General features: G+C 41.0%; 1 protein-coding gene across 1 annotated transcript; it reads right to left on the reverse strand.

The window, feature by feature from the left end:
* Positions 1–12,070: 12,070 nt before the first annotated feature.
* Positions 12,071–236,584, reverse strand: LOC124805414 (sodium- and chloride-dependent glycine transporter 1-like). Its single transcript, XM_047265976.1, has 10 exons — positions 236,545–236,584; positions 236,016–236,169; positions 201,968–202,100; positions 150,424–150,558; positions 128,122–128,225; positions 84,354–84,591; positions 69,297–69,425; positions 56,978–57,187; positions 44,321–44,491; positions 12,071–13,878 (listed from the first exon to the last, which is right to left on the reverse strand). The coding sequence occupies exons 1-10, from the start codon at positions 236,582–236,584 to the stop codon at positions 13,687–13,689; spliced, it is 1,506 nt and encodes a 501-aa protein (XP_047121932.1). The 3' UTR covers positions 12,071–13,686.
* Between the last annotated feature and the right edge of the window lie 51,774 nt (positions 236,585–288,358).

A 288,358-nucleotide genomic window follows, 5' to 3' on the forward strand; every position in this document is an offset into this window, starting at 1 on the left:
TTGTTATCATATACAAAGGAAATATATATTGTCAAATGTGGCATATGTGTCACGTTTCTCAAGGGCACATGAGTAGCACCACTTGACAAGTCAAATATCTATTTTTGTTATTGCTATTTGGTTGCAGCTTTATTTTGATTATAATTTCTTTGCACACATATCTAACTTACATTGAGAACAAATATGGGATGGAACATTCAGGCAGAAGGTAAATTTAAGTTCATTGTTTTTGGATTAGAAATCCATTAAAACCAAACGGGTTGTTTCCATTCGTTGGGCAGTCCATTTTAATATATATGCAAAGATCCTATTGTTTGTTGTATTCTGGATAGATGATTGTAAGCTATACAAAGAAAACAGACTACATTTGCAAAACAATGCGTCTGCAGCAGAAACTCAGAATGCATGGAGTGTGAATAAATGTTAATCTCGGCACATGCAACACAGCTCTAATCTTACAGACATACCTAGAAATTTGCAAAGAGAATGGAAAGTATTTGTCATATAGTGATTTTGGTTCCATACAAGTATACTGTGGTCCTTATTTTGTCATTATTTCTCACACCTTCAAGAAACAGATTTGTAAGAAAATATTCTTTGACACAATATACGTATGTGTGGTTGTAGGGTTTTCGAATGAGAAAAACAGGCATTTTAGGATTATTTGTAATAATTACCAAGAAATCGTGTTCCTTTTCCTGTAATGTGAATTTATAAAAATAATACTTCTGTTATAGGCAATGACAACATGTAAAAAGTCTTTGCTTCAACAAAATGGTATTATGTCTATATAATGGACTGTTTGAGGAATTGATAAGTAACAGAAATAATAAAAAGTGAGAATGAATTTTAGGCTTTCAAAGTCAGTGCCAATCTTTTCCTGAAGATATTTAAATGTAAGGTGGAAGTCACCTGAAATGTGATATAAAGACTAGAACCACTATAACTGGAGTTAAGTATCATAGGATAGATTAAATATGAATATAAGATAGAAGTAGAAAAAGATGTGAGAAGTGTTAAACAACTGAAATGAAGTAACCCATATAAGTGACTGTCTTCAGGAAATGATAAGTCAGAAAATCAATTTTTCTATGCCGTGTATTCTGAGGCACTTCAAATGAAAATTAATTTTATGAAACTAAAAGACTCTAACTTTAAAACTGAATTTTCTGCATACTATTAAAATTGTTGGAACTGTTCTACTGAATTATTTGAAAATAAAACAACTGTTTGTCTATGTAAACACTTTTAGAGACTTTTGGGTACCATGAAACTACTGATGTTATTTTCACCATGTAGTTCAGAGATCACTCAAAGAGACTGAGTTTAAAAATAAAAACTGATACCTATATTTCATCTGCAGGGTGTGTATTCTTAAAACTGCAATATCTTGCTTTGCAGCTTTAGCCGTGATTTCTCTGAATGAACAAAATTAATGGAGGAATCACATGAAAGAAGATGTAAATTGAAAGTCACTGGAGTGGAAACGAAAGAAGTTTATCAGAAGAATATAAAGAAGTGGAAAAATTGTTAAAGGATAAAAGAGAGGAAGTGAAAATACTATGATGAACCTAAGAGGTCAGATGGGGACTGGGAGTCAAAATGGGGAATGATTTACACAATTGGCTGGAAACAATTGAAGAGTAGATTGGATGTGTGGTGTAATTTCAATGATCACGGGAATTGGTGATGCAGTCCTAATCTTTCAAGTTAGTCACTATAATATGAAAAATCCTATTTCATGTACTTTCCTTTGGTGCAAAATGTTTTGGTTATGATGAAATGAGAACAGGTTATCATAGATGTTTGTTATATACATACTGTGTCTGTTTGCATAGCTCATAGCCCCTCTCTCTTTGCTGTTGTTTTATTTATGCATGAATATCTCATAAACTACAATGTCAAAAGAGATCTCTGGAAACACTCAGATTTATGCAGTGTATTGCTAGTGATAAAGTAGTCACAGACATCTGTTTATAGAGAATGTTAGAAGCATTAGTGTAGTATCTGCAGGTGTCCTTTATGTTTGAAAATTAATATGTATGACCTTCAGAAGAGCATTGTTTGTAATAGGGAGAGCTGCATCAATGAAGAAGCCAGATGGATTAAAACCTAATGTCAGACCAAAAACTACAAAAAATAATGAAGTAGAAAAGTATTTAAGAAAGAATTATCTCAACTCCTTGCAGTCTAATGTCCCACTGGGGTCATAGGATTTCTGTGACTATTCCTGTGCTATTCTTCCAGCACAGAGGTTTTTTTTTTTTTTAAGAATTTCACTATATTGTGCAAAAGTTTAAACATGAAAGTTATTTTTGTTACTACTTTGCAGTGACTGGAGAATATCTGTCAGCAGATATGTTGTTTTGTTATTGTGTGTTCATCTTAGAGAGAATAAAATTGATTAACATCTCAATGCAAGTTATGATTCAAACAGCGGAATAAGTCTAGTTTAATATGAGTAAGTTGATACTACATCAAGGATCATGGTTCTCTCCAAAATGATGAAATGAGTGGTGTATGCAGTGAATTAATCAATGAGGAACTAGATGCTGATGGTTGGATAAAGCTGCATGATGCAGTAAAAAAATCATTATATCCAAAAAATTACTGTTCAGAGAAGTGATAGTGACATTCAAAGAATCCCATTATCTAAAACACCTGTGAAGTTTTCCAGCTGTTTGGCGCCAAGAATTGCAGTACACTGTAAATTAACCAAACAAGTGTCCTGCTCAGAACTTGTTTAATCTGTATTGAAGAAGCATTCTGCCAAGAATGACTGAAGAAATATGACTGTACACAGAAATACATGTGTTCCTGGGAGTGATTCTGAGCATGGCTGTCATTATAAAGCTCAACATCACATCCTACTTTTCAGATTCTTGTTTGATTACACTCTGTTTTATTTGCAGGTGTTTTCATGTTGTAGATTCATGCAAATAATTTAGCTGCTTTGTATCAGCTGCCATCATGCTCACAAAGGGCTTCAAAGCCAAAGTTTGTATTCCAGCTGAAGTGAAAATTTTTGGAACACTTTAGTTTCAGCCATGATTATGCCACTGACAAAAAGTGCAATAATTTTCAAACTATGTCTCAACTCTAGAATTTACAATCCACAAAACACATGAAATGGTGCATATGTGTGTGTGTGTGTGTGTGTGTGTGTGTGTGTGTGTTTTGGCTCATGGTGGTACAGCTTATGTTAGTTGTTTTTAACTGTATGGTGATGATCTTATGACTAAGGTACTTGTAGGACCAAACTTTCCATTGACAGCATTAAACATTTTGCACTTGTGTACTGAACTCTTGCATAATTCTGATGACTCAGGTTTCCTTCATGCTTGATGATGAGTACTATTGGCTTAAAATGTATCACTAATAAATTAATGTCATAATATCAATAATCTTAAAAATTGTGACTGGTTGCAGTACACACAAATATCCTTCATTATGACAGTCACAGGAAACAAAGCAGCCAAAATGGCCAATTATTACTTGCATATTCATGGATAGATATTACACAAGCGTAGTTTTGGCACATGAAATGAAGAAGGAAAACAGTGTAAAAATCTACAGAAATATAAAATATAATGAAACTGAAGAAAGTGGATGTATGCACGTTACTGAAAGATGACAGAAGAATGATAGTATGGCAAGATCAGAGTAACATGCTGACGGTGAGTATATGCAATTAGAGGTTCCTAGGCAGACATAAAAAACAGTATTTTACTGGAAGAGAACATGTAGTTGCCTAATAATAACTTAAAAATCAACATTAGTCATAGCTGTTGATAAAGCTGGCCATTACATTGGCAAGTACGGTTTTGTCATAAAATTACTGAAGTGACTGAGTAAAGTATTTTTCTGATTGTTTACAGTGTCTGTGGGAGATAATTTCATATTGTACAAGAAGTGCCAAAAGAACAATGATGCCAAAAAGTGTCCACCCATGCAGTACAGGAAAACATTAGTTGAGGACCTTGCTCGAGACGGTTGAAGCAACGTTCCAAAAAGAAGAACCACTAGTGATCTCTGGATACAAAGGAATGGATAAGAAACCAGATATAACTATTCCATGACAAGAAGACAAAAGCTTGTGTTTCATGCTGCAGTCATAAAACATCATGCAGAAAAAAAGAGCTTTACTTTACTACAAGGTTTGTATACAATGTCCATGTCTTCATATTAAAGCATGTTTTAAGATGTATCACACTACAGCTGTGCGTTTTCAGCCACAACAATGTGGCTGCACATTGTGTGTGTGTGTGTGTGTGTGTGTGTGTGTGTGTGTGTGTGTGTGTATGTGTGTGTGTGTGTGTGTGTGTACATTAAAATTTTAATTCTTTTTTTGTGCCCTTTTGATGATTCAATGCTTTTTCTGTTTAGTGAGTTCCTCCTTATTCCTAAACCATTTGTATTGGCATTTAAAAATTCAATAGAATGTTTTTGAATTTAGGTACCTTCAGTTTAACTTTATCAGAACAATCTGGGGCTGATAATAAAAGAGAAGGGTAAGAAAATTTATGCTGAGAATGACAAATGTAAGTTACTAAGTATTCAGGTTGCCCCTCCCCCCCCCCCCCCCCCCTCCCTCCAAATTCTCTCTTTCTCTCTATCTTCCTCTCCATTTTTTATGGTTCAAAGTTTTGCTTTCAAGGAGGGAAGATTAGGGTGTAACATCCTGTCAACAATAAAGTGATTAGAATTTTGAAAGAATTTAGAAATATATGAAAAGAGTTGAAGCCAATCTTGTATACCACCCAAGAGTTTATGGTGTTACTTCCTTTCATCTAACTTGCTTAGTACATTTTTTATATTTTGTTGAACACAAATTAAAGAAATCTTTTATCCACCAATGACTCTGTAATCTCTGTCCATGTGCTGTGGTTCGACATGGACATTATAACCTGTTTATCTTCTGAAATAGGTTGTTTCTTTTTCACTGAATAGAAAAACCTGTGACAAGAAACACTATATTATTGGGTCACCTCTGACACAGTGAGAAACTAATTTAAATGGAAGAAAGAGAAATAATATTAATAAGTAAATGTACACAAGCAGTAAATTGCAAGGTGCATCATTATAAAAAAATTGGGTTAATGAGATTATGCATAATCTTATGTGAGTACCAACAAATGAAGATTTGCATGAGATGAAAGCTGAAGTATTTGGTAGATGGTCATTTGCAAAATTTCCCTAGTCAGCATTGGCTTTAAACTGTCAGAGCCCAACTTGACCACCTCAGGATGTAAATCACACTATACAACATAGAATGAAATGGACAAAAATTTGCAAACTCACTGTTGGAACCTAGCTGCATAACAAAATTTCAACTTAGTGAGGACATCACAGATGTAATGGTATGCTTCAGTGTAATTCAAACATGCACCCATCAAATGCAAAATATTTTCTTTTATAAAATTAACACTGTTGAGCTTTGATCTGTTGTTTTGAAACAATTTCAGATAACCATGAAATTGTTGTACAAGTCTTGACTAATAAAATAAAGACCATGTAATGACAAATTATTGGACAGAGCTGCTGGCCATTATTTAACTTCAGGAGGCATAATGTGTAGTCCTGTCAATGTTCACATTAAAAGTAACACACCTTTTAGTTTCAGACCTTTTCTGAGAGAAGATCTTTTTCAACCTATCACTCTGTCCTATCTGACAAAGGAACTATTAGTCTCAAAAGCCTGGCACTGCATCTATTTTACTTTTATGTGTGTTTACTTGCAGTACTCCTTCCACGAACCATGGTGCTTGTGAAGGTGGGATGACCTGCATGCCTACATGATACAGATAGCCATACCATAGGTGTAACCACCTCCTTCAACAGCTGCAGGGACAACAGTCAGGATGATTGGCTGATCTGGCCTTGTATCATTAGGGGTCAGCATGATCTTGCTGTGTTGGTGCTGTGAATGTCTGAATGCGAGGAACCACACCTGTCCCAAGGACATGTGGCTCTACTGTATGGCGTAATGATCTTGGCACCCTCCTGGGTATAATATTCCAAGACAAAACTGCCGTTCTACAAGCTGGAGTGTGGAATGTTAGAGCCCTGAATTGGGCAGGAGGGTTAGAGAATTTAAAATGGGGAAAGTGTAGTGTGGTGACAGGAAGAACAGTACTTCCGGTCAAGTCATTATAGGATTAACACAAAATCAGCTAGGGGTAAAGAATTAAAGAAAGTTTGATAATGAATAAGAGAATAGGAAAGGGGATAAGCTACTATCAGCATCATAGTGGACACATTACCATAGCCAAGATAGATGAGTAGCCAACACCTACCACACAAGTATAAATTTATATGCCAACTAGCTCCACAGATGGTGAAAAGATTGAAAGAATGTACAATGAGATAAAAAAAATCATTCATACCATTAAAGGAGATGAAAACTTAATTGTGATTGAGGACTGGAATTCCATAGAAGAGTAGGAAAAGTAATAGGAAGATATGGACTGGGGGAAATGAATGAAAGAGGAAGCTTCCTGGTATAATTCTGCACAGACAGAAAGGCCACACAAGGAAAATGGGCTTGAAGGCAATATTATAGAAAGATAGGAGGAAGTAGGTAAAGATGAGATGGGAGATGACAAGAATTGGCAGAGCACTGAAAGACCTACGTCAAAATGTGGCTCTGGAGTAATTGACATTCCTTTTGAATTATTGAAAGCCTTGACAGAGCCACCCAAGACAAAACTATTCAACTATTGTTTGAACAGTCAATTCGCCGGGAAAATTTTAAAATTCACATAAGACAAAACTATTCTATCTTACATGAAAGATATACTAGACAAGTGAAACACCTTCAGACTTCAAAAAGAATGTAATAATTACTATTCCAAAGAAGACAAGTGCTGACAGGCAAGAATATTACTGAACCATCAATTTAATAAGTCATGGTTGCAAAATACTGACACAAACTATTCACAGAAGAATGCAAAAATTGATAGAAATTGACAATTGGAAAGATGAGTTTGGGTTCAATAGAAATGTAGGAACATACAAAGCAATACTGTCTCTCTGACTAATATTAGAAGACAAATTAATGAAAGCTGAACCTATGTTTATACACATGCAGATTTAAAGGCTTTTGGCAACGTTGACTGGTATACACTCCTCAAAATTCTGAATATACTGTGAAGAAATTCCAAGGACCAAAAGGTTATTTACAATTTGCACAGAAACAGATTGAAGTTACAAGAATTGAAGAGCATGCCAGGGAATTTGTAGTTGAGAAGGGAGTGAGACAGGATTATAGCTTCTCCTTAATGTTATTCAATCTGTACACTGTGCAACCAGGAAACAAAACCAAACAGAAATTTGGAAAGGGAATCAAAGTTAAGAAAGATGAAAGAAAAACTGTGTGGTTTAACAATGAAGTGTTAGTTCTTTCAGAAATGGCAAAGGACTTGCAAGAGCAACTAAATGGAATGGATAGTTCTTGAAAAGAAGTAATCTGCTGAATACTATCAACAGCAAAACAAGGGTGATGGAATGGTTGCTGAGGAAATGCGATTAAGGAATGGGACACTAAAAGTAATTCATGAGTTTTGCTACATGGGAAGCAAAATAACTGATGATGTGTCAAAGTATATAGGATATAAAATTCAGGCTGGCAATGGCAATAAAAGCTTTTCTGAAAAAGAGAAAAATATAAATTTAGGTGTTAGTAACTCTTTTCTGGAGGTATCTGTGTGGTGTGTAACCTTGTAAGGAAGTGAAATATGGATGATAAGCAGCTCAGACAAGAAGAGAATAGCAGCTTTTGAAATGTGCTGCTACAAAAGAGTGTTGAAAACTAAATGGGTGGGTTGAACAATTAATGATGAGATGTTAAATCAAATTGGGGAAAAAAGTAAACTTTCATGACTTTACTGAAACAAGGGATTAGTTTATAGGACACATCTTGAGGCACCATGGAACCATAAATTTAGTAACAGAAAGAAGTGTGAGGGGTAAAAACTGCATAGGAGGATCAAAGCTTGTATACAGTAAGCACGTTCAGATGGATGTAGGTCATAGTAGTTATGTATAGATGAAGTGGACTTGCACAGAATACATTGGCATGGAGCACTGCATAAAACCATTCTTTGAACTGAAGCCCAGAACAACAACAACAACAACAACAACAACAGTAACAACAACAACAACAATGGCAGCACTACACATTTTGCCTCTTGGAGATACACATTGGCTAGCAATTCTGTCTCACAATTTATTAGTTTTCTTGACTGAATTTTCCTTTGAAACAGTTGATTTATTTCCACAGACAGTGATGAAGTAATTCAGGCTTAAAAAATGCTGTGACTATTTTTTGTTATGTTCTTTGTGATTTTTTCAACAAGGGCATTAGGCCATGGTTAGTGCAAGATCCTGTGCATAATGCTGGGGCATACTCAGAGATAATAAAGGCCAAATATTTTCAAATTGAAACAAAAGAAAGTAGCAGAACTGTTTATCCATAACTAGGTCTGGTCAAGACCTCATCCAACCACTGTCTGAGATTGTGGAACAGTGCCAACATGTGTTATGGAGCTTGTACTTCAGAAGAGATAAGAGATGAGTACCGCAGAAAATATGAGATGAAGATGTATAATTTTAATCCTCCTTCTTATCTGTTAAACTTGACTTTTGTGTGTGTGAATTTCTACAGCCTTTCTATAGATCCTAGCATAGCAATTATTAAGCTCCATGTCATCCTCGGCCAGTGGTGGCATTTGGATACAGTACGGTTGGGCATGGGATCTGCATGCAATTTGCCTGACCACTGTCAATTTTGCAGACTTTGGAGCTGCTACTTCTCATTCAAACAGCTCCTTATATGGCATCACGAGGCTGGGTGTTTACCGTTCCAGTCCTCCCACCAGGAAATATCCCTGGCCGTACCAGGAATTCAGCCCAGGTCCTTAATGTCACAGGCACCACACTCAACCAATTAACTACAGTGGCGGACACAGTACACAGGAATGGTTTCCCAGACCATGGCTGTTCTTGTGTTCTTAAGCTGGGTATTGCTGTTACTTTTAGTAGTTACAATGTCCACTTTGCAGATGTGCAAAGGATTTTGTGTACTCCTGCTGTGGCAAGTGTTGGGCATCCATCTTTTGCGGTGTTTAAATATTCATGCACCTCTCTTGTTGGCTTAAAAGCTGTATCAATACTCTGTCTTCTCAGTACTCTGCGATGTGATCTGTGACCATTTTGTGAATAGGAGGGACACTTTGCCTTTAGAAGGTCCAGATCTTTAGTATGAAGTGCCCTATTTATCTATTTGTCAGAGTAATTCTTAAATGATTTTGAGCCTTTCCTACAAGTACTGTGGCTCACACATTCTTTCAGCCCAGTCCACCAACTTCTTAATTTCTCCTCTTTTCTGCTTGGGATGCAGACTGGGATCTTTGTGACGATCTCTATCTGTCTGAGTGAGCTTTCTGTAGAAGTTAAGCCATAAAGTTGCGTCAGTTTTTCTGAGTACCAGTATGCATAAAAGTGAAATTTGACCTCCCTTCTTTTTCCCCATTGTAAACTTTAGATTGTAATTAATAGAACACAGAAAATTTATAAATTGTATGTTTTCTCCATGAGGCCATATAATAAAAGTGCCATCAAACTGATGAGCAGTCTTCTTCTCATCCATTGAAAGGGCTGCTTCTTCAAATTTCTCCATACAGAAATTTGCTACAACTGCTCTGAGTCGGTTCTTCATAACCACGTCATAAGATTAATCAAAGAATTCATTGTTTGATTATAAGTGAGTTGATGTAAGACACAGTTTAAAGAAATTTGTTATATTTTTTGTGAAAATACATTCCAACTGTGACATCTCCTTGTTCGAAGGAACCATTGTGTACAGCCTCTGAGGGTGTCCCAAGCAGGAGACAATGTGCCAGGCACAAAAACATTCCTTAGAACATGACATAAATTGCATATAAATATATATGTAAATACTAGCTGTGAAACTCTGATTTTTTTCCAGTTTACTTATGCACATTTTAGTTATGCAAATTGTAACCTACACACATTAAAGTAATGAACCCGTGTCTTCAGCCTTGAAACATTTGTGCTGCCACAAACTGCAATAAAAAATAATACTTGTTATGTGTGACATAACTGATGACAAAGCATTAAAATATAGCTAATTTAGGAGCCTCTTTTGTTACACAGGCAACTGAGACACTGTCTCACACATATTTATCTTTCCACAAAAGTACTACTGCAGTGGAAAACCTGCACATTTTTTTCTGCAGTACCTTAAATTTAGTCAGATTGTTCTTTCCAAGGTCAGTTATTTGCACTCAGATTTCCTATTGGAATACTTTAACTAAGGAAAAAATCAGAAAATTTGATTTTCTGTAAAATGTGATAAGAAGTGTATATGTAACTGTACTTTTAACTGTGTAGCATGTAATACTAACTCGCAGTAAACTGTCAGCTTGAAATGTATAAAAATCACTGCAAGTGATGTTGAACCCACTGAAACCTCTGCTGTTAGAAAAGCTAGAGGATTGTAGAGCTAGACAAACAGAAACAGTAGTAGTGTTCGCATTGTACACTAACTATGAAGTTTTCAGCACATTTCCCATCAAACTGAAAAAATTTTGAGAGTACAAAAAAAGGAACATTTTCTAGCTCTCAGGACTTCAGCACCATTTAAATGAATGTTATATTGAAATGACACATATTGTAAATCAAGTCTCTTAAGATCTTAAAGATGACTGCCAGTTTAAGTAGCTTATATCAAATTCTACACCCAAATGGTAGGTTTAAACTGGTTGGTTAGATTACGATTAGTATATATTCCCTTGCACAGAAATTTAAAAAATAAAAGAATAATTACAATTCCCTTCTGTTCTAGTCTAGTTCTGGATCACACACAAGGCTTTTAGAGCTATTTTTTTTGTGCTTCACTTATCTGCTATGTTACTACAGGTGTCCTTATAAGATCTCTATAATACAACAATACTTCACATGGCAGTCTGCCATGGGTAATTCTGAAATAAACTGCATGACATAAGAAAGAGTCGATATATGAGAGGAAGAGTATCTCTCAAATATGAGCAACAAGTACATAACTGTTACATTTTTAATTAGTTCCCTTTTTTGCCTACCTCACAATTAGGTATTACAATTCCACATCAAAGGGAAAAAACTCACATGCAAAATTGTGTTTCAAAAAAAGACTTTTTACATGTAGCTCTGCAACAAAAAAATTTCAGTTGAAAGTGACTGCTTTAATCTTCTTTTTAGTATGTGCTTTGAGCAACAGAATTCCATCATCTGACAAAATGTACAATACAACGACACCTGTGCTAGTTATCATCAGGCAACTGAGATACTTTTTGCCTCAATATGGCTATAAAATAAAGTACAAAGAAAATTATACAACAAGCCTCAGGATTAATTATGATGTAATCCTTTGCTGTTGAAGGAAAGCAGCTCTATTCTCATTAAAGGTAACCTTATATTCTTTTGTCATTAAAAAGTTTGTCATTTGTTTATATTGATATCTTTTTCCACTGCAGTATACCAACAATATGAGAATCTGTATTAAACATTTATTCCAAATTTGAATGGTGAAATATAACTTTCATTAGCTCTACATTTATGCTAGTAAATATACTCAAGTGTGCACCACTCACACAACTGTACTCCTCAGAAAAGAAACAGATGTTCCACAATTTCATTCACATCATAACAAATACATCAGAAAATAACATTGCACTTTCTTTTTCTTTATAATAATGAATACCACCAAGAATCTCATAAATTCACTTGGTGTAGTCAAAACTTACTGTCCTTGTAATTTTATGTAAAGTATATATATTTATTGGCATGGGTCAAACTGAAAGTTTTACAGTAACAAAAACAATAAATTTATTTCTCTAAATAACATACAGAATATTTGAAATGATAACACAGTTATCTATAAAAATCTGTACCAATATCTATGAAATCCTCTGACAGTTATCTGTTACAGGGATAAAACTAGTCACTTTTCCATATAAATGGGTTCATATTTACATTCAGCTCTTCACTGCTGTTTATTATAAATGGCAAATATAGATTTTTTTGTTTAACTTGTTCTTGCTCACAAATCTCCAGTGTTAATGTTCCTATGTATTTTGGTTTCCTCCATGTCAACAATAATTTATTATTACAGACCATCTGATTCACACAAAATAAAAGGCTATATATATATACATATATACGTTTGATAACTTCAACAATCATCTATTTGATCCTACAGCTGATAACAATGCTAGCCTTTCCACTCATTCCTATAAACTCCTTAATCTTTTGTTTAGCAACAACTCCATAAAATTTTTTGTAGTTTAACACATTAATTACTCGATTCCAGTTCTTACAGTGAAGGTCTACATATAAATCTATACTTTCTCCTAGAATATCTTAAGTCACCTTATCCTTATTTTATTATGAGCAGTGTAAATAATTGTGTTCTTTCTACTTTCTCTTTTAACTTCGATAATGAGATGATTTGATCACAGCACAGTTAATTGATTCACTAATGAATCACTTCTCTATCTTCGTACCAAATATGTAGCACTTGTGCCTAGAGGGATAGGATTATTTTTTTCTATTTGGTATGGGACAGTGGTTTCTATTTGACAAATTGTACCTTGTAAATCTACAGGGTACTTACTAACTGATGCAAATTAAGTTCACTTGTAAAACTTTTCCAGAGCTTGTTAGTCACTGCACTGCTATTTACTAACTGCACTGACACCCTTATATTGTTTTCTTTTAATAGAAACTGTCTGCAATGACAAACCACATTTATCTCCAGATTTCCAGTATTGTGGTGTTTGTAATGGCTGCAAGTCATTGCCTGACCTCAGAAGCTGAAAAATGATAGCTCTCAAAATATGATCCACAATTTCTTCATGGAGCTTTCTTAATGTTTCATCTTTGATGAAAGAACCTTTCAGGTTCTTACTGTAGTGTTGAATAAGCTCCCTAGTTATCCTACAGTAGCACCTAACACCCACTTAATGTGTAGTACACAGACATTTAGTGTACTAGGAGGAGGTATACGTGACACCTCATATTATCACATATCACCACAGAAATTAACCACTCTGCAACACTTTACATGTAATTCCTGATTTGTTTTCAGCTCCCACAATATGTGTGCACATAGGCACACTGAAGGAGTCAATACTGGAACATTGTTCACTTTTACAAGTCTTATAATGAGGCCACACATAAATATCTTGAAGATAACAACAATCGGTCAACTCTGTCAATTCAAACATCTACTTCCAGCAGCTGTAAAAATATAAATTCAATATTATGTCCACAATGGTTAGGAAGTGGAATAATAAATAAAAAAATGTTTCTAGCTCTGACTGTTAGAGGGACAGAAAAGAAAACTCTTTACTTCCCTTCTGTACCTCAAACAAATCCCAAAAATACACAAATATTTCATCAGATGATGTATGTCTTTTCTCTTTAATGTTATCCCACTTATTAAGTGAGACATAATAATCTCGGTATCCCATAATGGGGAAAGATTAATCATTTGTAGTTCTGCTGGTGTACTTAATTTTATCACTATACTGGATGGGCTTCAGTCGCTTCTCGCACACCTGATACAGCTGTTTTCTTGAGGATACTAGGCCCGGGCTGCGGTGCTGGCCCGGGTGGGGCCCACTCTCAGAGACGATTGTCCGCTAAAGGATCCGATGGGTCATGTCCGGGAGCAGCAGCTGAAGCAGATTCTCTTATCACAGGAAGGCCATTGACCAAAACAATAGTGTTCCTCACACTCTCATATGTTGGAGGGTTGCTTGCACGGCAATGTGCTGGGCCCCAGTCACCAGTTGGTCGGACTAAGAAACGTATTTTCTGAAATTTGAAAATAAGCATTTGAACCTTTTTAAAACAAGTTATAAAAAGCGAAAACACTTGATTATGCAAATACTCTTTCTGCACCTAATGTGAATGAAACAAATGTTTCTGCTTGGATACCAATAGCATAAATATAAAATTATCATGGATCCAGATGGTGTCTTTGATGATTGACCAATCTTTGAAATGGAAACAGGTGGACAAAAGCTCAGTCTACATGTTAGATGAGCTTGCCACTGTACAAAAATACAGAGGTTTCATAAATGGTTCAAGTGGCTTCACCACTGTAGCACAGTTGTACATTCTTGATACAAAACTGCAACACTACATGGTCAGACCAAGAATTTCCTGTTACTTCCACCTGAGTGCAGCAATTAGTAAAGACAGTGACAGGCACTGATGGGATTATATTGCACTTAAATTTCGCTCCCAACAGTCAAATAACACTGAAACAATACATCGTAAGGAATGTGTTTCTCAGTCTCATGTGCCATTTCCACTTGGCAATGTATGTTCAGTTTTGAGGACAGCGTGACTCAGTAATTGGAAATTCATTGCCCTCTTACAATGATGGAAACAATCAATCTCATGTGAGCAAGTTTTATGCCGTATGTAATCCATGGCTGTCAATAAACAGAGCAACCGATCATTTGGAAGACCTTATGGAAAATGACTGAAGCAGAAATCTTATGATTTGCAGTTGCTACAAGATCTGATCTCCAAAGGACAAAGATAGTCAATCTGAACTTGCTACACGAATTCCACAGCATATGAAAAAGAATAGTTTTGTGAAAAACTTCCCTCCATGATGAAGCACAATTTTTTGTGAAGTGGTGCAGCAAATACACACAATCTGTGAAACCAGTACACTAAAAATCTCTGTGCTATTGCACAACAAAGTTGCAACTCATCAAAAGTTAATTACTGAGAAGAATAAAGGTAATGACACAATGTATAGTTGAGCCACTGAGTGGTTGGTAGATGGGCACATAAATAAAACTATGATGGATGGAAGCAAGAGTAGAAATGTAAGTAGTTAAAGTAGTTACATAAATGACACTGATGTGTGGCACAAAGAATCACTCAACAGAATATGGTATTTATATTAGCTTTCTAGCTCTTGCTCTTTCTCTATAAAAAGTAGATATATCAAGATTCACACACAGAATCACACAGACAGGCAAACACTCACATCTGTGGATGCAGCAAGACTGGGAACTGGGGGTTAAAAAGGGAGTAGAAGGGAGGGGAAAAAAAGAGAAAGGTAGAGTTGAAGGAGGAGAAAGGGAAGGAAAAAGAGAGGGACAGGGGTGGAATAGACCAGGAGGATTGCAAGAGCAGAGGATATGCTGGAAAGAGAGTTTCCACCTGTGAAGTTCATAGATACTGGATCTGGAAGGGATTATCCAAACGGCTGACAAGTAGAGCAGTCATTTGTGTTGTGGTGCACAGCTTGTTTGGCAACTGGATGATCAAGTTTGTGATTTGCCATAGATTGGTGGTGGACATTCATATGAGGAGACAGTTGTTTACTTGTCATGCCTGAACAGAACGCTGCACAGTAATTGAAGCTGGCTGCATTCACACATGGCCCTGCCTTTTATGGGACACGAAATATCTGGGACTATACTGTGGTAGAAGGTGGTAGGTGGGAGTATGGGAAAGGTCTTCCACCCAGATCAACCACAAGGGGATGACCCATCTGGTGCTGGACTGGGAGTACGATTGGAGTAGGAATGGACAAGGAATTTCAAGGTTGGATGGGAGGCAGGACATAACTATGGGTGATCAGGGTTCGACATCCCTATCTCAGGGCATGATGAGAGGTAATTGAAGCACTGGTGAAGGAAGTGGTTGAGATTTTCAAGGTGAGAATGATGCTTGGTGATCAGAGGAGTGCTGGTCAGTAGCTGCTTAACAGGTTTACTGGTTTCAGAAGAGGAGATGGCAAGGTAGATCTGTTTGTGAATGAGAAGGACAGGATACTGTGTGCCAGTAAAGGCTGATAAGGTTATCAGTATATTTCAACAGTATCTGCTCTCCACTGTAAATGCGGTGATCATTCATGGTGAAAGTGTGAGGAAGACACTTTCTGACACGGAATGGGTGACAACTGACAAAACGAAAATTGGTGCACCTGATGAACAGCCCCCCCCCTCTCCCACCCATGAACCATGGACCTTGCTGTTGGTGGGGAGTCTTGCGTGCCTCAACGATACAGATAGCTGTACCATATGTGCATCCACAATGTAGGGGTATCTGTTGAGAGGCCGGACAAACGTGTGGTTCCTGAAGAGGGGCAGCAGCCTTTTCAGTAGTTGCAGGGGCAACAGTCTGGATGATTGACTGATCTGGCCTTGTAACACTTACCAAAATGGCCTTGCTGTTCTGGTACTGCAAACAGCTGAAAGCAAGGGGAAACTACAGCCGTAATTTTTCCCGAGGGAATGCAGCTTTACTGTATGATTAAATGATGATGACGTTCTCTTGGGTAAAATATTCCAGAGTCCCCCATTCGGATCTCCGGGTGGGGACTACTCAAGAGGACGTCGTTATCAGGAGAAAGAAAACTGGCATTCTACAGATCGGGGCGTGGAATGTCAGATCCCTTAATCGGGCAGGTAGGTTAGAAAATTTAAAAAGGGAAATGGATAGGTTAAAGTTAGATATAGTGGGAATTAGTGAAGTTCGGTGGCAGGAGGAACAAGACTTTTGGTCAGGTGAATACAGGGTTATATATATACAAAATCAAATAGGGGTAATGCAGGAGTAGGTTTAATAATGAATAAAAAAAATAGGAGTATGGGTAAGCTACTACAAACAGCAAAGTGAACACATTATTGTGGTCAAGATAGACACGAAGCCCATGCCTACTACAGTAGTACAATTTTATATGCCAACTAGCTCTGCAGATCATGAAGAAATTGATGAAATGTATGATGAGATAAAAGAAATTATTCAGGTAGTGAAGGGAGACAAAAATTTAATAGTCATGGGTGACTGGAATTCGAGTGTAGGAAAAGGGAGAGAAGGAAACATAGTAGGTGAATATGGATTGGGCTTAAGAAATGAAAGAGGAAGCCACCTGGTAGAATTTTGCACAGAGCATAACTTAATCATAGCTAACACTTGGTTCAAGAATCATGAAAGAAGGTTGTATACATGGAAGAACCCTGGAGATACTAGAAGATATCAGACAGATTATATAATGGTAAGACAGAGATTTAGGAACCAGGTTTTAAATTGTAAGACATTTCCAGGGGCAGATGTGGACTCTGACCACAATATATTGGTTATGAACTGTAGATTAAAACTGAAGAAACTGCAAAAAGGTGGGAATTTAAGGAGATCGGACCTGGATAAACTGAAAGAACCAGAGGTTGTACAGGGTTTCACGGAGAGCATAAGGGAACAATTGACAGGAATGGGGGAAAGAAATGCAGTAGAAGAAGAATGGGTAGTGAAGGCAGCAGAGGATCAAATAGGCAAAAAGATGAGGGCTAGAAGAAACCCTTGGGTAACAGAAGAAATATTGAATTTAATTGATGAAAGGAGAAAACATAAAAATAAATGAAGCAGACAAAAAGAAATACAAACGTCTCAAAAATGAGATCGACAGGAAGTGCAAAATGGCTAAGCAGGGATGGCTAGAGGACAAATGTAAGGATGTAGAGGCTTATCTCACTAGGAGTAAGATGGATACTGCGTACAGGAAAATTAAAGAGACCTTTGGAGAAAGGAGAACCACTTGCATGAATACCAAGAGCTTTGATGGAAACCCAGTTCTAAGCAAAGAAGGGAAAGCAGAAAGGTGGAAGGAGTATATAGAGGGTCTATACAAGGGCGATGTACTTGAAGACCATATTATGGAAATGGAAGAGGAAGTAGATGAAGATGATATAGGAGATATGATACTGCGTGAAGAATTTGACAGAGCACTGAAAGACCTGAGTCGAAACAAGGAGTAGGGTCAGTATTGCCTCACGTGTTCCAGCATTTCTACTGAATCCAAACTGATCTTCCCCTCGGAGTAGACAACATTCCATTAGAACTTCTGACAGCCTTGGGAGAGCCAGTCCTGACAAAACTCTACCATCTGGTGAGCAAGATGTGTGAGACAGGCGAAATACCCTCAGACTTCAAGAAAAATATAATAATTCCAATCCCAAAGAAAGCAGGTGTTGACAGATGTGAAAATTACCGAACTATCAGTTTAATAAGTCACAGCTGCAAAATACTAATGCAAATTCATTATAGACATATGGAAAAACTGATAGAAGCCAACCTCGGGGAAGATCAGTTTGGATTCAGTAGAAATGCTGGAACACGTGAGGCAATACTGACCCTACGACTTATCTTAGAAGAAAGATTAAGGACAGGCAAACCTACATTTCTAGCATTTGTAGACTTAGAGAAAGCTTTTGACATGTTGACTGGAATACTCTCTTTCAAATTCTGAGGGTGGCAGGGGTAAAATACAGGGAGTGAAAGGCTATTTACAATTTGTACAGAAACCAGATGGCAGTTATAAGAGTCGAGGGGTATGAAAGGGAAGCAGTGGTTGGGAAGGGAGTGAGACAGGGTTGTAGCCTATCCCCGATGTTATTCAATCTGTATATTGAGCAAGCAGTAAAGAAAACAAAAGAAAAGTTTGGAGTAGGTATTAAAATCCATAGAGAAGAAATAAAAACTTTGAGGTTCGCCGATGTCATTGTAATTCTGTTAGAGACAGCAAAGGACTTGGAAGAGCAGTTGAACGGAATGGACAGTGTGTTGAAAGGAGGGTATAAGATGAACATCAACAAAAGCAAAACGAGGATAATAGAATGTAGTCAAATTAAGTTGGGTGAAGCCGAGGGAATTAGATTAGGAAATGAGACACTTAAAGTAGTAAAGGAGTTTTGCTATTTGGGGAGCAAAATAACTGATAATGGTCGAAGTAGAGAGGATATAAAATGTAGACTGGCAATGGCAAGGAAAGTGTTTCTGAAGAAGAAAAGTTTGTTAACATTGAGTGTAAATTTAAATGTCAAGAAGTCGTTTCTGAAAGTATTTGTATGGAGTGTAGCCATGTATGGAAGTGAAACGTGGATGATAAATAGTTTAGACAAGAAGAGAATAGAAGCTTTTGAAATGTGGTGCTACAGAAGAATGCTGAAGATTAGATGGGTAGATCACATGACTAATGAGGAGGTATTGAATAGAATTGGGGAGAAGAGGAGCTTGTGGCACAAATTGACTAGAAGAAGGGATTGGTTGGTAGGACATGTTCTGAGACATCGAGGGATGACCAATTTAGTATTGGAGGGCAGTGTGGAGGGTAAAAATCGAAGAGGGAGACCAAGAGATGAATACACTAAGCAGACTCAGAAGGATGTAGGCTGCAGTAGGTACTGGGAGATGAAGAAGCTGGCACAGGATAGAGTAGGATGGAGAGCTGCATCAAACCAGTCTCAGGACTGAAGACCACAAGAACAACAACAACACGATATGAACAGATGTATTTGTAGAGTAATTTAAGAGGTAGAGATTGACATCTAGTAAGGTGATTCATTGAGTTGAGAAGATGAAGCAAATTTAGGAGTAGGTGTAGATGTTATGGAGGAAAGAGCAATGGTTACCCCTGCCATGATTCCAGATAATCAAAATGTCATCAATGAATCCAAGCCATACAAGAGGTTTAGGGTGTTGCTTGGACAGGAAGGATTAATCCTGATGGCCCATAAATCAGATGGCATAGGATGATGCAATGAACGTACTAATAACAGAACAATGTATTTGCTTACAGATTTGGGCTTTAAAAGTAAAATAATTATGGGGTCAGGAAGTGGTTGGCTAGGAGGATTGGGAAAGAAGTCGTGGTTATTGTATCAAGTCAATGTTGTGAAAGGCAGTGTTCCAAGGCTGCAAAGCCATGGCCATAGGGTATGATGGTGTATAAGGACACTGCACACACAGTGACCAACAAAGAGACTGGAGGCAACATGGCAGGACCTGTGGAAATGTGGTGAAGGAAGTGAGTAGTGTCTTGAGTGTAGAGTGAAAGGTTACAGAGAATAGTTTGGAGGTGTTCATCAACAAAGGCAGAGGTTTCTTCTGTGGAAGCATTGTACCCAGCTACAATGCAATGTCCAGCAGGGAGAGCTAAAGTGTTGGGTTTGCTGAGTTTGGGGAGAAGGTAAAAGAAGGGAGGGTGAGTGATTGCTGGCATGAGGAGGGAGATGCATTGAGGTGTCATGTTTTGGGATGGACCAAAGGCCATGAGGAGCTGCTGGAGGCCCTGTTGGAATTATGGGATGGGATTATGTCTGTAATACTTGTACGTAGAGGTGTTGGAGGGTTTACAGAGATCCTCAGTCTCATAGTCACTAAAATTCGTGAACACTATGGTGGGGTTTCTTGAAAGACATCATGCTTATGCCAGGGACTGTTAAACTTTTTATTTCCACTATTGCAATCTCTGCCTTAGGCCATTATCAAGTGCAGATGTTTTGGCTTTAAACCATGTCTACTTTATACAAGCTGACACATTTATATGTCATTGTCATTTGCTGTTATATACATTCATGAAGCTGCTAAATAGTGCGAGTGCTGGAAAATGACATGGTTCAATTGCTCCAGTCGAGGATTATATTGCCTGATGAGGAGGCCATTGGCACTGTGTCTGTGAACTAGGTATGGGAATAGTGCCTGTCTGTGGAAGAGTCAGGTGCAGGACCTACCCAATTCACCCATCCACCATATCCTACTGCAGTCCTGTCACAGGATTATCCTAGCTGATCAGAGGCAGGGCCATTTGTGAAAGCAGCCATGTCATGTACTGCACTGCTGGAATTTCCACACAGCATTTTTAAGTGCACATGGCCACCAACCAGCTATCTATCAAAATGAAGGCCAAACTGTGGCCAAGACCATAGTTGACCACCCACTGGTGGAACATGCTACTGAGTAACTGAGTACAACATGCTCAAATTCAATGGCCGCTTCATAAACCAGCAATGTCGATCCCCTCCCCCCTCAGCACCAGATTTTCTGAACTATGCAGATGGAAATTATCCCTGCAACATAGCTTTCACTCCTGTAATCCTCCTGCCCTCACCCCCCCCCCCCCCCCCGCCATCTACCCAATAGTCTTCCCTTCCTCTGTCCTATCACCTCCTCCCAATCCATTCTTCTACATTATCATCATTGAATTTGTACAAACTGTATTCCGCACTCCTAACCTGTGTGCCCCCCCCCCCCCCCCCCACCCCCACCCCCCAGTGGGGAAATGAAAGTGGGGGATGTGGAAAGAGGTAACAGTGTTTCATCTTATCTAACAAAGGAATGTATAATATTTCATTAATAAACTCAGCAAGTGTAAGGTCATCACTGGAATGTAATAGCAATAGACTTTGACAGCAATGACACATTATATTTCAAATTGGATGCTGTTTACACTATGTTCTTTGTTAACATGAAACATGACACTGAAACAATTTTGGCAAAGTGCTACTTTGCATTGAAAATAGTAAACAGCAACTGAAACTTGAAAATTTACTGTACTGTCTCTTACCCAAATGCAGAATCTCAGAGTGATTTTTTACAAAATGACTCAGAACATTTATTTCCACCAACATGCAGTCCAACTACCTAAAGAGCTCTCAGGATTCCATGAGACTTCCCAATCTCTGCCAGTAAATTCAGTTTCCCCTAGAATTTCTGATTTTGTTTTCTTTCCACACAAGTCATCTCCCTGACCATTACAAATAACGAACGAGGGAAGATGAATAAACGAGACAGAATATTCTAAATTCTTACATGTTTGTACCGTGGTACCTGTGGTCTAGGGGTAGCGTCCTTGATTCGTAATCAAAACGTCTTCGATTCCGGCTTCGATCCCCGCCACTGCCTAAATTTTGATAAATAATCAGCATTGGCTGTCGAAGACTTCCGGCATAAGAAGTCACCCTCATTCTGCCAACGGCCTTGTCAAAGAGGGCGTAGGAGCGGATAGAGGCTTAGGGCACTCTCTTGTCCTAGGGGTGGGAAATTGCCCCTAAAGGCGGAAGAATCAGCAATGATCAACGACATGAGGATGCAGAAGGCAATGGAAACCACTGCATTAAAGACACGTAATGTGTATCCATTGGACATGTGGCCTGTAATTGAAGAAGTGTGATGATGATCTCTCCATTGGCATAAGATTCCGGAATAGTCCCCCATTCGGATCTACGGGAGGGGACTGCCAAGGGGGAGATTAACATGAGAAAAAGATTGAATAATCAATGAAAGGATAACGTTCTACGAGTCGGGGCATGGAATGTCAGAAGCTTGAACGTGGTAGGGAAACTAGAAAATCTGAAAAGGGAAATGCAAAGGCTCAATCTACATATAGTAGGGGTCAGTGAAGTGAAGTGGAAGGAAGACAAGGATTTCTGGTCAGATGAGTATCGGGTAATATCAACAGCAGCAGAAAATGGTATAACAGGTGTAGGATTCGTTATGAATAGGAAGGTAGGGCAGAGGGTGTGTTACTGTGAACAGTTCAGTGACCGGGTTGTTGTAATCAGAATCGACAGCAGACCAACACCGACAACGATAGTTCAGGTATACATGCCGACGTCGCAAGCTGAAGATGAACAGATAGAGAAAGTGTATGAGGATATTGAAAGGGTAATGCAGTATGTAAAGGGGGACGAAAATCTAATAGTCATGGGCGACTGGAATGCAGTTGTAGGGGAAGGAGATACGGGAAGATTTCAATTAGATTACATCATGGTCAGACAGAGATTCCGAAATCAGATACTGGATTGTAAGGTGTAACCAGGAGCAGATATACTCAGATCACAATATAGTAGTGATGAAGAGTAGGCTGAAGTTCAAGACATTAGTCAGGAAGAATCAATACGCAAAGAAGTGGGATACAGAAGTACTAAGGAATGACAAGATACGTTTGAAGTTCTCTAACGCTATAGATACAGCAATAAGGAATAGCGCAGTAGGCAGTACAGTTGAAGAGGAATGGACATCTCTAAAAAGGGCCATCACAGAAGTTGGGAAGGAAAACATAGGTACAAAGAAGGTAGCTGCGAAGAAACCATGGGTAACAGAAGAAATACTTCAGTTGATTGATGAAAGGAGGAAGTACAAACATGTTCCGGGAAAATCAGGAATACAGAAATGCAAGTCGCTCAGGAATGAAATAAATAGGAAGTGCAGGGAAGCTAAGACAAAATGGCTGCAGGAAAAATGTGAAGACATCAAAAAAGATATGATTGTCGGAAGGACAGACTCAGCATACAGGAAAGTCAAAACAATCTTTGGTGACATTAAAAGCAATAGTGGTTACATTAAGAGTGCAACAGGAATTCCACTGTTAAATGCAGAAGAGAGAGCAGATAGGTGGAAAGAATACATTGAAAGCCTCTATGAGGGTGAAGATTTGTCTGATGTGATAGAAGAAGAAACAGGAGTCGATTTAGAAGAGATAGGGGATCCAGTATTAGAATCGGAATTTAAAAGAGCTTTGGAGGACTTACAGTCAAATAAGGCAGAAGCGATAGATAACATTCCATCAGAATTTCTAAAATCATTGGGGGAAGTGGCAACAAAATGACTATTCACATTGGTGTGTAGAATATATGAGTCTGGCGATATACCATCTGACTTTCGGAAAAGCATCATCCACACAATTCCGAAGACAGCAAGAGCTGACAAGTGCGAGAATTATCGCACAACCAGCTTAACAGCTCATGCATCGAAGCTGCTTACAAGAATAATATACAGAAGAATGGAAAAGAAAATTGAGAATGCGCTAGGTGACGATCAGTTTGGCTTTAGGAAAAGTAAAGGGACGAAAGAGGCAATTCTGACGTTACGGCTAATAATGGAAGCAAGGCTAAAGAAAAATCAAGACACTTTCATAGGATTTGTCGACCTGGAAAAAGCATTCGACAATATAAAATGGTGCAATCTGTTCGAGATTCTGAAAAAAGTAGGGATAAGCTATAGGGAGAGACGGGTCATATACAATATGTACAACAACCAAGAGGGAATAATAAGAGCGGACGATCAAGAACGAAGTGCTCGTATTAAGAAGGGTGTAAGACAAGGCTGTAGCCTTTCACCCCTACTCTTCAATCTGTACATCGAGGAAGCAATGATGGAAATAAAAGAAAGGTTCAGAAGTCGAATTAAAATACAAGGTGAAAGGATATCAATGATACGATTCGCTGATGACATTGCTATCCTGAGTGAAAGTGAAGAAGAATTAAATGATCTGCTGAACAGAATGAACAGTCTAATGAGTACACAGTATGGTTTGAGAGTAAATTGGAGAAAGACGAAGGTAATGAGAAGTAGTAGAAATGAGAACAGCGAGAAACTTAACATCAGGATTGATGGTCACGAAGTCAATGAAGTTAAGGGATTCTGCTATCTAGGCAGTAAAATAACCAGTGACGGACAGAGCAAGGAGGACATCAAAAGCAGACTCGCTATGGCAAAAAAAGACATTTCTGGCCAAGAGAAGTCTACTAATAGCAAATACCGGCCTCAATTTGAGGAAGAAATTTCTGAGGATGTACGTCTGGAGTACAACATTGTATGGTAGTGAAACATGGACTGTGGGAAAACCGGAACAGAAGAGATGTGGTGCTATAGACGAATGTTGAAAATTAGGTGGACTGATAAGGTAAGGAATGAGGAGGTTCTACGCAGAATCAGAGAGGAAAGGAATATGTGGAAAACACTGATAAGGAGAAGGGACAGGATGATAGGACATCTGCTAAGACATGAGGGAATGACTTCCATGGTACTAGAGGGAGCTGTAGAGGGCAAAAACTGTAGAGGAAGACAGAGATTGGAATACGTCAAACAAATAATTGAGGACGTAGGTTCCAAGTGCTACTCTGAGATGAAGAGTTTAGCACAGGAAAGGAATTCGTGGTGGGCCGCATCAAACCAGTCAGTAGACTGATGACAAAAAAAAAAAAAAAAATGTGTTTGTATTGATAAGAATAAGAACTGAAAGTCACATGTTGCAGATCATCTTAAATTTATAATTTCTGTAACTCTACAATAGGAAATATTATGATTTTTTAGATGGAAATGCAAAATGTAGACTTACGTTTCCTATTTTCATACAGTGACTACCTTACCATTTCAGAAAGATAATGTCCTGCTACACACAGTTTCTACTGCTTGTTTTCATGCTTGTCAAACACTACCTTGACCACCAAGGTAGACAGTTTGGGGAAACACAGGAAAATGTGCTCAATGAACAGAACCGTGTAATAAGTATAAAATGTGGTGTGCACTCTACAAATTCCTGTAGACAGCTCTTTAAATTACTAGTATACTGACAGTCTCACAGGACATTTACTGCCTTATGAAATTTTTTTTGTCAGGCATCAATCCCAGTTTGAAAACAGCAGCAGCATTTATAAATACTGGTGCAGTATCCATCACTCAACTTTAATGTGGCACAGAAAGTAGTGAACTGTATCAAAGGAAATTGCACTTGAAAATCCAGGATGAAATAATGACAATATTATGAAAAGGATAGACTGCTACTCACCATATAGTGGAGATGATGAGTCACAGACAGGCACAACACAAAGACTATTAAACATGTAAGCTTTCAGCCAGAAATAGAAATAGACAACATACACACACCCACATTCATGCAAATGCAGCTGCATCAATAATGCATTGGTCCACCTCTGGCCCTTATGCAAGCAGTTATTCAGATCACATTGATTGATAGAGTTGCTGGATGTCCTCCTGAGATATGTGCCAAATTCTGTCCAATTGGTGCATTAGATCCTGAGCTGGTTGAAGGTCTCTGCTTCAAACATTCTGAATAGGGGAGAGATATGGCTACCTTGCTTGCCAAGGTAGGGTTTGGCAAGCATGAAGACAATCAGCAGAAACTCTAGCCCTCTGTGAACAGGAACTATCTTGCTCAAACACTACCTTGGCCACCAAGGTAGCCACATCTCTCCCCAATTGAGAACTTTTCGAGTAATATGGGTAGGGACATGCAACGAGCTCGGTATTTTGATGGTCTAACACACCAGCTGATCAGAATTTGGCACAATATGCCTCAGCAGGACATCCAACAACTCTATCTATCCATGTCAAGCCAAAAAACTGCTTGGATAAGGGCCAGAGGTGGAGCATCGAATTGTTGACTTGGTCAATTTGTGAAGCACTTCCCTTGAATAAAATAAATCATCCAATTTTTCTGAAATTGTATTCATTTTTTGTCTGTACATGCACATCCAATTTCTGCCCCATTCGGATAATTGCTTTGTGGTGCTATGTATTTTTCATATTAGAGTGTATTTACAAAACAGAAATGTATTAAAAACTAACTTGTTTTATAAACTGAAGCAATGGATGGAGACAATGTTCAGAATCTGGACAATATAGAGAGAAGTTCCAGAGACTTTAGTTAGAGATAAGTATCAACTTTGTCAAATAAGCTATAAACAGACCTTAAATATATACATCAAAGAAACTGTGCAACACAAAATACTAAAGTCAAACGCTTTTACCCTCAAATCAATAGTAACTGCATAAACTCATTCATTCACATGTTGTGTTATGTAAATCCCATCATGAAGGAGAGCCTTGTGGGATGTGAACTATCAGACAGACACAACAACTGCTGGATGCTTCCGTAAAGTACACTGAAAAAAATTATGACGAGTGCTAACCTACTCAAACTGATAATTATGGTAGTTAGCTGCAGATTATTTTATATATTTATGTTGGGAGAGAAACAGTTACAAGCTGCTTTGGAAGAAAAAAAGTCTCTGATCCTTCTCACACATCTTTCAGTTGCTGTTTTTGTCCAATATTTCAAAGAAGACATTTATATAATTCCACACAGAGTGCTATCAGCTGTCTACATATTGGCAAAGTCAGGCTCTCTCTAACACAAATACTAGAGTTATGAAGAATTTATATTACCAAGTAGCTGTATTCTCATGAACTATAGGGGGAATGGGTAATGAATTCTTTCCATTGTGCCTGACTACAGCTCAAAGGGTCATTCTTACAGTGAGTAGCTATCTATCCTTTTCCTAATATTAGTGATATTCCAACCTGGAGTTTTGCTTAATGATGTATTCTTTTACTTTATGGTTAAATATCCAGAGATTTTCAATTTCCTACATGATATCCACTGGCAGCTTGTTACATACTCTTGCAACAGAATATAAAACTCCATTCTGAACCATGGACAAGAATGCATACCTCTATCTATATGGCATCAAGGGATCACAAATTTAGCATTGGAGGGCAGCGTGGAGGGTAAAAATTGTAGAGGGGGACCAAGAGATGAATACACTAAGCAGATTCAGAAGGATGTAGGTTGCAGTAAGTACTGGGAGATGAAGGAGCTTGCACAGGATAGAGTAGCATGGAGAGCTGCATCAAACCAGTCTCAGGACTGAAGACAACAACAACAACATCTATATGGAACTTATTTTCACTTCTAGTGTTTCTACTTCCAGTGGCTGTGAACTGCTGAGATAGTTATTAATGACAAATACCATTAGGGAGTACATATATTGGCATGAGAGTGTAAGAATCACTAGGCCTCTGGAGAGGCATCTGTAAAATGTCCAGTTATTTATTTTACACTTTGTATCGCTCGTTTCTGTAGAATGCCATTCTGACCCGAGCTTCAAGAGTTGGCAACCACGCGTGTGTGTGTGTGTGTGTGTGTGTGTGTGTGTGTGTGTGTGTGTGTGAGGCATGTATCAATGTATGTGTTTCTCTTTTGCTGCTGAAGGCTGTGACCAAAAACTTTGTGTGTCTTTTAATTGTGCCTCTCTGCAACTTTACGTGTCTTCTTTATGATAAGTAGCAAACTATCTTTTCCTACTTTGTTACTGTTATTACTCTTTTACTTTAATTATTGTGTGGCAGTATCAGTGAGAAGAAATCTCAAAAAGGTTTAAAATTGTGCGTACAGTATGTCGGATGTCTCTATTCTCAAATAATGGGCAGATACAATCTGGGTAATTTGCGTGCTGTGAGTTATGCTGACTTATTATGTTAACACCGTTTCTATGTTTAATACTTGACTAATAGTTTTAAAACTTTAATTTAAGCTTAAAGTTCTTAGTAAGCAGAGTATGACAGCATTTCAAATGTTTAAATTCAGTCACAGGAGGAAATACTGAAAATCAACTTTCTGTTGACCCTGGAAGTAGTTCAAACAGGCAACCTTATGAAATGACATGTAAAAACATTTTTCTTATTCAAGAGATTTTACAGGGTGTTTCAAAGAGAATATATGTAATTTGAATGCATATATTTATTAAACTTTAAGACATACAAATATGAAACTTTACACACCCATTTACGAACCTCTCAAGTTCAGATTACAGATGTTCAATATGTCCTCCATCAGTGACACGAAAAATATCACATCAATACTCAAATTTCTCCCATACTCCGGCAACCACATCCTTCATAATTGATGTTATGCCAGTACAGATCCGGTTCTTCAACTCTCCTAGGTTCTGTGGTTGTGGTGGTACATAAACGTTGTCTTTAACGAAACCCCATAGAAAGAAGTCAGAGGGTGTCAAATCCAGTGACCATGGAGCCTAGCTGAGACATGCCAAGTCACCAGCTCCTTAACAACCAATCCAATGGTTCAGTAGAGTTTCATCCAGATATTCACATAGTCGGCAACTCCAGTGAGGGGGTATCCTGAGTTGTTGAAAAATGCAGTTGTCTTCGTGCAGCCTCAGAAACAACCAGTTTTGTAACATAGTGAGATACTGCTGACCATTAACCATGTTTCCATCAAAGAAGAATGGGCCATAAACAGATGATCAGGATATCGCACAAAACATATTAACTTTGGGTGAATCTCGTACATGTTAAATGGCTGCATTTGGTTTCCGTAGAGCCCAAATTTGAACATGTGTTTGTTTATCTGATCACTAACATGGAAAGTTGCTTCACAACTGAACATGATGCTTTGTGCAAAAGTGTTATCATTGTCAATAGCATCAAGAATCTTGTTACAAAATGCCACTCATTTGTGTTTGTCATCAGGACACAGAGCCTGTAAGAGCTGTAACTTGTATGGCTTCATAACCAACTGACGTCTCAAAACATGCCAAATTGTTTAGTAGGCAGCTGTAACTCCTGACTGGCATGATGAGTTGATTTTGAAGGACTACATTGGAAAGTAGTTTGAATTCGTGCAATATTTTCTTCAGGAACACGAGGGCGGCCAGGACTCTTTCCTTTACATACACATCCTGTATCTAGAAACTGTCGATACCACCTGTGAATATTCCACCCATTTGGAGAATAAGTTTGGTACCTCAACCTGAAACATCTTTGCACTGTAATCATGGAATTGCACTTTGCAAACTTGAGAACACAAAATGATTTCTGCTACAGAGTAGCCATTTTAAACATATGATGGTTACCAAGCAAAACAGAAGACAACTGACATCTAATGACTATTAATAAAACTAGACTATGTATTCGTTTCTCCAATAACTGAGCCGAGGTGCAGCAATTGATAGTTTGGACAAAATAATACTTTGGAATATGTAAATTCTTTTCGAAACACCCTGTATATTAGTCAGTAACCTCAGTTACAGAAAATTATATCAAAACGTGTTGGAGACAAGTATTTCTGTAGGTCATCATTTTGGGAAGGCTCTCCATGTCACTAAATAAATCTCTGTAAGCAATATAAGGGGGAAAAAAGCTTAATGAGCTAACTTACTGAATATTATGAGGTCATAATTGGTGTATGTATACCATATGCAAGCTGGTAAAGATACTCAAAAAAACAATAGATGATGTTCTTGTACGAAAGGTACATGGAAATCTTTATTATATCAATTAAATGCAATAGTGAGAGGCAAGAACTGCTTTTCAGAGCAACTGAATAGAAGACTCACACCACTCATGCCTCTAGGTCATGCTGACAAATCTACATCTATATACACACTCAGAAAACTACTGACAAATGCACAGTTGAGGTTACTTAGCATAATATTAGATTTTATGGTTTCTTCCAATACAAATTGTCTCTGAAGTGCAGGAAGAAAGTCTGCTTAAATGCCCTGTGCATGTTGTTATTCGTCTAATCTTATCATTATGATCTCTATGGGGGTAATATGTAGATGTCTGAAGGACACCTCAGATTATTGTCTTAATACTGGTTCTTTAAACCTTGTAATTAGGAATTTGTGGGATAATTAGTGTATCTTCAAGCGTAAGTCAATTAAGGGTTTACAAGATTTCTTTGACTAACACCCACTAGTCACACAAATGTGTTACCATTTGTGCTGTCTTTCTTTTTATACTCTCAATATCCTCTGTTAGTTCCATCTGATATGAGTTTCACACTTGAAAAATATCCTCAGGTAGGACACACAGATGTTCTGTAAGTAATTCCATTGCAGACTAACTACATTTTCCCAGTATATTGCCAACAAACTGAAGTTTGCCATCTGCATTTCCTATCTCTACAAATTGTTACACCTGCGTTTGTATGAGTTGACAGATTCCACAGGTGAGTCATTGACACTGTAACAACAATATGGACAATATAGATTGCTACTCACCACAAAGAGGAGGCATTAAGCTGCTGTCAGGCTAAAATATTAAGGTTCTGGCCAGGCATTAAGTTTCTGGCAGGCTAAAATATTAAGCTTCTGGCCAAAGTCCTCCTTGCAAAATAGAAAATGACTCACATTCCCACTAGTACAACTCACTCACACATGGCCACTACCTCTGGGTGTTTAGGCCCAGCTGTTGTGAATGTGTGTGTGTTTGACTCTTTTTCATTGTCCTGTCTATAACTCAGTGTCTCCTGTATGGTGAGTACTAGTCTATCCTTTCCACACTGCTGTTATTCCACCCTGGATGATGATGATGATGATGATGATTTATGGTAGAGGACACTAAACAGCTAGGTCATCAGTGCCCTTGTGTTAATGTTATACCAAAAAAGATTTCCATAAGCTATGGAAGGAGATAAATTAACTGGAAAACTACGTTTGATCCCACCACAGGAAAAATAAAGCAACACCAGGAAAGTGAGGTTCAGAAAAGCCTGTAATAAAACCCCAGCGAGACACAGTGGGATAACTAAACGAAATCATGGAGAAAATATCTGTAAAGATGCTCCACTCTGTGACACATTAAGATTGCACACCAAGTATTTTGGGAAGAATTCCAGACACCGCACAAAATTTTAAGACACGAACAACGCTCGCCTCGTTATCAGTTAAAATAGAGAGAAGATCCTGTGGGAGACCCAGTTCAACCCTCAGGTCATCATATAGAACACACTTGGTTAAAAGATGTACTGACAGCCGTGTCCTGCATCTCTGACATACTGGGGGCTCCTTCCGACATAAGAGGAAGCTGTGTCTCAGTGGGCAATGTCCCACTCTGAGCTGAGTAAGGGCTACTTCTTCACACCGCCACAAGCAGAAGGAGGTGATCCATGGTCGCACTGAAGTTTTGATGGAATGCAGTTTATTGTTCCTCACTTTCAGCCACTGGAACACCCACAAACATATGGCCTTCCTGGTCATAAATGAAGTAACAGCCCACAGAGGGACTGAACAGCTGGCAGGAGGAGAAAGTAAGCAAGCATTCTTAGCAGCAGCATCAGAAAGTTTGTTACCCTGGATGCCTATGTGCCCTGGAACTCAGCAAAAATAATTTCCTTGTCCACCCTGGAATTTTCATTGTTTCATTGATGTTATAGTCATATGACACAACTTCTCTGTGTTTTGTGATGTGTATAATTTTACATTTCTGAACACTTAAATAAGTTGCCAATCTTTACACCACTTCAATATCTCATCAAAGTCTGACTGGAGATTGGTGAAGCTTTTTCAGATAGTACTTCGAAACCTGCATATTGAGTGTGAGATAAATATGGACTCACGGTGAGGCTGACCTGCTAAAATTCCTGGAATCTCTGAATATCTTCTTCCAATTAAATTTTACAAGGTCCTATTCCAAATCCCATGCCACTTTCCTTTTTTTTGATCTCATCCTCACTGAAGGCCAGCTACACTCTTCCGTCCACATTAAACCTACCAACAACAGCAGTACTTAAATTTTGACAGTTGCCATCCTTTCCATGTCAAACATTCCCTCCCATACAGCCTTGGCATCAGAGGCAAACGTATTTGTTTGAATGCAGACTCTTTACAGCAATACACCACCATTCTCACCTCAGCTTTCACTGCATGTGATTACCCCATCAGCCTCATAAAAAAGCAGATTTCCTGGGCCATCACATCCAATCCTGGTACTACTGATCTCTCCACAAAACAGCAAAACAGCGGTTTGATGACGACGAAGAGCTCAAAGATGTGGTCACAGGCTGGCTCCAGGCACAAGCGGGTGATTTTTATGCAGAAGGAATTTCAAAACTTGTAAAGAGATACGATAAGTGCCTCAATCACTATGGAGACTATGTAGAAAAATAGTGCAAAGATGTAGTTGTAAGATGTATATATTAAAATATTTTTATTTAACTTGGTGTATTTTTTTAAATCAACCGGAGGTTACTTTCTGAACGGCCCTCGTAAATAGTCCATTTTTTATTCTTGGTCCTACTTTGCATTGTGCTTCTTGAAGACAGATATACAGCTGTGGAAACAGTAAACCACTCATACTTATCACTGGCAATGTTATATATTAATATGTCACTGCACTCATTGATTGGGCAACCAACTCCATCTTTTTTTCACCCCGGTGTGCACACAGTTCTTTCATGAAACATAACTAACCAGTGTTACAAACAGCAGTTGTGGGGATAACGGCAACAGCTAAGAATTTCTCAGCTAAGAATTTCTCTGTTGCATTGCCTATCACTGCCAACTGCCCTACATGTTTACGTGGCGTAAACTTTGTAAATCTGCGACTTCCTATTTTGTACGATTTCTTGAACCTGTGTAGCCAGGTCAACAAAGCCTGGAAATTAGCAGTGTTCATGTCAGATGCAATTCAGAGGGGCCAGACTTAGGTGATTTTGGCTGGAAACCATGTTCCTCATATTTCATCATTGCTTAACTGAGAATGTTAGTGGGATTTCACCTTACTGTGAAACTGGAAGGAAAAAAAGGTACTATTAGCAGGTATGCCTTATGAAAGCACAATAAATATTAATTCAGCTTTATCTGTATTGTCAATACTTACCAGTACCACAAAAAGCAACTGGTAATTTGTAATAGATGTTGGTTGAGTGGCTAATTCGAGAGAACAGTAACTGTGTACTGTAGTGTCAGAGAAACTATCAACAAACACTAACCTGAAACATCCTTTACAAATTACGATCTGGTTGTGTCGGTTTTCCTGTTAACAAATGTACTGCTGACAGTAGGGGGTGTACATTTCTAGCACCACCTGTTGAGCAACGTATTTGGCAATTTTCAGCTATTTTTTTTTATACCTGCATTGCCTCTTAGCAGCTAAAGTTTTGATACAGCATTTCTTTCATTGTCTTCTTCCTGCATAAAAAATTTCAGGGTAGGTTTTGACATGTCTTATTGGACCATTCCCTTGTGAGCCCTATTTACAATATGGTACATCCCTAGTTGCCAAGAAGCTGAACACTGCTACTTGCAATGTAGCTAACAAAACTTTTCAATCCCTGAATCTAAATATTCAGGTAATTCATGGAAAGTGTGACTAATGAGATATATTATGTTTTTAATTTACTTTTGAACTGGTATGGATTGCCAACTTCTTGCTTTGTATTAGATGGAAGCTTATTGAATGTTTTGCCACCAGAGTACATAAGCCAGTTCTGAACCCTAGACAAGGAGACATAGTCTGCACATGAATTATTTTTGTGTCTAGTATTGTAACTGTGTAGATCATAATTCATTTGAGGCACATTTTTATTATTGGCAACTAAAATCATTAAGAAGTAAATGTATTAAGAAATGAGTAAAAGAATTTCAAGATCCTTAAAAAGGTTCTGCAAGCTGTATGGTTATCTTCTTTACACAATGTTCTTACTGATCACTTCTCTTGAATAAACACTTTATTTACATTAGGTTCACTGCACCAGAAAATGATTCCACACCACAAAATGATGCCATAAGACAACAGGGAATATAAATATGCTACATACGCCAACATTCTTGTCCTTTAAGTCAACACAGTGAGAGTTGCTTCTAAGAGCATAACACGCTGAAATGAGTTTCTTTATTAGTTCATCTATCAGTAAACTCCAAATACCTTAAAGAATTATGCTCCCATCAATAAAACAGCTTCAAACTTCTGATTACTTTATGAATGAGTCAATGCGTTAAATATTTGATGTTAAATATGTAAGTGAGGAAAAGTTTAGAAATTATGTTTATAGTTTTTTGAAAGTCACTAAATGTTCTCATTATCAAACCCTGATTTTGTAAGGTCTCGGTAACTTGCACTCTGTTTCAAGCAAAAGTTAGTTTCTCACACATCTCAGTGTTTATGATGCCATATCTCTTGAACCCTGTGTTATACAACATTATAATTTTGCAGGTACATTCAGTGATATATGTGTATACTGACTGCAAAATTTACTGTGGTGGTATCTGTGTATACTGACTGCAAAATTTGTTGTGAACAGAGTTAGTTGCAAAGAAGTAATAAATTGAAACGTTATGCTTGATGCTGAATCCCATGTTGTTGTTGTTGTTGTTGTGGTCTTCAGTCCTGAGACGGGTTTGATGCAGCTCTCCATGCTACTCTATCCTGTGCAAGATTCTTCATCTCCCAATAACTACTGCAAGCTACATCCTTCTGAATCTGCTTAGTGTATTCATCTCTTGGTCTCCCTCTATGATTTTTACCCTCTACGCTGCCCTCCAATACTAAATTGGTGATCCCTTGATGCCTAAGAACATGTCCTACCAACCGATCCCTTCTTCTAGTCAAGTTGTGCCACAAACTTCTCTTCTCCCCAATCCTATTCAACACCTCCTCATTAGTTATGTGATCTACCCATCTAATCTTCAGCATTCTTCTGCAGCACCACATTTCAAAAGCTTCTGTTCTCTTCTTGTCTAAACTATTTATTGTCCTTGTTTCACCTCCATACATGGCTACACTCCATACAAATACTTTCAGAAATGACTTACTGACACTTAAATCTATACTCCCATTGCCAGTCTACATTTTATATCCTCTCTACTTCGACCATCATCAGTTATTTTGCTCCCCAAATAGCAGAACTCCTTTACTACCTTAAGTGTCGCATTTCCTAATCTAACACCCTCAGCATCACCAGACTTAATTCGACTACATTCCATTATCGTCGTTTTGCTTTTGTTGATGTTCATCTTATATCCTCCTTTCAAGACACTATCCATTCTGTTCAACTGCTCTTCCAAGTCCTTTGCTGTCTCTGACAGAATTACAATGTCATCGGCCAACCTCAAAGTTTTTATTTCTTCTCCATGGATTTTCATACCTACTCCGAATTTTTCTTTTGTTTCCTTCACTGCTTGCTCAATATACAGATTGAATAACATTGGGGAGAGGCTACAACCCTGTCTCACTCCCTTCCCAACCACTGCTTCCCTTTCATGCCCCTCAACTCTTATAACTACCATTTGGTTTCTATACAAATTGTAAATAGCCTTTCGCTCCCTGTATTTTACCCCTGCCACCTTCAGAATTTGAAAGAGTGTATTCCAGTCAACATTGTCAAAAGCTTTCTCTAAGTCTACAAATGCTAGAAACATAGGTTTGCCTTTCTTTAATCTAGCTTCTAAGATAAGTCATAGGGTCAGTATTGCCTCACGTGTTCAATATTTCTACGGAATCCAAACTGATCTTCCGCTAGGTCGGCTTCTACTAGTTTCTCCATTCGTCTGTAAAGAATTCGCGTTAGTATTTTGCAGCCATGACTTATTAAACTGATAGTTCGGTAATTTTCACACCTGTCAACACCTGCTTTCTTTGGGATTGGAATTATTATATTCTTCTTGAAGTCTGAGGGTATTAGCCTGTCTCATACATCTTGCTCACCAGATGGAAGAGTTTTCTCAGGACTGGCTCTCCCAAGGCCGTCAGTAGTTCTAATGGAATGTTGTCTACTCCCGGGGCCTTGTTTCGACTCAGGTCTTTCAGTGCTCTGTCAAACTCTTCACGCAGTATCTTATCTCCCATTTCACCTTCATCTACATCCTCCTCCATTTCCATAATATTGTCCTCAATCCTGAATCCCATATACAGCAAAAATGGAAAATGTAGTAAACAAACTTTTTCCTGTCATCATCTGTGTGTGTGTGTGTGTGTGTGTGTGTGTGTGTGTGTGTGTGTGTGTGTGTGTGTGTTAGCAGTAAAAAATTTGAAAATAGGAAATTATGTGTTAAGTATGTCAGAAGATACTAAATGGTTTCATTCTCAAGTACTGGATGAATATAGTCCCGCTATTTTTGGGTCGTGAGCTAGCCTTCCTCAAGATATATATACACAGTTTCTAAGTATAGTACTTGTCTTACTGTGTTAAACCTGTAATCTTAATGACTAGATTATGACAGCATTTTAAATTTTTAAATTCACTCAATAATTATATTAAATACTGAAAATAAAATTTTTGTTGCTCCTGGAAGCCATTTTATAGGCAACCTGAACTGGATACACGTTACTATTCCTGGGTCCCTAAGTAATATAGTTCTGTTGACTCCATTGTGTCTGTGTCTGCTAACCTATTATCTAGCTGGAGCCTAAGTAAATTTACACAGTGTGTGTCTTTTATTGTATGAGCATTAATGACTACTTCTGGTAGTAACATGTCTTTTATAGCTGTTGTGAAAATGCATAATATAATCCTTTGTAAGATCAGAACTTAAACTGTTAGCTGTGAATCACTTGTACACATGTTCAGCTATCAGTTGAGTTGTGCCTGCAGAGTTTGAGTTTGGGCCCTTGATTATTACATTTGCATCATAAGCAAACCATTTGTATTAGAGCTATTTTCTGGAGTCTCTATTTCATTTTGATCACATTAATAATGTATCAAATTATTTTTGCCTTATCTGTGGAGTGTTTTAATTTGTCAGTGTAGTACTACATTTTGCTCTTTTAGTGACAGACTAGAGAATTTTCCAAAACTGATCATAATGGAGTTTGAAATCTTGATTATTGCTTGTTGTCTAAACTGTGTAGACATCTCTCTTCCTAGAACATAGTACTTTAGTCATAGGAGATAGTGACAGACTAGAGAATTTTCCAAAACTGATCATAATGGAGTTTGAAATCTTGATTACTGCTTATTGTCTAAACTGTGTAGACATCTCTCTCCCTAGAACATAATACTTTAGTCATAGGAGATATGCATCACTTATTATTGCTTCTGTTCTATTTGTAATAGTTGAAAACAATGCTCAAAGTTCCACAGGAATATGTTAAGAAACAGTTAAACTTTTTGTCAATGGTATCTGCTTTATAAATTTCTCCCAGCATTCTTCTTTTCATTTCTCTGTAAACATTGTAAACAAGGAATTGTTTATTATTCATGATAAAGTACTTTTCTTCTGTTATTTGAACCTAACTGATCAGTAAATATTATTGTTATCATCTGACCATCACGGTCAGATAAACATTGACTGTTCATTATATAGCTAAATCGCTGCAGGCTTCTGCAATTAGCTATGTGGGTATTATCTTACCAGAAGCATTAAGATGTAAACCATGTCATCTATAATGCAAGTGAATGAGTGATTTAGCAAACTCTACAACAACAACAACATTAACACATTCCCCACATTTTCAAACAATGGAAAATCCAGGATGGAATAATGACAATATTATGAAAGGATAGTTTACTACTCACCACAGTCGAAATGCTGAGTTGCGATTAGGTATGACAAAAAGACTGTCAAACATGTACGCTTTTGGTCAAAAATGCTGCCGCTGGAATTAGACAACACACACACGCGCACGCACGCAACCACCCACTCACCCACCCACCCACACCCACCACACACAGCCACAGTCTCTGACTGCCAAGGCCAGATTCATCTAATGGACATAGCTGAATGAGCTAATCATTAGTTTCGAGAGAATGCATACCACTCAGTAAATAACTACATTCGTGTTTTTGAAAACTAATTGACTTAAAAGATAATCATAACTAAACCAATTTTCAATTCACAGCAGTAAAATATGATGGAGAACCAGTCTTTGTTGCAGGGTTGTAATTATTGTTATTTACCAGTGATGCATTTCACCTAATTCAGGCATCTTCAGATCAGGTGATGTTAAATGATGTTAGGCACATGGGATACTGAGCATACAAAGTGTTCCAGCAGATAACTGCTCTTGACAAATATTCCCAGCTCATATCAGCCAATCTGAATGTACCTTATCAGGCAAAATGCATCACTGGTAAATAAATAATAATTACAACCCTGCAATCATGACTGTTTGTCTCTTAACTTGTAATTAATTCAGACACATACAATTTTATTTTTGCCATTCATGCCATTTACTTGCTTAATTTTAAAAGTCTACAGTATGCTTCTGTTGGCTCCATTTTTCTGAACCAAAAGACACCCTCTAGAACTGAATTAATAACTAATTATAAGAATCTACAGAAATTGTGCCTATAGATTGTTAATTCAGACTGAGGCATGACAAATAATTTTGTAATTTTTTTTACATTGTTAACTGACCATACACACTGCCATCTCTCAAAAGCCTGAATAATCACCTTTAGCAGTGTGAGATGTGTGCAGGAAGAGAGTCAGTAAGTTTTTGGAAGGTACCAACAGGGACGTGAAGCTATGTCGAATCTAGTGCCGTGGAAAGCTGTGCTACGTTTATCAGGTGAGAATCCATGATGTGAACAGCCTGATCGAGTTGGTCCCACAGATTCTCAATTGGGTTTGAATCCAGGGAGCGTGGTGTCCAGAGGCATACAGTAAACTCATCCTGGTGCCCTTTAAACCATGCACCTACAATGGGAGCTGAGTGACACATTGCACTGCTGGTAGTTGTCATAGTGTTAATGAAAAACAAACTGCATCTTGTGGTGGACGTGGTCACCAAGGATAGATTCATACTTGTATTGATCCATTGTACCTTCCATAAAGATTAGATCACACTGGGAATGCTCTCTGGCCTGGACCCTTCCATCGATTGTTACAGAGCATTTGCTTTCAGACATTTCACACTTTACACACAACTGCCATCTGTCCAATGAAGCTTGAAAAAAGATACATCTGAAGAGGCCATCTGTTGCCTCTCAATGGACATCCAACGGTGGTACTGGTATGCAAATTCCAGCCTTCATTGCTGATGAACAGCAGTCAGCATGGGTGCTTGAACTAGGTGCCTGTTGTGGAGGCCCATATACAGCAATGTTCAGTGAATGGTCATTGAGGAGACACTGTTGGTTGCCCTTGGTTCGTCTGGGCAGTCAGTTGCTCAGCATTGGCACCTCTATTCATACACATCTCCATAGCCATCATTCACCCCTGTCATCTATAGCCGATGGTGCACAACAGTTGCCCTGGAGCCGGTTTTGGATACCTGCCAATTTGCCGTGCATGGTATACTTTAACCACAGCAATGTGTGAACAGTTTACAAGCTTAACCATTTGGATATTCTTCCAAAGTTGGCACAAAAGCCAATGATTGTGCCCTTTTGGATGGCATATAAATCATTCCATTTCCATATCATGACAATGACTGCGCTGTTTTCTGTGTCATCCCCCAACACATTTCACATACCCTCCACTGCTAGTACTGTCACCTGCTGTCTGTGAGTGATTATTGCACACTGACAGCAAACACAGGTACTGGTCACATTAATGTGACTGGACTGTGTATTATGTGAAATAAAATCTTCAGTCTGTGTTTGGGAATCTTGTTGTTGTTGTTGTGGTCTTCAGTCCAGAGACTGGTTTGATGCAGCTCTTCATGCTACTCTATTCTGTGCAAGCTTCATCTCCAAGTAACTACTGCAACCTACATCCTTCTGATTCAGCTTTGTGTATTCATCCATTGGTCTCCCTCTACAATTTTTACCCTTCATTCTTCACTCCAGTACTAAATTGGTGATCCCTTGATGCCTCAGAACGTGTCCTACCAACCAATCTCTTCTTTTAGTCATGTTGTTCCACAAATTCCTCTTCTCCCCAATGCTATTCAGTACCTCCTCATTAGTTATGTGATCTATCCACCTATTCTTCAGCTTTCTTCTGTAGCACCTCATTTTGAAAGGTTCTATTCTCTTCTTGTCTAAACTATTTATTATCCATGTTTCACTTCCATACATGGCTACACTCCATACAAATACTTTCAGAAATGTCTTCCTGACACTTAAATTTATACTTTATGTTAGCAAATTTCTCTTCCTCAGAAACACTTTCCTTGCCCGAGCCAGTTTACATTTTACATCCTCTCTACTTTGACCATCATCAGTTATTTTGCTTCCCAGATAGTAGAACTTATCTTCTACTGCAAGTGTCTCATTTCCATCATCTGATTTAATTTGACTGCATTCCATTATCCTCGTTTTGTTTTTGTTGACTTGGGAATCTTAGCAGTACCATGATGCAGTACCTCTCATTGTAAGTTGTTACTGATTTTGTATGACTCCCCATAAGTAATCACCATGATTACATCGTAATGAAAATTCGCAGCTTGCATCATGGAAACTGTGTAAAAGTTTGCAGTTAACAATCAACAAGCTTATTCATTTGTGAGAGTTCGCGACCACTCGGACCTGTTGTGTAGTGAAATGAATGAAAGTCAATCTGTCTTCCAAACTGCTTCAATTAACATATAGTGTCATTCTAACATCTAAGTGTCATTCAGTAGTTTTGTAAACTTCTTTGGCTGATAAGAATAAGAGCTATATTCAATAGTTTGAACCTTATACATGTGTTACTGACTCGTGCCATACTAAATGTTTATAATGACTTTAATAGAGAACTGTGTTGATATGGCAATGTTTTTATGAATTAAGATTGGAGGAAGGATGAAGTCTATGATATATGTTGCCATTGAACTGTCACTGATTGTATGGACTAGCTTTGCTTTAGTGATATACAAACAGAAGAGTTAAGAAGTTGGTCATCATCCAGAAAGTCAATTTAAATTTAATAAATGTGTGAACAAGGAAACTAAAAACAGTGGTGTTAGATTCGCTGTTGTTTAACACAATTCAAGACCTATAAACTTTCCAGTTTTGAGGCAATGAACTTGTAGTGAAACCAAGAAGAGGCTAAAACCAGGTTAGTCCCATGATAGCACCATCTGCACATAAGTGCGAGGAGTATTCTCAGCATTGTGCCGGATGTTATCCTCACTTGCGTAATTAAGATTACAGCCCAAGCTGTTACAAGCACACGTACAATTACTAGATGATTTTTCCCAAAGTCCTTTCCTAAAGAGCCTAAAATTACAGGTGACATAACAGAGCACTCCACTTGGCTTTAAAATACTAGTTACCTGGTAGTTACTTCGCAAAGAGTTTCCAATGAGTCCTGGTATTCCCTAACTGCGACTTCTATCGAGCAATAACACCTTCTTGGTTTTCTTAAAACTTTTCCCCTACACATAGCTTGCACATTATGCTCCTTGTGTCAAACTGCTGCACAACTTCTTGGGTTGTCTGAATGCTTTTCTCATCAGTCTTAAAAGCATTGACCCTATTGGAGACAGCTACACTTGAGCAAAAGACTTAAAACATCTCCTGTATATTTTCTCACATTTAGAGGGTTTAAATTTAACTGTGACTTCTGGTTTAAGCCTAACATTACTACTGCAGCCTGCAAAACTGCTAGCTCTACTTGCACTACTGCCAAATCAGTTTGAAGTTTCAACCAATAGTTTTTATTAAATACATACATATTTCTGTGTTAGTTTTACAGCGTTAAATTTAGCTGGAAAAAACCAAAATAGTTTATGTCAGTTTAAATAAGAATTAAGTATTAAAACTGTTCCAAACAGCTGGATCAATAATTTAATGTATAACTTCACTTGATTTCATATTGCTGAATTTTTTACTTAATTAAAAGATGTACAGATGATGCATGAATTTAAAAAAATAAAGGAAAGTATTTGATAAAAAGACTTTTGTTTTATGTTACTGTCTGTAGTTCACTACACCTGCAGATAATTTTTCAGTCATATTGTTAAGGATATTTTTATCAGAAATTTTCAATACTTTTATTAATTGTACTTGCCACTCAACTGAGCTATGAGAGAAAACATTGCAAAATATATGTCATGGCATTACTGCCAAGAAAAATAATTAAAAAAGTATATGTAATATGACAATAATCTATTAGTGAAACATGAAGTAATGATAATACTGGTACTATTAGTCTGGATGGGATATTTTCTACGTATCTAATACTGGATATTACTTTTTACTTTATCAGTAATAAGTCATCACTAATAACAAAGATGTTTTGTAATTCATCATATATTATGAAATGGTGGTATGATAAACTGACATGATTGCTAAGGTACTATATGTTCCACATATTAGAATTACAATCCATATGGGAGGAAAAGCTAAGAAATGGCTGGCAGAATTCTTCACTGACACCCTGCTGACTGGTCAACTTCCATAGGAGTTTAAAAAGGCATAGTTAATATCTGTTCTAAAACCTGACAAACCCAGCAACATTGTAGAAAGCTATCGCCCCATTGCCCTACTTAGTTGCTGCTTTTTGAAAGGTTAGTATATAACAGAATAAGTAGAGCTATCCTAGAGAATGTTCCAGTCGATCAGGCAGACTTCAGACCAGGGCATAGCTTCTGCAACCAAGTATGGTCTCTCACATCCTTCATGGAGTCAGGATACGAAATGAAGCAGAAAACATCTGTGGCATTTGTTGATCTAACTGCTTCCTTTGACACTGTGTGAAGGGAAGGCCTTTACAAATTTCTCTGCATAATATCCTGCAGACAATGACTCAACTGATTAATAGCATGCTAGAAGTTCCAGGTAATCACTGGAAGCAACATAAGTAAGGAGAGGAAGCTAAACAATGTATTGCCCCAAGGATCAGTTCTCTCACCATTACTGTTCAATCTATATCTATCTGATCTACCGGACAATTCGTCCAGAAAATTCTGCTATGACAATGACCTGGCTCTAGTTGCACAACACCAGGAAATGAAGACAACAAAAGACATTCTAACCAATGACCTGTCTGTATTAGCTTATTACTTCAAAATCTGGAGACTCCACCCAAGTGTGAGCGAACCAGAAGTGTGTCGCTTCCATTTAAATAATCAGTTGGTGACTGTAAAACTGGAAGTAAGTTTCAGAGACAGAATTCTTCACCATAATTGGAACCCAAAATATCTTGGTGTCATCCTGGACCATACACTATGCTTCAAACGACACCTTCTTAACTTAGCTCAAAAGTTGAGGAAACAACATCCTCCATAAGCTATGCGGAGCTACCTGGGGATCTTCAGCAACGACCCTGCGATCTTCAGCTCTGGGCTTGGTGCACTCAAGTGCTGAGTATTGTGCACCTGTTTGGATGAACAGTCATCATACAAGGCTTGTTGCCACCAAGCTGAATATGACAATGTGCATTATATCTGGTGCAATCAGATCTACTCCAGATTATTGGCGTCCACTGTTAACCAGTATAATGCCTCCTGATCTACACAGATGTACTGCCCTTATGAGGGAATTCCACAAGATCTCCAGGAATTCTAACCTACCCATGCATAGCAACCTGCCACTTTTAAATTGTAAGAGGCTGAAATCATGCCATCCAACTCTGTGCAATGCCACTGACATGGTTGCTAAGGATTTCAAACCCCTTGAAGAATGGAAAGGTTGGTGGGAAGCAGTGACAGATGTGCACCTGCATAACATCTTCTCAGGTACTAAACTTCCAACTGGATTCGACCTATCACACAAGACCTGAATTACTCTAAACAGAATCCATACTGGCCATGGCCGATGCAGGGGATGCTCTCTTTAAGTGGAAGAAGCTGCCTTATTCCGCCTGTGACTGTGGGGCTCCATGCCAGACTGTTCACCACATTGGCAGTGAATGCAGGATTCGAGCCTACCAAGGTGTTGAGGACTTCCTGCTAGCAATTCCAGATGCAGTGGGCTGGATTGAAAGACTGGATATTCAGTTGTAAAGTCAAACTTAAGTTTCTTGTGTGTAAATATGTACATATGTATATGTAATTTATTTTTATGATATGTCTGTATTAGCCATATGCTAAATAAAAAGCAACTTTCTGACAATACTCAGAGTATTTGGTTTTCACACTGTTGAACTTCATTTCATCTAAATGTGTCTCTAATTATTCACAGACTGTGCAACATACTATCTGTGTTGTGAAAGGATAATATAGAAAATAATACTGACAAAACATTTTAAAAATTACTGTATATGAACAACTTTGTTATTGGCTTCTTTGTTACTGGCTTCCATCTTACCTCGGTAAATGTTCCTTCTGTCACAGAGTGGATCTTCATAATGCCCATTCCAATAATGACACATACAGGGAAGACACCAATAGCCCATCCAACACCATCTGCCCATCTTGGATACTTGTAATCTCCATAACTCACTGGAGCATACTCAATCCAATTGAAGAACAAAATGAACTACAAAAAAGGTTAATATATAAAAATTAATCTTGTCACCATAACATAGAAATTACAATTTTACACTTACAGTTTAAAAAATACTCATGTCATTTTTATGAATTCCAGCAATAACAGTTTAACTATAACATGTTCATAAGTGTTAGAATGGAAGTGGCAATGTAGGTTTATATTACAGCTACGGTATTTAAGTTTTCCCTGTAGCTATCTCATTCTTATTGTTAAATATACACAAAATGCTTGATAATAAACAGTTACTGAATTGCAATTTTCTTGTTAGTATTTTTCACTTCCAAACAAAACATTTTCTCATTTTCTAGTATATACGCTCTAATTTCAAAATGTTCATGCTTTAACTTTGTTTATATCTTTTGCTAGAAAATTCCTCTACTTACATTTTATTTTAACCCAAGCTATACTTCTTATGTCTCAATAGGTACTGGGTGGTTATAATTAAAGTGCAGCTGGTCACAGAGATCCAGTGTGGGCTGCAATTATCCTATGGCAACGGAACTTGTTGGATATGCTAATGTGTTAATGCCCACCTGATTTATGCTGAAAAAATATTAGTTAAAATACTGTCCACCAGGTGCAATCTGGCACTGTAAACTGTTTGTATGACACCATGACATCTACACTGTCATTCCACAAGCCGAAGGTGAATGAACAGAATGGCTATTGAAAAGTGAGACCATCCACTGTTAGTGAAACTGTTTTATGTGAACAGCAGCAATTGCAGTACTACATTGAGAGAGTATCACTGACTGAAAGGTCTGAGCACAGACCCAACATGGTATACAGAAAAAGATAATGAAATTTGAAAACACTGGTCAGTGGTAGGGGCCCTATCCCAGTGGAAGTTACTGATGATGTTGCTGTTGCTGTAACCGACTGTGCAGCATGTACCCTTGACAGAGCTAGTGCTTGTGCAGTGTCACAAAAATTGTCCATCCCATGATCAACAGTATGGAAAGTTTTGCAATGTATTTTGCACTGGCACCTGTAGAAGATCCAAATGGCGCAGCAACTAAAACACCATGATCCACTGCAAAATTATGAATCTGCTCTTCTGTTTGTGGCACGGACTCACATCACTGACCGAACAATATTCTATGGAGCGATAAGGCACATTTTACACTACAGGGTGCACTGAATACACGGAATTGCCAAATTTGACGTAATGTTAGACCACATGCTGTGCGCGAAGAGCTACGACACTGTGACTGTGTGGCGTGTATTCACAAGTACCTTCATTCTCAGTCTGTTCATCCTTGAAAAGAATACCCCTAGATGACCTGCCAAGTCTGCATGTTACTGAAAGCTTCTTGCACAGCATGTGATTCCTGCTTTATAAGAGCGCCACTGTGTGGAAACCACTGCTCTCATGCAAGGCTGGACAACAGCTCACATTGCTCACCAAGTGAAAGACCCACCTAATGCAACCTTTCATGAACATGGTATCTCCAGAGGTTTTCCAGCATGGCCTACATGATCACCTGATCTAAATCCATTTGACTTTTGTCTCTGGGGATACCTGAAAGAACCCATTTATAGGACACGTTCAGAATCTGCCTGATCCGAAGGCCAGTATACAGGAACATTTTGCTACTTTCCACTGGGACTGCTGTGAGCAACTGTTGATCATGTCATTTTATGAATTCAGCACCTTATCGACATCTTCAGTGTTTGTACTGAACAAAGAGTGAAAGTGGCAGTTAATAACAAAATCAACATTATGCCTTTCTCACTTGTTCGACCTTTCCTGCCCGTGTCCTATTCCATTACAAATAGAAACATTTGTAAATGTCTTTCTTGCATTCACAGCAGCAGATTTGCATGTGGAAGCCAAAATTCAAACAAATTTTTTGCCGTGGTAAATCACATTATCATATTTACCAGTTTGCTGTCATATGATAATTACAATACCAGACCGTGTGGGTAGCTGCACTTTAATTATAACTACTCAGTACCTCCTGTATTATCAGTTGGCAACACTTGCTCTGTTAAATCACTTCAATATTTTAATTTTGGCTGTTATATTCTAATGTTCGCATTTCATTTCCTTCATTTACATTTTCTTGTAGCTCTCTAGTGACATGCATCATAGTTGTTTTGTGTTTTATATGCTAAGTCTACCATGTTTTTATGCACTATTTTCTGCACGTCTCAAAGAAGTACATGTTTCTATTATACTTAATACTTCTCCATCTACATACATTCTTTGCAAGCCACCATATGGTGCTTGGTTGGTTTGGGGAGAGGGGACCAAACAGCGAAGATATTGGTCCCATAGGATTAGGGAAGGGTGGGGAAGGAAGTTGGCCACGTCTTTCCTTTTACCTAAAGCGATTTAGGGAAATCATGGAAAACTTAAATCAGGATGCCTGGACACAGGTTTGAACCATTGTACTCCCGAATGCGAGTCCAGTGTGCTAACCACTGTGCCAACTTGCTTGGTATAGGGCTTGGCTGAGGGTACCTCATACCACAACTTGTCTTTCCCTTTCCTGTTCCACTTGTAATCAGAGAAAAGCAAAATTGGCTGTCTATATCTCTCTGTACAAGCCTAATTTTTCTTATCTTTCTGGTCCTTACACAAAATGTGTGTTGAACTTGCCTGTTCTCTAAATTTTCTTATTATTGTTTTGTGAAAATTATGCCATCTTCCCTCCGGGAATTCCAATTTGAGTTCATGAAGCATCCCCATAATGCTTGCATGTTGGTCAAACCTACTCCTAACAAATCTGGCAGCCCGCCTCTGAATTGCTTCGATGTCTTCCTTTAATCCGACATGGTGGGTGTCCAAAACACTCTAACAGTACTAAAGAATGTGACACATAAGTGTTCTATACATGATCTCCTTCATACACTTATCAGCCAGAACATTACAACCACCTACCTAATAGCCAGTGTGTCTACCTTTGGCACAAGTAACAGGAGTGATGCGTCATGTCATGGAAGCAGTGACGCCTTGGTAGGTCACTGGTAAGAGTTGGCACCACATCTTCACACACAAGTCACCTCATTTAATTTCCATAAATTCCAGTGGGGGGGGGGGGGGGGGGGGGGGGGTTGATGAGCTCTGACACCATGTTCAATCCCATCCCAGATGTGTTCTATTGGGTTCGTTCAAATCTGGCAAGTTGAGTGGGGGGGCAACACATCAATTGGAACTTGCCGCTGTGTTCCTCGAACCACTCCACCATACTACTGGTCTTGTGACATGGCACATTATCTTGTTAAATGCCACTGCCATTGAGAAACATATGGTCATGAAGGAGTGTACGTGGCCTGCCACCAAGTGTGTGATACTCCTTGGCTGTCATGGTGCCTTGCATGAGTTCCACTGGATCCATGGATACCTGTGTGAATGTTCCCCAGAGCTTAATAGAGCGGCCGCCAGCTTGACTGCATCCTACAGTGCAGGTGTCAAGGAGCTGTTCCCATGGAAGATGATGAATTCGCACCATACCATTAGCATGATACAGAAGGTATCTGGGTTCATCACACCTTGCAATATTCTGCCACTGTATCAACATTCAGTGCTGATGGTTGCGTGCCCTTTTCAGTCGTAGTTGCTGATGCCATGGTGTTAACAATGACATGTGCATGGGTTGTCGGTTATGAAGGCCCATTGTTAGTAGTGTTCAGTACACTGTATGTTCAGACATGCTTGTACTCAGTCAAACATTAAAGTCCAATGCTAATTCTTCTGCCACAATTCACCCCCTGTGCTGTTTTACCAGTCTTCCCAGCCTCTGATGTCCAATGTCCAACATCCAACATCTGTAATGAGAGGTGGTCGCCAAACCCCATGTCATATGTTGAAGACACTCACCTCAGTGGTCCTCAAACACCCAACAAGTTGTGCAGTTTCCAAAATGCTCAAGCTGAGCCTCCGGGTCATCACAATCTGCCAGCAGTCGACTGATTGATTGTGCAACTTCCTCAGTCTACACACGGACAGCACACTCACTGATACTATATCCATTGTGCATGTGTCTGATTAACGGTCATTCCTCACCAGGTGATGCTGCTATCACCTAGACAAATTTTTATCAATAGTAGGTCACTGGTCATAATGTTCTGGCTGATCAGTGTAGATGAGCCACACTTTCCTAAAGGGCTCCCAATACACCAAAGCTGGTCATTCACCTTCCCAACTACCAATCTCAAGTGCTCACTCCATTTCATATTACAACATTATGCTTAGGTATTTAATCAATGTGACTGTGTCAAGTAAAACAGCACTAATGCTGTATTAGAGCAATAGGAGATTGTTTTTCCTACTCACACACATTAACTTACTTTTTTTTTACTTTTACTGCAAGCTGCCATTCATCCCACTAACTAGAAAGTTTGTCTGTCATCTTGTATCCTCCTATAGCCACTCAATGATGACAGCTTCCCACGCACTACAGCAACACCAGCAAACATCTACAGACTTACACTCACTGTGACCATCAGATCATTTACTGTTGCATATTTAGAAAATTGAATGCATGAAAGGCAAGAAACAGAAGCTAGAATGACTACATTTGCCTAAAAAGTGCAAAGAAATTACCACCAGCAGGGCATAATTGGGCATGTCAGGATGTCAAAATGGAGCTGAAATGAAGAAGTGCAAGGCACGGCAAGATGTTGGCGTCGATCATATATGGGCACATACATGAGGGGCTCGCAGAACAGTGGCCGGAAGTGCCAATGTGGAGGGGGCTACTTGACCTGACATAGTGTAAACTTGGAGATGGCATTACCTATAGAGGAGCTGAGTTCAGACAGGCACACACGAGAGACATCTGTTTAGGCCAGGCCCAGGTTCTGGAAGTGTAGTACTCGCTCTGGCTCCGCTCGTGCTCATACTTAACTGCATACCTCTCTCTATGGGAAAGTACAGTCAGGAATAGTGTAGTTTCAGTCAAGTCATTCATTCACTTTTTGCTCAGACAAGCATTAAAGATTATAATTGTCCAAGTCTTGCCTTTTGTTCACATATTTCTTGACCGAGTTCCATAATTCCTTCAAAACGTTCAGTATGCCATTCCCACATTAGTTATAGGACTTTTTCTTTTCTGGTGTCAGATGTGGAGTTGCTCATCGATTAGCATGTGGTTGTTGCCATGCTATGTGATACTGGAGTAGGTGAGTTCTATTTGTAACATCAAACCCACTCAGTCCGACACTATGTAAAATGGTGGACTGAGTTTGAGAACCTGTTTTGTATTATTTGAACAACCAGAATGCAGACCAGTGGCAGAACCAGGAACCAGGTGAATTAAATAGTGTTCCTGCCATCCTGCTCTCATGAAGAAGAAGGTAGACCCTTCAGTGCCAAGGAATGGATGGCACCAGTAGAAGAAAGAAGAGGAGGCCACGACTACCTCAGCAACAGATGGTGCCTAGGAACAAAGAAGTCATCCTGGCAGGCATCCAGGCAGCATGGGGCAACAGTAGCATAAGTTTACAGACAGTGCAGTGGCACTGGCAGCTACAGACAGCAGCATGAAGGTATGGATGATGGTTCAGGGCAGCAGAAGGCACACATCATCATCATCAGCAGCAGCAGCAGCAACAGCAGTGGTGACAATGGACAACAGCACAAGGGCAATGCTTCATAGCACACAGCACACAGCAGCAGCAACAGTAGCAGAGGAGTTCCCACTGTGAGTTAAAAAGCTAGCAGGCATGTCATATGATGTGATAATTCTTTCAAGGAACTAATGTGCATGAGTCACCCAGTAGGCAATCCTTTAGTTACCAGATTTGCTAAAATTAATAGCTCAATTCTTTAATGACACTACAACCACTCTAAACAAGTTCCTTGGCTATTATATTGTGTTTGAACTTATCAGTCCTGAGCAGAAAGATACCTTGTTAAAATTCGAGAAAATTAAAATACTTGTTTCAGCATGCAACAAGTTGTTAGTTTTGAGACCTACCATACTACTAGAAGACTATGCCAGCAAAAGTACACTCCATTTCCATGCTTGTCTGATGTTTGTCAGTTGGCAAGAATTTGGAGAAAGCACAGCACAACTGAGCTCAAAGTTGGGTAAAATACAGCAGCACTTAAGGGAAATTATTAGAGGTACTATGTGACATTCAGAATTAGAAGGCAGCCTTGCACTTATTTGGAAGTTGAGCCGAGCAGTGTTTTTCCATGGGATTTATGATAATAGGATAAAGACATGAGTGTGCATGCACAGTGAACAGTTATCTTTAGAAGAGGTTATAGATATCTCTCTGACAGAAGAGAGTGCAATAGCCTTGGCCCCTAGAAAAGATGATCACCTGAGGCACTGGTGTGGTGCCAAAAAGAAGGCTGAAAAGAAAGCCCAAAGTACTTCATATGCAGGCCATGCAGTCTGAGATTCTTGTACGAATAAAAGAATATGGAAGGTAGGGCCAGTAATATGAGGAAATTGTAGGGAAACAAATCAATCGTGGGCAATGACATGTTCATGGTGTCAGTGGTGAAGTCATATAAGCTCACATGCCAAGATGAATGTTTTAAATGGAATCAAACCAGTCACAATGCCAGAGACTGCTCAGAGATCACTTGCTACGAATGGAACCTGCATAGGTCAAGTAAAATCCAGCAAAACTAAGCAAGGGCATAAGAAAACAGTCAACTTACAAGCTTACTGAACTGGAGTGCCAAGAAGGCACTAATAACTGCCTGAAGTTTCTCGTGGATAGTGGGGTATAGCTAAGCCTAGTTTGGTGAAGCTGTTTGAGAAATGGCAGAAAGTATAATCCAGCCAAATGTATTAGGATTCAGGAATTGCTAATACACTTGCAAATACAGAGAGAGAACTGTAATCCTGACATGAAGGATGGGGAGCAGAATGCAAGTGAGGTGTTACTTCCATGTAACTGTAGAAGATGTGGACCTTTTATTTGATGGGCTACTGGGTCAAGGCTTCTTCAAGGGAAATGGAGTTGTTATCAGTTATGCCACCAGAAGCCTGTGGATCCATGAGGCATGGATCGAAATGAAGATAGAGTAAGAATGTGAGCTCAGCACGGTGAAATTAGTATTATAAGTCATGACTTCTAGATATGGTTGCACAGATACAAGAAAGAGAATAAATACAACAGAACAAATTCAGACATGGAGCAAAAATCATGTAGAGAATTGAAGACAAAGTCGCAGAGTGAGATCTGCATAGTACATTTAAAGGAAAGAGAAGGCTCTTTTGGGAAAGGCTTCTTAAGCATGGAGCAAGAAACACATGGAAAGGTGAGAGCGAGTAGGATAGGAAGCAATTAACTGTCGAAACACAACAAAGGCAGACAACAGGGATTATCAGAGAGAAGCAAACAGGGCATATGCAAAATGAAAAAAATAGGGCACCAAGATGAATGGCTGTGCTGAATAAAAATAGGGGTAAACAGAATGAGAAAGGTATTCATTCCAAAACACAAGATCAACAAGGGTGCTTGAGGCATTAGCTAAAATAGAATCAGGAGAATGCTTAACAAGTGTGCCACCACTACAGATGAGAGTGTGTCAGCAGACTGCCCACAGTCAGTAGTGGAAACAATAACAGGGTAGGCACTGATGTGGGAATCATTCAGAGTGAATTGTGTTGGTAAAAACAAGCCACAGTTGAAAGCAAGAGTAAGTGTACTAAAATAGCACATCCAAGTAAGTCATCTGAATGCAGAAGAAGAAAACAGCTGTTATACAGCTATGTACCATGTACAGCGAAATGTTACATTCACTGATATACAAACTGCGTATACATATAGTATCAGACACAAAATTAAAGAGCTACCAGAGGCAGAGAGTAGGGTAATTTGCTCATGGCCCTACAGCATGCCACAAGCACTAAAAGGAGATCCATCGAGACATTTGAAAGGTATTAAGGAATGACATGATAGTGCCAAGCACAAGTGGTTGGAATTTTCCATTAATTTTTATTCAGAAACGGATGGATACCACTGGAAAGCAAAAATGGTGAACAGTCACTGAATATGATCTCCATAAATTCAATATACCCACTGCCATGAACAGATAAAATTCTTTACAATCAAGAAAGGCAAAGTATTTCTCATCCCTAGATTTAGTGAAGGGTTATTACTGGATCTTATTACACTGAACAGGATCAAGAAAAGATGGCTTTCAGTATGCAATATGGGCATTACAAATACAAACTAATGCCCATGAATCTAAAAACAGCTCAAAGTACATTTCAGAAGTTGATGAATTCCATTTTGACAGGATTACAAAGTGACAAGTTGTTCACCTCCTTAGGGGAACCCAATAAGCAGCTAACAGAAGTATTTGAAATATTTAGACTCCATAATATAATGCTACAGGTGGATAAATGTGAATTTTTGTGAAATGAGGTATGCTATTTGGGACATATTGCATTAGCCAAGGGCTTGAGGCTAAACCCATGGAAGGTCAAAATTATGAAGTCCATAGCATCAGGACTTTGAAAAGAACTACATAATTATCAGAAACATTTGCAAAATGTCTACTGGAGCAGTTTTGAGTTGGGGGAAAATCGGAAGTGACTTACTTGTTGCATACGCCTTGAGGTCACTAAATAATGTAGAAAGAGGGTACTGTGCCATAAAATGAGATGAATCCGACCAGGTGGTGTCAATCCGATCATTTACCGGTTCTTCCACATTTGGATAACTGAGCGTAGCATTTTAACAATTACATTGCAGCTGACCATTGTCGTGAATTCTTTACTAATTGTTGGAGTGCGCGCAACTGGCAATTCACATTGTCAGTAGGTGTGTGATTCTTGTGCTACACTCATGTAGTCAAGACAACAGTGCGAAAACTTCTGCTGGCACTTGTTACTTCCAAAGTGTAACTGGTAAGTTGCTATATTATTGCTTGCATACGAATGTCTTACATGATACAGTTTCGTTTTTTTTGTTCATTGCTAATACAGCTTAGTCACTATGTAGGCTTAATTACAAAATTGCATTTTTGTAGGGTGAATCCGATCACACGAGTATACCAAAGGTTCTGGGACTACATGAAAATCAAACTACAAACCAGAATTTCTTCTAAATGCAGTGAGAGCTGTCAAATCGGGAAAATTAAGCATCTGGAAAGCTTCAGAGCAATACGCAGTTCCATATACCACATTAAGTGACAAAATTCAAGGCAAGGTACAAATAAAAAGTAGGTGGCCAACCAGCATTAACCAACAGTGAGGAAAAAAAGCCTGGTTGAAGGATTATTGTGTTGTGTGAAATGAGAGTTTCCTCTGAGGAATATAGGCATATCTCAATGAAGCAGGGAGGCTTGAAAAATGGTTTTGTTACAACTGAGCTGGGCATGAGTGAGTAAAATCTTTTCTGAAAAGAAATAAAGAACTAATGATTAGGATAAGTGAAAATGTGAAGAGGGCAAAGGCAGCAGGAACAGGAACAGGAACAGGACATTAAATTTGTGCTTCTACCACCTAGTTCTACTCATTTGTGTCAGCCACTTGATGTTAGCCATTTGCTGAGCAATAAAAGATTTTAGACTGTACATGTTTTGCAGATAGCTCCTGATATTTACTGTTCATAAATCACTAACATGGAAAGTGGAAATGTCGTGTGGCTAGGGCCTCCCGTCGGGTAGACCGTTCGCCTGGTGCAGGTCTTTCGATTTGACGCCACTTAGGCGACCTGCGCGTCGATGGGGATGAAATGATGATGATTAGGACAACACAACACCCAGTCCCTGAGAGGAGAAAATTTCCGACCCAGCCGGGAATCGAACCCGGGCCCTTAGGATTGACAGTCTGTCACGCTGACCACTCAGCTACCGGGGCGGACAATCACTAACATGAGTAGATAGTATAGCAAACCTGTCACCCAGCTTGATTACGTTTAGGTTAAAGCTGGAGGAATATGACTATCAGATCATGTATAAAAGTGTCACCTATGCGCTCTCATGAGTGAGAGACATCGGGGCAGCTGGTGCATGACAGGAAGATGACAGCAGTATTGGTCAGAATGCAGCAGAGGAAGCTGCAGTAAGGGTCAGCTACCCACAGGCAGTTAGAGACAGCAGTGTTGTTGATGTGGACAAGCCCGCAGTAGGTGTAACCACCCAGGACACAGAGCACAAGACAGTTAAGCTGAGAACAAAAGAACATTACGTTCCGAAATGTGAAAGCTGTGTCAAAGATACAGAAAATTTTATCTGAAAATGCAAGGCAGCTGAACCAAGAATGGCATAAGAAATAAGTGAAAATGAAAAATTTGCAATATTAAAACAGTTTCAAGACTCATCCACTTGATGTGACCTTTTTTAGACCTTTAAAACTAGATTGGAGAAATGGTAGCTGAGCCTATTGAATGGAAAGATGGTAACACAGTAGCAAGGGTATTATTTGAGAAAATTATACTGAGGTATGGAATACTGTCAGCATTGTTGAGTAACATGGGAATTAATGTCATGAGTGAAGCTATGAAAAGAGTATGTAAACTGATTCATATTGAGAAGACATATACTGAGGTGACAAAAGTCATGGCATACCTCCTAATATCGTGTCAGTCCTCCTTTTGCCCGGCATAAGGCAGCAAATTGATGTGACATGGACTCAACAAGTCGCCACAGTCCCCTACAGAAATACTGAACCACACTGTCTTGACAGCCATCTGTACCTGTGAAAGCGTTGCTGGTGCAGGATGCATTGTAAAAACTGGCCTCTCAAGTGTGTCCCATGAATGTTTGATGGGATTCATGCAGTACGGATGGCCCCAACAACATACCGAATGGACCGCTCAGGATTGGCATCACGTTCTCTTCACCGATGACTGTCGCATATGCCTTCAACCAGACAATTGTCAGATACGTATTTGGAGGCAACCTGGTCAGGCTGAACACCTTAGGCACACTCAGCAAGTGCAGCAATGTGGAGGTTCCCTGTTGTTTTGTGGTGGCATAATGTGGGGCCGACGTATGATGCTGGTGGACATGGAAGGTGCCATAACAGCTGTATGATACGTGAATGCCATCCTCCGACAGATAGTGCAATCATATAGGCAGCATATTGGCGAGGCATTCGTCTTCATGGACAACAATTCACAGCCCCATTGTGCACATCTTGTGAATGACTTCCTTCAGGATAATGACATCACTTGACTAAAGTGGCCAGCATGTTCTCCAGACATGAACCCTATCGAACATGCCTGGGATAGATTGAAAAGGGCTGTTATGGATGACGTGACCCACCACCAACCACTCTGAGGGATCTATGCCAAATTGCCACTGAGGAGTGGGACAATCTGGACCAACAGTACCTTGATGAACTTGTGGATAGTATGCCACGATGAATACAGACATGTATCAATGCAAGAGGATGTGCTACTGGGTATTACAGGTACCAGTGTGTACAGCAATCTGGACCACCACCTCTGAAGGTCTCGCTGTATGGTGGTACAACATGCAATGTTTGGTTTTCATGAGCAATAAAAATGGCAGAGATGATGTTCATGTTTATCTCTATTCCAATTTTCTGTACAGGTTCTGGAACTCTATGAACCGAGGTGATACTAAAAATATTTTTGATGAGTGTAGTTTGTGTGCTACGTATTATAGAAATGTATGTAATCCTTCAGTCATTCACTTATTTATACCTTAATGGTGATAATATGTAAGTTATGAATGGGCTATGTTTAATCACTGACATTCCCAAATATTTAACAAAATTTTGTAGTGATATGTGGGAAATGAGAGCCATGGATTAATGTTTACACAATTTTGGAGCTGATGTTACAAAATTGTCCTAATGACAAGGTCTTAAAAATAACTACAAAAGAGTATAAACATGTCATATCATGAAATTTAATTACTGATAGGTTCTATGAATGGCATTTGGAAATGATTTACAATAGTAGTTTTACTACCTTATTTATTAATGAACCTCATTATTGCATCACGGAACTATTCTTTTGGGATATTAGGCACCACTCATGGACAGCTGCCTGCAAATCTCCTTCGTTTTTGAATCTCTTACCTCACAGTGTATCCCTCATGTTATTGAACAAAGCATCATCAGATGGAGCAAGATATGATTAATATGGTGTGTGTGCCACAACAACGAACCTCCATTAGTCAAATTTACAGTCAGGCACTGCTGGTGTGGGGCCACGCATTTCGTTCTGCTAGCGAATCCTGTGATGCTGATATAAATAGCATTTTGTGTGGGAGCTTCTTGACAACTCACTGCAGATAAATATTTATAAATATCTGTTGTTTTGGCTCCTTTCTTGCACAGAAACCATGTGATCCATCTTTGAGCATGATATTTGCCTTCCATAGCTTTCTCTACTTAACAACAAACAAGTCCTGCCCTTTTACTATACACAGTGTTCACAACTGATATCCAGCATCTGCATACTGTACAAGAATCAATACATCATCCTATGAGAGGACATGCCTATTGTTTGAGTGGCATTTGTAAAACAACACAATTGTAAATCATTTCCGAACATCTCTTGTAGTATTTTTCTTACCAATAAGGCTGCAGGAGTTACAATTTTCCACATCCACCTCCAAAAAAACTTCCATGTTTCTGATTGTGGACCAATCATTTCCTGTATATCGGCAAGAAACCTGTTAGCACCATAGACCCAGGAAATGATAATACATTCCACAATAGCTATCAATAGGACTGACCAGTTGGCTGCATATTTGTCCACCAACTGGAGCCAGTACATACCACTCTGAAAATAAATATTACCAAATATTAATGTGATGTATCTTATTTTATGTGTCAGTTAGACATTAAATATGATATAATATTTGTAATTTTTTGTGCTAACAAAATATGTAGAACATAACATGCTGTCATGTGAACTAACTTCATATAAAACACTTTGAACTGACAGTCTGCCAAACTTTACAGGTTCGTTAAAGTGAAGGAATCTATCATAGACCATTGATTAAGGTCACATGCCTCACATATGATGGGATTTACAGGTCAGAAGGAGTTTCATGAGACGGAAATAAGACAGATGGCTCATTTTTCACATCTCATACTGGTAGAGATAATACCTTGCCACATTCAATAACTGTCTGAGGTAAATTCCTTCCCTTTCAGGAACCTGTAATACTTAATATATCTGTGTCTGTTTTCTCTTCATTCTGAAAACTGGTCTGGCGCAGCTTTCCATGCAGTATATCCTGTGCAAAAATTTTCATCTCTGGATAACTATTACAACATATACCCATTTGAACCTGCTTACACCACCTTGTCAACACAACAGGTGGGGTCATCTCAAGTAGGGATGAAAGTGACTTGCCCCTCCTTTCCTACCTTTCCCAATCCATCCCTCCATTTCATTATTATAGGATCTGAAGGTCCATGACAGAACATGAATTCTGTAAACCAGCACAGTACCTCTCAAAAACCCTCTAAGAAATCAGTTTTCTAGATATGAAGATCTGAGCACTGCTAAAGACAAATGATTTCAAGTGTTATCTAAACAGAGGCATTGGTAGTTGAGTGAGCAGCATTTGAATCTTTTAATGATGTCACTGGTTTGATTCTTGTTAACCACAACTTTCATTTTTTAACTTTACTTTATATTTCACATTATCAGCACACTGAAGTGTTAATTACCAAATACTGAACAGTATTTTTAATAATAACATTCTTTTATATTTAATTGCTAACTGCATGAAAATATGAGTATTCATAATTAATTAAAAATTGGTAATAAATGAGATTGTTGTGACAGTGCCCTCGACATTTAACAGTGCCGAAACGACAGTACGCGCAAACGGCGATAGAGGCGCTCTGCAACTCGGGAGCGCCACCTAGCTACAAATGGCGCCAAACGCATGTCATGGCACGGCAGTTGAATGACAGATACTGAGTTGTTCGCATGTAACCAGCTATTGTTCTACGTTTGTATATCCACACAATTATTGGTGATTAAAGGTTATAACACTTTTTGGCGACGAGGTCGGATATTTTTTTTTTTCACTGCATTGTGGATTTGTGTGTTCGTGATGGGGCAGACATGGAACACCTTATGCAAGTGCTCATTGAACAACAAACACAGCTGACGGCTGCTATTCAGGCGTTGTCGACGTCGCTTACTCATCGTCTGTCTTCCTCTTCTCTGCCTCCATTCCCTCCTTATGACGAGGCCACTGAAGACTGGGAGGATTATGAGAAGTGTTTGCGGCAACACTTCTTGGCTTTCGTCGTTGTCGATGCTCCTATGTGTAAGTCGTTATTTTTATCTTGGATTTCGCCATGGATCTATCAGCTGCTATCTCAGTTAGCCCCTTTGTGGGAACCTGCCTCTCTGTCCTTCCAAGAAATGTGTGACTTATTGTCTAACTATTATCGAAAAAACACCCACGTCGTTGCCACCCGCGTGGCATTCTACCGGTGTCGTAAACAGCCCCATCAATCTTACCAGGCTTGGGTGGTGGAACTACACGGTCTGAGTAGGAAATGTCAGTTTGTCACAGACACTCATCATGAGTCTTATGCTCATTCAATGGTTAGGGATGCTATTCTATGGCTTGCTCCTGATAAAGAAGTTCGGCAACGTGCCCTACAACTGCCAAACACGTCGTTGTCGGAAGTTCTAAGCATCGCTCAATCCTTTGAAGTGTCTCATGCTGCTGGTGCGCAAATAGATGTGTGGTGTGATGTAGGTGCTGTACAGTCAACTTTCGACACGGACAATTTGCCTGTTTCACAGGAGAACGAAAATGTGGCGGTGGTTCACTCACATAAACAATGTCGCGTTGGGCCGCAATGCTTGCAGCAAAAACAGCAACCACAGAAGCAGGTTCGTTCCGCACTTCCTTCTTGTCCACGTTGTTTCATACAGCATGACAGGGCCACGTGTCCAAAATGTTGGGCCACATGTAATTCATGTAGGAGAAAAGGCCACATTGCTTCTGTGTGTCAGTCCCCTAAAGTTCCTGTCAACTAGGACGAGGCATCGGACATGGATGTTAACTGTGTGCTTTCTCAAACAAATAAGTTGTTTGTTACTGTTTGTGTTCTGGATAAAGACATTCGCATGCAAGTGGACACTGGCTCTGCAGTAACTCTCATTAATTCTCGCACGTATTTGGAGTTGGGCTCCCCTCCCTTGTCTCCAGTTACGTGAAATCTGAGAACTTACAATAAACAGAAAATGCCTATCATTGGCCAGTTTGATGCTTCCACTGCCTACAAGTCTGTTATTAGGCCCCTCACGTTTTATGTGGTGGATCATGCGGGCACTGAAAACCTGTTCGGTTATGATGGTTTCCAGTTGTTCGGGTTCACCATTGATGATGATGTGCACCTCATATCTGAGGATATTCCGTATCAACAGCTGGATGGATTGTGTTCTGAATTTTCGTCCGTGTTCTCTGCTGGTCTGGGTCGTGCCAAGGATTTTGAAGCCCACATTACTCTTAAACCTTCAGCTCACCCTAAGTTTTTCCGGGCACGCCCTATTCCAGTGGTGTTGCGTGCACCTGTCAAGGCTGAGATAGACAGGTTAACAGCTTCAGGGATTCTCCTTCCTGTTACCTCCAGCGAATGGGCATCGCCAATTGTTGTGGTTTCTAAACCAAATAGGAGTCTGCGATTGTGTGGTGATTTTAAAGCCACTGTCAATGCTCAGAGCCTCATTGACACTTATCCTCTTCCCCATCCTGAGGAGTTATTTACCAAGCTCGCTGGGGGCCAGTTCTTTTCCAAACTTGACTTATCGGAGGCATACCATCAGTTGCCATTGCATGCTTCTTCCAAGGAATTTCTCGTCATCAACACTCCTTGTGGGTTGTATCAGTACCAGCGGTTACAATTTGGCGTTGCTAGCACGCCGGCCATTTTTCAGCGGTTTTTGGAACAGCTCACGGCTTCCGTTCCCGGCTGCATAAATTATCTGGATGACATTGTTGTCACGGGGGTCTCAACTGAGGAGCACCTTCGCAATTTGCGTTCACTGTTTCGGGTTTTGCATTCGGCTGGGTTGAGGTGCAATCTGGACAAGTCACAGTTCTTCCAACCCTCCATTGAGTATCTTGGTTTCCACTTGTCCCGTGAGGGTATACGTCCTCTACGTCAGCACATTGCGGCCATTAACGCTCTACCCCGGCCGTTTACGGTCAAAGAACTTCAGGCGTTTCTAGGCAAGATTGCTTATTATCACAAATTCATTCCATCCACGGCGGCGGTAGCTCATCCTTTGCATCAGCTGTTACGCAAGAACGTCCCTTTCTGTTGGTCCGATGAGTGTGAGCAGGCTTTTGTCCACCTGAAGGCTCATTTGCAGTCGGTGCCTTGTCTTGCCACATTCTGTCCAGGTCAGCACTTGGTTCTGGTGACTGACGCGTCACAGTATGGCCTGGGGGCTGTTCTCGCCCATCGGTATGAGGATGGGTCGGAACGACACATCGCCTATGCTTCCAAGACCCTCAACGATGCGCAACGGCATTACTCTCAAATCGAAAAGGAGGTGCTCGCTATCATTTATGCTCTAAAAAAGTTCAGCGTTTTTTTGTATGGTTCTAAGTTTCACCTCATCACCGACCACAAGCTGCTGGTCTCTCTGTTCGGCCCATCAGTGTCGCTTCCGGATAAGGCAGCTCACCGCCTGCAACGTTGGGCCTTATACTTGTCTCGTTTTCACTATGAGATTCACCATCGCCCCACGGCCCAGCACGCCAATGCTGACGCATTGTCGTGATTGCCGATGGGCCCCAACCTGATTTTTGATCGTGATGAACTACTCTGTTTCCACATTGATGAGGAAGAACGTCGTGCGGTTGAGGGTTTTCCACTTACAGGTTCACAGGTCGCGTCGGCTACTGCGCGGGACCCAGTCCTGCGTCAGGTGATCGGTTTTGTTCAACGGGGTTGGCTGGACAGGACCAAGGGTCGGGCATTGGATCCCCTTCGCAACTACCATGCCTTGCGCCTTCGTATGTCTGTTCGTGATGGTGTTGTTCTTTTGGCCACGGATGGCACATCTCCACAGGTCGTGGTGCCAGCCTCTCTATGCAAAGATGTTCTCAAACTGTTGCATGAAGGCCATTGGGGTATTTCTCGGACTAAGTCCCTGGCCCGCAGGCACGTTTATTGGCCCGGTATTGATTCGGACATCACCCACATGGTTGCAGCGTGTGGTCAGTGTGCTCAACAACTGGCTGCACCTCGTACAATGCCCTCTCCCTGGCCTGATCTGGTGCAGCCATGGGAACAGGTGCACGCTGACTTTGCCGGCCCCTTCCTCGGTACTTATTGGCTACTGTTGATTGACGCCTTCTCGAAGTTTCCGTTTGTTGTTCGATGTCCGTCGCCCACCACTGTGGCGACGACACTGGCTTAGTCCAAAATCTTTGCGCTAGAAGGTCTTCCATCCACGATCGTCATGGACAATGGCCCTCAGTTTTCTTCACAGGCCTTCCGTGATTTTTGTACTGGACAAGAGATTCATCATGTTACAGCACCGCCTTTCCATCCGCAATCAAATGGGGAGGTTGAGTGCCTTGTCCGCACTTTCAAGAGCCAGATGAAAAAATTCCTTAGTGATTTTTCCACAGATGACGCTCTGCTGCAATTTCTAAGTTCTTATCGCTTCACGCCTCTGGGTGACTGCAGCCCTGCTGAACTCTTGCATGGCCGCCAACCACGCCCTCTACTGCACCTGCTTCACCCTGTCAGGCCTTGTACTGTGTCCCCTAGTGCGGGAAAATACTCAGTGGGCGCCGACGTGTGGGCACGAGGGTATGGATCTCGCCCTAAATGGATTCCAGGGGTGGTCAAAGCTCTTCGCAGCTGCCGGCTTTGTGAAATACGTATGGACGACGGCATGGTTATTCGCCATTATGACCAGATGCGCCCACGAGTGGTGGCCACGCCGGTGCCACCACCTTTTCCTTTGCCTCCACCAGCCCGAGAAGCCAGTCCTGTCGCTGCGGCCGATCTACCATACATGTTGATGCAGCCGACGTCGCTGCCGCTTCCGAGTACACCGTAACCGGCCCCAGTCGCGACGCCGCCTTCTCCGGGACACATCTCGCTGGAGCACACCCCCAGGTCCACGACACCTATGGATGCTGCTCCGGAGTTTTCACCCATCATCTCGTCCAGGAGGCACGTTCCACGCACGAGCTTCCATCCTGGACATTTCAGAGCATAGTCTCGTGTCTCTCCGCGGGATCTTCTCAGGGTCTCACAAGAGGCCATGGATGTCTCCGCACTGTCCATGTCTCCAAAGAAGTGAGTTTTTTTTTCAAGGGGGGAAAAGTGTTGTGACAATGCCCTCGACATTTAACAGTGCCGCCACGACAGTACGCGCAAATGGCGATAGAGGCGCTCCGCATCTCGGGAGTGCGGGAGCGCCACCTAGCTACGAACGGCGCCAGTCGAATGTCACGGCACGGCAGTCGAATGACAGATACTGAGTTGTTCGCATGTAACCAGCTATTGTTCTACGTTTGTATATCCACGCAATTATTGGTGATTAAAGGTTGTAACAGAGATATGTCTTATTGTTAAAAAACTACATATAAAGTTTCTAATATCATACTTGTATTTATTCATGATATTTAGAAATAAAAAGTAACCTATTTTCTATTTGATATTTTAAACTTATGTGCCAAATTCCAATCCATTATTAATAGTCACATTTTCATCCAATGAGTAATTAAAAATAAAAGTTGTTATCTACATTTTATCTTAATTTTGATGCAATGTTTCTTAAAAACATTCCAATTTTAATTCAAATTAAAGCAAAAAAAATGGACAGTAAAATTCTCAAAATTTTGAACAGTTAACAGTGTTTGGGTCTTCAAATCTTCAAAGTCAATTTTTTCTAGTGTTTTGTGAAGTTCATTTACTTTAGGAATTTCATGTCTTGGCACTGACATTTAAATACCATAAATATGAAAGACATCTAGAGGACAGAGCAGTCCATGAGGTCCCCTTGTTAGTGTCTGGCTTACTTTAGTTGTTCTTGCTTTAGTGCTGCTTAGCAAATGCTTCTGTCGTAAATATTGTCAAACTAAAAATTGAAACACTCCAAAGTTCTAAAGTAAGGAACAATGATCAAAGGTCAACATAATAACATGTAACAATGATAGGAGCATTAAAAATCTGAAAAATAAATAATAATACATAAAAAATTTAAAAAATGCTCCAAAATAAACTGAAATGCATCTTATTAATCACTCCTGAAAAATTACTTGGACACCTAAATTTTGAGACTGGAACTTCTTATTGGTAATGTAGTAAAAATGTTGTTCATAAAATAACCTCCATAACAACAAAACAGAGTGTTACTGTCCTGCAGAGGTATCTATCACTTATATTTTGTGATACGCACACTAACAGATAACTTCGACACAACAAGAGACTGGGTGCAGACTTACTACAAATTATCATTTCTGAATACAAATCAGAAGATAAATATAAGCAGTACAATTGTCAAAACTGCTGTTTTTTTTTGTCAAAGCCTTAATGTATTTGTATGGGGTGTAAATTGTTTGGTTGTTGCCATTTTAAGCACATGTTGTGAAAATGCAGCAATTACTAATGTTACTTGGTGGTTCATGCAGAAACCGTTCACTGTACTGTTTACTTGTGGATTCCTTTATTAATTCCACAAGTTGCTTTTATTTCATTCCTGAAGCATATATACAAGCTACCCGAGAAGTGTTTGTACCTCTCTTTACTTTGTACAGTTGGGGAAATAAACAATTGTGATTCTTCCATCTCTTCTGGTGAATTTTATAACAAAATAGCTAACAGGTGTATTGCCAGATTTTATTGTACAAAAGGCACAATATTTCAGCAAGAGGTCCTGCTGTCAGCAACACCAGGTCTTCCAATGAACTGATATGTGTGTGTGGGGGGGGAGTCAGTTTGGGGAAGCCTTATATTCCCATCTCCACTACCCCCACTGTCCATATGCCACTGCATGCATTTAGGTAATAGCAGCAGCAGCCCTGTCAATCCCACAGGTCAGTTCTTTATGTTTGTTTAAAATTCCATTGATACAGCTAATTAAGCCAAGAGTGGGGTACCAAACTATGTTGAGTTTATCATGGTTGACAAGTTGGTCCCTGGTTTGAATCTCAATGCACTCCTTGCAAATGCTGCACAAGTAATGAGATGATGGAGACAGAACTCTGGTGTAGTTGTACTCCACGTCATGTATTTTGGAAAGACTTCTACAGCTGCAAACCACTTTATTACCTGTATGAGAGACTGGATTGTTGGAGTCATCTAGACTACTTCTGACGCCCCACAGAGCACACCCACAGGCTGATAAATATTGAAATTTGAACATCTTTTGGAGGAACCACCTATAGGAACTACTTTCAAGACTATCATCAACCTGACCATCAGTGAATTGGATAGGAATGTTACTTTAGCCCTGGAGAAGGGCCTCAACATTGCACTCACACCAACTTCAGACAAGGGCAATACTATTGACATCCTTTCTCAGAAAGATTATATTGAGAAGATGTGGAGCCTGCTGTAGGATGAGATGTACCAGAAGATAGATAGTGATCTGACCACCTAGACAGAGAAGATATAACAAAGCTATGTATATGTGCAGTACAGGCATATTGAGGGGGTCAGGATGGGCAGCACATTCTTGTTGGTAGTGACTAACTTGTATGTAGAACATATCAAAGATGAAGCACTTGAATCACTATCACTGAAATCAACCTGCTTATCCTGTATACTGGTATCACGTTTGTAATATGGACACATGGAAGACATGGGCTAAACAGATTCCTTAACACCTCAACTCCCTTCCACAAATATTAGATTAATGATATAGACTGAAGTGGACATTAAGCTACTCTTTCTGGGTATCATGATGAAGAGGAAGGCAGATAGATCTTTGGATCACAGCATATACTGCACCCAAAGACTCACACTGACTTATATCCACATGCCGGCAGCTACCACTGTCGGCACAGAAAACTGGTGTACTTAAATCCCTAACACACAGAATATGTATGCTCTTTGAGCCAGGGAAGGCACTCTTTAAGAAAAATGGCTTCACTGATGGACAGATTCAGTAGGCACTATATGAAACTCCTGCTTCCCTAGCCTCCAGACTAGGGAGGAACAGGAACAGAGAATTTCCACTGTATTTGTGCCACACATGATGGCATTATTGGGGAAAGTAGGATACACCCTCTAGAAACACAACATTAAGGCTTTCTGCCCATTCACTAAGACACGAGTGTTACCAAGGATGATCTTACACTTCACAAGGCCATAGTGTATCAAATCCTCTGCTGGTATGGCACCATATGAAGGTGTCAGCAGAAGAATGTGCTAAACCTTAATTTACTAAGAATTGGACTCATAATTTTATGTGTCGTGTTTCGAATGTGCCACATGCTGGTTAAGTAGTGATTCCCTAAGTATCACTAGAGACCACTATCTACTATGCATATTTTGTATTATTGCATTTATGTTCTTGTCTTTGAATTTAACCACACATATGAACTGCAAAGTCTCAAAATAAACCCTTGTATGTTAGCACTTTCTTCTGTTCACAGACATGCACTGTTGAAGACTGCTGCTGAAAACATCAGTGATATACTCATTTCATGCAGTCCAAAAAGTCAGCAGCCAGGAAACACTGCCTTTGTGAAATGCATGGGGTGAAGTACCACTGCACCAGAGCTCTGGCTAATTACTGGAACTGCATCATTAAGGAATCAATTGAGATTCAAGCCAGGAGCCAACATATCAACTGTGACACATGCTACAACCTTAGTACAAGTTAGTTTAATTATAATCAAGAAGGAAACTTTTAACAAACAACCTTAGTACAAGTTAGTTTAATTATAATCAAGAAGGAAACTTTTAACAAACAAAGGGAACTGACATCTGGAATTGATGGAGTCACTGTAGCCATGAGACTGAAACATGGTGTGAGTAGCAGACAGCTTGCTGCAATCGACACACTGGCAGCAATGCACTTCTAGGAACCGACTGTGGATGGAACACTGCAGGACAGTGGTAGAGGTGCAAGCAACCTCCATGCCACCAGACGATCATTTTATCAGTACACCTGGTGATGGCAACATGACCAATACTGAAATATGGTTCCCTTTGGGCACAAACATCTGGCAGTCGACTTGTATATTATTTACTTAAATAAATAGTTGTTTTATTGATAACTCTCCTCTGAAGCTGACAAGAAGCATTGTTGTCAATATTATGTTGTTTTGTTTTAGTATTGCTTTATTTCAGTTGTGGTGCCATGGCTAATGTGAGTGGATGTAGTCACACTGTTGAGGAAGGATTAGTGATGAGGGTAAGGGTAATTGTGGGTGCTAGAACATCCACAGATATGAGATAATGAGCATTTTATAGGTTGCTTTGAGAAGAACCCACTTCATAAAGCAACCCTGCCTAATAGGGAGAAATGTACTTTTGTTTCAAACAATGGAAAATCCAGGATGGAATGTAACAATATTATGAAAGGAAAGTTGCTACTTACCATATAGTGGAGATGCTAAGTTGCAGATAGGCACAACAAAAAGACTGTCACAAATAAGCTTTTGGCCAGCAAGGCCTTCATTCAAAACACACATGCGCGCGTGCCCACACACACACACACACACACACACACACACACACACACACACACACACACACCACGACTGCAGTCTCAAGCAACTGAAGCCACATTGTTTCAGTTGCCAGAGATTGCAGTCAAGTGTGTGAGAGTTGCATTTGGTGTGTGTGTGTGTGTGTGTGTGTGTGTGTGTGTGTGTGTGTGTGTGTGTGTGTGTGTGTGTGTGTGTGTGTCATCTATTTTCGACAAAAAAGGCCTTGCTAGCCAAAAGCTTATTTGAAACAGTCTTTTTGTCATGCCTATCTGCGACTAAGCACCTCCACTGTATGGTGGGTAGCAACTTTCTTTTCATAATATTGTACTTTTGTTTCAGGCACTTTAAAAGACAGACTACACAGTGCACATAGAAAAAAACATGAGAGTAAACATGTGCTGCTGTCACTTAATCAAATGAGCAGTCTTCAATGAAATCCACTAGCAAAAGAGCGTCTGAACTTCAAGTACCATGAACAGTAATGCACAATATCTTTAAAAAACGATGTTAAAATACAAGGATTTAGACTGATGCTTGTGAATGAATTGTCTGACAATAACATGGAGCAGCAAGTTGCATCCTCCCATGCTTTGTTAGCACAATTTCAAAATGCCGTACCTTGCTCATGAGTATTATCTTCTGATGAAATGTACAATATACTGCAGTTCACATATAAGGAATGTGATTTTCTGCTCTAAGGATAATTCCCATTATGTGCAGGGGTTTGAAAGGAATCCACTTCATATAATGATATGGGCCAGGATGTCATGGCAACCTTTATTTGGACCACATTTTTTTGAAAACTAGTTGGATAGAACATGTTATTTGGACATGTTGGAAACATGATAATATTCAGGTCGAACATAAGGCAGTCGTGGATCATACGTGTTTACAGTAGGACACAGATCCAGCACACACAGTTATTCAGGTGATAAACAATTCTGAGGTTGATGGACTTGTATATTATTTCCTTAAATAAATAATTGTTTTACTGATAACACTCCTTTGAAGCTGACAAGAAGCATTATTGTCAATATTATGTTGTTTTGTTTTAGTATTGCTTTATTTCAGTTGTGGTGCCATGGCTAATGTGAGTGGATGCAGTCACACTGTTGAGGAAGGATTAGTGATGTGGGTAAGGGTAATTGTGGGTGCTAGAACATCCACAGATGCATGATTCAGCAACATCTTCAACACTAGTTCAAATGGCCAGCATGGATCCTGGATCTCCCCATGCCAGACAACTCATTATGGGTTACAATCGAGTATAGGTGGTTCAATATTGGTACAAGATTAATGAAGAGTTATGGAAAAGTGTTGAGGAAAACTTGTAGCGTTAGTTCCTCAGATGTTCTGCATGATGGTGCACATACCGGTCTGCTGAATACATAGTTTTTATGTACTCCAATATACAATATAGTGTTTTAACCCTTGTATATAATACAGTATTTTGCACTTGACAGATTAAAAGGAAACAGTGGTTCAATAGGTGAATGTTATGACAATATGGGCATATTTTAGTCACAAATCTTTCTTCTTCTTCCTTCTGTAGCAATCAATTCAAGGAATGGATGGCAGCAGTCCTTAAATCACAAATCTAATCAAAATAAATAATCAGTATTAAGATAGGTTTTTACTCACTTCACAAATGAGGTGTTGAATAGCAGACAGGCATATTATTTAATAGTAGACTAGATTTAACAGTCCACTATTAAATGTGTCTGTCTGCATTCAATGCCTCTTCTATGTGGACAGCAGCAATCTGTCGTAATACTTATAGCATTATTTCATCACAGGTTCTCTTTTATACAAAATAAAGGATAATGTGGTCAACAACAAAGAGTAGATGAAATTCACTATTACCATTAAAAATTTAGTAATATCTGTTTGACACTACATGTTAAAAACTAGTAAAAATTATTTGACTCATCAATAGTAATATGTTCAAATCAGAAAATTAAACAATTGCTAATGTTTATTGGCAATCATCCATAGTTTTGTCACTCTCAGATATTGTAGATGTTCACCATGAGATAATATTTTAGAAATGGGTTTCATACTTAATGCTAAGTAACTTTGTCCACATGTTTATCATTGATCTTGTTTCAGATATGAAATGGCAACATAAAATATTGAGGATACAATTTTGGTATTTACTGAACTGATGCAGACAGTACACAGTTAATAAAAGTCATCAAAATAGATAAAACAATAACTCACATTTGTTGTAAATATAAGGCCACCAAAGTATCCAAAGACAGATACTACCATAACCACCCATATCTTGTAGCCCCTCAGACTTGGAAAACGGTCAAGCAGGGCTGTTGTAACAGTCTCCATTAGAGCAAACTGAAATCAATTATACAAGTAGGGCTATGATAACAGAAAAACAATTTATATTTGAAGGTTAGTAGTATACCACTTTCTACCAGGGAGAAATGGATTATATTTCTTAAAGTTAAGGTTTGGTTCGGAGTTCACTGGGAATTGGAAATCAATGATGAGTGTTACACTGACACACAGTTAAAATTCAGTGTCCTCCTTCTCTCTACACAATTCTTTATTTTGTGTTTGGTGCTCTTACCTTTCTTTTTGCTTCTCTCCATTTCTCTCATCCAACCATCCTCCACTTCTGTTTTATTTGTTGTCTATTTATTTACTACCTAACTTATAAATCCTTTGGTAATAATTTGACTAAATAATTGACAGTAGAATAACAGAACACAAATCTGCAATAATTGGGATGCTAATATTTCCTGCTTTAAATGTAATCCACTTGCACAAAATAAATACACACATCAAGAAAAGTTTTGCATCACCCTGGTTCCCAGAACTCCTGAAGATAGACGTTGACTGTGGATATTGTATCACAGACACAGACCCTTTGACTGTTCAGAGATGTCACTAAACCTACATAAAGCTGTAAATATTAGACAGAGGAGGTCCGACATCTGACCAGTTCCAGTCATTCCACCAGTAAGGAGGTACACGGCTCGTGTTGTCTGTAGGTCAACCATGCCTAGATGGTCAATAGCATGGTTCAATCACATCTGCATTGTTACTTTGTGCCAGGAAGGACTCTCAACAAGGGAAGTGTCCAGGCATCTTGGAATGAACCAAAGCGATGTTGTTCGGACATGGAGGAGATACAGAGAGAGACAGGAACTGTCGATGACATGCCTGACTCAGGCCGCCCAAGGGCTACTACTGCAGTGGATGACTGCTGTCTATGGATTATGGCTCAGAGGAACCCTGACAGTAACGCCATGATGTTGAATAATGCTTTTTGTGCAGCCACAGGACATTGTGTTACAACTCAGACTGTGTGCAATAGGCTGCATGATCTGCAACTTCACTCCCAATGTCTTTGGTGAGGTCCACCTTTGCAACCACAACACCATGTAGCATGGTATAGATGGGACCAACAACATGCCAAGTGAACTGCTCAGAATTGGCATCACATTCTCTTCACCAATGGGTGTTGCATATGCCTTCAACCAGACAATCGTCAGAGACATGTTTGGAGGTAATCCAGTCAGGCTGAACACATTAGACACACTGTCCAACAAGTGGAGTGAAGTGGAGGTTCCCTGATGTTTTGGGGTGGCATTATGTGGGGACGACGTATGCCTCTGGTGGTCATGGAAGGTGCCGTAACGGCTGTACGATACGTGAATGCCATCTTCCGGCCAATAGTGCAACCATATCGGCAGCATATTGGCGAGGCATTTGTCTTCATGGAAACAATTCATGCCCCCATCAGTCACACCTTGTGAATGATATCGCTCGACTAGAAGGGCCAGCATGTTCTCCAGACATGAACCCTATCGAACATGCCTGGGGTAAAACTGTGTGCCGGACCGAGACTCAAACTCGGGACCTCTGCCTTTCGCAGGCAAGTGCTCTACCCACTGTGCTACCCAAGCACGACTCATGCCCTGTCCTCACAGCTTTACTTCTGCCAGTACCTCATCTCCTACCTTCCAAACTTTACAGAAGCTCTCCTACGAACCTTTGCAGAACCAGCACTCCTGAAAGAAAGGATATTGCGAAGACATGGCTTAGCCACAGCCTGGGAGAAGTTTCCAGAATGAGATGGTTGGTAGAGTACTTGCCCACAAAAGGCAAAGGTCCTGAGTTCAAGTCTCGGTCAAGCACACAGTTTTAATCTGCGAGGAAGTTTCATATCAGTGCACACTCTGCTGCAGAGTGAACATCTTATTCTGGAAACATCCCCCACGCTATGGCTAAGCCATGTCTCTGCAATATCCTTTCTTTCAGGAATGCTAGTTCTGCAAGGTTCGCAGGAGAGCTTCTGTAAAGTTTGGAAGGTAGGAGATGAGGTACTGGCAGAAGTAAAGCTGTGAGGATGGGGCGTAAGTCGTGTTTGGGTAGCTCAGCTGGTAGAGCACTTGCCCGCGAAAGGCAAAGGTCCCAATTTCAAGTCTGGTCTGGCACACAGTTTTAATCTGCCAGGAAGTTTCATATCAGCACAACTCTGCTGCAGAGTGAAAATCTCATTCTGATGCCTGGGATAGACTGAAAAGGGCTTTTATGGATGACATGACCCACCAACTACTCTGAGGGATCTATGCTGAATCACCATTGAGGAGTGGGACAATCTGGACCAACAATGCCTTGATGAACTTGTGGATAGTATGCCACGATGAATACAGGCATGCATCAATGCAAGAGGATGTTCTGCTGGGTATTAGAGGTACCGGTGTGTACAGCAATCTGGACCACCACCTCTGAAGGTCTCGCTGTATGGTGTGGTTTTCATGAGCAATAAAAAGGGCGGAAATGATGTTTATGTTGATCTCTATTCCAATTTTCTGTACAGATCAGCATAACTGCATCCTTCTGTACACACAGCACGATTCACAAGCAGGTTTCACACAGCATAAACTACAAAACCACATAATTATCTATGAAGTGGCTAACACATATCAATCTGGAATACTTTAACAAATTTTGTCATCTTCATACCTCGAAATGAGATCTAACCGATCTAGTAATTTTTCATACCACCTAAGGTAGCTTTCTGTCACCTTTCCAACCATCACTGCCTCTTACACACACCCCTACCCTAGACCAGTTTTCTTTCTACTCATTTCATATCTTCAGAGAAACACACAAAACACTCACAAAAATTTTTGCTCATTCATTTTGTATTCAAGCCACATTACGGTCCACTAATTTTCTGCCATGCTCGCACCTGCCCCTTCCCCTCTCGTAATTACAAAATTGCACAAAAGGAGTTTGAAGAGCTGCTCACAGCTGGGGTAAATCAATCTTCCGAAAGCCCCTTGACTTCAGTGCTTCACGCCGTTCCCAAGAAGGATGGTTCCTGGTGCTCTTGCAACAACACCTGCACCATACCTGACTGCTATCCTCTACAGACTGCACTAAAGCCTACACAAAAATCCTAGTTGCCCTGGAGGACATTGAGAAAACAGCCATAATCACATCTTTTGGCCCATTCAATAGTGCAATCATGACATCCAGCCTATACGATGCCGCACAGACATGGCAGCAATTTTTAGACAATATCCTCTGAGGCAGTAGCAGACTTTCCATACCCTACTACCTCCAAATGCCTTCGGCAGTTTCATCAGCATGGTCAACTCTTTCTGTCAACATCTTAAGGACGTCACTGCCATCCAAGAGCTGCTTACTACAGCACTCTTCCTTGGACCAGGCCACAATTGAGTGTTTTGAAAAAGTAAATGGCACCTCAACAATGTGGCCCTTTTGGCCCACCCAATTGCTCCCCTCACAACAGTGGCAGTTGTGAGCCAGATGGCTGTCAGGTCCTTGCTACAACAACGTGTAGACAACGTCTGGCAATCACTCAACTTCTTTTTTTCCAAGCTCTCTGATGCAAAATGCCACTGGGGTGCATATTACCATAAACTGCTCATAGTCCACAAAGCCATCTGCTCTTTCCGATCTTCAGTCGAGGCACATGCATTTATGATCTTCACAGACCAATGCCCACTCATCTCTGGTTTCTACAGATGACATAAATCAGATCTCACCCAGACCTTTTACGCTACAGGAGCACATTGCACAATTCACTATCGAGGTCTGGCATGCTGCTGGCATCAATAAAATTGTGGCCCATTGCCTTACCCGCTCCTGTGCCATCATCCAACTCGCAGACTATAATTCCCTGGCTGCTGCTCAGGAGGGTGACTCGCTGACACCCTTCAGAATGCCGACTCTGGCCTCAATCTCCAGCTAGGATTCATAACCTGCACTGACCACAAGATCTGGTGTGACGTCCTCTTGGATCCTTCACATCCTGGTGGTTCCACCGATCGACCCTGCCCCTTTCTCCTTCCTGCCTTCTGAAAACATCATTTGACCATGTCCATTGCCTTGCACACTCAGGTAATCCATACTTCTGCCACCCTCATGAAACAACACTTTTTCTAGTTGGGCATTCAACGTGACAGCAGCAACTGGACCCAGTCCTGTGTTCCGTGCTAAGATCAGATAGCATGTTCCCTCCCCTGCAGCTGCCTTCCCCCCCCCCCCCCCCCCTTCCCCACACAACACCATTTCGTGCACATACACTAAACACTGTCGGCTCACTAACCTCCTCCATTGGATGTTGATATCTGCTAACAATTATCAACAGATTTACATGCTGGCTGGAGGCCACCCCTGTCCCTGATATTTCAGCTAAAACTGTGGCTGCAGCCTTCATTCAGACCTGGGTATCCCAATTTGGAGACCTCCATGACATTACTACAGATCACAGGCACCAGTTCACCTTGCCTTCTTCTGATCTCCGATGGCCACCTGCGGTTCCAATTTCCACCGCACCACCAGCTACCACACTGCAGTAAACGGCATGGTTGACCCATGCCACCGCACACTTAAGGCTGCCCTTACATGTTATTCTCTGAATGGTCTGCTACCCTATCTCTAATACTTCTAGGCCTACAAATCACACACAGAACCACAGTCACTCACCATCCCTGGCAATTTTTTGGAGGCAACCCCACTTCCTCCTGACAGCACCATCCCAGGTTTTGTGAAGCAGCTCCAAGGCTTCATGGCCCAGCTGCCACCAACACCTCTGCAACATCATGATGAGCATCATACCTTCATCCGCCGTGACCTCACAGCACGCTATGGGTGGACACATAGCAGCCACCATCTGTACTCAATATTTGGCCCCATCTGGTGCTGCAACATGGGGTCAAGATGTTCTCCATTTGTCTGAAAGGGGTGCAAGAACTGTCTCCATTGACAGGTTCAAGCCGGCCTATGTCCCAGAGGCCCCCCTTCACCACAGCACCAGTGAGGTGAGTTGCCCCCACCTACTAATGGCCCGAATCGCAGCACCACTAGTCCTGTCTCGAATACAATGCAGGCCAACACTGTCCTCTACACTGTTCCCGACATGTCATTGCTGATGCCGTGTCTGATGCACCCCAAGCCGATGCTGCCTCTGGTCCACCACCAACTGCCTACATGACTGACACATCTCCCAGCACCTGGGACCCTGATGTCACCATTGCACTGTCCTTTCACAGCCTCCAGCCGATGCAAACATCGCCCTGGCTCCACCACAGGTGCCCACCACTCCTGAAAGAATGCCATCACCATCACCACTAGCACACCACTGGAGCAGCAACACCATTTCAGACGCTCCCAATGTTGTGCACAGGAGATGCCCATGCCCTTCCTTTCACTGGAAACCATAGCATGGTCACAGCAGTGACAACTCATGCATGCCCCCCAGCGAGCATCCTGTCAGCTCCAAACAGTCCTCGGCATGGCTGGCACCTATGTTTCCCCCACAGAAAGGGGGGGGGGGGGGGGCACTGTGCGACATCTCCTTCCATTTGCCTCCACTTGTAGCAGCAAACGATGGGCTGCACTGACTGTAAACAAGTGAAAAGTGCCTACCAGTCAAGGTATTACCGCATCTCCCCAGCAGCCTCACTGACCACTCCCACTGCATGTAGATCATACACTACCAAGCTTTCTCGATGCTACACATGCTGAACTGTTCCTTGGGCAGTCTTTTCTCCCACTTTGATCAGGCACCATCTCCTGGCTGTGCTCTCGGCAGATCGTCCCACGCAATGCCACATGCCTTGCATCGTCATCTGCTGTACTTTGCTGGAGTATGTGTATACAGCACAGTTTTGCACCTGCATCCAAGGTCAGCATTTTTTGTGGTCCACTTAATGAGAGGAGTGCTACTGCATCTTCTGTGGCATCTTCTCAAGCCATGTTCCCTTGAGAGGCTTCCCTTGACTGTGGCTGTACCAAGCCCGATGTTGGACGTCTGGTTCATCCTGCTGATATCAGCACCTGGAACACTGTGTGCAGTGTGGTGTACATAGTGCAGTGTGCGCCAGGCAAGTTTATTACTGTTCCATCCCTGACTGTTTGGCACCCCTTTACTGCCAAGCACGTCACTGAAGCGAATCTTCTCATGCCGTCAGGTGATGCTGAACAAAGTACTGCAAACTATGCATGGTCTGCCCTCTTCAAGGACTCTGCCACAAGCAAGGACCCACCTTGATTAAGAGATAGTAACTTATTAAATTTTACTGTAGTTGTTAGCTTCTAGGAATACCATCTCCAAACCAGCTCACATGCCTCTTTTGGCACATCTCATCACTTATTGTTGTCTTTATTAATTAGCAGGCCTCTTTATATATGTGTGCCCCTAAGGGACATAGAAGGGAACATTTAAATCATTCCTTCAGGACCTAATATTTTTGCAAGATTCTTCTTTCTCACTTTTCTAAATCTTCTAACACTGTTGTGCATCTTCATAAAAGTGGTGTTTCCAACCCACAGGGGCTTCTGATTTTACAACTGTATTATAATTCCTTAATTTAACATCACTAGAAAGACACTTTTTACTGTAAAGCCATCTAACTTCCATGTATGCTGTTTCCTTCTTTTCAGGTTCTGATTTTAATTGCTTCTTTTTCACTTTTTATGTTTATATTTTGACCCAGATATTTAAAGGTGTCTGTTTTTTGTGGTGTTGTATACTTGATTTATAAAATTCTTGATGAGTTACTCTAATGGTAATGTATTTCTATCTTTTCAACAATATTTGCAGACCTGCATTTTCAGCTATCTCCTTCAGTAGTTCTAGTCTTTTCATTGCATTGTCTAAGGTTCAATTTATTTCTTCTTTTGATCTACCCAGCTTTGTGAAGTTAATTAATCTTTGGTTTTTTCATTTATTTTCCATTGTCTTATAACCTTTTTCAGAACACAACTGAATAACAAAGATGGCAAATGCCTCCTTATCTGACTCTTGATACAATTTGGAAGGGACTAGATTCTGTGTTTGTAAGATTTAGTTATTTCCAGAGTTTTCTATCTACTGAAAATTCCTTCAAGGTTTCAAGGAAGGAGTCCATCTATTGAAAACATATGCCTTTTTTTAAATCAGCAACTATAAGCACTATTTTTTATTAGATATTTTCACGTAACTAATTACTTGTTTAAGGTTTAGGGTTTGCTGTGGACAGGATTTGCTACTTCTAAATTCAGCTTGATACACTCCAGTTTGTTTATCCAACTGAGCATTTAATTTGTGCAGAATGAGTTCAATAATATTTTGTATTCTAAGGGTAGTATTGAAATTCGTCTGTAATTTCTGATATCTGTTTTGACCCCCTTTTTTAGAAGTGGGTGAGTTAATGCAACCTTCCAGTTTTTTGAGATTGTTTCAGTGTCTCAGACATAATCTGGTTTTTCTTTTGTAACTCTGATAATGAGATCTTCAACAGATTTTAGAATTTCTGCTGTGAGACTGTCTTCACCTTGGGCTTTATTAGTATTATTATTGAAGGTGCATTTGTGTTTTACCATCTTGTAGATAATTAGTAGAAAATTTTCTGTGCTAGGCTATGAATACATACGGCAAGCAGTATCACATTTATTTACCATTGGTTAGTCACCATTAGTCTCAGGTAATCAAAAATAATATTTGTTAAATAGTTAGTCACAGTTAATCAGGCATAATTAGATTTCAGTTGCAAACAGTCACCATTTATCATCAAATCATAGATTTAGGTTAATAATAATAATAATAGTAATAATAATAATAATAATAACCAGTGCCTTCCCAACCTTTTTTGGTTCCTGACACCTTTAAAATTTCAGAATTTTTCTGCAGCACCCCAAGTCAAACATTGGTCCCTCCAATGAAACTGAAGTGCACAGTTGGTGCTGTTAGCTTAAAAATATAATTATGAAACATATATTTTATATTTATAAATTATTTAGTGAACAGATTTACCATTAATATAATTAATAAGATGAAGGAGCTTACTTTTCTATACACAACTTCTAAAAATTGTGGAATGAGATTGAATATATCTATCCTTATTCCTGTTCCACATTAATTTTTGAATATTCAGAACTGCATGGTATATACTTTACAATGGATCATCAACATTATTTAATTGATTTTTATTCATACTCTCTGTCTGTCTTCATTTTTGCAACAGCCAGGGTATCACAGGACAGATTTGGGAAGCACTGGCTACTAACCTATCATTTTTTACTATTGGGCAATGTCAAATTGAGGTTGATTGTCATATCAGAACTATTGTTAAAATAAATGCAAACTGATGGAACTTCAAATTCCTTAAATGTCACCTTGTTTGCTGAAAATTCCTATCATCGTATTTTATATCATCAACACAGGCTGAATGAGGACTTTAAACAACATTTGCAACTTAGTAACAGAAATGTGCACCATTTAGAGAATCAATGAATTCAAAAATTATACAGACAAAATGATTACATAGAATACCAAAATGAAGGAGATAACATAGAATAGACAATTAGTAACAGAGCAATTCTAGGAGTGTCATCTAGCAGAGAGGCAATAAGAAGCCTGATAAGAAGTTATCAATCCAGCTGCCAGAAGAGACTCAGTCAATTGGCCACTTCTGTCAGTGAACACTTAGTTTGCTTAATGGTTGGAATAGTTTTATAGTGAGCTAATGATGTTCACCTCAGTCATTAGAAATAATATTCCAGTTCTGTTTCCAAATGCTTATTGATCATAAATTTATGAGCACATTAATGATTCCCTTTCAGGTTAAATCGAATAAAAATTGGCATAAGCAAAAGTTACCTATGTGAAATATGTCACAAGATGTAGTTTAAGGGTGGTGGTGGGGGGGGGGGGGGTGGGAGGGGAGTGTGTGTGTGTGTGTGTGTGTGTGTGTGTGTGTGTGGTGTGTGTATGTGTGTGTGTGTGTGTGTGTGTGAGAGACAGAGAGAGAGAGAGAGAGAGAGAGAGAGGAGAGAGAGAGAGAGAGAGAGAGAGAGAGAAACTGTGGAATGAGTCAGAATGTGGTACAAGGGTACTAGTGAATTTTAGTGCCAATTGTCTAAATAAGTCAAACATTACTTGACATAATAAATAAAAAAAATTATTGGATTAAGTTATATGTAGTGAAATTCTAATTTGAATGGCTTGTATTGTCTGTTATGCAAAGAAAAACAACTTTTGTTATCAATAACTGCACATTTGGAAGCCACAAAAAATTAGCAGATGTATCTAGATGGATACAAGTTAGTATCACATTGCTGTAAGAATAACATGGAGAAAGAGTGGAATAAAACCCAGATGACAGATCTAAAAATAACTGCACTGAACAGGTCTTCGGGTGCTTGTACTTTAGTAATACACTTTCAAACTTATAGGATAGCAGATCAACATTCTAAGGTCCCCAGTGCAAAATGTTTAAGACTTTACTGACCAATCACAGACAGTACTAATTAGCCTTAGTAGAAGTAGTTGTATGTGGAGATTTCAACAATAATTTCGTCTAGGATAGTTATGACCTAGGGCAAATTGAGTTAATGGTGTGCAGCTTCAGATTGCACCTCACAGAAACATTCCCAGCAAGAATATGAACACATACATAACAGCGATTGCCAATTTATTTCTAAATTCAACTGTGTTCATGAAATAGATGTTGTTGTTGGTTGTTGTTGTGGTCTTCAGTCCTGAGACTGGTTTGATGCAGCTCTCCATGCTACTCTATCCCGTGCAAGCTTCTTCATCTCCCAGTACCCACTGCAACCTACATCCTTCTGAATCTGCTTAGTGTATTGATCTCTTGGTCTCCCTCTACGATTTTTACCCTCCACTCTGCCCTCCAATGCTAAATTTGTGATCCCTTGATGCCTCAAAACATGTCCTACCAACCGATCCCTTCTTCTAGTCAAGTTGTGCCACAAACTTCTCTTCTCCCCAATTCTATTCAATACCTCCTCATTAGTTACGTGATCTACCCACCTTATCTTCAGCATTCTTCTGTAGCACCACATTTTGAAAGCTTCTATTCTCTTCTTGTCCAAACTGGTTATCATCCATGTTTAACTTCCATACATGGCTACACTCCATACAAATACTTTCAGAAACGGCTTCCTGACACTTAAATCTATACTCGATGTTAACAAATTTCTCTTCTTCAGAAACGATTTCCTTGCCATTGCCAGTCTACATTTTATATCCTCTCTACTTCGACCATTATCAGTTATTTTGCTCCCTAAATAGCAAAACTCCTTTACTACTTTAAGTGTCTCATTTCCTAATCTAATCCCCTCAGCATCACCCGATTTAATTTGACTACATTCCATTATCCTCATTTTGCTTTTGTTGATGTTCATCTTATATCCTTATTTCAAGACACTGTCCATTCCGTTCAACTGCTCTTCCAAGTCCTTTGCTGTCTCTGACAGAATTACAATGTCATCGGCGAACCTCAAAGTTTTTACTTCTTCTCCATGAATTTTAATACCTACTCCGAATTTTTCTTTTGTTTCCTTTACTGCTTGCTCAATATACAGATTGAATAACATCGGGGAGAGGCTACAACCCTGTCTCACTCCTTTCCCAACCACTGCTTCCCTTTCATGCCCCTCGACTCTTATAACTGCCATATGGTTTCTGTACAAATTGTAAATAGCCTTTTGCTCCCTGTATTTTACCCCTGCCACCTTCAGAATTTGAAAGAGAGTATTCCAGTTAACGTTGTCAAAAGCTTTCTCTAAGTCTACAAATGCTAGAAACGTAGGTTTGCCTTTTCTTAATCTTTCTTCTAAGATAAGTCGTAAGGTTAGTATTGCCTCACGTGTTCCAACATTTCTACGGAATCCTAACTGATCTTCCCCGAGGTCCGCTTCTACCAATTTTTCCATTCGTCTGTAAAGAATTCGTGTTAGTATTTTGCATCTGTGACTTATTAAACTGATAGTTCGGTAATTTTCACATCTGTCAACACCTGCTTTCTTTGGGATTGGAATTATTATATTCTTCTTGAAGTCTGTGGGTATTTCGCCTGTCTCATACGTCTTGCTCACCAGATGGTAGAGTTTTGTCATGACTGGCTCTCCCAAGACCATCAGTAGTTCTAATGGAATATTGTCTACTCCCGGAGCCTTGTTTCGACTCAGGTCATTCAGTGCTCTGCCAAACTCTTCACGCAGTATCTTATCTCCCATTTCATCTTCATCTACATCCTCTTCCATTTCCATAATATTGTCCTCAAGTACATCGCCCTTGTATAAACCCTCTATATACTCCTTCCACCTTTCTGCCTTCCCTTCTTTGCTTAGAACTGGGTTGCCATCTGAGCTCTTGATATTCATACAAGTGGTTCTCTTCTCTCCAAAGGTCTCTTTAATTTTCCTGTAGGCAGTATCTATCTTACCCCTAGTGAGACAAGCCTCTACATCCTTACATTTGTCCTCTAGCCATCCCTGCTTAGCCATTTTGCACTTCCTGTCGATCTCATTTTTGAGACATTTGTATTCCTTTTTGCCTGCTTCATTTACTGCATTTTTATATTTTCTCTTTTCATCAATTAAATTCAATATTTCTTCTGTTACCCAAGGATTTCTATAAGCCCTCGTCTTTTTACCTACTTGATTCTCTGCTGCCTTCACTACTTCATCCCTCAGAGCTACCCATTCTTCTTCTACTGTATTTCTTTTCCCCATTCCTGTCAATTGTTCCCTTATGCTCTCCCTGAAACTCTCTACAACCTCTGGTTCTTTCAGTTTATCCAGGTCCCATCTCCCTAAATTCCCACCCTTTTGCAGTTTCTTCAGTTTCAATCTGCAGTTCATAACCGATAGATTGTGGTCAGAATCCACATCTGCCCTTGGAAATGTCTTACAATTTAAAACCTGGTTCCTAAATCTCTGTCTTACCATTATATAATCTATCTGATACCTTTTAGTATCTCCAGGATTCTTCCAGGTATACAACCTTCTTTTATGATTCTTGAACCAAGTGTTAGCTATGATTAAGTTATGCTCTGTGCAAAATTCTACAAGGCGGCTTCCTCTTTCATTTCTTCCCCCCAATCCATATTCACCTACTATGTTTCCTTCTCTCCCTTTTCCTACTGATGAATTCCAGTCACCCATGACTATTAAATTTTCGTCTCCTTTCACTACCTGTATAATTTCTTTTATCTCGTCATACATTTCATCAATTTCTTCATCATCTGCAGATAATAGATGTACCCATAATAAATGTTTTATCTGACCATGGTGGTCAAATGACATCAACAAAGCTCTCCCATCAATGAAGTTGAACTAATAAGGGAAAAATTAAAATATCACAGGCAGTGTGGCCACAATGGCCAGAGACAGTGGCCATATCTGTGTAGGTTGTGCTTGTGTAAATGTGAGTGTTTTCGGCTTGAGAAGATGGGCTTTTGGCCAAAACTTTAACATATAATGAATGGTCTTTTGGTTATGCCTGTCTGCAACTCAACATCTCCTCTGATGAGTAGCTGTCTTGGCTTTTTATAACATTACTGTTATATCACAGAAAGGTATACACTGACACAGACTACTCTGCAAGTATTTACAAGTTGAAAAATGGGAAAAATTTTACCAACAGCACACAGTAGACGACAAAATTCTTACGCACTATTAATCCTGTTTTCCTTTAAAATTATCCACGGTCAATTAGTGTGGAAGCTAAAAGAAATGGCGGCTAAAATCTAGAATCAACGTATTCTGTGCCAGGAAGGGAGAGGTTAATTTATTACCAATGACTGACCCTAGTCTAGACTTAAAATTACTACAAGTAGTACTGCAAAATTCGTCACTGTGTCATCAAAAATGCAAAAAACATGTACAGTGCACATACTAAAAACAAAGCAAAAGACAATTTGGAGTGTTACTAGCTACAAAATGAATAAATCTGATGAGGTGAATGATATTCAACTCACTGATGACAGTACTAGTGAGACAGATGATACTATATTTAAAGTGTTGATTATTAAATTCAATGAATTCTTACTAAAAAGTACATGAAAACACATGGTCAAAGGATGGTCATCAAAAGGAGATCTGTTAAAACATTTACAAACAGGCATCATATACTCCACCACCAGACATCAGTTTCATTAAATTATTTGTTAATTAGAGCACAGAAAACTTTATGTCACTAAGAAGTAGTTACTGTTCTTGGCATGACGGTACTTCAATCAAAGTCCTAAAAAATATGCCCTTTGAGAGTTATCTCTATAATTGAGTCAAAGCGTGTTTTCTGAATGATTGAAATATGTGTTGGCAACTTTCATTTATAAAAGCAACAGATCTCTAATTAAAGGCCCATCTCACTCCTTCCTGTATCATCGGAAATTGATATGAAGAAAGCTTACAACAGAATATTGACCACCTCTCTGAAAATAATATTTTAACAATACCTTGTACTTCTACAAAAACAACTTATGATATCACGTGCCCAGTTACAGGAGAACTAAACAAGATAAAATATTTGCCCAGTTACAGGAGAACTAAACAAGGTAAAATATTCTGCTGTCATTTTCCATGATCTAGCCAATAGCTTTGATTGGGTGGATCATAAAATGGTGCTATGGAAACTAATGGCAGTCCCCTTACATATATGGGGTCCTGTCTTAACAAGAAAACAAAGTGTTACACTAACAAATGATACATCAGGGAAAATACTAAATTCAGTGTTCGGAAACATGAAATGCAGTGTCCCTCACTTTTCCTTGCTTGATCTGCTCCTGGTCTTGGCTTGGCCTACATAAACAATTTATCTGAGACATTGAAGGACCCTTAAAAATGGTTGCTGACAACAAAATTATACTCACAATCAGCCCAAACATACCCATACCAAGAGAACAGAGGAACATAAAAAGACAGACTCCAACTCTGCGCATTATTGTTTGGACAGCAACCAAAAATATTCCATACATGTCAAAATACTGTACTATTCATGAGCAAGAGGAGATATACTTTCAGACCTTTTTGGAAGGGTCACCCAGAACTGCTGCTGAAAAACTTAACAGCCGCTCCTATCTCACCACATCTGGATTTGCCAAAATAACTAAAGGAGAACTACGTTTTATCTCAGTCCCATGTAATTTGTATGAAACCCTATCCTTGAATAATGTGAAAATTCCTGAAACAACCACAACTCTCTGTTCAATAGTGCTGCCAACACTGTGTAGTGAGAAACACTATATTTTACCTATAAACTACCACACAGTACTCCAACAATGTCTCATATCAACACTTAACTTCTTTGTTGTACCTGCATTTACATCTATACTCTGTACACTACTGTGACGTGTGTGGCAGAGGGTATTTCCCATAGCAGATCTACCAGTTATTGGGCTTCTTCCCATTTCATTCACCGATGGAGCACAGGAAGAATAATTGCTTAAACACCTCAGTGCCCAACTTTACTGTCCACACAGGGGTGATATGTAGGGGGTTGTAATATATTTCTACATTCATATTGTAACATTTTGGTTTATCTTGAAACACTACTTAACTTATTTGATGGTTACAGATTATTTGATTCATTCATATTAGGTGATACATACAACATAACTGAAACAGCGACATTAGAAAATGAACCCATAACCCAAAACCTAAGTCATGTAAAATAAAACACAATTTTGTGAAACACATGGAAAAATGTGTCTTTTCTTGTATAATTATTTACAACATTTCACCAAGAACCACAGTCAAATCAGTAAAAAAAATTACAGGAACTTAAAGGCAAAATGATGATCTCAAGGGCAGGAAATTAAAAAAAAAAATGAAAATGACTTATTTTATGCAGAAGTGTAAGTTTCTCAGCAGTGCTCCTCAAGATACTAATACAGAGAAACATTGACTGTGAGTCATGAGAAATAATACACTAATAATACATTTAAGATACACACAGACAAGAGCAGAACAACTGCAAAAGTCTCATACCTGTGAGTCGAGGCCCAGTGTAAGTAACATCACAAAGAAAAGCAAGGACCACAAAGGTGAGACAGGTAAGTGTGTCACCACTTCTGGATAAACAATGAAGGCTAGCCCTGCACCCTGATCCACAACTTTTTTTACTTCCACATTCAACTCATGAGCAAGGAATCCAATCACAGAAAAAATGACCAGGCCCGCAAAGAATGATGTCAGTATGTTTGATATGGCCACAATAAGCGAATCCCTGAAATACATAAGACATCATTAATTAGGTGTAGATGTAAAGTATACATTTGACAGCAATTTAGCATCTGTCCCTATAAATGTACAACAAAATATATACTTATGCTATACTCTCAACTTACATACCAGAGTAAAAATCTAGTGTATTACATTTTTGATTGGAGTAATAACATGTGAAAGCATTCATAATAACAATATTTGTTGAAATTATTGTACAGTCAGACACATTTAGAAACAAACGTCACTGTTGAGAGTTTAGGAGTGTCCTTTATGATAATTTAAAAGGAAATAGGAAGGAAAAATTTGTGCAAAGACATTGAAATATGAAAAGCAAAATTAGGCTAATGAATACATTAAAGATATGTAAGGGAAACAGAAAGTAAAAGATTGGGGTTTAAAGTCAAGACTTAGAATTCATGGCACTGAAACACATAAATAGGGAAGGCTATTTGGCATTATGTGTAACAATGAGGTGAAATTTAATTACTAATGATGTCAACACAAATGGTCAAATGACATGCTATTTCCTTTATATTACCCTCTATCTGTGATTGCCAATTTCACATAGAAAATTACTATCGACAACTAATCGGTTCTCTGCACAAAGTATTATAAAATCTGGTGCCCCAGTCAAAGAAGCTGTTAAAATATGGACCAATTAATCAAACCCTCTCATTGAACAATATATTAACAGTTAGTGGTTGCTCAAATGACACTGATGAGCATTAGAAAGTGTTTCAGAGGAACACAGTGGGCTATCTGAAATGCTTATTGAAACCAACACCCAAAACGGATGTAATAACTCATCCAGTAGCTCTCAGATATGATCCTCACAACAGCAACAACAACAACAACAACAAAACAGGTCTGCTAATTATTCATGAGAGAAAAAAATCAGTATTGCTGCAAACGTGTGTAGGAAGAGACTGACTGTAAATTTTGAAATGGAATGGCTGGAAAGAAACAAATATAAAGTTCAACGTCTATACCTGAACAACTGAGACAACATTCAGATTTGAAATAGGCTTATCTGTTTGATACATATGGTCAAAATTAAAAAAAATTAAAAATAAGTAGAGTAATAAATGGACAAACAAATAAAATAACCAGCATCGTGAAGTGAAAGAACCAAACAACGACAGACAGACAATTAGGGGTCAGTATGTGAGCATAAACAAGCAAAAAGGAAGAATCAGAAACACAGCTGTCAAGCAAAATTTCAAACCAACAAATACAGCAACAACACTCTGGTTATTAGAAAGAGATTGGTCAAAAAAGACTATAAACTGACAGTGCCAAAACAAAGCAAGAGTATACATACATTTATGAACTGGTGTGCAAATAGGAAGAAGAGAGAAAAAGCAGTATACTAGTGATCTGAATATAAACTAGAGGTATGTGCTGCTGTAAACAGGACATACAGCTAACAACTTGCGAATGAAACCGACCTAAAAAATGTATCACCATGATGTACAAACCCTGCATAGTCAATCCGGCATGGTGATAACATGCTGCATAAGTTTTTTTACAAGAAGAATACACCAAAGGAAACACAAGTTAAAGTTTTAGCTGCTAAGATACACTGCAACTATTTAAAAAAATAAATAAATAAATAAAAGACACCTCTGAAAATTGCCAGATCAGTAGTCCACCAGGGGCAGCCCATCCATAGCTGTAGCAGACAGCACTTGCACAAAATGGTGGGCATGTATCCTCAACTGATAGTACATCAGTAAAGAGACAAAATGGCACAATGCAATCATGATTTGTACAGTGAATTTCAGTTTCCACTCATAATTTCTCTGACACAACTGTTTACAGTTTTTATTTATTTGAATTTGTTACTCATTTAATATCCATAATAATTAGCTGTTGCCTTTACAGTGTCAGTAAGGTTAACAGTAGAGATAAAACAATTTTCTTTTTGTTTTCTTCATATATGCTTGCTAATAGCATTTGTCTTTATGCAGGTTCCAGTGTTTTACGTAACTTCCACTGAGGACCTACATATGTGTCATTTATTAGTTAATTTCTTGGACATTCATTCATATGATGTGGACATTTCATTAGAAATTGCGGAGACAGTAGAATATATAGGAAATAACTCTGAGAAGTCCATAAATTGTGGTTTGAATGTTGATTGTTGAGCTAATTAAAGTCCAGAACAAAAATGCAGTACATTCCTAGCCCAAATAAAACATGTACAGGTAATAACTCTCAAAGGCAAAGAAGAGGCTCTAAAGTTTTTGGTTAAATGAAGAAGAGAGAAAACGCATGAAATTAATTGGTGTGCAAAGCCCATTTTGTTTCATAATTACTGATCGTGAATTGTATAAATAGAAGAAATATTTACACAAGTTTGAAATATACACCAAAGTGAAACTCACAAAAGTGTGAAAGAAAAACTATTTGAAAGATTTAGGATTGCTTGTGAGAATTGACACACCTTTACCGTGAGAGATCTATGAGACTGCACATTGTGAATTGCAAGTGAAATGAATATTAGTCATTTTCAGGGTTTTGCAACCTGTTTAAACAGATTCAGGAAATTATGTGGAATAGGAAGTTGCAAAATTACAAAGTTCCCTTCAAGTCAATGTGTGAAGGAGATGTGATTAACAGGTAATACTATAGAGAAATTTGTAGCTGATGTGAAGATCAAGCTCTTTGTTACCCCCTAACATGCTGTGTTTAAAGCCAGTCAGTTATATTTCATGCAAAAACTGTGCATGAGCTGCATTTTATCATTTTGAGTAAAGAGACAGCCATTTGTGCAGTCAATGAATGCTACAACATATTTGCATACAATAATGCCAGTGATAAGTATCAGTGGATTACTATTTACACAGCTTTATATCTGTCTTCAGGAACCTCAAGGCAAATTAGGACCAAAAAATATAAAAAATATTGTTTAGTTCCAATAATCTTGTGACTGACATAGCAAAATCTGGAAAAACGGGAGAGAATTATTTTCAACATTAGATCTTGAGTATCTTCTTACCAGATTCAGAAAATAATTCACTGCTTTTGTTGGTCTCTTGATCTGGACATAATGACATCTCAGTCTGTAAGAGGACAAAAAGACTTAATATAATTCGCATTCCATCCGAATTAATAGTGTGATTCAGACTGATGATAAAGAAATTATCTGACAGTGTAAAGCTTTTTTTTTTTAGAAAACTGTTGCACAATACAACTTCTAATAGGTTTTTGTTATTTCCAATTTATCAGTGGAGCAGTCTTGTTAAACTTGAGTCCTTTGCACATTGTCAGTTTGCATCACCGTGTTTTAACAATCTGATCAAGTATGCCTGGAACACAGCACAGTATGCAGATCAACAGGCATGGCCATTTCTTACTCTATGCTAATCCTGCCTAAATAAAATTAGTAATTGCTGTGAAGTGCCTGAATCCATTAATTTTTCTGTCATCGGGCCGACAAATTAAAGTCTCGATTTATGGAAGTCATCTGTAATGTAACATCATATGCTGTCTTGATTATCTTTCCTTGAGTAACAAGTTTAGCTGTCACTATGAATTGCATGTTGCACAAAAAATTGATGATTTGCAGCATTTCAGGTATGGTTTACATGCTTAAAATTCATGTGCTTGCACTTTGGTCTTTGCACGAGATGGTGCTATGTTCTATTGGTATGGCTGTGTCTGCTTATTCGCCAATTCGCATGTTAAGGCAGGATGAGCTGTATAAACCATTGTTATAAGTGTTTTTTTAAGTACTTTCAGTGTGCCTTAACAGCTAAAATTTTGACAGTAAATTTCATTTGGTGTATCTTTCCTCTGTGAAAAATTCCCAGATAAGTTTTGACGTGTCAGACTGAACCACTCCCTTGTATGATTGATGAAATTAATGTACTACTAACAGGTGAGCTAAAGGATATATCAGTAATATGCATTTCTGATCGCTGGCTTAACTCTGAACTAATTCAACATGCAAAAATAACTAATTTCATTTTGTCTTTTCACTGTTGTAGGAATAAAATTAAGCACAGAAGCAGGGTTGGATGGTGATTTATATATTTAGTGAATACAGATTTTAAGCAATGGAAAATCTGGGATGGAATAACAACAACATGAACTATGATATATTGCTACTCACCACAGAGAGCTGGCATTGAGTGATGGACGGGTAAGTTTAACAGTAGATTGTCAGATAATATTAAGCTATCAGACATAACCTTTCTTCAGGTGTAGAAACACATACACACACATTGCCACTGTTGTCTCTGAGTGCTGAGGCCCGATTGTGGTGAGCAGTGATGGTACAGAAGACGTGTTGGGTGGGAAGGGGGAGGGATAGCAGGGTGGGGGAGGGGTAGCAGGGTAGAGGTGGGGGAAGATGTTGTAGTTCTGTCTGTAGGAGTATAAAGTGTTGTATTGGAGACAGGATGGTGGGCTGCTAGGCACAGCATTGGGAGGCTGTGCTAATGGGAGAGGGGGAGGGCCAGAGGAAGTGAAGGAGAAAAGGATTATGCAAGTGACCTTTGGGGAGATAGAAGGCATATGTGATGTTCGAGGTGGATGATAGTACTAGTGAATGTTGAGGCTAGGTAGTTATGGGAATAATAGATGTGTTACAGGGAGAGTTCCGACCTGTGAAATTCACAAACGCTGGTGTTGGTGGGAAGAATATAGATGGCACAAATTTGAAGCAGTAGCTGAAGTCAACCATATCATGCTGTGCAGTATGCAAGTGGGTGGTCTAGTTAACTCTTCACCATAGTTTAGCAATGGTCATTCATGTGGACTGACAGTTTGTTACTGGCTGTACCCACATAGAAGGCAGCACACTGGTTGCAGCTAAATTGGTAGACCACATGGCAACTTTCACAGGTTGTCCTGTCTTTCATGGTGTGAGAAATGCCAGTCACAGGACTGGAGTAGATGGTAGCAGGAGGATGCCTGGAACAGGTACTGGACCAAGGCCTGCCTGTTAATGCCTCATCATGTGAGTTGTGGTGACTAGCAGTCTGTCCTGATTCATATTGAAAATATAGATTTTATTATCCTATCTCACTTAACTCAAATGAATGCCAAAAAGGACTGTCAGACTGCAGCTATACAAATTACTAAGTTCAACTTGATTACTGCTATAGATTACCAATCACCACCAGGAAATTTTGAACCTTTCCTAAATAAATTGTAATCATTACTAAGAAGTAATCGAAATTGAAAGCAATTTGATAACTTGCGGAGACTTAAAAGACTGACTTTTTATAAGAAAGTAGAAACAAATGTCCCTTTGGAACATTGCTACATCCTACAAATTAAATTAAGTAAATGCTGCTACCTGAGTAAAAGAGAGTGAAAGACATTTGTGTATCAGCTTTACATTTGTTTCTAGTCATGGACAGTTTATACAGCATTTCACTAAAAATTATCAATGTAGCTTTTGTGACAATTTATTTCAAGCATTAAGCTTGAAAGTAAACCACGGCATTGGATACAATGTATCTTTAAGCACCACATGTAGATACTATAATTAGGATAACATATAAAACAGTCCAATGGCTTACTAAACAAAAAAAAGTGGTAACAGGTTTAGGAACTTACTAACCTAAATGAATAATGTAACACCTTTACTAATATATTAAGTTGTTACTTTCAAATTGCATTTCCACAGAAAATTATAACCATAAGGAGCAGTTTATTAGGTTGATGCATTATTTCATAGTGTTTTTGTTTTGCATGTTAGTATTCTTTTTGGCATGGGTTTATTTATTGATTGTAATTTTTTATTTGTACTTCACTGTTGCTATTTGAATTTATGTGTCACCATTTTGTCATTTGGAGATAGTGAGTGGAGCTGAAGAGACTAGAAAATGGAGTGCCAAGTGGAAAAATCTGAACATTTCCAATATATCCTTCTGTCTGAGTTCAGCTGAGGGCTAACAGTAGTGGAGGCAGTATAAATATTTGCACTGTGTATGGGGATAATGCCACTGGAAGGATAGAGTATAGCAAGGAAATGGTTTTCTCATTTTGAGGAGGATCATTTTGACATTACTGACTCTCCTCGTTCGGGAAGACTTTCAGGGTTTGATGAAGACCTTTAAACACATTAATCCACAATGATCCATCTCACTGTACTCAAGACCTGGCAAATGTGATGAACTGTTATCATTCCACCATTGTATGAAATGGGGAAGATTCAATAACTGAGTGTAAGGGTACTACATCACAAAAATCAAAGGGTGGCCATAGATGCATTTCTCCTTGCTCGTCATCAATTGGCTCTGAACATTTCTACCCTGTATTGTTAGTGGTGTTGAGAAATGGTGTCTTTGTGTTAACACAAGGAAAAGAAAGCAATGGTTGGGCCCAAACAAAGCAACAACTGCCCTTACAAAGACCTGCATGCATCCACAAAAAGTATTGTTACGCATATGGTGGAACAGCATCAGGGTGGTGTGCTATGAATTGCTTCCCTGAGGTGTAACCTCCCCTACTGATATTTATTGTCAACAACTGAGACATCTTGCAGATGGAATTCAAGAACAATGACCAGTAAGCCTGCATGAAGTAATGCTATTCCTTGGTCATGTCTGCCCGCATTCTGCTAGACTGACAAGAAACACCACACAGCAGTTGGATTGGGAAGTAATTTCCCACCCACCTCATTTGCCTGATTTTGCACCTTCAGATTCCACCATTTTACACCCTTTATCAAACAGCCTTCAAATAACTCCCTTGCTGGATGAACATGAGCTCCAAACATGGCTCGACGAGTTCTTAGCCTCAAAACCATGTGATTTCTACAGTCACGGAATCGAAAAGTTACCCCAGCATTGGCAGACTTTTGTAAATAGTAAAGATGAATATTATCAATCACTAAAGTCTCTTTTATGTGCAGCTTGTAGAAAAATTCTATGAACTTATGCAGCAATCTAACAGAATAAACAGTTGGTTCACAAGGGAAATAGTGGTTCATGTAAGAAGAAGAGACTGCTACATAAAATGTGCAGCATGAATATTTTCTCACTTGAATTAGACATATGTCAGTACTCACAGCTTTACTTCTGCCAGTATCTCGTCTCCTACCTTCCAAACTTTACAGAAGCTCTCCTGCGACCTTGCAAGGTTCGCAGGAGAGCTTCTGTAATGTTTGGAAGGTAGGAGACGAGATACTGGCAGAAGTAAAGCTGTGAGTAACGGGCGTGAGTCGTGCTTCGGTAGCTCAGATGGTAGAGCACTTGCCCGCGAAAGGCAAAAGTCCTGAGTTCGAATCTCAGTCGGGCACACAGTTTTAATCTGCCAGGAAGTTTCATATCAGTGCACACTCCGCTGCAGGGTGAAAATCTCATTTTGGAAACATCCCCCAGGCTGTGGCTAAGCCATGTCTCCACTATATCCTTTCTTTCAGGAGTGCTAGTTCTGCAAGGTTTGCAGGAGGGCTTCTGTAAAGTTTGGAAGGTAGGAGACGAGATACTGGCAGAAGTAAAGCTGTGAGTACCGGGCGTGAGTTGTGCTTCGGTAGCTCAGATGGTAGAGCACTTGCCAGCGAAAGGCAAAGGTCCTGAGTTCGAATCTCGGTCGGGCACACAGTTTTAATCTGCCAGGAAGTTTCATATCAGTGCACACTCCGCTGCAGGGTGAAAATCTCATTTTGGAAACATCCCCCAGGCTGTGGCTAAGCCATGTCTCCACTATCTCCTTTCTTTCAGGAGTGCTAGTTCTGCAAGGTTTGCAGAAGGGCTTCTGTAAAGTTTGGAAGGTAGGAGACGAGATACAGGCAGAAGTAAAGCTGTGAGTACCGGGCGTGAGTCGTGCTTCGGTAGCTCAGATGGTAGAGCACTTGCCCGCGAAAGGCAAAGGTCCCGAGTTTGAGTATCGGTCGGGCACACAGTTTTAATCTGCCAGGAAGTTTCATATCAGCACACACTCCACTGCAGAGTGAAAATCTCATACTGGAAACATCCCCCAGGCTCTGGCTAAGCCATGTCTCCGCTATATCCTTTCTTTCAGGAGTGCTAGTTCTGCAAGGTTCGCAGGATAGCTTCTGTAAAGTTTGGAAGGTAGGAGACGAGATACTGGCAGAAGTAAAGCTGTGAGTACCGGGCGTGAGTTGTGCTTCGGTAGCTCAGATGGTAGAGCACTTGCCCGCGAAAGGCAAAGGTCCTGAGTTCGAATCTCGGTCGGGCACACAGTTTTAATCTGCCAGGAAGTTTCATATCAGTGCACACTCCACTGCAGAGTGAAAATCTCATTCTGGAAACATCCCTCAGGCTGTGGCTAAGCTATGTCTCCGCTATATCCTTTCTTTCAGGAGTGCTAGTTCTGCAAGGTTCGCAGGAGAGCTTCTGTAAAGTTTGGAAGGTAGGAGACGAGATACTGGCAGAAGTAAAGCTGTGAGTACCGGGCGTGAGTCATGCTTCGGTAGCTCAGATGGTAGAGCACTTGCCTGCGAAAGGGAAAGGTCCCGAGTTCGAGTCTCGGTCGGGAACACAGTTTTAATCTGCCTGCAAGTTTCAACATATATGCCTGTTGAGACCAAATAATGTCTAGAAATCAGTTGGTAAGACACTCTACCATTTTTCCAGAGCTAGACAAGTGCACGCAAGTGGTCTTAAGCATGCTGAGCCTAAGCCATTGCAGCCACCATATGATGGACTGTATCCAGTAGTCAGTAGGGCCAGCAACATCTTCCACATAATGATCAATCGTACACCCACCAAGTCGCATCACGTTTGATCAAGCCAGCTTTTCTGGATACAACAGACATTACGATGACCATGGAGTGCAAACCAGAGAAGATAGAAAATCAGCAGAAAGAGGTGTTCTTGTGCTCCATGAGCACCACAGGCAAGCAGGCACTGCGTCACCAAGACCAATGTTGAGGATTACTATCCTGCTCCCTGTTAGAACCAGTGACTCACGTGACACACCACCCAGTGTCATGAAAGAAGTAGTTACAAGGGATGGCCCATGTGTGAAATTCAATCTGCAGTATTGTTAGCAATAAAGGGGGGAGTCATGTAGCAACCTGTTCAGATGTTTTGTCCTTCTAAATTTACCAGGTGTACCAGTATGAAATGAGTGTTAAGATACAAATGTGTCGATAGTGAACATTGGTTGTGAATGAGCCTTAATTTTTTTTTTTTTTTTTTTTGTTTGGTTTGGATGACATCTGTCAAAGATATTTAGTATACATCAAGTCATGGAACAAACAACATCATATGTTTTCATCGTGTTAACAATGTCGAATTTTGGACCAGAAAGTGATGATCTACATCTACATCTACATTGATACTCAACAAGCCACCCAACGGTGTGTGGCAGAGGGCACTTTACGTGCCACTGTCATTACCTCCCTTTCCTGTTCCAGTCGCGTATGGTTCGTGGGAAGAACGACTGTCTGAAAGCCTCCGTCCGTGCTCTAATCTCTCTAATTTCACATTCGTGATCTCCTCGGGAGGTATAAGTAGGGGGAAGCAATATATTCAATACCTCATCCAGAAACGCACCCTCTCGAAACCTGGCGAGCAAGCTACACCGCGATGCAGAGCGCCTCTCTTGCAGAGTCTGCCACTTGAGTTTATTAAACATCTCCGTAACGCTATCACGGTTACCAAATAACCCTGTGACGAAACGCACCACTCTTCTTTGGATCTTCTCTATCTCCTCCGTCAGACCGTTCTGGTACGGATCCCACACTGATGAGCAATACTCAAGTATAGGTCGAACGAGTGTTTTGTAAGCCACCTCCTTTGTTGATGGACTACATTTTCTAAGCACTCTCCCAATGAATCTCAACCTGGTACCCGCCTTACCAACAATTAATTTTGTATGATCATTCCACTTCAAATCGTTCCGCACGCATACTCCCAGATATTTTACAGAAGTAACTGCTACCAGTGTATGTTCCGCTATCATATAATCATACAATAAAGGATCTTTCTTTCTATGTATTCGCAATACATTACATTTGTCTATGTTAAGGGTCAGTTGCCACTCCCTGCACCAAGTGCCTATCCGCTGCAGATCTTCCTGCATCTCGCTACAATTTTCTAATGCTGCAACTTCTCTGTATACTACAGCATCATCCGTGAAAAGCCGCATGGAACTTCCGACACTATCTACTAAGTCATTTATATATATTGTGAAAAGCAATGGTCCCATAACACTCCCCTGTGGCACGCCAGAGGTTACTTTAACGTCTGTAGACGTCTCTCCATTGATGACAACATGCTGTGTTCTGTTTGCTAAAAACTCTTCAATCCAGCCACACAGCTGGTCTGATATTCCGTAGGCTCTTACTTTGTTTATCAGGCGATAGTGTGGAACTGTATCGAACGCCTTCCGGAAGTCAAGAAAAATAGCATCTACCTGGGAGCCTGTATCTAATATTTTCTGGGTCTCATGAACAAATAAGGCGAGTTGGGTCTCACACGATCGCTGTTTCCGGAATCCATGTTGATTCCTACAAAGTAGATTCTGGGTTTCCAGAAATGACATGATACGCGAGCAAAAAACATGTTCTAAAATTCTACAAGAGATCGACGTAAGAGATATAGGTCTATAGTTTTGCGCATCTGCTCGACGACCCTTCTTGAAGACTGGGACTATCTGTGCTCTTTTCCAATCATTTGGAACCCTCCGTTCCTCTAGAGACTTGCGGTACATGGCTGTTAGAAGGGGGGCAAGTTCTTTCTCGTACTCTGTGTAGAATCGAATTGGTATCCCGTCAGGTCCAGTGGACTTTTCTCTATTGAGTGATTCCAGTTGCTTTTCTATTCCTTGGACACTTATTTTGATGTCAGCCATTTTTTCGTTTGTGCGAGGATTTAGAGAAGGAACTGCAGTGCGGTCTTCCTCTGTGAAACAGCTTTGGAAAAAGGTGTTTAGTATTTCAGCTTTACGCGTGTCATCCTCTGTTTCAATGCCATCATCATCCCGTAGTGTCTGGATATGCTGTTTCGAGCCACTTACTGATTTAACGTAAGACCAGAACTTCCTAGGATTTTCTGTCAAGTCGGTACATAGAATTTCACTTTCGAATTCAATGAACGCTTCACGCATAGCCCTCCTTACGCTAACTTTGACATTGTTTAGCTTCTGTTTGTCTGAGAGGTTTTGGCTGCATTTAAACTTGGAGTGGAGCTCTCTTTGCTTTCGCAGTAGTTTCCTAACTTTGTTGTTGTACCACGGTGGGTTTTTCCCGTCCCTCACAGTTTTACTCGGCACGTACCTGCGGAAAGCATTAATTTTTTGTTTTCATTTGAAAGAAAGTGCTACAGAGTCACATCGAATGCTTGTTGAGGCATATGGTGATCATGCTCTATCAGAAGCAACATGCAAAAGATGGTTTCAATGGTTCATAAATAATGATTTTGATGTAAGAAATGAAGAACGTGCAAGACCACCAAAAAAGTTCGAAGACGCCGAATTGCAAGCAATATTGGATGAAGATGATACTTTGAGTCAGAAACAAATGGCAGCAATGCTAAATGTTGCACAACAAACAATTTCTGACCGTTTGAAAGCTAAGGGAAAGATCCAAAAGTGTGGAAAATGGGTGCCACATGAACTGAATGACAGACAGATGGAAAACCAAAAAACCATTTGTCAAATTTTGCTTCAAAGACGTGAAAGAAAATCAACTTTGCATCAAATTGTTACGGGCAATGAAAAATGGATTTATTTTAAGAATCCTAAACAGGAAAAATCATGGGTTAATCTGGGACAACCATCAACATCGACTGCAAAACCAGATCAATTCAGCAAAAAGACAATGCTCTGTGATTGGGGGGATCAGAAAGGTGTGGTGTATCATGAGCTTCTAAAACCCAGTGGACCTGTGAATACTAATTGCTACAGACAACAAATGATCAATTTGAACTATGCATTGATTGAAAAAAGACGAGAATGGGCCAGAAGACATGGCAAAGTAATTTTTTTACACGACAATGCACCTGCACACAAAGCAAAACTGGTTCAGGATACAATCAAAACACTTGGCGGGAAGTTGCTACCCCACCCGCCGTATTCACCAGACTTGGCACCTTCCGACTACCATTTGTTTTCATCAATGGGACACAGTTCTATTGGCGTGGTGTCCACAAATTGCCAGAAAGGTGGTCAAAATGTATAGAAAGCAATGGTCAGTACTTTGAATAAAATGTTTTTACTTTTCAATCCAAAATTAGTGTTTCATTTTCACAAAAAAAAAAAACGCTCAATTCATACTGGTACACCTGGTACAGTGGTGCATAAATGTTCCTTGCAATGACAGTTTTAAACTATACTGATATAGTTGCTCTTTGATTTACATTTCTGTTAGGTATTCTGTGTTTTAAATTATGCATGCATTCATGTTTGTACAGCTGTAAGTTGCTATCAAGTACATGTGGGAATAAATATCTTATTTTCTCCACATTACCCACAAGTTTCTCCCATACTGTTCATAAGCAAGCAGTAGGCACCAAGCACATTATTTCTGGAAACTTATCAAAGTACAAAACTGTCCAATTTCTGTCTGCAGAGCACTTCTCTTTATTTGCAAATAACTGGCTTCAGGCCTTTTACCCATTTTCAAATCATTAATTGTAGTTACGGAGTAACTTTTTGATATGGAATTACAAGTTCACAGTCATAACTCACTGAGAACTTACAGCTCCATATTGACAAGCTATTCTGTAACTGTAACAAATAATGATTATTTGAAAATAAAGTGAAGCAATCTGCAGACTGGAATTGAACAGTTATGTATAAATAAGGATTGTGGACACTTTGTAGTGAAGAATATGTATAGTTTTGATGAACTTATCAGAGTATAATCTAAATAAATACGGTCTACCTTAACAATCAGTAATGGGACCCCTTCTGTTCATTCTTTATTAATGATTTGACATTAGATGTGGATGCTCAAAATATCATCTTATTGTGCATTTTCAACTTTTCATGGAATAATGAAAAGCCCAAAAGTTTTGGGCATGCAGCTGCGCAAATAAGAAAATTAAATAAAAATTTTATTTTTGTGGCCGCATGCCCGAAATTTAATGGACTACCATCTTATTTGTTGAAGGCACCATAATTCTGCTGAAATGTAAGGGAGAGCTATCACACTAAAATTCCACAATGTTCTAAACAAGGATATGTGCATCCCATTTACCTTTATCAAAGATAAACCAGTTTGTATGATGGTAATCCCAAAAGTAAGGTCTCCTATTTTTTTTTATAAGTACGTAGACCTGTTTATTTCTACAATGGTTTACATCAGTTTACAGCTTGAACATTTAGCTATTTTTCAAATAATCACCATTTCTGTCGATGCATTTTTGTAGATGCTGTGGCAGTTTTTGTATGTCGATGTCATACCAGCCCACCACCATGCTGCGAAGAAGGATGCTGCCACCGGCGTGATTGTTGCTTCGTCTCAGATGTAAAGTGGTATGCCCAGGTTTTGTCACCTGTGACAATTGAGTCCAGAAAGTTGTCCTGTTTGGCTGCAAGGCAGCAAATAAATGCACAGGAAGCATCAATTCATTGCCGCATGTGGTCCTCAGTCAGCATGTGTGGCACCCATCTTGCGCACACCTTTCGGTAGTTCAATGTTTCTGTTAAAATTCTGTGAGTGGTGCTTCAGGAAACCTCAGGAACCAACATGCAGAGATCATCCAGGGTCATCCGCTGATCTTCATGCATGCTTTGCTCAACCTTCAACATTGTCTCCTCAGAAATTGACGCTCCTATGTTCATCGTGAATTTCGGTCTGACCAGCTGCAATCTCTCTACACCACTTACGAACATTTTTGACATTCATGCACGACTCACCATACACTTCCATCAATTGGCGATGGATTTCAATTGGCGCAGTGCCCTTTGTGTTCAAAAACCGAATAACTGCACGCAACATGCATCGGGAGCTCCATTCTCAACGGCTGCCAAGCCAAGACAGAGCCTCAGTGCAGTGTGCACATGTTTATACACGGTGGGTGAAGCACTCTTCATAACAGTGTGAACAACTGCCACACAAACAGAGTTCTGTACTTATAAAAAAATAGGAGAACTTACTTTTGGCATGACCCTCGTAACAGCACGTAATCCAAATTCTTAGGATTATGGTTGAAAAGCAATGCAAAATGGGATAAGCATATAGAACACCTGAACATAAAATCGAGCAAGACCTGCTACCTTCTTTGCTCAGTAAAAGACTGCTGTAGTGAGGAAACAGTAGAGACTGCATATCATACCAATTTCATTCTCATCTTAAAAATACAGAGTGTGCATAAAGTCCAGGAACACTTTCAATTATTTATTGCACAAGCACTAAACATTGTACAGATGTCATTCATATTGCATTTTGAAGAGAAACTCTGAAAGTTTTTCTTCTTACAAACATTCGATATGCAAACTGTGAGTGACCTGACAGATGTCAATACAGTAATCTACATCTACATTTATACTCCGCAAGCCACCCAACGGTGTGTGGTGGAGGGCACTTTATGTGCTACTGCATTACCTCCCTTTCCTGTTCCAGTCGTGTATGATTCGCGGGAAGAACGACTGCTGGAAAGCCTCCATGCATGCTCAAATCTCTCTAATTTTACTTTCATGATCTCTTCAGGAGGCATAAGTAGGGGGATGCAATATATTCGATACCTCATCCAGAAACACACCCTCTCGAAACCTGGGCAGCAAGCTACACCATGATGCAGAGTGCCTCTCTTGCAGAGTCTGACACTTGAGTTTGCTAAACATCTCTATAATGCTATCACGCTTACCAAATAACCCTGTGATGAAACACACTGCTCTTCTTTGGATCTTCTCTATCTCCTCTGTCAACCCGACCTGGTATGGATCCCACACTGATGAGCAATACTCAAGTATAGGTCAAACGAGTGTTTTGTAAGCCATCTCCTTTGTTGATGGACTACATTTTCTAAGGACTCACCCAATGAATCTCAACCTGGCACCTGCCTTACCAACAATTAATTTTATATGATCATTCCACTTCAAATTGTTCCGTACGCATACTCCCAGTTATTTTACAGAAGTAACTGCTATCACTGTTTGATCTGCTATCATATAATCGTACAATAAAGGATCCTTCTTTATATGTATTCGCAATACATTACATTTGTCTATGTTAAGTGTCAGTTGCCACTCCCTGCACCAAGTGCCTATCTGCTGCAGCACTTCCTGCACTTCGCTGCAATTTTCTAATGCTGCAACTTCTCTGTATACTGCAGCATCATCTGTGAAAAGCTGCATGGAACTTCTGACACTATCTACTAGGGAAACATTCCACGTGGGAAAAATATATCTAAAAACAAAGATGATGTGACATACCAAACAAAAGCACTGGCAGGTTGATAGACACACAAACAAACACAAACATACACACAAAATGCTGCAACTTCTCTGTATACTGCAGCATCATCTGTGAAAAGCTGCATGGGACTTCTGACACTATCTATTACGTCACACACACACACACACACACACACACACACACACACACACACACACACACACACACATATATATATATATATATATATATATATATATATATATATATATATATATATATATATAAAAAATAGAGGGAAACATTCCACATGGGAAAAATATATCTAAAAACAAAGATGATGTGACATAACAAACAAAAGTGCTGGCAGGTTGGTAGACACACAAACAAACACAAACATACACACAAAATTCAAGCTTTCGCAACCAACGGTTGCTTCATCAGGAAAGAGGGAAGGAGAGGGATAGACAAAAGAATGTGGGTTTTAACGGAGAGGGTAAGGAGTCATTCCAATTCCGGGTGTGGAAAGACTTACCTTAGGGGGAAAAAAGGACAGGTATACACTCGCACACACACACACACATATCCATCCGCACGTACACAGACACAAGCAGACATCTGTAAAGGCAAAGAGTTTGGGCAGAGATGTCAGTCGAGGTGGAAGTAAAGAGGCAAAGATGTTGTTGAAAGACAGGTGAGGTATGAGTGGCGGCAACTTGAAATTGGCGGAGGTTGAGGCCTGGCAGATAACGAGAAGAGAGGATATACTGAAGGGCAAGTTCCCATCACCAGAGTTCTGACAGGTTGGTGTTAGTGGGAAGTGTCCAGATAATCCGGGCGGTGTAACACTGTGACAAGATGTGCTGGCCATGCACCAACGCATGTTTAGCCACAGGGTGATCCTCATTACCAACAAACACTGTCTGCCTGTGTCCATTCATGTGAATGGACAGTTTGTTGCTGGTCATTCCCACATAGAAAGCTTCACAGTGTAGGCAGGTCAGTTGGTAAATCACGTGGGTGCTTTCACACGTGGCTCTGCCTTTGATCGTGTACACCTTCTGGGTTACAGGACTGAAGTATGTGGTGGTGGGAGGGTGCATGGGACAGGTTTTACACCGGGGGCGGTTACAAGGGTAGGAGCCAGAGGGTAGGGAAGGTGGTTTGGGGATTTCATAGGGATGAACTAAGAGGTTATGAAGGTTAGGTGGACGGCAGAAAGACACTCTTGGTGGAGTGGGGAGGATTTCATGAAGGATGGATCTCATTTCAGGGCAGGATTTGAGGAAGTCGTATCCCTGCTGGAGAGCCACATTCAGAAACTGATCCAGTCCTGGAAAGTGTCCTGTCACAAGTGGGGCACTTTTGTGGTTCTTCTGTGGGAGGTTCTGGGTTTGGGGGGATGAGGAAGTGGCTCTGGTTATTTGCTTCTGTACCAGGTTGGGAGGATAGTTGCAGGATGCGAAAGCTGTTTTCAGGTTGTTTGTGTAATGGTTCAGGGATTCCAGACTGGAGCAGATTCGTTTGCCACAAAGACCTAGGCTGTAGGGAAGGGACTGTTTGATGTGGAATGGGTGGCAGCTGTCATAATGGAGGTACTGTTGCTTGTTGGTGGGTTTGATGTGGACGGACATGTGAAGCTGGCCATTGGACAGGTGGAGGTCAACGCCAGGGAAAGTGGCATGGGATTTGGAGTAGGACCAGGTGAATTTGATGGAACCAAAGGAGTTGAGGTTGGACAGGAAATTCTGGAGTTCTTATTCACTGTGAGTCCAGATCATGAAGATGTCATCAATAAATCTGTACCAAACTTTGGATTGGCAGGCCTGGGTAACCAAGAAGGCTTCCTCTAAGCGACCCATGAATAGGTTGGTGTACGAGGGGGCCATCCTGGTGCCCATGGCTGTTCCCTTTAATTGTTGGTATGTCTGGCCTTCAAAAGTGAAGAAGTTGTAGGTCAGGATGAAGCGACCGATGACCATCGCAGTCTGGTCCCTTTAATCCCACAGGATGAAGCTGGCTAAGGTAATGAGGAAAGAGGTTTTAGGTAGGGTGGCAGGTGATCGGCATGAAAGGAAGTAGTGCTCCATCGCAGCAAGGCCCTGGATGTGTGGAATATTTGTGCATAAGGAAGTGGCATCAATTGTTACAAGGATGGTTTCCGGGGGTAACAGATTGGGAAAGGATTCCAGGTGTTCGAGAAAGTGGTTGGTGTCTTTGATGAAGGATGGGAGACTGCATGTAATGGGTTGAAGGTGTTGATCTACGTAGGCAGAGATACATTCTGTGGGGGCTTGGTAACCAGCTACAATGGGGCGGCCGGGATGATTGGGTTTGTGAATTTTAGGAAGAAGCTAGAAGGTAGGGGTGCGGGGTGTCGGTGGGGTCAGGAGGTTGATGGAGTCGGGTGAAAAGTTTTGTAGGGGGCCTAAGGTTCTGAGGATTCCTTGAAGCTCCGCCTGGACATCAGGAATGGGATTACCTTGGCAAACTTTGTATGTGGTGTTGTCTGAAAGCTGACGCAGTCCCTCAGCCACATACTCCAGACGATCAAGTACCACGGTCGTGGAACCCTTGTCCGCCGGAAGAATGACGATGGATCGGTCAGCCCTCAGATCACGGATAGCTTGGGCTTCAGCAGTGGTGATGTTGGGAGTAGGATTAAGGTTTTTTTTAAGAAGGATTGAGAGGCAAGGCTGGAAGGTTTGGAGAGAATGATTTTGAGGAAGAGGAGGTGGATCCCACTGTGACGGAGGACGGAACTGTTCCAGGCAGGGTTCAATTTGGATAGTGTCTTGGGGAGTTGGATCATTAGGAGTAGGATTAGGATCATTTTTCTTCATGGCAAAGTGATATTTCCAGCAGAGAGTATGAGTGTAGGGCAGTAAATCTTTGACGAGGGCTGTTTGGTTGACTCTGGTAGTGGGGCTGAAGGTGAGGCCTTTGGATAGGACAGAGGTTTCGGATTGGGAGAGAGGTTTGGAGGAAAGGTTAACTACTGAATTAGGGTGTTGTGGTTCCAGATTTTGTTGATTGGAATTTTGAGGTGCTGGAAGTGGGAGATTGAGTAGATGGGAGAGACTGGGTTTGTGTGCAATGAGAGGAGGTTGAGGTTTGCCGGAAAGGTTGTGAGGGGTGAGTGAGTTGCCTTTCCGGAGGTGGGAAACCAGGAGATTGGATAGCTTTTTGAGGTGGAGGGTGGCATGCTGTTCTAATTTGTGGTTGGCCTGTAGGAGGATGCTCTGAACAGCCAGTTTGGATGTGGGAGAGGAAAGATTGAGGACTTTTATTAAGGATAGGAGTTGACGGGTGTGTTCATTGGCTGAGTTGATGTGTAGGTGAAGGATTAGGTGGGCGAGGGCAATTGATTGTTCAGTTTGGAACTGGTATAGGGACTGACGGAAAGAAGGGTTGCAGCCAGAGATGGGAACATTAAGTGTGAAGCCTTTGGGGGTAATGCCAAATGTCAGACAAGCCTGAGAAAACAAATTATGGGAGCGTAATCTGGCTAGGGCGAAGGCATATTTGCGGAAGGAATGTAAATAAAACTTAATGGGGTCGTAGTGGGGGTGTTGTGAGGGTGACATGGTATTAGAAGGTGGAAAGTGTAACATGAGGCTGAAATGAAAATGAAAATAAAAATATATGGGGAGAGATAAAGGTGAACTAGAAAGCAACTGGAGATCTGGTGTGAAAAAAGACGAAAAAGTGTTGGTTAAAGCTGGGCTATGTTGATCCTGTGGTGAACTTGAGTTGGTAGACAACGATGTGCATAAAGGTTAGGTGGTTGTGTTGCCGCCAAAACACGTCAAAGGGTGGAGAAATTCGGGAATATTTCGAAAAAACTACGTGTAAATGTATTGAAAGGAGTGGTTTTGTGGTGGCAGATTATGAAAATGAGGCTAACAATTGTCTGACGAAGAAATAATGACGTTAAACCTTGTGGGAAGCGGCTAAAAATGATCAGTGATGTGGGAAAAATGGAAATGGAAATAAAGCAAAAGTTATTAGACCTAGCTGAAATGGTTGTTCAATAGGTGAAAGGAACTGTTTGTGAACTAGAAACGGTGGATTTTATAGCAGCGGTAGTGTTGAAAGCGGAAAAAAAAAATTTATCCGTGATCTGAAGGCTGACCGATCCATCGTCATTCTTCCGGCGGACAAGGGTTCCACGACCGTGGTACTTGATCATCTGGAGTATGTGGCTGAGGGACTGCGTCAGCTTTCAGACAACACCACATACAAAGTTTGCCAAGGTAATCCCATTCCTGATGTCCAGGTGGAGCTTCAAGGAATCCTCAGAACCTTAGGCCCCTACAAAACCTTTCACCTGACTCCATCAACCTCCTGACCCCACCAACACCCCGCACCCCTACCTTCTAGCTTCTTCCTAAAATTCACAAACCCAATCATCCCGGCCGCTCCATTGTAGTTGGTTACCAAGCCCCCACAGAACGTATCTCTGCCTACGTAGATCAACACCTTCAACCCATTACATGCAGTCTCCCATCCTTCATCAAAGACACCATCCACTTTCTCGAACACCTGGAATCCTTACCCAATCTGTTACCCCCGGAAACCATCCTTGTAATCATTGATGCCACTTCCTTATACACAAATATTCCGCACATCTTTCGTCTTTCCCTCTCCTTCCCTCTTTCCTGATGAAGCAACCGTTGGTTGCAAAAGCTTGAATTTTGTGTGTGGCCCCATAACACTCCCCTGTGGCATGCCAGAGGTTACTTTAAGGTCTGTAGATGTCTCTCCATCAATCAAATTCTTGCCGTACCTGTCCCTGGATGGCATCATCGACTGTGGCAGTCATTTCACATATTCTCTCCTGGAGCTCTACTACATCATGTGGTAGAGGCGGTACACACACGAGATCTTAAATGTGTCCCCACAAAAAAAAAAAAAAAAAAAAAAGGTCGCACAGAGTGAGATCTGGGGATTGGGGAGGCAATTTCATGAAACAGCTATCCCCTTCTGTAGCACGGCCGATCCATTAATGCAGCAGCTCCATGTTCAGGTACCCACGAATTTCATGATGAAAATGGGATGGAGACCCTTCTTCTAAAAGATGAATGGGGAGTCCAATTGCATTTGAGGCATCAGCCATTGCTGCTGCAACATCCAGTGACAGTGCTTTCAGCACAAACTACATTTACCTTTGGGGAATCAAGCTCAAATTAAATGCATTCGTGTGGATGCTTTGTGCCCCAGATTTGACAATTATGCCTGTTCACTTTCCCGTTAGTGTGAAAAGTGGCTTTGTTGATAAAAATTAAGTGATCAACAATGCCATCCCCATCCTTACTTAATTGTTGCAACTGCTAACAAAACTCAAAATGCTTGCCTTTGTCGTCGTCATTGAGCTTCTGCACTAGCTTCAATTTGAATGGTTTTATAGACAACCTCTGTTGTAGGACTTTCCACACTGTCATTGGAGCCATTTTGAATTCACAGGATGCATGATGCACCAATTTCTTTGGACTCCTCATGAATGTCTCTCATACGCGCTCCACATTCACTTCACTCACACTGGGATGACCACTTCTCTTTGCCGGGCACAAGCAACCCGTCGTAACAAATTTGTTATGCCAGTGGTAAGTGACCTTCCTTGTTGGTGGCTTCTTACTGTACTTGGTTCTAAACATCCATTGAACAGCTGTAGCACACTTTTTTTGTTGAACTCAAACACACAGAAAGCTCACTTCACAACTGAACTCGCCATGTTTCCGACTAGGGCGGACTATTGGCAAATTACCAAACTACGCTATGGCAGTATACATGCAAAAAAAACTTTCAGGCTTTCTCTTCAAAATGTCAGATGCATGATATCTGTACAATGTTTGGTTCTTGTGCAATAAATAATTCAAAGTGTACCTGGATTTTATGTACACCCTGTATGGACTTCATGTTATGAGGAAACTATAAAGCAGTTATCAGCACATTCAGATTACAAAAAAGGGCCATTACTATCATGTTTGGATGCAAACCTGAAGACCTATGTAAAGCGTTGTTTGATGTCTCTGTTATGCTCCTTTACCATCTATCTACATTATGGGAACCCATATTCGTAACAGGTACAGATAGTAGACTGGGGGAGGGGATGCAGACTGGTATTGGTACTTAAAGCAAAAGCTTACATTTTACCTAAATCAAGATATTCCTGCAACAAAAAGATATCTTCCACCTGGGAGTTAAATTTTATAAGAAACTTTCCAAAAATATTAAAGCAAATATTGAGGTCAAAACTTTTGGAAAGCAACACTGATTTTACATCATTGTAGAACATTTAAATGTATGTGTACTGTATAAATGAAAGCAACCTGTAATTTAAATATGTGTGCTCAGAAATGTACATTATGTAACATATTTCATATCACATTCACCTTGATATATATAAACTGATTTGTTCTAAAGATAAAGAATTTCAAACCTACAGTTACAGCATTTGTAGGTTCGGAGAAAGCTAATGGCAGTACTACCTGGATCACAATCTATGAAATCTTGAAGGCAGTGGGAATAAAATGTTATTCACAACTTGTACAGAAACCAGACTGCAATTATAAGAGTCAAAGGACATGACAAGAAAGCAGCCGTTGAGCAGGGTGTAAAACAGGACTGCAGTCTATCCCCAATGTTATACAATCTGTACTCGGAGCAAGTTGTGAAGGAAACTAAAGAGAAATTTGTAAACAGAATTAATGTTCAGGGAGAAGAAATAAAAACTTTGAGGTTCGTCAGTGACAATGTAATTCTGTCGAAGACAGAAAAAAGAAAACTTGGAAGGTCAGTTGAATGAAACTGACAGTGTCTTACAAAGAGGAGAGAAGATGAACATGATCAGAAGTACAACACAGGTTATGGAACATAGCTGAATTAAATCAGGTGAAAGTAGTTGACCAGTTTTACTATTTGGGCAGCAAAATAACTGATAATGGCTGAAATAGAGATGCAATAGCAAAAAAGAAAATTGTGGAGAAAAAAAAAAAAAAAAAAAAGAAAAAAAAACCCCTTGTTGACTTTGAATATAAGTTGAAATGTTTGGAAGTATTTTCTAAATGTACATATCTGGAATATAGTCTTATACTGAAGTGAAATGCTGACAATAAGCAGTTAGGAAAGATGAGGATTTAGGAGCTGCTGAATGTGGCGCAAATAACTGATGAGGGGGTACTGTACCAAACTGAGGAAAAAGGAAATATTAATGATACTCCTATGTCACTAAATACATGAAGACAGTGATGTTTGCTGCTATGTTGCGTCCTACTGCATAATCAACACTCCCTTCCACACAATCAACACTCCCTCCCTTTCTAAACAGTTGCAAAGTCACTGTTATTAACAAATTTACCTCAGGACAGAACATATAAAATCCACAGTCTTCCAGCCTACCAAATATCATACAACTCTATACAGTCTGTTGTCACTTGGGTCATTTCCATGTGAGTGATCTAGATGTAAAACCTGTCCCTATCTACACATTTAGAACATGCTATCTCAGTCCTATACCAAGCAAACCCTGTATCATTAGAGCCATCACCAATGAGCTGTCCACTTGGGTGAATGGTCAGTGTGAACTCTGGCCCAGTGCAAAGTTGACTACACAGTAGCAGTGCATGTCCCCTTAACAGAACATGGTCGATTTTATTATCTGCTTCAAAGGCCATGCTATCTGGATCCTTTCCCTCAACATCCACTATTCTCTGAATAGTGCAGTCCAACAATCCCTATTGGCTCAATCTATGTTAGCCCTTATCCTTGAACAATGTCAATCCCCTCCCCATCATTATCAGCTTCTTATTCAGAAACACACATTTCCCTCTGGCACTCTTAGTTCAGTTGATTTCATCTGTCTATAAATCTTAAGTAATACTGCTTCATCATGAATTTACCATTCCCTACATTTTATCATTATCTGCCTTCATCCTCACCTCTTACTTCACCATGTACAAGATGCTACTACCCCTGATTGCACCATAGCATTGTTTCTCTTGTGCTATGTTCATATTATCTTTCCTTATCTTGCTGATGCTACTACCCCTGATTGCACCATAGCATTGTTTCTCTTGTGCTATGTTCATATTATCTTTCCTTATCTTGCTCTCCTACCCCCACCCCCCTTACCTCTGACACTGGCATTTTCTACCCCCCCCCCCCCCCCCATGCCATTTACATTGCCTGCAAAAACCAGTACCCAGTCAGGTCACAGTGCTCAAAGATACGATTATCTACATCCTTACTGAATACAGATGTATGCATTTAGTAAGATTTATGAAACAACAGACATCACACATTCACGTAATTGATTCACCTTGATAGGCAATGAAACCACAAGCCTCAGTGCAGATACACAATATCATTCAACTTCCATCGGGAATATAAACATTAGCAAGCATGGACAACATGGACAGGGACTGTAGATAGGTGGCATTAGGTGGGAATGTGTGTTGGCTGGGGTCTGTGCTGAGATAGACCATGCATTTGCAATAAACACTGTGTCTGGATTGCTTAACTCAGCTGCCTAGTAGGCAGGAGATTTAGGTTTCAGTCAGAGTCTGGTACACAGATTCACTCGTCACCGATGCCTCTCACATCATCAGTTCCTTCCCTTTCTCACTACCCACCTTCAATTTACATAGTACTGAATTTTATTGTTCCACTCTATGTGCTTACTGAAGAGGTGTTTTCAGTTTTGCCAAGAAACTCCCATTGCAACGGTAGTACTAGTTGTTAAATATAAAATAGTTGTCTAACAAATAAAGATAAAGTAGCGAGATAAATTAATATACTTATACACACCCCATTTGGCAGTGTATTCAAAGATTTTCTTTGATAATGTTGATACTTTCATTGACAGGAACATTAGGGTACAGACTAATAATGTCTAATGAAAATAATTTAACATTTTCTGTAATTTTTATGTATTTTGATATGTAAAACCTGTGGAATTTTTGATTGTATATTATTATTATTATTATTATTGTTATTCTTTCCTTTCTCAGACATTATGTCTGGTTAAAAATGGAAAGTGACGTGGACTTTGATCAAGCGTGACTTCCTTTTAACTGTATGGTATATGTTACATTACATTTAGGAACTTTCGGGTAATTGAACATGTATCAATAATTACAGATTTCTGTTGTTGTATATGTAAGTTTGGATGTAGCTGTATTGTATTGATGTACTGGTGGATATTGTGTGGTATGACTCCTGTAGTTGATAGTATAATTGATATAATGTCAACTTTATCCTGATGCCACATGTCCTTGACTTCCTCAGCCAGTTGGATGTATTTTTCAATTTTTTCTCCTGTTTTCTTCTGTATATTTGTTGTATTGGGTATGGATATTTTGATTTGTTGTGTCAATTTCTTCTTTTTATTGGTGAATATGATGTCAGGTTTGTTATGTGGTGTTGTTTTATCTGTTATAATGGTTCTGTTCCAGTATAATTTGTATTCATCATTGTCCAGTACATTTTGTGGTGCATACTTGTATGTGGGAACGTGTTGTTTTATTAGTTTATGTTGTACGACTAGTTGTTGATATATTATTTTTGCTACATTGTCATGTCTTCTGGGGTACTCTGTATTTGCTAGTATTGTACATCCACTTGTAATGTGATCTACTGTTTCTATTTGTTGTTTGCAAAGTCTGCATTTATCTGTTGTGGTATTGGGATCTTTAATAATATGCTTGCTGTAATATCTGGTGTTTATTGTTTGATCCTTATTGCAATCATGAATCCTTCCGTCTCACTGTATATATTGCCTTTTCTTAGCCATGTGCTGGATGCGTCTTGATCGATGTGTGGCTGTGTTAGATGGTACGGGTGCTTGCCATGTAGTGTTTTCTTTTTCCAATTTACTTTCTTCGTATCTGTTATTATTATTATTATTATTATTATTATTAAGAACATAGTTTAGTATTTTGCTCAGGTGGTAGGTTGGGCTGCTTATAAAGTTAATTACAGGGCTGATTGGTATGTTTTCTTTGTGTGTTTCTCATTGTGCTCATAATCTGGGAGCTGACAGATTTATCAGTATAAACCTTCACTTTAGTCAAGTAAGAGTGTGTATTGCTTAATGCTTTTTAAATAAGTGCTTGAAATCTGTTTGATGGGTCTTTGATGTACTGATGTGAAACTTCCAGGCTGATTAAAATGGTGTGCTGGATCAACAGTTGGTAGAGCACTTGCCTGGAAAAGGAAAATGCCCCAAGCTTGAGTTTCAGTCTGGCACATATAGTTTTAACCTGTCAGGAAGCTTTACATCAGTGCACACTTTTCTGCAGAGTGAAAAATTCATTCTGGAATGAATGCTATGTCTCCACAATATCCCTTTCTTTACGAGTGCTAGTCCTGCAAGGTTTGCAGGAGAATTCTTGTGAAGTTTGGAAAGTAGGAGATGAGATACTGGCAGAAGTAATTTGTGAGGTGGGATCATGAGTTGTGCACAGATAGCTCAGCCGATAGAGCACTTGCCCACAAAAGGTTAAGAACTTGAGTTCAATCTTCTGGCACATAGTTTGAATCTGCCAGGAAGTTTCAGTGCCTAACATAGATTCATAATCATAAGTCAACCAAGTCAGCAATTTCAAATTTTGTGATACACATACAAGGGTCGTCCACAAAGTAAGTTCCATTTAGTTATATAAAACAAAAGTGTACAGATACAGAAAAAATATTTGCTGTACAAAAATCTACAACTGTTAAACCACTTTTCTACATAGCTTCCAAAATTTTGTAGGCACTTGTCATAGCGTGGCACTAGTTTTTGTATGCCTTCTTCATAGAAGGTTGCCGCCTGTGTATTCAACCATGTGGTAACATGTTCTTTTAGCTCGTCATCTACATTGAAGTGTTGACCACCAAGGACAGATCTTAGGTGTAAGAAGGGATGAATTTCACCGCGGGCGAGGACCAGGCTGTATGTGGAACGATCGAACGCATCCCTTTGAAATTCCTGTAAGTGTTTTTTGGTCACATTCGCCGTGTGAGGTCAGGCGTTATCATGGAAGAAAACACGTTTTGACAGTAATCCTCACTGCTTGTTCTGTATTATGCAGCGCAATTTCTTAATGGTCTCACAGTAACATGGTGCCTTGATTGTTTGGCCTCGTGGTAAGAAATCTGCCTTGATTGTTTGGCCTCGTGGTAAGAAATCAATCAGCAAAATGACTTTTCTGTCCCAAAAAATGGTGCACATGACTTTTCAAGGTGTCAAGATTTGCTTAGGCTTAACCTTTTTTTGGGGATGAAGTGTGCCTCCATTCCACTGATTTCCGTTTTGTTTCAGGGGTGTAATACAATACCCAAGTTTCATCCCCCATGACTATCCTTTGGTTTAACTTTCATTGCATTTAGAAAATGAATCACAGATCTGATTCAAACACATTTTCAATTATGGTTGGGATTATAAAGAAGCACTACAAAGCACACGTCAACAGCAGCGATCTGAAAATGGCGTAAATGTCTTCTCCTGGAGTCAGAGTAACTGCATTGGATGCTCGGGACTGCGATCGTAGCGCTGTCATGGATAGAAAAAGAAACGGAACTTACTTTGTGGACGACTCTCATAGTGTCACCATTGAATGATGAAAAGAAATTTTGTGTGTGTGTGTGTGTGTGTGTTTGAGAGAGAGAGAGAGAGAGAGAGAGAGAGAGAGAGAGAGAGAGAGAGAGTATTGGGTCCACTGCTTTTCATCTGTTACTTAAAAGGTATGAGTGCACCAACAGTTGTAGATGTCATCACATATGATGATCATATATCTCTCATAACTAGTGGTAGCACTGAGAATGAACAGGAGGAAAGAACTGCTCTGAATTTGTAAAATGCAACCCAGAATTTCAGATGTAAAATTTTGTTCATGAATGGAACAAAAACAATGTACATTCTGGTTTGTGCCACATACTGCAAATATAAACTTTAAAGTTGGGAACACAGACCTACAAGAGACAAGCAGCTACATGTTCATGGGTGTGGCAGTACACAGGTACATTTCTTCAGAAAATCACAAATGTAATAAATGTCCAAAAATTAGCTCAAATACATTCTTTATGGGGAAAATGTCTAGCAAAGTTAATGGAAACACATTGCTAAAAATGTACTATTGTCTCATATTTATATCCATATTTCTATCAAACAATGGAAAATCCAGGATGGAATGTAACAATATTACAGAAGGAAAGTTGCTTCTCATCATATATGGGAGATACTGAGTTGCAATAAGCACAACAAAAAGATTCACACAGTTATAGCTTTCAGCCATTAAGGCCTTTGTAAGCAATACACACACACACACACACACACACACACACACACACACACACATACACAAACGTAACTTGTACACACGTGTGCAAACTCAGATTACTGAAACCACACTGTGAGCAGCAGCACCAGTGCATGATGGGACTGGTGACTGGGTGGGGGTAAGGAGGAGGCTGGGATGGGGAGGGAGAGGGATAGTATGGTAGGTGTGGCGGACAGTGAAGTGCTGCAGTTTAGGTGGAGGGCTGGAGAGAATGTGAGGAGGGTGGGCGGGGGCGGGGTGGGGGGTGGGGGGGGTGGGGAGGAAGTAGTGGAAAGGAGAGAAATAAAAAATAAAATCCCAAATTCCTGGAAACAATAACAAACATTGAAACTCTTGCCCTGCAGAAACTGGAGCAACATGCACAACGCCACCTCAAAAAGCTCTCCATCATGCTCACTTCCTATTCCCGCCTCGGAGTACCACTGTCCACCACCTCTGCCACAACCTCTAAACCTCCCCCATGTCCCCTCATAGTTGACGAACCCTGTCTCGCAGACCTATTACACTTAAAACTCCCTCCCATCACCACATGGAATCCAGAACCTAAACAGACCTGCAACACAATCATGAACCTTTCCACCAGAAGCCTTACTCCCACAGAAATATCAGCCCTTTCCAAAGGCCTCACCTTTCGCCCCACTCCCAAATTCAATCATGCAGGACTTGTTAAAGACCTTCTCTCCTTCTCCCGGTCCCTACAGTGGAAACACTTTTTCGCTGCCAACCCAACCAGCCAGACTCTACCAAAGACCAGTATTGAATCTTGCCTAACTCAGTTCACTCCTCTATCCAACTATGATCCAACCCCACTGCCTCCAAACCACCCCCTGTTAACTTTCCAGAGTTTCTTAACCACAAACCTTGCCTCACCATCATTCCACAAATCCTTCAATATGCAAACTAACCTCACATCTGCAGAAAGAACCGCAGTCGACCATCTAGAAACTGATCCCAACCTTATAATCCTACCTGCAAACAAAGGCTCCGCCACCATTGTTTTGAACCGCAAGGATTACCTGGAGGAAGGACTCTGTCAGCTGTCAGATACTTCCACCTACAAACCTTGCCACAGTGACCCAATTCCAGTAATCCAGCAGGATATTCAGTCACTACTCAAATCCTTGGGCCCATCCCAGAACCTCTCCCCAGAGTCCATCTCTTTACTTACCCCTACCACTCCTCACACCCCTACCTTCTACATGCTTCCTAAAGTCCATAATCCCAACCACCCAGGATGACCCATTGTGGCTGGTTACTGTGACCCAACTCAGAGAATCTCTGCTCTCGTAGACCGACACTTTCAACGTATTACCCGGAACCTATCCTCCTATATAAAAGATACCAATCATTTCTTCCACCAATTCTTGACAGTTCCTGTCCCTTTACCACACAGTGCTCTGCTCATCACTGTTGATACCACCTCCCTGTACACTGACATTCCTATAGTACGATTAAAACTACTTTGTACTTGTAACTTCCTGGCAGATTAAAACTGTGTGCCTGACCGGGCGTAAGTCGTGCTTTGGTAGCTCAGATGGTAGAGCACTTGCCCGCGAAAGGCAAAGGTCCCGAGTTCAAGTCTCGGTCAGGCACACAGTTTTAATTTGCCAGGAAGATTCATATCAGCGCACACTCCACTGCAGAGTGAAAATCTCATTCTGGAAACATCCCCCAGGCTGTGGCTAAGCCATGTCTCCGCAGTATCCTTTCTTTCAGGGGTGCTAGTTCTGCAAGGTTTGCAGGAGAGCTTCTGTAAAGTTTGGAAGGTAGGAGACGAGATACTGGCAGAAGTAAAGCTGTGAGTACTGCGCGTGAGTCGTGCTTTGGTAGCTCAGATGGTAGAGCACTTGGCTGTGAAAGGCAAAGGTCCTGAGTTCGAGTCTCCGTCGGGCACACAGTTTTAATCTGCCAGGAAGTTTCATATCAGTGCACACTCCGCTGCAGAGTGAAAATCTCATTCTGGAAACATCCCCCAGGCTGTGGCTAAGCCATGTCTCCGCAGTATCCTTTCTTTCAGGGGTGCTAGTTCTGCAAGGTTCGCAGGAGAGCTTCTGTAAAGTTTGGAAGGTAGGAGACGAGATACTGGCAGAAGTAAAGCTGTGAGTACTGGGCGTGAGTCGTGCTTCGGTAGATCAGATGGTAGAGCACTTGCCCGCGAAAGGCAAAGGTCCCGAGTTCGAGTCTCGGTCAGGCACACAGTTTTAATCTGCCAGGAAGTTTCATATCAGCCCACACTCCGCTGCAGAGTGAAAATCTCATTCTACTTTGTACTTGACAGTTCGCTGAGCGGCTGTGCAATGTTGCCAGCTGCCGCTGTAATAAAATGGAAGTAGTGTTTTTTATAATTTGGCAACTGTACATGGTAGAGTCATACGAGAACTACCTTCTGACACTTTTTTTAACTCAGTGAAAATTTTGTGCTACTGAAATAGAGAAATATTTAACTTTTTACGAAAAGTTGAATTTTCACGCTACTCAATCATTCCCTATCTCCTAAACTATGTGTCGTACAACAACAAAATTTTAATGTTGTCTTCAGTGGCATAGTTTGATAATGTTTGCAAACTTTCTGAGCAATACAGCCCATAATAGTGAAGTAATAAATTAAAATCTCACATCTGACGCGGAACTTTTTCCAAATCAACATCAGAAATGTAGTAAGGGACAAACTTTTTGCCTTTACATTTTTCGTGGGGGGTCAAAGTGAGAAAAAGTTTCGGAAAGGTTTGAGTTTATTTTTAGAGCTTGTTGGAAGTGGGTGGGTGCTACAGTTTCACCAAGACAAGAATAGTATTGTGCATACCGTTGAAGTGCTGATATATCTTATGCAGGGTGGGACAAAGCAGTTACATTTTTGTCTTGTGCCATGAATTTCGCAACAAATCACTAAAATCAAAATACCAAGACAAGGAGACCAACACCACCAAAAGGTACAATTTTTTTTTTTGCAGCTTACCATCACTCGACGTGTTCTGTGCCCGACAGCTGGAAAATGCCGCTTATATCTGTGTCGCTAGAACTTTCAGATGACTCCCCGATGGCAATAATTAATTTGGAAACACTATCTTCCAATAAGGATTTGTTCTTCCATGCCTCCTGAATGACAGCTTTTGTATGTACTACACCATTACTCCAGTTTTCCACAGTTACTTTGGAAACAGCTTCACTCAAAAGTCTGTCCACTTCTGAAAGCTTGAATGTCTTGTTTTCACATGCTATGTACCTCTTGATTTGGGCCCATATTAGCTCTATAGCATTAAAGTGACAATGATAGGGAGGTAATCTAATTACAGAATGTCCATGTTTGTTGGCAACTTCATCTACAACGTATGTCGGGTGTCGTGGCATATGTTGTGACACAAGTTCCAATAGTTCCACTTACTTCATTCTGTCATCGAATTGTATGTTATTTCGCCATAACCACTGTATAATTTCCTCTTTTCTAGAAGATTGTCCTTTAGAACAATGGGGTATGGTGCATTGTCAATAATGATGTACGACGGTTTCTCCAAATTCGGTAACAGTGAATTTTCAAACCATCGTAAAGAGGTGGCGTGGTTCATCTCCTAGTGAAAATCTGAGGTTTTCTTTGACCTGAAAACATGTAAACAGCCAGGAACAAACCCACAGGCGGTACCTGCATGAACAACAATAATTCTGCTTCCTTTTCCAACAGGTATTGCCACTCCTTCTTGTGATCCGTCAGACCAACCTGTCTTCAGTGTATGACCAGAATTCACCCATGTTTCATCTAGCCACACTAAATCATCGATTTCAGTGTTCTTTACCTGCTGCAAAAATCGGCATCGCCAAGCAGCAGTATCTTGCCATTCCAAGAGAACTGTAAGACCACTTAATTTTTCGTAATTAAATCCCAGGTTTAATAAAACCAGCCGAAGAGATGACTTACTGCCAACAAAAAGACCAGCTTCTTTAAGCATTACATACAGTTTTCGTAACGTCGGATGCTCTCTACGGTGATAATATGCATACAAATGTCTGCATATTGCATCCTCTTCAAAAGAATCAACATTCGTCACACGTTTCTCAATGTGTCACTTTTTCCCCAGAGTTTCCAGACTTGGCGGTTTGGAGTTAAGATTTGATGGCCTGGAATATGTATTCAGTTTTTCATTTTGCTCTTTGCCTATGTTTATAACTGTGGTTCTGTTTATTCTTAATGCTACCCCAGTCCTCTCGACTACCTTATTAATGGAAAGAAGAGGCCCTCCCTTCTCCCTTTCCATCTCAAAATATTGTCTTACATTGCAGCCGTATTCACGTGATTGTCCTCTCAATGCTATTGCTTGCCCAACTTTCTTTGAAAATGATTTCAGACTACAAACTCTAGGATGACCACACTTTTTATTTTCAGACATTTTGTACACAGAAGTCACTACAGTAATTTATCACACACTCGTAGTGGAAACAAACACTGAGATAATGCAGTTCACACAACATGACGCACACAAGACCAGGTGTTAGCAGGTACTGAACCATGACGCATAAGCAGTGGCAACTATGCAGGGGAGGGATGCTGAACGTCAGTGTGTGATTGGCCCACACTGACTCACGGTCACGCGCTTGGCTAGCTGTCAAGTAAAAAGTAGTTTTAATCACACTATAATGTCCATGGTCTTACTGGTATTGAACACTACCTTTCCAGACACCCTATGGACTCCAGCAACCTCCTTCCTAGTCACAATGACCAACTATATCCTCACCCGCAATTACTTCTCCTTTGAAGGCATTATCTATGAACAAAACTGGGGTACAGTTATGGGCACCCGCATGGCACCATCCTACGCCAACCTATTCATGGGCCATTTACGGGAATCCTTCCTAAAAACCCAGAATCCTAAACCCCTCGCCTGGTTCAGATTCATTGGTGACATCTTTGCTATCTGGGTTGAAGGTGAGGACACCCTATCCACATTCCTCCAGAGCCTCAACAACTTCTCCCCCATTTGCTTCACCTGGTCCTACTCAACCCAACAAGCCACCTTCCTAGATGTTGACCTCCACCTCAGAGATGGCTACATCAGTACCTCCGTCCATATCAAACCTACTAACCACCAACAATACCTCCACTTCGACAGCTGCCACCCATTCCATACCAAGAAGTCCCTTCCGTACAGCCTAGTCATTGCATCTGCAGTGATAAGCAGTCCCTCTCAAAATATACTGAGGGTCTCACTGAACCCTTCAGTGACTGTAATTATCCTCCCAACCTTGTAAAAAAACAAATCTCCCAGGCCTTATCTTTTCATTCTCCCACTGCTTCCCAAAGTCCCACAGTCCAGCCACAGAGGAGCATTCCCCTCATAACTCAGTACCATCAGGAATTGGAGCAGTTGAATAACATTCTCTGTCAGGGTTTCGATTACCTGTCATCATGCCCTGAAATGAGAAATGTCCTGCCCACTATCCTTCCTACCCCTCCTACAGTGGTATTTCGCCGTCCACCAAACCTTCACAATATACTCGTCCATCCTTACACAACCCCTGCAGCCAATCCCTTACCTCACGGTTCATACCCCTGTAATAGACCTAGATGCAAGACCTGTCCCATACATCCTCCTACCACCACCTACTCCAGTCTGGTCGCTCACATCACCTATCCCATCAAACACAGGGCTACCTATGAGACAAGTCATGTGATTTACAAGCTAAGCTGCAACCACTGTGCTGCATTCTATGTAGGCATGACAACCAACAAGCTGTCTATCTGCATGAATGGCCACTGACAAACTGTGGCCATAAAACAAGTGAGCCACCCTGTTGCTGAACACACTGCCAAATATAACATCCATCTTAATGACTGCTTCACAGCCTGTGCCATACGGATCCTTCCAATCAACACCAGCTTTTCTGAATTGCACAGGTGGGAGCTTTCCCTGCAATACATCCTATGTTCCCATAACCCTCCTGGTCTCAACCTTCATTAGTCACTGTCCTCAACCATCCAGCCCCCTCCCTGTTCCCATTCCAGCTTTACACAGCTGTCATTTCACCGTTACACCCAGTCTTTTAATTTCTTTTTATTTCTCTCCTTTCTGCTACTCCCCCCCCCCCCCTCCCTCTCCTCACCTTCACTCCTGCCCTCCGCCTAAACTGCAGCATTTCACTGTCTGCCACCCCTACCATACTATCCCTTCCTCTCCCTGCCCCAGCCTCCTCCTTACCCCCACCCAGTCGCCACTCCCGTCATGCACTGGTGCTACTGCTCACAGTGTGGTTTCATGCCACCCCTACCATACTATCCCTTCCCCTCCCTGCTCCAGCCTCCTCCTTACCCTTATCTTTTCTGGAAGGCTCTCAAAATATCTTACGTTTGTCACATTCATATATTCTGCAATATTCAATGTTTGTATAAGTAGCAGCAGTCGGGAATACTCAATGTTGGTGAAAATAGCAGCACTCTCAGTACAGGAATTCAGTTCTGTACTCACCATACATTGGTTTTCTTAGTAAACATACTTTCAGTAATGACCGTTATAATTCACTGTTGTCTGATTTTGGATTTGGACTTGAGTATGGTTACAATGTGACATCTCACATTAATTCCACATATGGGTGCAAGTATGACTGTACCTTTCATTTCTGTAAGTGGTATTTCTGTGTGTTTGCATACATCTACATACCTTTAACCAGTCCAGTACTGCAAAACCCTGCTGTTTCCTGCTTGTTTTTAAACTGTTGTGTCTGTGTTTGCATGTCAGCACTTACTTTACTATATCTTTTTTTCAGAGTGGTAGCAAAAATGTAATAATAGAATACTGCAAGGAATTGTAGACTTTTTCCTTCCGAATTGAAATTATTTTGATTTCTTGAATTTCCTTTTCTTATAAAATACTGGGAAATTCCTGCTCCAAGCACGGTGACTATATGAGCAATTTGCTTTGAAGCCTGGCACTGAACATCATGACCCTGCTTTGAGGGTGTCTTTCCTGCATTTTTGACACGTAAATCCAATTACATCTGCTCTGAAAAGATGGATGAATTGAATGTTAGGCTGGAGGTCTCAGTCTTCTGTAGAACACCATTCACTGTTCTCATCACATTTTTATCTACTGTTATGTCTTCCATTTGCCACTCCTTTTACAGTTTTGAGATGTTCATGTGCATGAAGTCTCTGGAAACTGTGGTGTCCTTAATGAAGTTGTGCATATTGTGTTTGCTATGGCATGTTGACCAAAATTCTTAGAATGCAGAAATGTGGCTGCCTTGTGAGATGTACCAGTTACAACCAAGAGTGCCCTGTTGCAAATGTCTTTGATATATTTTATACCAAAAGCTTTTCTGATACAGAAGGGCAATACTTTCTTAAGAGACCTCTTCTCTCTTTATCCTAAGTATGACAGTCTTACACTATAATCTGTTGCAGTGACCAAGGTATGATTTTCCCTATGAAATCACAGGAGGACTATTCTGCCAAGTCCTCATAGTTGCATGGGTGCTGATGGTTATTTAATTGCCTTATGAGGATCCATATATGTTTCCATGAACACCTAAGGATCTGTGCTGTCTACCCAGACAGAGATCAGCTTGCCTGGATAAACCTTCGACAACAGAGTTACAGCAAGTTTCCCCACACGTAGGCCACTACTGACTATTTTGACATATATGTAATGGTTTGTATGATCCTCAAAATCTGAACAATAAAGCTAAGACCCCTGCTCTCCAAAACACACAAAACTGAACCATTATATCCTCACAGTTATTGCTGTATCACATCTTGAGTTTAAAGTAATAGACAGTTGTTGCTGAATCACATCTTGTGTTTACAGTAATAGAGGACTCACAGAACTGATCAACTGACAGATCAGAAACCACAGGTTTGCTACATCTGTACACAGCCATCACTTGCTGAGCTAGTGGGAGGAGGGAGTATATAGGATAGCGAGAAATTATACTTGCTGACTATGAAGGAAAATACTACTGCAAAGCCTCAGGACCTTGTGTTTGCCAGTCATGTGCTCACAAGAGAGTTTGAAGGTCCCCTAGGAACAGGACAATGTAGTTTTGTGTATTGGTTTGCTCTAAATAAGAACAACAATTTATATGCTGAGCTACAATGTTGCACTTCTTGTTTGGTGCTTAACACCAGCATTACATGGTGGACAATTACCTTTTCTTATTTAATATTATGTTTATTTGTTTTCTTATGTTCCATGGTATGTAGTCAGACAATGATAGTTGATCATGCAGTAAATAATTATATAACTCACAAAAGGCTCTTGAAATAAAAGACAGTAACAAAAGGTTTGAGACAGCATATACAAATTAATAACAAATTACAATGAAAAGCTTTAAACTACTGTGAGGAACTCTCGCACAGAATAAAATGAGTGCACTATAAGGAAGCTCTTCACCTAAGATTTGAAAATTGTGAATTCTTCAGTTCTGCAGGAAGCCTACAGAAAATGTAACCTGCAGAATAGTTACACCTTTCTGCATGTTAGTTAAGGAAATATTATTGAAGTGGAAACTCTGTTTCTGTTGAGTATTCACTAAGTGAATGCTGAAGCTCTATTTTAAACCAGTCTATTATTCTTCACCAAAAATTCCATGAGAGCAGACTTTCTCCTTAATTCTGCACTGCTGCAAGTTGAATACATGTGAAGCACAGAGCACTTTTGTTAAACCAAATTAAATACCTACTGCCCCCTATGTATCATTTGATCTACAAATGTCGTAAACACAAATTAATAAACTGAATTTTCTGTTGATACCAAGATATATTACTGGTGACATACATTGTCTTCTTAAAAACCTTCTAAAAACCCATAGCAAGGGAACTAGTTGGTAACCCCTTCATGTAAGGAAGTTTATTAACAAGTATTTCAATCTTTCTAGAAACTTACCACATCTGAAAGATACCACACAGAAGGAAGGGAGGGAGGAAAATTAGAGTTTCAGGTCTTGTTGACTACAAGGTCAGTAGAGGTGGACCACTGTCCTCTCAAATACAAGTCCAGTGTCTTACCACAGTATCAACTGACTCAGTCACACTGAACCAGTGAGAGTAAAACACAAAAGATGTGTTGCACCCTACTGATATTACATCATATGCCTGTGAGTTTTTATTGTTTAGTGCTTCAATAACCAAATTTACTCCTTGCTGTCTCACGTAGCTGCATATCACATAATTGTTGTAGAACACAAAGCGTTTATTAAATATTTTTCATAACTAATGTGATTTGCTAACACTTTTGTTCTTTCAGAGAAGATACATGTAGGCTCCCCACTTTCTGCCCTGATACTTTATTCCAAACGGCTATGGAGTTTTAATTTTATTCAAAGAGTTATTTTCTCTAGGTGTATTACATTGCTTTATATGTTTGATGACATTCTGCAGCACTTTGCTGTACAGTCTGTAGTTAAGTTTTGTATCTGGATTCTCACATTTGTTCTGACCAGACATTCTGATCTGATCAGTTATCCAAACCTGTTTCTTACTGGCACTGTCTTTTTCCTTGTAATTTTTCAATGGAAAGGAAAGTCTTGAAGATTTGTAGAAATTTAGTATGTCATCCAGGTTGACTGTACAAGAAACTTGTTGCCAATACTATTATTTAAGTCTGGCTTTTAATGTCTGCACTGAAAATGAAAGATATCTCTAAATCTTTTGTTTACTACCTTGAGAAATTTCTCTGTATTAAACTGCTTCAGTGTTACGTTTTGTGCATCATTATCTCAGAGACCATCACTGATATCTTTTTTTTTTTTCAAAGTGCCCGTCTATTAGACAATAACTGTACTACTATTTGTTTGTTACCTAATTGTAATAATTTGTGTTGCATGATTCAAGTCAGTTCATTGACACTGTTTTTCCTGGATAAACAGCGAAAAACTCAATATTGCAATTCCATAAGAAATTAATTTGATGTTTTCCTTACTAGCTGAGCCAAAACGATAAATCCTGTACTCTAGACCTCTACATGAACATAAGTAAACAATGGAAAATCCAGGATGCAATAATGATGATGATGTTTAACAACAGATTGCCACTCACCATATAGCAGAGATGTTGAGTTGCAGATAGGCACAACAAGAAGAGTGTCAAACAGAAAGCTTTCAGCCAAAAAGGACTTCTTCTGAATTAGACAACACCCACCCACCCATACCTACACACACACACACACACACACACACACACACACACAGAGAGAGAGAGAGAGAGAGAGAGAGAGAGAGAGAGAGAGAGAGAGAGAGAAAGAGAGAGAGAGAGAGAGAGAGAGCATGTGTGCGTGTGTGTGTGTGTGTGTGTGTGTGTGTGTGTGTGTGTGTGTGTGTGTGTGTTCTGTCTAAGAGATGACCTTTTTGGCTAAAAGCTTACTTGTTTGACAGTCATTTTGTAATGCTTATCTGCAACTCAACATCTCTGCTATATGTTGAGTGAAGTCTATCCTTTCCATATTTTCATTGAATGTAATTAAAAGTATTTTTCCTCGGCAATTCAAACACTCCTGCATAGATCTTCAATATTCATTTAATGAAACATTTTTTATATGTCCATGCTTTTAAATGAAACATTACATATAGTATTAGTGGCTATTCCCACCATCTGCAAAGAATACTTTGCATAGAAATAACACAACATATTTACCATCTAAAAACAATTTCAGTAGATGAATTATTACTAGTTATCTTCTATCACCTGTTAAAGTGAATGTGGTGACTCTTATAAGTGGGCCGAATGAATTTCCAAAGATATGGCTGTTGTGTTCCATAGCATTTTCTGCATTGGGGTTCAGTACACAGTCCCTGTGTTCACTCACTCCCACTAACACCTATTTTTATTTTATTTTATTTTACATGTCTAGTTCCATAGAATCAAATTGAAGAGCAAATCTCCAATGTCAAGGAGCTTGTCAGTACATGAAATAACAGCATAAACGTAATAACAGATAAAATAAAATGTTTATAAAAAAAAAAAAAAAAATAAAAAAAATAAAAAAAAAAAAAAAAGACAAGCCATAAGTTTACGTAAACGCAATCAACATTATGGCACAGTAATCAGCTTAATTTTTCAAGGAACTCCTTGACAGAATAGAAGGAGTGACCCATGAGAAAACTCTTCAGTTTCAATTTGAAAGTGTGTGGGTTATTGCTACTATTTTTGAAATGCTGTGGTAGCTTACTGAAAATGGATGCAGCAGTATATTGCACACCTTTCTGCACAAGAGTCAAGTAAATGTGATACAAATTCAGATTGGATTTCTGCCTAGTACTAACTGAGTGAAAGCTGCTAATTCTTGGGAATAAGCAGACATGTCTGCTTATGTCTGTATATGTGTGGATGGATATGTGTGTGTGCGCGAGTGTATACCCGTCCTTTTTTCCCCCTAAGGTAAGTCTTTCCGCTCCCGGGATTGGAATGACTCCTTACCCTCTCCCTTAAAACCCACATCCTTTCGTCTTTCCCTCTCCTTCTCTCTTTCCTGATGAGGCAACAGTTTGTTGCGAAAGCTTGAATTTTGTGTGTATGTTTGTGTGTCTATCGACCTACCAGCGCTTTCGTTCGGTAAGTCACCTCATCTTTGTTTTTTTTATATATATATATATATATATATATATATATATATATATATATATATATATATATATATATATATATATATTATTTTTTTTTTTTTTTTTTTTTTTTTCTTGAGAGGCCAATGTCAGAATACCCAGACTAATGAACGGGGTTTGACAAGAAGTTCGCTAACTTACATCACTTATCACCCAAACCGCCTGTTTCCTGTTTCTGAGCCAAAAACATCCTTTGAGAATGGTTAGAGTTACACCAAAATATAATATCATATGTCATAAGTGAATGAAAATAAGCAAAGTAGACTACTTTTCGTGTCGAACTATCACTTACTTCAGATAACATTCGAATACTAAAAATGGCAGCATTAATTCTGAAGAAGATCCTGAATGTAGGCTTTCCATGACAGTTTACTATCTATCTGACCACCTTCAAATACGAACTATTCAGTTTCACTAGTCATATGCCCATTCTGTGAAATTAAAGTGTCAGATTTTATTGAACTGTGTATTAGAAACTGTAAAAACTGAGTCTTATTGTCTACAGATTGGAGAGGCCTTTGGTTGTTGGCTGATTAAGTTGTACACTGATCAGCCAGAACATTATGACCACTGAACTACTACTGATGTAAATCCATCCAGGCGATAGCAACATCACCCGGTGAGGAATGACTGTTAGTCAGACACAAGCATGGTGCATGTAGTACCAGTGAGCATGCTGTCCATGTGCATAGTGAGGAAGGCACACAATCTATCTGAATTTGACCAAGGGCAGATTATGATGGCCCAGATGTGCAGAACAAGCATTTCGGAAACTGCACGACTTGTCAGGTGTTCAAGGAGTACTGGGGTGAGTGTCTTCAACACGTGACAAAACCCAGGTGAAACCACATCCAGACGTCATGAGGTTAGTCGGCCACTCATCATTGCAGATGTTGACCTCAAACACTGAGTAGTTCTGTAAAACAGGTCAAGTGGCAAACTGTGGCAAAGCTAACATTAGACTTTAATACTGTGCAGGTTAAGAAAAGTCCTGGGTGAGAAAGAGGGTGGAGGATGCTATCAGTTACAGAGCATCTTGAGGAGGTATATTTAGTAGCATGTTTCACACAGAAGTTAAAACAACTCATGAAAGCCTATTACAGAGAAAGCTGTCTTCAAAAGCAGAGTTTATTTGTATAAATGACTATGAAATTAAACTAAAGCTGTTGTAATACAACACAATTAGCAGTAGGGAGGTTGTTACTAGTCATTATCATCAGATCATGATTATAATTAAGGCAGAGACTCAGCACACTTTTCCATCCATCCCAACACTGTCATCTTATAATACAGGTGGCTATGACCCAACATGCTTACAATGAGAAACTTGGTTACTGCACAAACACTACATTACATGATTAATAACTTTACACTTAGTCTATATTTTCTGCTTTGTATCATGGCTGACTTTGAGCAGGAATACCACACACCTTTTGCAGAAATCTCTATGAAAAGCAATGTTAAAGGTTGTGACAATATCAAAGAAAACTTAAAGTGTGGGAAACGTTGAAACATAGAGTAGTTAATGATGGCAAAGCATTGTATTGACAGAACAGGATTTCTGTTGAGACTGAAAAAAAATGAATGAGTAATGCAGGAGAGCATAAAATGCAGGAACATAAAAATGAGGCTTTAATGTATTATGAAAATGGTAGATTGCTACTCTCCATGTAGAGGAGATTTTAGGTCACAGACAGACACAACATAAAGACCACTAGACGTGTGAGCTTTTGGTCAAAAGATCTTCTACTAAATAGACAAAACACACACACACACACACACACACACACACACACACACACACACACACACACACACAGACACACAAGCATACCTCAACATAGATGACTTCTGTCTCCAGTCACAGTGTGGCCTCTGTGGCCATAGACATTAGTCGTGTGTGTGTGTGTGTGTGTGTGTGTGTGTGTGTGTGTGTGAGTGAGTGAGTTGTGGTTGTGGGAATCTGTGTGTGTTGTCTACTTTAGAGGAACAAATTATTCAGGAATAAAGAAGACGACTCACCAAAATCCAGAAGCACTGCGTCATCAATAGATACACAAACAAAAGGTACAGAGATACTGTAGCTTTTGGAATAAACTCCCTTTTTCAAGCTTGTAGGGAAAAAGTTCATACAAACCAACACATGCTCACTCATATGCACATGCCTTTCTCCCTACAATGAGATCAGTCAACTACTGGTGCTTTCCTGGGCCACAGTAAATGTACAGAGATGAGGCGGTGGTGTGGGGTAAGGGATGGAGAGAGGCAGGAGACAGGAAGGGGGTTGAGGGGAAGCATCTGGCAGCTTATCAGAGAGTGGGGAGCCATCTGTGAGCTAGCTAGGGGTGTAGGTGGAGGGGGCAGATGGCAGATGGCTGGACACATGTGCTTTTATCTCACGCCCTAGTCTATGGACTCACGTGACCAGCCATTTGCCATTGGCCCCCACCACCTACAGCCCTAGCTAGCTCACAGATGTCTCCCTACTCTACAACGAGCTGCCAGATGCTTCCCTTCAATCCCCTCCCTGTCTCCTGCCACTCTCCATCCCTCACTCCACACCATACCACACCCCTATCTCACCCCAGAATCATAACTGTCAGCCAGGAAAAAGCTAGCAGTCAACTGAGCACAATTTAGGGAGACAGGTATGTGTGAGTGAGTGTGTGTGCATTTGTGAGGATGTTTTTCCTACAAGCTAGAAAAAGGATGTGTTTTCCAAAAGCCAGAGAATCTCTGTAAATTTTTCTTGTGTACCTTTCAATGACACAACGCATCTGCCTTTCAGTGAGTTGTCTCCTTTACTGATGAATAATTCATAGTTCTCAACCAGAACTTTCTGTACGTTATTATACTGCTTTAAAAGAAGGCCTTTTGGACAAAAGCTCACATGTCTGGCAGTCTTTTTGTTGTGCCTGTCTGTGACTCAACATCTCCTCTATATAGCAAGTGGCAATCTCTCCTTTTCATAGTACTGTTATTGTTTCATCCTGGATTTTCCATTGTTCTTTTCCAGTAATACTTATTTTAACATGAATCATTGTATTTATAATTCAAATTCAAGGCAACAAAAGCAGTTTCATTGCTTTAAATTGTGGTTTAAATGACTGTAAAAGTGAATTTCCTATCATAATTCTAATATGGATCTCTTTCACATTATGAAAGTCCCCTGAGCTGGACAAGAAAGCAACACTAGAAACTCTTTGAATCTGTTTTGATTTCAGAGTATTCCAGATATATTTGTTATAAGTGAACAATGTCAGATGTATACCCCAAATCTTTATGAAACAATGAAAATACCAGCTTGGAATGTCAACAATATTAGGAAAAGGATAGACTGCTACTCACCGTAAAGATCACACACTGAGCTGCGGACAGGCAGAACGAAAAGGCTGTTATACATTTAGCTGTTGGTCAAAGTCTTCTTCAGAAAAGAAAACATACACACACAAGCAAGCACACCTCACACACATGACTGCCTTCTCTGGCAGGTGGGACTGGAATGCAACAGTCACATTGAGCAGCAGTGTAAATGTGTAACAGTCTTTTTGTTGTGCCTGTCTGCAACTCAACATGTCATCTTTACAATGAGTAATGATCTATTGTTCAGATTGTTATGAGCTAGTCTTTGCATGGTGTTATCATACTAGATTGAAGGTTATTTCTGAAATGATATCCAAGAATTCCTTGAAAGAAAATCTTGAACATTTTAAAATGCTTCAGGCTCTTTGATGGCCTTTCTTATTTTGTGATTCAGACTAACAGGAACATTTCTTGAATTGACAATATGTGTCACATCCACCAACCAGTCAATTTCATTTACCTTAAGACCATTATAATCTCAGGCTTCAGGTCAATAGGAAATTACTTTCAATCATCACAACCCTTTAATTGAATTCCTATCACTAACTGTTACATGTTGACTTGGTCACTTACTTGACAACTAATTTACCAGTATTAATGTACTACTTTACCTTGAGATAGCAGTTACTCAGGAAGGAAGAGCTAGTGATAAATTCCACAACACCTAATATTCACCACATTTGTGGAACTTCTACTTTTTCTTCTGGATGTCCTAAATTGAGCAGAATCACTGGCAATTATGATCAATTTTATGAAGCACAATAGTGAAAAAAAACTAAATGATAAGTGATGGTATCTGTTGCTCTCTGTTACCTACCTTCCTAGTCTTTCCCCTAAGCAGTCAAAGCACTGACCACCTGTCAGCAAACAATGGACTCAGTGCTTACAATACTGCAATACCCCAATGGTTAATTCAATACAAAAATTTACTCTGCCTTCAATTCTGATGCAACAGTGTAAAGACATGAACAATTTTTTTTTTTTAAATTCTTACTTGTAACAGTTGTTGGAGAATTTGTTGTAGGATGCAAGAGTAATGAGACCTCCCCAAGCTGGACTCAATGCAAAAAATATCTGCACTGCAGCATCTCCCCAGACCTGTAACAGATTACAGCCTCAGGTACTGAAATGGAAGTATCATTCATTATTGTGTTTCACATCGATAAGTCTAGAATAACAGAGAAACTATGATTTGCACTACAGTTTGTTTAGGTACAAGAAGAAACTATCAATATTAAATTAAGATACAACTTTTGCAACGGACTCTTCTTTAGCTAAAGAAAATCCAGAACTAAGGTAGTCTGCTATGGTTCTACTGAAAGGAACTCTTTCAGAACACATTAACAGAAGGTAACACTCAAAGTTCTTTAGCATAGAGCAAGAAGTCACTAACCTACAGCAAATTAACTACCTACTATGAACAGCTGACTTTCTTTGCGAGAATCATTTTGGTTATTGAAAGATCTTGGTGTCACTTGTTTTGTGCAGTGAAAGCAAAGCACTTTACGGTGTACTATTCAACATCTCTCTAGCAAAACTGATTTCTATGAAGCATACAATCCCACAATGGCACTAACCATGTCCCATCCAGATAAAAGAGTACAAAATGTCACAATCAGAAACAGACAAACGCTATCAATTCTCACCAACCACCTTCATCAGGTCCACAGTGTGCACGTAGCACTACCCCAGCAACATCTGTCATGGATAGCATTTTTATAACAAAACGTATGGGCCTCTGAGCCCTCAGTTACTAAATGTGACTTGACATATAAACTAATTTCATGTATTCTAATTGATTTCACTCTGTCATCCATTAAAATTGTATCTCTTTCATGGCTGTGTGTTTCCTTGTGTTCCTGGCTAGAACACAAGTTGCAACAAGTGAGGGAAAAATTTTCATATGTTTTGGATTCCGTGGTTTCTTTGCTGTTCAGCTAGATCATGGAGGCTTTACTCCAGTCACTCCTGTGACAGCAGCAGCTGCATACAGCTGTATTGGAGTGGTTGTTGTCTATCCTGACCCCTTCTCAGCCGCCAGTTGTTCACCTGTGCTGAAACCACGGTAAACTGGAATGCTAAGAAGAAGTGGGTTCACCAAAATTTTGTGGCATTCCGAGCAGTTGACAAGGTCTGTAAAGTTCATTTCTTATCATGGATACTGCCTACTACCTCGTAAGTATCAACTGCTACACCAGTTAGCTCCTCTGTGGGAAGCAGAGTCAGTTTCTTTCGTCGATGCATGTAATTTGCTGTCCTCTCATCACTGCAAGCATATGCATGTGGTTGCTGTGTGTGCTGAATTTGATGAATGTCACAAACAGGCACAGCAGTCATATTGCACTTGGGCAGATCAGCTACAAGGCCTCAGTTATAAGTGTTGTTTCATCACAGCTAAGTTTTGGGATGTCACAGTCAAAGACATGATCATTCATTCAGCCCCATATAAGGAGGTTTGTCAATGTGCCCTTAAGCTTGAGTACCCAATGTTGGAAGAGATTTTGAATATTGCACAGTCATTTGAGGTTTCCCACACTGTGGGCTGACAATTGGAGGCTTGGGGTTATGCTGTCAATCTTGACAGCATGTAGCCCAGTGCATGGAGCCTAGTACACTGGGTGAAGAAGAGAGAGGCACAGTACCAACAAGCCAACTGGGTCGACACGAACAAATGCATTGTCGGCAGCAGGAACAGTGAATGCCACTTTTTCATTACCCTCTGTCATGTAGCAGCTGTATGTCAAAATGTACCCTCCCCCCTCTTGCAGGAGTCACTGCATGAATACTATCATTGGATGTTGATATTTATAATGTTTTGTAACTGTGATTGACATTGTCTGCAAGCCAGAACAAACTTTTCATTGAAATGCAGTTGATGAATCAGCCATTACTACTACAACTCACAGTGGCAGCTGTGTCCCTATTCAAGTCACAGACATTTGCCAGAGCTAGGGTCACCACCATTAGCACACATCAAGCATCGATTGGTAAGCTGTAACAAACTGTAAATTCCTATTCTCAGCCAACTGATGGCCAACACAGTTGTTCATTTCATTACATACTTGGTTGTTAACAATGCAAATGCTGAAAATCTGTGTGGCTTAGATGCTTTTGCTACTTTTTGTTTTGCTATTGTGGATACAGGGCATCTAGTGTCAGACTAAGTGCCTTATCACAAATGGAATTCCATGTGTTCCGAGTTTTATGACGTTTATGCCCCAGGGTTACATTGTGCAAACAATTTTGCACCACACGTCACCCTAAAACCCTTTGACTGCCTTAACGTTTTTGGACATGGTCAGTACCAGTAGCTTTACGTGACAACTTTAAGACAGAGCTGGAGTGCTTAACTTCATTGGAAGTGATTTGACCAATTTCCTCAAGAGAGGAGAATGGGCTACACACTTCATGATCATAAAGAAGCCATCTGGTCAACTTCAGCTTTGTGGTGACTTCAATGTCACTATTAATGCACAGTCACTCATTGACACTTACCTCCTGTATTGCCTGGAAGAGTTGCTCAAAAATTCTTTTCAAAAATCGACTTGTCTGAAGCCTACCCTCATCCCATTAGACGAAGCATCAAAACAGTTCTTGGAGTTAATATGACTTTCATCATCTGTCAGCATCAGTGTCAAATGTTTGGGGTTGCTAGTGTGCCTGCCATGTTCCAGCATTTTTTAGAATAGATTATGATGGCTGTTCTCCATTGCATTAATTATCTTGATGGTATCGTCGTGACAGATGCTACCTCGGATGACCATCTACATAACCTATGTTCTTTGTTTACTGTTCTGTAGGCTGAATGCTTTGAATATAATCTCAATAAGTCTCACTTTTTCCAACATTTCATTGTTTATTTAGGTCATGAAATTTCCCAGAAGAGTGTGTGCTCCATGAAGCAACATGCAGCCACCATTACAGCTTTTCCCTAAGGATCTAGCCTACAATAACTTCAGACGTTCCTCGACAAAGTTGCACACTATCACAAGTTTATTCCCAGAGTGGCTATTATTCCCTACCCATTGCATCTGTTGCTTTGGAAATGTGCTCCTTTTGTTTGGTCTGCAGCTTGTGAGCATGCTTTTGTGCAGCTTAAGGATAGTATTCGCTCTGTGCCGTATCTTGCAATATTTCAATCTGGCAAACATAATGTTCTGGCCACAGACACATCCCGATATCGGGTGCGCATGCTCTTGGCCCATCGCCATTCAAAGTGCTCCAAACAGCTTATTGCCTTTATTGCCAAAAACACGCAAATCAACTCATCAGCATTATTCCCTAGTGAAAAAAGAAGCTCTTGCTATTGTTTACACCATAAAAAATTTCATTTGTTCTGGTATGATGTAAAATTTCATTTAATCATAATTCCTAGGTTTCACTGTTTAGTTTGTCAGAATCCTTACCAGACAAAGCTGCTCATTGCCTTCAGTGTTGGGTTCTGTTCTTGTCCTGCTACATTTATGAGAACCATTTTCATCCCACATCTCAACATGCAAATGCAGGTGCTCTGTTCTGGCTCCCTAAGGGCCTTGAATCCTCATCTGACCAGAAGGAACTGCTATCCAGTTGAAAAACTGGATACAGAGGTGAGGTATATGGTGGATGGTTTGCCCATAACCAGTTCCCACATCAAATTTGCTGTGGCTGCTGATCTGGTGCTCCAGCAGGTCATAAGCATTATGCAACATGGGCCCCGACCATCCACAGAGCCAGACATCAGACCTGCTTCAGAATTTTTATGCATTACACCATCACTTCTGCCTCTTGGACAGCATTATTCTCCTGTCAATAGAAGGGTTTACTCCCCTTATCATGGTTTCAGCAGCTCTGTGGCAGAGGGTCCTCCACTTATTACCTCAGGGTCAATGGGGGATCTTTCTCACAAATACAATGCTGTAATGTCATGTATTTTGGCTGGGCATTGATCAGGAGGTGGAACACCTTGTTGCAGCCTGCCCCAAGTGTTGGGTCAGCTGGTGGCAATGAACACTGTTTTTTCACCATTACTGGTTCCCGCACAGCCTTTGAAAAGAATCCACATTAATTGCACTGGTCCTTTTTTTAATCACTTCTGGTTATTATCCACTGACACTTTTTCTTAGTACATTATAGTGCACTATGTGATTCACTGCCTGTCCAGAACAGCAAACAGCAGATGCAACTATTAAGGCTCTCTTGAAGATCTTCTCCATAGAAGACTTCTTGCACCATGCTTTTGGACAATGGTGCTCAGTTCATAGTGCAATCTTTCAAGGACTTTTATATACAGAACAGAATTTGCCATGACATGTCACAGCACTTCCCTTCCATATGCAGCCGAATGGTGAGACAGGATCCCTAGTCCAAACATTGAAGACACAGATGTGCAAGTGAAAGAATTCCTGGCTGATGAGGCTCTCACAGTTTTTTAAGCTCTTTCAGAACAATGCCAGCTGGGGTCAAGAGTCCTGCCAGGCTCCTACATGGGCATCAGTCATTGGTGCTGCTCAACTTTTTGCTCCCTGGTAGGCCCCCCCTCAGTGATGCCAGTCACTGTTTCCATGGTTCACACCCACTTCACTGGTCTGGGCCAGGAGGTTTGGGTGGCTCTGTCACTGGATTCTGGCCATCATCCACAGCCAGTGCTATTGCCGCGTCTTCATGGTTTGCAATGGAGATTGACTTGTGGCATGCCACCAGGACCAGTTGTGCCCCACAATGAGTCCAGGGCCTTTCGCGTGGGCTGTGGGCCCAACGCCTCGTTCTTTGTCAGCCCTGGCCACTGTGAGGGTTGAGCAAACCTTCTTATTGTGGTGGTCAGGGCTTCACCAGCAACAACAGCGTGTTGCTTCCTGCAGCTTGCCATAGCACTGTGCAGGCACTGCCATCAGTGAGGGTGGAAGCAGGATCTCCATCACCAGAGCCTCTCCTCTCTATCTGCCATCATTGCTGGCCGTGCTGGCACCTCTCACTATGGACTCAGATAAGCATATAGCTCCCACTCCCCAGTTGCTGGCTTGCTTCACTGGTCACCCTGGGGTCTATGGGTAGCAGGGTTGCCATGGTCCTACTCACTTTCATCAGCACACAACTGTCCAGGTGGGTCAAGAACTTCTCAAGTTTGTCGCTGGAACAATTTTAATAACAAAGGAAGAGCACAGGTTGGGTAGGAGGATCATAAAACAGACTGAGTGGTGAGTAGTTTAAGGTGCCACATAGCATAAGCTAAAACTGATCACACTGGTGGTTTTTCATAAAGGGAGATCATCCTTGGAAAATGGACAATATCAGTTTCCATATGACCCATTGAAAAGGAACACAATAGCGGCAGCTGTGATACAGCAAAATGTGCACAGTATCTGATTGAAGTGCCTGGTTACTCTAAAAATTATAAAACACAAGATCATGTATAAATCTGTATGTGTTTGCAGTATATTAAATATGAAATTAATTATATTTGATCTCTTTGATGTCTATTTTGTTGTGAAGATGGTTATCAGAAGAGAAAGCAGAGCAAGAATACAGAAAAAGATAAAAGAATACAAAAATTCACTACTAACTGAGATTGAACCAGTGTTCCACAGCATATCAGCAAGCAGCCTTATACACTATGCTATCATGCTGTTTGCTGTTCTGCAAAATGCCATCATTTTCACAGATGGTACCTATATTCATCTTGTCCACTTTCCAATCACAATATCTCTTGAATGAAACTACATTACAGTGAATGGCTTTAGGGAGAGGTTATTGGCACCTTGAATCACATCATTATTCAGCCTCATATCCAGTCCTTGTCCCTAAACCTATGCCTTCCCCTTGAAGCAGTTCTTTAGCTAGCTTTGAAGTCTGCTTATGAAAACGTTAGCTACAAAGTTTTTGCAAAGTTGATGTATCCTATTTTTCACAGTGTCACATAAACTGCAATCAGATAACGCATTTACTAATATTATCAATGGCAGATTCGTTGTTTTTTTCCTTGGAGTAAATACTTCAGTTCCACACATCTCAATGTCTTGCCCCTCCTGCTGAAATTTGCACATAATAGGATATTTAACATTTTACTTACACATCAGGACCGCTTTGAGAACCTTTTCCACACAAACAACTTATAATTTGGTGCCTCCCCCTTACCCTTTTTCCACATGTTGTCGTAAGTACAATATATAAACCTTGCACTTGGGTGCCCCTGATGACTCTTCCAGCTGCTACTAACTGTGATGTGTCCTGTACAGAAATATTACAGTTGTAAAACCTGTAGCACCCCCCTCAGCCTGACATCCCATGAGGTGGCTTGAGCTGTTTGGGCCTTAAACCTGCCCTGCATGTTTTGTTACCTGTGCCATCTGCACTGTCACTGCCTTCTCATCCTCACTGCCAATAAATTTATTTCATTAAAGGCATGCTTGTACTGTCAGGTAACAACATGCACAACTTTAACTGGAACATGGCAGTACATAGTTAGGCAACCAAGTTAGTTCCCGCTATGTCCAATTCTACAGTTCACCTTGCCAAGCAATTCTGATAGACACATTTATTTAAACAGACACAATGATCACTTAGTTACTTCTCAACATATTCACCACTGGAAGTGAGACCTAATTTGAACTAATATGTAACAGTCCGATATGCTGGACACGATGACTGGACAGGCATTCCTTCAGTTTAGGATAAAATATAAATCAGTTAGTGCATGATCCGTACTATAGGTTGGAATATAAAATACCTCCTATGTTAATATTGGCAAAAAATATGTTTGTGCAGACCCATATAGAAGGGCAATGTGGAGGATCAGCACAATTCCTGAGCTGAAAATGTTGCACTTATTTTTCTGAACATGTGAAGTAATTTCTAGGACTGAAACATCTGCAGGTAAGGGCTACTGTGTGCCATAATTTTAAAGTTATAGCTACCCATAAATATGCTGACTGCACCACCACCTCAAGATCATCACGAGGAAGATGGCCAATTTGAAAATTTTGGAACATTTCTTTTAGCAACAATGCCTTGTCTGCTTGCACTGATGTCAAGCCTGCACATAGGTGTCCGCAAGGGAGAGAGGGGCAAGACGGGGCTCTTGCCTCATTCTGGATTGAGGCATCGAGAGCCCAAGGGAAATAAGAGTGTTTTTTGAAAAATGTGAGCTACGAGCAGAAACATATATTTAAAGCACATAAAAATGTTGCTGCCAATGAATACCGATGAGTAGAAAAAACAAAATATCTGTTTGGAAGCCAACAAGGGTAAAACTTTGTTTGGAAGCCAACAGGGATATGTAAAGCATTTACCTCCAATGGCTTCAAACACAACACCTGTTTCAGAAAGTGTTGTAGTGACACGCTGCCAATTTTGTGGTGTTTACTGTGAAAATGTTTCATGTTTGTTTGGCTCACTGAATCACAAATGAACACAGATGATAAAACAAAGCATGTTTTGTTGTTTAATTTCAAAAAAAAATTATTTAAACAAGTATTAAGTAGTTCAAAATTGAAGTCTTAGTGATTCTTCTGATGAACATGACATGTACTTTGGTGGTAAATGATTGTGATCATTTTAAGATCCAAATTTAGCTTTATTTAATAAATACAATAAGTTGCAATTTAAGCTACAATTATTGTTTATTTCCAGATTGTGATTATGATAAAGAATATGTACTTGGTGATGAGATATTGAATGAATTAAGAAGTAAACGAAGGTGATTTGAGTTTGGCTTGGTTCCTCTTACTGTTTTTTGATGACAATGAGAACTACTAGTCTAATGTACTACACTAGTGATTATGACCAAACATAACAAGTGACTGTTAATGTAACAAAACTGAACTTAAATGATATGTTTTGTTTTACTGCTGATTCTTCATCAACTGATGATGAAAAGATGGTCAATGAGACTGAATCAGATGATGCTTATCCTTCCAAATCAAAAATAGACTCCAGAACGAGGGACACCAGGAAGAAGTTCAGAAGCAAAAACTTGTGGAAGAGAACAATGCACATGTAAATAGAAACTTTAGAACAGAATGTATTGACAAAAAAGGAAAGTTTCATGCAGGTAAAATAATGGAAAATCATCCTCATGAATGTAGATTCAAGAGAACCATAAAACTACCGCAAATGAAGTGGCCAGAGATTTTTTGATGATCACTGGAAATTGGGCAACTTCAGTCACATTGAAAGACCCACAGAGAATTTAAAAAAGGAGACATAATAAAAGATAAAAACTTAGGTGCAGAGTACAGCCTCGGATTCAAGATGGTGCTGCATACAGATGCAGTGGTAAATTGCTTCGTAAATAGTGGTAAATTACCATTATTAAATTGCCTGCTATGTGGAAAAAAGTAATAAAAGGTATCAGAATATGTGTAGTGATGCATAAATGGTATCATTCATGTTGTCTTCTGGAAACAAAGCTTAGTAAATATTAATGTGACTGTCGAACTGAGTGAAATGGTCATGAAGTTGCTCTAGAAATGTACAATGCTGGAAACACAATAACTGTGAGCGAAGAACTGCAAAACAACTTAAGAAATGCTAGACAATATGCCAAAATGCTGAAAAGTTTGATTCAGTATGTGGGCATTCCCATAGAGATGCAAAGCTGTGAACAAGAGAGTGTACATATTAGCCCTAAGAAATTCTCCCACCCTGTATTAAATACGAACATTTTTCATGTTTCATTAATGAATAAATATGATGTTCTAAATGAAGACTGTCCAAAACCACAGAAAGAAAATTTCAATGCTGCGGAAAATTGCTCAGAAACGACTATTGACCAAAAATGTGTCAGAGAAAACTCATTACTGCCATGTGCCGTTAAACATAAAAGTTGTGTTATTGCAACATGTGAAAATGTGGAACACAAGACAGAAAAGCAAACAGCGAAGAAAAAAGAAGAAATATACATATTATCAACACGTCATGGTAGGAGACCAGCTATAATCATGTCTAATAATCAGTCAGAATATAAAGTCCCTGAAATTTCAAAGCCTGGAGATCCTTTACGAGAATTGTTAAAGAACTCTGAACCACACTAAAAAAACAGTGTGAACTGTATCATAATTGGAGGAGGAAATGATGTGTACAAAAACCAGAGTAACCTTGCAGTAAAAGCACTGAAAGAATCACTAGGAAAAATTTCACAAGCTAAGGTATTTGTCATAAGCATTCCAGACATGCATGACTTAACTGAAAATTCTTGTGTAAATAAAGAAATCATCACAATAAACAGAAAATTCAGGAGTGGATACCCACGAAAAAATTGTGCTACCTGTAACAGGTTCGCAGCCAACAGCAAATGAAAAACAGAATGCACTAACACTGTATGAGGGAGAAACATCACTGGAAACACCTCATGAAGAAGAAATGACATCAGCATCAGCATGTGAAGCATCACTGTCACCATTGGCATTATCAATAGCAGCATTAGAAAATGAAGCAGCTATAGCAGAACCATCAAAAGCCATAAAAACAAGTTTCACCAGGAACAGTAAGTACAGTACCATCAGGAGGAGGGAAGAGAACTGCAGTTGAAGAAGCAGTGTCAAGTGTTCTCGGTAGTCGGAAAGCAGTGGAATGCAGTGAGATGAAGAAGCTCATAAGATAAGCAGGGTAAATCATATTATAGCTTCTAACAAAAAGGTTCTGTCTGAAGGGAATAACAATTTCAAGATTAAAATTTGCTACCTTAATATTCAAGGAACAAAACATAAAGAACGTTTTGTGACTACTTTTGGCCTAGATAATAAATTTGATATTTTTTGTTTGGGTGAACACTGGGCTACTGAGGGTGAACTTACAGTTGTGAAACTTCATAACTACAATATAGCAAGTAGTTACTGTAGAAAATTGCATGGAAGAGGTGGTGTAGCAATATATATTAACCAATCACTCAGTTGCTCCATTAATAGGTAGGATCTAGAGTATTTGTGTGAGAAACAGAATTCTGAAGATACTGGTATAGTCATTGATAGTTTTAAATTAGTAATAATATCCTTGTACAGGTCACCTAAGGATATCACCAGTATATTTCTAGAAAAATTGGGCATGCTGTTACATGTATTTAGAGAGCCAAAATGGTTGCATTATGACATTGTAATAGGTGGAGATCTGAATTCAGATTCTGATGTAACAACACACAAATGTAGTGTCAGTGCCCAAGACAGTGCAATTTACACTTTATCAAGAAAAGACCCACAAGAGATTAAACACATCTCGACAACATTTTTGTCAATTTTGAAACTACAGAAGAATCATGTGATGTGACTGTATTTCCATTCTTGGCCCCTGATTCTGTATTCCTGAATTGTAAAACTAGATTCTCTGACGATAAGAGTAATATAGCAAAGCCTGTCCCAAAAGTTCTAATCACCATACCTGTCACAAATGATAAAATTGTCAGGTTTCAGAAGTCCCTTGCAGAAAGAGACTGGTTTGGCCAGTGTTATGGTGACACACTTTATATCTTATGTAATGATTTTGTCAGCAAAGCTAACATTTGAAAGGTTCTTTAAAGCATTTGTGACTCAATTTAATGACAGAATTCCCATAAATAAATGCAAAATAACTGACAAAGGCTTCAAAAGCAAGCCAAAAATGAACAAACCCCATGACATAGTGAAGAAGTAACAAATCTGAAAAATAAAGTTATTCTGCTGCACAATGTATACAAGTCTGAAGACTGACCATGCCAGATCAGTCTATCTCAAATATAGGAATAAGCATAAAAAGGCCATTGTGTAGGCCAAAAAAGCACACAATTTTAGCAGTATTGAGAATTCCACCAACAAGTGCAATGGCACATGGAAACTAATAAATAGTGTTGCTAAAATGAAAGAAACAGAAAAGTAATATGTCCCCAAAAATTTAATGATTATTTTATTATGAGAATGTAGGGAATTCTATTATCAAACCTGATATTAGTTCATCAGAGATTCTTTAAAAAAATGTTTTGTAAATCACTGGCAAATACATGCATGTCTGCCTTCTCTGAGGTCTCTTCTAGTCTCATCCTAAGGATAGTACAACAGCTAAAACCGTCAGACAGTGCAGGTATATATGACATATGCTGTAACATACTAAAGAAAGTAATGGATTGTACTGTATATCCCTTAACATATTGTATAAACAACTGCTCAGCAGAGGGATATTTTCCTGATGAGCTAAAAGGGTCTAGGATAGTTCCAATACATAAAGAAGGAGACACTAACTCACCTTCAAGTTACAGGCCAACTGGAATGTGTAATTTACCAACAATAATATTTTTACTTTGAAAATCCAGGCATAATTAGTGAATCACAGTACGGTTTTAGGAAAAATTTGTCAACTCTGTAGTCAAATACATATAACAAGTGTTCGAGGATAAAGACGTTTCTCAAGCAATCTTTTGTGGTCTAAGTACAGCTTTTGACAGTGAAGAGCACACATCACTTCTGGAAGAAATTGGATTCTATGGCAATGAAGGTAACAGTCTTAAACTATTAAATTGTATCTACAGAACTGTAGGTAAATTGTCTGTGTTGGCAAGGAAATGTCGACAATAGAGCAAATTAAGGTAGGTGTCCCCCAAGGATACATATTTGGCCCCTTTTTGTTGTGTTGCAAAGACAATGGACCAAGATTCCAACTGGTTTAAAGCAAATGGCTTCTTATTAAAATACAACAAAACACAGCACATGGTTTTTAGTCTGAAAGACAAGTTTCCATCAGACAATCATAGTCATGTTAAGTTTTTGAGGGTACATTTAGATGATAAATTATCTTGGGGTCAATATGTAGAATATATTAGTGGTAAGCTGTCAAGAGTAATTTATCTGTTATGTTGACTTATAGATTGTATACCCAAAAGGTATGTTAGAACATCATACTTCTCTTTCTTCCAAAGCATACTCACATATGGTATTATTTTATGGGGGAACTCTAATTGTGTGCATGCCATCTTAATACTGCAGAAAAAAGCTATTAGGGTAATTACTGGTTCTTTTTATAAAGTTCATCATCAACCATTGTTTCGTGAACAAAAGGTCATGACTGTAATAAACTTGTACATATACTATGTTTTAATTTACACAAACAAAGAAGTTACTGAAGCAAAATGCAAAGAAAATGTATACTGTTACAGCACAAAAGGGACAGCCAAATCACAGTCTGACAAAATCACTGAACAGTTATGAACTCATGGGGCACAAATTATTCAATAAGTTTCCACAATCTGTACAAGAACTACCTGTACAAGCATTCAAACAAATACTGTATGACTGGCTAATTAACCACCCCTTCTATGAAATAAATGAATACTTCAAATGTAATATAATACCGTAACACTAGCAACAATCCAGTTGTTTCTTATAAATTATCAATTGTATTGGATAATATGTGTGACATTGTCTATTGGTGTAAGGGCCAAATGACAATATTATTATTATTATTATTATTATTATTTTATTGTCATTTGGCCATTAGTAATTATTATTATTATTATTATTATTATTATTATTCTTTCTTTTCTCAGACGTTATGTCTGGTCAAAAATAAAAGTGATGCGGATCTTGATCAAGCGTGACTTCCTTTTAACTGTATGGTATATGTTACATTGCATTTAGGAACTTTCGGGTTATTGAACATGTATCAATAATTACGGATTTCTGTAGTTGTATATATACGTTTGGATGTAGCTGTACTGCGTTGATGTACTGGTGGATATTGTGCGGTATGACTCCTGTAGTTGATAGTATAATCGGTATAATGTCAACTTTATCCTGATGCCACATGTCCTTGACATCCTCAGCCAGTTGGATGTATTTTTCAATTTTTTCTCCTGTTTTCTTCTGTATATTTGTTGTATTGGGTATGGATATTTCGATTAGTTGTGTTAATTTCTTCTTTTTATTGGTGAGTATGATGTCAGGTTTGTTATGTGGTGTTGTTTTATCTGTTATAATGGTTCTGTTCCAGTATAATTTGTATTCATCATTCTCCAGTACATTTTGTGGTGCATACTTGTATGTGGGAACGTGTTGTTTTATTAAGTTTTTGTTGTACGGCAAGTTGTTGATGTATTATTTTTGCTACATTGTCATGTCTTCTGGGGTATTCTGTATTTGCTAGTATTGTACACCCGCTTGTGATGTGATCTACTGTTTCTATTTGTTGTTTGCAAAGCCTGCATTTATCTGTTATGGTATTGGGATCTTTAATAATATGCTTGCTGTAATATCTGGTGTTTATTGTTTGATCCTGTATTGCAATCATGAATCCTTCCGTCTCACTGTATATATTACCTTTTCTTAGCCATGTGTTGGATGCATCTTGATCGATGTGTGGCTGTGTTAGATGATACGGGTGCTTGCCATGTAGTGTTTTCTTTTTCCAATTTACTTTCTTTGTATCTGTTGATGTTATATGATCTAAAGGGTTGTAGAAGTGGTTATGAAGTTGCAGTGGTGTAGCCGATGTATTTATATGAGTGATTGCTTTGCGTATTTTGCTAGTTTCTGCTCGTTATAGAAAGAATTTTCTTAAATTGTCTACCTGTCCATAATGTAGGTTTTTTATGTCGATGAATCCCCTTCCTCCTTCCTTTCTGCTTAATGTGAATCTTTCTGTTGCTGAATGTATGTGATGTATTCTATATTTGTGGCATTGTGATCGTGTAAGTGTATTGAGTGCTTCTAGGTCTGTGTTACTCCATTTCACTACTCCAAATGAGTAGGTCAATATTGGTATAGCATAAGTATTTATAGCTTTTGTCTTGTTTCTTGCTGTCAATTATTATTATTATTATTATTATTATTATTATTATTATTATTATGGGGTGAAAGAGTTTGCAAATAAATTTTTGCTTAACCTGGGATGAGTCTAACAAGAGGACTAACAATGTTGTATTAAAAAAAGTAATGGACTCACACACTAGTGTTTCACCTAAAGATCAAAAGAGGGAAGAAAGAGCCAGCCAACAAACCCCCACAGCAAACAATTAATTTAGTAAAAGAACACATCATTAGTTTGCTGAATATATGAGTCACTATACTAGAGGAAGGCATCAACCATAAAGTTTCTTTCTTCAAATTTAAATATTAGGAAGCTTATTGAACTGTATAAACAATATGGGATAACAAGAAATGCTGACCCTGTAAAAGATTCCTTCTGTAGATATACAGGGTGTAACGGGTATAATTGCAGATATTTTTACATGTTGCATCTTGCTTTTTCTCTACAACGAACTGTCTTTCCACAAACACATCACAAATTTTATGACTTGATGTTTTCTGCATGGTTTTAATTGCACTGCTTAGTGGACTATGCCTGTCAGTATAGATTGACTGTTTGGTAGCCATGCATCCACACTTCAATACCTGACCTGCTGCCCCAAGCACTTGGAAGTACTGCCAACCACATGACTTGGAATAGCCATAATTATTAGTCTGTAAATGATGTAATGTTGTTCAGTATACCATCCTCAGTCACCAATAAAAGCATCTGCACCTGTATCTGTTAGACTCTGTATGTATGTAAACCATTTTAATCTCAAGTTCAAAAACCCTCACACTGATATGTGAATAGATCGTGACACACTGGAAAATCTGATGATGCATGACAATGCAAATTTTAACACACTCAAAGTTCAGAAGGACATTCATCTCAGGACAGTTGAATCTGAAAAGCACGTAAAAACTGCTATCTATATGAACCTGACCAGGAGACAGTAGTGTCACTTGGTGAGGAATGACTGCTAGTCTTACACATGCATGGCGTGTATAGTATCAGTGAGCATGCTGTCCATATGTAGGATGGGGAAGGTGCACAATCTGTTTTAGTTTGACCTAGGGCAGATTGTGATGGTGCAGATGCTCAGCACAAGCATTTCGCATACAGCGCAACTTCTCAGGTGTGCTGTGGTGGGTATCTTCAACATGTGGCGAAACCAAGGTGAAATCACGTCCAAACATTGTGGCATTGGTCAGCCACCCCTCACCACAGATGTCGGATGCCACTGGATGGGCAGACTGGTAAAACAGAACAGGTGGCATGCTGAGGCATAACTAACATAAGACTTCAATGGTGGGCTGAGTACAAGTGTATCTAAACACACAGTGCAGCCAACGACTTGTGTATGTCCCAATGTTAACACCACAACATTGTCAACTACAACTGAAATGGGTACATAACCATCAGTACAGAATGTTGGTGCTGCAGTGTGATGAATCCCAATACCTTCTTCATCATGTCAATGGGAGGGCACGAGTCCATCATATTCCAGGAGAACAGCTCCTCGACACCTGTACTGCGGGACGGAGATAAGCTGGTGGTGGCTCCATTATGCTCTGGGGAACTATCACATGGATATCCATGGATCCAGTGGAGCTCACACATGGTGCCACAATGGCCAAGCAGTATCAAACAGTGGTTGCAGACCATGTACATCCCTTCATGACAAACACATTTCCTGATGGCAGTGGCATTTTTCCACAAGATAATGCATAATGTCACAAGGCAAAGAGTGTGATGGAGTGGTTCAAGAACACAGTGGTGTGTTCTGACTGATGTACTGGCTCCCCACCTTGCCAGATCTGTACCTAGTCGAACACATCTGGGATGTGATTGAAATTGATGTCAGAGCTCATTGTGTCCCTTCCCGGAATTTATGGGAATTAGGTGACTTGTGTGTGCAGGTGTAGTGCCAACTCCCTCCAGTGACCTACAAAGGCCACATTGCCTCCATGAGATGATACATTGCTGCTGTTATCCACGCCAAAGGTGGACATACCGGCTATTAGGTAGGTAGTCATAACGTTCTGACTGACCAGTGTAATGTTTTGATTTAGAGAAGACTCTCCCAACCCCACCATTCAACTGTATTGAGGTGTTTTATTGCAGACAGCTGTGGAAATACATTTTTTGTGCCTGCGATTTAAAAACTTCAATGACTACAAAATTCATGTGGCATGACGGTCAAGCTGGGCGAGGCTGCCTGGAAATTGGATCGAGCTTACTAAAATGTATGGAGATATTGCCATCTAATGCAGGATGCGTACATCATGGAGAGTTGGAGAGAGAGGGGGGGGGGGGAGAAGGGAAAGAAAATAAACAGATTTCCCGGTTAAAAATACACTTTTTCCATGGGTGAAAATACGCTTTTTCCGTATTAAGTGACATTATAACTTCCCTCGATACCGTAAAATTTATCAAGCCTTTGAATGGTTAAGATTTTATACACTGGCACAGAACTTCCCAGCACTTTAGAAAACAAAATCCCCCCACAAAAAGTATTATAAAAGTACCGTATACATTCGAATTCCACCAAACACAGCATGTTAGTTTTTGAAGCACTGAAACCGAGATTGCCATGCACTTTTGTAAGCCAAACATAGCTCAAGTTATGTGATCTTGCCATGTAATGATAGCAGATGTTCAGAGCAATGATATAGTCAGCCAATCAACATCACTGTTAATTAGCACAAGCATACAAATAGGAAAAATTGATGGTTTAAATAAATATACATATTGTAGCTACAAGAAAATCTAAGCTTTCACATATAATATTGGTCTTTTTTTGCATGTGTTACCATTTAAAATGAGTCACACAAATGTGCCATTAAAATTTTAAATAATGACATAAATGTCTGGTCTTCTGGGCTCAAAATTCTTCTTAGTGGCTAGCCCTCAAAGTGTTAAGCTTTAAAAGAGAATCAAATGCTCTATCATTCAATAAACTCAAAGCACATTTGCCTGTGTAACATTATTCATCTTGCGTAAAATTAAATTTACTTTGAAAGTACCACTTTTCAAGTGCCATTCACAATATTTTCCCATGAACTGTTGGGATTTGTCTCTGCTATTGTCAGAGAATGCAGAAAATTGTATTACTGCACATGTACAGCTATAATGATGTAGGAAGCACTCATGTTCGTACCTAATTTCATAAACCACACTAACATGCATAATTCGGCTGAAATCACACATCTGTATTTCCAGATTCACAAAGAAGTGGTCCCCAACTTGAAAAGAAGCTTTTCAGTGCAGTTTTTGGACTGCAAATTTCCTTGGAGTACCAGTACTATATTATCTCATGTTTGGTTTTTTATTATGGCATAATGCCACACATGCCAGAAGATAAAAATGGGTACTTGTAATTCAGCAAACAGTTGACACAAACCAACAGTGTGGAATGAAACACTTCGATTCAAATAAACTGCCTGCCTCTGCAGGAAAGATTAATAAAAGCCAAATTTCTTTAACAAATCGACAAAAAAGACTTTACTGTTCTACAAGGCAATTCATGCTTGACTGCCAAAAACCTAGAAATAAAATAAAACCAGAAAACTGAAACTAATAATGTTTTTTAGAGTTCCATAATAATGTATTTTTATTCACTTTCTAGCTCACAGCCACAGATCCATTGTTTTCATTTGTCATGAGAGCTGTAAATGAAGATTAAACAGCAAAATTACTAAACCAAAACAGGGGGCACATGGAGACTAATGCCCTCCCCACTACAAATCAGCCTGCATTTCGTATGCTCGAATCTGACAGCTTGGCCGCCAAAAAAGTTTTTCCGGATAGCATCTGGCTGCTTATTGCTACTGGTGATACAACTGACATCCACAAGTAGCCATAAGCGGAAGCAGATACTGCTCATTATCCACTCAACTTCGCATGTGCATGAGCCCGCTGGCAACTGCTGAGACGAATCTAATGTAAACTGTTGTGATGTCACACTCATCAGAAGCAGTATGTTGTTATGAAGTATTGCATAGTCTTCGTGCTAAAGCCTTCAACACATTTTGCTGTTGGTAGATGGAGAATCTTGTTCTGGAGTGACTAGGCACTGCAGGTGGGTCTATGCTGCATTACCCCAGACCTCGCAGGCATAATCGAAAAGTGGGTGGATGTACATCCTGAAGATGAGGAGTCCATTAGCAATTGACAAGTCAGATCCCTCATTGACGATAGGGTATAAGGCTCCCATTCACTGACTAACTTTAGCTTGGACATCGACAACTTGCCCTCCCAGGTGAGCTTCTTGTCGAGTAGGACACCGATGTAGCAAACTGAAGGTCTCCATTGCAGTTCAGTTCCATACAGTCGGAGGAGGCGGTGTGGCATGGTACAGCAACGAGTGAAGATGATCACTTGCATCATCTGGGGGATGAAGCAGATGCGCCACTTCGCAGCCCAGTCTTCGAGTGCACGGCAGGCACTCTGGAGACACAGAACTAAGACTTCCCACCAGCAACTGCGGGTGAAAATCATTGTGTCATCTGCATAGATGGCCTTCTCAACCTTCGGTAGTGAGGGGAGGTCAGACATAAAGATTGAACAAAGCACCCGTCCTAATACAGAGCGTTGTGGAACTCCTGCATGGATAGGACAGGCAGCGGAGAGTGCATCATCCACCCTGACAGTGAAGGTGCAACGTTGTTGATATGATGTGATGAGTTTGATGTAGGCCCTGGGAAAACCTGGGGTGCTCAACTTCCAAATGAGGCCTAGATGCCATACACTGTTGAAGGCCTTCATCACATCCAGAAGGACAGCGCCGCAGAACTCCTTGTTGTTGAAGGTGGTGGTGATATATTCCACAGCCCAAAGAATTTGCTGAGCGGTAGAGTGTCTGGCTCTAAATCCAAATTGCTCAAAGGGCAAGATGTATTCCCTGTCAATGATAAGTTGTAGCCAATGGAGCAGAAGCCATTCAAACAATTTATTGATGTAAGCCAGGAGACTGATCAGCTGATAGCTTGATGGTTTCTTCCTGTGTGTGCACTGAGTTTTATTGTTGCAAGTGGCGCAACATAAGTTTTATTTATTTATTTTTTCCTTCATTTATGTCTTATTGCTGCAATATTATTCTGCAGTAGAGGGCTAAAGCAAAATTCTTTGTTAGAGTATCACTTCTTACTGGTCAAAATTACTAAAATTTAACTGAAAACTTAAACAACAAAAAATTCCCATAATTCTAAAAAGTGTTTGGGTTTTTCCAAGTTGTCCCAGAACATATACACCTTGTAATTTAAAACAAATTGTTTCATTTACTGATAACTGTGGAGCACAACATAAGAGTGCTGTAATGATTAGGTTTTGGTCTTATGTTGTAGACAAGTCCCAGTTTGAGTGTGTTGATCGCTGTTTGTTTGCACCAGGTCAATCATTTATGGAGTGTGACCAAGATTTTGCTGTTATTGAAAATGCAAAGAAAACATGTCAAAAGGTCATAAATTTCTAGTAGTTGATATGTAGGGCTCCCTCTTTAACTTGGAAGACTCTTTAGACAAATACCTTGTACCAAAGGTACCAGGGATACAAAAGATGACACTGTTTTGACTGGAAAATAAAGATCCTTTTACTTTACTTTTTAATTCAGTGCACCCATGGTTTTTCCCATAAAAGATCTTAAACCGAAAGCTGAACAATGGAAACTCCAGGTAGGAATATCAACACCGTAGAAAAGACAGATTGCTACTTATAGTAAAGAAGACACATCAAGCTGCAGACAGGCACAATTAAAAAACACTACATAAAGAATTGGCCACAGCCTTCATCAGTAAAAGGGAGACACACACCTCATGCATACCACCAACTCCAGCATCTCAGACTGTCTAACGTTCTAATGACTTAAAGTGTGAGTGTGACTCTGGTTTATTTAACTTTATTCCCCCAAACCACCTTTCACTTGCTTACTATGTCACCTCCATACAAAATAAAACTCTCACTTTCCATATAAATATGTAACTTCCTGTAAGTCTCTCATATGGCCGAATGTCAGAAACAAATTGAATTAAAAGTTAAAAGAAAGTTGGCTTAGATACCATAACTTTTCTTAACATGAATCAGAAAATAAGTCTTGCCTATAGCAACCTTACGTCAAGAGTATTTAACAGTTCTTTTTCAACTGTCCTTGTTTTAATAACAAGTCAATTACACGATAAGCACAGAGCTGCATATAAACTCCATGGTTCTTCCTTACACACTCACTAAAACATCAATGGATTGCCTGACAGGTACTTGTTTACCACTTATCCACAGCATCTACTTTTTTCCTGTGACTGATTTTAAACCTGCACACACAAACATGTGAGGTGCAGTAGGTATGATTCTACCATTCCACACTCATATCCAGAATATTGTGTGTTTGAGATGGTAGAAGGCTGAGTGGTTCTAGAATTTACACAGAGATTCTCGAATCACTACAGCCGGAATGTCTAAAATTGGGCAGACAACTCCGAAGATTTACTGAACTTGAGCAAAACACCATACTGAATCCTATGAAATTAGCAAAATACAATGATCTTCAAAAGCTTCTGGATTTCATGCTCCCCACTCCCCAAATTCATCACAAATTTTACAAAGAGATAAAATATGTAGCAAGGCAGGGGAAAAAAAAATAAAAAGAGAGAGAGAGAGATAGATAGATAGATAGATAGATAGATAGATAGAGAGAGAGAGAGAGAGAGAGAGAGAGAGAGAAAAGCACGACGAAGAGAAATGGTAACAACAAAGAAAAGCTAGGCCATAAGGAACCAGATCAGCTTTGTTTTACTGTTTCTGATGAAGAATAAAATGGTAGGTAGAAAGACCCACATTGTTGTTTATCATGTATTATTAAGTATTTCCTAAAATACATTCCATTCTTATATTATTATTATTATATTAAAATTGTAAGAATGTCCTAAAATGAATTGACAAGCTGACTGTTTCTTGTTTAACTCAACACTTTCACTTAGAGGCCAAAGGAGGTAAGTGTGGCACCTTATCAGAAATGTGCCAATAACAGCAATACCGGCCATTGAATAATGTTACATTTTTGGAAAGATATAAATAAAACCATAATGGTGATACAAGTATATAACTGTAGAATGAAAAATTTATTCATAATTAATTAAAACCTGTAAACTTTGATCTCAATTTTCTCAGAATTTCAAGAAGTGTCACTTACCTCCCTTGGCCTTTCAATGCCTCAGTTCTCATATGCTTCTAGAAGTAATTTCCTGTGGTTCAACTAAACCTCTTACTTAGCCAGTTGTGACTTTATGTCACTGATCAAAATGATAAAATGGTTTAGCAACTACGGTTTTTTGGATACCCATGGACAGCACTCACGATGAATTTGGTTCATCAATACATGATATCCATTTGAACACTACAACAACTTAATTGTTACATAGAAAGTGAAAAAATGTCCATTTTGTCATCATTTTTCTTTTTCTGTTAGTGTGTGCACAATACAGCATCACAGAAAGGAGTAATATTTCAGTTTTTTCTGGCAAAGAATTGTGATCCAATTTTGCGTTGAGTACAAACCACATTATTTATTCCCATTAGCCATCTTTTCTGCATGGAATAAAGTGTACCAAATGCAAACAATTTATTGATTTAAGAAATCAGAAGGAGAGATAAACTACTTACCTGAATTAAAAAGGCATAAAAATATTGATTGATACGAACTTAGTAAATACAGTAGATATTTACATTGAACTATGAAATGAAAACATACCAACTCCCCCGTTCAAAGAAAACACTGCTTAAAAGCTAAAATATATCAGTATCAGTGATATCCATATAGTTACACAACTACAGCAGGCAACAACTCACTGCCTGGAAAATGTAGTTAAGCACAGAAGATACAAATGCTGTGTTATGAAATGATTAAATGTGAATCAGGAAGGCAACATGATGTAAAAAAAAAAGGTCAAAATTGATGTTCAGATAATCAGTTTGGGTAAAATTCTGTTGTAGGGACCACTTCTTCAAAGTATATAGATTTATGGTGTGATGACACAGTTAAAAACATTATATTCCATAAAACTACAGTTAATTTTTGGGTAGAGTATGGTTTTAAACTATTAAGATAAATAAAATGTATTATAAATAATAAATAAAGCCTCTGAACTCCATTATGAGCTTGACAAATTATGAGCTACAGGCCATGTGGTGCCACACTGGACTTGCCATTCAGTAGGCTGAGCACAGTTCCATGGTGTGCTGGGTCCTTACATTAACTTAAAAGGATTGTAAATTGTGCATATGATTCTATTGCAACAGCATGAGTTATAATATGTGGAAAGTACATATGAATCCAATGTGGACTCAGCCTGGATGGCATTAAGCTCTGAGTCCATAGTTTTCACATGGTACTTGCAATGTTAAACAAAATCCAACTCTGAAGTTGCTGGAATGAATGGGAGACACTGTTTCCACGAACAACAGTTATACTGCAAATTCTGAAGCTCTCAAGCCTACCACATTACATGTTCTGCTATGTGCTAGCAATGTGATCATATATTTATTTTTGTTACTGAGATATTACTAGAAAGTTGTTGGGTACCTGAGCATTAGCCAAACGGTTCCAGTCTGGAGTAAGGTAGAAAAGAATTCCAGTGGAAGCACCTGGTAGAGTTACTCCTCTGACAAACAGAAGAACCAGTACCACATATGGGAAGAGTGCAGTGAAGTAAACCACCTGTTAACAGAAATGTTGCATTAACTACTGATTAGCTATTTATGAATAATTATTTAAATTAATTATCACCGATGACTTTTTAAGAATTTTTGAGATTACTGTTGTAAATGGTTTGGTCAGTATTGTATATGTGCCTTGTCTTCTGCTGCAAAATTGCTGAATAACTGAGAATTTCTACATGAAAAATGCTACTGTGGAAAAATATGAATTTTTGAGCTTCACTTTCCTTAAGAGCTATGTTAACTAACACTCCTATTTAGTTCAGCTTATGTAAATACTGTTTACAAGTACTTTTGATATAATTGTATGCACATATAATTGGCATTTGCACATGTGTTGAAACATAGCATATGTCAGTCACAGATTAAAAGGATATAAGCGTTTTCAGTAAAAACAATAAAATCTGAAATACTCTGTTTTCTTCTGATTTAATAAATACTATATATACTTGATGCACTGATGAAAAGAATAAAATAGAATAACATTTTTTTATAGTGAAGTCAGTGCTATTCTTAACACAAATTTTGAAGATGGCAATTTAAAAAGTGGGCAAAAGGTCTTCCTTCCCTGTTACATTTGTACCGGTTCCCATCAGATCAGCACAGTTAAGTGTTGTTGGGCTGGGCTAGCACTTGGATGGGTGACCTTCCGGTCTGCTGAGTGCTGTTGGTGAGTGGGGTGCACTGAGCCCTTGGGAGACAAAGTGAGGTGCTATTTGGTCGAGAAGTAGCGGCTCCAGTCCCAGAAACTGACATACAGCTGGGAGATCAGTGTGCTGACCACATGCTCCTCCATATCTGCATCCAGTGACGCCTATAGGCTATGGATGGCATGGTGGCCAGTCGGTACCATTGGGCCTTCATAGCCTGTTTGGGAGGAGTTTAGTTTGTTCCATTTGTAATTAGGGCAAGGGAAGAATGACTAATGATAAATCTCTGTGGTAGCTCTAATTTTCCCACCATAATCATGGAGCATACACCCTTGAAATTTCAACAGAAAACTTCTCCATGATCCTACACCTCAACTGCAGTGTCTGCCACCGAAATTTGTTTATCATCTCTGTAACACTCCTGCACATTCTAAATGATTTGTCTCGATACATGCTGCCCTTCACTGAATCTTCTGTGTCTCTTCTAATGCAGCCTGTAAAGGTCCAGAGCTGATAAGCAGTACTCAATAATTGGTATCTCAAGTGTTTCATAGGTCACTTTTTCTGTGGACAAATACATTTCCTTAAGATTCTTCCAATAAATCTCAAGCTTGCACCAACAACTAATTTTGTGTGGTCATTCCATATTAGGTTGCTCCAGATGGTTACTCACAGTGATTATCAGCACTAGTGAAATCTAACACTACAGGACTCTTTCTCCCTTTTAATCACAGCATGTTTCACAGGTTTATATTCAGGGACAATAGCCAGTCTCTGCACCAGTCATCGATCCCTTGCAGTCTCCCTGAATTTCGCTACAATCTTGTGTCATTGCAGCCTTCCTATAGCCAACAGTACTGTCTGTGAATAGCCTTCTGTACCTTCCAGCATCATCCACTAGGTCATTTAATTTATAAAAAATACTAAAAACAGTGATGGTCCTATAACACCCCCTCTGGGTACTCTCGAAATTACCTTTACACCTGTTGATTTTGTTCCATTAAGTACAATGTGTTGAGCTCATTTTCAAGAATTCTACATCTGCACCTACATCAATACTCCACAAACCACTGTAAAATTCATAGCTGAGGGTACATCCAATTCTACCAGTTATTAGTGTTTCTTCCTATTCTATTCACTTACGGAGTGCAGGAAGAATGGCTGTTTAAATACCTCTGTTGGTGTTGCAATTAATATAATCCTGCTCTCATGATCCCTATGTGGGCAGTAAGTACAAGATAGTAGTATATTCCTAAAATCATCATTTAAATCCAGTTCTTGAAACTTTGTAAGTTTTCTTGGGACAGTTTATGTCTATCTTCAAGAGTCTGCCAGATAAGTTTCTTCAGCATCCTTTAGACAATCTCCCATGGGTCCAACAAACCTGTGACCATTCATGCTGTTCTTCTTTGTATAAGTTCCATATCCCCTGTTAGTCCTAACTGGTATGAGCCCCACACACTTGAGCAATATTCTGGAATGGGTCACATGAGTGATTTGTAAGCCAACTCCTTCATAGGCTGATTGCATTTCCTAGTACTCTACCAATAAACTGAAGTCTACTGCCTGCTTTACCCATGACTGATCATCTGTAATCATTCCACTTCAAGTGTTACACCCAGGTATTTGTATGAGTTGGCTCATTCCATTCTCTAATATTGCAGTCATAAGCGTGTACAATTTTACATTTTTGAACATTTAAAGCAAGTTGCAATCTTTGTACCACACTGAAATCTTATCAAGATCTGACTTTTTGTAGCCTCTTTCAGACAGTACTTCACTACAGATAACTGCATCATCTGAAAAAAAATGTCCATGAGTTCATTAATATAAAACGTAAAGAGCAAGGTCCCAACACACTTCCAGAGGGCACACCTAAAGTTACTTCTACATCTGACTCTCCATCCAAATTAACATGTTATGTCCTCCCTACCAAAAATTCCTTAATCTAGTCACAAATTTCACTTTACTGCATCTATCTGACTGGTCCTGAATATATACAGTTTTATCAGTCATTAATGGCTGTTGCACTCAATCAAAGGATAGTAGGAATTGAGTCATCTTAAAATATCTGTCTGTTTGTCTTTCTTTATTTAGTCAGTTACTATTTAATGAATTCTTATGAGTTTTTAATAATGCCAATTTTTGCTTATTATTTCTTCTTTTTAGGTATGGTACATATTTACAATATTAATTTAAATGAAAATGCAATGTAGTCATGAAACCTTCATCATGCAAAGCAAAACTAGAGCCAACACAATCTTCAGAGCAATGAGAAATTACCTCAGTACCCTGATGCAGAATGGAACTTTCTGATAAACAACTCAAGAGACCTATACAAGGGCTTCAAGTAGTAGATGACTCACCCAGTTGCCTCCCTACTCCTCCGCTTGCTAGATGGAGAGCTAAACCTGAACAACAAAAGCTTCACTGACTGCAGACTGTTTCCAACTTGCAGAAACCTAAGTGGACATTCATTTTCCATGAACCTTCCACCAGGAAGAGAAAAAATAGAGGATATCATCAAGGAGCTCATGAACTTCGAGGTCTCAGGTGAAGATGGCACAATAGCAGAGATATGAAAACACACAGATTAACAGTCGTTGCAGAGCATCCACCAGATCATATGGGACATGTGACAACAGAATCTTACCAGAGCAGAAGGATGGATGTCTACGGTGATCCACCCACCTCACAATGAGGGTAGTAAGACAGACGTCAACTATTGCCAAGGTAGCTCCTTATTACAGATTTCCCAGAATACCCTCTCTGAAGCCCTGTAAACTAGGGCACCAACCAGCTAGATCAGCAATCAGATGAATACCAGACTGACTTTTGCATCAACAGATCCTACCAGAACAGATATCATGTCTTAAGACAATCCTCACTTACACGAACCAATGTGGACATCAATGGATAATTGTCCTAGTAGACTTCCAGAAGGCACATGAATCTTGTGAATGCACCACTGGAACTTGGCCTGTATGAGAAGACCCTCAAAGTAGTCCAGACCATCCTGTAGAACATGACATCCAAGGTCAAGTTCAGAGGTGAGCTACCCCCATCAGAACAGGAATCATAAAGGGCAACGGTTTGCCATGCATTCTTTTCAGGTGCATCCTTGTGAACATTGTGAAAGAATGGATGGCAACACTACTACCAGGAACTGGACTGAAGTTTGAGTATAAGAGAGATAACCTCCAAGTATTACGCCTATATTTTGCTGTTGACCTCATCTTACCAGCAGACATTGTAGAGGAGGCTACTTACAACCTACAAAGCCTTTACAGTGTATCAGTTAAGACCAACTTGAAGATCACCCAGAAAATTAAATTCATGACCAACTTGTAGAAACTGCACTAAAACACCACCATAAGAAAAGTATCTACAGTCAAGTGCGTAGGAGAGTGGATCTCTGCAAACCTGAGTTTGTACCAAGTGATAGACACCAGATGCACCACATATGAAAGGACTTACCACTCCAAAATATCTACTCATCCATGCACTTCTCCAAGACCCTCAATCTCTGACACTACAACATGGTAGTAAAAGCCTCTGCTCTGTATGACTCTGATTACCATGTAGTGGCTAGGAAGCAGTCCACACAGGAAACTGGAGATCAAAGAAAGGAAGATCCTCAGGGGAATACTAGGACCAGCAAGAGAAGAGTAATGCATCTACAGAATCTGGCACAATGATGAACTGTAAAATCAACAGAAGGATATCACCAAGTGTATAAGGAAAAGGTGACTGGCCTTGTACAGATAATTGAGCCACATGAATCCAAAAAGACTTACCAATAGGATCTTCGCAGTGATAAGTGGAAGGAAGGCCTCTAAGAAAAAGTGGATCACATTGGTAAGTCAGATCTGGAAACCTGGAGATCCTAGTGGAGAAAACATGAGACCAACTGTGATTCTGGCAAGCCATCTGACAGGATGTTTTCCCAATGTCCATTATCAGTAAGGAGACCACAGGAACCAAATGGACAGAGGAGAGAAAGCTGGCTCACAGCCAGAAAATATAGTAATGGAAGAAGGAAACAAGGAGGTCCTCACCAAAAGGAAATGCAAGCTCTGTTGTCCTCAGCAAGCCCAAATGGCAAAGAAAAAAAATTCAATGTAAGACTGAAATGAGCCACTACTGGCATCAAAGGCGCACAGTAAGCAACAGAACAGAAAATGAAAGACAATATAGAAAACTGACACGTATACAAATATTTTTGCACCTGCCAAAGTCCATTTGCACTGGGCCTACTGAGGCATGGATGGTATTACCTGGGTGGATTTCTGTTTTTTCAGCTATGTAGGGGGTGGGATATTCAAATAGTAAAATTCCTCATGGTTAGGGTGGTTGACTCAGAAACAGGTAACACTCCAGTTGAGAAAAGTAAGGAATAATGAGCCTCAGTGGTGCAAAATTTATTTTCCATATCATAAAGGATAAAATGACACCCTACATTCAAAAAGTTTTTGAGGAAATTGCTGGATTGCTTGTATAAATACAGGGCTGTTAGAACACTAGATGACACTGCAATTGCTGACCAAATCAGCTCTCAACCTAAAAAATGTATACACTTTGTCCAACACTGTTCTAATTTGTTGATCCCTTCCGAATAATAGGAATTGTCAAGTCTGCAAAATAGCTATTAGTTGTTGCAATCACCTCCTCGTTTGAATAAAATCTTTGTCCCGCCAGCCATTTCTTCAAATTGGGTGCACTGTCGTGATGGTAAACGACATTTTTGCAGTCCAATCGCTGGCATTTTTCTTGCAGCTCGGTTTTCAAACTGTTCAATAATGATGAATAATATGCACCTGTAATAGTTTTACCCTTTTCCAGATAGTCAATGAGAATTATCCCTTGCGAATCCCAAAAGACAGTTGCCATAACCTTTCTGGCCAAAGGGCTGGTCTTTGCCTTTCTGGTGCGGATTTTCCCTTGCTAACCCATTGTTTAGATTGTTGTTTGGTCTCAGGAGTATACTAATGCATCCATGTTTCATCCACAGTGACGAAACGATGCTTAAAGTCCTGCTGATTCTTCCTCAACAGCTGCAAACCATCCTTGCAACAACTCACACGATTCCATATTTGGTCAAGCATGAGCAATCGTAGAATCCATCTTGCAGATAGCTTTCTCATGTCCAAATGTTTATGCAAAATATTATGTACCCATTCATTCAAGATGCCCACAGCACTAGCAATCTCATGCACCTTAACTCTTATGTCATCCATCTCCATGTCATGGATTTTATCAATGGCCCATATGGCCACTTCGAAAATTTTGAAACCAATTATAAACTGTTCTAATCGAAGGTGCAGAGTCACTGTAATGTTTATCAAGGTTCTCTTTAGTCTCCTGAGGCGTTTTGCCTTTATAAAGTAATGTTTAATCACCACACGAAATTCTTCTTCATCAATTTTTTGACAATCACTCGACTTCCTTGATTCACACAAATGCCAAACACAAAGAAACAGACAAATGTGGCTGAAACTTAGTGTGCATTCTTTCCAAAGATGCTACTAATTAAACATGACCTCGATGTGTGCCGGTGGTGCCATCTCTCAGACTCTGCACAAACTTTTCAAATGCCCCTCGTATGTAGTTTGTTGGGAAATAACTTCAAAAACAATAACAATAAGGTGTTTAAAAAAATAAAAGGCTGAGCTTGAGAAGACCACTCATTACATTACAAACACATTTAATTCACACAATCACATGACGAAATTCTGTCTGAGTGTTCATTTTCTTGAAATCCAAACCCCTCCCCCTATTAAAAAAAAGTGTTACTTAAAGTAGAAAATGTCACTATGCTGCATCCCCAAGGAAACACTCAAGTATGCGAATAATATAACATATAAAAAATTATGGATAGTAAAAACGTCATGTGCAAGGAAAAGGAAATTATATAAAATGGTTAGGGTAAGCAGAAGTGTAGCACTGATTTTGAGTAATAAGGGATACTACACTGTCTGAAGGAAATTGATTTGGGGAAAGAGAAACCTAGTTACAATTCATGACACCCACTATTCAATTAGTATAGTTAAATTATATGGGCAATAGATAAAAGAAAAATTAGAATATCACTATGGAATATGAAGACTTACTTATTACAGAAAACGGTGAAAGAATAGCTTACAGCAGTCAGATAACCAATATATTTCATAATCACTTCCTGGAAGTAGCTTAGAAGATTGGTGAAAACAGTGTAAGGTATTAAGCAAAAATATAAACATTGAAGAAGGAATGGAAACATCATGTACATGATAATACACCTTGCTCTGCAAAAGAAATTAAGAAAATAAGTAACTTTATGAAAAGTAAATGTGGGATTTCATTGTCATGAGTGGGACAGCTGCAATACAGTTTTGGACAGTCAAAATCTAATATAACAAAGAGTATAAATAGAAATACATTAAAAATTGAATGGTGACCATATGAATCTGAATATCACATGTATAGAAAATAAGCTTTTAATCATCTTTAAAACTTTGTCGTGGGTATGGCAGCAAATGCACATAGCAATGAATGTCCACCAATAATCTTCAAGAACTCTTGGAATTTCACCCTTATTTTCCTTTGAAAACATAGAATCCATACTAATGAAATAATTCTCTATGAGATGAAATATCATAAATGTTACATTACAAATGAAACAGTGGAAAATCCAAGGTGGAATAAAGATAATATTATGAAGAAGATGGACTGCTACTCACCACATAGTGGAGGTGCTGAGTAGCAGACAGGCACAACAAAAAGCCTGCTACAAGTAAACAAGTAAGCTTTAGGCCAAAAGGCCTTCTTCTAGAGTAGGCAACACAGACATATGTTCATGCAAACACAGCTCACACACACATGACCACTGTCTCTGGCTGCTGAGGGCAGACTGCAAGCTGTTGCTGATGTTAGGAGGGGGAAGAATAGCAGGGTAAGGGTGGAGCTGCTTGTGGGAGCGTACAGTGATGAGGTGAAAAGAATGTAGGGCAACTAGGTGCAGTCAGTTGGTTAGACAGATGGCAGGGAGAAAAGTCGATCCAGCTAGTTGATGACCCTAGTTAACATGGCTGCAGAGAGGATATCCCAGGTAATTTGTAATAAGCAGTTATCCCTGCAGTTTATGAGGCCTGTCTTATTACCCTCTTTGTGCAGTGGGTGGATCACAGTCGACATTCATCCTTCTGGCAAGGCTCTGTTGTCTACATATCCCATATGATCTGGTGGATGCTCTGCAAGAACTGTTTATCTGTGTTTGCACATCTCTGCTACTGTGCTACCTTCACCTGAGGCCTCATATCAGGGTTGGAAATAGTTTTCATGTTGGTGAAGTGCCAATTTACCCTTTTAATATTATTGCCATTACATTATTAATACTTTATTATAAAAATTGCAACTGAAGATCATCGTGGGTGGAACATGGAACTATCTTGGGTGGGACTCAGAATCTGTTTTATAACTTAAAATTAATTTTGTTACATCAGTTTTTGATGACTCAATAGTTAACACATTTTGACCTCACTCTCTTATTATATAACATTATAGGAAAGTTTTGTTAGCTATAAATAAGATTAACTGAACACAGTATTACTTTAAAGTTCAGAGTACCTAGTTATTTCAATTCAAAAAATCCACCACTAGAAAACAACTATGCAGTTGACTACTCATCCACTTTCAAAAATGCTTTAATTTCCTGAAAACTCATAATATTAGGTGTTTCTAACATATCTGAAGTCTGGATTTGGGAGAATAGGTAGAACTTGTTCAAACTCAATGTAGGATACATCTTTCTCATCAACTCTGAACATCTCTACTGAAGCCCCAACAGATCTCATGCACATAAACTGTATTTCTCCATTTCTTCAATAGCTCAATCGCAGCACATTTGCATTTAGCTGATTCCTTTCTTGCAATTGGAAACATCACCAGAGTAAATGTCTCTTGAATAATCTTTTCCAAACTAAAGTTGTTTTTACAGATAACACAGACACCGCATGTGAAAGTAAAACGTAGTGTTTAAAAGTATCAGAACATTGTTTTATGTCCATGAAACTAAAACCGCACGTAAACAGGCCTTGGAAGGCCCAACAGTACCAACCAATCACCGTGTCATACTCAGCTGATAGGCTTAAATGGATGTGGATACGGAGAGGCATGTGATGGATGGTCATCCACCCAAGTGTTACCCAAGCCCAACAGTGCTTAACACTGGTGATCAAATGGGAACCGGCATTACCACAGTTGCGAGGTCTGTGGTGTTTTGTGTATATGCCTCTGCCAATTGCTAGCTGCAGGCACCTGCATTGGCCAACAGATGGTAGATACCACTCATTTCACTGGAACTTTTTGAAGTGGAAGAGCAGCTGGAAGCAGCAATACGTTCCTAACACCTTCTTCAAGAAGACCTCCATTATTCCATGATTCGTCAATTATTCACTTCTTGTTGTTGTTGTTGTTATTGTGGTCTTCAGTCCTGAGACTGGTTTGATGCAGTTCTCCATGCTACTCTATCCTGTGCAAGCTTCTTCATCTCCCAGTACCTACTGCAACCTACATCCTTCTGAATCTGCTTAGTGTATTCATCTCTTGGTCTCCCTCTACAATTTTTACCCTCCACGCTGGCCTCCAATACTAAACTGGTGATCCCTTGATGCCTCAGAACATGTCCTACCAACCGATCCCTTCTTCTGGTCAAGTTGTGCTACAAAATTCTCTTCTCCCCAATCCTATTCAATAGTTCTTCTGTAGCACCACATTTCGAAAGCTTCTATTCTCTTCTTGTCCAAACTATTTATCGTCCATGTTTCACTTCCATACATGGCTACACTCCATACGAATACTTTCAGAAATGACTTCCTGACACTTAAATCAATACTGGATGTTAACAAATTTCTCTTCTTCAGAAACGCTTTCCTTGCCATTGCCAGCCTACATTTTATATCCTCTCTACTTCGACCATCATCAGTTATTTTGCTCCCCAAATAGCAAAACTCCTTTACTACTTTAAGTGCCTCATTTCCTAATCTAATTCCCTCAGCATCACCCGACTTAATTAGACTACATTCCATTATCCTTGTTTTGCTTTTGTTGATGTTCATCTTATATCCTCCTTTCAAGACACTGTCCATTCCATTCAATTGCTCTTCCAAGTCCTTTGCTGTCTCTGACAGAATTACAATGTCATCGGCGAACCTCAAGGTTTTTATTTCCTCTCCATGAATTTTAATACCATGTCCCTCGACTCTTATAACTGCCATCTGGTTTTTGTACAAATTGTAAATAGCCTTTCGCTCCCTGTATTTTACCCCTGCCACCTTCAGAATTTGAAAGAGAGTATTCCAGTCAACATTGTCAAAAGCTTTCTCTAAGTCTACAAATGCTAGAAACGTAGGTTTGCCTTTCCTTAATCTTTCTTCTAAGATAAGTCGTAAGGTCAGTATTGCCTCACGTGTTCCAGTGTTTCTACGGAATCCAAACTGCTCTTCCCCGAGAATGGCTTCTACTAGTTTTTCCATTCGTCTGTAAAGAATTCGTGTTAGTATTTTGCAGCTGTGACTTATTAAACTGATAGTTCGGTAATTTTCACATCTGTCAACACCTGCTTTCTTTGGGATTGGAATTATTATATTCTTCTTGAAGTCTGAGGGTATTTCACCTGTTTCATACATCTTGCTCACCAGATGGTAGAGTTTTGTCAGGACTGGCTCTCCCAACGCCGTCAGTAGTTCCAATGGAAAGTTGTCTACTCCGGGGGCCGTGTTTCGACTCAGGTCTTTCAGTGCTCTGTCAAACTCTTCACGCAGTATCATATCTCCCATTTGATCTTCATCTACATCCTCTTCCATTTCCATAATATTGTCCTCAAGTACATCGCCCTTGTATAGACCCTCTATATACTCCTTCCACCTTTCTGCTTTCCCTTCTTGCTTAGAACTGGGTTTCCATCTGAGCTCTTGATACTCATACAAGTGGTTCTCTTCTCTCCAAAGGTCTCTTTAATTTTCCTGTAGGCAGTATCTATCTTACCCCTAGTGAGATAGGCCTCTACATCCTTACATTTGTCCTCTAGCCATGCCTGCTTAGCCATTTTGCACTTCCTGTCGATCTCATTTTTGAGATGTTTGTATTCCTTTTTGCCTGCTTCATTTACTGCATTTTTATATTTTCTCCTTTCATCAATAAAATTCAATATTTCTTCTGTTACCCAAGGATTTCTACTAGCCCTCGTCTTTTTACCTACTTGATCCTCTGCTGCCTTCACTACTTCATCCCTCAAAGCTACCCATTCTTCTTCTACTGTATTTTTTCCCCCCATTCCTGTCAATTGTTCCCTTATGCTCTCCCTGAAACTCTGTACAACCTCTGGTTCTTTCAGTTTATCCAGGTCCCATCTCCTTAAATTCCCACCTTTTTGCAGTTTCTTCTGTTTTAATCTACAGGTCATAACCAATAGATTGTGGTCAGAATCCACATCTGCCCCTGGAAATGTCTTACAATTTAAAACCTGGTTCCTAAATCTCTATCTTACCATTATATATTCTATCTGATACTTTCTAGTATCTCCAGGGTTCTTCCATGTATACAACCTTCTTTCATGATTCTTAAACCAAGTGTTAGCTATGATTATGTTGTGCTCTGTGCAAAATTCTACCAGGCGGCTTCCTCTTTCATTTCTTAGCCCCAATCCATATTCACCTACTATGTTTCCTTCTCTCCCTTTTCCTACACTCGAATTCCAGTCACCCATGACTATTAAATTTTCGTCTCCCTTCACAATCTGAATAATTTCTTTTATTTCATCATACATTTCTTCAATTTCTTCGTCATCTGCAGAGCCAGTTGGCATATAAACTTGTACTACTGTGGTAGGTGTGGGCTTTGTATCTATCTTGGCCACAATAATGCGTTCACTATGGTGTTTGTAGTAGCTTACCCGCATTCCTATTTTCCTATTCATTATTAAACCTACTCCTGCATTACCCCTATTTGATTTTGTGTTTATAACCCTGTAGTCACCTGACCAGAAGTCTTGTTCCTCCTGCCACCGAACTTCACTAATTCCCACTATATCTAACTTCAACCTATCCATTTCCCTTTTTAAATTTTCTAACCTACCTGCCCGATTAAGGGATCTGACATTCCACGCTCCGATCCCTAGAACACCAGTTTTCTTTCTCCTGATAACGACATCCTCTTGAGTAGTCCCCACCCGGAGATCCGAATGGGGGACTATTTTATCTCCGGAATATTTTACCCAAGAGGACGCCATCATCATTTAATCATACAGTAAAGCTGCATGCGCTCGGGAAAAATTACGGCTGTAGTTTCCCCTTGCTTTCAGCCGTTCGCAGTACCAGCACAGCAAGGCCGTTTTGGTTATTGTTACAAGGCCAGATCAGTCAATCATCCAGACTGTTGCCCTTGCAACTACTGAAAAGGCTGCTGCCCCTCTTCAGGAACCACACGTTTGTCTGGCCTCTCAACAGATACCCCTCCGTTGTGGTTGCACCTACGGTACGGCTATCTGTATCGCTGAGGCACGCAAGCCTCCCCACCAACGGCAAGGTCCATGGTTCATGGGGGGGGATTCACTTCTTATGCATCACAAATAACTCTCAAGTCCATTTCAATAACATTTTCCAGGCTATGACCAGTTAGTTTATCAGACTCACTCATGATAAACCTTTTATTTTGGCAAGTAACATACCATTTCACTTCTGCTCAAATAAGTTCAATTGCAGTAAAGTGGCAGTGATAAGGTGGGAATCTTCCCCTTTTTATTCAGTCTTTCCTCTCGCCACGATATTTTAGATACCAAATTGGTGACATCCTGTCTGACTGCTTTGAGCAGGAGAATGGTGTCCCTCAGGGTAGCGTTTTAAGTGTGACTGTCTTTGCCATCGCTATTAATAACATTACCTCCATAGTGAAGAGTCCTGTCCAGTGTTCCTTGTTTGTGGATGATTTCTCTGTGTTTTGCTCTTCTTTAAACCTGGCAATGACAATGCGTCAGTTGCAACTTACTCTTAGATGGTTGGATGACTGGACGCAGAAGAGTGTTTTTAAGTTTTCCACTGAGAAGTCCATTTGTGTTCTTTTTCACTGTTCTCATTCGATTTTAACCTTTCCTGAGTTGAGGATGAGGGACACTGTCCTTACTTTTAAAGACACGGTGAGGTTTCTTGGGCTCATTTTGACTCGAAGCTTATGTGGTTACCTCATCTTAAAGACCTGAAATGACGGTCACTTAAGGCTTTAAGTATTTTAAAATGTCTTAGCCACAGTACATAGGAAGCCGGCAGGACTTGTCTGCTCCAGTTTTACAGGGAGTTTGTGCGACCTCGGCTCGATTATGGGTGCACAGTGTATGGGGCTGTGAGGCCTTCTTACTTAAAGATGTTGGACGTTGTGCACCATGAACGGCTTTGTTTGGCCACTGGGGCATTCAGAACTAGCCCCATACCAAGCCTCTGTGCAGAGGCTGGTGAACCGCCAGTTCATATGCGGCGGCAGCTACTTACGGTGCGCCAGGCGTACAAAACTTTGCCCACACCATACACCTCTGCATACCATACCATTACTCAGCTTCCTCTGGCACGGCTATTTCATAACCGGCAACGAGCGATGTAGCCCTATGGGATTTGCGCACAGGATAGCCTCTCTGCGGTGGATATGGCTGGTCTTCATGTTTTCCGTCGCGGTTGGGGCAGATTTCCACTTTGGATCCTCCAGAGACCCAGACTTATTTTAGATTTGACTAATTTTAAGAAAGATATTTCACCAGATTTTACATTCCAACCTCAGTTTTTTAACATTTTAGATGTGCATCACGGTTTCCCATCGTTTACACTGATGGCTCCAAACTGGAGAATTTCCTTGGCTGTTCTGTAGTGTTCCCTGATCATGTTACCCGGATTCGCCTCCCTGCTTTTTGCAGCGGAGCTCCACACGATCCTGAAGGCACTGGAGTGGATGAATCATGTTCGGGGCAATAGATTTCTCCTCTGCTTTGATTCTCTTAGTGCCTTACAATAATTTCAGAATCTGTACGCAACTGAGGAGATGGTCCAGCTGATATATGACCAACTGTACTTGCTCCAACGGTGGGGTAAGGAGGTGTCCTTCTGCTGGTTGTCTGGTCATGTAGGAATATGGGGCAATTAACAGGCTGATTGGGCTGCCAAGGAAGCCTGCAGAGAGCAGGATATGGTCCAGTGTCCTATTCCCTTGCAGTCTGTCATTTCTGCACTCCACAAGAAGTGCATGGAGTTGTGGGAGGAAGAATGGCTGGCGGTGACGGCCAATAAACTGTGGTTGGTGAAGTCAACAACTCAGCCATGGCATTCCTGCTGCCAGTGGCTCAGGCGGGAAGAAGTGACCCTCACGCATCTTCGGATTGGGCACTGTCCTCTCACACATAGCTTTATATTACGGCGAGAGGATCCCCCGTTTTGTAATGCTTGTGGTGTGCACATCTCTGTCTGCCACATTTTAGAAGACTGCATTTTATACCATGATGCAAGGTCAGAAGCACAAGTTGATGGGGATCTGCCCTGTGTTTTAGCTAATGATGAGACGTGTGTGTGTCTAGCGTTTTAAAGTTTTGTGATGTGTCTGGACTCTGGCCTAAACTTTTAGGCTGGAGGTTTTAGTGTATTGCACAGTGGCTGGCTCCTCCCTTTTTCCTTGTGGTCAGCCATCCCCTTCCATCTGCTATATTGTTTTAGCTCCCTCTACTACTTTCTTCCTGTGTTGTCCATGTTTTACTGCTCATGGCATGCTTTGTCCCACGCTTCACTGTGGGTAGGCCCGTATTTTTCCAAGCTTGTTACCTGTGTTTTACATTCTGTTCTATCTAACTTTTCTGAGTCTTTTCTTGACACCTGTCTCAGTCTGTTACTGAGTGGGCACTGAAGACCTTGCCATCATGCGCAAATACAACCCCTCTCCATCCATCATCCATCTATGTGCATATTTAGAAGTTACCTCTAGAATAATGTGTGCTAGGAACTGTGGCTTTTGACGTGATACAAGTTCTAATCATTCTACTTTTTCCATTTTATCATCCACAGTAGCTTTGTGTTGTCATAATCACTGAATAATGTCTTCCTTTCAAGAGAACAGGGTTGGAGAATTATCCTTTTAAGATGGAACAATATCGAGAATTGTCGCATTGTCGAGAATAATTTTAAACTCGGTAACAAAGTATTTTCGAATCAATTTAAAAATGTTTCATGATTCTTTTCTTCTTGGTGCTCCAATGATTTCTTTGACTTGAAAAGTTGTTGATAACTGGAAATAAAGCTATGGTAGGTACCGGCATGCAAAAGAATAAATTTACCACCTTTGTCAGTGAATAGTGCCATACCTTCTCCTTTGTCGCCAATTCAATTTTTCATAACTGTGTAACCAGCATTCACCTAGGTTTTGTTGATCAATATAATGTCCTCAGAATTAATTCTGAAAGCCAGCTGAACTGGAGTGAACACATTAAGAAACTGTCAAAAAATATATTTACAACACACACTGCACTTTGAGTCCTTGCATCAGTATGTAACGGTAAGAACTGTATGCTTTAGCAGATATGGATTAATTTTCTGGGAAAATAGTATTCAGAATTTACAGTTCTCAAAATGCTAAAGAGAGCAGTGACACACACATACACACACACACACACACACACACACACACACACACACACACACACACACATCTCACTACATAAAATTGTTTAAAATGTTAAATATTCTGATTGTTCCTTGTAAATTTATATTCCAGACCATAGTGTGCATTATGGGTGGGCAACCAGTGGCTCATGGGCCTTATCCAGCTCACAACTGAATTCAGTCCAACCTCTGCAAGCAATTCCGGGTGAACATAAAATGAATGTACTCTCAAAGACATGCATTTTAGTCTGAATTTTTTGGCGTGGCATTTTCGGAAAGTGGTGTCATTCACATAAGTGCACTACCCCATCAATAATAATGTCACAGATACTAGTTTTGACCTCATTCCCTGTGAGTGTACAGTTTGTTGCCTCTTGAAAAGGCAGCCTGTGAGCTTAAGTATGTGAATCAGGCCCATGGGTCACCAAAAGTTCGCCATGCCTGGTGGACATAAAAAAGTATTGAAAATTATAGCACAAACAGCAGTATTCATAAGGATGATGAAGTATTAGTCTTCACCTAGACAGAAAATAAGCATATGAGCTGAAACAGTGTCTTGGTGGAATGAAGATTGTGTACAGACAGTAAAATCTCAATATAAGGTATTAAAAAAAAATACAGTATCTAGTAAAAAATTAGAAAACGCCTATAACATGTTTCTGGCAACTACAGAAAAAACTTCAAAATTAATTACCCAAACAAAAAGACAATATGAGAACAGTCAAGTCTGTGAAATTGAAGAAAACTCATGGGAAAACAGATCACCATGCTTTTTATGAAACCTTTAAAATAATGCTAAATGGGCACGAGTCCAAAAATTCCTGCTCCAAGAAGAGAAATGGACAATTGGCAGTTAACAATCAAGAAAACTGCAGAGATCTTAGCAAATATTTTTTTTAAATTTCTAAATTCCACTGAGCCCATGGAAAGATTTCTTAGGGATATTCCCCTAAAAAGTAACCCAGATTAAGAACCACCAAATCAACAGGAAAATGCTAGACAAATTAAATGGTTAAAAACTGAGAGCTTCTGGTGAAGACAGAATGGGTGCAAAACTCATGAAATCAGCTCACCCAAAAACCACAAAAGAAATTCTACTTGGCAATCAAGAAAATTCTGGATGACTGGAAAACTGCAATGATACACCTGCTACATAAAAATGGAAGCATAATGTGTGTTAACAATTACAAATGGTTTTCTCTTTTGCTTGTCCCACACAAAAATTCTATTTCAATGTCTCCTGGACTGGGCACAACAACAATGCAAAACCAATGTGTAGCAAGCAGATTTCAGACTACATATATGTTGTCCAAAACAGATTTGAGTTCTAAAACTGTCAGACATCGAAAAATTTATGATTAACAGGTAGGTTCATAGGCTTTGAAAATAGGCTTATGACTCAATTCAGTGTAAAATCTCATTGGGGCCTGGAGCTTTGTTCAATTTTAATGATTTCAACGGTTTCTCAACATCATTGAAACTAATGTTGGTACACTTTCCAGTTTCTTTATTTTAGTCTGTAAGTTCCTTCTTCAGTAGAATGTGGACCTAAATTTTTGCTATTACTTTTAGTTCTTACTTTTGGATATCATCAATGTGTTTCTTTCTGTTAAAAATGAGTGTCCCAGCCCCATTAAGACACTGTTTTGATGACTGCATTGTAGTGTTTCTTTTTGTTGTATTTTGAGATGAATTTTTTGTTACAGATGTCTATTGTAAGCCTGCAAGCTGTTTCCTTTTGTGACAGTGAATTTCATAACCAACTTTTTACAGGCCAGTTCCTGGATGGTTGCATCTAAATATGTGATCTGAAAAACTTACAATTTTCCCATATTTCATTCATAGAGTTTTGGATGCCAGGTTGTTTGCGACCATGTATTGTGTTTTCTTGAATGATATTTGGAGCTCCACCCTTGCCAGGTCATCTGTGAAAGCTCAGCAGTGTATTCAAAAACTTGTTCTTTCTAATTTGAATAGTTCATCAATTTTACATGCTAATTTTGTTTTCTGCCACTGTGAAATTTTCTTTGCTGAGACACAGTTGAAAAGTAATGGAGAGAGTGCATCACTCAGTCTCATTCTGGTTTTATTTCAAAGTGTTCTGCAATATCTCTGCTGAATTTTATCTTACATCTTGTACCATTTAAAGTTTCACTAATAATTGCATTGGTTTTGGTGTCCAGATCTTGTTCTTTCAGAATATCCAAGAGCCAGTACAGTGGTGTTGAGATAGAGCTGTAATTGTTAAAATTGAACAAAAGCTCCAGGGCCTGATGGAATCCCTATCAGATTCTATACTGTATTTGTGGCTGAGTTAGCCTCTCTTCTAACTATATTGTAGATTCTTCAAACAAAGACTGTCGAGTAGTTGGAAGAAAGCACAGGTCACACCTATGTACAAGAAGTATAGTTGAAGTGATCCACAAAACTACTGTCCAATATCCTTGAGATTAATTTGTTGTAGCATCTTTGAATATATAAACATAATACAGTATCTTGTAAAGAATGATCTCCTTCATTCCAACCATCATGGATTCTGAAAACTTCGATCATGCAAAATCTAACTTACACTTTTCTCACATGACATGCTAAAAGCTTTGGATCAAGGCTGTCAGGTGTATGCAGTATTTCTTGATTTCCAAACAGCATCTGACTAAGTGCCACTCCTACATTTATTGTCAAAAGTACAATCATATGGGGTATCAAGTAAAATTTGTGATTGGACTGAAGACTGAAGACTAGAATAACTGGCTTCCTTCCAACTGTGTCACCTCCTCATCTTTGAGATGAGAAAATAACAAGACCTTCTTTAGTCTAGATTTCCTGACATCACTTTGGATGGTTACACTGGTATTTTCATTCACTCCTATAGTCACTCTTCGTAGCTGGCCTTCCGAGTACGAGTTAGCTTTCATGTTGAGTGTTTGTGTATTATTTACAATTGGCTTTTCACTTGAAATAAATAATATTTAGCGTGTAGTACTGCTTACAACATGCTGTCTGAAAACTACCCAAAGGCATATGAAAACTTGGCAGTTTTTTCAAAATTCCCTTATCTGCCACACAAAAGTCTACAAATCATATTTTTTGCTTGAAGAGTGTTTGGTTTAGAATGATAACTCTGCAGAAAATTTTAACTACTGTTGATGCAGTTGCTCTATTGAAAATTAAATTAGAAGTTAATGAAACAAAAAGTTTATCATGAATTTTTTTGCTACATTTTCTAAACCAACACTGCTGTAAACAAAACAGAAAATAATTTGATTCAAAATACATGAGAAATACTGCTGTGAGAGAACTGTTTGAAAATTGCTTCAGGTTGCTCCAAATAAATAGAAGCTATGTTGGATTCTGTTAAGACAGTGATGATGCTTGTCATACATACAGTTAACAGCATTTTTTTAAAAAAAAATCTTTGTGTAATGGGATGTAATACACTGTAGACTTTTCTGACATACCTAATTCAGTAACTCATTCACAGATTAAATTTGTACATCTCATCATGAAGGAGAGATAGTTGGTAATTTTTATGTGAATCATGTTTGTGAAATCTTGGAACGATGTGGACTCTGTCAAATGACAGAAAGGCTTGTAAGTAATACCTATTAACCTCAACAGAAATTAATGATCCTAGGTTCTATATGTTCCTCATACCAGAAGGAAAGGGACTGGCTGCAAAAGATTGAGACAGGTCACTAAGACTCTAGGTGTTGTCGACAACAGAATAGGGCTCAGGAACAGTGGCTGTCAGGTCATCATCCCAGAAGGAGGTCGGTCAGCGTGCGATTGTCTGACTTCTCACAGCCTTCGTTTCCCTATCATTCATAACTGATGTGCTGGTGCTCAACTTTACACCTTAACACTCTCATTGTACCCTGAAATGAAGAATGTCCTACCCGCTATTCTTGCTACTCCTCCCACAGTGATATTCTGCTGCCCAGCAAATCTACATAATATCCTCATCCATCTCTACTTGGCCCCTGCTACCAACCCTTTGCCTCACAGCTGATATCCATGTAACAGACTTAGATGCAAGACCTGTTCCACACATCCTACTTAGCACCACCTACTCCAGTCCTGTCCATAAAAGACAGGGCTACCTAGGGAACCAGTTATGTGACCTACAAGCTGAGCTGCTACCACTGTGCTGCATTCTACATGGGCATAACAACCAACAAGCTTTTTGTCCACATGAATGGCCATGGACAAACTGTGACCAAGTGGCGGCTGCTGTGTAAGAGCACAAGAGCATGCAAATGCCCTAACCTTCGACACCTTCCAGATTTATTGGTTCTTTTCTTTCAATGCTGTTAAATGTAACATAGATGCTGTGGTCTGAAAGATATGGCACTTAAATCTACCACGCTACTACTCCTCTAGACTCTGTGAAACTTGGCATCGGGGTCGGAAGCACACCATCAGTTGTGTACGTTTTAAGGAGCTTCCGTACATGTGCAGCTCATGTGACACAATCACTTTATGGGCGAAATACATACCGATTTGATAAATAACATGCATGGTTCATGATGTGCACAGCTAGCCCTTGCCACTAAACTAGAAGTTTATGTGAGTGCCACCAGGTGGGAGCACACTACGGCAGACTTTTATACCTGTTCGCTCAGCATTAATCCTGCTACATGATAGCACACTCCTCAGATACACTAATTCACTCACTATACAGCAAAATTAGATTGGACGACAGTATACGTTAAGATTCTACTGACAGTAAACCTATTTTGTGGGCTTCTGAATGAGTTATAGAATATTAAATATGAATTTTATCAGACAGTAATTCAGTTGAGGCAGTGAAAATCCTAAGGGCATAAGACACATCACCGTCGATTGTGAGATTGTAGCATTTATTCATGCTTCTGAAATATGTTGATCTTACAGTGAGTCAGGTTTATCTGTGCTGTAGGCATGCACCGTATGTATGAAAATTCATGAAAAGCTGTATCACTGGTGTCTCTGATATATACTTTTATGTGGAATTGATGGCCAAAAGCTTTAGTCCCTTATGGATCTCAGGGCCTCATTTGTATTCTAGTCAAGTGGCCATGTTGGTAGACATTGCTACTTGAGTTTAATCATTTTGATAAACAGCAACTTGTGTTTGGAATTGGTTGTTTACTGGACAGAAGTTGGCTTTCATGTGCAGTGTAAACATGAACCATGTTGAATCTATTTTAAATGCTAACAGAAAAGTAAAGCTGTGAGAATATATCATGAGTCATACTTGGGTAGCTCACTCGGTAGAGCAATTACCCTCGAAAGGCAAAAGTCCAGAGTTTTACTCTCGGTCCGGCAATCAGCTTCAATCTGCCACGAAGTTTCACATCAGTGCACACTCCTCTGCAGGGTGAAAAACCTCATTCTGGGTCCATCAAAGTAAATTATCAGGAAAAGTTAGCCACTAAGGGACTAGGGCCTTCGAGGACAGATCTTTTGATTAAGAGAGTGACAAAATCAAATAAGCATGACTACAAGCAAACATTTAACAAGGAAGTGTACAGAGAGCACAAGTTGTTGTGTGGGTGCAGCAGATTTTCAGCCCAGAAGTAAATTTGTGAACAGATACACCTGTTAAGGATCTTGTACATTTGGCTGAAAAAATGGAAAAGCATCCCTCTCACGTACACAAAAATGCAAAATGGAGAGTTGCGAAAGCTTGTAAATTATTTTGTTACTACCGTAGACCATACTTAACTGTACAAAACAGCAAAATTGCACAGAACAATTCTTTCTTTTATCAGATAAGTTATGCATCTTCTTCTTCTTCTTATTATTATTATTATTATTATTATTATTATAAGTGTTGTTATTATTTTGGGAGTGGCTGTAATTGTATAAACTTGTTGATAAGTATAACTGTTATAGAGCAGAAGCTATTAATTTCACACTCTCAAATTTATCTGACTCTAAACATTTCTGAACAGCCAGAACGTATGCCCATGAGCTGCCACTACCCAGGAAGTACTCTGGAGCTACTGTTTCTCAGCAATATGTAACACTGTGATTTTTGTTAAAGAATATAATGATACTAGAGAGGCTACCTTATAATCACAAGTCATATTTGCACATTTCTTTTGCTATTGTCAACTGTGTGAAACTTAAGGCTTTGCTGGTGTAGATGTTCAATATATGACTGTTGGACAGATCACATTTTATGTGATCTGGTGGCAGACCCAAGCGCCATATATTGAACAGTGTCAACTACGTTTTGATACAAAATGTGTCTGCAGTCCTCCTGCCCACAACAGGCCCTGTATTCCAGCAATATCATTGTTTTGGAGGAGGGCCTACAGGTGGGTGACCACATACAGACAGATGTACAAGCTGAGATGGTGAGAGGGATTCCAACCTCTACTTGAGGGAGGAGAAATAGATTTTAGGTATCCTATTGTAATCAAACATTCACCACTAGGTAAGTATTTGTCCAATACCATGAACAGTACTATGTATGTGGCATACTTTCCTAAAATGCACCTAACAGATAGTTGGCCAAACATGACATATCAAAGTTGCAAAAACTGACTTGCTTTAAAGAAATGAAATACCCATCCTACAGAACTGAACAATAGGCAGCTTACTAAGTTAAATTTATCAGAAAGAATTTACAGCATGAAAAATGGGAAGAAATATACCACAGACATACAGGAGATGAAAAACATAATTCCTTCTTAAACACATTAGAAATCCAATTTTACTTTGCACTGGTTCAGGGAGATTTACAGAGGAGACCATGAAAAAGCATAGTCGATAACAGGTGGGAACAAAATATCTTGGAAGAGAGCATTATGTAATATATTTGACTAATTCTAATCAAGAGTTCGATATACTGCAAGCAGTATTGGAATATTCTCCAGTATGTCATCAAAATAGTTAAGTACTGTGCACAAAAGAGTCAACACTCCAAGAACAAGACAATATGGAGCAATGTCATGCACTAAAATGAATTCACTTAACACAGATGATATTGAACTCCTAGATGACCAAAAGAGTCAACATTCCAAGAAAAAGACAATATGGAGCAATGTCAGGCACTGAAATGAATTCACTTAACACAGATGGTATTGAACTCCTAGATGACAGTAGCAATACGACATATGATATAAATTCAAGTCATTAGCTACTAAATGCAATAAATTCTTGGTAGCTGTAGCTGAAAACATGGGTACAGAAATGGTTCACTAAAAGCAGGCAATGCATCTTCCTCTACCAGACATCAGTTTCGTCAAATAATTTGTTAATGAGATCACAAAAAACTTTACGTCATTAAGAAGTACTATCTCTTCTGGGTATGATGGTACTTCAACTAAGGGACTGAAAATCTTGCACTGACATCGTGCACATTCTCTACCTCCCCTCCCCCCCTCCCAACTACCTAACTTAAATAGCTCAAATGAAGACAGCGATACCAGGAACCTCCACTCATCTCTAAAAATTGGTACGGTACCACAATTTTCACTTGACATATGCAACTCAATATAAATCCACAATACCAGAAACCACCACAAACTGACAACACCAGACCACATTCCACAATACCCATAAAGACTTAAATAGCCTCAAAATAATATCAAATTCATTGAACATAAATTACAAAACTTATATCTCAAATAAACTTACTTGAACATACATACTACATTCTTATGTTTAAGACAAACACCATCATCAAACTGTACTTACCAACCACGGTCACCTGCCAAAATCATTGGGCTGTGTCCTTCTCCCCCCTCACACACACACACACACACACACACACACACACACACACACACACACACACACAAGTTCCTACTAAACCACACTATCCACCCACCACCTGATGCCTCTCCTCAACAAAATATCCACATAAAAGGAACACTTAACACAGACAAATGACACTCAAAACTTTGGAACAAATAAAACACAAAATAAAAAATACCAGGCACACAAATCTTATGCACCCACCCCCAACCCCCTGTTACAATACCCTAAACCACACCAAACAGCCCCCCCCCCCCCCACAACCACCCCAAATATAACTAAACACTTTCGGCTTATACATTTCACCCACAAGCTTCAAAAAACATTTAAATGAACAATAACTTTCCAGCACCGTCCAACAATGGTCATCAAGATAAAGATTGTAGAGTCAAAGTGCGCCTCTTCCACCTCCCTTTAACTGACTTGACTGCCCCCCTTCCCACCAAAAAAAAACCTGCTATAGTCTTACATTTTAGAACAAGCTGCTATTCAATAATTCTTAAACTCTACACTGATTTACAGTTAACTCACCCAAATCCCTATATGAAGAGAAACAATCAAAAATTATACTCCTCTATTAAACCAACCAACACCCGTCTAATACATCTGCTCAATGTCCTGGAACCACATCAGAACATCTGCCCCGGAAACAAAACTACAATTTCCTCCCCCCCCCCACCCCCCCACCCCCACGCGGATGTTCGGAAAAGAAAACAGCACCAACTCTCCTCGCTCCACCATCAGTCATACATATGTTCTAATAGGAGATCCCCCTCTCATTCATCTATTTCTACTACTACGCCTCCCCCCCCCCCCAATACCCCTACTACACTACTGTATATGCAACGAAAGTACACACCCGGCACGGGGCTGATGGGAGCGACTGCAAAGGCATTTCCCATTTACAGCCCCTCCCATCAGCTGTGCACCGAGTGTCAAATTTCTTTGCGGGTTTAATACTTCATAAACTCAGTATACACCTGAGGACAAAAAGAATATCATTTCAACCACACCCAAATCAAATACAACCCCTATACTACAAGGGTAATCCCAAAAGTAAGGTCTCCTATTTTTTTATAAGTACATAGACCTGTCTATTTCTACAATGGTTTACACCAGTTTACAGCTTGAACATTTAGCTATTTTTCTACATAATCACTATTTCTGTTGATGCATTTTTGTAGACGCTGTGGCAGTTTTTGTATGCCCATGTCATACCAGCTCGCCGCCATGCTGTTCAGAAAGTTATGAACCTCTTCTTTCACCTCGTCGTCGGAGCTAAATCGCTTTCCGGCCAAATGTTCTTTTAACCTAGGAAGCAAGTGATAGTCACTGGGCGCCAAGTCAGGACTATAGGGTAGGTGGGTGATTATGTTCCACTGAAACAGTTGCAGGAGAGCAACAGTTTGTCGAGCGATGTGTGGGCGAGCGTTGTCATAGAGAATGTGTTCGCCTTTGCTCAAGATCCCTCTTCTCCGGTTCTGAAATGCCTGAGTTTTTTCAGAGTCTCACAGTTCCTCTCGGCCTTAATTGTGGTCCCAGCGATTCAGCTCCGACGACGAGCTGAAAGAACAGGTTCATAACTTTCTGAACAGCATGGCGGCGAGCTGGTACGACATGGGCATGTAAAAACTGCCACAGCGTCTACAAAAATGCATCGACAGCCAAATATTCAGACTGTAAACTGATGTAAACCATTGTAGAAATAAACAAGTCTAAGTAATTATAAAAAATAGGAGACCTTACTTTTGGGATTACCCTCGTATGTCCACAACATAACGTCTTTCAAAGACCAGCCTGCGTGCCAACAGTACGATATGGATAGAACATATACGATAATGTAAGATGGTGCACGAACATACCGTCCACCCTTCGTGTCGCACGTCTGTTGTACGATCTTTCGAAACGCTTGCTATTGTCAAGAGTTCGTCTTTTTTATTATTTTAAACTTCATGATTTATTTGATTGTTTTATGATTTATTTAATTTTTGACTATCTATATACGATTTTAAGCAGCCAGTCTGTCCAGCTGCGGGATTCACCAATTCCATTACGCTGCAGCTGTATAAGTCAACTTAAGGTTATTTCCCTATATAAATCCCCTGGGGAATTCACAGTGTTGTCTGCTTTGCATCATGCGCGGAGCTCCTAGGTAAGCGAAAAAGATTACAGTAAGCTTGTTGGCACAGGTGAGAACAGTAAACGATCTGTATCAAGCAGTGAAAAATTGTGTCAATGGAAACAGAAGACAGTTGTAATAGTCGTAGTATTCCCAAGAAATTTATAGCGGGCTTGTTTAAATGTGAGAGACGAAAACGAGAGTATAGAAAAGTCTGGGATACTAATCCTGAACGTAAAGTTTGATTATGCGCTGATGAACACTGAAAGGGCTAGATGTAGAATCCGTAACGTAACTTTTGTGTCTGAATTAGGATGTGTTGAAGACATTCTAAAAACAATTTTGAGTAAATTTGTGAAATCAGCTATAACTGATGCGACTATAAATAATCAGGCTCACATTGCTGAAATTAAATTAGCAGGATTCGTGGCAGAACACAATCTTCCTATTAGTGTTACAGATCACCAGGAGAGTGTGAATAAGAAGAGCTGCTTTTCTCATTCCCAAATCGTTGACACGTACATTTGCGTCGCACGAAATATTCCCAGATCATAAAGAACATGGTAGGGGAAAAAAGTAAGAACGAACTTGCAGAAAAACTGAGACATACAAAATTCTGTGTTCTTACTGATGTGCCAGCAGACGTATGATTTGCCGAAACGTCGTGTGTTGTGATAAGATATTTTGACAAAGACACAAATTAAATTGAAAGTAACTTTTGGAATCTCTGTGTAGTTTTTAAGCTGGGTGAATATGATATGGCACATTAAGGCGCAACAAGTAAAAGTCTTTATTTTAGTGTAATACATTCATTTTTTGAGTAGGTACAATGTTTTCTTGAAACGGTACTATAGGATTTGCTTCTGATGGTTGTAGTTGTATGATAGGGCCAAGAAACTGTTACTACTGGGTTAACTGAAAAATGTCTGGGGATAATTGTTCTCAAATGTATATGTCTTGCTGCACATACGTGTCAGTGAAGCTTGTATATGTCCTCCCATATGTTATGAAGACCTAACTAGGAACATTCACAACCATTTTAAAGCTAGTGGTAAGAGGCAGGACAATTGTATGAATTTCAAAATTTTTAGATATCAAACTTCATAAATTGCTGCATCCATCACAGACGAGATGGCTACCTTTGTGGGCCGTTGTAGTGGGAATTTTAGGACAGTGGAACGCTTTACGTCTCTATTTTGACTCAAATACCTAGAGGAGAGACTGGCTGCGGCCGAAGAAATTCACCGATCCTCCAATGACAATTTTTTAAAATTATGTCATTTATTTTTGGCCCATATTTTACCAAACTTCACAGATTTAAATAAGTATTTCCAGACCACTGAAGTTGTTACCCTTTATTTACATGTACAGATGGTAGGATACAAGGATCTGTAGCTTTGCTACATGGGTTGGCAGTACGTCGTAACCAACAAACTGATTGACATTGACCTCAACAACAGGTCAAAGTTTCTTCCTGACAGCCAAATGTATTTAGAAGTTGAAGTTCTGAAGGCAACTCAGAAATCAGAAATATATAATGAGCGGGATAACGTGAAAGGTTTTTACCGCAGATGTAGGGCGTTCAGAACCGAAAAAGAGATGTAACTGTCATGATGATTTATTGCCATTGCTAGCTAAAAGAGCTCTTTCATTCAAAGAAAGAGAAAAAAGCTCCCTCTCTTATTCTTCATGTCAAAATTGCCAAGAATAGCCCCTAGATGATGATAACCATGTACAACGGATCGATGATGATTGGAGGAAACTTCCTATCGTAAAAATAGACAAAAATATTAAGAACTGTTCAGAAAAGGACTATTTTGGGGGGGAACACTCCCAACACCAAAACTTTATTTGTTGAGAGAGAATTCTCAGCCCTACCAGAGTTCTCGCTCTCGTGTTTATCCCTTTCCACATTCAAATGCTGACTGCGAAAGAATTGTTAGTCAGCTGAAGCTCGAAAAAGTGAAAAATAGGTATAGGCTCGTTACTTCCACAGTGAATGGATGTTTGAGTGTGTGAGGTGCAGCATCCCATGCAAAAACTTTGTTCCTATTGAAAACATGCTCAGTAGCATGAAGAAAACACAGTTATATTTGCGGCCGTCCATTTCCACATCTTCTGTTCCTGACCTTCCAGGGGAGGAAGATGATGATTATGATGATGCACTCCATTTTTAAGTCTTCATCCAAGGTAAGTAATTTTTATATAATTTTATGAACCATATTTAATGTTAATAGAGTGTTTCCTAATACAAAAATTAAAAATCAATAGCATTAAAATGTGGAGAAGTTCACGTGAAATAATCGAACACGCCTATTTTTTAACGTGGTACAAGTACGAAGCCCCGACCAAGGCCGGCCACGAGTTCTTCCCAAGGCACTGCAACAATCATAATAGTGTTCTAATTCCGTTAGTCTTGACGATAAGCATGTAAGTGAGACAAAGGTTAGAAAAGAATTGCAGTTTGATGGGAGTTGCTAAATGCTTTCATTGTGAAATACAGGATGATTATAGGACAGGTCATTTGCGCTCCATTTTAAGCAGAAGCAAGTTTTTGATGCACCTCATTATTTCTGACGTCAAATCTCCTGAACTATTTGCTGTACAGTGATATTATTTTTCACGTGCATTCAATTATATATGTAGCTACTACATGCAAAATGTGTTGCGAACGGCCGGCCGGTGTGGCCGTGCGGTCCTAGGCACTTCAGTCTGGAACCGCGTGACCGCTACGGTCGCAGGTTCGAATCCTGCCTCGTGCATGGATGTGTGTGATGTCCTTAGGTTAGTTAGGTTTAAGTAGTTCTAAGTTCTAGGGGAGCGATGACCACAGATGTAAAGTCCCATAGTGCTCAGAGCCATTTGAACCATTTGTTGCGAACGACATTAGTAGTAAATAAGTGATAAATTAAAATGTCACGCCTGATGTTCAAATTTTGCTGCACGCCATTGTAAGGAGAAGCTAGATTTTGACACGTCTAAAAAGTGTCTATCGCGTCATAGCCCCATCAACTGTATGCCGTGCAGCGATATAATTTTACAGGTGTATTCAGTGATACATGTAGACACTGCCTGCAAAGCGCGTTGCGAATAGTATTAGAAGTGAAAATGTCTTGGCAAATAATGAAGTTTGACCATATGAACAGCGAAGATGTACTGAGCGATAAGCTTTTTTTCCTTCGGTCGTTTTGCTGGGGGCTGTCAGCGAGAAAAAAATTTCGTAGAGGTTTGAAGTCATATGTGAAGATTTTTGGAAGTCGCTACGTGTTATCGTGTTAAATTACTCTAAATGAGTAGATTATGGCAGCATGTTAAATTTTGAAATTCGGTCAATAACTACACGAAACTTATTGTAGCCCCTGGAAGCCGTTAAATGAGCCACCTGCAACAAACAATCCTGGACAAACACCCAAAAACTGTAGATATGTACGATCCCTTAACGAAACATACGATAATTTCGATACATTTGTGCGATCCAGTAACGCTGTAAGTTTTGTAATGCAGAGGCCAGCCAGACTGCTTTAATAAGGGGCCTCTCATAAAACTGATCTACAAACATTATGTCGGCAACACCCCCACATATACAGGTCTCTGGTCCGAGGAAGAGGAACTCCTAGCTTTTAGCAGTAACGACTCGGTGAATACACCAAACAACTATAAAAACTTAATGACACGAGCAATATCGTCCATTCCCTATGGCAGCCACTAACGACCGACTATTAAATTGAACTGTTGGATCTGTGGCGTGTCTGGCGCAGAGCGCCCTATCTTTGACCTATTTGAACTGCATGTTCTATGTCTCTCTCGGCGCGCAACTTGTGTACTGCCATGTTTTTTTTTTCTTCTTGCTTCATCTCTAATAAATGCATTTTCGATATTACCGATCAGCATTAAATGATAACCACAGTGATGATCCCGACATCGTCGTCGTATGATCGCGAGTTACTTTGTGCTTCTCTTCATCATTAACGGACTTCGTGGGCCAGCCCACGTAGTCTTCAGGACAACAGATCTACCAGTGTCATCGGTGCTAGTGCCACACATCCTATTAACTGTGCTTGTGAACACGAGTAGTCAAGTGTACCTAATGCGCGTTTGGTTAAAAGTGAACAGTTATCTACGCCCGACCAGACTGGAGGCCACTTAACCGGCCCGACATGGCCATCGTCAAGTGCGACAGCCCAACAGCGGCCATAACATGGACACTGCACGCCACCTAATCACATTGTGAACGACGGATATTGTGGTCTACCCCTCAGCTACGCAGTCTCCTTCGGTTTGGTTTGATGTGCCGCCGAAGTTCCAGATCTGTGATTCGAACATTTGTGTACAGGTTGCACATTCTTATATGCCTAGTACTGCAGCACCCCATCCACCCCCCCCCCCCCCCCCAAATCCCCGCAAGTCGTCTCGGCGACGTCGGTCGCCTCGACCGCGGCGGTTTCCGTGACCTTCACTCAGTGGTTACACCACGACCACCTGCCACCTTCTTTCGTAACGGCGCCGACTGTTCCAGCCGCGCCGGTTACTGGGTCAGCGCCCCCCTCCCCCCCGCCCCACCCTGTGGCTGCACCGCGACCGCCTTCCGCCAGCTGTTGCAATGGCACTGGCCGTTACACCCGCGCCGTGTTCGTCATCGGGCCTGCAGTTTGGACACGCCGTGCCGCCTTTTGCACCCGCACACTCCACACTGTGTGCTACATGCGGCCGCGCCCACTACTCCCCCCCCCTCCCCCCCTCCCCCCCCCCAAACAGACCTCGGGCGACGCACCATCTACCGCTACTGCACTTCCGGTGTCGAGGACGTCCTGCTCCGCTCCCATGAATCTCCGTCTTCCGGTGCTGCCTCAACAGGTGTTACATGGCAGGTTTCCTAAGCTGCCTGCTTTGCAAAAAGATAACCCAAAGACTTGGTTCACATTAGTGGATCACCTACTAGATATCCATGATATTTTGGACGACGACGCACGTATTGTCTCCCTTGTGAATCACCTCCCCATTCATCCAGACCCCTTCAGTGATCTGCTGCTCTCACTGCCCGCCTCGCACAAGTATTCAACAGCAAAAGCATTGCTCATTGAGCACCTTTCTTGCCACACGGCGGAGGCTATCCGCCACACTACTCATGACGAGCATCTTGACGACCGCACCCCTTCACAGCTTTGGTGGCGCTTCCGTGCATTAATTGATGATGAAGCATTACCTGATGCCACCCTTTGGACATTGTGCATGGTCAAAATCCTTTGGATCTACAATTTCATCTGCTGTCTCACATCGCCAACCCACTCGAGATTCGTTTACGCACGGCTGATCGAACTTAGGCTACCATTCGTCACCGACACCGCCTGTCACAGACGGCTCCTCCATCACCCCTGCACCTTCGATTCCGTGCCCTGGTGGCAGAGGCCAGTGCACCCAGCTGACAGTTAGGAGTTGCCACCTAGCGGCCTACAGGAAGTACTACCTGGTGCCTCCCGTCAGCATCCAACCTCACCCAAGTAGTAGCCCAAGCGCTCCCAGCCCTGATGCAGCCAGCTGCAACCCTCTCCCTCGCCACACCTCCTCGCCTCCCATCCTACCCACTGTGCTGGTACTGTGCTACTTATGGGGGTGCCGCATACAACTGTCACACGCCTTGCACGTGCCCAAACGATTCCGGCGGGCACGTTTAGGTGCCACGTCCCTCCACGTTCCGTCGTGGTGACTACCTCTGACGCCACACCACTCGTTTCAGCAGTGCGATGCCTCTACGCCACTGAATTGTCATCAGACACTCGCTTTCTCATTGACACCAGTGGCGACGTCAACATTATCCCAGCCCAGCTTGCAGGCAACATGCTTTCACCTGCTAACCTCACTTTGATCGCTGCAAATCATACTCCTATTGCGATCCTTGGCTCTGTCAAGATGTCACTTCGCCTGTCGCCAGTCCACAACTGCCCTTGGACTTCCCATGTCGCTGACGTGGATGAACCTGTGATAGGATTGCACTTTCTACGCCATTAAGAACTTTCACCATACCTGCTGACTGCTGCGCTCCACCACGCATCTGGTTCTACTGTTCCGTGCTCGAACAGGACCAGCACGGCTTCGCACTCCACCTCCTTGGCTACGCTTTCCACATGTGCATCAGTGCTCGAGCGTATTACTACATGGCTCTCTGATTTGTCGGACGTGTGCACACAAATAGACGAACTCCACTCCCAGAACATTGTGTTACACACCTGCATTGCCTATGCCTTCACTGAATTGTCACATGCATTGTGTACGATACATCGCCTATCTGCAGAACAGCAATGAGATGAACCAACACACGCATCTACTGCGTCTTCTCACCAGTTTGCTCCTGTGTTGAGCATTCCACTTCCTGCTGCCGTTTTCACATCGCTGTGGACGAATCTCCAGGACGCACCTGCTCACGCTACTCTGGATTCCTCGCGCCGCACGGCTACTGCACCACGCCTTTGTTCATTGACTACAGCCAATGCTTCACCTATGCTGCCCCAACCCAGCAAGGTCAGTGAACTGACATTGCATCTGGACCCTTCCTGACTCCTCTTGCCCAATTCCCTTCACGAGTATTGGCCATCAGTAATGGCACTTGTCACAGGATTCACACCACCTGTATGTTATAAGGCCAGGTGCCTTAACATTTCCAAACTTCTGCGCGCCATGGAAATTGTACAGGATCTGTTGGCTTTGGACATGCTCTGCCCCTCCTATAGCAACTGGTCTTCACCTATTCACCTTGTTCCTAAAAAGGACGGCACATTACGCATGTGCAAGGACCCTTAATGCACGCACCATTATCGATGACTACCCCGTTCCTCATAGACAGGATTCACACAATTACTACATGGTTCTAAGTTTTTCTCTGTTTTAGAGTGTTCCAAGGCATGTCATCAAATCCCTATGCATCCACCAGATATTCCAAAGACGGCCATCATCACACCCTTCGGCCTATTTGAATACTGTTACATGCCTTACAGATTTAAAAATGCTGCACAGACGTGGCAGCGGTTGATTGATCCCATTTTGCTACCTCTGCCATTTGCTTATGCTTACTTAGATGATATACTGATCTTTTCCTCCTCTGCTGATGAACATCAAGTTCACCTTGATGTAGTCTGTTCAGCCCTCACTGCCAATGGTGTGGTGATCAACCATGATAAATCTCAACTCTGTTCCTTGTCTGTTATGCTCCTAGGCCATACTGTCTCTGCTGATGGCCTCCGACTGACGAGTTCTTGTGTCGAAACCATACTTGATCTCTCTCTTCCTGAAGATTGCATTCAGTATGTCCTTTTCTGTGTACGGCAAACTTCTACTGCCACCACATTCCTAAGGCTGCCTCTGTCCAATTGGCCCCCACTGACGTCCTCTCTGGCTAAAACACCATGGGGGAGTGTAAGTGGTCAGCTTATGATCGTGAGCTTCTCACTGTGTTCGAGGCGTCACTTCCATAGTGACCTCAAGGGCGACCTTTCACGATCTACTCAGATCAAAAGCCTCCTGTGGACGCTATTCATAATCTGGCTAAGAACCTTCTGCTGAGGCTTTTCCGTCATTTGGACCAAATCTGCCAGCAATCTTCTGACGCATGTTGTATTTGCGTCACAGAGACCTATCCTGCATCTGCATGCTAACTGCACCGCTGAACTTGGAAGAGCTCGCCCGACTTCAGGCTGAAGCCGATGATATACAGTGATTAATTTTGGACAACGAGTCATCGCTCCCTGTCCAACTCCACATCCTACATGGGTTGATGACCCCACTCCTTTGTGACATATATATAGGCGCTCCATGCCCCTGGTCCCTACCACTCTTTGGCACAGGGTCTTTACTGCTTTGCACAGCTTGGCCCACCCGGGAACGCAAGCCACAACAAGGCCGGTTACTGAGCACTTCAGCTGGCCCGGTGTGAAGCACAACTGCCACACTCGGACCCCCGCGTGTGTACCTTGTCAGCGTAGCAAAGACGGCAGGCACGCCCGGCCTCTATTAGGCAAGTTCGACGTTCCAAGAGGATGCCTTCGACACATCCACATTGACATCATCGGTCCCCTCCCCCTTTCGAGGGTACAGATACATCTTATCAATTGTCGACCGCATAACCCGCTGGGTCAAGGCAGTCCCTCTTGCCGACATCCCGCCTGAGACCATCGCTCGTTCTTTCATATTCAGCTGGGTTCCACGATTTGGTTGTCTCTTTCTGTCAGAAGTGACCAGGGACGACAATTTGAGTCCGTGCTCTTTGCACAGCTATGTGAAGTCTGCGGTGTTGCTAAATTCCACACTGAAGCCTACCACCCGCAGGCGAACGGCCTGGTCGAACGGTGGCACTGCACCGTCAAGCCCGCGCTTATGTGCCATGGCAGCCTATTGTCCTAGGCGCTCCCTTGGGTCCTGCTGGGCATCCGCTCGGCACATGACTTGAACGCATGGCTCGCTGAGATTCTATGCGGCGCGCCCCTCCTCCTTCCAGCAGAGTTCGTGGAGGTCTCACCATCAGCTGATGCTATGGACCTTCTGGCTCTGGCTGTATGGGTTCGTGTGCACGTCACACGCCTCCGCAGCCCCCTGCCTCACCCTCATTCCACCCCGCCTGTGTTCATCCACAAGGACATTGCATCTTGTGAATTTGTGATGCTACACGACGACTCCGTGCGAGAGGCCTTGCAACCACCTTATTCGGGGCCTCACCGAGTGTTACATCAAGGTATGAACATCTACATGGACGAACACAGACTGTGTCTGTTCATCACCTGAAACCGGCGTGGTCACTCTCCAAATTGCCTTCTGACGCTTCCATCTGCCTGCTGTCGCTGCCGACTTGCCCTCGACCTACGCCTCTCCACCTACGCAGCAGTTGGCGGCACGGGATTCTTGTGCAGCGCAATTTCCGGCGCGCCTACTTCTCGCGCCGGCCGCCGCCTGCAACAACCGCGCTGACACGAGGATTACGATTTGTAGCACTGGTGGAGGGGGGGGGGGGGGGGGGCTCTTATGCGTCTCTGGCGCAGAGCGCCCTATCTTCGACTCTGGCCTCTTTGAACTGCTTTGTTCTTTGTCTCTCTCGGCACGCAACTTGTGTACTGCCATGTTTTTGTTCTTCTTGCTTCATGTCTAATAAATGCATTTACGATATTTAAAGTGTGTTATTACCGATCAGCATTACGTGATAACCACAGATCCATATCTAGAAACAGACAACAGTCACACAAAATTTAATTACATAAACAAAAAAATTCCAAACGTTGAACTAACAGCTAAGAAACCGAAAATAAATTGGTAGCCAATAATTACCGTAATTGAAGATTATTCACTGACAAGCATATTACAACCACAAATAACACAACGCACTACACTGGACGAATCCAATGCGACAATACCATTACTCACAATCGAATTGCAAAAACATAAATCAAACACTCGGGTGGAATCGAGATATCGCCATACAGAAGTAGCCAGCAGTGGTTGCTTGTAGCTGTTACTGAATAAATGACTCGTGCCACATCCTTGATCTTTTGGTTCTCCTTCATTATAAAATTAATGGCACACCATACCGTTATGTGAATGAATGAATGCACACAGAAACTGAATGCATACACAAGAGCCAACAGTGGCACACCGCTTTTAGTAATGCCGTTAGTCATAAAATTTTTGAAAACTTATTTTTGTATTATACTTGTTAAGAAATGCAAACAAAAGCTCTATTAAATAGGCCAAGAATAACCTCTTCTGCTTTTGAATTTTTTATTGCTTGTTCTAAGATCCACAATCCTTCATGGCAAGCAGAAATTGCGTCATTAAATAAAATAAAACAGATACCAGTAACTCGAGTTCTCATTTTCTCGGAAAAACTCCTGGCTATCTTATTCTCTGGCACTACAGGTAGGCGCTTTTCAATTTTTAACTTTCATGCAGTTAACTACTGTCTCTGAAGCACTGAGCGGATACATTGAATCAAATTAAGAATCTGCAGTGTTGCAACACGATTCCAAATGCACAACTTTTGCTTCAGTTCGCCAAGCGAGTCAGTGAAATCTTCGGATTTTTGGCAACTGGAAAACCCGGAATGATTTACGCAATGGCCTGAAGCAACCAGCTGTGTTCATCTGGTTGATTTTAGCTTTCCTATTGGTTCTTTAATCCGGTATACTCACTTTCTGAAAATTCGACGATGAGGCGCAAATTAAGCCAGCATTAAACTCTTTCTGTATCAATATTCATTTTCGCACTGTTCAAAAATGGTTCAGATGGCTCTAAGCACTATGGGACTTACATCTGATGTCATCGGTCCCCTAGACTTAGAACTACTTAAACCTAACTAACCTAAAGACATCACACACGTCCATGCCCGAGGCAGGATTGGAACCTGCGACCGTGGCAGCAGCGCGGTTCCGGACTGAAGCGCCTAGAACCGCTCGGCCACACCGGCCGGCTTCCGCACCGTCGTCATTGTTGGGAGTTGACGGCAGTCACCAATTTGGTGTTTAGTTCTTTGCGACTGTGCACTGTTTTAGGCCAAGTGCGATAGTACCGTATCTGAAAGATTGCAAATCTTATCAGCTGTGCACTAACTAGCCTCAAACGTTTTCAAACACGATAACCTGGCTTCAAAACGAGATTATCACAAATCCTTTGCAGGCACTGAAATTCTGTCAAAAGCAAAGCCTCCTGATGCAGACAAATCATCGATTGAAACTTCCTGGCAGATTAAAACTGTGTGCCGGACCGAGACTCGAACTCGGGACCTTTGATTTTGCGAGCAAGTGCTCTATCATCTGAGCTACGGAGGCACGACTCACGCCCCGTCCTCACAGCTTTACTTCTGCCAGTACCTCGTCTCCTACCTTCCAAACTTCACAGAAGCTCTTCTGCGAACCTTTCAGAACTAGCACTCCTGTAAGAAAGGATATTGCGGGGACATGGCTTAGCCACAGCCTGGGGGATGTTTCCAGAATGAGATTTTCACTCAGCAGTGGAGTGTGCGCTGATATGAAACTTCCTGGCTGATTAAAACTGTGTACCAGACCGAGACTCGAACTCAGGACCTTTGCCTTTCGTGGGCAAGTTTCTACCAACTCAGCTACCCAGGCAAGAATCACGTCCCGTCCTCACAGCTTCACTTCTGCCAGTAACTCGTCTCCTACCTTCCTAACTTCACAGAAGCTCTCCTGCGATCCTTGCAAAACTAGTATACCTGGAAGAAAGGGTATTGCGGACAAATGGCTTAGCCACAGCCTGGGGGATGTTTCCAGAATGAGATTTGCACTCTGTAGCGGAGTGTGCGCTGATATGAAACTTCCTGGCAGATGACTCGAACTTGGGACCTTTGCCTTTCGCGGGCAAGTGCTCTCGCAGGAGAGCTTCTGTGAAGTTTGGAAGATAGGAGACGAGGTACTGGCAGAAGTGAAGGTGTGAGGACGGGGCGTGTGTCGTGCCTGCGTAGCTCAGATGGTTGACGTGAGAACAGCGTGGTACAAGGTAGTCAATAACATCATCAGCACTAATGATCGTCTCTTTGCAGCAAATGCAACCTCGTTGATAGTGTGCCTCATCGTTACACTTGTGGAGATCGGATTATCAACTGGAGGTGGACCAGGGAGAAAATTGCTCAAATAACAAGAAGTTCAGCAAACAATGTACCGACTAACATTTTCTTCAGACCAGAGGCAAGTTACTACCCTCAGGCAAAAAATAACGCAGTGATTTGGTTAATGGGCAAATATACAAGTTATGTTTTTAATAATATTGGGAGCGATGAACATATTGAACACAAGATGTATATGGAAAATGAATTCGAGAAAATACTCAAATATCAGAATCACAATAAGAAATATGGTAACATGCTCCGAATTGTCTTCAACCGAATGGGTATAGGTTAGGAACTGGATTCCTAGTAGAGAGGGAATGGATTGGGTCACGTTCCCGACCCTAACCTCACCTGCAAGTCACACACGAAAAATAAATCAGTAGTACAGCAGATAAAAGAATATGGCGAGAAACATCTGGTGTCTTATACAAAGGAAGATCTTGAACTCCCTATAGATGCGTTTAGAAGGCTGGAACTGACAAAAATAACAAGGCAGTGAAATATTTTGCGATGTCGCTGTTCGGGACTGCTCTTCTGTCCACGTAATTTACCCTGGAAGGAACACACATCAAGGATTTACTGAATGATTAATTTTGGTATGGGAAATGATGATGAGGAACCTCATGCTGCAGAAGAAGAGAATGTGCATGCTGAACTGCCACCAGTTGAAGGTGACAGTGAAGGTGCTAAATTGTGCTACTGCTGAAGACTCATTTTTTGAATGCTGTAATTTATGGTTTATGACTGCAATTATCTGTCACCTTATTTATGTCATTTCATTGTACCCATTTTTGTTACTGTTTTTGGTGATTAAAAAAAAAAAAAAGATGGTAGTGACTTGCCCGCGAAAGGCAAAGGTCCCGAGTTCGAGTCTCGGTCCGGCACACAGTTTTAATCTGCCAGGAAGTTTCATATCAGCGCACACTCCGCTGCAGAGTGAAAATCTCATTCTGGAAATCGTCGATTCTTCAGCAAATTTTTCAAATTTATACGAGTTTTCAGTAGCTATTTTACATCAGCACTGAAATTCCCAAGACATTTCAGTATTTCTCCCGAAGTTTCAAAGTATTCGTCAACAGATGACAGACCATACAGAATTTTTGTCAATTTTCATTGCACGCTTCCACATTTCATCAATATCAACATTACCTGAATCCATGATCAAGATTGTTGGAAAGTTTCTTCGCTTTATATGCAAAAGCGTGCGGTTATACAGCAGTACTACATTAACAATGCTTCAAAGCTTTCTTTATTTACTGCTTAGCAATTTCGAAGCATGGCAGCCTGTCGAACGCGCGGCTCCTGGCGATATGCAGGGTGAACATTAATAAAATCGACAAACTGCAGGGGCAGATTCCTGACTAGAAATGGAGGAGGAAAGGTCCTACGAACCTGTGTCCGAAAATGCATCGTTGCCACGATAGGTGGCGCTGGCGAATGACAGTTCCTCTGATCGCGTGCCGTGTGTTGCTTGTGGGTTGTAGGATGTGTGATTGACGCATGTCGGGAACAAGCCGAGATGGTGTTTGTGCGCGGCCAAGCAGATGGAAATGATCTAGAGGCAGCAAGGCATACCAAAAAAAAGTATCCTCATAGCCACCAACCACATCGGTAACATTTCAAACCCATTTTGGGCGTTTGTATGGTCATGGGTCCTTACAGACAGACGAAGGGTGGGGAAGTGGTGGACGGCGCGTACACCAGATCTGCAGGACGATTCTACAGGGTAGTGAGACAAACCTTAGTGCAAGCTCTAGGCAAGTAGCTCGTTGAAATATTTTACCAAAGTGCGATTATGTGTATCCCGTATGACAACCACTACTATCCCCGTGGAGGACACTTTGTTGTGATGTGGTTTCGATGCTGCTCTGTACGGTTTGAGGGACGATTTGCTATCGTTGCACGCACGGCGTCCATTTCCGCACACATGGTCATAGGAACCTTTTTCCTCCATTCCCCCAGCAGTTTGTCGGTTTTATTAATTAATGTTCACTATGTATGTCGAACCACACGACTCTGGTGGGAAGAATTATGCTAAATGTTTCGTGCGTTGCCAAGGGAAATTTTTTTATCATTTTCGGTTGTGAACAGAAAGGAATGAAAGCGTAGCAGTTTAGAGTGCCGATAGTCTCACGTGGCAAAATCTAATTCCTCGGTTATGTAGCGAGGAAAGTTGTCTGAAATTTTGTTGGGACATCGGGCTGCTTCCAAATAAGGACAGCAGGAACTGTGTGGAATGTCATAGTCTCAATTCCACGAAAAGGTGCGGATGCTAATTTTCCTTTGCAACTGTATTGCTTCTAGTGTCACAAGAGAACAGTAGTGGCTTGTATTCACTTTCATTGTTGGGCTCCAGACAAAAAGTTAGTAAACTATATAATGGAATTGTTCTGAAGTGTTCCTTATGCAACCTTCATTTATGTCATACAGCATAAACATATTCTAAAGATAGTAAATATGGTAAATATGCAGTTATAAATGTAATCCACGTTATACTGTAGCTAATAATAAAATATATACAAATGTGAACTCATCATTTGTGTGTGTGTGTGTGTGTGTGTGTGTGTGCACTATTGTTGCTGGTTTTCGGTGTACTTTTGTAGGTGTGTTAGGTATTGCTGTAGGGACACATTTTATAGAATAACTTTAGGGGTTTCGCGCTGTTTGGGTTCATACCGAAGTTCGTCAGCTCTCCTTCTGCTGATATTCGTATTTCTTCTAGTTGTGTTTCTGTAGTCTGATTATGGTGTAAAAAGAAAGTGGTGTAACTGTGGGAGGAAGGATGTGCACGTCTATTCTTCTGCCTGGCAAATATATCAATTATTCTATTGTTGAAGTTTGGAATTTCACTGCTTCCCTCCTTATGAATGGAACAGACAGCCAGTGAGTTCAGCCTTTACTGACCCATACTGTTTCTGAGGAAGGTTTTAATTCTTTTTAAAACCCTGAAATTTTGCTCTGTTTCTGCTGTTGAAATAGGTGTAGTTAGTGCAATTTGCAATGTTTTGTGCATTGCAGTGAACGGTTCTTCAAAGGAATGTTGCATAAGAAAGGTGAACAGTTCACAGACCGATGTAATGACTTTCAACATATCATTGCGTTGAATCATTGACAGTTCATTTTTCATTTTATTATGACAAATAAAGGGCCTGTAACTTAATAAAAAAGTAGTGACTAAAGTGAGTGGGAAATAATCTTTGAAAGAAGCAAACTTTTGGATCAATAATGCCGAAGATACTGAATACGTGAGGGTTTTGGAATCTTGCTTTCGGCTGGTTGGTCACAGTGTCACACACGTCTTTGGTATCTGCTGTCAGATTATGTTCAGTGCTATATTTCGAACGTTTTCTTGAAGGAGCAAAACATTCATGTTCAGAAACTCGGTACCTTTCAATGTTCTCTCGTTTTTCAGAAACAGTTGACTCAAAACTTTCTCTATGTCTACAAATGCTAGAAACGGAAGTTTGCCTTTCCATAATCTATCTACTAAGATAAGTCGTAGGGTCAGTATTGCCTCACGTGTTCCAACATTTGTACGGAATCCAAACCGATCTTCCCCCAGGTCGACTTCTACCAGTTTTTCCATTCGTCTGTAAAGAATTCGTGTTAGTACTTTGCACCCGAGACTTATTAGATTAAAAGTTAGGTAATTTTCACACTTTTCAACACTTGCTTTCTTTGGGATAGGCTTTATTATATTCTTATTGAAATCTGACGGTATTTCGCCTGTCTCGTACATCTTGCTCAGCAGATGGTAGAGTTTTGTCAGGTCTGACTCTCCCAAGGCTATCAGTTGTTCTAATAGAATTTTGTCTACTCCTAGGGCCTTGTTTCGACTTAGGTCTTTGTGTTCTGTCAAACTCTTCACGCAGTATCGTATCTCCCATTTCATCTTCATCTACCTCCTCTTCAATTTCCGTAATATTGCCCTCAAGTACATCGCCCTTGTATAGACCTTCTATAAACTCTTCCCACCTTTCTGCCTTTCCTTCTTTGCTTAGAACTGGTTTTCCATCTGATCTCTTGATATTCATACAAGTGGTTCCCATTTCTGCAAAGGTCTCTTTAATTTTCCTGTAGGCGGTATCTATCTTACCCCTAATGATATATGCCTCTACATCTTATAAGGGGCGTTCAGAAAGAAACGAACCGGAGGCATAATTACAGAAACCAGTACCTGTATGTTAGAATTATTGACCCTCACTGTTGAAACACTTGCCCCACTGTGACACAAGGTGGTGAATGGATGTCTCATAAAATTCCCGGGGCTGCGACGTGAACCAGTTCCGCACGTACAGCTGGACGTCGTCGTCCACAAGAGTGCAGAAAATGTTATGCTGACGTGCTTCTTTGACCATGATGCCCCCCTTCTGATTCACTTCCTGCAGCACGGGACAACAGTGAACGCCCAGCGTTACTCGCAAACCTTGACCACCCTTCGCCAAGCTCAAATCAAAACGACCAGGCGATCTCACTCGTGGGGTCATTATGCTCCACGACAATGAAAAGCCTCATATGGCCAACACAGTCGCGGCACTCCTGCAGAAATTCAAATGGGGGGGGGGGGGGGTTCTCGACCACCCTCCACACAGTCCGGACCTCTCTCCCTGTCATTACGCTATTCCTCGTCCCCTTAAAAAGGCTCTGAGGGGAAAACGATTCACCTCGGACGATGACGTCCAGCTGTACGTGCGGAACTGTTTCGCGTCGCAGCCCCGGGAACTTTATGAGACAGCCATTCACAGCCTTGTGTCACAGTAGGACAAGTGTCTCAACAGCCAGGGTCAGTACTTCTAACATACAGGTACTGGTTTCTGTAATTATGCCTCCGGCTCGTTTCTTTTTGAACGCCTCTTATACATTTGTCCTCTAGCCATCCCTGCTTAGCCATTTTGCACTTCCTGTCGATCTCATTTTTGAAGCGTTTGTATTCCTATTTGCCTGCTTCATTTACTGCATTTTTATATTTTCTACTATCCCTCGTCCTTTTACCTACTTGATTCTCTGCTGCCTTCACTATTTCGTCTCTCAAAGCTACCCATTCTTCTTCCACCGTATTTCTTTCCCCTGTTCTTGTCAATCGTTCCCTAATGCTCTCTCTGAAACTCTCTACAACCTCTGGTTCTTTCAGTTTATCCCGATCGCATCTCCTTAAATTCCCACCTTTTTGCAGTTTCTTCAGTTTTAATTAATCTACAGTTCATAACCAATAGCTTGTGGTCGGAGTCCACATCTGCCCCTGGAAATGTCTTACAATTTTAAACCTGGTTCCTGAATTTCTGTCTTACCATTATACAATCTATCTGAAATTTTCCAGTGTCTTCAGGCCTTTTCCACATATACAATGTTCTTTCATGATTCTTAAAGCCAAATGTTAGTTATGATTAAGTTATGCTCTGTGCAGATTTCTACCAGGCGGCTTCCTCTTTCATTCCTTACCCCCATTCCATTTTCACCTACTACTTTTCCTTTTCTTCCTTTTCCTACTATCGAATTCCAGTCCCCCATGGCTATTACATTTTCGTCTCCCTTAACTATCTGAATGATTTCTTTTATCTCATCCTAATTTCTTCAATTTCTTCATCATCTGTGGAGCTAGTCGGGGTATGAACTTGTACTACTGTGGTAGGCGTGGGCTTTGTGTCTATCTTTGTTACAATAATGCATTCACTACGCTGTTTGTAGTAGCTTACCCGCATTCCTACTTTTTTTTATTAATTTTTAACCTACTCCTGCATTACCCCTATTTGATTTTGTACTTATAGCCCTGCATTCACCTGACCAGAAGTCTTGTTCCTCCTGCCACCGAACTTCACTAATTCCCACCATACCTAGCTTTAACCTATCCATTTCCCTTTTTAAATTTTCGAACCTACCTGCCCGATTAAGGGATCTGGCATTCCACGCTCCGACCCGTAGAACGCGTTTTCTTTCTCCTGATAACGACGTCCTCCTAAGTAGTCACTACCCAGAGATCCGGATGCGGGACTATTTTACCCAAGAGGCTGCCATCATAATTGAAACATGCAGTAAAGCTGCATCTCCTCGGGAAAAATTTCGGCTGTAGTTTCCCCTTTCTTTCTTTCAGCCGTTCGCAGTACCAGCACAGAAAGGAAGTTTTGGTTAGTGTTACAAGGCCAGATCAGTCAAAAAAAATGGTTCAAATGGCTCTGAGCACTATGGGACTCAACTGCTGAGGTCATTAGTCCCCTATAACTTAGAACTAGTTAAACCTAACTAACCTAAGGACATCACACACATCCATGCCCGAGGCAGGATTCGAACCTGCGACCGTAGCGGTCTCGCGGTTCCAGACTGCAGCGCCAGAACCGCGCGGCCACTTCGGCCGGCCCAGATCAGTCAATCATCCAGACTGTTTGTTGCCCCTGCAACTACTGAAAAGGCTGCTGCCCCTCTTCAGGAACCACACCTTTGTCTGGCCTATCAACAGATCCCCCCCCCCCCCCCCCCCGTTGTGGTTGCACCTCGATACGGCTATCAGTATCGCTGAGGCACGCAAGCCTCCCCACCAATGGCGGGGTCTGTGGTTCATGGGAGGAGGATATTCCTGGTACATTGGTGAAATGGTCCTACGAGAAAATCCCCACTTCATCACTACTACGGAGATGCTGTGCGCCGGCTATAACACCACGTTCAAACTCACTTAAATCTTGATAACCTGCCATTGTAGCAGCAGTAGCCGATCTAACAACTGCGCCAGACTCTTGTCTTATATAGGGGCTGCGCCGTATTGTGTCTGTTAATATATCTCTGCATTTGAACACACATGCCTGTACCAGTTTCTTTGGCGCTTCAGTGAGTACTCTTGAACAAAAAAAAATTTTTGAAGCGCAACAGTAATATAAAAATTTCTTTCGTCAGTATACAATGAAATCCAAGGCTACCAAGGTAAACATATTTGAAATATTCAGTGAACGTTTATTTTCGGTCATGACCTAAATTTTTAACAATGGAAAGATTTTCGGATGCATCACTTTTTGTCATTTAAGGGCTCTTCCTAAAGTGTCCGCTTAGTACAAATTACGTACCGGTATTGTAGAACAAAAATGAGTTGTCAAATGGCAGTTACCAACAAAAGAGCTCTGTGCATTATCACAGAACGAGAAACTGCAATAACATTCATGTCGTCCACAGTAGAACATCTGCATGTTGGAAAAGTGTCCTTCATAGTGGAACTCAATTATACAGGATGGTCAGAAGAAGTCTGAAAAGTTTGTAAGGATGTTACAGAGTATGCTGTGCAATCAGGCCGTTGTGGGCACAAATTCAAGCGGCCCTCCTGAGACGGCGTCGCCAAACATGTACCTTGTTTAGTTTTCTAAAACCGACCAAGAGAGCGATATAAGAATGGGACATGGGACAGCAGTGAGGATCGAGTCCGAGCTAAGGGCTGAGCAGTCTCTTGCGCTGCCATCTGCGCTATGACAACAACGGACACAAAATATCTGGCTGGCCGCTTGAATCTGCACGCGAAACGACCTATTTATCTAACTTCAATCCTAATTACCTCGGAACGGCGCAACGTTCCAAATTTTTTTCTTAACAATTATTTCTCGGCGCAATCCTGCAACAGCCTTACATGTTTTTCAGACTGTTTTTGACCACTCTGTATAATCAAACGTCTTTCTAACAAAATCAAGCCAATAAAGGGAGAAAACTTGTTACAAAAAAGATAAAAAAATAAAAAAGTGAAGTCATTTCTGACGTATCACAGTTTCTACCCTGTAAATTGATTCGTCACTGAATGAAGCGGAATTTTATAATGTAAAATTGCTTGATAGACAAGACTACTTTAAATGATTCATTCGTTTTCAGAGTTCTATATTTTTCAAAATATTTTGTGTGCAAATATGACTGATGCATGTACAGAACCGTAAGTTCACCGAGTTTTCATGGTTGCCCACCAGTTGGCTATATGACTGTAGTGCCTTGACAAAATGGCTACAAAACAAGAAAAGAGCTTTTGTGTGTTGGAATATGAGGGATCTTTATCTGTTGCAACAGTGCAGTGTGCATTCAAAAGGAATTACGGAAAACAACTGCCATGTAAACAGAACATTGCGCATTGGTATCAACAACTGAGGTAAACAGAGAAGTATCTCTAGACTAACTGTGCCGGATGCAGCCGTGGAGAGGCTGAAGGAAGGAATCCTTCGTACGCTGCCCTCCTTCCTTGTCGGCCCCCCGCCCCCCCTCCCTCCAAAAAAAAAGAAAGAAAATCAACAGTATGCACATGTCACGAACTTGGAATACCCTAGCAAACTGTGTGGAAGATTTTGCGACGGCGGTTACATTTCAAACTGTCCGTTTGCAGCTCGTGCAATAATTATAGCCTGAAGATTATGGCCGGCGTCTTCAGTTTTGCATCGCAATGCAAATAGCACTTGAGGATCAACATTTCGCTTCCACGCTGATATTCATTGACGAAGCAATCTCCTTTTTATCTAGAAAGATTAATCGCGACTATGTGAGAGCGTGGGGCACGGAAATTGCTTATGAAATTGTGGCAAATGAAAAAGATTCGCCGAAGGCTAGTGTTTTCGGTCCAATATCACAAACGAAGCTATATGGATCTATTTTCCTTTGTGAGACGACTGTGGCAGGTACCTCTTCCGACAATTTCATCTTCCAACAAGACGGGGCACCCCCTCATTGGAGCATCGATGTTCGGCGGTACCTAAACGACGAACTTCCGTATCGCTGGACTGGGTGTAGTGAAGACATGCGGTTCCGATCGCTTGTTCCCAGGTCGCCTGACCTAACGTGTTGCGACTTCTTGCTTTGAGAGTACATTAAGGACCGCGTTTACGTTCTCCCACGGCAAGAATTCGGGAAAAGCTCAGATAATGCATGCTATGATGACGACCGTTGACAGAATGTTGCTACATGAAGTGTGGAACGATCTTGACTACCACTTGGACACGTGTCGTGTGGCCAGAGGGAAACTCATAGAAAGTCTGTCGAGTGCAAAATAGAAACTCGTGGGTTTACGGTTCTATTAATGCATCACTCTTATTTGTACACGTAATACTTTGGAAACTACAGAGATTTGAAAACGAATGAATCGTTTATACTCGCCGTGTATTATAGAAATCACATACGGAAATAAACTGTAATAATCGTATCGCTGATACTATACTAGCAAAGTCATTTGTATTAACCTTACAACTTCTCCACAGTGACTTGTAGTATATTCTATTAATATTTTTTATCTCCTCTTTTTTTCTGTTGACTTGTTCTTTATCTGTACAAAATGTGACAGGACCAAAACCAAAAGTAAATGACGAAGTAAGAGAGGTAAAATATGGGGCTGCTCCTTTTGAGACGTAGGACTTCAAAAAGGAGTAAAATTTGGTGGGATCTTTCTCAACATTCTCTACTCTAAAATGTCTCTGAAACTAAGTACCAGTATCGTACACTGTAGCGAACAGCAACACTGCGGTGAAAAGAAACAAAACTTTAGAAGTAGTTTGGTGTCATTTGACAAGGTATTTTTTGTGACATCTGTTGGTCAACCTGTAAATTTGAAAGGGAATATTAATTTTTATTGTTGGCAGCACCGGAAATTGGCTTCATAGGAAGTGAAAGTTCGTTTTGTATTTTTGCAATTTTTATGGGCTCCAAAACTTTTCATGTAGGCAGGTAAGTTACATTAACTCACACAGTTGCACTACACTGTTTCTTACAGGAACGTGTCTATAAGAAGTATCTAAATAAATATTTGTTACTTTTTTATTTTTCTGTAACAGTATTTTGTCAATCTTCCGTCACATATTTACAATAAATGAGCTGAATAGAAGTGCCTTACTTCATTATTCACAATTCAGTTACTGTTGCATTCGTGTGTGTAACCTCCACAAAATAAAATAATAATGAAACTATATTTATTTCATCGAGGTGTTAAAATAGTCAAAATGTATAATATGTTCATTTTTACAGTATCTCACTGAATTATAAACATCTAAAACTGAACAAACAGTACCACAAGTGAAAGATGTGCTTTGGTGGTGTTCAACCATTTTTCCGAACTTCACTGTGACAAACTGATGCTGCACTCACTGCTCGCCTTTCGCTCTTTAGGATGAAGGATGTTACAAATTCAGCGAAGTAAAAAATTCGTATATGTCATATGCTTATTTACATATAAAAGTCAATTTACGGATTTTCGTTTCTGTGAACCCACGTGCGCCAGAAACGTCTGATCAGAAATTCTAGATTTTAATATTTTATCGTTTGTGTAGTTTTCACATGATCTTCCATTGGCAATGTCCAGACTTGTGTGTACCATGATTTAGTGTGTAATTTCGAACATCTGAAAATGCTGTGCAAAATTCGTAATACACTGTCAATTGTAAACTTAATCTGTGCTTTATAACTTTTGTCAACAGTATCATCATTCAAGACCAATTATTTCATAATTTCGTTGATTATTTATGCGAAAAAATATATTTTTGAGAGTTTTCATATGCTTATGTGTTCCTGTGCTTGAAACATTTTTTTGCATTAATATACCAGATTAAAAAAAGGACATTCACCCCAAATTTCGGTGTAAAACTATGCAACTAAATCTATATTTTTGAGAATTTTCAGAAGTTACGAGTTTTGTTCATAACATACCACGCATAAACAAGATTTGTCACGTACAGTTCCCGCATCACATATTGTAACTATTGTAACTAGCATGCCATGTTGCATTTAGATTTGTCTTATCTGTGCTTACTGTAAGTTAACGCTATTTTATTTTTGAGTTTGTTAGAGAACATACGGGTAACCTCAATAAGATTTCAGTAAATGAATAGCTACTAGCCTAGGTTTTCCGGTTGTCATAACAGAAATTTCTTTTTGAGTGTTGATCACTTAAGTTCTTGTGGCATAATAGACACAAAAATTAAATGAGAATCAGGAATCTTAGTTTAAAGATATTTGTTTTGCATCAGCCACAGCGCAGCCCCACTGTGGATGCTGTTCTTGAGCATGGGATGAGTTAGTTGATATTTTGTAAGCAGCTGGAAATCGCCTTGGCTACTGTCAAGTGATGAAGCTGCTACAAAAGGGTGTGTCTGGAGGGCTACTGAGCTTCATGTTCAGCAGATACCAAGTATCCTGTAGGTACTGCCTCCTGTAATTGGCATCTCAAGTGTAAGTCTAGGCTCTGTGTGTTGGAGAGTGTTACACCTATCCTCCTAAAAACAAGTCTGAGATGCTGTCTTCCACTGAACTGAAACTCAGCCAGTGAAACTCACTTCACTTGTTGGGAAACATGCTGCATTCCCTAGCAAAGAGAGGCAAATTCAAAAGGATTGGGGTCTATTCATCATGAGCAGTTTAAACGTAGGGTTTGTAATGGTACCCCTCAGGAAAATGGCAGCAAGGTATGGAAAGGATAGTCAGGTGCACATTGTATATGTGTGCGTGTGTGTGAGTGTGTGTGTGTGTGTGTGTGTTTGTGTGTCTGGGAGCCTCATTCAACATATTGAAGAGGCTGTCCCAGCCTCAGTCACAGATTGTCAATGAAGCTACCAATCTGCAGCATCGTTGCTTTCTGGTTCTGATTCGAATGGAAGACTTGAACTGAACACATCAAAGATTTTGTGACAATCTAGGCTGCAACTTGCTAGACTTGCACTGTAGTGTTGAGAACTGTACAATCCCAGTAAACGGTTCCGCTGTGCACTACACTTCAGAGGTTGTTGCCAAAGTAGTTGAGTGCATGTGGGGTGTAAACTTTTTTTTTTTTTTGTACTCCCATGTAACGAAAGCTGTTGGAAACTGAAAAGTATTAGTGTAAAATCCAAAGAAACGTCCCCCCCCCCCCAAGCGTTAAAATCCTAATTGTTAACTGCCAGATCATTTGCAAAAGTCCGATAATTTGAAACGCTCTAAAAAGCAATGAAACTCACATAATGTTAGGTACAGAAAGCCGGTTAAAACCAGAAATGAGATTGTGGGGAAAAATTTAACTGTATGTATCGAAGGGATAGGCTAATGAGAAATGTATTTGTCACAGTAGACAAGTAACTCAAATCTACTGAGATAGAAATTGAAGCTGCGTGGGAGACTGTTTAGTCATGATTCAGTATCAAGGGTGGGCATATAATTATCACTGAATCTTTTGACTGATCACCTGACTCACCCCCCACCCCCAAAGGTAACCTCAGTTAGCTGGTATGTAACTTCCCCAATTATACTGTGCTCATCAGAGGAGACCTAACTCAATAAATAATCAGTTGGGAAAATTACAGTGCTTTAAGCGGTGTCGTGACAAGACATGTTGCGAAACATTATTAAATACCTTCTCTAAGAACTGCTTAGAACATCTAGTTTGGAATCAAACTCATGATGGAAATACACTCGATCTAATCGCAATAGACAAACCTGACCTTTCTGAGGATGTCCACATAGAACCAAGAGGCAGCTATGGTAATAGTGATAACCAAAGTACAAAGGGCAACTAAAAGAAGTAGAAAGCTAACTGATAAAGTGACAGTAATGACATATCTCAATGAAGAACTGGAAGTATTTAGCTCTGGACAGGAGCAGATAGAATAATTACTGTTGTTCAGTTTTAAAAGAACGGTTTATCAGTCACTTGATAGACTGAAGCTACTAGAATAGTTCATGACGGGAGTAATTCTCCATGGTACACAGTCATTGTAAATAAACTTTCAAACGAACAGAGACTAGAGCGTAACAAATATAAAACAAAGTCAAGGACCATAGATAGAGACCGCTGACTTAAATACATTTAGCTGTCAAGAGAGCAGTGTGTGAACCCTTCGGCGACTACGACACCAGAATATTATTCAAAGATCTCTCACAGAACCTAAAGAATTTTTAAGCATATGTATAGACCTTTGGGTCACAAAAGTTAATGTCCAGAGACTTATGGACGTGGGTAGCAAAGCAAAAGGAAAAATGCTGAATTGTATTATTAAATGTTTCTTTACAAAGGAAAACCCAGGAGTATTGCTTCAAAGGTGAATAAAATAGAAATTAGCCAACTGAAAACGACGTAAAACTGAACAAAGTTCCAGGAACTGGCAGAATCCCGATCAGATTCTATGCAGGATTTGGAGATGAGTTCACTGTTATTTTAACCGTAACATACCACAGATCCGTACAGCAAAAAACCGTACCCACTAGTTGGAAGAAAGCACAGGTCACACCTGTTTACAAGAAACGTGGCGGATGTCCAAAATCCTTGGCATCTGTTTGTCGTAGAGTCTTGGAACAGATTCTGAGCTCAAATGTAATATGATGTCTCAAACGGAATAATCTCTTTCACATTAACCACCATGAATTCTAAAAACATTTAACCTGTGAAACCCAACTTCCGCTTTTCTCACATGAGATCCTGAAAGCCATGGGCCAAGGAAGTAATGCAGACCCAGTATTGCGTATGATCGAAACTACGATCGTATGGGGTATTTAGCGATATTTTTGACTGTGTTGCGGATTTCTTGGTGGGCAGGACACAGCATGTTATCATGGATGGAGAGTCATCGAGAAATGTAGAGTTAATGCAGGTGTGCCCCAGAGACGAGTGCTGGGATCCTTGCTGTTCATGACTATATTAATGAGCACATGATGCAATTACCGGTAACGACATGTCTGAAAAAAGCTGCAAAAGTATTGTCAGATCGTGATCAGATTTCAAAGTAATGCGAAGACTGGAATCTTGCTTGAAATGTTAGGAACCTTAAAATGCTGCATATTACAAAACAGAGAAACGTAGTATCCAACGACTAAAATATCAGTGAGTCGCAGCTGTGATCACTCGTCTCATAAAAGTGCCTGAGTGGGGCAATTTGGGGAGATATTAAAATGAATGATCACAAAGGCCTAGTCACAGGTGAAGCAAGTAGCAAACTTTGGTTCATTATTAGAATATTATGGAAATGTAATCAGGCTGTGAAGGGGATTGCTTATGAAACATTCATGGATATTGTTCAAGTTTGTGGGATTCCTACGAGAGAGGACGAATGGGGGATATTGAATGTATACAGCAGCAGCACTAATCGTCGCGGATTTGTTTGACCCATGCGAGAGCGTCATGAAGATCACGATGAAACTGAAGTCGCAAAAAGCTTGAAAACAGAAGTTACGTGACGGAGGGTGGACACAAAGAACGTTCATAAACATTGGAACAAGCTTTGAAAGTATCACTTTCACATACTGTGTCACTTGTTACGTTGTTCTTGCCCTTTTATGTGTACAGTTTTTGAAATTTCGTCATGAACATTATATCTACACTGTACTCGAGGATACGTATGAGGTATGAGATATTTAATATTTGGTTTTATCGCTAACAAATAAAAAAAATATCGGAACATTTGGTACGATACTTGCAGTTAATTAACAACATATTTAAGTACCTATACGTTTCTCTGAAATGTTTTCTTATTTTGGTGATAATAATCTATATTCATGATCTCATGCTTGAAATACACAAGGACATCAGAATACAGTATTCTGCCGATATTTTGTGGCCTTAAGAAAGAAATGAATGTTACAATAGAATACTTCGCAGTTGACTGTAAATTACAGTACTAACTACAGAAAACAGGTAATCATGCTGAGGGGCTGGGTTTCATTTCACACATACATACCTTCCCCGACGATTGCACCCCTTTGCACAGGCACAGGAAGACAATTACCCACGCCATCAGAAGGCATGTCGCCATGGACAGTCGAACTTCACCAGTGTACTCAATGCCATCCGATAGCCCCAGAACATAATTTCTGAAATGACGACAGACATTAAAACAACATCTGCCATATTTTTCAGGAATAAGTGCATCTAAATAAAGCGAAAAATTAATTGTATTACACACATAACGTCAGTTATTTGTAGTCGATAGCTGAAGGAAACACAGAAAAGAAGAAACAGAGGAACAGCTTTGAATTTGAAGAGAAACTGTCTTAAAGATTAAGATACTCCTTGAATATATGATTACATGATCATTGTTCATTTTTTCTAATAACAATGCAAATGTTAATCTATAGCTGATTCATTTTCTCAGTTGCGTTCATATTTTATTAACAAGTAATAGCGCAATTCATTTCATCTGGCAAATTAGGGAAGTTTAAAGAATGTGGATATAATTTTTCTTAAATTACCAGCTGTCACTTCCTGTTTATTTTTAAAATGTTACACACAAAGAATAGCTCACTTAAAAATGAAAAAACTATTTAAAATTTTTCATTTAGTTTTTAGATCATTAAAATTTACAGGCAATAAATAGTAAATATTTGGTACAAAAAGGAAAAGATATAACTTTATACACATATACCTAAACAAAAATAAGTAATTCACACACAAATTTATTGAAAATATTTTTTGTCAAATTCTGTCAAGCACGAACCATGTATAACAATGACTTATAATATCTTATTTCTGGTTGTGTTCCTTTATTTCAAAATTTTTTCATTTATTTATATACTCTGCTTTTACCTCTGTTCATCAGAGAAGATTCTTTTGCACTTACTATTTTCTTTCTATTGAAAACCCTCAAAATTATTAATTTCATTGTTAAAGATTTCTCTGTTTTAGATATCCTGGTGAGAAATACTATCTTCATATGGGCCCTTTTGTGTTTCATTGACCCTATTTTGTTCCTATTGTTTATAAATACTAGAATATTTGTTTAATAATCTACTTTGCCCCATTCTCTCTTTCTGTGAGAAAAGTAATGAATTCTGTGGCACAGAATACTTATTTGAATGATGGAATACCCAATTTTTGCATTTATGGAGACTGATTTTTGTTGTTGTAGATCTCTTTGGAGAGTTAATATGTAGTCTTAAACTTTTTGGCTATGATGTTACTTGCTGATTAATTTAATCTATCGATTTGAATAATTTCTCCATAACATTTGAATTATTGTGTACTGTTGATCCCTTCGAGGTCAGTTTATAGAGATTTCAGAGCATCCAAGAGCATGTACATTGTTTTGGAAGTGGACATTTCCAGCCTGTATGGCTTGTAGTTTTTCCAGGAAGACTTTTCTGAAGAATGAATAAATTTATGTTTTTGACCACGTTCACTAGGTCATCTCTGAAAGTAAAGTAGTTGATTTGGACTCCTTTCTTTTTTAATCCTAATTCTAGTTTGTGATTTATTCCAGATTCTCATAGATCCTTTTTGCATTCCTGGAAGATTTTTTCAATACTTTAAGAGCAAGAGTGGCAGTCCATATCTCAGCCTTCACCATGTTTTCATTTTCAATGGTTTTGAAATTTGATTGAGAAATTTAGCTTTAGATTTAATTCTTGTGAGAAGTTGTTTGAATAAATTTGTCAGTCTATCATCAACACTGAATACATAGAATGCTGAAGTAGGGTTAATTTATCAACAGAATCATATTCTTTTGTAAAGTCAACAAAAGGGATTACACACTCTGTTTTGACAGTGTTTAGTGTTGGATTACATAACTGAGATTAGAATATTTGGTCTACACATGACCTTTGTTTCTGAAATCCTGCGTGCTTTATATACATTTCTGATATATTTTGTTTTTACTTATATAATAACACATTTGCTTGAGATACTTGATGGAGATGTTGGTAATTTTAAGCAATTTTTAGTAGTTTTTTCTAAATTTGAGTTTGGTTTATTGAAGCATACTGATGTTAACTTGACACAAATATAAAAACATCAACATAGAAATATAACAATAGAAATAACCTGCAAAATAATTTAAGATTATTTTGTAGGGTATACATATAAGTTAAAGAAAAAATCTGATAATGAAACTGATTTTAAGCGGAAAAAAATGCAAAAAGAGTATGGTGATCATACACAGGAAAATTACAGTGTTACTAAAACCTCTGAAAACATATCAAATTTTATGCAAATGTCGTTCTGTCTTGTATATAGTAAAAACGGATTTTATGTTCTTTTAAAATTTTACTGATGTACACTTTTGTAGAGGCACCACGATTTTAACAAACTTTTAGAGTAAACAGATGAAACAAATGCACATAATTATATGAATAAAAAAGAATAAATGTTAATTTTGAAATTAGAAAAAATAGCGGGAAAGTAGCAAGTGGTTACATTAGCTCTTTTCTTGTTCATAGAGAGTGTTATCTGTGAGTTATATCTGTTGTAAGTGGTAAGGATTTTGTATGAGGGTAGTTTCCAATTCCTTGTCCACGTGGTACATCTGAAATTAGTAACGTAGGAAAGCCAGGATGACCCTTGCACACCCCTCAGCCCTGGGTGCAGATCTACAGGTACTGGCTTCAGGGCTTGTGAGCGGATTTTTTTATGATGCAATCAGTGACCTTGACTGCATGACATTATCAGTCATAACGAATGCACAAACTTATCAAGCTGGCAGAGGGCAGAAATTTAAAACATAAAGAAGGCACATGGTGGGAAAGTTAAAACTTAAAGATGATGAATGGCAAGATATTAAAGATGGTGAATGGTGGTAAATTTAAATATTAAAGAATGGAGGGAAATATAAAAATTAAACATAAAAAAATTTAAGATACAAGTTGAGGAATTAGCACCATTATGCTTAGAAACATCTCCTCTCCCCTCCCCTCCCCTTTCCTCTCCTCTGAGCAGAGCCTAGTACTTCACAGCCAACGAAAATGAAACAGCCGGTCACAAAGCTGGTATATTGATGTACAAAAGTATCCAAATTTTATAAATTTTCTTTGCATCACAGTTTTATACATACTCTCAGGGAAAGGGTACAAACTGCAAAATTTTCACATTTAACAGTGCTTCACAAATCATGAAAATGATGCAGTCAATCACAATACAATCATCTTGGCTGTGCTTCAAGGTATCTGAACACCCTGAAGTTTTTGCGCCATGTTCGAAAGTATTTCACCAAAAAATTATGTGTAAAGTTTGGTTTTAACACTGCAGACAGTGTAAGGCACAACGGTACCTCAAAGCAATTATTTTCCTCATATGTATTGTTTTATGGTGCTTGCCAAGTGTCACGAGGAAGGGAGGCAGGTATTGGCAAGATTAGACTTACTGACTGAGCATTTTACTTATCCCTTCAAGTCTTGTCTTGCTGACATCCAATACATTTGACTCTCTCAGCTTTGCATAATATGACATGCATGCTGCATTGCAAAACACACATGGGCATTACTGCTGATTGGACATAAAGTGCACTTGTTGATGAGAAGTACCAAATTAATGAAAGTTATTCATATGGCTAAATTCGTAAAAAACGCATTTCTCAAACCAATTTCAACATCAGATAAACATTATAGTGTCTCCCACGCTAGGATATTAAATTTATCTTTTACTACAATACAACTGCCCAATGGGATCTTCAGGACACTCTGATGGAATAGTATACAGAACAGTCGTCCTACACATATGTACATGTAAGAAATGAGCGTTACTTTTTTTCAAAGTCACTCAGACATTGTAGCGACTCCTTGCTAGGGTAATGACTTTATCTTGCATGAACAAAAAAGTCGGCTATCTTCTGATGATAATGCCAAACAGTACATTACAGTAGTAACATTGATTCATATAGGTAAAAAACGAGGGTTGTTCTTTCAGTAAAAATTTATGCCTACAACATGACTGTTGACTCTAAAATGAAGTGCCCCATATTATTTCTATGTCTAAATTATCTGTATTCTTTTTTATATAGCAGCAGAAAACACATGCAGCATGCTAAGCAGACAGTTAAAACTTCCTACATCGAAATGAGGTCATGTTACTGGTAGTACAAAAACTATGAATTATTCATCAAAAATATGTAAGCAAAGACATAATGGCTATGTCAACGTGATTACCATATTCAAATTGTTCTACAAAACACATGTCCCCTACTGGAAGAGTGTGGTTCAGATGTGACACTTAAATACACTACTTTAGGCTCTCAAATTAATTGCCTCAATGATATGTCCACATCTAATTTGTTCTATGAGAGAACAAAACTCATGTAGTAGACAATTAAGTAATAGTTTACAGCAGTTATTAACATGCTTATTACAACAGCCAAGGTTATCCACAAGCATCACATTTTCTGACACTTTGGCACAACAAAATATCCTAAACATTACATATTCTGCTGACACTAGTTATGTGTTATATCACTGAAACAATATATTTTCATAATATGCAAGATGTACTTCAAAATACACAAAATACGAAATGTTTAGATATATCACAAACAACAGAAGATGCTACTGATGGTTCATGTGAAACATAACCAACGATAATGGCACAATCAGACTGAGATGGAATGTTGACATCTCAAAGATGAAATCTTTGCAACCAAAATGAAAACATAATTGTACATCCTTGATAGCAAACAAATATTCAAAACTTGCAGCAAAATAAAATTATTGCTCAAAATATGTAAGACTTTGAGCACAAAATGCATGTGGCATTATTGTCCTAATTTAATTCTTGTATAAGATTTTAAAAAATATATAACCTTTTCACACTGACACTATTGAAAATACTTTTACGTTAAACAGCACTTGTTAATGACCAAAGTTCAATTATTGTACCACACCTTACAAGGACAATGGTCTCTCAAATTAAATACTGTATTGCCACATCTAAATTGTTTGTGTTACTTATTAAAATACACAGGATTTGCTGAAATAATTTATAGGTCGATCAATGAACATAATTATGTGTTTCTAGTGTACACAAAATTAATTAAAACACATAAAAATTGGTTCTGTAACATTGCAAAACACACTTGAGAGCTACTCATGTTCCGACTTGCAGTTTAAGGTACATTTATTGGTGAGAACTGCCAAAGTAAACAATGTTATTCTCACGTCTAAATTTGTCAAAAACTCGCCTCTAAAACTATCAAAGTCAGTCAGACATTATGGTGACCTCAGGCTTGGGTATGAACTTCATTTTGCAATTCAAAAAGTTTGTCACCATCTCCTGTCACATAGTGGAATCTACATGACACTTCGAAAACAAAACCAGGTATGGTTAATTGGGTAATGGATAAACAGATAATTGGGTAACAGGTCAATGGGTAATAACTGACAGTTAGTGGATAACAGGCAACAGTTCTCATCTCAGGTAATGGCAGTCAGGTTTACTGTTTTCCATTTTCCATTTACTGTTTAGTATTTACTGTTTACATATTTAACCATTACTGGTTTACACATTACCCACTGTAGTCCAATTAGAGAAAATGTCGTGTAGCCGCAAATTTTTGTATTGTGGTAGGAGGGATTGTCACGTACAACATACCAGTATGGTCTGAACGTGGGATGGGATGGCGGAGCGTTTAAAGGTCACTTTTTGTGCTTTTCTCGAACAACTCAAAAACCGCAGTTTCTAGCGAAAATGTTTCCCAGTACAAAATTAAACTATATTAAATTTCCTGCAAAAAAAGGTCCTATTCATTTTCTCTCTAGGACTAATAGCCTCCACATTGCAGGGTATGGAAAAATCGCAGCTTATTAAAAATAGTGTTTAAATGGTATAAAATTAAAGTTTACTGTTAAATGGAGTGGGTTAAGAACAAATATTAAAAGTGTGTACCATGTCCAAGTGGGGATAAATTGTGTTCTGTGAGTGTAACAGGGTGGTAGGGTCTGGCGTGGAGGGTAGACGTGCGAAGGAAGGTAGGTCGCCAGATTGTTCAAATGGTTCAAATGGCTCTGAACACTATGGGACTTAATATCTGAGGTCATCAGTCCCCTAAGACACAGAACTACTTAAAACTAACTAACCTAAGGACATCACACACATCCATGCCCGAGGCAGAATTCGAACCTGCGACCGTAGCGGTCGCGCGGTTCCAGACTGAAGCGCCTAGAACCGCTCGGCAAAAACTGGCCGGCGATGAGTTGCCAGTTGATATACGGCATGATAGCATGTCCGCGAAAAGCCAACAGCTGAAGAGTCTATATTTTGTTTGCATTACACAAGTTAAGGCGAAAAGTGATTGTTGCACTTAGGCTTTTCATTTTCTATTTTTTTTTGAATTACTATCGTTTCATGTGGTGTTAACTTTTGCTGGCCGGCCGGCCTTCATAGATCTGCAAACTACAGGGGCAGAAGCTGATTTCTCACGCTATCTAACCCACTATGTCACAAGCAGCACTAGAGACTGTCTCACAAGATTATAAAAATCCTTTGCAGTCCACTCAATGAATCAGTGGCGACGCAATTTGCTGACATTCGCAGGTTATGTTTATTTTCCTCAGATGCACTAATACTACATGGAATACAAATATGAGTTACTAATAATACTAACGCAAGAAACACATACGGACCGAACCTACGTAAATTTCTTCAAATTGTTCTACTCTGCTAGAAGGGACATCGATTCTTAGCCATCTTGTACGGTAGCTGATCTTTCCTCTAGGGAATGCAACTTCCATCACCACGAGTGCTGTCCTCTGTTTATTTTGCAGTTAGACTATACCTTCCCTGAAATGCTTGTAGGGTTTATTTGTGTGAGTAGATAGAATAACTTCTTTTAGTTCGTGTTTATAGAGTGGAATTATTTTCAGTTCATTAAATGACTACATAATTGCAGGTATTAAAGAACTTGTACGTAAATAATATGCATATAAACAAAGGCTGAGAAAGGTATAATTTGTAAGTGCGATGTTGTCAGTGACTTTTGTAGTGTTGGTGCGAAAGTGACTGAATTGGTAAATGTGACCTCTTGCTGCTGACAATTGTTGACAGCACATTGTAAAGCCACGTAATTTTGTTGTCGTGAGGTGGTGGTGAATTACTGAAGGACCAGAAATTTACTGCAATTCTTCCACCATTAACTGAGTTACTAAACCTTTTCCATTTAGGAATTGCTGGAACTTTTATAGTAGACTGCACTGAGTGGAGCCACTTACCTCGTAACTACAGTGTGGCTTACAAGGTTGGTGTGACTGATGGAATGGGACTGATCATGTTGAAATCGAGAGCTGTAATCTGATGAAATGCGTTGATTGACTTATTTAAACATATCTGAAGCTACATGACACCTAGGCGACCTACGTCTGCTGCAGAGGGAGACAGTTTAAGCCTCTGGGTCTCTTTAGATATTGAGAAAGCTGAGTCTGGGATAGTGCATTTGATACCCCTCACGCTGTGAAAAGAATTCCAGTCAGTGATAATGGGAACAATGAAAACGCGATTGTCGAATACATGTTGACAGCATGTTATACTTGGGATAGGCTCTTCAGCGTGGTAGTTGATGTATCCGAGTGTTGGACTTTTTTACCTTTTTACACGAGCTCAGTGAAGTTATTTCGTCTAATCACATAAGAAAAATGAAGAAAGAAGGATGGGGAGATATATTCTGCCTATAGACTGAATTACGAGCAGCACTCATGTTGGGGGAAGTTGCATTTCTTGAAAATCGGTACAGCTTTAGATTAGATTAATACTTGTTCCATAGCTGCTGTACAAGAATCAATTTCCCCTCTAACAGCGTCGAACCGTGTGTAGGGATTTACACAGAGTATGTCGCTATGCGCTTCTTGCTTTAGTGTTACTGGTAACTCATATCTCTATTGTTGACGCACTTCGTCAGCATGTCTGCACACTACGACGCCGGTGATTCATAAGACGCACTGCAGAGGTTCAATGTAACTTTGTGAAACACCAGATAGTTGTTTCTTGTGTGTAGTGGTATAGACAAAGTGGGAGTCGCCTGCTCCCTCTACAGATTGCAGATCTACGATGGAGGAAACTGCATGATCACATTCCAGTGTCCTATCCTTCCTCACATTCCAGTGTCCTATACTTCCTCGCATATTCCCTTTGCATATTACGAAATATATATGGTTTAAGTGATATTACATATTACTGGTGTCGTCAAAAAGCATTGTTTTTGGTACAGTTTGTTGCGTAGAAGTGTCAGAAAACGCGACAATTTGTGTATAGCAGGTATGTCTGAGAGAAACTGTTATAAAAAAATCAATAATCGCAATTGAATATTACTGCATTGCCGGCTACATAATTTTTTGTACTGTTATATGAAAGTACCACAGATAATTAAGACATGGAAATAACTAGGAGAACTTACCTTGAGAGTCAATGTTTTATGTATGAGTTTTGATGGACGCGACATCCCTCCTTCCTTACCTGTACAATTGTTTATTAAAAATGTACTGTAATGTCTTGCATTATCAGCAACAGATGGCAAACGTTTTGTACTGTAAGCTAAATACTCTGGTATGCATTGAGTGTAATCTTTAGCTGACTTTGGTATCGGCTGTAGAGAAGATTTTTTGAGAAATTCACACTTGGAAATAACAGTGTTTACTTTGCAATACTCATCAACAAGTAAGCTGTAAGTTAGATCAGCAGTTTTGCCCATGTGCGTTTTGGAATGCGGCATGCATGTCATATCGAGCTGAGAGCCAAATGCATTAGATGGCAGCAGGACAAGACTCGTCGGCACAAGCTGAATGCTCGGTCAGCGAGTTTAGTCTAGCAGATGCCCGATACCCTGCCTTGTGACTCATGATAAGCGTCGTAGAACAACAGAGATGAGATATGTAAAATAATTAATTTGAGGCTCCATTGTGGCTTACACCATGTATGGTACAAAAAAATTGCACACGCGGTATGCAAGTGCTGTTTTGTGTAATTTTGTGGATAAATGCTTTTGAAGATGACACAAAGAATTCGGTGTGTTCAGATGCTTTTGAGCACCAATATGACTGAATTGTGATCGGCTATTTCATTTCAATGGTTTGCAGAGTTGTAAGCTCTGCTTGATTGGGAGGGGAGAGGGGATGCGTTGTAAACAACAACTGGGGTAGTTCTGCAATCTAGAATTCTTTAAAAATTTTATATCCGTCTTTAAGTTTTAAATTTTTCGCTATCAGCTATCTTGATCGTTCGTCTTTGTTGATGAAGTCATGAATTGAAGGTCGTTGATGACTCATAGCAAAAACCCCCTCACTGGGTCCTGAATCCATTACCTTTATATCCAAACTCAGGGCCGAGAGGCATGCCTGAGTCGTTGTAGCATTCCCACTCAGGGAGAGTTTTTGATTACAGGTTGAGTAATAGCGTGATATTAACCTCAATGGCAGACGAAAAGGCATTAGCGTTCTGACCATTCCTCGTAACCACGAAGTCGGGACGATGGTCATTATAGCGTCATTGCAAATTGGTGCACATTGCACATTGTCATTATAAACAGACCCTACATGACCTGGAAGCCTTACAAAGAGATTCCCATACGTCATCTTTTGTTCTGTAACGTTTGCCGTGAAATTTACAGAAGTTTTAATCACTGGGTTGGGTGTCAAGAATTGCACTGAGAGGATGACACGATGGAAATATAAGTTCCTGCTGAAACTAAGACAGCTAGCTACGACTAATGTTTTATCTATTTATTTTAACAAAAGATTTTGTTTACCTGATTTATACTATATAAGCGCCTTAACAGTCGGTAGAAGACGTTTAATACTAGTGAGTGTAATATGCTGTAGCTAGCACTTGGTTTGCGTGTACATGTCTGCAGCCTTGCCGCTTTGTTCAAAACCCTGCGGCGTGGGCAGTAACTTGTAGTTAAGAAAGATCCGAGAAAATTGTGTCATGCCAAACGAGGAAATGTAACAATCCACAACACATTTTGTGGAACAATTGAATTATTATGGCTTCTAATATGGAATTTCCTGTGGAGCTGCTGGATGATTATATAACATGAAACATAAGAGTTAAAATGTAAAAAAGTAACTTAAAAAAGGAACTAAAGATAATTATTTCATTTTAGTTTTCGAAGTATATGCAACATAACTTCGTTTAGTGATTCTAAGAACTAATGGATTTATGTAGACAATGGTAGTAGTGACACCATTATAAAAACATGTGGACTTTTACTACGATGTAGGTGCAAAAACATACTGAACAAAAATTACATAATACTGCACATGAAGAATGTGGAAAATAAAGCGTAGGATAATACCGTCTAGAAAATTACGGAACAAATTTTGTTGTGTGATAGTATAATTGCTTGCAGAAAATTCACCAGAAACAAATGTGATTAGAAGCATAATTCGCATTGCAGCCTTTCTTGGCGTCACAAGCCAAAATCATGTAGCATGCTCACACGCATGTGCACGGTCTATAGTGTTGATGTGCAGCATCTTTAATTGTGTGTAGTTTATCATAATTAACTTTAATAAATGGCAACTAGCAGCGCATTAACACCTTTTGAGAAATGGCTTAAGAACAACAGCGCGTATGTTGCTCTGTTATATGATATGTGTTACAATATTCGAGTATAAATTTGTCTACAAATAGAGAGGGTTGTTACGAAAAAGAGTGCAGGGTCAACTGCAGTTTCTGGCAGGTCTTATGCACAAGAAAAGTGATTAAAATGTTTTTTCTCATCGTAGTCCCCCACTTTTTAAGTCACGTCAGTTTAAACGAGGAATAGTAAGGGTCATCCGTTGTTGAGTGTGGTAATAACGGACAGTAAAACTTTTTGTGCTACGATACAATAAACGCAAAAGAATTTGTCCCAAACGCGGCTTAAAAGCAGAGGTGCTTCCATCTGTAACTGAAAGACATGGCTGCACCTGCAGAGATCGATCAGGTGAGTGTCAAATGAGAGAACAACAAGAAAGTTGTTCGCAGTGATGAAAGAAGTTGGCCGGGCCAGCTCAGAGATGGCTCCCATTCCTGATGGCGATAACTGTGATGAGTTCTCTTCAGCCAGAAGTTTGGGAGAACTCGTTTCATTAAGTTTTCCTGTGAAAATTTGCAACTTATCTCAAGTAGTTTCCCAGGGTGAGGTACAGTGCCTGCGATATTCTCGAAGCCTGATGGAGGAGATGGCGGTGACCTGTGCCGAAAACTAACAACAATTTCCGCCAAAAATTACTTATGCGTTGGGGTGGCTTAGAATAAACGCAGTTCTAAAAGCTAATAAATTTTGAGCTGGATATTTTTGGGGAAAATAATTGCGTTGTATTTAGGCAACGGAGCTTAACCTGAAACACATGTAACGAGAACTGTTATCATTAGTAACAGCAATAAAACATTTTGACAGCTATCGCAGAAACTCTAGAAGATGAAAGGCATTGCCTTTAATCATGTCGCGGTAACAATGTTAGTGTATCGTTGACCAGCTGGGGTAAGTGCTCAACAAGGGAGAGACAGAACAGTGTTCGAAGTGTCAACGAGACCGGTATTGTGCAACACATACTGAAAGCGAGATCTGAAGCCACAAAAGTATTTCCACAAACTGAAAAAGGATAGAAACTGTTAAAGACTGCAGGGAATTTCGTTATATACAGGAGGAAGTAATAATACTTGTAACACGTGTCACTGCAGAAAGAGCTATAAAAATAAAGAAATTAAAATCGATTGCAATTGATGAACTCCGATGATGCAAGGAATAAAACTATCGAACGATTGAAGTCAGGGCTCTCGAGGCGAACGAAAGAGAAACAAACTTGATGCAGACCTGATGTTCAATGCGGAAGCAAACTGGCACTGTCGCAAGAGAGATAGAGCAAACGTCAGAAGTATTTATCGAAGGAAAATTATTCTGGCAATGGGTTGATCCTCCTAAACGCGATGTCCCGATGATGATGATGATGATGATGATTACGTAGTTCTTACCACACTACAGGCCATTAAAATTGGTACACCAAGAAGAAATTTAGATGATAAACGAGTATTCATTGGCACCCCATACCATCACGCCGGGTGATACGCCAGTATGGCGATGACGAATACACGCTTCCAATGTGCGTTCACCGCCATGTCGCCAAACACAGATGCGACCATCATGATGCTGTAAACAGAACTTGGATTCATCCGAAAAAATGACGTTTTGCTATTCGTGCACCCAGGTTCGTCGTTGAGTACATCATCGCAGGCGCTCCTGTCTGTGATGCAGCGTCAAGGGTAACCGCAGCCATGGTCTCCGAACTGATAGTCCATGCTGCCGCAAACGTCGTCGAACTGTTCGTGCAGATGGTTGTTGTCTTACAAACGTCCCCATCTGTTGACTCAAGGATCGAGACGTGGCTGCACGATCCGTTACAGCCATGCTGATAAGATGCCTGTCATCTCGACTGCTAGTGACACGAGGCCGTTGGGATCCAGCTCGGCGTTCCGTATTACCCTCCTGAACCCACCGCCTCCATATTCTGCTAACAGTCATTGGAGCTCTACCAACGCGAGCAGCAATGTTTCGATACGATAAACCGCAATCTCGATAGGCTACAATCCGACCTTTATCAAAGTCGGAAACGTGATGGTACGCATTTCTCCTCCTTACACGAGGCATCACAACAACGTTTCACCAGGCAACACCGGTCAACTGCTGCATCTTCTTCCTGTCGGTTAAATTTCGCGTCTGTAGCACGTCATCTTCTTGGTGTAGCAATTTTAATGGCCAGTATTGTATCTCTGCAACAGTAAGTTATGAATTATCGCATTCTATCGGACTTCCACACAAATATGGTGTTTCTATGTAATATTTTCACAGAAATTTGTTTCTTTTTTACGTAGTATATGATACACTAGCTGAGCTTTGCGATCAGGGCGCTCTCTAAGCGACAATGTACTCACAATAACATCCTTCAGACATAATGACAGAAGAGAATATTTGCTCCTAAATTTCTGTAGTTGTTCATTAGATGTGTTGTTTTACCTAAACGAGATACTGAAAGGCAGCACGTCGAACAACTAATTTTTCATACAGACACGTGATTAGAATATACTTCAGCTTATTCGCCACTAGCCGGAAATTCTAGGAACACCTCTACAAGACAGAAAGTTTGAAATATGCGAGCAACATTTTTAAACACACCACCAGACAAAAAAGTGAAGTACCCAGGAAAAGGAGGAAGCGAAATGAAACGTCGCAGGTTGAGTAGGGGCGTAATGTTATTTTTTAGATTTTTTATCGAGTAAAATTTAAAAGAAGCTGGCAATATGAGCCCACGTATCAGTATGACGTTACACCTCTCTGGCCTGAATGCATGCTCTGATCCGGTTGGGAAAGGTGCCATAAAGCCGTTGTATCCTCTCCTCAGGCAAGGTGGCTCACAACTGTTGTAACTGGTCGCTGACATCCTGGATAGTGGCACTGGGATGCTGTTGACGTCCGAGATGGTGCCGCAAATGTTCTGTCTGAGACAGATCTGGGAGTCATGGTTGCCATGAGAGTATCTCAACTGGTCCCATACACGTTCTGTTGGGGACAAGTGTAAGAATCATAGTAGCCATTGGAGTAACTCAACTGGTTCCACACATTTCCTGTCTGGGACAGATCTGGGAATCATGGTGGCCATGGGAGAATCTCAACTGGTCTCACACATGTCCTGTCTGGGACAGGTCTGGGAATCATGGTGGTTATGGAAGTATCTCAACTGGTGGTGGCCATGGGAGTATCTCATCTGATCCCACACATGTTCTGTTGGGAACAGTTCTGAGAATGATGGTAGTCATGGGAGTATCTTAACTGGTCCCCCACAAATTTGAGAATCGTGGTAGCCACAAGAATATTTCAGCTGGCCCCTCACATGTTCTATCTGGGACAGATCTGAGAATCATGGTGGCCATGGGAGTATCTTAATTGGTCCCACACATGTTCTGTTAGGGAGAGAAGAGAATCATGGTAGTCATGGTAGAATCTCAAATGGTCTCATTGGCCCCCCACAAAACCGAGAATGATGGTAGCCACACGAGTATCTCCACTGGTCCCACACATGTTCTGTCAGGAACAGATCTGAGACTCACAACAGCCACTGGAGTATTTCAACTGGTGCCATACACATTCTGTCAGGGGCAGGTCTGGGAATTATGGTAGCTGCTGGAGGGATCTCAAGTGACCCCACACATATCCTGTCTGTGACAGAGCTGGGAATCATGGTAGCAATTGGAGTATCTCAGCTGGTCCCACACGTTGTGTCGGGGACAGATCTGAGAATTATGGTAGTCATGGGAGTATCTCAACTGGTCCTCCACAAATCTGAGAATCGTGCTAGCCACAAGAGTATCTCAATTGGTCCCACACGCGTTATGTTGCGGACAGATCTGGGAACAACTACTCGTACTCATGTTCTGTTGGGGACAGATCTGGGCATCATGGCAGCCATAGGAGTGTCAACTAGTTCCACACATTTTCTGTCAGGTACAGATCTGGGAATCGTCGTAGCCACAGGAGTATTTCAATTGTTTCCATACACATTCTCTGCAGAACAAATCTGGGAAGCAAGGTAGCCGCAGGAGTATCTCAGCATTACGCAGACTGTACTTAGAGGCACATGCCAGGATGCGCACTGTCATGTTCAAAAATTACGCCACGATACCGTCGCATATGAGGTAACATGAGATCACAGGGCGAACGTAACATACCACTGTTCTGTCAGAATTCCCTCAGTCATTACTAGCCGTGACCTGACGTCATACCCGATGGTTCCCCACATCCTGATGACAGGCTTGAAACAGCTGTGCCTGTCGATAAATCTGGTGCAGTGTGACTTCTCGGAGGAACATCGCTATATTCACCAATGACGGTCATCCCGCATGGCTCAGAAGCGTGACTCATTGGTGAACAAAATGCGATGCCATTTATCAGCAGTCGGTGATTCCCAATCAGGGCACCACTCAAAAAACACCCGTTTGTGTTAAGGTGTCTAACAGCATACACATGAAATGGCAATTCCCTGTCCCAGCTGCTGCTAGTCTACGACTAATGGTGCGAGACGAGAAGCAATGTTTACTTGTTTTAGGATGGCAACGGCAGATGTGAAGAGGTTACAACGATGTTGGAGCACAACAAGAGGACCCCCCCCCCCCCCCTTGTGGTGGTCAGACGTGGTTGACTGGAACCTTGGCGACAAATACGCTGTCTCTCGAGTTCCCATGCAGTCGAACTCGAGCACTGTCGCATTCAAGTGCCCCACAAATCTGGATATTGTACGATGACAGACTGGGCAAACGAAGAGCCACAATGAGAACAGTTTTAAATTCTGCCACTTGCTCGTAATGCTGTCTCATATGAGTATGCTGCATCTCCTTGACCTTCACAGCGATGCCTCAAAATCTGAAACTGTTCTCGGCCCTTATCTTCCCTTCCAGGTCTGGTATCAACACCAAATGCGAACAACGCTAGTGCCCTCTGGTGGTCGTCCTACCTGTCCCAGAGAATTGCAACTATAATCATTTACATACCCGCTGATGCTGTCTACATGCACAAAGTTACAATGACATCTGGCCAGATCATCTACTTTTTCACTTTTTTGGCAGGCAGTGTGTATTTTATTTTCTACAGTAGATTTACATAAAAGGATTTGACAAAGTTGACTGGAGCATACTGTTTTAAATTCTTGATTCATCACCGACCAAAAACAAAGAAAGACAGATTATCTAAACCTAAGCTCAAAGTAGACAGCTCTTATAAAAATCGAAGGACGTGAAAAGGGCGGGGGGTTGTTGTTGATAAGAGAGCGAGACCTGGTTGTAGCCTGTCCGAAATGTTATTGAATCTGGACACTGAGCTAGCAGTACAGGAAGCTAAGAGGAGATTTTGAAAAGGAAGTAAAAGAAAGAAAAACTACGAGGTAATATCCATTACAGGCTCCGGCTTTCTTGAGACTGATAAGGACTGAGTGCCTCTGTTTTGTTGGCAGCGTAGGATGCGAGCTCGGTTTGGAAAGATTGTAACTCCTTTTTTTTTTTAACCACTCGCTGCTTGTGCCTTTTAAATAAGAGTGATGCAGTTAGAATTAAGTTCGGTGATATTTGGCGAATTTGATTAGGAAATGATGCGCTAAATGTAGTGGTAGTGTTTTGCAACATGGGCAACAAACACTTGCCAATTGCAGGAATGAAGAAGTTACGAAATACAGGCTTACAACAGCAAGGCTTTCTTCGAGAAGAGCAATATGTTAACATCGGTTATGAATTAAAGTGTTAAGAACTTCTTCCTGATAGTATTTGTCTGGAGTGTAGCCACATATGAAAGTGAAGTGTGGAGGATAAGCAGTACAGACAAGCGCTGCAGAAGAAGGTGAAACTTAGAGGGGTAGACGAGGTAACTACTGAAGCGGTGCAGAATGGAATCAGAGAGTAAAGAAATTTGTGCGCATCTGGACTAACAGAGGCGATCAGTTGGTACGACACATCCTGAGGCATCGAGGGATCTTCATTACGGTAATGGAGGAAAGTTTGGGCGATTCACGGTGAAGAAGATGTGAACTGCAGGGGTTCTACAATTATGAAAAGACTCGCACAGGACAGACCAGTACGAAAGTTGCATCAAACCAATATCTGTAATGAAAACTGCAGCAACATAGAATCCCAATAGCATTTTTCTTACAAATATGTTGCTAGTCCATTACAGCATCCACGCTGGGTGTACGTTTCATGTTTTTGAAAGCTGCAGTACGGTTTGAGAAAAAGTTTACTAAAATGAGACATATAATATATAGTCATGTCGGTAACGCTTTTTCTGGAAATTACTAAGTGCAAAAGTTTGTAGGGGAAAAAACACAAATTAGTGTATGGATGCGGCCCGCCACCAACTGCTCGCCTGTGCCAACCTGTTCATGGGAGAGTAACGGTTGCGCCCAACGTCCACAACTGTTTGTTGTACGTATTTCAATCTCTGTCTTCCCCTACAGTTCTTCTTCCATACAGCTATCTTCTTCTTTGATGGCTTAACACACGTGCTACCATCCTATCACTTCTTCTTGGCAGCATTTTCCACGTGCTCTCCTACTCATTGAGTCTGTGGAGAACTTCCTAATTTGTTATCTTATCAGTCAGCCAAGTCATCTGTGTCCTTCTATAGCACCACATATCGAACGCTTCGATTCTCTTATTTTCCGGCTTTACAAAACTCCGTGATTCGCTTCCGTACGATGCTGTGCTGCAAACATACGAGCATATTCTAAGAAATATTTTTCTCAAATTGACGGTACGTTGGGATTTCTTTTCTGCAAGAATGCCCTCTTTGACTGTGGTAGTCTGTTGGTCTGGTTTTTTTTTAATGTCCTCCTTGTTTCGTCTGTCACGCGTTACGTTGCTTCCAAGATAGCGAAATTCCTTCAGTTCGGCTACTTCGTGGTCCCTAATTTTTATAGTTAATCTCATTTCTGATACTCCTGATTTCTTTAGTTTTTCTTCGCTTTACTCTCAATTCATATTCTGTACCCATTAGACTGTACATTTCATTCAATAGGTCCTGTGATTCTCCTCCAGCTAGGTCCTGTGATTCTCCTTCAGCTTCATTACCATTAGCGGATCCTTTGACCCTGACATTTAACTTTATTCCTGAATCTTTGTTTTATTTTCGTTAGGGTTTCTTCGATGTAAGCATTGAACAGTACATCTACATCTACATCTATACTCCGCGAGCCACCTTACGGTGTGTGGCGGAGGGTACTTATTGTACCACTATCTGATCCCCCCTTCCCTGTTCCATTCACGAATTGTGCGTGGGAAGAACGACTGCTTGTAAGTCTCCGTGTTTGCTCTAATTTCTCGGATCTTTTCGTTGTGATCATTACGCGAGATATATGTGGGCGGTAGTAATATGTTGCCCATCTCTTCCCGGAATGTGCTCTCTCGTAATTTCGATAATAAACCTCTCCGTATTGCGTAACGCCTTTCTTGAAGTGTCCGCCACTGGAGCTTGTTCAGCATCTCCGTAACGCTCTCGCGCTGACTAAATGTCCCCATGACGAATCGCGCTGCTTTTCGCTGGATCATGTCTATCTCTTCTATTAATCCAACCTGGTAAGGGTCCCATACTGATGAGCAATACTCAAGAATCGGACGAACAAGCGTTTTGTAAGCTACTTCTTTCGTCGATGAGTCACATTTTCTTAGAATTCTTCCTATGAATCTCAACCTGGCGCCTGCTTTTCCCACTATTTGTTTTATGTGATCATTCCACTTCAGATCGCTCCGGATAGTAACTCCTAAGTATTTTACGGTCGTTACCGCTTCCAATGATTTACCACCTATGGCATAATCGTACTGGAATGGATTTCTGCCCCTATGTATGCGCATTATATTACATTTATCTACGTTTAGGGAAAGCTGCCAGCTGTCGCACCATGCATTAATCCTCTGCAGGTCCTCCTGGAGTACGTACGAGTCTTCTGATGTTGCTACTTTCTTGTAGACAACCGTGTCATCTGCAAATAGCCTCACGGAGCTACCGATGTTGTCAACTAAGTCATTTATGTATATTGTAAACAATAAAGGTCCTATCACGCTTCCCTGCGGTACTCCCGAAATTACCTCTACATCTGCAGATTTTGAACCGTTAAGAATGACATGTTGTGTTCTTTCTTCTAGGAAATCCTGAATCCAATCACAAACCTGGTCCGATATTCCGTAAGCTCGTATTTTTTTCACTAAACGTAAGTGCGGAACCGTATCAAATGCCTTCCTGAAGTCCAGGAATACGGCATCAATCTGCTCGCCAGTGTCTACGGCACTGTGAATTTCTTGGGCAAATAGGGCGAGCTGAGTTTCACATGATCTCTGTTTGCGGAATCCATGTTGGTTATGATGAAGGAGATTTGTATTATCTAAGAACGTCATAATACGAGAACACAAAACATGTTCCATTATTCTACAACAGATTGACGTAAGCGAAATAGGCCTATAATTATTCGCATCTGATTTATGACCCTTCTTGAAAATGGGAACGACCTGCGCTTTCTTCCAGTCGCTAGGTACTTTACGTTCTTCCAGCGATCTACGATAAATTGCTGATAGAAAGGGGGCAAGTTCTTTAGCATAATCACTGTAGAATCTTAAGGGTATCTCGTCTGGTCCGGATGCTTTTCCGCTACTAAGTGATAGCAGTTGTTTTTCAATTCCGATATCGTTTATTTCAATATTTTCCATTTTGGCGTCCGTGCGACGGCTGAAGTCAGGGACCGTGTTACGATTTTCCGCAGTGAAACAGTTTCGGAACACTGAATTCAGTATTTCTGCCTTTCTTCGGTCGTCCTCTGTTTCGGTGCCATCGTGGTCAACGAGTGACTGAATAGGGGATTTAGATCCGCTTACCGATTTTACATATGACCAAAACTTTTTAGGGTTCTTGTTTAGATTGTTTGCCAATGTTTTATGTTCGAATTCGTTGAATGCTTCTCTCATTGCTCTCTTTACGCTCTTTTTCGCTTCGTTCAGCTTTTCCTTATCAGCTATGATTCGACTACTCTTAAACCTATGATGAAGCTTTCTTTGTTTCCGTAGTACCTTTCGTACATGATTGTTATACCACGGTGGATCTTTCCCCTCGCTTTGGACCTTAGTCGGTACGAACTTATCTAAGGCGTACTGGACGATGTTTCTGAATTTTTTCCATTTTTGTTCCACATCCTCTTCCTCAGAAATGAACGTTTGATGGTGGTCACTCAGATATTCTGCGATTTGTGCCCTATCACTCTTGTTAAGCAAATATATTTTCCTTCCTTTCTTGGCATTTCTTATTACACTTGTAGTCATTGATGCAACCACTGACTTATGATCACTGATACCCTCTTCTACATTCACGGAGTCGAAAAGTTCCGGTCTATTTGTTGCTATGAGGTCTAAAACGTTAGCTTCACGAGTTGGTTCTCTAACTATCTGCTCGAAGTAATTCTCGGACAAGGCAGTCAGGATAATGTCACAAGAGTCTCTGTCCCTGGCTCCAGTTCTGATTGTGTGACTATCCCATTCTATACCTGGTAGATTGAAGTCTCCCCCTATTACAATAGTATGATCACGAAACTTCTTCACGACGTTCTGCAGGTTCTCTCTGAGGCGCTCAACTACTACGGTTGCTGATGCAGGTGGTCTATAGAAGCATCCGACTATCATATCTGACCCACCTTTGATACTTAACTTAACCCAGATTATTTCACATTCGCATTCGCTAATAACTTCACTGGATATTATTGAATTCTTTACTGCTATAAATACTCCTCCACCATTGGCGTTTATCCTATCCTTGCGGTATATATTCCATTCTGTGTCTAGGATTTCGTTACTGTTCACTTCCGGTTTTAACCAACTTTCCGTTCCTAATACTATATGCGCACTATTTCCTTCAATAAGAGATACTAATTCAGGAACCTTGCCCTGGATACTCCTGCAGTTTACCAATATTACGTTAACTTTTCCTGTTTTTGGTCTCTGAGGACGGACGTTCTTTATCAACGATGATAATGTCCTCTCTGGTAAGCCGTCAGGTATTTTATCGTTTCGCCCAAGGGGGGGTCCCTCTAACCTAAAAAACCCCCGTGTGCACGCCACACGTACTCTGCTACCCTAGTAGTAGCTGCTTCCGGTGTGTAGTGCACGCCTGACCTGTCTAGGGGGGCCCTACAGTTCTCCACCCAATAACGGAGGTCGATGAATTTGCAACCATTATAGTCGCAGAGTCGTCTGAGCCTCTGGTTTAGACCCTCCACACGGCTCCAAACCAGAGGACCGCGATCGACTCTGGGCACTATGCTGCAGATATTAAGCTCAGCTTGCACTCCGCGTGCGATGCTGGTTGTCTTCACCAAATCAGCCAGCCGCCGGAAGGAACCAAGGATGGCCTCAGAACCCAAGCGGCAGGCGTCATTCGTTCCGACATGTGCTACTATCTGCAGCCGGTCACACCCAGTGCGTTCAATAGCTGCCGGAAGGGCCTCCTCCACATTACGGACGAGACCCCCCGGCAAGCACACCGAGTGCACACTGGCATTCTTCCCCGACCTACCCGCTATTTTCCTGAGGGGCTCCATAACCCGCCTAACGTTGGAGCTCCCTATAACTAATAGGCCCGCCCTCTGTGACTGTCGGGACCTTGCCGGAGAATCGGCCACTGGCCCAACAGGCGAGGCATCCTGTGGTGGCTCGGAAACGATGTCATCACCACTAGGAAGCACCCCGTACCTGTTGGAAAGGGGTAAGGCAGCTGCCACGCGGCCAGATCCCACCTTCGCCTTTCGGCCAGGCACGCGCGAGCCCACCACTGTCCGCCATTCACCCTGGAGTGATGGCTGACCGGTAAGATGCTCACTGCCGGAAGACGCAGCGACATCAGGGGTTCCATGTGATTCCAAGGCCACCGAAGTAGGCATAGGTCCCACCACAGTTGCCCCAACGCCACTACGAGCCGACGCCTGCGCCTCGAGCTCGATGAGCCTAACAGACAAAGCCTCCACCTGCCCCCGAAGAGTGGCCAATTCTCCTTGCGTCCGCTCACAACAACCACAGTCCCTACACATGACTATGTTTACCCTACTCTATACGGTGACAAATTCCCAAGATAATCTTCTGATGAGCTACTCTGATAATCAAGAAACACTCACTGAAATACGAGACGCGAAAACTACGCTAGGTTTTCCCAGAAAAACTATTTAAAAGCTAAGCGCAGCAAATAAGTACAAAAACGCTTTATACAAACAGTACTCGCTGCTGCTGGTGCTCTCGCTCTGGCTGTCACAAGACAACTGCTGATTCAAGTGACTAGTGGCTAACGGCCGCGAAACAAACAAAAGAGGTTTAATCTACTGTTCCTTAACTAAATAAACACTGTTTTTAGCCTTGTTCCACAATCTATTATTAATGTTATTGCATAACCTAGGTTTCGAGTTATAATCCCTTTTACAAGTACATTACTGATTCCCGAAGACGATAATGCACAGGTAAACATGATGGCAAGGCAAAGATCTCGACTTCTTAAGGTATCGATCCACAGCTTAACGTACAATTATGTCAACGACCATTTTTTAACTATTTACACGCATTGTTACACATTCACCAATTATAGTACAATGACCAGACTAAAGTTATGGCCGGCCGTTGTGACCGAGCGGTTCTAGGCGCTTCAGTCCGGAACCGAGCTGCTGCTACGGTCGGAGGTTCGAATCCTGCCTTGGGCATGGACGTGTGTGATGTCCTTAGGTTAGTTAGGTTTAAGCAGTTCTAAGTTCTAGGGGACTGATGACTTCAGATGTTAAGTCCCATAGAGCTTAGAGCCATTTGAACCATTTGAACTAAAGTTATGCATCAGCCAAGATATTTTTAACTACAGTGGACTGGGGCCCAAAGTTTTGCTTCTATCCTGGGGTTGTGATCTCGTCTAAAATAGGTGAATAATTGATCTGGGTTGCTCGTTTAGTAATAGGTGTGGGGATATACATATCTGTATTTTATTTCTAAAATTTCTAATTGGTTGAGTTTGGCCCCCTTTTCCTCTGTGTGAAGGACTTATACATCTATTATGTATTTGTGGCAACATTCTGCAAAGGCTGAATCAGGCTTCCTCAATCTCCAGCTTCTGTGGTGTTCCTTATGCCTCGTACAGATTGACCTCCCGGTCTGTCCAATGTAGGAAGACTGACACTCACAGCATGTGATTCGCCAAGAATCCACAGTTGATTCAATTAAAATGATTACTGTTTCTTCTTGATCCTTATACACATTGTACACTATCTGTCTTTCCGAGAATGTCGAACATCAGTCCCCATTTTACATCGTGGAACGCTTTTTCTAGGCTGACATATCATATGTGTCTTGATTATCCTCAAATCTTGTTTCCGTTATTAAGCGCGACGTCAAAACTGCCTCCCGCTGTTCTTATCTTTCCTAACGCCGAACTGATCGTCATTTAATAGATCCTCAATTTTCTGTTTCATTCTTCTGTATTTTATTTTTGTCATAAACTTGCGTGCACCTGCTCTTAATCTGACTGTTCGAGAGTTCTCACATTTGTCAGCTCTTTCTATTCTACGGGATTTTCGAAAGTCTAATGTTATCTCTCCAGTCTCAAAGATTCTAAACACCAACCTAAATAATCGTTTGTTTGTCATTTTCCAAATGATTTCAGAAATTCTAATGGAATGTTATCTATGCGTTTCACCAGTTTTGATCGCAAGTGCTCAAAAGTTCTGTTAAATTCCAACTGTAGAACTGTATTCAGTATGTCTCTCGTAGTGGCTTTCAATTTTCTCTTTCCACCTATCCGTTCTCTTCTCTGCGTTTAATAATGGAATTACTCTTGCACTCCTAACATTTACACTTCTGTTTTTAATTTCACTCAATGTTCTTTTGACTTTTTTTAGACACTGAATCTCTCCTTTCGATGCCTTTTATTTCGATTTCTGCACATTTTTCCCGCAGCCATTTCGCTTTAACTTCCCTACATTTTCTATCTGATTCCTATGTGACAGATATGTATTCATCCCCTCTGGTCTTGAAGCATGCACTGATTAGGTTGGGAAGCGTGTCATAAAGCCGTTGTACCTCTCCTGGGACAAGCTGGTCTGCAACTGTTGTAAGCTACCGGTCGAAAGTATTCGATCACGCATAATACAAAGTATATACTTTATTTCAGTGCACAAACATATCACACAAGCTCAACAGATCAATAAAATAAATATTTTCTCTGTCTGTCATTAAGTACAATACAAAATGTTCTGGGTTTTGGTCTCTTGAAAGTCTCCACCCTTTGCACTCTGTGCAGCTGCACAAACTCTTCGCATTCTGGAGATAAGATTTTGTAGTGTTTATGCAAGTACTGCAGTCCAATAAGTCTGCCAATTATTGCACAGATCTTCAACATCAGATGACCTCAGTTTTCTGGCCTACCTGTCGAGATCATCCCATAAGAGTTCAATGGGATTTAAGTCAGGTGAACGACCTAGCCGAATCACGTTCTTCTGTCCCCTACATTTCTCTTTTCTATGGACACAAGAACGTCCATACCTTGGGGCAAGGGAGCGCCGCCCCCTCCCTCGCAGCTCAAGGGAAAGGAAAAGTAGTGTAGTCACGTGTTTTTCTTTCGGAAAGCGATTTAAAATTCGGTATTACGCAGGCTTCTAACAGGGTCGGAACTGGAACTTTTTTACGGCTGCATACATTCATCTTCCAAAATATTAAAAATACTCCCAGATCTAGACCCCGCACGCTCTACAACTATCGTATGATATATATATATATATATATATATATATATATATATATATATATATGTGTGTGTGTGTTGTATTGATACACCCTCTACACAGTTTAGAACGATATTTGAAATCATTGTCTACCTGCAGAACAAACCCCTCGACCAATTTGCCATATGGAACTGCGTTGTTGATATCCTTCCTTCTTTTGTGTTCCACAAATCCACACTAGATCATCGACTGTATCACCCCCAGAACATCCCCACACCACGACCGATCCTCCACCGTGCTTCACCATTACCTTCTTACTTAAAGGCACGTCACTGTTGTTGGTACCCATCAGCGCCCCTCTCCGAAGAACCAAATGCACGACAGAGGCGGTTATTCTTTACATGTTTAGATTTGTCTTATTATCAGGACGGGCATATAATGGAATATTGAAAATGAAATCTCTGTTTTAACCACAAATCAGTATCTGTGACAGTGGCTGTTTGTGTAACTGGTCTTTGATATCCTGGATGCTAGAACTGGGACGGCATTGATGTCTGAACTGATCCCATGCAAATTCTATTGGGGGCAGATCTGGGGCCGTGCCAGCCACGAGAGTACCTCAAGATAATGCAGACAGTTCACAAAGACAGGTGCCATGTGTGGACAAGCATTGTCTTGTTGAAAAATGACACCACGATACTGCCGCATCAGAGGTAATACACAAGGACCGTGGATGTATGTGACGTATCGCTGTGCTGTGACCTGAAGTCATACGCGATTGCTACCCACATTTATGACACCAGCAATAGCACCGCTGTGCCTCCCCAAAGCACTGGAACAATAGGATGTCTCCCACAGCACTGATATACGTGCCGATGGTTGCGATCTGGGGTGCAGACGATCAGCGAGCGGTTCATCGCTGAACACAATGCGACGCTGTGCGTCAGCAGTCTATGCTTCCCGCTCAAGGCACCGCTCCAAACACAGTTGATTTTTCTAACAACTTTCGGGTGTACAGCCAGGCTCCGTCTACATTCTGCCACGATATTTCGGCCCAAAGACGTCCTGCCGTCTTCAGGTGAGTAGACAACTACTGAAGATCACAGGTGCATTCACTGTACTTATGCCGAATCTCGCGCATGCGAAATGTGCAGGCGTCGTTCGGCGCATGCGCGGGACACCTGAGTGGTGTGTGCTCCCCTCGGTGGTGGAAGTGAGAGATGATCTAACCGTTAAGTATGGAATGACCCCGTCGATTCCGCTGTGACTGGATAATGTTAATTATAGGATTCAGATTTTTATCCACTTGAAACCCGTTATCACTATTTATAAGATTATCGGCGAGGCGTATTTCCGCCGATGCAGGAACTGGAGTAAAATGTTTGTTCTGTTGTATTCCACTGAGTGTACCGTGGAAACACAGTGTTCTGCTACTGCTGGTTTTTAACTGTCGCCGAACACGGCTCTACATTTCGTGTTCTGTACGACGCTCCTGGACAGTTCGCGTCGTCTGACCAGCATATGCACCACCACAACCACAGAGAATATTTGTAAACGCCCGCATTTTTCTGTTGTAAGTCGTCTTCAACGGGTCCAACCAGGGACAAGCTCTTCGCTGGTGGGCGGAAGTCAAACTTGATTTTACTTTTCCTAAACAATGTGCGTATTTTAGAAGAGACATTCCTGGCATACGTAAGAAACGCAGTTGACTTATAATCTTAGTACGTTGCATCTTGTTATTATAGCTGTGCATGGCCTTCCTTATTTGGCGCAGAGTGCAGCCATTCTCTCTAGAAACCCACACACACACATATATATCCATACATTCGGCGTCTAGCTGGCATCACCTCGCACAAGCTGCCAGTGTTGTCAGAACGCACGTAATACTGTGACGTATGTACTGTGATGGAAGATGGTGTGGGTAGTAGGTGTTATTTGCTGCACGATGAGAGCTATTTCAAAATCTGATATTTTGGAGGAGTCAGGTCACGAAAAGGACGTCTTCAGCGGTAGGTCGAGGACACAGGGAGTTTGTCTGTAGCGGTACATCAACAGTGCATATAGAGACGGTGTGTTCAGTATTTTGGTAAGGGGTCTGGATTTGTACTTGTGAGAGTGGTCACAGGTATTGCAGGTAGGTGGGGCATTATTTGCGAGAGTGCCGCTGCTCGCAGTGAGGGCAGGTTGGTGGGGTTTTGCACTTTTTGGTCATGTGGTCATTGACATTGATAGGCTTGTGCATCTGTTCTAGATGCTTCGACAGGATGTTCCCAGCGGTAAGTGAAGGCCCCATTTCTTTATAAATTTGTCAATGGCGTCGGAGGGTTCTGGAACACTCTACTAAATAGAGAGGTCCATGTTCACTACTTATGCGTAGCGCCCTGCAGAAATATTAGATCTATAGGTGTTCTTCTGGCGTTTTTTCTCGAAATTCAAGGCTTTATTATGAGAAAGTTGCTAAAAATTTACGATTCATAGTATTGACTGTCGCTGGCATTACTTTCGCTCATCTTTCGGACAGCATGCGAATTGGGTATTTTGAGGAGATCTGTGTACTGATGGAATTTTCCGCTTGTTCGTATGACCGGAAGTGCTTGTGAGATAGGCCGTGTCTCACTGATAGAAAAATGTGGTAGTCAGGGGGAGCAATGTCTGAGGAATACGGCCGACGAGGGAGGACTTACTAGTCTATCGCTGTATTGTGGGCCTTTGTCTTTCAGTGCTCGGCTCAAACGCTTCAACTGCTTTCGATAACGATTTCCTGTGTGTTCGTCATTTTAAGTAGCTTCGATAACTTTATCTCTTCAACCCCCATACTGGTCTAGGACGTCAAAATAATTGTTAAAGCGTTGAAACCATGCTCTGGACATTGTTTCATTAACAGGTGCCTCACCATAGGTCTCACCCAGGAGTTTGTCAGCCTCAGCCATATAATTCTTTATGTTAAATCAAAAAATTGAAACTTCCCGCAAATGACGAGTAAGGTGACATATTCAATCGAGAATACGAACAACTTTGTGATACAGTCACAAGTCGACTAACATTTTGATGGCGTTATGTTTAAAAACGCCCAAGGTTACTGCATGATAGCTACGACCTACCAACTGCACCGCCACCTGCTGCTACTGCCATCTGCAGCAAAACGGCGGAAGCAAAGTTGTAGACCTAATAATTCCTAGTGCTGGTTCGATATACACAATTGGTTAAACGTACGAACACACGAGTTTACTAGAAGGAGAACGTGTTTCCCCCCTCAAGTAATTCGCTAGAATGAAGTTGACAAGTTCTCACTAAGAAAGTAAGAAAAAGTAGCAATAGCTTCCAAAATTGCAATGAATGCGTCACTCGAAGATGTAAGGAGCTTTTGCTGTCTGTTAGAATGGCTACAGCTGCGTAGGATCACGACACCCTGGCCGCAGAGACTTCTCAGGCGGGTATCACACTATCATATTTCTTTGTCAAAGTTGATATGTCAAATATTTAGTCAAAGAAATTTGATGGTGTAATAGGGAACTTTGTCAAATCTCGCCTGTCGTCAAATAAATATGATCAAATCGAAGGCCTCGCTGTAGATCTGCTAATAAAAGTCGCTTGTCTTCTGTTCACTGCAATGTGAAATTTTACCACTTGGAGCGCTAGCATCGCTGCAGCGTTCTGTCACCAGTAGTGTGTTTGTAAACATGGCTGCGAAGTTTAATTCGTGTGTGCTGACAACTACAAAATTAATAGAAATGTACGAAACTGATCAGGCGCTTTACAATATAAGGCACCCTGAATACTAGAATAGAATAAGGAGACTAGAGAGCTACAAAAAATTGCGGACGTCATTAGCCATGACATGCGGCCCGGCCCGGGTGGACGTCAGAAGTAATAAAAAAAGAAAATTAATGGCCTCTGCTCAAGCCAATCTCACGAGAGAGCAAAAGTACATATCGACATACTTAATACACACAGACATGATGGTTCATTGATCGTGACCGGGCCAAATATCTCACGAAATAAGCATAAAACGAAAAAACTACAAAGAACGAAACTGGAACTACAAAGAATGAAACTTGTCTAGCTTGAAGGGGGAAACTAGATGGCGCTATGGTTGGCCCGCTAGATGGCGCTGCCATAGGACAAACGGATATCAACTGCGTTTTTTAAAATAGGAACCCCATTTTTATTACATATTCGTGAAGTATGTAAAGAAATATGAATTTTTTAGTTGTACCACTTTTTTCGCTTTGTGATAGATGGCGCTGTAATAGTCACAAACATATGGCTCACAATTTTAGACGAACAGTTGGTAACAGGTAGGTTTTTTAAATTAAAATACAGAACGTAGGTACGTTTGAACATTTTATTTCGGTTGTTCCAATGTGATACATGTACCTTTGTGAACTTATCATTTCTGAGAACGCATGCTGTTACAGCGCGATTACCTGTAAATACGACATCAATGCAATAAATGCTCAAAATGATGTCCGTCAACCTCAATGCATTTGGCAATACGTGTAACGACATTCCTCTCAACAGCGAGTAGTTCGCCTTCCACAATGTTCGCACATGCACTGACAATGCGCTGACGCATGTTGTCAGGCGTTGTCGGTGGTTCACGATAGCAAATATCCTTCAACTTTCCCCACAGAAAGAAATCCGGGGCCGTCAGATCCGGTGAACGTGCGGGCCATGGTATGGTGTTTCGACGACCAATCCACCTGTCATGAAATATGCTATTCAATACCGCTTCAACGACACGCGAGCTGAGTGCCGGAAATCCATCATGTTGGAAGTACATCGCCATTCTGTCATGGAGTGTAACATCTTGTAGTAACATTGGTAGAACATTACGTAGGAAATCAGCATACATTGCACCATTTACAACTACATCTAGCACTACATCCATACTCCGCAAGCCACCTGACGGTGTGTGGCGGAGGGTACCTCTAGTATCTCTATCAGTTCTCCCTTCTATTCCAGTCTCGTATTGTTCGTGGAAAGAAGAATTGTCGGTATGCTTCTGTGTGGGCTCTAATCTGTCTGATTTTATCCTCATGGTCTCTTCGCGAGATATACGTAGGAGGGAGGAATATACTGCTTGACTCCTCGGGCCGGCCGCGGTGGACTAGTGGTTCTAGGCGCGCAGTCCGGAACCGCGGGACTGCTACGGTCGCAGGTTCGAATCCTGCCTCGGGCATGGATGTGTGTGATGTCTTTAGGTTAGTTAGGTTTAAGTAGTTCTAAGTTCTAGAGGACTGATGACCACGGAAGTTAAGTCCCATAGTGCTCAGAGCCATTTGAACCATTTTGACTCCTCGGTGAAGGTATGTTCTCGAAACTTCAACAAAAGCTCGAACCGAGCTACTGAGCGTCTCTCCTGCAGAGTCTTCCACTGGAGTTTACCTATCATCTCCGTAATGCTTTCGTGATTACTAAATGATCCTGTAACGAAACGCGCTGCTCTCCGTTGGATCTTCTCTATCTCTTCTATCAACTCTATCTGGTACGGATCCCACACTGCTCAGCAGTATTCAAGCAGTGGGCGAACAAACGTTCTGTAACCTACTTCCTTTGATTTCGGATTGCATTTCCTTAGGAAAGCATCTGCTTTACCGGCGATCAACTTTATATGTTCATTCCATTTTAAATCACTCCTAATGCGTACTCCCAGATAATTTATGGAATTAACTGCTTATAGTTGCTGACCTGCTATATTGTAGCTAAATGATAAGGGATCTTTCTTTCTATGTATTCGCAGCACATTACACTTGTCTACATTGAGATTGAATTGCCATTCCCTGCACCGTGCGTCAATTCGCTGCAGATCCTCCTGCATTTCAGTACAATTTTCCATTGTTACAACCTCTCGATATACCACAGCATCATCAGCAAAAAGCCTCAGTGAACTTCCGATGTCATCCACAAGGTCATTTCTGTATATTGTGAATAGCAACGGTCCTACGACACTCCCCTGCGGCACACCTGAAATCAATCTTACTTCTGAAGACTTCTCTCCATTGAGAATGACATGCTGCGTTCCGTTATCTAGGAACTCTTCAATCCAGTCACACAATTGGTCTGATAGTCCATATGCTCTTACTTTGTTCATTAAACGACTGTGGGCAACTGTATCGAACGCCTTGCGGAAGTCAAGAAACACGGCATCTACCTGGGAACCCGTGTCTATGGCCCTCTGAGTCTCGTGGACGAATACCGCGAGCTGGGTTTCACACGACCGTCTTTTTCGAAACCCATGCTGATTTCTACAGAGTGGACTTCTAGTCTCCAGAAAAGTCATTATAGTCGAACATAATACGTGTTCCAAAATTCTACAACTGATCGACATTAGAGATATAGGTCTATAGTTCTCCACATCTGTTCGACGTCCCTTCTTGAAAACGGGGATGACCTGTGCCCTTTTCCAATCCCTTGGAACGCTACGCTCTTCTAGAGACCTACGGATGTTCCACTTGTCGCAGCCATCGTGGGTTTTACGTTGGCCAATAGTGCATATTATGCCGGTTTACGTTACCACTATTGGTGAATGACGCTATGTCGCTAAATAGAACTCGTGCAAAAAAATCTGTCATCGTCCCGTAATTTCTCTTGTGCCCAGTGGCAGAACTGTACACGACGTTCAAAGTCGTCGCCATGCAATTCCTGGTGCATAGAAATCTGGTACGGGGTGCAATGAATGTTGATGTAACATTCTCAACACCTATGTTTTTGAGATTCCCCATTCTCGCGCAATTTGTCTGCTGCTGATGTGCGCATTAGCCGCGACAACAGCCAAAACACCTACTTGGGCATCATCATTTGTTGCAGGTCGTGGTTGACGTTTCACATGTGGCTGAACACTTCCTGTTTCCTTAAATAACGTAACCATGCGGCGAACGGTCCGGACACTTGAATGATGTCGTCCAGGACACCGAGCACCATACACAGCACACGCCCGTTGGGCATTTTGATCACAATAGCCATACACCAACACGATATCGACCTTTTCCGCAATTGATAAACGGTCCATTTTAACACGGGTAATGTATCACGAAGCAAATACCGTCCGCACTGGCAGAATGTTACGTGATACGACGTACTTATACGTTTGTAATTATTACAGCGCCATCTATCACAAAGCGAAAAAAGTGGTCCAAATAAAACATTCTTATTTCTTCATGTACGACACGAATATGTAATAAGAAATGAGGTTCCCTATTTAAAAAAACGCAGTTGATATCCGTTTGACTCATGGCAGCGCCATCTAGCGAGCTAACGATAGCACCATCTGGTTTCCCCCTTCAAGTTAGACGAGTTTCGTTCTTTGTAGTTTTTTCGTTTGATGCTTATTTCGTGAGATATTTGGCCCAGTCACTATCAATGGACCACCCTGTATCAGCTCTCCAGTCTTCTTAAAGTATTTTTGTACTGAGGATACCTCACATTGTAAAGCGCTCAATCAGCTTCATACATTTCTATTAATTTTATAGTTGTGGGACAGAAAATGTAATTATTATTTTGATCTACAATAAAAATAGTTTTTAATGCGCGTAAAGTGCATTGTACATTTATTTCCTTTCAGATATTGGTCGTTTAGTGCTTTAAAATTGCTTCACACGTTTCAGCTATTATTTTAGTTAATGTACGCTGTGGTATTCGAGTACTGTACTGTACGCTAGAGTAACTCCCTCCTGCAGCAAGAAATCGGAGTGTTACTGTGAACCTGTATTCTGCAGATATGGCAATTCTTACGTGAGCGTTGTGCATTGTGATACGAGGAGACACTTCACTGAGCAAATACTGAATTGTATACTCATCCATTCTTAAGTAATTTATGTCCGATTTGACGTCGTCCACTAGAAACTTACGTAACAAACTTTGTTAATGCTTTTATCGTCGTAAAACCCACGTCTTCACCAAGGTACGTTTCTTTTTTTTCCCCCACTTCTCTTCTAAATGCGCCCGCAGCGCAATTGTGATACGTGCAACTGCTGCGCATAATAAATTGTTGTTGTCAGCCATCTTGAACATTGACGAAAAATATGAAGACAGTGTAATAACCCTTTACAGTGCCACGTCAAAGAAATACAGGGTGTTACAAAAAGGTACGGCCAAACTTTTAGGAAACATTCCTCACACCAAATAAAGAAAAGATATTATGTGGACATGTGTCCAGAAACGCTTAATTTCCATGTTAGAGCTCATTTTAGTTTCGCCAGTATGTACTGTACTTCCTCGATTCACCGCCAGTTGGCCCAATTGAAGGAAAGTAATGTTGACTTCGGTGCTTGTGGTGACATGCGACTCATTGCTCTACAGTACTAGCATCAAGCGCATCAGTACGTAGCATCAACAGGTTAGCGTTCATCACGAACGTGGTTTTGCAGTCAGTGCAATGTTTACAAATGCGGAGTTGGCAGATGCCCATTCGATGTATGGATTAGCACGGGGCAATAGCCGTGGCGCGGTACGTTTGTATCGAGACAGATTTCCAGAACGAAGGTGTCCCGACAGGAAGACGTTCGAAGCAATTGATCGGCGTTTAGGGAGCAAGGAACATTGCAGCCTATGACTCGCGACTGGGGAAGACTTAGAACGACGAGGACACCTGCAATGGACGAGGCAATTCTTCGTGCAGTTGACAATAACCCTAATGTCAGCGTCAGAGAAGTTGCTGCTGTACAAGGTAACGTTGACCACGTCACTGTATGGAGAGTGCTACGGGAGAACCAGTTGTTTCCGTACCATGTACAGCGTGTGCACGCACTATCAGTAGCTGATTGGCCTCCACGGGTACACTTGTGCGAATGGTTCATCCAACAATGTGTCAATCCTCATTTCAGTGCAAATGTTCTCTTTACGGATGAGGCTTCGTTCCAACGTGATCAAATTGTAAATTTTCACAATCAACGTGTGTGGGCTGACGAGAATCCGCACGCAATTGTGCAATCACGTCATCAACACAGATTTTCTGTGAACGTTTGGGCAGGCATTGTTGGTGATGTCTTGATTGGGTCCCACGTTCTTCGACCTACGCTCAATGGAGCACGTTATCATGATTTCATACGGGATACTCTACCTGTGCTGCTAGAACATGTGCCTTTACAAGTACGACACAACATGTGGTTCATGCACGATGGAGCTCCTGCACATTTCAGTCGAAGTGTTCGTACGCTTCTCAACAACAGATTCGGTGAGCGATGGATTGGTAGAGGCGGACCAATTCCATGACCTCCACGCTCTCCTGACCTCAACCCTCTTGACTTTCATTTATGGGGGCATTTGAAAGCTCTTGTCTACGCAACCCCGGTACCAAATGTACAGACTCATCGTGCTCGTATTGTGGACGGCTGTGATACAATACGCCATTCTCCAGGGCTGCATCAGCGCATCAGGGATTCCATGCGACAGAGGGTGGATGCATGTACCCCCGCTAACGGAGTATATTTTTAACATTTCCTGTAACGAAGTGTTTGAAGTCACGCTGGTACATTCTGTTGCTGTATGTTTCCATTCCACGATTAATGTGATTTGAAGAGCAGTAATAAAATGAGCTCTAACATGGAAAGTAAGCGTTTCCGGACACATGTCCACATAACATATTTGCTTTCGTTGTGTGTGAGGAATGTTTCCTGAAAGTTTGGCCGTACCTTTTTGTAACATCCTGTATAATAGTGTGGCACCGGCCTAGCAGCTAGTGCGCGACCGAGTTGCCCTTCTTCGGACTTGACGGCTGTTAGCCGTTCGCAGCTTTGACGGCGGTCGGCGGCGAGCCAGTCAGAAGTGTGTTCTGCAGCCGCGGCCGCGGCCGGTACTCACGTGAAGTATTCCTCGGCGGGAGGGCGGCGGTTGGCGCGCTCCGCTAGCCCCGATATGTTGGCGGCGGCCGCCTCGCTGGCGTTGTAGCACCGCTGCCGGAAGTACGTGCCGTTGAGCGCCGCGCACGAGTCCGCCTCCTCGTACGAGTAGCACGCTGCGGACAGGCGGGAGAGACGCGTCAGAGAAAGTAAAAGAACTCACAGCAGGCGCCGCAACAGGGGCCCAGCAGCAGTGGCACGCCGGTGCGAACACCTCGTCGCCGCCTCCACCACGCGGAATAGTCTCGTGTGGCTGAAATATACTGCAGTAGATATAACGTACACAGTTACACCCCAATGTCGCTGACGTCCGCCTGTTGCAGGATCATAGAGCAAACACCAAGCTCACACATTATAGAGTTTCCAGAAGAAAACAAGCATTTCTGAAAGATCGGAACGTATTCATTAAAAAGAAAACTACTCTTGTGAAGCATAATTTGCTTTATTTATCTATGACTAGCTGTACCTGGCCACCCGTTGCTGTAGCTCACTCTGACTGAATGGAAAATAGCTATATACACTACTGGCCATTAAAATAGCTACACCACAAAGATGACGTGCTACAGACGCGAAATTTAACCGACAGGAAGAAGATCCTGTGATATGCAAATGATTAGCTTTTCAGAGCATTCACACAAGGTTAGCGCCGGTGGCGACACCTACAACGCGCTCACATGAGGAAAGTTTCCAACCGATTTCTCATACACAAACAGCAGTTGACCGGCGTTGCCTGGTGAAACGTTGCTGCGATGCCTCGTGTAAGGATGAGAAATGCGTACCATCACGTTTCCGACTTTGGTAAAGATTGAATTGTAGCCTATCGCGTTTACGGTTTATCGTATCACGACATTGCTCCTCGCGTTAGCAGAATATGGAATCGGTGGGTTCAGGATGGTAATACGGAACGCCGTGCTGGATCCCAACGGCCTCGTATCACTAGCAGTCGAGATGACAGGCATCTTATCCACGTGGCTGTAACGGATTGTGCAGCCACGTCTCAATCCCTGACTCAACAGATGGGGACGTTTGCAAGACAACAACCATCTGCACGAACAGTTCGACGACGTTTGCAGCAGCATTGACTATCAGCTCGGAGACCGTGGCTGCGGTTACCCTTGACGCCGCATCACATACAGGAGCGCTTGCTACCGTGTACTCAACGACGAACCTGGGTGCACGAATGGCAAAACGTCAGTTTTTCGGATGAATCCAGCTTCTGTTTACAGCATCATGATCGTCGCATCCGTGTTTGGCGACATCGCGGTGAACGCACATTGGAAGCGTGTATTCGTCATCGCCGTACTGGCGTATCACCTGGCGTGATGGTATGGGGTGCCATTGGTCTCTTGTCACCTCTTGTTCGCATTGACGGCTCTTTCAACAGATTTCAGATGTGTTCCATGGCTTTGCCCATCATTCGATCCCTGCGAAACCCTACATTTCAGCAGGATAATGCACGACACATGTTGCAGGTCCTGTACGGGCCTTTTTGGGTACAGAAACTGTTCGACTGCTGCCCTGGCTAGCACATTCTCCAGATGTCTCACCAATTGAAAACGTCTGGTCAATGGTGGACGAGCAACTGGCTCGTCTGAATACGCCAGTCACTACTCTTGATGAACTGTGGTGTCGTGTTGAAGGTGCATGGGCAGCTGTACCTTTACACGCCATCCAAGCTCTGTTTGTCTCAATGCCCAGGCGTATCATGGCAGTTATTGCGGCCAGAGGTGATTGTTCTGGGTACTGATTTCTCAGGATCTATGAACCCAAATTGCGTGAAAATGTAATCACATGTCAGTTCTAGTGTAATATATTTCTCCATTTCTGCACATCTTCTTGGTGTAATGTTTATGTGTGTGTGTGTGTGTGTGTGTGTGTGTGTGTGTGTGTGTGTGTGTGTGCGTGTGTGGGAAGAGGCTATACATCCTAATCTGGCCCCCTCCCCTCCCCATAAACAGAGTTCTGTGTACGCTTGTTATTAGTATAATTGCCTTTCAATGTCCTGTGTTGTGTACTGGAATTTACGACGCGCTCTACACATGAGACGAGATCATTATTGAAGTAACGACAGATGTGTTGTGGCTTAAACTGTTTTAACCCTAATCCGTGAAGATAGTCCGTGAGTGGAACCGGTCGATATTTTGGATGTAAATAAAAAAGCAGCTAATGGTCAAATATGCGTTTTATACAAGTGCCTAACTTAAGTTCCAGCCATTGTATCTTGCATAGGTAAGCACTCGTGATAAAGAAGATGCCACCAAATCTAAAACTGGTTCTGGACGAGGCAGTGAAAATCATCATTACGTCAAATCACACTCTCTTCACCGCTGATTGTTTTCAATACTGTTTGAAGACTATGGGAGCAAACAAAACATCCCTGCTCCACACCGCTGAGTAGTCAGCGTGACAGACTGTCAATCCTAAGGGCCCGGGTTCGATTCCCGGCTGGATCGGAAATTTTCTCCGCTCAGGGACTGGGTGTTGTGTTGTCCTAATCATCATCATTTCATCCCCATCGACGCGCAGGTCGCCGAAGTGGCGTCAAATCGAAAGACCTGCACCAGGCGAACGGTCTACCCGACGGGAGGCCCTAGCCGCACGACATTTCCATTTCCATATGGTTATCTAAGAGTACGACCTAACAGCTAATACGTCCAACCCCATCTTACTTGCACCCTCTGCCAGATCTACCTTCTTCTCAGATTAGCCCCCATTGATATTAATAGTTCCCCATCTTGTTACCATTCGTTTGCCGAGTCGTATTTTAGGAGTCCCTGGTTTGTCAATTAGAGGTGGGACTCCGTCACCTCCAAAGGTCAGGGGCATTTTGCTCTTATTGTTGCCAGCATCATATTTAAAGTACCAGGGAAGCAGGTTGCTAGCCTTACTTGCCCCGGGTCCCATTGAGTTTTACCCCTAACGGTTGAGGGACTAGCCGGTGGATTTGGTAGTCTTTGCCGTCTGAGCACAAAGGTGACCACGACTCAGAATATGTCCCAGATGCCTAGCCCTATTCCAAAGTAACTGGTATCCCGACTGTCAGGACCACTTACTTGGCCACTCATACTTTGCCCGTGGTTCATGAACTAGGACATGACAACAGGAACCCACATCATGAACCACATTTAGTACGCAATGTACTAATAAAAATGAATTACAAGTTATCAAGGTACTGTTGTGTTGGCAGAAGAGCCAACGCGGTGTTACTAGAGGAGGCCTAAATACACGCGTTTTTGCTCACGCAGGCTGGCGTGAGGAGGGAAGGACTATACTGACGTGAGGTCTGGAACATGACAAGGAATTAGAATTCAGAAAGCGGACGTGATTAGTTTGATACTTAACTTTAATCCATTAATGATGAATGTCGCTCTTGACGGTACATGATTCTCAATATCAATAGTAACTGAATATGGCGCCTTGCTAGGTCGTAGCAAATGAGGTAGCTGAAGGCTATGCTAAAGTATCGTCTCTGCAAATGAGAGCGTATGTAGACAGTGAACCATCGATAGCAAAGTCGGCTGTACAGCTGGGACTTTTTCTAATTTTTTTATTTTATATATATATATAGTGTGTATTGTGGACTGAAGAGATCATCCTTGATGACTTATTCTTCTAGGATGGGATGTAAGGATAAAAGGAAAACACTTTATTTATTACACATTCAGTTAGGCTTGGGCACGCAATGGGTCCTTTAGCCTGCTGTCTTTGGTGATGTCTATCTCCTGTGGAGGGTGAAATGTGTCGAGGCTGTTATGTGTGACTGCTTCCTCGTGTTATGATAGATTGCCTATGGAGGGTGAAACGTTATTGACTTCGGTACTCGATACTTGTGCCATCTTGCATGGTTTACCGTTCCTACCGATTCTAATTGTCGAACTTCGTCCCTAAGGGCATCGATTTTGTCAAAAACTCGTAGAGCCTTGTCATGGACCTTCTCTTGTATAGTGGTCTCGTGGAGTGCGGTGCGGATGTCGACGTTTCTTGCCCACCATGGAGCTCCTGTGATCCATCGATAGCAAATGTTTTGCAGCGCTTGGAGTTTGTTGTAGTTGGAGACGCACGTAGTTCCCCACGAGGTGGAGCCATACAACATTGTGGGTTCCACCGTTGCCTTATACAATCGGAGTTTAGTCTTAGGGGGGAGATCCTTACTCTTCAGGAGTGGAATCAATGACCTGGCCATCTTCTGGGCTGCCGTCAATATGCTGCGTAAAGAGTAATTCTTTGTCAAGGTAGACACCGAGATACTTCACTCCCGGCGACCATGGGATAAATTGATCAGCTATTTGGAGTCTGTCGTTCAGAACTAGTTTCCCCCGTGTGAACAGAACGGCTGCCGTCTTCGTCGGGTTGATCGTTATCTTATTTTGTAGCGCCCAGCGTTCCACTGCAGCAAGTTGCCGTTGCATCCTAGCGATTAGCTGGTCCAAGTGTTGTCCAGTTGTCAGAAAGGCCGTATCGTCCGCATAAAAAATCGCCGTACAAGGGGGACTGTTGGGATGTCATTTATATATAAGTTGAAAAGCAGAGGCGAAATGACAGAGCCCTGCGGAATTCCTGCGGAGATCAATTTCATTTCGGAGTTTTTATCGTCGACTCGGACATACAGTTTCCTGTCCTGCAGAAAGCTGTCTATGAGTCCAATGTAACAATCCGCAATAGGGGTAGTGCGATGCAGTTTGACGATAAGGTTGGGCCGCCACACCTTATCGTAAGCTTTTTCGATGTCAAGGAAGACACCAATCGTGAAGTGCTGCTTGTTGTATCCTTGTTGTATCCGTTCGGTGATCCGTAGAAGTTGAAGTTCGGCAGATAACGTTTTATAGGCTCAATCCTTAATTTTATACCTTTAACTTCTGTTTGTTTTAATGTTTCTAGTTTACTTGTCCTCGAAACCGAATTGTTCGGGTCGTATAAAATCATGCGCTGTAAGCGTGTCACGGAGCCTCTTCAACAGCACTCTCTCGAGCACCTTGCCAAGGGTCGGCAAGAGGCTAATTGGCCGATAACTGTTGGGTTCTGCTGAGTCTTTACCTGGCTTGGGTATTGGAACTACTCGAGCCGTCTTCCATGCCGTAGGAAAATATCCCTGCAGAAGACAGCTGTTGAGACAATCGGGGCAAGTGCTAGGATGTCTCTCTAGACTAGACCTGCCGTGTGGCGGCGCTCGGTCTGCAATCACTGATAGTGGCGACACGCGGGTCCGACGTATACTAACGGACCGCGGCCGATTTGAAGGCTACCACCTAGCAAGTGTGGTGTATGGCGGTGACACCGCAGGTACCATAACAAAAAAGGCTTTTGTAATAATGCAGAGTATCCCAAACTGTCACAAATTAAAAGTATAATATGCACTTTCGGCTTCCATACGATATGTCTCTACGTTCAGTGCCAAGTCATAATGAAGTAGCGTTACAGGATGCAAACGTAGTAGTAGGGGTAGATACATAACAAAATGTGTTGTTGACCAGCGCCATGTATTGGACAGTTTTTGTACTTGTTTTTGTGTTGCTGACCAGCGCCACGTATTGCCCAGTTTTGTACTTGTTTTCTGGTTTCAATGAGACCCATGTCATTTCAGGCATGTGAGTCAATTTTTACCTCTCTACCTCCATTATTCCGTGAATTAGAATATTTTCAAATGTTAACGGACTTGTGTGTCACCCTGTAAACACTGACGCCGCACAGACATAGGGAGAGGCAACGAGGAAATATGAAGAAGAATGACATTCTGTTATAGTCAATTGAATTCCACCACAGTGACATTTTCATTACTGAATAAACGTGTTTCACCTTTCATTTCAGGTGCCTGTGCCGACGGCAGGAGATGCCGTCGGCTTTAGGAGCGCTAGTGGGTCAGCAGTGCGTGCGGCAGCGGCACCTGACCGGGCGCACGGCAGCCGGCAGTGCGTGCGGGCGTGCGTCGCGACCCCGGCCGCGGCCGGCTGGGGACTCGGGCAAGGCAGACGCGCGTCGCCCTGCTCTGCGCATGCACGGGCCATCCATCCCGCCCCTCGCCCCTCGCCCGATGCCACTCGCCGCTAGCCCCACGCCCCCCGCCTCCCGGCCACTAGATCGCCGGCTGTCGTCCGTCCCCCTCGCTCATCTCCACACACTCCACCCCTCCTCCACCCCCCCCCCCCCCCCACGCCTTACCAGGCATCCTGTACGTTATAAGGTGCCTCTTACGTGAGGAAGAACTTTTTAGCAGTTTTAATAAATTATTGTCTCTTATTGATGTATTCACGATAGTTAGCAAGTGCTGTAGTCCGTAGCCGGCCATGAGTCGGAGAGCATTTCCCACGCTGGCTGGCTAGGTGACGAAACGACCGTATGTCGCGCGTAGTGGGGTGGGGCTCGGCGCTGGACCGTAGCAATAACCGTCAGCCTGGGAAATGTACGTGACGGGAGTACCGCCATCTTGGCGCCAGTCACCGATTTTGTTTATTTATATTTAATAATTAAAGTCATTTATGACAACATGAATACTAGGAGGAGCCTCTGGATGTTTAAAACTATTTATCATAATTTTGCCTCGTTAAAATTCACACCCGTTCATTAACAAATGAACATCTTAGTAAGTACGAGCTCGATCGGAAATCCACGAACTGTGACGAAACTAGTAAGAGATACGGACTGCGCCCCAAAGTCGGCAGTCGGCGTCTTGTTCGATGGTAGCCATGCTCTCGGTTACGAGTAGTTTGTGACATGAGTGTTCCATTATTGATCTAATAGGCATAAAAGTGATATTACGACATTCTGAATTAATTTCAAGTAAATAGATCGACAGAATTTTCAGATAATTAGCTTCCACCGACAGAGACATCCAAGGCGCCAGTGAAGAATCTGCACGGGACGACATTTACGAGAGCTGCACCGCGCACAGGTAGGAGGAAATCCGACGACACGACCTATCAAGGCGGATCCGACTTAAACTCGCAAATTCCGGGTGGAAATGCTGACCAGATATACTGTACGTCACATATACCACCCTCTACGGACTAGCGGCTAAGCTGTGCAATAACAGTATCAGTTTAGAAGCGAGGGGATCTTGCAACGTCATGTATACTCCATGTATTGCAATAAGTCTGGTTTGCAGTCTCCTGTCGTATATCAAAGACAGACACAGGCTGCTTAATCAAAGTTTAACTGCACGTTCAAATGGCTCTGAACACTATGGGACTTGACATCTGAGGTCATCGGTCCCCTAGAACTTACAACTACTTAAACCTAACTAACCTAAGGACATCACACACATCCATGCGCGAGGCAGGATTCGAACCTGTGACCGTAGCGATCGCGCGGTTCCGGACTGAAGCGCCTAGAACCGCTCGGCCACAAAGGCCGGTTTTTACTGCGTGTTTTTAGAAACTATTCCCTTTTGCTGATTCTTCTTATTTAGTGTAACTGTCTTATGACTGTCCACCATCTCTTGTTCTGAACATCTTCCTTCATCTGTTTGTAGGCTCGTTCTCTTCCAATGTCGTCCATCACTCCATTTCTCTTTCTACTTCTTGCTCTCAATCTTTCCACGTTTCCCTCTATAATTCTTCGTTGCAGACAATTCCTGCAACCAAGATTTTTTTCTCTTCTTGATCTCTTCTGACGATCTTCTTCCTTCCCCTATTTTCTTCGTTACTTCTTCATTCTCGAGTCTGTCAGTCCACTTCGTGTTAAGCATTCTTCTCCATAGCCACATTTCACAATATTTTTCTTTTCAACTCTCAATGATCCATTGCTGCACAACACTGACTCCAGACTTAACATTTAGGAATATTTTCCTCAGATCCAGTGCACGTTTTCCAACTGTTAGTAACAGTTTCATTCCTTCAGATGGTCTCGTAGACTCTTTATCAAAGATCTCGTCCTCCGTATTATTCTGTACCGGTACCGCTTACATTACACGTCAGTAATGTATGTCTCTTTTGTGGATTTTGAATGTTTTAGTAACGCATTCTTATGATTTAACTAACCAGGAAATTTGATTTACAAGTGATTTGTTTGCTGAATGGTTCCTAGATGGTTTTAACATGGGGTTAGTAGTCAGTAAAGTACCGTATCTTGAGCAGTTCAGTTGAGTATCAAGTCTTGTACAGGTCAGTGAAGTTGTGTCAAAGAAGACTAACTGGTAAGTTGTATCGATGGTCGCACTTCAACTACTCGATTGGGTATATGCAGAGGGATAGTTTCTGAATAAGTTTAAGGTTGTATTTGGAGGATTTTGGTATTTCGAAGGTCAATACTGACCACCAGTGGTACGGTGCATTGAATTCGGATCGTTGTTATTAATTCATGATCAATGGAAAATCTCTGTAGGTGATCGTAGGTTTCACAGGCTGCATGAACTGACTGATGGTTCACTACGATTTGCAGTAAATGTTATACTTAGACAAGACATTGACAATTAGTTCTTAGGTTGTTCTACAATCAGTCGTCGTAATGATTGGTTCTGTGCAGTGTGCATATTAACTACGAATCCTGTTTGTGCACCTCGAGGAATTACGGTGTTCGTGATATTTGGATGTATGTGTAAGTCGGTGATTAGCACACTCAGAAGGTGAGTGACCATGATTTCATTGGCTGTATTTGTCCGCATTGGGGTAGTAGTGTGATTGCTGTAGCTATGGATAAATGGATTTAGGATCCTTATTGAACAGAGGACTCAAATTTATTGAATTAGTTTACGACCATGCATTAATATTTATGATAGTGGAATTCTCGAGTTGTGGTGGTACAGTGGAAGTTGCCCAATAATTGTTAAGATTTTCCCAGTAATAGGCCAACTGTACCAAATGGAAACTATTCAAGTAAATGCGTGACAAGACCACTATTACTGCTAACTTTAAGTGATGAGTTGCCAGTTGATATAGGGCATGATAGGGTGTCCGCGAAGAGCCAACAGCTGAAGAGTCTAAATTTTGTTTGCGTTACACAAGTTAAAGAGAAAAGTGATTGTGGCATGTAGGCTTTTCATTTTCTATTTTTTTAAAATTACTATCGTTTCATGTGGTGTTAGCTTTTGCTGGCTCTCGTTCACTCGTATCGTCGTTGTGCTGCTGAAATAAAGGGATCAACAAAGCTTATGTTGTAAAAAAATAAATTTGGAAACCACGCATTTTGATTGGAACTAAATGTAACTTTAAAATTAATTGACACCCCCAAGAGAAGAAAAGAAATAGCGTATAATTTGAAAGAAACATAAATGAAGAAGAAGAAAGAATAACGAAAACTGAAAAACAATAAAACCTAAAGAAATAACATTTTAGTAAAGAAAAGGTACTAGTAGTTATAGATTGTTAAATAACCTTTGCTTGAGAAATGTCAGTTATGACGAAATAATTTCATTACACATTTTACTTCTATCATTAATAAAAAGAAGTTACTATGTTATTACTAGCGAATCGTAACAGTAATCAGTATAAAAATTCTGTCTTATAAAGAAAAGTGAAATTTACGTAAATTAATTACAAACAAAGATAAAAGTAAAGACAGAGGTTACGGATATATCGAAGGCTTAGCTGTAAAATATATCTTTGAGTATTGACGCGATTAGTAACTGAGGAACTGGAGAACTTTTACGTTACCTACATCGTGAGTAAAAATACATAAATAATCTGTAGCTTGTTATTTACTGCTTAGCGGCTTTGTACGCTTTAGGAACTGGAATCTAAATTTCTGGCTATTAGCAGGATAGTTTTCCTAGTAAGGGATGTATTTATAGTCTTGTGGCTTCTGAATGTGTTAGTAAAGCAAACTTATGATTTAATTGCCCAAGAAATTTGATTTACTGGTGAGTAATAAGGAGAAAACTGGTGTCTATAGCTTGCAGTAGGGAGACGGAAAGAGAAGGATTGATGTGTTACTTGGTAATTTACTTCGTTAGGTGGTTTAGTACACGTAATTGAATATTATTCAGTTAGAGATAAGTCAACCGAAAATCAGACATTGTTTATAATTTATCGCTGCCTATGTACCGACAACTTAATACGTTATCTGCGAATCTTTTGATGGCCGGGTGCGTTGTATAATATTATGTTGCATCAGCAAATACGCGCTCGCTGCATAAGCAAGATAACAATGCCAAAGACTGACACTGATTCCAGAGCACAGTAGTAACATAACAACAATCGCATATCATCCCAGTACAGTGCAAGTTCGGGACGATGTACCGAAAAAAGCGGGATAAGTAACCACTGGTTAAACGGAAGGAAATGATGAGTGTAAGAGATCAACGGAGGTTGACCATGAACCGTTAAAGGTGATTTATTAAGCATATATTTTAAGAGGTAAAAGAATTTTGCACTATTGTTTTCAGGTTGTTCTATATTTCTAGCGATGGTTTTGGAGGATTCGTTATTTCATGTGAACATTTTTGTGGTCAATGATAAAAATATGTTTTCAATGATAAACATGTTCGATGAGTGACGTCGAAGGTTCTTTTCTTATTCTGTAATGCACCGACGAGATTAATGACATAGTGCCCGTGAGCGTTTTTTTGTGTGATGGTTCAGAGGGAAGTGAATGATGTACGGTACATTAAAGATTTGCCAGTGGTTGTGTGGACTCAGGGTTGGCAGCTGTATTCTCTTCTATGTAATCCTTCTGGTCATTTATTACGCCAAATTATTGTTAAAGCTATGAAGTGATGACGAACGAGAGTGAAACGATTTTTTGTGTGATGGTTAATGAGAAAAGTAAACGATTTACGGTACATTAAAGATTTGCCAGTGGTTGCGTGAACTCAGAATTGGCAGCTGTATTCTGTTCTGCATAATTCTTCTGGTTATTTATTACGCCAGACTATTGTTAAAGTTTTTAAGGGGTGATAAATGAGAGTGAATAGCTTGGTAACTTTAGTCTGTTAGTTTGTAAGTGGTCGCTCAAGGAATTTAATTATCAAGCATAAAAATGAAAAGCCCATAGGTTGAGTTCGCAGTTAATGAACCTTGTGATTTAAACTGATTAATCCTAAGAAAAATGTACTGCACACTGTTAGAGTGTATATTGAGTATTTGCAGAATTACTTGAGCTAAAATCCAGAGACCGGATCTACCACGAAGGGGAGGCGTGTGCCACCGCTATCTTTTGCCGCTACTGAGTAAAATAGCGATACGCTCGAGGCTGTTGCTAAAGGCCACGGAAACAGGCGAGTATAGAGCCGATCTAATCACACTTACGTCAGGTGCAGCAACGCCAATGGCTGAGTTCCATACAGCAGGCCGTGTGAGAACCAGCAACTCAATAACGTCGATACAGGGCGACTGCGGCATCGGCAGACCAGTTTACCACACCTGCAAGCTAAGGGCGTGTTTCTGTGTTCGTGGTTGGAAGCGGTACTTCGGCAAAACAAGTACGCACTGAACCAGCATAAATACCTGTCATTTTTAGTCAAAGAGGTCTCCCTTTGTCAGCACCATCTATAAGGAGAGGTGTGACGGGCGCCTGTGGCCGCATAGTTCTCCAAACAGACACCATGAGATTTGGCCTCCACCAGTGGCGGGCTTACTGCTGGTTCTAAGTCCACCACTGTGGACCTAACGCCTTCTAGCAGATGGGCTGTTGCCGGGCTCACTCCAGCCACAGCCAGTCTTCAGCCCTGGATGGCAGCTGATCAAGACATTGGCAGTGCAGCCGCTTAAACACCCGTGCCTGGGTGGGCATATGGGCATACTGGCGCTGTACGCCTCAGCTAGCAAGTATGGACTGAGGGCTATCTTCCTCCACAAAAACCACAGCGGTTTGTCGCACTTTCTGGCGAGTCCTGCTTTGAGCTGCAGACGGTACACGTGCTTCCGCCGATTATGAGCGTCAGCAGCCGTCGTCAATGGGCCACTGGCTGTTACATCAGCGCCATTATACTCGCCAGACTAATAATGTTTCCTTGAGCAGCCATCAGACATCATCCCGACAACAACTGCTGCCTCAACCTTGCCACCATAGAGGTCATCCACGCTAGGCCTTTACAACTCTTTGAATATGGTGGTGCATAATGTTCCACATGATGCCTCTCCATCTCCTGACAATAAGTGAAAAAATCTAGGAGAGATTTGATTGAAATCAGGTTTGCCGTTACTGCCTGTACTCATCATCCTCCGATCCATTCCAATATACACTACGTGATCAAAAGTATCCGGAAACCCCCCAAAACATACGTTTTTCGTATTAGGTGCATTGTGCTGCCACCTACTGCCAGGTATTCCATATCAGCGATCTCAGTAGTCATTAGACATCGTGAGAGAGCACAATAGGGCGCTCCGCGGAACTCACGGACTTCGAACATGGTCAGGTAATAGGGTGTCATTTGTGTCATACATCTGTACGCGAGATTTCCACACACAAGCGTATAGGCCGACCTCGTCTGTTGACTGACAGAGACCGTCGACAGTTGAAGGGGGCCGTAATGTGTAATAGACAGACATCTACCCAGACCATCACACAGGAATTCCAAACTGCATCAGGATCCACTGCAAGTACTATGACAGGCGGAAGGTGACAAAACTTGGATTTCATGGTCGAGCGGCTGCTCATGCGCCACACATCACGCCGGTAAATGCCAAACGACGCCTCACTTGGCGTAAGGAGCGTAAACATTGGGCGATCCAACAGTGAAAAAAACGTTGTGTGGAGTGACGAATCACGGTACACAATGTGGCGATGCGATGACAGGGTGTGGGTATAGCGAAAGCCCGCTGAATGTCATCTGCTGGCGTGTGTAGTGCCAAGAGTAAAATTCGGAGGAGGTGGAATTAAGTGGTCGTGTTTTTCATTGGGGGGGGGGGGGGGGGGGCTTGCCCCCTTGTTGTTTTGCATAGCACTATCACAGCACAGACCTACAATGATGTTTTAAGCACCGTCTTGCTTCCCACTGTTGAAGAGCAATTCGGGGATGGCGGCTGCATCTTTCAACACGTTCTAGCACCTGTTCATAATTCACGGCCTGTGGCGGAGTGGTTACACTACAACAACATTCCTGCAATGGACTGACCTGCACAGAGTCCTGACCTGAATCCTACAGAACATCTTTGGGATGTTTTGGAACGCCGACTTAGTGCCAGGCCTCACTGACCCACATCGATACCTCTCCTCAGTCAAGCACTCCGTGAAGAATGGGCTCCCATTCCCCAAGAAACCTACCAGCACCTGATTGAACGTATGCCTGCGAGAGTGGCAGCTGTCATAAAGGCTAAGGGTGGGCCAACACAATACTGAATTCCGGCATTACCGATGGAGGGCGCCACGAAGTTCTATGTCATTTTCAGCCAGGTATCCGGATACTGTTGATCACATAGCGTTCATTCGAAAAATGTTGGAATAGTTATTCAAAAATCTAAGCCATTACTATTTCTTTGATCACAATTTAATGACATCATATCCCTGAAAGTAATTAACATGGCTTTCAAATTCTTCTTTTTCTTTCGCTTGAGACCTTATTCTCGCGGCAATGTGGGTTCGACCTAGTTACTATTGATTTGGCAGTGTTATTTGCAGGGGGTGGCCGGATGCCCCTCCTGCCGCCACCCAGACCCCCTCCCCCCAGGATGGAATTAGGGTACCACAGCTGTCTGTGTCTAGTGTAAGCCATGGAATAGAGCAAACGTGACGCAAATGTCTGCGAGACGTGTAACTGAGGCAGAACGTGGGGACCAGCCCGGTATTCACCTAGCGGGATGTGGAAAACCGCCTAAAAACCACAGCCAGGCTGGCGCATTCGAAGCGGATAAAGGCGGTTAAGCTAACTGCTACCATAAAGCGGAAATCCGGGGTGGACTCCCAGTCTGGCGTAAATTTTCGTCTGTCTCCTCAGAGTTCGCTCAGTGCCCTCCTGCAGCTAAATGTCGGATATTTCTTTCGATGCTTGTATAATTTATTACCACTGTGAGAGAGAAGTCGTCTGACCGTAGGTCTTAGTGCTACCCGTGCGAAGCTGTGGCAGATAAAGACAAGTGGGTGCACATAAAATACGTCTAAAGTTGAGACAGTGAATTGTGCACGAGGAACACGCGTGTAGAGGGAAAGATTTTATGGCATGCGGCACAGTGTTCTCTCTTTGTGGCACTTTTTCTGACAGCATATTGCATTTCAAACCCTCACAGCACGCTTTAAAACACGGCTATCTCAGCACAAATAGGTGATTCAATTTCAGGACGCTTTAAAACAATACGCTCCTGAAGTGCTCCAGGCGTACGTGATTAAGTTAAGAAATCAAATGGTACTTCGGAGCTCATATATTGAAACAATAACGAAACATTCAAAAAGCCGAAAAGGTAATCGAGTATCCAACTACGCGTCGGGCGTATGGCGCGACTATCTGTTTCCCTACCGCTAGGATTAATTTTCCACGTAATGTAATAAAGCAGCACGCTGAACTACAAAATACTCCTTTGGGAACGAGCTAACATAGTCCCACCATTTCAACTTTTAATTCCAGTCGTCCATATGTGCCGCAGAACCCAGGATCTGTAGGCTAACTAAACGTGGCGATGGACTGTCCGTGAAAAAAAAATGCGAATGAAGTAACAAATATCTACAATTGCTGAATTACAGAGGCGTATATGTTCGTTGAGTTTATTGCGATGAATTCCTGTAAAAAGGAAGAATAAAGAAAACTACTAATAAAATTTGAAGTGAATATTTTCTAAACCTGACTGTCTCATAATTAGAAAATTGGCAGTATTATCAGGATGTAAAGTGCACAGAATATGTTGAAGTCCCACAGATGCGTACTGCTACTCGTAGTTCGCCACCATGGAGTTTTCAGATGGTGTCCCGTGGAACTGCAGCCTCATCCATCACAGAACCGAAATCTTGTGTATGAGTAAACGAAAAGGTTGTGACTAGGCGTACCATGAAATAAAATAAGTAGAACAAATAACCTGTTACTGAGTATTTACAGTTATCGTAAAACCCGGTATTACACAGTTACATAAAATGACGCCAGTACTGCAGGCTATCAATCTACCGGGGTAAGCAATTAGGTCTTTTCCCATAGATGTACCAACACATTGACCATATGATACCCATACAATCATGGAAATTTCCCTAGCGATAAAAACACTGATTTTAAATTGCTTACCTCCGCGAAAACAACTTTACTTGACAAGGAGGTAGTAATACTATATCATACGGCTCACTTGATGGTGAATCGTTCGGTTTTTATGGTCGTCGTCCATTAACGTTGTAAATTATAAAGTCCGAACAACACAGTTTTAGTTATGGACGGTATACTTTTTGGAATACAGGGTTACTTAAAAATTTAAACGAATTTCAATATCTGAGACAGTACCAAGTAATAAAGCTTTACAGTGACCGCTAAAACATCTTTCCTTTTATCACACTTCCTCCAAAATGAAAACTAAGAAATCAGTCAGTTAAGCAAATAACGAGTTAGTGCTTGACTTCCTGCACGCCAGTCTCTGCACGCAGCAAATTAAAGCGAACTCACTCAAGTGGCTTTGTCAGGAGATCAGCCAACTGGTTCTTTCCATCAGTATGTTCCAACGTAATTTAACCATTAAGTAATCTTTCACGACCATAAAAATGTCGGACCTCAATATGTTTTGATTGACGACGATATTTTGGAATTTTCGCTCATTTTAATCCACTGGTGTAGTCAATATAAAGCTTTGAAGGTTGTCCCGGCATTTCAAACAATTTGCTTAATAAACGACGTCACCAAATTAATTCTTTGGTTTCTTCACTTGCAGAAACAATTTCTGCTTCAGTTGCAGATGGAGCCACAATCTTCCTCAGCTGACTTGTCCATGCTATTGCCCCACCAGAGTACTTTGCCACAATGCAGGTTGTTGAACGTCTTGTCCTCTTGTCCCCAGCGAAATCAGCATAGCTGTAAATTCTCAAATTTTCTTTCCTGTCACAGATAATGCCATAACTAAACGTATCTTTCAGACACTGAAATATGCGTTTCTCTCGATTCCAGTCCTCAGTGGCTGGTTTTGCCATAGCTCGAGCAGCTTTATTCGCTTCAAAAGTTATGTCTGGACGAGCTGTTATTGAGAGACACTTAAGACATCCAGTTGCCTCGTGATATGGGACAGAGGATGAAACTGCTTCATTCTGATCATTTTCTTCTTAACCAACGGGAGTTGAAATGTTCGATTCTGCCATTCTAAGTCTTTCCAATATTTCTTTCGTGTATTTTTCTTGACTTATCGTAATCGTTCCATCTTCATTTTACTTTATTTTTATCCCAAGGAAATGGTCAAGAGTCCTCATTGTTATATCAAATTCACGCCGTAAACTGTCCAGAGAAGTTGTAATTTCTTCTTTGTCATTGCCAACAATTACACCATCATTAACGTAAATTGCTACATAAAGACTATTTCCATTGTATTTGCGATAAAACAAACAAAGATGTGCAGCACTATTTTGAAAACCCGCTTTATTCATTACTCCCCTAAAACGCTGTAGCGCTGTGCTTATCTGAGTCCATAGGGACTCCCTTTAAAAAGAAAGAGACACACTCGATCTGTATTATCTTCCAATCCTTGTGCTTGTTCCATATACACTTCACCTATTCAAAAAAGTCGTCTTCACATCAAATTGTTTCAACATAATGTTCTTTGAAGCAGCTAGCGTTAGCAAAACTCGAATTGTGTCGTAACGTGCAAAGTACTATATGCATCTTAGTAATCAATTCCTGCTTGCTGAATATACCCTTTAGCAACTAACCGGGCTTTAAAGCGAGTGCTTTCATCAGCTACTGCTTTTCGACGTAGAACCCAGCGATTTTGCAGTACTTCGGTATTCGTGGGACGTACAACTAACACCCATGTATTGTTTCCCCTTAGCGCTTCTATTTCTTTAGTAATAGCTCGCATCCATTCTTCCTTTTCATCTGACTGCAATACGTCAGTAAGACAAACGATATTACGATTCTACATATTTACTGTTCATATCGAAATACTTCTCAACATAGACATCTAGGTGACGAAAACATTTCTCTCAACGAAAAAACAGTTTGTTGATACCGTCACTGTAGAATGTTTGATCTTGTTGACAGAGCCACAACCTCACCTGTGCTTGCACGACTTCATCCCTATCGAAGTGAAGTCCTCGAGGGCGATTTTTAAGTTCTGCAAACAGATGAAAATCGGATGGGGCAAAATCAGGACTGTATGGAGGGTGATAGATGGCAGTCGGAGATGTCGCAGCGCTCGTGAGTGGTCTGGTATTGTCATACTGAAGGGGACGTTGCTGCATGTGTGGGCGAACTCTGCGAATTATGTGGACATGAAGAATGAAGGTATGGAATGTTAACAACGTTTATTTTATTTTAAAAGCCGTAAAAAATTCGTAGGCATTACTTTCGAGTACGCCCTCGTAAATACCGTGAAAAGGGGACGTAGCTGAAGTTTACATGTGATCAGCTGAGGCAATCCTTGTCAAAGATAAAATTTATCTGTCGACTCTGTAGAACTGATCCCATGTATCACTAAGTTTCCTGGCTTCTTCTTTTCTATTTAAATTGTCCCCTGGTTTATATATTTCGATTGCTTCTCTGCACAATCATGGATAACGGTTCATCTTTGAATATAAATTTTTAGTTAATGATTAGATGCTCCAGTTGTTCTTATACAGCTTAACTTTCAGATGTACTTGATAATGATCTATTATAGGGGCCGAGTACTTAATAAAGTTCTAATTAAGCAATTAGGCTGACTTTATATTACCTGAGCAATTGTAGAATAAGCACTCTCCATACATGGAGGAACAAATAAAATTTTAGCATCGGAAACTATTACTGCATGGTTTCCTGAATGCCACAGTTGATTTTTCTACTTTCCCTACTCGGCACAGGCTCTGACGAATATTCACGTTGGTCTTTGTAGTTCCATTGTAGACCTTATCAAAAGTACACGGAATGTTATACGCCACGCACGCCGCGTTTGTGCTTTACATATCTGAGGACTTCACATAAATTCTTTATTTTCCCAAAACTCAGCCTTATGTTACGTTTCTGTAAAATCTTACCGATCTGAGTAGTTACTTTTCCATTCAATTGTGTTCATCCACGGTTGCTTTTCATCTTTGTCATTGAGCCTAGTGTTATTTGGTTGCAGAACACTGTTCACTTCTTTAACTGGATAGACAGCCTCCTTCCGATGTTTTACTTCGGAGTGAAAGTGTTTCGGTGTGCTATTTCTTTTAGCTCAGTCGACAAGACTTTTAGTGACATCTTTTGACATCGATGATGGTTGATATATATATATTAATTTTTCTACAGGTAACTGAACGAATTTATCCATATAAAAATTAGTGATCACTGAACCCAGGTCTCAGTGGGTTGTCCATTGCGACACCATCGGCTTGCTCATAGAATTCGTTGTCCCATTGGATTGATTAGATTAGAAGTAAGGTAATGTATGAAAAAAAAACCAGGAAAATCTCCTCGGAAAATACCTGATACCTACCTTAAGACTTCATTAACGGGAACCATTAATAAATAAAGAATCTTCATAAGTCTCTGTACATGTTTTTATATATGAGTCTGTCTTCCGAATTTCTTGTTGTAAAGGTGTTGCCAAATATCTTGCTATTTGATGAGTGGGGCAATTGACGGCCATAAAATCTGCGACACATAGTTTGAGTCTGTAATAAGGCCTTTTTTTATTTTCTTCGTCAGTTCAAGTAGATGACTTTATCAGAATATTTGTTTTCTTCATACACCGGCTATTTCTTCCTTCTACAATTTTTTGTACTCTGCTTCGATAATACTCTTAATCCGTAACAATGTTAATACTCTCGAGAGCCTTTATATCACATTCTGGCAAATTACTCCTGAAAAGTTTGCTGTGGCACAGTGCTCTGGTGTTTCAATTAGAACTGATTTGCAGTTTCTCTGAGGATAGTTCTTATAGCTGCTTCCACATCCGAAATAACCTCCTCAGTTGGTGATTTCGCAAGTGCTGTAGTATAGTCTACTCCTTTGTCAAGGACAGAAATATCGTCCTGAGGCAATACCTCCCTCTGAGTTATTACCAAAACCATCAGACATCTCCAAATTATTTGTATGTTCCATTTCATTTTTCGAAGAACGGAAGGAAGAAGGGAAGGAAGATTAGGGCTTAACATCGACGCAATTAGAGAGAACAAGCTCAGATTCGTCCAGGGATGGTGAAGGAATCCTTTCAAAGGAAGCACCTCAGAATTTGCCTCGGGGGAGTTAGGGAAATGACGGGAAACCTGACTCTGGGTGGGGTATTTGAATCGTCGTCCTCCTGAATGCGAGTCCAGTGTGCTAACCACTACGCTATCTTACTAGGTGTTTATTATTCGAATTTCTTCTTTCGCCTACTAGCAGCTGTTTCCATTACAGCTTGCAAAGATTTACATGTGAAGTAATTATTGTATTCCAAAGCTGTATCTTGTAATGGTTCTTTATTCACGTGACCATTACGGCACTCCAACCCCAGTTCTCAATACCAGTAATATCGTACTACTTTTCTGCGAAGTAAGAGACATATTTTTGTGACAATATTCACATTTGGTTTTATTTATGTACAGGTACTCCGATGTATCGATATATTACAGTGATATGGTTCTTGTGTGTATTCATTTCTGTGAGACTGTCGTAATCTTTGACTTACTTGTAACCGTTTTAGCGCGAATGCGCACAAAGCAGTCTTTGTTTCACTTTGCAGAAGTTAAGTTGTTATTTCGCTTTGTAAAAGAACAGTCAAGTCTCGTGTTTGGTTAAAGTGGAAATTAAATATCTGAAGATTGATACAAAACTGTTTTCTTGATGATGTGACAATTAAGAAGTAGTATATGTGAATTTACAAGAAGTTTAATAAAAATGTGTATCATGAACACCAAGTCAAAAATTACTTCTACCATGCCATTGTTCTGATCTGGGATTGTTTGATTATTGAGAATTTCCTGAAAAACGCATTTGTTAGGTCTTCAAATATTGCTAAAATACAGATCTGGACCGTCTAGCAGTCAAAGTGGAATCACCCTAGAATCAACAAGATGAGCCATAACAACTTCGACGAAATCTACGTGGGAATCCATTCAAGATAAGTGCCAAAATTAATGACTTTTTTACAGTGACTTCATTATTTCCATTCTGACGATACCATCCACAGTCAAAAGCGAACATATGCTACGTGAGCAACATCATTAATCTGATTTCTAACCTACTTTGCAAGTGGTGGTATTGTTAGAATCTGTATCTTAGAAGGTTGTGCTTAATGCCTCCGATTTTTTTATATGAAAACCCTTAAAGCTTTTCAAGTTAAACTAAAGTCATTAACGCTCTACACCTTTATTCTTCATGTCTACGTATTTGCAGCCATTTACCACTGGGGGGCTAAGAACATGTAACGTGTAACATGGCGGTGTGCAATCTGGTTTAGAATTAGCAGAGTGCGTCCACACACAGAGCACCGTCTCCTTCATCATGACAATGTCGGACCGCACACGACCGCCACGGCATCTCAAACAATCCAACACCGTCAGTTCACTGTCATCGATCATTCCTCGACTTGGCCCCCTCCTATTTTCATCTGTTTCCAAAACTCAAAGAACGCCTTCGAGGACTTCACTTTGATAGTGATGAAGCGGTGCAACCAGAGGAGAGGTTGTGGCTCCGTAAACAAAATCAAACTTTCTACGGTGACGGTATCAACAAACTGGGCTCTCGTTGGGAGAAATGTATGCGTCGCCAGGATGACTATGTTGAGAAATAGATATGTAGACATGAAGAATAAAGGTATGGAATGTTAATAACGTTTGTATTGTTTTAAGAGCTATAACAGTTTTCACATAAAAATTCGGAGGCGCTACTTTTCAGCACAGCCTCGTACTAGAAATGAATAAATGCAGCTGTCACCAGCAGAACCCATCTCTCGTCTTGTCTACTGAACCCTTTCTCATTCGTTTACGGCTTCTGTATAACTGTAAATGCACTAGGGTGTCGTATTTAGTTTCGTTGACCATGAACTTACAAGGCAGAAAGTTAATTAGTAACTTAGACAACCGTTCATGAAAGTCTTCACTGTATGATAGGATGGCTCACTTTGGTTTCGATCTATGTAGCATTAACCCCTTATTCCACAGAAACAAGAATACTGAATAAGTCAATTGACGGACAACATCTTTAATGTTACTGGTTGTTAATCCTCAGGCCTGTTAATATTTTATTAATGGTTATGGATTAAGACCATCTGTACGGAGCTTAATACGCGCCATATTTGTTTTTCCAGACTTATTTCGCCTAACCTTATTTATGGATCTCCACTGGGCTTAAATACATGTACGTTTTCATTTATAAGTAGCACTATCAAATTATGTATTCTACACTTGAAACAATTTTCAGCACAGTTGGAAACACTACGAAACACTATACAAGTTAACGTGGTGGGACAGTGTACCTGCAATGTGTGTCCTGTACTGTAAGTTATTTTCGTACCCAGATAAAACAACAACTTCACCAGCGGAAGAGCATGAGCACATATAGTGCAATATCAACGCAGACTAACGTTGTTTCCATAAATCTCGAAAAGGTATTTACTAACTGCGAAGCACTGCTCAGTTCGCTAGTAAAATGTATATTGTGCAAAGCATGGCCATCTCATTACTGTTTCTAACTTACATATACAGTAGCAGAATATTTAAGTTGAAAGTGCTACATGAAAATGATCATGTACGGGGGATACGCAAAATAATGTGAACACGTGGTTTATTAATAAACGCATGGACCGCCATTTCTCTGTAACACAGCTGCCATTCTTCTTGGAATACTGTCATATAAAGATTGTATAGTCTCCAGTGGAATGTTATGCCACTCTTCGATCAGAATCTCTTCAAACTCCTGTAGTGATGGGGGAGGTGGAAATCAGTTCCGGAATATGCGCTCCAATACCACCCACAAGGGGACTGTGTTGGCCAGGGAAGACGCTGCAGTTCAGTTGCATGCTCCTGATAAGACGATTGTACTGTCCTGGCTGTTGAATGCGTGCATTTTCGTCCTGAAATATGGCATCATTGTTGGGGAACAACATTTGAATCATGGGGTGCATCTGATCACCTAAAATGTTCACATAATCGTTGGCTGTAATACGGCCTTTGAGAGTAATGATGTGACCAGTAGAATACCATGATATGGCTGCCCACACCATCACACTTCCACCTCCATGCTTAACCGCTGGAATCAAGCAGTCAGGATTGTAGGCTTCTTTTGGCGTTCTCCAGACGTAAACCTGGCCAGATATTGGAAATAACGAAAACGTTGACTCGTCGAACCATATTACGTGTTTCCAGTGATCACCCGTCCAGGATTTATGGTTCAGATGGTTCAAATGGCTCTGAGCACTATGCGACTTAACTTCTGAGGTCATCAGTCGCCTAGAACTTAGAACTAATTAAACCTAACTAACCTTAGGACATCACACACATCCATGCCCGAGGCGGGATTCGAACCTGCGACCGTAGCGGTCGCTCGGCTCCAGACTGTAGCGCCTAGAACAGCACGGCCACTCCGGCCGGCTCTAGGATTTATGCTTCTGACAGCATGGTTTACTCTTCTTTGCGTTGGTTGTCGTCTTTAATGTTTTCGGTATAGCAGCTCGTCCATGAATATTCACTTTATGTAGTTCTCGGTGGACAGTATCAATAGCTACGGGGTCTCGAAGATGGCTACTGAGCTCTGCAGTCACTTAGCCGCCGTAGTTTTGTGTTGGTTTGACACAACTGAGTTAGCGTACGACGATCTCTGTCATTCAGTTTTCAATTGCGCCCACTATTACGTATACACGATGATTTCTTTCCATGTTTTATGTAGGCTGTCATGACTGTTGAAACAGTTGCTCTTGAAAATTCAGTAAGTTGGCTGTCTTAGTTATTGAAGCTCCAGCTAATCGGGCCTCCACAGTCTGCCCTCTTCGGAACCCTGTTAGCTCTTTCATTGTACGTCGACGTCGGCCTCTGAATGCAAATGCGAAGTGTGTACCACTCGTAAACAACCTGCACTGAACACGCGCAGTCCAGCGCGACACGTGTCTTACCTGCGTTGTTGACCGTCTAACACAACCATCTCATTACTACCGCTCTTCACATTATTTTGCCTATCCTCTGTAAATATTATGTGGTTAATGCCACTAATTATGGCTTAATATAGCGAGGCTAAACACGTCTGGGAAAGAGGGTACTGTCTTTATTCAGTTGCAAACAGACCATGAATTTCTTCCACTGTTCTTCGATGCTTCTCTAATAATATCCCGCAACAACAGACTTACTGTGAATTTCGGTTTTTATTTATTGGGCCACACGGGTAGCAGAGTGAAACAGGCGGTCTTATGAAACCAGCTTACACGTCGTAAACGGGAATATGCTACTTGATTAATCTTTCATTTTTGAACCTACCGGTACTTCGTTTGTAAGTGCTACCCAAGCGTAAAACACAAGGAGCATCTAATATTTTGCACGGAATATTTTTACCATGCGCGAGAAAAATACTCCAAAGCACAAATGTAGTTCCACATCCTCGGCGGGTCGTTCAAGTGTAGCCTTCCTTCCCTTCTTGCTGTTTATTTTCGGTGAAAAAGGGGTACTACAGAGTGACACTCGATTTTGGAACCGATATTCACGATTTTTTCAATAAAAAAACAGATTACAAAATTGGCTTTATACCTATATTGTATTCCCTTAAGATTGTATTATTTATTTTTTTAAGTATAAAACTTGCACCTAGAGGACATCACACGACATCGACGAAAAGGCAACATCGACGAAAGGCCTTCGCGGAATGCGAGGACTGTTGGTGGGAGCTCTAAACGCCATAATTTACAAATTTTCAAAAACTGCTTACAAACTGATGATATTGTCCAACGTAATAAGTAGAGATACTGAAAAATGGAAAATAGTTCACAAAAATTCTACGCACTACAGTCAAAGAGAAACGCTGACTCACAAGTTACAAAAAGGTATAATGTAATTGCATGCGTATTTAATGAGTTATCGCTCCTGCCAATTTGAAAAAAGTTTCACAGGCTGCGACATGCTCGTGGATTAAAATAGTGATCAGTAATCACCAAACTTTTGGTCCTTAGACTCAAATAGTTCAAATGGCTCTAAGCACTATGGGTCTTAACATCTGAGGTCATCAGTCCCCTAAACTAAGAACTACTTAAACCAAACTAACCTAAGGACGTCACACACATCCATGCCCGAGGCAGGATTCGAACTTGCGACCGTAGTAGCAGCGCGGCTTCGGAATGTAGCGCTTACAACCGCTCGGTCACAGCGGCCGGCCGGTCCTTAGACTACCGGTTTCGATCAGCAATGACCATCTTCAGATACGCAGCAACACAAGGGAAACGAAATTTAAGTACCGGACACATTACAAAAAATGTTCAAATGTGTATGAAATATTATGGGACTTAACTGCTAAGGTCATCAGTCCCTAAGCTTACATACTACTTAACCTAAATTATCCTAAGGACAAACACACCCATGCCCGAGTGAGGACTCGAACCTCCGCCGGGACCAGCCGCATAGTAGATTTGTTACAGTTCCTAGGTGTCCTGCCACTAAAACGCAGTCTTTGCTTAGCGTTCCCCACAACATTTTGTATGTGTTCCTTCCAATTTAAGTTGTTCGTAACTGTAATTCCTAGGTATTTAGTTGAATTTACAGCATTTAAATTTGACCTATTTATCGTGTAACGAAAGTTTAACGGATTTCTTGTAGCACTCGTGTGGATGACCTCACACTTTTCGTTATTTAGGGTCAACTGCTAATTTTCGCACCATAAAGATATGTTTTCTGAATGGTTTTGCAATTTGTTTTGGCTTTCTGATGACTTTACTAGTCGATAAACGACATCATCTGCAAACAATCTAAGGCGGCTGATCAGATTGTTTCCTAACTCGAGACTAATTTTTTGTCCGCTGTACTAACTGAGTGAGGTTTGTATGTAGATGATACAAAGATAATGACGAATAGCAAATTAAGCACGGTTTTAAAAACAATTGTTAATGATCGTTATAGATATTAGTAAGTTACACCTAGCCAACTGATTCTCATTAAATCCTAAGATTAAAATATCTGACTGTATGGGGTTCTGAACATGCAAAAGGTTTCCATCTGTCAAGTGCGTAGAATATGAAGAAACGGATGTAGATCACGCTGTTGGTATTAAATTCTGGGGTCAGAATTGGTAACTGATTAAGAACTTGTGAGACAAGTGAACAAACGTTTATTTGCGATTCGACTTTTGTCATACATAGAAAATGTAAAAATAAAAAGGGGGACAAACTGTAGCTGGCCGGTGTGGCCGAGTGGTTCTAGGCGCTTCAGTCTGGAACCGCGCGACCGCTACGGTCGCAAGTTCGAATCCTGCCTTGGGCATGGATGTGTGTGATGTCCTTAGGTTAGTTAGGTTTAAGTCGTTCGTAGTTCTAGGGGACTGATGACCTCAGATGTTAAGTCCCATAGTGCTCAGAACCATTTGAACCATTTGACAAACTTTACTTTCATACTATAGTGCCGTACTCTGTTATCTTGCGCTGTAGCTCATGAAGCCAATGGAAAATGTTGCGATCCCAAGAGCGTGTGAGACGTGTTGCAGATGTATGAACAAAAAATATGATTTACCAATTACTGCTCTCAGGAAATACGATCTTAATGACACTTATCATCTACATCTACTTTTTTTCTTTATTGGACTTCGACTCCCCCCCTCCCCCCCCCCCCCCCACCCCCCAACCCCCCAGGGGGAGGGGATGGCGGGCTGGCAGCCGCACAATACGCCGCTCCGCAGCCTACAGAAAAGTTAAAAAGCAGAATGAGGAGATACGAGAACAATAAAGTCAGGCGATAAAACGGTGACTGTTAAAAACTGAAACATGGAGAAAAGATGCGATGAAAGTATAAAAACCAACGGTCAATGATGTTGATTCAAAGACGTAGTAAGTAGGCAAGCACAATTAAAAAACAGGGCGACAGTCTGGTTTCTGTTCGCACGAGATAAGAATACAACGAGCGACAGTATGGTGGCTGTTGGCAACACTGACAGGGGACGCACAACACTGAAAACACTTTAAAAAACAGCACTAGAGAGGCGACACGACGGCAGATGGGGGATTTACGTCTATCTGTAACTATCTTCTATATTTGTACTAACAATAAAACGGTAAAACCGTCGTGTCTCTCTGAACACATTAATTTGCAAAACTACTTTACGAATTTTAATGGGGTTTTCACAGGTAACTTCACCGTAGCTTGCGGCAACGTATAAGCTTTATTTCATCAAGCCGGATCCAAGGAAAAATACACTCCTGGAAATTGAAATAAGAACACCGTGAATTCATTGTCCCAGGAAGGGGAAACTTTATTGACACATTCCTGGGGTCAGATACATCACATGATCACACTGACAGAACCACAGGCACATAGACACAGGCAACAGAGCATGCACAATGTCGGCACTAGTACAGTGTATATCCACCTTTCGCAGCAATGCAGGCTGCTATTCTCCCATGGAGACGATCGTAGAGATGCTGGATGTAGTCCTGTGGAACGGCTTGCCATGCCATTTCCACCTGGCGCCTCAGTTGGACCAGCGTTCGTGCTGGACGTGCAGACCGCGTGAGACGACGCTTCATCCAGTCCCAAACATGCTCAATGGGGGACAGATCCGGAGAGCTTGCTGGCCAGGGTAGTTGACTTACACCTTCTAGAGCACGTTGGGTGGCACGGGATACATGCGGACGTGCATTGTCCTGTTGGAACAGCAAGTTCCCTTGCCGGTCTAGGAATGGTAGAACGATGGGTTCGATGACGGTTTGGATGTACCGTGCACTATTCAGTGTCCCCTCGACGATCACCAGTGGTGTACGGCCAGTGTAGGAGATCGCTCCCCACACCATGATGCCGGGTGTTGGCCCTGTGTGCCTCGGTCGTATGCAGTCCTGATTGTGGCGCGATTGTGGCGCTCACCTGCACGGCGCCAAACACGCATACGACCATCACTGGCACCAAGGCAGAAGCGACTCTCATCGCTGAAGACGACACGTCTCCATTCGTCCCTCCATTCACGCCTGTCGCGACACCACTGGAGGCGGGCTGCACGATGTTGGGGCGTGAGCGGAAGACGGCCTAACGGTGTGCGGGACCGTAGCCCCGCTTCATGGAGACGGTTGCGAATGGTCCTCGCCGATACCCCAGGAGCAACAGTGTCCCTAATTTGCTGGGAAGTGGCGGTGCGGTCCCCTACGGCACTGCGTAGGATCCTACGGTCTTGGCGTGCATCCGTGCGTCGCTGCGGTCCGGTCCCAGGTCGACGGGCACGTGCACCTTCCGCCGACCACTGGCGACAACATCGATGTACTGTGGAGACCTCAAGCCCCACGTGTTGAGCAATTCGGCGGTACGTCCACCCGGCCTCCCGCATGCCCACTATACGCCCTCGCTCAAAGTCCGTCAACTGCACATACGGTTCACGTCCACGCTGTCGCGGCATGCTGCCAGTGTTAAAGACTGCGATGGAGCTCCGTATGCCACGGCAAACTGGCTGACACTAACGGCGGCGGTACACAAATGCTGCGCAGCTAGCGCCATTCGACGGCCAACACCGCAGTTCCTGGTGTGTCCGCTGTGCCGTGCGTGTGATCATTGCTTGTACAGCCCTCTCGCAGTGTCCGGAGCAAGTATGGTGGGTCTGACACACCGGTGTCAATGTGTTCTTTTTTCCATTTCCAGGAGTGTATATCGTAATTTCAGGCTTTAGGAGTCTGTTCAGATTAGTAATTCGGATGTTTACCTTGATGATGGCGTAGTACACCAAAGAAACAATAGATGGCACTGTCAGTATTTTTATCTCAGTGAGAAAGGTACACTACTGGCCATTAAAATTGCTACACCAAGAACAAATGCAGATGATAAACGGGTATTCATTGGACAAATATATTATAATAGAACTGACATGTGATTACATTTTCACACAATTTGGGTGCGTAGATCCCTAGAAATCAGTACCCAGAACAACCACCCCTGGCCGTCATGACGGCCTTGATACGCCTGGGCATTGAGTCAAACAGAGCTTGGATGGCGTGTACAGGTACAGCTGCCCATGCACCTTCAACGCGATACCACAGTTCATCAAGAGTAGTCACTGGCGTATTGTGACGAGCCAGTTGCTCGGCCAACACTGAGCAGACGTTTTCGGTTGGTGAGAGATCTGGAGATTGTGCTGGCCAGGACAGCAGTCGAACATTTTCTGTATCCAGAAAGGCCTGTACAGGACATGCAGCATGCGGTCGTGCATTATCCTGCTGAAATGTAGGTTTCCGCAGGGATCGAATGAAGGGTAGACCCACGGGTCGTAACACATATCAAATGTAACGTCCACTGTTCAAAGTGCCGTCAATGCGAACAAGAGGTGAACGAGACGTGTAACCAGTGGCACCCCATACCATCACGCCGGTTGATACGCCAGTATGGCGATGACGAATACACGCTTCCAATGTGCGTTCACCGCCATGTCACCAAACAAGGAAGCGACCATCATGATGCTGTAAACAGAACCCGGATTCATCAGAAAAAAGGACGTTTTGCCATTCGTGCACCCAGGTTCGTGGTTGAGTACACGGTAGCAGGCGCTCCTGTATGTGATGCAGCGTCAAGCGTAACCGCAGCCATGGTCTCCGAGCTGATAGTCCAAGCTGCCGCAAACGTCGTCGAACTGTTCGTGCAGATGGTTGTTGTCTTGCAAACGTCCCCATCTGCTGACTCAAGGATCGAGACGTGGCTGTACGATCCGTTACAGCCATGCTGATAAGATGCCTGTCATCTCGACTGCAAGTGAAACGAGGCCGTTGGGATCCAGCACGGCGTTCCGTATTACCCTCCTGAACCCACCGATTCCATATTCTGCCAACTGTCATTGGATCTCAACCAACGCGAGCAGCAATATCGCGATACGATTAACCGCAATGGCGATAGGCTACAATCCGACCTTTATCAAAGTCGGAAACGTGATGGTACGCATTTCTCCTCCTTACACGAGGCATCACAACAACGTTTCACCAGGCAACGCCGGTCAACTGCTGTTTGTGTATGAGAAATCGGTTGGAAACTTTCCTCATTTCGGCATGTTGTAGGTGTCGCCACTGGCGCCAACATTGTGTGAATGCTCTGAAAAGCTATTCATTAGCATATCACAGCATCTTCTTCCTGTCGCTTAAATTTTGCGTCTGTAGCACGTTATGTTCGTGGTGCAGCAGTTTTAATGGCCAGTAGCGTATATCCGCCCATTCCTACCAAGATCATATGTACTCAGCGTGCCACTCTCCTCCCACAATCCCACTAGACCACTGAGGCTCTGGTCGCTTAAAACGCTTCTTAATAAGGATTCGTGACTGGAATATACCCACACCCCACCAGCAAATACAGAGACACATCAGGAACTCATTGAATGTAAAATAACGGCGGAGCTTACGCCACATATGCACTAGACTCCATGCTAAAAACTCCTCCAAGTACTGGAAAGTATTACTTCGACTCACTGGCAGTAATTCCATCCCTCAGAACCCGTTCCTCCACATCAACCACCCTACCTGACTGCTTGAGCGTTACTGATCGCTTTGCATCTTATCTCCTCGACGTCTTCTCCTTTTCTGACGATCACGATTTTATTACTCCCTACTCCTTATAATCCACGAACTCACAAATACCGCTATCGATCCCTGGCTCGCAGCTTTCACCACATGCACAACATACTTCGCAAAATATTAAATACACCTATCACAACACAAAAAAATTCTTACTCTAATCATGACCACAATACTTTTTGGCGCCGAAAGAATGCCCCATCTCCTTTCTTGCCACCCTAGCTACGATTTATGATTCTCTCTACAGATTACTATCGTGAACTTTGAAAAACCTCCAAAATCCTACTTTTCCTCGAATCTCAAAAACGCCTCTAGTAATACCTCCTACCTCTCTTCATAGTTCAGCGAGGTTTTTGAATCCATCCTCTTCTGACGCACGCATCAACACCTGAATCAACACCACTTCCTTTCTCTTAACCAGTGTGGCTTCCATCCCAAATTTTCCTCTTATGACCAACTCCTGCACGTTACTAATCTCCTATTTGACGATCTCAACACCATAAATCTGCTATTTTTGTCTCCTTCGGCCTAGAGAAAGCCTATGACCACGTATGGCATTCTGGTCTCCTTTTCAAACTCCAGACACATGTTGTTCTAATTAACTACGTCGGCCTTATTGTATCCTTCCTATCTAATCGCCCATCATTTCATTTTATCCCCTCTACACTGCAGATATATCCAGACCACCTCCGCTGGTCCACTTCCTTTAGTATGCTGATGATACCGCTTTCCCCGCCCTCTACCTACGCTCCAGAAATCCCAACGATCCCTGTAAACACACTGTAAGGTGGAAAGAGTTTGCTACCAAACATGAATAATTTTGACGTTTCTTGTTTCATGCTTAGTTTGTGTGGGACCACGTTTCTGAAGTGGGCTTATCGAATTATTAATCATTTACTGGTTAATAATAGGTAGCCTCAGACTAACATTTCTGTAGAGATGCGTACTTTGAGGATCTCTGGTCATGTGACTAGGGCCTTCCGTCGGGTAGACCGTTCGCCGGGTGCAAGTCTTTCGATTTGACGCCACTTCGGCGACTTGCGCGTCGATGGGGATGAAATGATAATGATTAGGACAGAACAACACCCAGTCCCTGATCGGAGAAAATCTCCGACCCAGCCGGGAATTGAACCCGGGCCCTTAGGATTAACATTCTGTCGCGCTGACCAATCAGCTACTGGCGGTGGACACTCTGAGGACGATTTTGCATTGGCTCTCTGAGCAGGGAGAACGAAGTCCTCCGCGGTCTTCTAAAGCGACACGGTTGGAGGGCTGGCGGCAGGATAGTTTTTACGGCTCTGAAAAGAACGGGAAGAGAGGGAGAGGCGTTTACTGCCTAGGACTGCCGCCCCATCGAGAAGCCGGTGGAATCGGCTGCTCACTGTGGTTGTGCCAGCTCTAAGAAAGAGCTGGTGGCGAGACGACGCTGAAAGCTTAACATCGTACAGACGCAGCTTACAAGCGCCGTCACCAGCCTTGTTAGCACGGAAGAATGTGCAAGGAATACCTGGCGAGGTCCATTCTAAACTGAACAGCGTGTGGCGGCTCTCTGTCTGTAGGGTGTCGAGACGACAACATATCGCTTGGTAGTGTTGCGAGACGTTGCTGGCAAGGACCCAGTGAACAGTATCACTATCTTATTTGATAAAGAGTTGATTTCGCCACCAGGAACGGCATCATACTTTTATCAATCAACCGAGAACCGAATCTGTGCTTCTTTGTGGAGACCAAGGCATTGTGAAGTGCTGCTTTACGACCGCACCCTTGAGTAAACTCTCTGCTCCTGGCTTTGAACGAGCAGATGTCTTGATTCGTGTCCGGCATTGTACGGAAGTATTTTCGACCAAAGGAGTTTGAGGACGCCATTTGACGTCCTCTGTGTAGTCAGACTTCCCATTACGGAACGCACTTCGTCTGGCACTGCAGAACTGCCCTCCCTAGCACCGAATTAGGTGACATACGCACCACGGCTCGGCAGGCAGGGAATCTTTAACAGTAAATGTTTTAACCCCTATTCGTTTCATCACAGAGCTCTTTACTACCAGTAACAGCCAGGGTGGAGGCTTTCATAATCAGTGTCAACCATTTAGTATTACCGTCGAATAACAGGGGTCCGCAGCTCGTGGTCGTGCGGTAGCGTTCTCGCTTCCCGCGCCCGGGTTCCCGGGTTCGATTCCCGGCGGGGTCAGGGATTTTCTTTGCCTCGTGATGACTGGGTGTTGTGTGCTGTCCTTAGGTTAGTTAGGTTTAAGTAGTTCTAGGGGACTGATGACCGTAGATGTTAAGTCCCATAGTGCTCAGAGCCATTTGAATAACAGGGGCGCGATTTCAATTCATAGATGTTTTCGAGTCATAGATGTTTTGCCGATCTCAAATTTAGATTAACGAATGGAAATAACATTCTAGGTCAATACTTGTTCAATATGTAGATTTTTCTTTGAGTGTTGCTTTTACAGTAAATATCGTGTCAGTACCCAGTTGTTCTACTTTTCCTACCATTAGGTTCCAGATACCTATCCTGATTAGAGCAGAGTATCATCAGAACTTGGGGAACTAATTCACATGTTATCTCAGGTTGCAGTTTGTTGGCTGCAGATTGCCAGTGGCAGGGCTACTTAACTTAATGGCGTGACCACTCCATAGCGAACACAACATTGACAGCCATCACACATACACACGTCGTATGCTACCAACTCTGGGGTAGTATTGGAACACCTCAGTCAGTTTACCTAGTGGTGCAATCAATGTCTCCTCAAAATGAACCCTTGCAAAATACGGACAATAGTTATAGGGGAAACCACCTGCAGCTTCCTCCTCGATGACTCCTTCCTCGCCATTTAGAACCGTTCCATCCAATTAACTAACACGCTAAAGTACCTAGGACTAACAACTCATCGCCAACTAACATGGAAACCCTTATCTAATAACCGTTCAGCCGAAAGCCCACAACAGACTAAAAGTACCAATTACAGAGCTAGTGATTTGCAACCGTCCAAACATAACAAAAGCCTCATCTGATCCATCCTCTTCTATGTTTATCTGCTTCACCTACGTTCTCCCCATAACTACTTTACCCCTGTGCATGTCCTTCAGCTTTCTAGTGACTGTACAGTGCTTGTATGTCGCTGTCCTTTTGAACGTGGTTTTATTATTTACAGTTTCCTGTTGATTTTCCGTTTTAAGGAGGAAACATAAGAAGCATCGTATTTTATGTAAGTGGACTCTTTCAATTATTTTGTTACAGAATTTTAAAAGTTTTTTATCTTTTATCCTTATATCTTGCTGCCATGCCTTTATTTATTTTGTAATTCTTCTGGTCGGAGAGCGGGATGTTGTAAAGCTTACAGCCCACCCCAGCCAATATGAGGTGAGATGGATGAAGTAACAATGAAGGCAAAAATCTTGTGTTTACGAAGGGTTATTCCAACAGTCTCTTAAATCGCAACATGGGAATACTGCTGTGTTTTCGTTCCTTGTAAGTGACAACCAGATAATTACACTCTCGTGACCTCTTTAACAAGGAATTCAGTAACAGCACGCTGTTGAAACGAAACACGTATGATCATTTTGGAAGTATGCCTGTGGTGTCGTGATACGGCAATACGTCTCAATACGGCAACATGTGATGTGAAGTCTATACCTGTACATTACGATCCCGCAGTCGTTTTTGTTACATTGTTGGAATTTTAGGAATGGGTTGCTAACGACTGTCAGTATGGCCCTCGTACGTAGACTACGAAAGGTCGTAATAAGTTCCTTCCTCTTTATAATGACTGTCTCCTTAGGTTTAAGTCGACTACATGTATTTCGTGCTCGGAGGATTGTTTGGGAAGTACTACAGTTATAATCTAGATCTCTGGAGTGCAAACCCAGTTTAGTGATAAAACTGTTCTTTTTTCTTTTATTCGATCTTAAAATTAATGTTACTTGTCCTCTTGAGTGTAATGCAGATACCCTTGCTGATATGTAGGTGGTGCAAAATAGTTCTTGAACAGTTTTTACAAGTGCTTGTGACAAATACAGAGACATGTAATAACCATTAAGGAGCACATAAAATTGACATAAAACTGAATGTTAATTGAAAGTAAATCGAAAATTATAGAATTGAAAAATGGGATAAATTTTGTAATTTAGCTTGTCAGCTTTTCCGCGAAAATAAAGGACTGTTCTGCTAGAAACTGCACTACACAGAGGGATATTTTGTGGTACTGTGTCATTACGTTTAGCTTTAATTTCCGATTCCCATCGGCAGCTCCGGTCGCCGCCGATACGGCGGGTTTTATGACAGCCGTTACACGGCGGACGCCGAGCTCCCACGCCACGGGTCCGGCCGTCTTGCTGACGTCAGCGCCGCTACCTACGCGTAGGTCCCAGGAGGAGGTCGCGCTAGACCTGCGCATCGATCGCGCTCCCGTGGAAACCTGTTTCCACGTGTGCAAGCACTCTTACTTTCATCGTTTGCTTATAGGGCAGCGAGGGGAACAGGGAGACTATCTAGCGAGGGCGATCAGCTGGACAAGAAGGCGGAAGTGTGGGGGTAGGGCGCTGTACTGGAAGGGCAGTGAACATTGAAGTACGATTGTATTACGGCTAGTTGCTCAGTATGAACGGCATTGCTATAGTCAGAACAGCCGCTGCTGATAATATTCAATTGCTTGACTAGTTTGGATCACCAGGCGGTATTTCAGTAGTGTGTGATATTCCACGATATCGTGGCTGTCCTACTGTATCCAACCAGTTCACATTCTCCCCTTCCCCCGCCCCTCCCGCGCAACACGATTCCGTAAAGAATCGATCTCCCATGTATGAAACAGCCTTCTCAACGTTTGTGACGTCACATCTCGTGAACTACTTTGTCCTATAATGATATAATTTTACAGGTACATTCAGTGGTATAGATAAACACTGTCTGCAAAATGTGTTATGAACAGAGCTAGCTTTAAATAAATAAATTTAAAAGATGATTATTAATGCTGAAGTTTTGCTGTATAAACTACGAAAAGGTAATATACGACAAACTTTTTTCCTTTCATTATTTTGTACGGAAAGGGGGAGGGGGAACAAAAAAATTTTCGAAAAGGTCTGAAATTACGTCTTAAGCCTGTTGCAAGTCGCCAAACGATCTCATTCTCAAATACTGGACCAATACAGTCCGAGTAATTTGCACGCCATGGGCCATGCTCCATCAAGACAAATACACCGTTTCTAACTGTAATAGACTCTTTAACGTAAGATTATACTGTAATATTACCACCTGTTATAATGTGAAACTGACTTTATATTCTGAATCTAATAAACGAGAGCATTAACTGTTACGTAAAATTATTTATTGGCATTCTTGACTTTGGAAATAACGTTATAAGAAAACTGCGGGGAAATTATGTCTATGGTTTCGTCTCAACGGCGTTCGTAAAAGTCAAGGATGATAGTAACACTATTAACATTCATTTACTTCTTAACTGCAAAATAGTTATGGACGACAGCTTGGAAACAATTCATTCAGTAATTTACTGATCGTGAAAAGAAATGAAGTTACCTTTCACAGTAATTGCACTCAAAAAAGTTACGTCTTCTAGAAGCATAAATGACTGCAGGTTCTAATGAATATAATACGCAAATCGTAATTACATACAAAATTACTTTTGAAATAATCGCGAACCAAACGAGAAGCTTCCATATTCAATTATATAACTTTCACTGAATGAAATTATCTTTTTTTTTCATCTAAGGTAAAAGACGTTCTTCAAATGATGTAGTCGTAAAGGAAAAGATATTTTTTACGCTTTTAATGAACATTCGATCTACACACGCAAATAAGACTCATATTAAATAACGTTGCTCACTGACAGCGATCGAGAAAGATCTAATTCCTAGACAGAGAGCTAGTTGCAAGAGCGGTCCAATGGTAAGAGAGTTCTGTTCGTAAGGGAGATTTTCTACGCTCGTCAGTTGTATTTATAATTGCTTGATAGACTCTCTACATTTGTCATTCACAGGAGATATTAATGATTACACAGTTCACACATCGTTGCCTTTCACAGAAGATAAATTCTCAGTAAATTAAATATTATTTTCGTTACACGTTCCTGATGCTGTCATTATATAGATATTCATCTTAATAAAAGGAGGTAAATCTTGAAATGCGGCTATGACGTCGAGGTACCTCTGCATGAGTCGATTACGACAGCATTTCAAACTTTTAAATTGGGTCACTAACTGTATAAAACACAGAAAATAAAATTTTACTTACTCCTGAAGACGACAAGGTGACTTTTAATCTTTTAGTAATATAACTAATGTGAAATTGTGGCCGTCCTATTGTTTTCAAAGATGTCTAGTTCTAGGCCTGCCGAAGATGCGAAATCGCAGTTTGGTCGTTATAATTACGTCGTTCACCTAACTGCCGTTGTGCACAATTAGCAAAAAGAAGAAAAAAAGAAGTCTTTAGCCCATCGGTGTTCCGTTCACTGCCTGCTGGCTGTCGAGGTACTCCACCAGCCATCACAAGGAAAGGACGCGAGCGTCCACCAGTTACTCAGCCAGAAGCGTTCTGATCTGTATTTACCGTATGAAAATCATTGAGGTATTTTGGCGACAGCTAAAAATTATTACAGAGGGTAGCACACTAAATTAAAGTTTTAAAATATAGACAAAAACAAAGTTCCCTCTAAAGAATACCAGCACGAAGTGAAGCTTGTTTTTGGAGTGATAGAAAGGCTTTACGCCGGGGAAGGTAGTGGAGTGGTTTTAACGCCGAGCTTGTCGTTCTGTTCATGAGGAGCAAGTTCAAATTAACACCCGGACGTCAATTTTCAATTTTCTCGTGTTTTTCATAAATTATTTCAGGCGAACGCCAGAACGGTTTCCTCCGACAAAGCTACAATCAGTTCCTTCTCCCACCGAGCGAGGTGGCGCAGTAGCTGGCACACTGGACTCGTATTCGGGAGGACGACGGTTCAGTCCCGCGCCTGGTCATTCTGATTTAGGTTTTCTGTGACTTCTCTACATCGCTTCAGGCAAATGCCGGGATGGTTCCTTTGAAAGGGCACGGCCGACTTCCTTCCCCGTCCTCCCCTAATCCGATGAGGCCGATGACCTCGCTGTCTGGTCTCCTTCCCCAAACCCCCCAGTTCCTTCTCCGTCTACGAGAATCGGTGCCAGAGCCACTGATAAGGTGCAGGACTCGCGCTGGATACAAATACTCGTCCAGCGTTTCCGATTTTATTTTTACTTTTATTGGGTCATCACTCCTCTGGCTGGTTTGATGTGGCCCAGGACGAATTCTTCTCCTGTGGCAACCTCTTCATTTCACAGCAGCACGTCTTCAATTATTTGTTGCATGTATTCAAACCTCTGTCTTCTGCTGCAGTCATTACGCTCTCCAACTCCCTGTAGTATCATGAAAGTTACTCCATTAAGTCTTAACACATGCCCTACCATACTCTCCTTATCAGTGTTTCTTTTGCTTGGCGATTCTGTAAGAATGTTCTCGTTTTTTATCTGATCGGTCCACCTAATTTTCAACGTTCTTCTATAATACCATACTTGTGCCATCTACAGAGAGGTACATTTTCGAATTTTTCTGGGCTTCAGGGATATCTTCCGAGTTTCACGGTATAAGGAAGCTGTGGTGTAGAATGGTTCGTTACAAAGTAATTAGTTTCCACTTTATTTCTTACCCGCATCTATCTTCGTATCTGTATTACGCTGAAAATATGTGCACAGTGATACAAATGTCGACGGTACGGGCTGTATATTTTGTTTGGAAACAAACTTCTGCCCTTCCGTCACGGTAGACTGCTAGCTGCTGACAACAGCAACGTGCATTTCACGGTCTCAAGCCTATATTCTGTAATGCTCGGTTCTGCCACGTATCTGTTTTTCTTAGCAATATTAGTTATACGTTAATAATGATGGATAACACTGTGGGTAGGTTTACTGATGCAGGGTTGGCCGATATGCACTTTTTACGTACTGTTTGTTACAGCACTGGTTGAACACATTACGATAGAAGTGTTATTTTTTGTCTGATGATTGTTGCATTACTCTGTGATTTATGTTACGCTTTTCGATGACTGAATGATACAGATCTTTTTCACTCGTCTCACAATGTTTTCACTGAAGCAGACTGGGCAAATAAACCGACTGAGTCATAATTACTCAACGACCCAGTGGTGACCATGAGTCCCTTACGCGAAAATACTCACAAAACATCCCACACAATCTTCGAAATTTTTTCTATGGGATTCGGGTTCACTTTGTATATCAAGGAAACCAAAAATCATGAAAAACTGAAAGGGAAATAGGTGGAATGGGTGAAAACCACGGTAAGGCAACCGACTCAACCCCTCCCTTCCGTGTAACTGCTTCAGCTGCGTTGACCAGCGTGTTACGTACCCAGGCCTTTCACTCTACTCCTCAAATGGTTCAAATGGCTCTGAGCACTATGCGACTTAAATTCTGAGGTCATCAGCCGCCTAGAACTTAGAACTAATTAAACCTAACTAACCTAAGGACATCACACACATCCATGCCCGAGGCAGGATTCGAACCTGCGACCGTAGTGATCGCTCCGCTCCAGACTGTAGCGCCTAGAACCGCACGGCCACTCCGGCCGGCTCACTCTACTCCTCCTCCCCCTCCTTCTCACCCCAAATCCCGCCAAACATCCGAGTGACTCCGACAGCCCGGGTTCTGCTCTTATATTGGTCATTCACGATTAATTCTCCATGTCGCCCCCTTTTACCAGCATTCCCTCCGCCTTGAGTCCTATGGGTTATGCATCTCACTTGTACTGTTTTTCTACGTAGTAAGTAATCTATGTAAAAAGTTTGATTGAAATACTGTTGAAACGAATTCTAGAGCTTACAAGTCAATACCGCCTCCACCAATCCTGCCTCTGCCTTCCACTGGTGTCTTATACCCGCAGTACATCATTCGATACCCCTGTCCTTGACTTTACGATGTCTGAAGGAGGGTACGTCTGATGCCTCTCTATCCCTCGTTGTCTGGCCCATTCGCCAATGGCCCACGTCTGCCACTGTAGTTTGACGCGCATGTTCTGACTAAGCGAACCTGTGACAAAACGAGTGGCTCTTCTTTGTGCCTTCTTTATCTCCTATATTAACCCTACTTGATAAGGGCGAGGTTACATTGAGAAAAACGACTGAATCACCAACGAGACGATAAAGTCATAAGAAGCGAAATGAGGGAAGTCAGAAGTCTGACTGTAGCACGGAAGATAGAAAACCTGAAAAACAACATGCAAAGGCTCAGTCTAGTCATCGAAGTGAAACTTAAAGACGATAAGGATTTCTGATGAGATGAATGTAGGTAATATCAATAGCACGGAAAATAGTAAAACAGGAACAGGATTCGTTGCGAACAGGAATGTATGGCAGAGGATTATTGTGAACACATTAGTGACAGGATTCCGTCACGAGAATCGACAGCTAAACGACGCCAGTAGTCATAGTTCAGAGATACATGCCAACGTCACAAACAAGAGGGGGGGGGGGGGGTAGAGTATACGAAGGCATTGACAGGTTAACGCAGTGTGTAAAGTCTAACGAAAATCTAATAACCATGGGTGATCGGAATGCTATAATAGGGAAACGGGGAGGACATAGAGTTACGGAGAAAATGTGCTCTGTCATAGGAATGAGAGGGGAGAAAGTTTCCTGCAGTAAAATTCAGCCAGTAATAGCAAAATGCAATTTCCAAGAATCCCAACATAAGGAAGCAGGTTGAAAATATCCTGGAATAACGGGAACATTCTAGTTGGATTACATCATCGTGAGCCGGCCCGAGTGGCCGAGCGTTTCTAGGCGCTACAGTCTGGAACCGCGCGACCGCTACGGTCGCAGGTTCGAATCCTTCCTCGGGCATGGATGTGTGTGATGTGCTTAGGTTAGTTAGGTTTAAGTAGTTCTAAGTTCTAGGGGACTAATGACCTCAGCAGTTGAGTCCCATAGTGCTGAGAGCCATTTGCAGTCTTACATCACACGAATAGTTCCCAAGTGAGCATTTGTGTACCAAATATGAATATAAGCAAACACACCGGTTTATTCAATTGTTTACTTAGGCAGTACCACAGGGTAGTACCTCGACATAGGGTTGTGTCTCAGCGAGCTCCTCAGAACTTACCTACAGTCGCCCCCAAGAAGAGAACAAATGAAACAAGTGATACTGGTCGTCGTTCACTGGATCTAAGACTACACCACTGGTTGAATTGAGATCACTGCAAGTAGACTTTGATCTATATTGCTAAGCGCAATCGTCATACTCCATCTAAGTGCTGTAAAACGTTTATAAATAAATCGTTTGGACTGTTGCTAATCCGAGTTCCCATTTATTTTTGCCATGGCTGTTGCCATGGCTGTTGGCCCCGTGAAAAAATCGTATATATTTGCTGCATACAAGCAAGCCAGCTCATAAATAGTACTTTTGATGGTTGGGTGTTCTGCTCCCGCTACACTTGGTCGTTGGACGGCAAGCGCATTTTCTAAATACAACAAAATCGTATTAATCTTTCCCTCTAAAGCCTATGTAAACTGAATACCCTATAGACAACAGTTGTTCCCCGAGTCTCTTCGTTATTCTTGAAGTTTCACTATTTGCTTTTAGTCTTTATATTGCTGCAAAACCTGACGCTTAATAGTACATCCACGCATACCATCTAGAAATTCTTATTGTGAGAATGTCGCGGATTCTTCATTGGAAGAAATCGTACTGCGTCCGTCTTTCCGTAATGTTCATGCCATAGAATCAGTTCAGATTTAACATACTACAAACACGTTTAGCAGCTCTCTCTCTCTCTCTCTCTCTCTCTCTCTCTCTCTCTCTCTCTCTCTCTCTCTCTATCTCTATCTCTCGGGAGAAGTGCTGCTTAGTGGTACTGCTGCTAGTCACATTTCGAGAACTTAATTTCTGTAGCGATGATTTTATTAAGCAGTCCAATTCTGACGTCGATTCATATCAATCACACTAATTGTAAACGATGCAATTAAATACAGCATTTTCAGTCAACAAAAATAAATGGATTACGAACACCATCTACGGGAATGTTTTGAAGTAGAATAGAACTGCTTTTATTCCGTGAAAATTGACATGTTTTCGACCGTTGCTAAGTTCATTGTAGTTAATCTTTTTAGAGGTAGTTCATAACTTACATATTGGAGTTTTGGGCTCAGTTACCATGCTCGCAGAAAAATAGTAGTGAATTAAGGATAGATCCACCTTCTGCGAATACAAAAAAAATATAGCTTTGTTTTATCAGCCAAACATGTTTCACCACAATCGTAGCATCTGAGTGGGTCTTTTATTATTTTCCTGAAGTACATACATGTAGGATATTTTTTAAGCTAAAGAATATAATAAATCAGAGTTTGTTGCCACTGAAATTGTATATGCACTTTGCATTTTATTTTACATTGTGTGTGTTCCTTGCCTCGCAACTAAAATCAGCAACAGGTGTAAATCAGTACACAGTGTCATGTGAAAATATGAGGGATGCTAGAAAATCGAGTGCATTGATGTTTTTTGTTTATTATCCAATTTTTTCATATATATGTCGTGGCAAAATTCGTGCGTATGCCAGTTTCTACCACGAATTTTACCAGAACATATATTTTAAGGATTGGAGAGGAAAAAAGATTCAATATAGACGATTTTCTAACATCCATCATATCTGCAGATGACGTGCTGTAATGATTTAGATCTATGGCTGGTTTTGGTTGGCAGACAGAGGACACACACCATGTGAAATAAAAGGCAAAGTGCACAAACTGTTTCAATGGCAACAAAGTCTGTTGTATAGTAGTCCTTAACCTAAAAAATAACCTGTATGTATGTAGTTCAGTAAAATAATAAAACACCCACTGAGGATGCCACAACAGTGGTGAAACATGTTTCGATGATAAAACAAAGCAGTAATTTGTGTACTTTCAAAAAGGCGCATCCATCCTTAACTGATTATTGCTTAATAAACTGGTTGTGAATGAATTACATATCACCCTAAGACTAAATATATATATATATATATATATATATATATATATATATATATATATATAATGGCCAAAATTACGCAAGTATACTTTCCTGGTTGAGGCACCGACGGGCGTGTGTCAACATCAGTCATCGCTCGGCGGCGATCCTGCGACCCGAGAGAAACTGCGACCGTGACCGGCGGAGGAGTGGGCGCGCGTAACTGGACACGAGGTGTTTTCCAGCAATGACGGCGTTCACGCTCACAATAAAAAATCTGGGGTCAGTTGCCAGCGCACATGGAGCTGTAGCAGTGCCTGTCTGTCTCATTTTGCCGGCCGGTGTGGCCGAGCGGTTCTAGGCGCTTCAGTCTGGAACCGCACTACCGCTACGGTCGCAGGTTCGAATCCTGCCTCGGGCATGGATGTGTGTGCTGTCCTTGGGTTAGTTAGGTTTAAGTAGTTCTACGTTCTAGGGGACTGATGACCTCAGATGTTGTCCCATAGTGCTCAGAGCCATTTGTCTCATTTTCCGCCTCGTGTTCGTGATAGCTACAGTTGACTGATAGCGCTATATACTTTTTCTGACCAATCGATTTATTTTTGGAGACGTTCATTGTTCCTGAGTAATGTCCAATTTCTCAGTTGTCACAAGGGAAATGCGTCGTTTCCATCGCTCAAAAAATGGTTCAAATGGCTCTGAGCACTATGGGACTTAACTTCTGAGGTCATTAGTCCCCTAGAACTTAGAACTACTTAAACCTAACTAAACTAAGGACATCACACACAGCCATGCCCGAGGCAGGATTCGAACCTGCGACCGTAGCGGTAGTGCGGTTCCAGACTGAAGCGCCTAGAACCGCTCGGACACTCCGGCCGGCTCCATCGCTCAGAACCACACGAAAATGTGCTTCGAATGTAAATCGCTCATTCCGAAAACAGCGGCACAAAGCATCCGCAGGCAAAACTGTATGTCTTACCAAAACTGTATGTCTTACCAAAACTGTATGTCTTACCACGAGTGACATTTGAGTGACTAATCATTCAAGGTATAACAGGATAACAATAGTAATGCGAGGAAACTATATTTTGATATAATAGGACCAGGAAACTATATATTGGTATAATAGAACCAGAAAAATCTGCCGAAATATAATGTCGGCTCCGTCCACAACACACCGTGGTTCTTAACGCAATTACTGCATGTTAGTAAAGTGCGTTTGCATGTGGGAATCTAACGCAAACTACCTGTCTGCTTCTAGAGTTTCAATTATTGAACGTGGAAAACGATTACACAAACTGCTACTGATGTTGTACTGGTATACATATAGCAATGAATTCCGAGACATTTACAACAGAAGATGCATAAGGGTGGTTTAGGTAAGCACTGAGGGTGAAAATCTAAATTGTCTGTATCATTTTGTGAAAACACTGGTCTTAGTTCTGCTTAAAACAATATCAGAGTCGTCTATACATTAGTGTAATCCTCTACGCTAGGTTAATTTCCAATTTTAGCATTACCTCGCCTCTAAAGTTGTCGGGATTGGGATGTATTGTTCGCCTCGGAGTGGCATCTCGCCTTTTATAGACATCAGGCCTGCTGTTTTAATAAATATAAAGCGTTAAATTTCCTCCTTTGATATACATTATCGTGTGTAGATTAACACTATTTATAAAAAAGGTTCTGCATGTTGCTTGTCGTTGCTGGATCCACTTCCACACCCTACCCCTTGGGTCTCCACGTCACAGCACGCGCAGAACAGTATAACTGGGCTCGGAGTTTACAACTGGATTGTAAGTACAATCGAGTTTATAAGAGATGACCGGAAGATCACGGGACCAGAATCATTACCACCTTTGCCTTTACCCACAGGTTTTCCTACTGGTATGATTAATCGTCATCAGCAGAAAGCGTTTCCTGGTCGTACTGCTATGCCAAAACGCATTCCGGTGCGTGTCCTAAACAGGTAGAAATAGTAAGACAGACTCACTTGGAGTGTTAACCACACCTTCCGGAGAATTAAAGTAAACCCATACAGGCTGACAGTTGGATTTCGTGGAGGTACACGCATTACAGGTAATCAGGACCAATAACGGAGTCTAAAACTGTGCTCTGTATGTCTATAGACGGTCGAAGTGGCCGTGCGGTTCTAGGCGCTGCAGTCTGGAACCGCGAGACCGCTACGGTCGCAGGTTCGAATACTGCCTCGGGCATGGATGTGTGTGATGTCCTTAGGTTAGTTAGGTTTAACTAGTTCTAATTGCTAGGGGACTAATGACCTCAGAAGTTGAGTCCCATAGTGCTCAGAACCTTTTGAACCATTTTGTATGTCTATAGCTTTTCCTTCCCTAATCCGACCTTGCACTCTGTTTCTAATGACCTCTCTGTCGACAGGACGTTCAACACTAATCTTGCTTTCGTGCTGTTCTGAACGTTCGAGGTCACGTACTTCCATTCTGACAAGGGAATCTCCCCATCGGACCCCCCTCAGATTTAGTTACAAGTTGGGAGACTGGATAGGCCTCGAAAAACTGAACACAGATCAGTCGAGGAAACAGGAAGAAGTTGTGTGGATGAAAAAAATAAGCAAAATATACAAACTGAGTAGTCCATGCGCAAGGTAGGCAACATCAAGGCTAGTGTGAGCTCAGGAGTGTCGTGGTCCCGGGGTTAGCGTGAGCAGCTGCGGAACGAAAGGTCCTTGGTTCAAGACTGGCGGCACGGTAGCTCAGCGTGTTCGGTCAGAGGGATAGTTGCCCTCTGTAATAAAAAAACTGAGTTAATGGATCAACAACGAACTGAAACGGGTGTCTTTCGACGTCCGCCCAGAGCAGATACAACGAACAAAAACGAACAAAATGAGATTAAAAAAAAAGTCTTGCTTTCTTTATTTTCGCAAAGTTATGATCTGTCCGTTCGTTCATTGACGTCTCTGTTCACTGTAATAAGTTTAGTGTCTGTGTTTTGCGACCGCACCGCAAAACCGTGCGATTAGTAGACGAAAGGACGTGCCTCTCCAATGGGAACCGAAAACATTTGATCGCAAGGTCATAGGTCAACCTATTCCTCCACAGAAAAACACGTCTGATATATTCTATACGACATTGGTGACGGCATGTGCGTCACATGACAGGAATATGTTGTCGACCCACCTAACTTGTACACTTGGCGAATGGGTAAAAAGCTTCTACCTTGCCCGATTTAGGTGTTTCGATGTTTGTTTAGGTGTAGCGTCCCCATACTACGGCGCAGTTACCTCGCATCGGACGGACGGACAGATAATAATTGTCTGAAAATAAAAAAATTAAACTTCTCACTCGAGGGAAGACTTGAACCAAGGACCTCTGCTTCCGCAGCTGCTCACGCTAACCACGTGACCACGGCGCTCCTGAGCTCACACTAGCCTTGATGTTGCCTATCTTGCGCATGGACTACTCAGTTTGTATATTTTGCTTATTTTTTTCATAGTTCCACACAACTTCTTCCTGTTTTCTCGACTGATCTGTGTTCAGTTTTTCAAGGCTTATCCACTGTGCCAACTTGTAATTAAATTTGAGGGGGGTGCGATGGGGAGGTTCCCTTGTGAGAAGCACGTACCTGGGGGGCAGCGAACGCTGACGACAGAGGTCCTGCCGCGCGCGTGTCAATGCCAGCCAGAGTCGTCAGGTGCGGCCCCGCCGCGCTGTGCGGGGGACGGGACGCACAGCTGGTGGCCGCGCCGCCCCTGACCCGCACCCGGCCGCCGTGACGTCACGGGTCGATGCCGAGCGTCGCGGCGCCCGGCCTGCTCTAGCCCGGCTCACTTTCATTGAGCGCCAGGTCGGGGCGCATCCCGGCCACCCGCCGCTGGTGCGGGCTGCGCTGCCTCTGGCGGCTGGGGGGTCGTACGGCGGTGGCCGCGACGCCACGCCGTGAATGGGCGGCCCCTCCCCCTCCCCCCCCCCCCCCCCCGCCAACACCCGCTGCCCTCGTCGCCATCCCCGCGGCGGCGTGGGCGGGCCGCGTGCCAGCTGGGCGCTGCCCGCCGTCGCCTAAAGCCCGCCTTACACGAGCGACTTTCTGGTCGAAATCGACTACTCGGAAGTGTGTGCGCCTTTCGTTCCTGCGTGCAGATGAGCGACCGACTACGGCGCGAGTGTGTGTATGACGTGCCTGATCTACCGATTCTGCCGAGTTGAAGTTCTAAATATCCGAGTACGCTGCATACTTCGCATGCGCACAGACAGGAGATACTGGCGGCATCTGCTAGCATCGGTAGACAAACTGATTTTGTGCTCTCGCGTCTTCTTAATCTTTATTATATTGTTACCTTTATTTTCGTGGCACATTGAGAAGTTACATAAGGTCCAGATTTTATTTCCTAATATAGTTCAATTCTTTTATCTTGGCCGTTCGCGCATGCCCACCTAGACGCGGGAGATTGCTGCGTTGCCAGTTGCACACGCCAAGCAATCTTACGTTTAGGGGGGAGCGCGCAGTTTATGAAGTAAAGCCACCACGGCCGCATTAACCCATTCGCTGCTACAGAGACGTGCTCCCCGCATTCCGCGATGTGCGTGACTTTGTCATCACTGCACTGCTCGCCTGTGCAGACACATGGTGTTCCGACTGCTTTGACACACTTATCATTCGATTTCACAAAAACTATTTGGCCCAAAAATTTTATTTATACACATCTTTGTTTCGATGTTCAACGCAGTTATTGTGCAGTATTAAATGTAGTAAACCACTGCACGAAATTTTGAAGAGTTTGCAGAGGTAAACGTCCAAAGTGTATACTTTCCGTATGATCGATTTCAGTTGCCACTAGAAATTTCAAAAAATTACATTCAGACAAATAAAATTCATGAAGTAAGACACTTCGATATTGTTTTTAAATAAAGAAAATATTAGGCATCGAACAAGTGTTGAACTCGGAACATTTCATTTAGCTACCAAATACTTTAACCATCACACTAACGCGGCTCGTCATTAAGTAGACTTCCTGGGGGTCTTTAAACCAGGACGCAAAATACCGACAAACACTGTTGGTATGACTATGAATTACTCACGTTTCGTCGAAGTACAATAGGAAATAAACAATTACCGCTGTTCCTTATTGCGAAAAAGCGGTTAGTGAGAATGATACAAAAACCCTTCCTTGCTATCGCCTGAATTAGGAGGCTTATTGCTTGTTTGGTTTAATTAAGTAATAGAATATGAAGCAATTGATGTAAAGAATGCTTTTTCCTAACTTTCTATAAAAGAAATTCTGCTATCAAGACATTGCTTTCGTTCAGTTACTTTATTTATGACTGAACGTTTCTAAAACTAAAGACACTCGTCCGTGCTTTGTACTGCAGTCGAGCTCTGGCAACGTCGTTCTCTGTTCATTGGCTGACTGTGTTTTGTGACGTCAGATGCGCAGACCGAACCTAAACTCGACCGCCGTCATAAATGACGCGCACTTTATCGTTATGCCATAAGACAGACCAAATATCAGAAAGCAAAAATTATTTACCTTTTACAGAGGACAAAACTATACTGTGCAAAAATAAGAATGTAAACGTATAAAAGTATTATTTAAACAGTGAAAAAGTCAGTTTTATTGGACGACCAAAAGAATTTTCGTCTTTATTTGGCATTTGGCGAAGAAACAAGATACAAAGGACGAAGCAAAGAGGCACTATTTACTGCGTTCTACATACTGTCTGATGCGTTTGCAAGTACATATTTTCTCCGAGAAACACATGCATATTTCCTGAAATGTTTGGATGACACTTTTCGTACTCTTTCAATTGTCAGGAGTGTAGAGAATTTACCACACTACCTTTGATAACAATTTCCACTATGCAGTCTGCTTTGGCCATTTACAAATTCTGTTGTCATTTCTTATTCCTAGACTTTAGCGACCATGGTGGCGCTGTGGTTAGCACACTGGGCTCGCATTCGGCAGGTCGACGGTCCAAACCTGCGTCCGGCAATCCTCATTTAGGTTTTCCCTGATTTCCCTAAATTGCACCGGCCGATGTGGCCGAGCGGTTATAGGCGCTTCAGCCCGGAACCGCACGACTGATACGGTCGCACGTTCGAATCCTGCCTCGGGCATGGATGTGTGTGATGTCCTTAGGTTAGTTAGGTTTAAGTAGTTCTAAGTTCTAGGGGACTGATGACCTCAGATGTTATGTCCCATAGTGCTCAGAGCCATTTGAACCCTAAATTACTTCAGGCAAATGCCGGGACGGTTCCTTGGCACGGCCAGCTTCCTTCCCCATCCTTTCTTAATCCGATGGGACTGATGACCTCGCTGTTTGGTCCCCTCACGCAAATCAACCAACCAACACTTTGCTACTATATCTCGATTTTTCCCTAAAAAGGACAGACCCTCATAGTCCCACTTTCACCATTCAGCCGCCAAAGTTTATAGCAGACAACTGCTACAACAGCGGCAATTTTGACGAGAATGACCACTCGAAACAGACAAGACTTAAATGTTTATTTGACACTTCAGTAGTGAAGCATTAGTCACTGTACATAAAATTTTTTGTTCAAAAAGAAAGGGTTAGATTACCGGTTTAAACGAGCTACATCGTCATTTTTAGATGTAAAACATCAGTTGGAGAATATATAATGAGAATTATGACCATACATTTGACAAAAATTATTGTAAATAATGAGAAATGGCAACTGAGGCAATGGCTGCACAACCAAGTCACTACAAGTTATGCCTATGCTTGCCCAAACGTACATTCCATGTCCTACTGTCATACTACGTTCATGCCCTCTAGTGACAGAATGGGCTACCAGGCAAATGCAGCAATGTTATGTTAGCAAGTTCGTAGTATGTCAGTCCCACATGAAAGTACATTGTGTTTTGGGATTCTTTTTTTCGAAAAATTGTAAAATTATGTGCTGCATTCCATACGGGAGCTTGCTGTGCTTGATACACTTACGACTTGTGAATTTATATCAGCCATACGATCGTATGGGCAATTGCCAATTTTCACCATGAGTGACTTTGTTGTGCCACCGTTGCCTGATCTCATTATTTCTCGTAATTTTTGTCAGAGGTATGGTCATAATTCCCATTATATATTCTCCAATTGATGTTTTACATCTGAAAATGGCGACGTAGTTCTTTGAAACCGGTAGTGTAATCCTTTCTTTTAATGAAAAAAATTTATGTACTGTGACTATGGTTTCACTATTATAGAGTCAAATAAACATTTAAGTTATATTTTGGTCACACTCCTTACGACAGTAATGTCAGAATATAGAGACAAGACTTAGTACGGGAATAGAACGCCAGGACCGCTGCAGTAGACGCACTTGTGTCGAGTAGTCGACTGAGACAAGAAAGTCGATAGTGTAAAAATGGCTTAACACTCCTCTTACCGTAGGCGCAGCTGACCACGTTCTTCTGAATGCGGAAGTGTTTCCAGAGAAATGGTAAATAAAAGGAGAGCGTAAGTGCGTATCTTAATGATACCTGTGATGGTATAAGTTGCCTGCTTAATTAGGGGTTTTAAAAGCTGCTGATGTATTGTGCTTACTCGTGCGTATTCCGTAAACCGCAGAATCTAGCGGACCGAGAGCTGCCTTACACTGCTGAAAAGCAACTGGTCAGCACCTGTACCTTCACATTTCTGTCCTGTTGCACAACGGAGACATCCGACACACTCGATACAACACCAGCAGGAACTAACACAAACTCCAAGATCATGACTGCATTCACAGCTCGTAACAAACTGCTGAAAAGCAACTGGTCAGCACCTGTACCTTCACATTTCTGTCCTGTTGCACAACGGAGACATCCGACACACTCGATACAACACCAGCAGGAACTAACACAAACTCCAAGATCATGACTGCACTCACAGCTCGTAACAAACCTAAGTGACATTTAATTAGATCCCCGCAGAGCGTAGAAAGTATAAGCAACAGCCACATAAAAACTAGACAGATGGAAAGAAAATAAGTGAACTGTTCATTGTTTGAAAACTAATCGCCGTAATTCTTAATACAGTTATCTGTTAGACAAGAAGGTCAGTGCCTTCACGGAAAAGTGTTCGCGTTTGGCAACTGAACGATGATCGTACGCAGGCGTACAGCTCTTCGTCCGAAGCCAATCAACGGCCACAAGTGTCTTTCTTCAGGGTTCCAAAAATAAGAAATCGCACCGACGTGGACACTTTGCAAAAACTGAAGTGCACCATCAAGCCAAAAATCCCAGGGATGTTGTCGGACGGAATCGTTCTGTTGCAGGACAAAGCCGACTCACATGTTTCTAAGATTGTTCCTAATACGCGGCTAAAGTTCCGCCGGGAAACCCTTTACAAATCCTCCATACACAATCCCGGTCTGAACCCTTGTGATTTCCATATTTTTGGAGCCTTCAAGAAAGACATTCGCAGCCGTCCATTTGCTTCGGACGAAGGAGTGCGCGCCTGGGAAAAATCGTGATTCCACAGGCATTTTTCCATAGAGGCGCTGACCGTCTTGTCTCACGGGATAAACGTACTGGCAGCTGTGGCGATGAATTTTGTTGTGCCGGCCGTTGTGGACGAGCGGTTCTAGGCGAAGAACGAAAGCGAACAAAATGAGATTTAAAAAAAGAAAAAAAATCGCGCCTAAGTCCGGAACAGCGCTGCTGCTACCTTCGCAGGTTCGAATTCTGCCTCGGGCATGGATTGTGTGATGTCCTTAGGTTAGTTAGGTTTAAGTAGTTCTAAGTCTGACCTGAGATGTTAAGTCCCACAGTGCTCAGAGCCATTTGAACCATTTTGATTACTTTTGTAATAATGAACAGTTCAGTTACTTTTCTTCCATCTGTCTCCTTTTAATTCGACTGCCCCTTGTACAATTTTCATTTACTTTTCAGAAACGATTGTACTAATTATTTACACTATAACGGATAGGTTACGAAATTGTCCCTGGATATGGAAAACCAGTGCCAATATCCGCTTCTGTAATCGCAGTCTCTAATGGACGGCAGCGCGGTGGGCTCGATTCGGAGGTAATCCGGTTCGAAAGCTGTTGGTGGATGAAACTTTCACGGCCAATATTTGGCCGGCAGTGGGAGGATAGGTGGTTCTATAAAATTCCTGCTCACCAGTCATTGCTCCAGTGTTGTGGATTACACTGCAAATCTCTCCGCAGCGACTTATGCAGTGAAGGCATGTGCCGATGATGATCCGTCCGTTGGTGGCCCCCTTGGTGCTGATCGAGCGAGGCAGGACATGCGCTGACACCGGATTTCGCAATACAAACGTCACACTACGAGATACACTCATCCATTACACACTACACAAAAACCTACGATACAGCTGTTACAAATCCGCCAGGGAAAAGGCCAAGGATGCGCGGCTGGACTCACTCCGTGGGATATCCCAACCAACAGTGTCAGCTTACGAGTGTCGATCAAGAAGTCTTGCGCGACTGCCGCTCATAATTGCCCAGTACTAAGGGCCTCTTTCGAGTGGTATCGTCTCCAGATCGGCTCGCAAAGCGAATGCTCGTAGCAGCGGCCGGTACCACCTTCCATGCTACTATTTTAAGGTCATGTTACAATAGATACGGCTTTCAAAATGGACTTATTCTTTCCAAATGACTTGATGGGAGACAACCTGTATCTCTCTCTCACTCACTATATATATATATATATATATATATATATATATATATATATATATATATATATATATTCAACGTAGAAATTACACTATGTAATGAAAAGTATCCGGACACCCCCAAAAACATACGTTTTTCGTATTAGGTGCATTGTGCTGCCACCTACTGCCAGATACTCCATATCAGCGACCTCAGTAGCCATTAGACATCGTGAGAGAGCAGAATGGGGCGCTCCGCGGAACTCAAGGACTTCGAACGTGGTCAGGTGATTGGGTGTCACTTGTGTCACACGCCTGTACGCGAGATTTCCACTCTCCTAAATATCCCGAGGCCCAGAGACTGCCGACAGTTGAAGACGATCGTGATGTGTAATAGGCAGACATCTATCCAGACCATCACACAGGAATTCCAAACTGCACTAGGATCCACTGCAAGTACTATGACAGTTAGGCGGGAGGTGAGAAAACTTGGATTTCATGGTGGAGCGGCTGCTCATAAGCCACACATCACGCCGGTAAATGCAAAACGGCGCCTAGTTTGGTGTAAGAAGCGTAAACATTGGACGATTGAACACTGAAAAACCTTGTGTGGAGTGACGAATCACGGTACACAATGTGGCGATCCGAAGGCAGGGTGTGGGTATGGCGAATGCCCGGTGAACGTCATCTGCCAGCGTGTGCAGGGCCAACACTAAAATTCGGAGGCGGTGGTGCTATGGTGTGGTCGTGTTTTTCATGCAGGGGGCTTGCAGCCCTTGCGATATCACAGCACAGAGCCGCGCAGGGTAGCCGCGCGATCTCAGGCGTCGGAGGTTCGAGTCCTCCTTCGATCATGGGTGTGTGTGTTTTGTCCATAGCTTAACTTAGTTTAATTTAGGTTAAATAGTGTGTAGGCTTAGGGACCGATGACCCCAGCAGTTTGGTCCCATAAGACCTTACCACAAATTTCCAAATTTCACAGCACAGGCCTACACTGATGTTTTAAGCACTATCTTGCTTCCCACTGTTGAAGAGCAATTCGGGGATGGCGATTGCATCTTTCAACACGATCGGGCACCTGTTCATAATGCACGGCC

The sequence above is a fragment of the Schistocerca piceifrons genome, chromosome 7 (genome assembly GCF_021461385.2).
Source record: "Schistocerca piceifrons isolate TAMUIC-IGC-003096 chromosome 7, iqSchPice1.1, whole genome shotgun sequence".
NCBI classification, from domain to species: domain Eukaryota; kingdom Metazoa; phylum Arthropoda; class Insecta; order Orthoptera; family Acrididae; genus Schistocerca; species Schistocerca piceifrons.

Excerpts from the sequence above, each read along its gene's own strand:
- LOC124805414 (XM_047265976.1), bottom strand. The coding sequence starts at position 236,584 with ATGGCCAGTAGTGTATATAGCTATTTTCCATTCAGTCAGA. Across the intron at positions 128,226-150,423 it reads ACCGTTTGGCTAATGCTCAG|GTCTGGGGAGATGCTGCAGT; the intron begins GTACCCAACAAC and ends AATCTGTTACAG. Across the intron at positions 69,426-84,353 it reads CACTGGGCCTCGACTCACAG|TTTGCTCTAATGGAGACTGT; the intron begins GTATGAGACTTT and ends AATTGATTTCAG.